Source organism: Falco rusticolus, chromosome 7, assembly GCF_015220075.1.
Source record: "Falco rusticolus isolate bFalRus1 chromosome 7, bFalRus1.pri, whole genome shotgun sequence".
Taxonomy (NCBI): domain Eukaryota; kingdom Metazoa; phylum Chordata; class Aves; order Falconiformes; family Falconidae; genus Falco; species Falco rusticolus.
In genome coordinates, this window is record NC_051193.1 from 756,283 (window position 1) to 1,029,642 (window position 273,360).

Genomic DNA, 273,360 nt, shown 5'->3' on the forward strand with positions numbered 1-273,360 from the left:
TATAAATTACTTAAAAAAATGTCCATTAAAAATAATAATAATGAACAGCACGCAGCCCCTCTCCGTTCCAGTAGTAAGTACATTCATGCCACTCTGGGAAACGCCGGCTTTGCCCCCACATCCAGCCCCTCACCAGGGGGAGGGCTGGGGGCTGCCCGGGGACCCTGGGACCCCTCGTCCCCCACCCAAGTCCCGGGGGCCCCCACACTGACTGCCAGCCCAGCTCCTGCCAGGGTCTCGCACACATGTACATATATATGTCTATATTTCTTTTATATATTTTTTCTTTATATATATACACACACAAATACATTATATATATAAAGAAATATATTTTCTCTATATATATTCTATATATACACTATACATTTATATATATAAAGAAACAGAGATAAAATAAACATTCTTTATATATAGTATATATTTCATATATTTCTCTATATAGAAATACACTGTCTATATACAGAAATATATAAATATATATAAACATATATATTTCTTTATACATACAGAAGAAATACACAAACATATAAAGTAATATATATTCCTTATGTATAGTATATATTTCCTTCATATAATTTCTTTACCTAGAAATATATAAAAATATATATGTAAAGAAATATATATTCTTTATATACAGTATATTTCTTTTATATATTTTTATATATCCAAAATATATAAAAATATATACACAAAGAAATATATATATTCTTTATACATAGTGTATATATATCATATTTCTTTATATATAAAGATGTATTATATATAAGAAATATGAAATATATAAAGAAATATTTATTCTTTATATATATTCTTTTATATATACTTTATAGAGAGAATATATATATTTATATATATTTTCTTTATATATAGAATATATATTCTTTTAAATATATTTTCTTTATATATATAAAATATATATATATAAGGGAAATATATCTCTCTCTCAAATGAAATATACACACACATATATATGTGTTTGGAGGCGCTGCGGAAGCCCTGTCCCTGTGGCTCCCGCGCCGCCGGGGCCAGCAGGCTGTGGCCGGAGGCTCCCCGCTCCCCCTGCCCCCTCCCCCCCAGCCCCCCTGCCCACAGCCTGGCCACTTTGCAGGGATTTCCTGCGGGTTTGGCTGAAGGGCTCCCAAGGGGCTCCCAGGGGGCTGGCTCTGGTGGGACACCGGGCGCTCCTGCTGTTTCCAGCTCTGGGGGTTGGGGTGGGCCCCCAGGAGCTTTCACTTTCACAGCCACCACTCACCTTCCCAGCACATCCCGGGTCGGTCCCCAAATCCCTGGGTTTACATCTGGAGATGGTAAAATCCCATTTTCCCTATGGATGGGGGATGACTGTCTTGGTCTTTTGCTTTGCTCCTGGGATGCAGCGACCAGCCAGACACTGCTCCCATGCCCTCACTCTCCCTGCGGCATATATTGCTTTTCCCCATTGGAAAAAAAACCAAAACCAAACAGAAAAAAACAAAAGTAAAAAAAACCCCAAACCAAAAAGCAACAATAAATAAACCATCCCTCAAAAGAAACGGCCCTTTGGGCAGAGGGAGAGGGGACAAAAGGGTGGCTCAGTTAAACCCGGGGATGTGGGAATGCCTGACAAAATACAAAATTATCAGGAAAACTCCATTTTCCTGCATTTTCCCTCTTTGCAGTGGTGTTTTGGGAAAGGATGAGCCTCAACCTGTGACGCCCAGCCTATATGACAGGATGTATCCAGCCTTCATTAATCTAATTAGCGCCCTGGGGCTCCTAATTTCACCTTTCCAGAGATTCTCCTGTACCTAGAGCTTCTCTGGGTACCATCGAGGGTGACTATGATGATGATGATACAGGAGAGATTAAGAGCTGAGTCATTAGCTAGTGTTGCTAATTAATCTTATCATGGGCACGGCTTTGAAATCATGGGGATTTCTTGTTCAAAATAAAACTCAATATATAGAGCAAGGTGGTAGCGGCAGTGATGGACAGTGACACTGATGGTGACACTGGCAGGACGGCTCAGCCCATCGCTTCCCTCCTCCCCAGCCAAAAAATAATAATAATTAAAAAAAAAAAAAGTAGTTCTGTCTGGGGAAAAATATTAAAAAAAAAAAATATATATTTACAAGAAACTCCAGTAACCGGCATATAAACAAATATAGCTTCAAGTAGTCCTTGATTATTATTATTATTATTTTTTAATACTGATGGTCTCCAAAAAAAAAAAAAAAAAAGAAGAAAGGTGGTTAGGTCACATTAAAAAATAAAATAAAAAAAAATAGAGTGATTTTTGGCAGATTTTAACGCTTTTCCATGCGCTTGGCGTTGGTGTGGATGAGGTGGTTAAAGCACGGAGGGCTTGGCTGGCTGGAGTGGAGCCGGCATTGGCTTGGGATGCTCCCACAGGATTTTTAGGATTGGTTTTCTCCTACTGACAGCAACGGCGATTCAGTACAAGGATTTGGCAGCACGATGCTCCGAGACATGGGATGCTCTGAAGGGAAAGGTGCAGGGGCCAGCCAGTGCCCCTCCATCCCTGGTCCAACCCCCCCCCCCACCCCCCGAAGGTCTCAGTCCCCCCCAAACCATTAAGGCCACCGTTAAAACCGTCCCCCACCAGCCTTTTTAATTAAGAATTCCTCCCCCTGGCATTAAGGAGGAAGCCATGGGGAGCGCTGCCGGTGCTGCCGATGGGCAGGATGCGCTCGGGCGTGCACCGCATCCCTGGGACAGAGCATCTCAGACCATGAACTCGTTGCTCCCCAGGAGGACGAGGGGCTGGGTGGTGGCACAGTCAGCCTCGGGGTTCCTCTTGTGTCCCCCCCCCATCCCCCCATCTGGGGGCTCTTTGGTTTTTTGGGGGGAAGTTTTCACACTCTTCAGTTTCTGTTTGCCTTTCTCTGGGTTGAAAGTCCCGCGGGTGGTGAACTGAGGCCGGTCCTCGGGATAACAGAGAGGCCCCACGAAGCCCTCGGGGCTTGCCCGGGTTTCAGGGGGCTCGCCAAGCCCCCCTGCTCTGTAGAAAGGTGATTTGGAGTACATCTGGAAGCGCTTTCGGGGCAGGTGGGGCAAGCAGGAGGTGGATGACTGGGAGGAGGAGGAGATGGAGGCATCGGCTGAGTCTGCTGGGTCCGGCCGCGTCCTGGGGTGCCTTCGCAGCCGGCTCGGCCCCTCTGGCTTGATGGGGCGCAGGGAGGTAAGTGCTATGCTTCTCTCTGCGTGGAGGGAAGGATCACCGCAGGATTAACACCCTGAAAACACCCAGCATCTCGGTGCAGCTTCCCGGGGACACAAGCCATGAAGCCAGGACAATATTCCCAGCATCTCATCAGAGGTAGCACCACCTGGGATGACACACTTGATGGAGGAGTGCTCACCTCACCAAACCCTGGGTGCTACCACCCACCTCCCCAGGTCCATAGGCCTTAACCCTGAACCCTGCTCTTTACACCCATTTACATTCTCTGCAGGCAAGAAAAACCAAACAGATGCCCCCTGAAGCTATAGAGAAACCTAACCTAGTGGAAGGTGTCCCTGCCCATGGCAGGGGGGTTGGGCGAGATGATCTTTGAAGGTCCCTTCAACCCAAACCATTCTGTGATAAACCCCAGAACGCCTGGATATACCTGAGCGATCAGAGATGGCTCCTTCGGATTCAAAGTTCAGATTTTCAGAGCTGTCGGCAGTGCCGATGGAGGCTTCAGATTCGAGGGTTTCATCGTCGGAGGCGCGGGGCTCCAGTGTCAGCATCTCGAACGTCAGCTCCTCCCTGCCAAAACAAACCCAGTGCCATTGACCCAACGGGACCAAGAAGGTGGGGAGGAGAAAGGGATGCACGTACACCAAGAGACCATGGAGGGATTGAGTCCTCCAGGTCTCCCTGGAGCAGCATGTCAACCACATGATGTCAAGCAACATCCATAGGTAACCTATAGCTAGGGGACATGGCTGGGACCCTTGGCCACACTCACTTTTCTTTCTGCAGGCTCTCAATCTGCTCAGTCAGCACCTTCTCCTCCTGCTGCATGGCCATTTGCTGCTGCTCTGTCACCTCCATCTCCATGGCTTCCTCGCTGCTCATGGTCTCCTCGGGGACATCTGTTACCACAGGCAAGCGCACAGCAACAGGAGATGTCGGGCTGGGGTAGGCACCACGTCGCACACGTCCTTTGCCCTGAAGAGAAACAACAGTTTCACTACCAATAGCCAAGGTAGTTTTGCAAACATCTCAGGTGCCAACCACACTGCACTCCTGATGAGTGAAGACGACGGCCCTGGCCATCAGTCCTCAGTGCACTGCCGGCGGTCACACTCAGGACCCTCTGAAATCTCACCCCAGGCTGGGAGAAGTACCAGAAGGACTCAACACATTGGAGGGAATGAGGATGGAGGTGGTGAGGGTGGAAGTGGTGAGGATGGAGGTGGTGAGGATGACACTGATGGACCAAGCGCAACTTGGACTTCCAAGCAAGCCCAGCTGGCAGCAGGATGGGTTTCCGCAAAGCCCACAGCCTGTGCGATAAGAAGCTTGACCTGCCAGGTGGCCGTGTTGGCTTTGGGTGGGAGCATCACCAGGACTTTGACTTCAGGGCACCTGGCTCTCACTTTACAGTTTGATTGTGTCTCACATCCTTCCCTTGCCCACCCTTGGTATTTACTGAGCATCAAAGGGTCTCCTCTCCACTGACTCCTTCAGCAAACTGTAACTCACACCTAATCATGCTCTGATCTCATGTATATGAGATCCAGAAATCAAGACCACCTCCAGTTGGCCGTTATAAGACAACAAATGTGAATTTTTGTGTGCACAGTTAAATGGGGAGAATTAATGCAGCTCTGAAGAACTATCTAGTTTTTTAAATATTAAAAGCGGCAATGAAAAAGGACTCAACGGGGGTAGTATGTACAGAGGAATACTACACATGCAGCCATTTTAATCTTTTGAGGACCAGCTCTACAGATCTGCTCCACGGAGTAGAATAAAAAAGATGGATTTGGGGGGATGAGGGACATCACAGACATTAAAAAAGCTTTTACCTTAACCACTGTCATACCCAGACACATCTCATCTTCCAAAGATCCTGAACTGATCAGGACTTAGGTGTCGACCAGTCCCAGTAGTGTCCATCACTTGCTGCCTCCTCCTGACAACCATCACCCAGGATGAACCTGCATCTCCTTGTGGCTGAATTGCTCATTGCAGCGCAGCTTTTCTCCCTGTAGGACTATTTAAACCCTGCAGCTGCGGCATCCCTGGGTCTTCCTGATAATCCAAGTGCCCACAGCAGGTTTGCAGGGTAGAGGAAGCTCCCTTTTTTCTTTAAAAGTCAGGTTTGCTCCACTTTACCCCTTTCATCTTCTAATGTCACTTCTCACAGACCTTTCCTTGGCAGCAAAGCCGCTCCTGTGCTCCAGTGTTCTGACACCACCTTCTTCTGTGGGCTCCTGAGCTGAAGCACAGCTACTTGAGTCCTATTAGCCAAAATGCCTGAGATCCCAAAGATCTCACCGGTCCATGGACTTAAGGTGCTTGCAAAACACTGGCGTGCTTGCAAAACAGCATCAGGAGAGCAGAGCTTGAATTTTGCTCTTTGTCCCCTGACCCTTGCAGATGTTGAAGGATGGGGAGAAGCGCTGTGGGCTGAAGCTGGTGGGAAGGGAAAGAGCCCCACAAGCATCCCCAAAAGCCTGCAAGGCACCTTTCTCACCCATCACGGTCTCACTGGGAACCCAGACCCAAGCTGATGGACTTGGGGAATACAAGGGCTGCTGAACCCCTCCCAATTCAAACCTGGGTGTCCTGACCTGGTGTTCAAGGTGGGGGTGGTGCTCCTCCTCCAAGAAGGTGGAGGAGACCTTCAGATGCCTCATGGTCTCCAAGGCATCCAAGTTGAGGGTTTTATCCACCATCTCAAGATACAGCAGCACTGTGAAGGCAACTTGATGCTGGACCGCACCCTGAGCTAGCAGAAATTAGGGTGGGAAAGGATAAGTCAAGCAAAGCAGAAAAAGAGGGAATCACAGGATGGAAAAAGAAAATAAAATAGAAAAAAATCAGTAGGAAGGGGAAAAGGGGTAGGAAGTGTTTTTTTGAGGAGCTGCGTGCAGGGATGGTGGAGCCCTGGCCATCCCAAACTCCTGCCACCTCGGGGACCTGCAGGAAAAAAGGTGGCCCTCAGGAGCAGCACCTGCTTGGGGACCAGACAGGCAACGTCACGGACAATGGCCGGTGGGACGGGGCTGGAATGAGCGGCGGTGACACACAATGGAGGGACACGGCGCCTGGTGCAGGGCGCGCTGCAGTTAATACATACCGGGATTGAACTGCGGGTTATGCTCATAAATCTAACTGCAATTAGTACGGGTTTCTGGATTAGAGAGGAGATGAAAAGGAAAGCAGAAGGTTAGAGTGCACATGCCGTCACCCCTCCAAAAAACCCGATTTTGTTAATTTTTATGTTTTGGTTTTTTCTTTTTTCTTTTTAGCTGGGATGAGCAGCGCAGCTCTGCAGCACCAGCCCCACAACCTTGGCCAGCCCCTGCTTGGATTTCATCCCCAAAAAAGCAGGAGCAACGTGTGCCTGAGGGCCACAGTGGGCAGATCAAAGTGAAGGGGCTGTTCAGCTGCTTAGCCCAAGCCTGGGACGACCACGCTGCACTGAGTCTGTCCCTCTCCTGCAGCCCAACAAGCCAAGCACAGCTTGCAGCCCGCCGGCCCCCTGGGAAGCATGGAAGCTCAATGAGATGGATTTGAGACTCCCAAAAAGGTGGTGAGGGAGCAGAGAGCGCCTTTGGGGAGCTCATTTTGGGTTCAGGTAACGCGACTGAGCGCAAAAAGGGATGGTCCAGGTCTTCCATGGGGCGATGTCAAGCCAGTCAGTGAAAGGCTTGATTCAACCCAGGACCAAACAAGCTCAAATGAAGGTGGAAATGTTGATCAGAAGCATCTGAGCTGGAGCAGCCATATTTCCACAGATCATTCCCACCTCCTTGTGCTTTGCTATGACTCCGTGCAAAGGCTAGAAGCCATCATGGGGCTGAGGGTCCCTGTCCTGAGGGAGATGGTGTGGGAGGTTGCAAGGGGTTTGGAAGGCTGGGAAAAGCAGGAGAAGATAAGGTAGGGTGGCTTCAGGGGCATGGAGAGGACAGGAGGGGACAGAGGTAGCTTTGGCATCTCACCATTGATCTGCGGATCAAAGAGAGGCGGCTCTTGGCTTTGTTCTCTGCAAACTCCAGGCTGTTGATGTCCTTGAGACGAGCCTTGTATTTGTTCATCTGCTCAATGACGATTAATTCTACACAACTAAGAGGGGACAAAACCCAAAAGAAGATAAAATGGGAGGACGAAATTATTTGATCTGAGCTATCTCTGTCTTGCCCACAGATCTGCCCTGATAGAAAGGTATGGAGGGAGAAAGCTCCAGCTGGAAACAGAAGGGTAGTGGAACTTCCCTTAAAAAGAGATAACGGCTGAGCCTGACTGTTTAATGCTGTTAGGAGTGTGTTTGGGGAATAAAATAATCCTTTCCATGTAACAGAATTAGAGGATATGCTATAGCTAAAGTCTAAGGGAGAGGCTACAAAGAAATCACAAAAAATTACAAACAAGTATGAGTGCTCCCACCAGCTGCATCTCCAAGCATGTTCTGGTCTTCAACAATTCTAATACTTACTGGAGGTAAAACCACCTCTTTCAGAAGCTCAGCCCTTCACTGGATGGTTTCCGTTATTATCGCCTCCATTATCTATTTTTAAATCTATTTAATACAAGCCAGACTGCATTTGGGCAAGTGCTTCACTTTTTCTCTGTAAAACCTTTGCAATTATGTCAAATACCTTAAAGAAATCCAAGTATGCCATATTAATATGGCTGCACACCAAATAAGCTCACCTCCTCAAATGAAAAAGACAAAATTAAGTAAGCATAAACATCTGCTTGCCGTGAATGGGATTAAATACAAAACCACATAAGCACAAGCTCCACCTTTTCCTGCTGAGATGTGCTGGGCCAGAGCGCAAGTTCATCTGTTCTCATGGATCCTTCATAGCTTAAAAAATCCCATTCAACAATCTCTTGGGCATTGAGAGAATATGAAATATACTCATGAAGATGCATTTAATACATGTTTATAATTTCCACGCTAAAGCTCTCTATTCTTCAGCTATTTGACCATACAAAGGGCTATCAAGATGTGAGTGGTGACATGGTAATGGTTACGGAGCTGGATCATCCAGCACCACATTCTTACGTGGTTGTTTTACTGATATCCTGAACACTCTGCAGCGGGTCTGTCGTATCGGGGCAGCGGAGGATACAAGGAGCAAAGACGATGGCCAAGGCATTAGCTGACATACGATTGGTCTCTTCTTGGAGGGCAATCCTGAAAAATAGTAGGGATTAAGAGAGAAGTAAGAGGTGAAGGCACCTCCACTGCACCTCTTCCACATGGCTATGGATGAATAGAAAAGTCGACGTTTCTACGGTGCAATCTTGCTCTGCTAGCAAGCACACAGCTCTGCCCCTACCTTTGCTCTGCTCGATGGAGAAAGCCAAATCTGAAGACATCTCAGGTGTTCCCAAGGCAGGCAAACAACTGGTGTGTTCCACCCAAAAAACCTGTCCCCTGCCGTGGCAAGAAGCACCATGGACTCACACACATCACAAGTGACCAGAGTGCTGTGGACGTTGCTTGGCAATACAAGCATCATTTAGAGAAACAGCTCTGGGACCACCTTCTGGGAGGCATGATGGACCTGAAAGCTCTTCCCTTTACCTTGCCCACCTGCTTTTGGCCTCAGCTATTTCAGTGTGAAGGATGCCTGAGCATCCTCCCCTTGCCCATTCCCTGAAGCTGCCCTGGCCCAGCGTACCTCACCAGGTGGAAGATGAGACGCTCCAGGGTGCTGAGATGGGTGCGGGAGAGCTGGTCAATGACCGAATACACTCCCCGCACTGTCTCCTTCCTCTCTTGGAGGCCTGTGGAGAAAGCACCAGCATTTAGGGGTGGCTTCTACTACTTCTTCCTATTTAAAACTACACCTTCTTAACACTCACTTACTTTTACTACTTAAAAGACAGGTCTTCTGGCTAATGGTTTGGGCTAAAATTTGCTGAACCACAATATAAACGTGTGCCACCAAAGGTGAGATCAAACTGCCAGTGGCTTTGTGTAAAAAACACCTTATAGCCAAAAATCAGTCTTTGAAACCAGGTAAATATAATTTGGCGAAATCAGGTGGTTTGGGCCTAAGGAGTAAATAAAAAGTCTGGCACAAAAAGTGGCCACTGCTTCTCTCTGCCAAGGGAACGGCGCAGCAAAGGAGGCTCCTTACCCATTGCCCGCAGAAACTCCTCATAAAGCTCGAAGGTCATGAGAGGGTTGGGCAGATCTCGGAGCCACTGCTTGAACACGCTGGCGATGACGTGGATGTTGTAGTCGTCTAAATTTACATTATCGATATCTGAGTTCAGCAGCAGATTGAGGAAAAAAAAAACCACAACGAGGCAGCGATCAATATGAAGCCTTTAGCGAACCTTTAAAGGTCCCTTCTAACCCAAAGCTACTCCTCTACAACAGAAAATGATCACGTGCCACCCCAAAGCCACACTGCCGTTAATGGCAAGAAATACAGCACCTTATTTCAGCTCCATGTGCTAAAATTAGAGAGGAATGCATTTTCCAGGGCAAGTAAGGTGAGACCAGGATTTCTTTTCTTGCTGGCATCAACTGCTATGGTGTAAGACAGCATTTTCCTTCAACTAGAATGACTTTTTCATGTATTGTACCCAAAAAAGCATGAGTTGGTGACCTGAGTTTTGGTTTAAGATGTGAAAGCATCACTCGCACAGCCTGCAGTTACGGAAGGTAGGACCACTCCCTTGTTTTGTCCTGATGAAGCATCCCACCATCCTTACATCCAACCTTTGCTGTTGCAGAGATTTTTCTCCCCATGTGGGGTTTTTTCCATCCTTTTACCTGTATCGAGTCCTTGCCGCAGCTCCTTGATCTTGTTGGTGGACCCTGATTTTCTGTAAATGCCTTCTGTGTACAGCCCATGCATTTCGATGTAGTTGATGAGCTTCTCCACCAGTACTGGCACTGCACGCTCCTCACTGGTCAACCGGGAGAGCTCCACGCCGAACTGCCGGGATGACAGCTCGGGGTCATACTGAAGATGAAAAGAAAAAATGGTTTAAAATCCTTTTAGGAAGCAATGCCAGTGCAACACTTTGATCCAGCTGCTATTCAGACTTCTTCAGCTGATCCAGGTGACCTGCAAGTCAGTCTAACGAAGCAGGACAGGACTGCCAGCAATGCACGTCTTGCAATTCTAGATCAGTTTCTGGACATGCACTTGAAGCCATACAAGTTTGGATTTTCTTTAACTACCCCACCGTGGTTATATTATAAGCCCGTCAGAGCCAATGCAGCTGGTCACAGTCACCCCGCAAGGAGGATGCATGAAGCAGAACAGGTAAATCTGTCTCTGGGGTACTTAGATCAACTCACATCATTGGCAATTAAAAAATGCCTGTGAATGAACATGATGCCAAAATCAGAGCATGAAAAAACCCAAGTACATCTGTCAGGAGAGACCCTTGCTAGCTACAAATGTTCACTGAAGATTTGATATCCGGCAAATTCTAATGCAGACAAAGTCCTCCTGCACAGCAGATTCTGGATGGGAAAAGTCAAAAGACCCAATGAAATTTTGACACAAATGCCCTGGCCCCAGCAAAAGGAACGTGAGATGGCACACGCTGCAGCCCATCATCAGCAAGACAGTGGTGACCACAACCCAGGTCACAGCTCCCCTTATAACCACTCCTGCATCTTTGTTGCCATCCTTCCACTGATCTTGTCAACCTTATGACATGATGTGGGGAAAATGCCCATGCTGTTTCATGCTCTATGGACCCCCCTCCCCCCTCCCCAGGAGCATCTGAACTCAGCTAACAGTTGAAATTCATCAACTGCTGTTCAACCAGCCTGCTTGGCTGCTAAAAACCATCAGCAAATGGGATACCACAAAACCCATGTGCTACTTCACTCAAATCAAGTAGCTCTGAGATGAGGACCAAGCATGGGTGAAAGCAATTCTATGGCCATCGAGAGAGATGAGCTTGGTGTTTGCTCGCGTTCCCACAAATGTGGAGAAATAGATCCAGTCTGGGACAAGGCTAACAGTTAAAAAATCAACAGCTGCCAGAAAATACAGACCTCTTTCTCAAAGCGTAATAGATGGTTTGTAGCTCCCCTTTGCTGAAAACAACTCTAAAAATGTTAACCCACCAAGCACAGACAAACCAGAGCCCTCCTAGAGAAGGACCTCCAACTATCCAAGTGGAAAACTGCCACAGAGACACAGTGAAGTTGCTTCTTTGGGTACAGAACAAAAAAAATTCCTTGTGCAGAGAAACCCCAAGAAACAAGAAGGCTCCAAGCATCTCTGAAAAAAAAAAAAATAGTCAGAGATCTCATTGAACTTCCCAGATTTTAGAGCAGAAACTCTTATAAGGCATTCCCAGCTCCTGCAGAAATACTTCCAGAAAGGGAAAGTGTAGCAAAAATACCGTATATATTCAAATCACAAATATATTCAAATATATATATATATATTCAAAGTATATATTCAAATTATTTCTTGGGAAAAATGTAATCATGCAGCTTTATGGAGGCTGCATATCATGGAGGCTGTTTTCCCCTGAGAAGCCTCCTAGGGAGCTGATAAAGCTTTGCAGACATTATTATCCTGGCTGTATTGTCTGTCTTTTGGGCACAAAATAAACTATTTAAAAGAAAAATCACCAAATCTTGATGATTAATTGTTAGCTGTGGTGACCTGCTGCATTCATTCACTGTCTTCTGTACCCTTACACCCAGCAAATAATATTTAATTCCCCTCTAAGGAGCACAAGTGAGTGCTTGAGCATCCTCCACCCACGCTTCCTCACTCAGCTGTAGTGCCACTGCTGTTTGGGGACTGCGCTATAAGCTGAACAGGGACCAGTGGGGTGAAGAATAGCCCGTATTTCCAAGAATAACCCCACATTTCCAAGTCCCTCAAAGCTATCAAATGAGGCAACTTTCTATTATGCAGTGTGGGATACTGCAAGGTGGGATACAACGTGGGAACATCACTGCAGCATCTGCTGCATGACTGGGCAGATGTATAATGATACATCGCTGGAGAAACCTCAAGTATCTCTGGTCCAAGCTCCTGCTCGAAGGAGGGCTATTGCCAGCATTATAGCAAGCTGCGTGCCTGCGAACATTTTTTATACAAGCTTGGGATCACCATCTGAAAGGTATTTAATGAAAGAAAAGAAGACATTTACCTTTTTGGAGCACTTGGTTGTGGTTTTAAGACAGCACTTCTTGTGACAGGCATATTTACATACTGTAACGAAGAAAAATAGTATTTAGTAATCCAAAAAGTCATATTGCTAGAGAAATATGAATGTATACAAATTAAGTAGCTCCTCTTAGGACTAGGAGGTCAAAAGCACTTTGAATTTGCAGTTTCCACGGGCCAAGACTATATTAGATCCTCTCAAACAAAAAACCAAACCAAAAAAAAAGCCTTTAGTTAGAAAGGTCTCATATTTAACTCCTTGAAACATTAAAAAAACCCTGATACATCGAAGCAGAAAATAATCCATGACTCACTCTGAGCTATCAGACATGGATACCCTCAAAGTGGTTGGAAATAGCACCTAATCTGTATTCTTCCTGCACTGGACATCAGCCTGAAATACCCCAGGGCTGATACTTCCAACCTAATCAAAGAAATGCTGGAAAAACCAAAGTGATGTGTCAATTTTTCCCATTGGTCCTCCTCTATTTTCCTGATCTCCCCTCAAATTCACATGCCTAGAGGTCGAATGGGCTAAGCCAAATTAATTCATCATGGTCACAAGACATCCCACAGGCATCCTATGGGCAGAAGCCACAGGGCCGGTTTGCCATACCCAGCTCTACCGTCCTTCTTACCATGACGCTTAAATATGGTTTGACCACATGGGATGACTGTATGACCTTATGGGATAAGAGATGTAATAAAAAGCTCCCATGCATAAAACTAACTGTACCATGAGGACTGGAAGGCCTGCTGGGATGGACTTACGAGTTGGCTTCAGAAACCCTTCAGATCTGTCCCAACAACTCTTCTAATGTGAAAACCTCCAAATTATTTGAGAGCAAAACCCTTTCAAAATCCAAAACTTCATCACTGTGATACAAGCACATGAAAAAAGACCAAAGAGAGCATGCTTACATTTACAAACAGAAGCCCTGTCCATTATCCAGATCAAGGAGGAACAATATTCACAATAGGTGGGGATGCTGTACTGGGTCGCCTTAAAAATGTGACCGTTGTGCTCTTCCACCTGCGATGATAAAGGTTGGGTGGTAAGAAAAAGGAGATGAGTGCTTAGTCTGCTGCAAAACAGGAAGATGAACACTGTCAGACTCCAACTTCTAACTGTTACTTGCTTTTATTTGCTATTTTTGTTTCCTTTTCAGCCCAATAACCTCATACACAACCCAAACAGACAACGAGCCTGTATGGGAACCAAACCATCATGCAGGCAGGTTAGAAACTGTTTGACTGAGGTTGACTGGTCAACTTCTCCATGTTAAGAAGATCTGTGCATCCATGGCCCCTTTTTGCTCTGCACCTGCATCCTTCATAGTATTATCATATCCTTTAGGAAAAAAGGAGATGCAATCTCCTACATCTCTGATATTTGAGATGTAAAACACACACTGTTAAGTTTATGCGGAAACCCAGAAGAACACTTCGTTTCACTCTGAGTTCCTCTATAATAAGGCTTGACATTACATTTACAGTCTTGACTGATGTAGGATGTGTTTTCAGAGAACAACCTACAATGACCCTTGACCAAGCAAACCCAATCCACCTCATCCATCTTTCTAGCATGTCCTTTCACGGCTGCGTATTCATCAATGTCCAGATCTCCACACAGGATGCACCATGAGCAGGTCTCTTTATCACGTGTCATTGTGGCCACAAGGACATTAGTTTTCTAATGCACAGGCACAGAGTGCTCAACTCACCACATCTGCTTCCTTTTTTCTTCTCTTTTTTCGTTCTGTTTTTGGCACCTGGTATTAGAAAGAGATTTAAGTGTATTTACAGGCAATTTCCCCAGGTAAAGCGTACAGAGGGCTCGTATCTAATGTTGCCCACTGCTTTCCAGCCCAGTCCTCCAGTACACCTGCAGCCCCAGGAGAGTCACTCTAGAAGACTCACCTACAGATCACCCCATTTTCAGAAATTCCCTGGACAACTGTCCACATCTTCACCTCAGAGCTGAGACTAGCTGCTGCTCTAGCTCCAAGTCCAGCATCAGTGACCAAAAGCTCTCCTATCTCATGCAAGACATCCAAGAAAAATGTGGCACATCACTGCAGCTGGAGCCGATGCTCAGCCTGCTTCAAAGAAAACCATCCTGGAGACGAGCCTGGGGAAGACTCGGAGCAGAAGAGCCTAAAGATGGGACATTTGTACAACAAACGCCATCTCCCAAGCCCAGCCTGAGACCCTGTGGTTGTCCTTGCAGATAATACGGAGCAGAAAGCGAGGAGATCATGTCTGTGAAAGGGACACTGCAACTGAAAAACCACACCTGGACCCCAAGGACAGCCACTGCCCATGTCCCCTTCTCCTGCAACCCAACTGATAGCGAAGTATGCAGTCAAGAGACAAGGAAAGCTTGTATCTCTTCTGCTTCCCTCAAAGCTTGCATCTATTCCATTTTCCCTCAAAAACCCCAGACCCCCACAACACTAAAAAAGCAGCACCAGGAGCTACCTTTCCAACCACCCGCATGCGCTTGCGGCTTTGCCCTGGGGACAACGTTTACACGTTGGCATTGGCCAAGGCCCAGCTCAGCCCAGGTGTGAACTGGGCTTTGCAAGCCCAGTAAAATGCACTCAATGAATCATGCCTGTGTGCCACCTGACGTCCACCTCAGCTTAAAGCAGAGAAGACCACAGAGGTTCCCATGTGCCTACAGAGAGCACGACTCCACAGAAAGACAGTTCCCAGATCTTCAAAGGGCTTAAGAAAAGTGCCAACTACCTTCACTGCCGTGTAGTCCAGGGGTTTGTACTCTATCATATATTCATCCAGGAAGACTTTGAAGGTGTTGACCCAGACTTTAACTGGAGACTCACTCCAGTCCCTCTGCTCAAGTCTCATGGTCTTCTCCAGAATCTGCTCGAATAAGGCGTAAAGGTCCTTATAGCGGATGCTTTTCCCATCATCCATCTTTTAAGGAAACAGAAGCAAAAAGAAAAGTGATTTTTATACACCCCAGACTGCCTATTCTGCTCCAGACAACTATTTCAGCCTGACCGGCTTCCAACTGCTTGGGGAAAGTCCAAGTATGGTTAAAAGAAGGAAAAAAGGATCATCTAGTAGAGACTTGTTTCATGACCTTTGGCAGGTTGGCTTCTCAGTGCGCAGAGCAGGAGGATGTTAAGCATCAGCTCAAGTTTCTGAGGGAACTTTTTGTACATTCTGGGCAATAAAATAACTTTTTTTGATCATCGTGATCACAAGCCATAGTAATCATTGCTCAGATTCCCAAGCAGCAGAAAAGCAGAGCTTCAGGTGGCTCAGATGTCTCCACCATTGCAAATGTAACACAAAGGCACTTGGTCTGGCAAATAGGGGTTTGCTGATGTACTGTCACCTCCCACTTGGCTGGGAGCAAGCTGTAACAGGAGATCAGAAATCTCCACTCAACGTATATTGAGAGCTAGCTGATGAGGAAGAGTTATTCCAAATTTACAGCTCATGGGACTGAATACAAAGGAAGAGCATCCATCCTTTGGATGAGCAGACCAGGAATGGAAGGCTTGGCAACATCTCCACCACCAGGAGGACCCAGAGCATCTCATTTCTCCTGGAGGTGGAAGTTCTCAGCCATCATCTGATCACTTACCGCCAACGCCGAGGAGTAAAAGCTGAAGATATTTTGCCGGAATTCCTTCAGCGCTTTCTTGAACACAACATCCACCAGTGTGTCTTTCTTGCTGTCCTCATTATCCAGTTCGTTCATCTGGAAAACCAAAGGAGTTTATGCACCCATGCCACTTTTGCTGTGGCAGAGCACCATGTGAGATGAAGCAGCCCTAACGAGCAGCTGCTCCACCATGGGCAGATGATGTTAATAATGATTACAAGATGGTTTCTCCTGTGTGTAAACTAGAAACACGAGCATTTCCCTGCAGCCTTCAACTCCTGCTCTCCCAGGTCACCCACTTCTGATGCCACCAGGGGCAGCTCAAAGCAATGGAAGCTCTGAAGCTGCTGTGCTCATGCAGAATGACCACACAGTGCATGCACAGCGTGCCCACCTTTTCTCCTAAGCCTGCCCTGGTGCATGCTGTGCCCCCTTAGATGAATTATTAGTACTGCTACTGCTGCCCTCAGGACAATTTTGGCTTTGCTGCTTCTGTCTGCTCTTTGGGCTCTCTGATAATTTAGTGGAGCAGTGAGGACAGGAGTTACCTTTTTCAGGAGGAACTCATCCATGCTCTTCAAATCGCTAGCGCTTGTTATGATCTGCAGTGAGTCGTTCTGCCATTGCACAGGCTCCAGAGCCACATTGCTGATCTTGACACTGCGCTTGCGTTTCACTTTGGGAGAGGGCTCCTTGTTCTCCTTAAATTCCCGGCGGTAGATACCGGACAGCTCAGGACTCCGTGGGGGGGTGAGGTGGTGAGGACCCAATTCTGCGGGTGATAATTAAAAAGGGGGAAAGAGATTGAAGAGCAGATGAAAAATAGTTCTGCCACTAAAACAGGGAGATGGGCATCAGAATAAATCTGCAGAGGAGAAAAGCACTGTGTGGTACTCATGGGAAGATTAAATGTCATTTCTCCTTCGGTTATTTCCTCTGTCAAGAGGGGAAACATCTGCCCATGTCCAAATGGCTGCCGGGAGGATTAGCAACACTGAATTCCTCCAGGCCTGTTTTGGATCCCACTCTCTAACCTGCTTACTACTATTTTGTGTTGAGGCTGCCCATGAATTCAAGAGATGTGAACCAGCGTGGACATTTGGTATGTCCAGGTTCCCAAACTGTTTTCCCACAGCAGCCTCAATTAGACCCCACCATTATACACGATACTCCCACTTACAGAGACCTATATACAGATACCTATATATATATATATCACCCTATAGATAAGCTGACCTTCCTCAGTTCTGTATCTTTACCCAAGCCCTTATGTATTGGGCTACGCTTGGTTGGAGCATAAAGCCAGATTTGCACTTGCTTTTCCCTCTGCCATGAGGGTGAACACAATTTCTCTGTTCCTTATACCAGCACTGTCACCCCACCACTTACCTTCACCAAGTTGCAAGCCAGGAATCACCTCCCTGCTGGGGGCTTCCTGCTCTGCGTACAGCTCCAGCAGCTCAGACTGGGTAGCAAGCTTCTCCCGTGGGGTCTTCTTCTCCCCCTGCTTTCCCTTTACCCAGAACCTCATCTTGGCTCGCTGAGGCCTGAAAATAAGTTGGGGAAAGAGGAACTGTCTTAACTAGGAAAAAGTCCTTCTACCCAAAACTACCCTGAATCTCCTGGACCTTCAGTGGTGTTTGAGGAGGAGTTAAAGCCACACAACTTCTACTGGGGAAACCAGGTTACTTGTCCTCAGGAAAGGTGAGAAACTCAAGTTTTCACACATGCAATTGGGCGGTGTGGGATGGGACATCTAGCCCATGTCGTCAAAACTTTATCGGGATGTGAGCAGGACACCTCTTCTAACTGGGCATGTGCAGTCATGTAGGAAAGCCGGGACAAGTAACCTGTGGGCTGGATTTGCCCGGTGTAGCTCCAAAGGAGCTGGGGTGGTTCAGCAAGGTGATGGAGTGTAAGGACACAGGAGGGACTTCTTTCTCATCTTCAGCCATGTTTCCTACCTCCCATCTGGAGCCAGGCTCTTCTGCGCAGCTGCCAGCTTCCCGATCTCCCCCTGAGACATGGTTTTGTGCAGTTTCGTTTGGCCATCTCCAGAGGCAAATCGCTGCACCGTCTGTAATGATTCCAAGCATGAAGTGTTTAAAAATGAGACAGCTCTTGGGATGCCAGCTGATTATTTTTTTTCCTAGCAAACAATTACATATTTAATCTGTGACTTTTTTATTTCTATCTGCCTACAGGTGAAAACCTACAGTTCTGACGCGTAGCTACAACTTGAGAAATATTTTAGAAGTCCTAGAAAAGAAAGGCATTTTCCTTGCTCCAGCTCTACGATCTACAATCGTGGTCCAAGCTCCTTTCTCCTTGAGCAACCAACGATGAAAATCAGTGTGCACTAAGTCACAGGTCCTCATAGAACCATTTAGGTTGGAGAAGACCTCTGAGATCATCAAGCCCAACAGTTAACCCAGCGCTGCCAAGCCCATTGCTAAACCATGTCCCTGAGCACCACTGCTGCATGGTTCTTAAACACTTCCATGGATGGTGATGCTACCCCCCCTCCCTGGGCGGGCTGTTCCAGTGCTTGACAATCCTTTCAGTGAAGAAGTTTTTCCCAAGATCCAATCTAAATCCTGGTGCAACTTGAGGCCATTTCTTCTCATCCTGTTGCTTCTTACTTGGGAGCAGAGGCTGACACCCACCTCCCCTACACCCTCCTTTCAGGCAGTTGTAAAGAACAGTAACGTCCCCCCTGAGCCATCCTCCTCTCCAGGCTGACCCCCCCCAGCTCCCCCATCAGACTGGTGCCCCAGCCCCGCTGCCCATCCCTGGACACGCTCCAGCCCCTCCATGTCTCTCCTGCAGTGAGGGGCCCAAAGCCGAACCCAGGATTCCAGATGGGGCCCCACCAGCGCCCAGTATGGGGGGATGATCCCTGCCTGGCCCTGCTGGCCACGCTGGTTTGGACACAAGCCAGGGTGCTGCTGGCCGCCTTGGCCACCTGGGCACACTGGGGGCTCGTGCCCCGCCGCCCCCCCGGGCCCTTCCCCCCTGGCAGCTCCCCAGCCCGGTGCCCTGGCCCGCAGCTGCCTGGGGCTGGTGTGACCTGCGGGCAGGGCCTGGCACGGAGCCCCGGGGGCCCTCAGACAGCGGCCTCGGCCCTGGGGCCTGGCCTGCCCAGCCCCCCCCTGCAGAGCCCCCTGCCCCTGGGCAGATCAACCCCCCAGCTGGGTGTTGTCTGTGACCTGACCAAAGGGGCACCCAACCCCTTGCCCAGATCCTCGATACAGACAGCCCTGGGGAGCAGCACATGTGCCTGGCGCCAGCGGGATGTAGCTCCATCCCACAGCGCCCAGGGCCCAGCCGGCCCCCGGCCTGGTGACGGGCCTGCTCAGGGCAGCAGGAGCCACGTTAGCCACGAGCGAGCGAGCCACGTGCTCCAGGCGTCAAAAGGGACCTGCAGCCACAGGGATTGGTCCCAGCAGAGCTTCCTCCTCCCACTCGTGTTGAGGACTTTACAGAAAAGACGACCAAAGTCTTTGCGCCAAGGTCATGTCAAAATGAAACCTTCAGAAATAAGATTTTGCAGCTCTAATGCAAAGGATCTCCACTTCTGCCACCACTTAAAATGCCCTGGGATCATTTTAAGGGTGAAGTGAATTTGGAATAATTCAGCCTATTGGGATTCCATGAAATAGCCCAGAAACAGCCTTGTTGTATTTAAAAAAACCAGCAATTTTTTGTATTTTTTTTCCAGTTGCAGTCGTGGTTTTGAGGTTGGACTCCTGCAGGAGATTTTCAGCATGAGGAAAGCCGGGAACCAGGTTGTAGGAAAGGATTTGGGAGATGACGGTCAAATCTCTCCTGTGGCTTTCCCATCACCTCCGTGTCTCTGCTGAACGTGCTGTCGTTTTAAGCATATTTTTTCTTCTATTAAAAATATTTCAAATAAAATATAAAAAATATGGGCTGCAGAGGAGTCATATTTATGACATTTACTTGTCTTCAGCGTTTTATTTTTCAAGCCTGGACTAAGCTCTCCATCAGCCATGAGAGGGCAGCACATAAGGCAAAATTGCCACTGGGAAAGAAAGAAACTGCCTAAAACCATCAAAGGGCTTCTTGATCCTGTCACTCTTACATTGAGGTGATGATCACACATAAATTGTGGATGGACATTGGGAAAAAAAACACCTCAAAACCCATAAAAATGATTTCCATGCAGCCCAAACTTACTACTTTTAAAATTACTTATTAAAATAGTCACCCTACCCTCATGATAGTTTTGTTCTTGAGTAATTTCAACCTTTAAATTACTTTCAGTGCTTTGTTCTGTTTTTTTTGTTTTGTTTTGTTTTTTAGAAGTATTTTGTGGGGTAATTTACTCCTTTTTCTGTTTCAAAGCCATTTAAAGCAGACTGGTATTTGCTGACCATGCCAGGCAGGCTAAGGGGATCCCCGGAGCATGCAGAGGTTGCTCTATAGGACACCACATATACTTTTTTTGAAAAAAAATATATATCTACTCTTCAAGCAGATCTAGCATACAGATTTTGGAGTAGAGCAAAGCAAGTGAAACACAGGGCTCATGCAGAAGACTGCGTCAAAATCTTCTGTAATGACCTTTTTACAAAAAATTGGAAGAAGGATTTTTTACCACTACTATTGCCACCTCTTTGCTCTGCCCCAATTCTTGATCTACTGTTGTTCAGCGTTTCCTCTGCTACCACAGCAACCCCTCCAGCTTTTTGAAGTAAGGATTAAAAGGCATTTTTGGCATAAGATCCTTCTGTTTAAGGGACTCCCCTCAAAAGCTCTTAAGAGAAAGGTCCTTGTCTGGGTGGGAGACCTTCTCAGATGTCAAAATAAGCCTCTGCACCAGAAAATCCCCGGGCAGGGAACACCACAAAGCATCACATGTGGGCAAATGCCAATAGCTGCGGGTCTGGACTTGTCCCCTGGTTGAAGAAGGGACTAAATATTTTTCCTCTGAAAGAGCAACCTGTATCTTACCCCTGCCCCCACAAGCCCCACATGTAACCATGGCCAAGCGACTTGTCCCAGCAGGCAGCAGTGCTACGTGCTGCGTTGAAGAGCTTCCCAAAGCGCAGTGCCCCCTCTGAAGGGCTTAGGACGAGATCTTCTTTCAGTGTTGGCCTTCAGGCATGCTTGGGATCTGCTGGCGACAGATACTTGGACTGATGCTTGTCAATTTGCAGCTTTAGTATGGAGGCTGGAGCAAAATTACTGCTTTATTATCCAGGTCCCTCTCTCTAAGAGCCTCTGCTGAAGGAGGATGTATTCAGAAGGTATTTCTGGTGTGGTTTCCCTAAGCAAGGCTTTCCATTTATCTGCCACAGAAAAGCTCTTCAAGCTTAGGTGCAAAACAGGAGCGGTATTAACATGTGCTGACCACAGCTGAGTGCTACTCCTCCCACTCGTACTTGTCTTACCACAAGTTAGGTTAATCCTCGGCTATTCACTAGCCAAAACACCGAGGGCTTGGCCTTGTCAGGAAGCCCTTTAGCCTTAAAGGCACCTTGGAGTAAACCACAACTGGGGCTGGCACCTTACACACTGCTGAGCCTTGGGCTTCAGCTCTGGCTGAAGATGCCTTTGGTCTTTGCTGCTCTGGGATACTGCAGACTTAGGTCAGAAGCATTGGTTTCTGGAGGAGCTCTGCTTACCAGCTGGTGATACACGATCATTGACTTGATGGTCAAGAACCCAAAGGGCAAAACAGGCAGGTTCCTGCCAGCGCAGCTGGTAAGCCATCACATGCTCGACTTCACAAGGTTGCACATGGTCTCTCTTTTGTCTATCCAGCAGCCCTTGGCTGCTGAGCAGCACATTAAAAGAGGCTTTTTTGCAAAGTCGTAGCTGAGGGCAGGAGCTGTATGAATAAGCTATTCACTAGCATGGAAACCAGCCCGCACATGGTGGCTGCCTGACCCATCTTCATATGAGCATCACAAGACACAACGAATGCGTCTACATAGACATCAACCTACATCGGTTTGTACCCAAACCAATATGCACTGACATTGCTCTACCACAGGATGCTCCACCATCTAAAACACCTCACCAGGCTCTGCTAATAAATACGAATAAACATTCCCTAAATTTTGCTACTTGTGATTATCCTGGCCCAGAAAAGGCACAAGCCAAAGGGCTGGTCCCAAACCTGCAATACAGAATACAGATGGAAACACTGTACACATCAAGACATACAGATGGAGGGTATCACTGAGCACACGACTTCATGGGGAGCGTTTTCTAGAAAGCAGAATTCAACCACACAAGGGACGACAGCACTGACCACCAGTTAGAGCTAGTGATAGAGAGCAGAGGAGAAGAGGGACAAAGGAGAGATGACACAGCTGGCGCCTACTACTACTGGCATGCAGTGAGAGCTGTTAAACCAGGTGAGCAGAGTCCCAAGGAGCATTTCCAAAGAGTGGAATTTACCAGAGCTCTCCCAAGGATGGAGCTTGCCAAGCACCAGCCCAGCACCTTCCGCATCCCAGCAGGAAAGTTTTCTATGGCTAAAAACTTCCTAATGCCTTGCAAGAGGGTGGCCTCCAGGAACACAGCATGGCACTCCAGGTACAGCACAGCTCCTCGCCCACAGCTTTCGCCAGGCTATATAAAATACTACATTTTACACAAAATTCTCCCTTTCCTGATCTACAAGCAGGGAGATGCATGAAGATGCAGCCAAGCAATCTCAGTTCATACAGCCATGTCTTTCAATGAGCTTTTGAGTATTTCTGGCTCAAAACTCCTGGAAATTTATCAAGAACAACCTTAAAAATTCATGGAATTTGTAGATCTCTGCCTTCTTCCAGTGAGGAAATTATCCTAGGAAAAATTTATCCTTTATAATAAAAGCTTCTAACAGAAGTCATGAAAAGGCCTCCTTGGCCATCTGCCTTTCTTGGAAAAGCAGATTTTAGGATTGCACAAGATGTTAGCTGGACCCACAGCAACACTGTAGCGCAAAATAAATCACTGACTGTGGTTTTCATGCTTTTCTTTGGTTTTCTACTCAGCTTCACATCCAGCACCATAGCTGAAGCAGAGGAGCAAGGCAGCTCTACTCAGCGCTCCACCTGACCTCTTACGGCAGAAGACAATGACAATTCTTGGTGTTTATCCACACTTTATGGGAACATCTCCACCACCCCAGGGAAAAAAAAAAAAAAAAAAAAAGCGTGGGTTGGAAGCTGGCCTCTTCCACTCCTGAAATGTCTCTGTTTGTGATTTTCTGAAAGCAGCCTATTCAGGCAGGAGATTAAGCCTGAGATGCAAATGCTCTGCAGGCTCACGTAGCACGGTGCAGCAGCCCGTGGGACCTGCCAAGGGACACCAGTTAATGTGCTTGAAAAAGCCACTAAGGTTGTTTTTTTGTTGTTGTTTTCTTTTTTTTGTTTTAAACCCACTATTTCACTCTCACTATACTTTTCATTGCCCAATTTACATGTTTTTGCTTTCTCTAAGACACTGCCTGCCAGCATTGCTCCGATAACTGAGGACTGAATAATCATCGGATGCTGTGGCTAAGGATACAAAATCAGAAGTAACAGGAGGTGCAAGATTTATATAATCTTTGTTGTCTGTTGCTTTTCTATGGGTGTGTATAGATCATTTTTAGAGCCAAAATATCCTAGGTGGACTTTGCTATGGCGGTTAAAAAACAAAAAAAAAGGTAGCTGTGCAATACAAGTTGCAATGCTCCCAGTAAGGTATTCAAACTGTAGCTGATATCAAATCAAGACAGAAAATTTCCCCACAGTCAAGAAATAGAAATGATTTTCCCATTTTGCATCCATTTCTGCTGTTTGCCAAGTTTACCCATCTACAGCATCCTTGGAAGTGGGAGAAGAAGCAGTGGAGGGATCAGTGCAGCTAAGGTTAGCAAAGAAAGGCTCCCGCAGCTCCGCTCGCTCCCCTATTTCCCCCACCACGCTGGAAAAAATTACCATTTCGGAGTCACTGTAACAGGCCTGCCCCAGCCGGGCTGCAGGCACCACCTCGGGATGAGGAGGTTGGTCAGAGGAGAGAAGGAACTCAAAATGGCCATCGTAATCATCTTCCTCCGTATCCCCCTCCCCATCAGCAAAAGTACCTCTAGTCAAGAAATCGGAGCGCGTCCGCGCCATGCGGGCTTTCTTTTTATGGGTCGGTCTGGGAACCTGCTTGACCAAATGATAAAACAAACAAACAAAAGGTTTTTAAAATAAAAAGGGATTCTACCGACACTTGGTGTCACAGAGTAGCTCAAGTACAGCCTTAAGAAATCTCTGGGTGGCACTGCACCCCATGGAGGGCACACAATATTATATCTAGTGCAAAAAGAAAAAGGACCAGGAAAAACAAAAATCAAGACAGCACAGTGAAAATGGACAGCTATGGATGTTACTCAAACGTACATTAAACCGAACCAAGACAAGACTGTGTTGGACAGTGTTTGCCATCAGGACCAAAAGATCCTTCTTCTCCAGAGCTGCTATGAATTAATGTTACAGGGGCTTTCTATTTTTAAGAGAAGGTGTGAAGGTTGCTGTCCCGTGACATCCCCCTTCTCTATGTCTAGTAGCCCTTGTGCTTTACAGTTCCCTTCTTTGAAGCTTTTTGGGGAAAACTGGCAAAATAAGGTGGTTTTTTTCCCCTCCTGTTCAATTAAAAGAGAAAATAAGCAACCCACAACTTACCTCTCCTCTGCCAGACCCCGGCATCTTAAATGGCTTCTTAGCTAGCTCACCCTTGGAAAGGCTTTGATGATTTGCTTCTCTGCTGAAACACAACAGAACACAGATGTTTCGTCTTCTCCTAAAAGCCTTCCCACCATGCCAGCCCAGTTTGCAGGAGCGTACAAGTGCAGAGCCTGAGCAATCAACAAAATTGCAAGTTTGAGGTCATGGGGTTTTGGAATTGCTTTGAATTCTTCAGGATCTGAGTTAATACCAAAGGATAAGAAGATACAAAGTTCTGCCTGCCAACTCTACCCATCAAGGTGGTTACAGATGGTACCTTTTCACTTCTGGGTTCCTGAATGTGATTGTTCTGTTGCAGAATAAGTAGTACAATACAGAAAATCTTAATATATTTTTTTCCTGTTGCTTGTTCCGTGCATGAACCAGGAAAAGAAATGGAAAGAAATTTTTTGGGGGGAAGACTATTCTCAAATACCTACTTCCAGACCAATCCTCCAGGACCTCTTCCAGATTTTCATATGAATTGGTTCAGTAGGAAAGCATCCTCACTTTCCACCTAACACAGCATTAAAAAATGTACCCACTTAAGTTGCTTTTTGCTCAGCTCACTCTTTCTGCCATCGCTTCTGATTAAAACCCTCACTGTACCCATGTGCAAGGGATGCCGCTGGCTCTGCTGGGGGTGGGGGGTGGGGGGGCAAAGGGCTATTCCTTTATTGACTGCCCCTCTTTCCTATCACTTGTGTCAGGACTTAAAGTTCCTGCGTAAATTAAATCGGAATCTCCTCCCATCACAACACCACACAAACCACGAGACTACTGCACTTGGGGGTACCTGGGATTATCAACAGCAAACACTCACCGGTAGCTTTTGCCTTGGAAAGGGCGCAGCAGGATTTGGACAGGGGTTATGTCCTTTTTGAGCTAAATGGCAAAAACATCTCCATAATTAGCCCAGGCAGCTTAAGCAACACGGTAGGGTGGGATCAAATGTTGTCACAAGATCTTGCTGTGGTCTCTAGACCCTGTGCTGGAGCAGCTCATCATTTAAGCAATGTGACGGAGCTGAATGACTGCTAAGCCCATTACACATGTAATTATACATGCAAGTGATATGCTGTCAAAAGTGTGTTTGCATTCCAAACTCTCTTAGTTGCTTTTTTTTAACTTGCAATGGTAAGATTGTCTGAATGGCTTTGCTGGCTGTGTTAACTATACAGTAAACAAGAAAAATCCTAAAATTTTCGGCCTTACCTAGTCATTTCTACTCTGACCATTCCAAAATCCTAAGAATTTTTCTTCATCTTTACCTCGAGAAATAACTCCTATCACTGCTCATCTAGGGTAAACAAAAGCAGTGTCCACCCTGTCCACCCTCTTTCTATTAACTCACTTCACCTGTTAATGTCCATGATTATTTCCCCTGGCTTACATAATGTCTATCATAGACCGAGAAACTGTATTTCCAGTTCTTTTTCCTTTTCCTCTGATCTCTGCCCACTGGTTGCTAGAAGATCACGAAACCCATCTTCATTTAGCTAGGGGTTTCGTACAGTCTCCAGAAACAACATTCCGGACCATTTGTATAAAATGCTCTAGTTCTAGCAGAACAAAAAGCCTATGGAGAAAGCCCGCGGAGAAAGCCCACCATCTTTTTCTACTCACTGGAGGCCAAAGGGATTGTCTTTTTGGTGGTGTGAAGAACACAGTGCTTGCACCTCATTCTCCTCAGTGGCCTGGTTGGCCATTCGGGGTTGCCGGAGGCGCTCTGTCCCTTGAGAATTGGCTGCCGGGAAGTCCCTGGGTCCAAGCTGGTCTGGAATGGCACCGGGGTTCCAGTGTTGATCCTGATTGCCCCTCTCTTCGCTCAGGACATGCTGACAGGTCTGTCTTTGGGGACACTGTGGGCTGGAGAGCTTCCCCTGGTCCCAACGGTGAGACCTTTAATATCCACTGATGAGGCTGGAGTCCCACCTGTGGTGGGGCCATGCTCCCCTCTGCTCTGGGGGTGCAGGATGAGGACTGACTGAGGCCGGCTGTCTGGTTTTTTGGTTGGTTTGAGGGAGGGGTCCTTCATTCTGCTCTGCTCAGCCTTCTGCAAAGCCTCCACCCTGCCTTGCTGCTCGAAGGCTTTGCGCTGTCTCTCCAGAATTTCCTTCTGTTGACGGATCTGCTCCATCATCTCCCTCTCATTTTGCAGCTGAAGCTGCTTTTGTCGTTCCTCCTTTTCCACATTGAGCTTTTCCAGTCTCTTGATGACGGAGTCTGGAGAATGGGCCTGTGTCGCAGTCACTGTCCCACGTTCCTCTCTCTTGGTAGAGGGCTTTTCTTCCTCCCTTCCCAAGGCTCTGCCCTGGTCTGGCTCAGAGTCCTTGACCTCAGAGAACGTAACTGTCCTCTCCTCTCTTTCCACTGCTTTGTTCCTCAGGTTATTCTCCATCAGCTTCACCTTCACGTTGTCTTGTGGTGGAACATAGAAAGTAGGTAGGTTGCTGGAAATGGAGGTTTCTCTTGGATGCACCTTGTATATGATGTTCTGGGGGTCACAGACCATGTGCTCTTTGACAGTGAGGTTATCAGGGAGCTCCAAGTCTGAAGGCATCCTTCTGCAACCAGGTAAATTGCTGTTCACATCTGCTGCACAGAATGGCTTCTCATGCAGGTGAGCCTGGGGACTGCTGGGCAAAGAGTCAGTGGAAAACAACTGCACATCTTGCTCATCTAAAACTAAGTGAACAAGTTTATTACTTGGGGTATCTTCACAGCTTAACATCTCAAAGCTTCCTTGAGAACTTTCGCTCTCTGGGGTTCCCTGAGGGGAATGAAGTGCCTCAGATACAAGCTCAGTGGACCACCGCTGCTCTTCTGAAGGTGACAGCCCACCAGTGGACCGGACCTTGAGCAGCTCCAAGCTAAATTTTGCCTGTTCCAGTTCACGCATCCTTCGGCTTTCTCTTTTTGCACGAACTACTTTTTTCTGGTTAAGATCCTCCAGCGACTTGGGTCTCTCTCTCACAATGACCTCCTCTTCGGTGTCCATCCCACTCTGGCTACTGGCTCTCTCGTGTCTGTTGTACAATAAATTCGCAGAAGTATCCAGTGGGTCCATGTGATTTACTCGATTATTCTCCATCAGTGATTTATGTTCCTCTATAGCTCTCACTCGCTCTTCAAATGAGCCGTCCTCCCACTTAGACGGGTCGGAGCCCTGAATTTCCAAAGCATCATCTGCTTCCAGTACATCCTCTTCTCTAACTGACAGGCTGTTCTCCAGCTGCATCTCTTTTAATTGTTGCTCTTTCAAAGCTCTAAACCTGCAAGAAAGCAGAAAACCAGCATATTGTAGCCCTGTGCCCACTCATTTCCCTTCAATTCACTGCACTGGTGGCACCTCATCACCATCACCACCACCTCGCCACCGTCAGCATCTCAAGCAGCCCACTTTGCACATCTGGTGCAAGACAATGGGAGTGCATGTTTCGGTTTCAGCCTTCTCCTCTTATCTCTCCTATTCATGGACTGCCCCCACGCACCTGAAACGTCCTCTCGTGCTGATGGCAGCAGCTCCAGCCTCCATCCCTGGTCTAGCTCATCTGTAAGCTGACAGAGCCAGAAAATCTTAACCCATGGTACCCCCTTGTCTTCTCCATCTTCAGCATCCTGCCCGGGCTGCCTCTGGTACAGCTAGTAGGGGCTCGTGCCCTGTGCCAAAGAACTCTCTGCAGCTCCCAAATCTTCCACCTTATGTCAAGGTGCTCCACACCTTGCAGGCAGCACCTCTGGGGAATGAACCAAGACCTGCCCCACGGCCAGCAAGCCAACACATGGCTGGAAACCCTCTCCCCTTTGCAGCAGCTCTCTCCAGTACCTTCTGTCCCTGCGAGACAGCGCAGCAACCAGATCGGTGAGGCAATCTGAGTTAAAAATAGGTACTTAAACTGCTGCTGCTGCCAAGGGGAAAAAAACCCTCAGAAGTATTTATGGCCTCAGCTTTCCACTGCCTACGTGCTCCAACCTGAAATAGGTGCTGCTTATTCTAAGAGTAGGACATACAGCTAAAACTCCTTTGTTAGAAAGCACAGACAAACAAAGATCAGAGCAGGTCAGGATAGGGTCAGGGATCCTACAAAGGGACACCATCCTCTGTAAGTCACCGTAGTCTGAGCAGTGCCCAAGTTTGCATTAATCACCTCCCTCCCCAACAAACATCATCAGAAAACATTTTCTTTTTTAACCAAGGCCAAGGCGTTACCTTTGTCGTGCTAAATATCCTCTGCACACCGCTTGCAAGCAGACAACTTTGCTTCTGCTGGCTGTGTATGACTGCTTTGCACGGTGTCCTCGCCAGGCTGCCTGGATGCTGGTGGCTGCGTCATGCCGCCGCTTGACGTACTCCCGCCAGCAGCTCTGGATGAGGTGGGCTGCAAACTGCATCTGCAGGAACCTCCGCCTCTCCACAAAGCCACGCCAGTGGGTCTGGAGAACAAGGGCGGCTTTGCTGAGGACTAGAGGGTCCGGGGATGGTTCATCTTGCTTTCGGCTCTGGTAACTACGCCAAAATCTCTGCAAAGACAGCAGGTAGCTTCTTCTAACGGGTGTTGCATGGGGATGGGAGAGCACCTGCCTCCATGCAACCTCTCCAGCTGTCTCCCCAACTTATTGTGGCACCAGGATTCAAATCCTGATTGTAAGCTCCTTCTTCGGAGAGGGGACCAGATTTTACCCATCAGCTGTATCTGTAGGATTCGTGGATTATAATTTGCACCATCACCTACCTGTATGATCACTGCAGCTTGCCTTAAGCTCAGGAACTGCCTCCTGCAGAGCATGCTGCGGAACCAGCGCTGCAGCAGTGTGATACGCCGCAGTACCTCCTGATGGAGCAGGTCCTGCAGAAGCTGCCGCTCCCGCTCCTTCATGAAAACCTGGTAAAAACCCCCCCCCAAAATCACTAGCACGGAAAGCTTCCAAGACCCACATGACAAATGATTTAATTCTTACGGTTTCTGTGTCCTGGATGCCCAGAAGAAAGTTCAGCAGCTGATTTTACTAAAGCCAGGTGGCTAACAGTTTTCTGCAGTTTAATCTACACCCTGCAACTGTCCAAGCTCTGAATTACAGAGCCTCTGCTTTCCCTTCAGGGGAGGCAAAATAATAGTTACTGTATCAATCTGGGTCTACACACAGACATAGTTTTTTGAAGGCTGCCTCATTACAACTCGATCTGGGGCTGGTTTAACAATGATGTTCCTTACTATTTTGTGTTAGCAATATTCAAAACTTTGTTTAAGCCATTAACTTCTGGCAAACTGAAAAAAAATCATTTCATTAATTAAAACCATATATAAAGATGTTAATTTATCATTACAGAAATGCAAGTGAATGTTATATCTGTATCTTAAAGCCTGACGTGAGGATAAATATTTACCATTGTCCTTCCAACTTGGTAATTATCTGGATCAAGTTTTATTTTCCGGAAGAAATCATGGATATTGTGCTTAGATGGGCTGATTCCTTGTGGCAGAAGGACATGGAAATGGTTCACAAAATCCTGAGAAAGAAAAAATACAGCAACATCAAGATTTGCTTAGATGGGTCCTACTGTGTTCCTTTCTTCCCTGAAGAATGGATTTGCTCCACATGAAATGGGATCTATGGAGTGAGCAGAAGGACAGATAGCATTTTATGGACTGAAGAACACCAAGTTTTGTCCACCATTTGTGGTCTGATGGGAAACACATCAAAGCAGGGAACAAGCAACATTCAAACATCTTTCAGTGTGGGAGGAGAGGTTCTGCAGAACCGATGGGGTCATCTTGAGCGAAAAATGCTTTAAATCCTCAGAAAGGGATACTAAGGAAGGGGGTTACCAAAGGTTACCAAGGGGGTTACCATCTTCAAAGCATCTCTGAGGTGCTCCATCGGTTACTGCTGTGAGGACTCAAGAGAGCGGAGGAGGGATGAGAGGAGAGATCTGCCAAGTAAGGTTGGGATCCATGCTCACAAAAAAAAAAAAAAAAAAAAAGGAGCAGTTTTCCTTTTCTGAACAGCTGTTGCGCAGGACACGACATCTGGCCAAAAGCAGCTGCCAGCAGGGAACAAACTGGCACCAACATAGCATAAAAGGACTGACATTTGTGTGAAACCTGGCAAACACACAGAAAAGAAGAAAACAGGAAAAGCTGGATAACTCCTGAGCCGTTTAGAGGATGCCAGTCACCCTCCTGATGGGACGCAGTCAGCACCAACACAGTGGGGTGAATGCCATTACCATGTGATTCCAAAACACAGGCAAACAATACCTTTTTTTTGCAAAAAAGAAGCCCATGTTAAAAAAAAATACTGCTTTTGTCCAAAACCCATGACATGATCTGCAGAGGGGTTTGCAGCCTTCACCTAGACCAGCCTGCTAGAAATGAGCAGCGGCGCAGCAGAGGACCGCGTCATGCCAGACTTCAGCTCATTACATCCACTGCCTTATGTGAGTTACAAATTCTTTACCTTGTTAAAAAAATAGAGCTATCAACATTCAGATAACTCTGATAATAATGCTAAAGGTGGTGAAAGAATGAAAATGTTTTACTCAACCTGGAAGGAGTATTTGCAGCTGTATCCGGACTGGCGAATGCGAACAGTCTCCAGCATCCCTGTGTACCGCAGCTGTCTGAGCACCAGGCTGTCGTTGAACCGCAGGGGCAGCTGAAAGGGAAAAAACAGGTCAACAATGAGCAAATATTTCCTTTAACTGAAGCTCTTAACTGCATGGATGGGTGAACGGATTCAGCAGATGTAACACATCTGCACGACACGCACGTTGGCAATGATGTTAGGGGAGGGAGGGAACACGGGTCCCCAGGAACTGTACTAATCCCACCAGGGTTGAATCCTGTTTGCTTCCAAGCAGCCATCAGATGGACTTTCAAACAGCTAACTAGATATAAAAAGATATAAAGAAGTTTTTCTGGAGCTCCCAAACTGAGTAAGACCTCCCAAGGCCACAGCTAATAGGTAAGACTGCGAACAACTAAATAATCTCCTAGGCATAAAGCTTCATCTTTAAATGTCTGGGTAAAACTCTGAAGGATTAACCCACAAGAAAGCATCACAACTGATGTGTATTCTAAACTCCTTAGCCCATGAGACAAATGCTTAAAATCAAATTCAAGAAATACAATGCATCACTGAGTAAGTTTGAATAATGTAGCTTATTCTAAAAGCATCTGCTTTTACCTGTAGAAACTTTTACTTTAAAGAAACTTTAGGGCTTAGTAACAGCACAAGTGAATTCACGGCTCTGTAAATCTCTATTACAGATGGCAGGAGCTTCAAAGGAGTCAAATTCATTTATTAAAACCAATATATTTTTCACACAAATTCAACTCATACATTTTTCATCTACATGTTTCTTCAATTACAAGAAGAGCCAGTGCAGTTTATCAGGAGCAACCCCCAAGGGATAATATCTACGCTTCCCATTGCTCATATACAAATATCTTCTAAATCCAACTTGATTTGAGGCTTTCTTTTCTTTCTACCCCCCTGTAAAAATTTACAAAATATTTCAAAGATTATTTTTATCTGGACCACTTCCACAGGACGGCATTTACCTTTTCGGCATTGGATCGAATGCACTTTACAAAATAAGGTTCTGCTTGGCCAAGGGTCTCCATCAGCTTGTTGAGTGATGCCTGCAACAGAGAAGACATCTTCAGTTGGGAAACGGAGAATAGACTACAACGAATAATGAAAATCCAAGGGCTTAAATCAGAAAAAATAAAATTTGGAATAAATGATGAGTAAACCAGGCATACGGGAAATCTTTCCCCAAAATGAGTATTTCCGCTCAAGCAACTTGGCTGGCTTTGTCTTTGCATCCACCAAATTAGCTTGAGAGAAATATAATGCTGGGTTGTATTTCAAGATCCCTGGTTCGACCTTTTCACACCAGCCACTGAAGCCCAAAGTCACACCCTGCTCTGCAACAAGCCTCTTCTAGACCTGAGTGGGAGCCCCAAGACAAGGAGTCACACCTTGCACCAAATAACCACTGATGGTTTTTAAATATAAATAAAATTTTCCCTTATCAAAAGTGAGTCCACGCAGCATTTATTGCTGCTTTAAAAATGAATTTTCTTAATGACAGCGTTGCAAGGGGAAGATCTGGAATTCACCATGATCTGCAATCTGGAATTCGCAATAATTTTTGAAGCCTGTGAACCCTAACACTTCATAGGTTGTTTTTAGAGGAGAGTAACTTTAATGCAGGCATATTCCTGGCCGTATTCCTCTGCTGAAATGCACAATTGTGATCACTGAGAACTGAGGGTTTTCCAGGTTCCCATTTTATATTTCCCCTTATTTCTGCATCATCATTAGGAGTCTAGCCCATAAAAATGAATTTATATTGGCATCATTGCTAAACCCAACTGATGTCCAGCAGGACATCAATCTGAGTTATTCCTCCACCTCGCAAATCTTTGACTCCTCTGTGACGAAGCACAAACTCTTTGAATAAAAACATACTGAAAATGAGAGCATGCTGAGTCAGTCTGCGGCTGGCCAGGCTCCTTGACTGCATTTTTTTCACTGTGCCCTATAAATACTTTTAGTATCTCCAATTGCTGAGCACATTACTGACATAGTATTAGTAACGTACTCCAGAGCTGATTACTCCTGCTTTTAATAGTGTTTAAAACTCAGCTGTGTAAAAGATACTCTGTTGCCTATTTACTATAAGCAGAGTTATAAATTTTTGAATATATATGTTAATAAAATGGCGTGATATTAGAAAGAAGCATTTTGCCTACAGATCTGCTTGCAGGAAGCCTTTTCTACTCCTGATCATTTAAAAGACATTTTGATGGGAAGCCTTTCATGTTTAGAAAAATTTATGTACATCCAGGATCTGGGAAGAATAAGGGATGGATCCCATGCATGTGTGGTGCAGCTGCGTTGTGTGTCTATTAACTGCATGCAAATGTGCCTGTCGTTCCCATCCCAGGGAGCAGTGGGAACACCGCAATGCAGAAGGCCTCCACTGGCACGCTCCTGGTTTTATTAAAAGTAGACTGAAATCACTTTTATTAAAAAAAAAAAAGAAAAAAAAAGCCTATGAGGAGATATTAATCAGCAATGATGCTGCACCATCCCACTGTGACCCACACTGGGCCAGTGGGAGGGAAGCGGGGTACACATGGGATGCAACCCCTTTGCCAAAGTCCTGCCGCAAGCCCGGCAAGCAAAGCACTCCTGGCACTGGCAATTGTGGAAATTGGACCATACTGTGATCACCAGCCCCGTAGGAGGGGGTATTTCCATTTCATCAGCAGCCAGCGACATCCTGCACACGGCAGATGGTTCAGGCACCCTCTGCCATCTGGCGCAAGCTCTGGTCATCAGGAATCTGTAAAGGACACGCAAGGTCCCTGGATTAACCCTGTACCCTGCTCCTTTGTTTCTCTGCCTGCAAAACTTTCCACCCACGTGCTCTTTCACCACCTGTATTTGGTCTTTCAGGGTGTGACGAATTGTCTCAGCATCACCCCGTGCTAGACAGGGCAGCATCCTGCATGCAGGATAAAAGCATAGGCTATAAATTGCCGTGCTGCAGTTTAGGTACCAGCAGTCTAGTTTTCAACTGTGAAAGCCATCACTGCTCCTACAGCATCCTCTAATACAGCTATTTCACCTATAGATTACCGTAAGTATAGGTATAGTTAAAATCAATAGGAGATGGCAAGCCCGGTGTTCAGGCATTAGCCACAAGGCAGCATTTATCAGCAAAAAAACCCAACCAACCCACCAAAACCCCAGGATAGGAAACATTTGTATTTTCTGCCTGTGACCCAGTTCCATGCACAGCAATTTTATTAGCCTGCCCGTGATAAAAAAAGTGATCTCACTGGTTTGCACCAGGCTGCTCTCTCGAGAAAATGCTTCTCTCTTACAAGTGTTAAATGAAATCAGGGCTGGAATGCTCAGCATCTGTCTAAGAGGAGACACAGGCAGTCACACCAAAGCTGCCTTCAACTTAAATATGTTTTTATTCTTTTAAAGAAAAAAAGGTTGTGTAGTAGGCACAGCTCCTATGTTGTCAAGTCATTGCTGGGGAACATCAGAAAGTCTAAGAAGGGTATTTGAACGATCTGCTTTGCTGCACAGGGGCAGGGGGGAAATCTTCACAGCACTGAGTGTTCTTTTATTTGTATGCACTGCAAAAATATATAAAAAAAATCTCAATCACACCCCCTGAAGCTTTTCACGGTTTTGTCTGAAGGACAAACAGGTTTCAGGAAGGCATTTCACTCCAAGACATCCCTGCTTCATCCTCTTGTGGTACTGTGTGAATTAAACTCTGCAGAAGTGTATTTTAACCAGCGTACCATTAGACTATACTAAGCTTTACATATATATATGTACACACACACTCACACACAGATGTGTATTCTGCACATTATAGTTAAGTAGGCTTCTATATGTGTGTGTGTCTGTATGCATTTAATTACTTAATCTTACCCAGTTCTACACAGAGACTTTCTAAAAATGACCCACATCTCAAAACCAGAAAAACCAACCCAAAATTTCAAGTCAAAACCAAGCCAGACTTGCTTAGAAACCAATGTTTAACTGAAAAGCTGCTTTCTAATATTACCACCTGCCTGTGCATGTGTCTTCTAGCAGTTTCCAGGCCCTGATGCACATATTGGAGGATTATTTTCACTGCAGCTATTCCTAGGGCTGGCTGGCTGGTGCACAGCACCCACAACACAACAAATGCTGTTATCGATCCCTCCTTTGAATTATTCTGCCTGCCCGGAGAGAATGCAGCAATATTTTGACCTTTCCACCCCTATTAAAATTCACATTCTGGCTGGCTTAAAAACAGATTCAATTTCAGACACTGAATACAAGTAAAAAGACTGGGAAAATGTCATTTTGGGTTTCTGTGGTTGCTGGATGTGGCAAAGAAAGTGCCACGATGCAATAGTTTGGAAAGTGAGGTACCAGAGGACAGGGATGCACACTTGCTTGACCGCATCATCCCCCACCACTGCTCTTGTTTCTCTCCATTTACACTAGATACCTGCAAGATGTTTCCCAGCCTAACAAAACCACATCCTCAACCGAATTCATGTTCTAAAAGGTGGTGAGGATGGGACAGGACTGGGCCTACAAGCATCCTCCTAGGCACCCTGGGGACCCAGAACAGGTATTTGCTTTTAATTCACCTCTCTGTATCAAAGGTGAAGGATTACCTGGAACTGGGCACTGATGCTGGGCGGTTTTTTCTTCTTATGGAGATGAAGGAGAGATTTGGTAATGCGGTCGTGCAGCGTCAGGTTGGTTAGGTGCTTGAGGGACTTCACATCCAGCATGTGCTGTGGAAAAAGAGAGACTCCATTTGTTCTTGATAAATACAAGAATAACTGGATCTTATCACCATGCTGTCTGCTCTGTCCCTCTTTATATCCTCTGCAGGGCTTCCTCAGGTGACCACCCTACTTAATCTTACTGGGAAACAATGAGGGATGGCTTGAAATGTAGCTCTGCTCTATTTAGCCAGAGCCAGATTCCCCACATCATGTTCCTCCCAAGCTCCTCTGAGGACTTGACCACAGGAAATTTAGGCTCTCCCACCCACTAAAGGCTGCAGACAAACAATTCACTGTTAATGAGCAGTACATTGATTAACTCTATCTGTGCCAATCTGGGTGCAATGTGCATGCATAAACCCAAAGGCTGCTCCTCCTGATCCTCCATTCTGACCATTGACAGACACAGCACCAGCAAGGACCACAACAAGTATTATTCTAGCTACAACAGATCTCTTGGCATCTTGTAAAATACAGTAAATGCAGCCAAGATGGAAGGAAACTGAATCAGACAAGCCTGTTGTCTATCAGGTACCAGCCCTCCTGCATAACCTACGTGCTCATTTTAGTTTAGAGATTTGATTATCAAATTTTGCCAGCACCTATGTACTCCTTCCCAGGAGGAATTAAAAAGGAGACATAGCAGGCCCAAGAAAGGAGGATGCAAGTGCTCATACAATACTCTTCCAGCACAAATCAGGGCTGAAATCCTTTCATTTTTTGTAAATTAAACAGCTTTGAACACAGCTGAGCTGACAAAGGTCTTGATGTAGACACAAATGATCTTCCTCATACCCATCAGCATCTCACCACTGTACCTACAGCCTTAACCCCTGGACCAGCAGGTAAAAATGCTGCTTCACACTCACCTTTGGGAGATTGGGTTTGGCTTTGAAGTTCTTATTTCGCCTGGGGAGATAATAAATGGCTCAGGTTAATCTACACGTGCAATGGCAGGATGGAGGAGTTTATGAAACAAGCCCTTCCAAGTCCCCTTTAGCAGCTGCTTCCTATAACCTGCACTGAAACTGGGCAGCTTCTGCATGCTACAAACTAATTTTACAAATGTAGTGGCACAGGTTTGAGAGGAAGGTATCCAATTAAAGGGAATCCTTACACTGGAAATGATGGGGATGCCGGTAATTTGGGTAAAGTAAGGGAGCGGCATCGCAAAATGACTGACCACCCTCCTGCTTTCTCATACCCCGTGTGAACTCCAGCCACCCTGGCGATGTTCTCTGAAACTTCTGATGAGGCTGCAGTGTGAATCATCAACATTGTCTCCCCACCTAATTTGTAATGGAAACTTTGATATTATGTTAAAAAATGTGACTGCATTACATCACTGTCATATCTTGAGACTGGTTTGACCAGCAGATTCATTCTTTCTCTCTCTTCCCTGCGTCTGTCATTACAAATGAATGATAAGAGTTAAGTAAATCAGGTGCATAAAACACCAGGTTCGCTTTGACCCAACTGTGAAATGTCTCCAAGTCTACTGGAAACCCTGATATTTTTATATTCTGGCTATCTACATTCCTTTAACTGCCCATGCTGCTCATTAAGCTCCAGGAATAAAGCCAAAATCCCCTCCTTTTGTACTGACATGAGGATGCCATGGGCCCTCTCCAGCAGCTTGCTGTTGGTCGCGTTGACGAATATCCCATCTTTGTCTAGGAAGGTGCCTGGGCTGGCAAGCCTGCTGTGCCGCATCCCCATCCGGCCATTCCAGCCAACTGCATAGGCATCACTGCAACACCAAACACCACGCAGTGTTAGGAAGATATAAACCCCCCTGGTTCTACGACCAAAAAAAAAAAATAATAAATAATAAATCCATCAGTGCATCAGTGGAAAATGAGAGTCGCCGCTTTATTCTTATCAGCATTCATTTGCTCCCATGGGATGAACTCATGACGCCAGACACCGGATGAAACATTCGGCTACCTAAGCACCCTTCAAAAATCAAATATTCATAGAAGAATCGAACTATCAGCAGGAGAACAGCTTCCAGCTCGCCCAGACAGAAGGCTTGGGTCTACAGATACCTCAGTGATCTGAAGAATACAAGATGACCCCTCCTATCAGCCTTGCCATCATTAACAGAGTCACTACTTCAGATGATGCTGGTGCTGACTTTGTCTTCTCAATTCATGCACTCGTTTCATCAGGAAAAGAAAAAGCAAGTATCATTTGTGACAGATTAATCATTTGCCGCAAATGAAGGATGCCAGCCCCAGCTGCACCACCGGGTTGGCCCAGAAACACTCACCGGGCCCTGATCACAAATCACTTGGCAAATTTTGTCCGCTCTGCCATGGAGCAGAGCTGCTTTGGTGTCCCAAAATGCTCGCCTGGCTGCAGAAGGACTGAAGGGAATGGTGAGAGGAACCAAAATCCTCTCTTGGAGGAAAGGAAATGGGTACTCAACAAAACTCCACATCAGGGCAAGTAATTTCCAGAGTTGAGGAGCCTTCCTGTGGTGTCTGGGATTATGCAAAGCCTCTCCTGGGCTGCACCCAACTGCAATACTTCGGGTTTGGTGGTGGGGTTTGGTTTTTTTTTTTAATTTTGTTTGTGGGTTGTTTGGGGTTTTTTTCCCCCCTAATATTTTAAACTCTTTGTCAGCCTTGTATAAACCATCATATGAAATAAAGATGATCTAAGGAAGGATGTGGGGTCTGCAACCTGCCCCCCAAGCTACCTCAGACAGGAGGAATAGGAATAGGAGGAGACTCAACGCAGCACCAGTCTTCTGATGCTGAAGGACATGGTGGTTTAAAAAGGCCCCCGGCACCGGTCACTTCTAAGGTCTAGCAACAAGGCAGCCCTTAGCCTTAAAGTCTGGATTTGAAGGAAAGGCAAATACCAAATGCCACATGGAAATTAAAAAATAAAGCCTGTAAATCTGTTCTTTCCTGGAGCCAGCCTTGGAGCAACATGATGCTGGAGTATAAGTTACCTTGCTGCCTTGCTGCAGCACTTTCCAAATTCCTTCCTAGCCCCATGAAATTAGTATTTTCACATGTACCACTATTAAAAGAAAGGATGAAATCACAGCAAAGTAAACCCCTAGCTGAGTGCTCCAGGACCTACTTTTTTTAAGCAGCCTGTGCAATTAAAGGAAGGCCAGCGAGAAGTGTTAGTATCCAGGTGATCTCCCCCGTCCACCTTCTGTCTCTTTACAGCTAAGGTCCCATCCATCACAAACCTCCTATTTGCAGGAGGAAAACAAAAATCACCAGTTGATGGGTACCACTGAACATCAATGGCCACTTTTGGAATCTACAACCCATCATCAATCGTGGCTGACCTCAATGCACTCCCAGGCTTGAGACCGGCTGTGGATATATGGACTCACAACAAGACACCAAGGAATAGAAAAACTCAGAAATTCCCAGGTGGCCTTGGGGAAGAAAAAATAGAGGGGAAAAAAAGACATAAACCAAGAGCTCTGTTTATTATGGACACTTTAGGATGGTGCACATAGCAATCGACGTAGCCCTTCTTGTACTTGGGGGGTCAATCATCTCACCAAGCCCAACCAACTGTTTCAAGACAGTCTGATCAACACCTGCTTTCCTGCATGCCCCTTAGACATCACTGCACACAAAACAGTTTCACGAACATAAACCATCAGGAAAACCGACAGCCCGAGTGGTTTGGGTTAGCAATGGCATGGCTTTCATTACTCGACGGGCAGGGAAGCCGCTTCCAAGGCACGCTGGCTTCCCAGCGCCCCGCTGAAGCCTGGTCCGCCCCTGCCAGCATGTGCAAACCACCCGTCGCTCTCTCCTGAGATCAGAGGAGAGCGCCTGGCTTGCTAAAGCCTCCACAGTGACTTCCTGCATGATGTCATAACTCAGATCTGCTTTTAGAAGCAAGCCCCAGGCTATCCTGTGGGTTGGATGTACAACGCAGACTTATCAGCAACCGCATGATCATGAGATGGCTTTGAAAGCAAATTCCTGTTTAATTTAGCTCCATAAATCACCTGCCTGTCTATCTGTTGGAAAGCTGTTAAAGTAAATCTCTCTTCTACATGTGTTACCTTCACCCCTGTATTTACCCCTTCTTGCTCAACAAGCGCAATTTAACTGAAATACCGACATTTATCAAGTGTGACATGATTCTTCAGGCCAAATTCATCCACAATGAAAGGGATCAAAATCCTCTGCCTACTCTGAAAGTGCAGGCTGGGTTGTAGAGATGTTACGAGAGGTCCGGTTTATGCTCTCAGAAAGAAGAGGCATGGATGACATCTGGGGACCCATCACTGATGATGTCCAAGAGAATCGAAGATCATGGACCATGCTACTGAGGACACACCAGGAGGAACATGGGAATTAGAACAGCTTCAAAAGTATATTTTCTGCAAATACATCAGCAAATGGAATAAAATGTCTGTCCTGACCCTGTTAGGATACAACTGCTGAGGATGATGAAGGAAGACACAGTAGCTGCTGCCCTTGATCCCAGCTGTTTAAGGCAACTTGTCTGCTGTGCTGGTTTGGGTTAAGCCAAATAAAAAGAGCCGACCACAGACTGAACCACACAGTAAAGAACTACATCCTCCTCAGTGCCTGGGACAGAAGGAGTTTCCCTGCCTTTACAATGGCCCCTCACTGAGATAACTGAAATGTTCTGGCCTATGAAAATGCCGGCAGCCCGAGCTCCTGCACTGACGTGCCTCCAAAACTGGACCTGGACAGTCAGGAAAAGCCCCATCCCATTTCACAGATGTTCTTCATACAGCAACATCAAATTTGAAGGCTTGCTAGAGAAACTGCAGAACTTCTCTTATCTACACATGAAGATCTCCACATGGACAAAGTTTCACATTACATCATATTTAGGGAAACCTGTGCAACCAGACATGCTAGAAACAGTGAACGTCACCTTTGGAGACATCAACCTTCTCTCCTTCAAATGTTACAATGTACCTACTACCGTCGTAACCCAACAGATTAAAGCTGTAGCAGCTACAGCATTAGGGGAAAGAAAAGGAGGGGTGGGAAAGACTGATGTGTGAGGACAACCAGGGTTTGCATCACCTTCCCATGACAAGGTGAGATTGCTTGCACAAGCTGGATTTCTGCCCAAACTCGAGAACTGGCACAAATTTATTAATTTGATCCAACAATTTTATGGAATTTTATACAATTCTCCTTCAGCAGGGTGGCACCACCACTCTCAAAGGGAGGACATGCAGGGCATGAGGGATATTCTAGTCTTGATAGCACTCAAGAGGGCATGTGGTAAACAAAGCTAGACAATAAAAGCCACTTTTGTTCCCCTAGAAAAAAAAGGAACAACATTTATCTGATTTCTGTCTTGGCCATTTGGCATTAAAAAATCAGTAAAAAATTAGGTTTTATAATATATTTAGAGGATATTTTGTTTTGGGTGGAAGGGAAGCACACCGAGATGCAAGGACCATTACAGGGCATTTGATGGACATGTTTCAGGAGACAGTCTCAGACTCCTCTTGACTTGTTGCAGACTTCTTGTGAAACTCAGAGCAGCTATGAAGTTACACCTGAGTGTCTGCAGCTCCAAGCAATCATTTTAAAGAACTGAGGATGCTTGATCATATCTTTCCCCAGCACACACACACATCTGTTCAGAGGGAAGCAGAGAGGCACCATACCCCTTTAGAGGTGGTATTTGGATAATTGGACTTTCTGGGGTCTGCAGAGGGATAACATGAGTAGCTGGAGAAAAGGAGGAGGATCAGTGCCCAGATATCCCTTTTAAAATGAAGATATTTTTCTTCATAAGCAATTTAATTCTGAAATGGATTTGGAATACTTTTTGCAGAAGAGGCACAGATGCATCTCAAAGCGTAGACCTGACTCTCAAACAAAAAGATCTTATTAAGTAGTTGTTTCAATGGCCAGAACCTTCAAGGAATGATTAAAAACTAAACCCGTACATAGAAACTGTAAAAGCATTTGTGAAGTTAGCATGTTTCTTTCCCATAAAAACAAGCAAGCATTTAACAGGGTATCATCTCAAGCCTCACAACCTCCCAGATCCTCCACACCACTTGCACGCAGTTCTGTACCAAAACATATCATTGGGGTTTTTGCACCAATAAAATCCTTGGTAAATATTTATCTCCTTGACAGTGGCACATTCATTAATTTTTTTTGCAAGCTTCTTACCACCTCATACGCCACACCAATGACAAGTGCTGCCTTTTGATGCAGGGAAGTTGCCTTCCCTGCCTGCTGTTCAGTCAGGAAAGATATTTAGATATGATCACATAGCAGAGAAGGAATGAAGAGAAGACAAAATCAATAAGCAAGCTGGGAGAAACATTAATACAATCATTGATAACAACAGGCAGTGCTCTCCCACCCCAGATTTCCTTGCCGTGCCAACATAAAAGCAAGAGGCTTACCGCTGGGTCCTCTCGTTGATGGTATTGACTCCCTGGAGATCTGAGAGCGGTGTCCGTGGGCTCTTCCGAGTAATACCTAAAGCAGCACATAAAAAAAGATGTTTCTGCCTGGCTCTTTGCCAAAAAGCCGTTAGCACAGCCATAGCTTAGCACTGACTACAGCAAGGAGGAGCATGTACGTGTCATGGCATATGCTGCGCATACAAGGGTGCCAAGGATGCCGACATACCCATTGTCTACTAAGTTCTACCTCTCTGCTTCAGTCATCATCCTTATGAGTAATGCTGTTTGCTCAAGCCTACTAATTCCCCACCCACACATGCATGTTGTGCTAGGGACACGCTGTCCCCCAGCTAGTAAGCAAATGGGGTGAAGGAAGAGGTTGCTGTGTTGGGGGGCCCAGCCACCTGTGACCTGCATGTCCAAAATGTCCCTAAGCTCTCCACTGTGCACAGGACACCCCAGTTGCTTGCATGGGCCAAACACCTGAACGTAAGTAGGATCCCTGGAAAAATGGTAGTTTATTCCTTGTACACTTCTTCCCTTCCTGCAGACATATGGACAGGGACATGTGTGGCAAGTAGTATATATTGCACAGGGAGGCTTTATTGCCTATTGAACCTATATCCTCTGATAGGGATAGTTTTAGAAAAATTCATATTTAATAAATAGCCAAGAAAGTTATCATGCATGGCTACAGAAGCAGACATTTCTAGCTTCCACAAAGTAGAAATGTTTTGCAACCAAGCATTTAGGAAGACAGAAGACAACAACACACTTTTCAAGTCACTAAACTACAGATATTTAAAGACCCGATAAAGTAAAATTTGACATGAAAACCACTAAGCAATTTTTTAACTGTCCTGAAATCACTTCTGTGAGACAGAAAACATCGCAGCGCTCACCTGAACATGGGCAAAAAGTATATTCCTTTACCAAAGAAAGAAGTCTAAACTATAGTTTGTAACAGAATAGGAAGAAGCAATAGCATACCCCTCCTCCCCACATTTATCATCTTCCTATTTAACATAGCCCAGATGCTGAGCTAAATGGTGTCCTAAGGACCCTTTTATTCTGAAGATGAACGCAAAGCAAATAGAGAGGTCTGCACCTGTCCTGCTGGTGTGCCAGTTCCTCAGAGCCTGACAGTTCTAAGGAGATGAATTCCTACCAAACCTCAGCAGGCAATATCCCCTTAATGGGACAGCAACTGTCCTTTACCTGTTGAGGTATTTTAATAGTTTGTCTTGAAGCCGGAACACTGGGCAGGCAATGCCTGAAAAGGCTGATGTTCCACTTGGTTAAATTATTGTATCTAAAGGTGTCCAAATATCCTAGAGGTCCAAGCAAAAGAAAATTCAGGAATGTGCTGCCACAGGTCATCTTTGATCTTGCCTGTGCTCCAAGGCAGGACCGAATCACCCCTGCATGAGAAGGTTTTGCAATCTCCAGCTCTGGATGTTTTTAGAAAGGAAACCAAATAATCTATCCAAGTGCCTAGCTATGCCTAGAGTTCAACCTCCTTTTTAATCCCTCTTTTTGCCATTTAACCCATTTTTTGCTACATTTCTTAGCCTAGGCGCATTCTTTTACCTCTTTCAAGGCTGGGACTTATGTGCCAAAAATTGCTTGCTTAGAGCACAGAAAACCCAGTTGTAAAGGGGGAGGCAGAAATGGGAATAATCAGAAAGCTGATTAGTATTTTTTGTAGCTATTTTTACACTAAGAAAGCACCTAACATATAGCTGCATCTATTTTATATATAGTATATATGCCTGGATACTTTCTGCATTAAGGCACAGAAGGCTTCTCTAACATAAAGCATTCCATGAGAAATGGTCTTTCACTGGTGTTTCTAAGATGTTTTTTTTGTCCATGCTCTTCTTTCTGGAGCAAACTGTCTTCCTTCACTTCCCCGCATGCCCCAGCAAAGAAATCCCTGAAAGAAAAAGGCCAAACCACCATTCTAACCTAACAAGTCAGGCTGAAGTTGGGAAGACAAGTTTGTGTCAAAATATTACTGCACCTGCACCCTGCATTGCTTGGGAGCAGGGAATTTCTATTGCAAGCTTCCAGATAACAGCTGCATTAACACCGCATCATGATTCTGCAAGCTTAGCACCTTAAGTGACTTTCTGGTCAATGACAGTTACAGTCACAAGCAGGGTTAGATGGCTGCTTGAGCTGTACCAAACCCAGCCGACCTGCCAGCAGCACCACTTCCCTACACTGTGCCATCACCTGGCTCTTAAAAGAAGAAACGCATACATGCCACAGCTGAATGGAAGTTGTCATATTGATGTAGCCCCTTTTCTGGAAAACGGAGTAGGGGTTTTTAGAAATGAAAGGCAAAAAGGTTTTAGATTTGAGCTGATGAGTCACATGTGGCTTTGAGAATTCTGTACAGTGAATACAGGCTATTGAATTGTACATATTATACAAATAATACATTGCATGCAAGGAACAGTGGTGTGAGTGAAAACCACTCACTCCCTTTGCCCTGCTCAGATGCAAGCTGATCTTTTTTACACTTCAGGGATAAAATTATTCTGATTTTTCAAGCACATTCTCTTTTCTTCAGCTCTAGCATTTCAGAAAGACAGACTGATATGCCTAATAGGTCTTTGCCCTCATTGAGAAGAGCTTTGGATAATCCCAGTCTACTCCTTACCCATGAACTTCAACCCACAGAGCTTTGGTCCTGAACTCAGAGATGTCTAAACCCAGTGCCCTGCTCTGGTGGAAGACCATCAATTAACTGATAGACTGAAAGACACCACTGAAGCAGCTCAGATGGTAAGGGAAGGGCGATCAGCTGGCTACACAAGATGAATACCAAGTGACCTAAATGGAATCTCAATATATTCAGCAAATCAATTAGTTTTCTCTCTGTGTGCACAGCTAGAAGTAATTGCACAACTCATCTTGAGTTGATCTCAAGGAGATGACCAACTTGGTCCCTCTCTCAGGGATGACATCGATGTAACCTCACCTGACTCCTGGGAAAAGCTGAGTCCCCAGGGCCAACCTCAGCCCCAGCATCCTCGCCTGCGGGGCCTCCAAGCCTACTGAATTCAGGACTGAAAAATTATACATGCTCCAACCCCAGCTCAGCCTGCCAAAGCCATGGAGCCTGGGGAAGCAGCTCACAGGAGCACATCCCGTGGGAAGATGTGAATCATTTCCGAATGGAGAACATGAATTACTCGTTTGTCTGGTCAGATGCTCTTGGCCAGTTCACAAACTACAGCAATGTTACTCTCAGATCCATGTATTGGTTTTACCTTAAGAGAGACCAATCTGCGTCGACTAGTCTAGAAGAAGTGAGGTTTTAAAATGCTGAGCTCAACACTGAGCTCAATGTCACTGTTTCATATTAAAGCACGAAGTGTCTCGAGTTGTATGAATTTCCCTCTTCACACCTAAGCAACTGCAAACTACCCCCCTTCAAACTTCCTATATTGCCAAGCTAACTTACAAATTACAATTAAATTGATGAATTGATTGCAATTAAAATTACTCATAATCACCTTCTTTTTCAATAGTTTCTTAGTAGTATCAGCAAGGTCACTTAGCACACCACCACTCAATAAAAGCTAGTGCTGTGTTTGCATTACTGCTTTGTATTTCCTTGTAGCAATAGTGGCAATGGTGGGAACTTACATAAAAAAAGTAATGCAGTCTAAATTAAGCATTAAAGTCTAAATTAACAGTTAAAACACCTCTGCTTCCCCCCAGTGCTACATGCTGCAGGAAGCACGGACACCTGATATAAGGTTTCTAGCAGGAAAAGTGTATTTGTGGGGGCTTAACATGCAACTACTTTACTTACCGTGCTCAGGTCTGCGGAAAAAAACTGGGTGTTTTGCATTTACACCTAAGTTGCAAAATGTTTAAGTTAGCTACTTGGGCTGAGGATCTGCCCTTGCAGACTGCATATAGCAGTGCTCTATTTCTGTAAGTTTTAATGTGCAACACGAAGGAAGAGAATAATGGCAGAAAAATTATATATCTAAAGATATGAGCACCAAATATGCATTCTTTTAATATATGTATATAAAACAAAGTAGTGCAGGCAAGAGCGTCCATGTTGTCATGCAGGATGAGTTTATTATGTGACAGAGGAGTGAGGAGGAAGAAACGGAGACCAAGTGCATCCTGACTCATTCTGTAAAATAACTTTGCCAAATGTTTTAGTTTTAAGTAAAAGCCCTCAGAGACAGTATTTTCACAAACTAGAGTTATTTTTCAAGTCCAATGAAATCAGAATAAAGTTAAATTCCAGCTGTATCAGCCATGTGCCTTATATCAGCAATATTCCTACCAGACCTGCAATGCTTTGAACTTATTATCACACATGTGATAACAACAATAAAACACACAAAAAATACCCCAGCATCAGCATCCTGACTTAACGTCAGTTAGTAAACAGGGAAACCACCAACAAAATGACGTGATATCTCAAGAGACACGGGCTTGCATTTAATTTTACTTTCCGAACTCTGCCTAATAATTTCCCAATATGCTCAACATTGCTATAAGGCAGACGATTCAATCCTGCAAGGCTTCTTGGGCATTTATTCTTTTACCCTTTCTACACTGAATGCACCTGGTTTCCATTTCTTGGTGTGTGAGTGTCATATCAGAGGGAAGGGTGGGTGGTGGAGCCTTACTGTACTTCTCCTCCTTGCACCTCTGCAGGATCTCTAAGCTCCTCTGATGAACTGGGTGATGGAGAAAGCTAAAACTATCCACACTTTTCAAAACCGCACATGGCACTGCATCATCATGCCCTTGGGAAGCAAAATAAAAACAACAAAAAAAAAAAAGGAGAGAAAAGAAAGATTACAAAAGCAGAAATCAGGAGAGGGTAAAGAACAAGCCCGAAGGACACAAGAGCTCAAAGGTCACGCATTTCTCACACTTGACACAATTTAACTTTGGTGTCCTCTGGACATGGTGCCATGGCACAGGAGCGATGGGCTGGACCACATCCCAGCCCTACTTATAAACCTTATTAGCCACAGCATCATCACTTTAGAATCACTTGGAGATTATCTGGGCAAAAAAAAGATGATTAGATAAATCTTTATTTTTATTAATTGTTTTAAAAAATCCTTTCTGTGCCTCTGCCAGGTGTTATACCCAATTCACTGTGCAGATGCTCCCGGACATGGCCACCTCAAATTCTTATCTTGCATCCCAGTGCCACATCTTGCTCAGATTTTGGCAATTAGAAGGAAAAACAGAAATTATCTGTATTAAACAAGGGTTCCATATTCCTCAAGGGAAGAGGATACAGAGTCTGGAGTTAGGCAGGATGGCTGTGAGGTCGAAAGTTGGAAGAAACCATCACTGCCTGGGCAAGAGGACTGTTGACAGCCCAGCTCTGATCACAGGCTGGAGGGGAGGTCCCACAGAAAAGGTCGCTGTGCCATGGGCGGCACCTCTCCGTCATTGTTTACATGGCCAAGTCAAGGGATACGTCATGCTCCCGTTGAGGGGCAATGAGGTCACCGAGGAGCCACCTTGTGTCAGGAAGCATTTCATACCAATGCATTAAATCATCAGAAAGAACCAACCTGAACTTGCCAGAGGAACTGTCAAGGGGCATGTTCCTCCCATTAACATCACTTCATGCTGCTCAGTGAGACCTCAAAGACCAATTTTTTGGTTGCTGTGCTGTCACTTTTCCTTGGCAAACACAAAGGGGTTTTTTTAATTCTTTTGGGGAGGAGGCGTGGTGGGGGAGGTAGTGGTGGTTTTCTGGTGCCCAGCATCAAGAATAAATCTGCAGAAGTCAATGGGAGCATTTTCGAGAAGGGGTTACCGTGTAGGTCAGCTGCAATGGGCACTAACCCAAGGAGCAATCCTTGCTGGCTGAATGCAAATGCGGAGCCCGTCCAGGGAGGGCACAGCCCCAGGACCACGAACCCTTCACCAGAGCGAGGATTTAGGTTTGTGTCCAGCAAAACCAAGATGAGAAAGCTGGGAGTCTCCGCAGCCTGGTTTATATGAACAGCGCCAGCTCTTCCATCAAGTTTTCACTAACAAATAATTAGGGGCTTTTGTATAATGAATTAATATCAATGATATAGCAAAAAAATGTCAACCAGCCAGATTTCTTTCCTAAAAAGCTTGATAATGTTCCTTTAATCAAAGTTCACTAACAAATGTAGTTCAAACATGTAGTTGTTTTGGACCATCTCAATCCTCCCTGATAAACTTAATAATAATAATAATAAAAAAATCTAATTATTGAAGAAGTCCACCCTTCAGCTAATTGCAGCCCGCCAGATCCTGGCATGTTTAATCCGAGGAGGGCTGGCAGCACTGTAAGAAGTATCTCTCAGGCAGAAGAAAAAGGTACACAACAAACTTCATGGTGATGCCCGCTTTGCTGCTCTTCACCTCCAGGTTACCAAGAACGATTGCACAGTCACCAACAGCTGCACTACGAGGATATTAGCAGCATGAAAAAAAGAAAGAGTCCCCAAAGCTAGCAGGAAAAAGTGCTGATTATCCTTACATAAGCAGCCGTAGTACTGGTTGGCACAGAGAAGATAACCAAAAGGATGATGCAAAAAGAAAGCAGAGCAAAATTTTGCAGAGCTGCTTACACATAAGCCGGAGATTTTTCATTAAAATCCCCACTGGGTATTGCAAGCATGACTCGGACATGCCTTCAGACAGGTAAAGACAAAAGAGTGCAAAGGGCATTAAATAAAAAACAAAAAAATCTTCAGATATTTTCCTACTCAGCATTACACCTGCCTGATGGATGGTAGCAGCAGCAGACAGGACCTCAGAAACCCAGGACGGGGCAGCATGCCTTTTCTAAACTTAGGCATAAATATTAAGCGTGCACACTTGGATGACTGTACAGGTGTGAAGTTATTCTCAGCTAATCTACCGTAATTTCATGAAAAGCTCCACAGTCCATGGGCAGTAAGGCACTCAAATCAGGCTAATTAAAGCCAGCAAGGTTTGGTAAAAGAACAAAATAAACCTAAAGCATATGCTGTCTTTGGTTGCCTGCTTTTGGCTATCAAGATGGGGTAATTTTAGCAATTCTTTAATAATTCACAAATGCCTTCTGCCATAGATGCAAAGCAGCAGATTGGGGCTTTTCTGCATTATTTTGGGGAGCAGGAGGGACCACCAGCATCCGGCAGTGGATGTGCCGTGTTGCACCAGCACGCCCCACCGGCCGGACACCAGCCAAGACTTCTGCTCAGGCCTGCCTCTGCTACAGCCATCCGCTTTGTGATGCCCTGGCAGGATCGGGGCGGTTTGGAGGACAACTGAACAGGAGATGGGCATGAGGTGTCACCAGCAAAAGCGTGGTGAAAACATTGCTACGGATCTCACCTCGCTAAGTGCTACCTGGGCAGAAGTCACGCTAGGAGGGGACAGGTGAGGGCAGAGGCAGCTGGACATGAGCAGCCCCAGCTCCACCATCACTTGTAGGGCTAGAGCAAGCTTTCCCTACAAGGATATGGCGTACTTCAATACAGGAATTAGATTTAGGTAATCTCTTCCCACTAGTTCTGCCTATGTAATGGTGACTTGCTCGTGACTTTTCCCCAGTTCAGGCTGAAGATGCACGTAGAAAGAAATTCAGGCTATAAATTATCTGAGGATTGCTGGGAAGCTTAAGACCAATCTTACCCAGCTTTCTGGATTTTTTTTTTCCCCTCTTTTTTTTTTTTTTCCTTTTCCTTTCTCAAAACCCAGGGGTTACAAAGCACAAAACCATTTGAAAGCAGGCTAAAGGATACCAGATAGATAAAAGAGCAGCATCACAGGATAGAAAAGGTTTAGAAATCATAGAAATGTATAGAATCTATAGAAATACAATCAGTCATTACCTGATATTCATTAGTTTTGCTGCAGAAAGAAAAGGCAATGCAAGAACTGAGTCTTGGAACTGTCTGAAAACCTTCTGGACTATTTTATACCTATATGTTTATATATATAGATATAAATAGATAGAACCAAATTATTGCCACAAAATCAAGAATGAAAAGCAGAAAGCTAGCTAGTGGGAAGGTGAGCATGGCAGGCACGACTGATTGCCAGAGATACAGAAAGTGAAGCAGGGCTTGAAATTTGTTCTTACTCCCAAAGGTTGTGAACAGATTTTTATCATTATCAGACAGACCCTGGTTCATGAGAAATATCTTTTCTCTTACGCTGCCCCTGAGTGTTCGAGAGGAAAAGCCTCATAAGCTGAAAGCTGATTTTTGCCTTCTGCTCTTCTTGGGATGCTATTATTTGCCCTGAACAAGAAAATTATTCTTTCCGCTTGTACAGTTTCCGTATCTACATTCCTTGTCCCAGGCTCCCTAGCTGTTCTTGATGCACAGCTCTCAGACTAAAAAAACATCATGGTGCAGCCCCATGCTTAATTTTAACTCAGCTGACATTTTCCCTGCTGAGACTCTAATTTCATCATGAATTTCAAGCCCTCTTGTGCCCAAAAATTAATAGTAATAGCTTGTACCCATCTTTTGGAAATTGCTTTATGCAGAGAAATGGTCTAAAAGCACAGCCAGGCATTGCCTGCCACAGCATGATGATGCACCATTACTTTCCTTTAATTTAATGCCCCCACGTTCGGCATGAGGTGGTTCTGGATGACTGCAAAGCAATGAATTTTGCTAGACAAGAGACACGGTCCCTTGCAGCTTAAAGGGTGAACAGCATGAAAAATTATAGAGAAGAATTATTGCCTTTTTTTGTTTCCGGACGTAACTAACAGTTCAAGAAATCCTAGCAAAAATAATTTGCCTTATTTGCTGAATAATTTTTATGTCTCTGAATCACTCAGGTTTTCCTACATATGCATCCTACAAAGAGGAAAAGTTAAAGCAGCAATAAAGTGAAAATATTTTCTTATAAGGTATGTTTGGATTTTAACACATTAAGATGTGACTTTTACATAGCAAAAATCTAAACACTGGTTTAATGATTTTTTTTTTTTTTTTAAATAGATTAAGAGCTCCTAAGAATTTAGGCTACTTAAAGTACTGTAGTAATATATTAGACCTAAACTGCTGGTGAAAATCAGGTGCTAGGATTAGGAGATCAGCACACGTACCAGTTTTCTTCTCCACGTATCTTTTTCCTGCCTCCTTAAAAGCAACCATCGCCCTGAAAAAGGCCCGCAGGACTGCCCAGCGGAAGACGGCCACGGGGTCAATCCCAATCATGCCGCAGATAAAGGCATTTTTGCTGCTTCGCAGGAGAGCTACAATGTCCGGACGCATATGATCAGTGTTTTTCTCACGGAAATCCTGAAGAAGAAGAAAAAGGAAGGACAGAAAGGAAAATAAACAATATCTACAAGATACGCTGGGTAAGATCTGCCATGCTGTCCCTGGGACAGCACAACTACTGAATCCTGCTGCTATCTTTTTTTTCTGCCCCCATATTGGATGTCTCTTTTTGTCCAGAAAACAATTGTTTTATCCCAAAGCACCGCTCTGCAAAGCATCTCAAAGCTGATGCTTAAGTTTGTCACATGCATTCATTGCATCAGAAACACAATTACAGATTTGCAGTTGTAAATCCTAGGGCTGATTCTCATACAGGCTCACCTGCCCACCAGAACTGCTTCTGCTGATAGTTGGCATGAATAGAAACAGGGTCAAATTTGAAATCATTTGTATGGGACTTCAAAAAGTACCTGCAGCAGTGAGATGCTGAGACCTATGTTCATGTGACTTGTATCATAAAACAGCTAAGGATGAAAAAACCATAGAGTTTTCTACACAAACCAAGCCCCGGAAGGCTACCAAACACCCAGTTTCAACCTGTTCCTTGGACACAGCGTTAACTCAGTGCAGTCCCTAAACTCTTCCCCAAAATGCCAACACACAGAGCTTGCAAAGTGGAAGAGATCAGGAAGACACAATCCCCATCACCTTCTCATTTCAGCCAAGCTTTTCACCAAACACTTCCCTCCTGACCCCCATGTCTCTTCTCTAGCCAAACCTTCTCCAAAACGCCCCTCTGGAGCCTCTGGGACTCTCCTTCCACCATCACAGCTAGATGATTTAAATGAAAACAACTGCTGGGGAACAGCTGGGTGACAGACCTTCACTCCGTACTTCACTTTGCCCGCATAGTGTTTGATGATGAAAGCTGGCTCCATGACTGCTGGAAATTCAATGTAGGAGTTCCCTTCATGTTGACGCTTAAACTTGTCCAGCAGTGTCTGGTTTGTGGCTTGAGGAAAACTGAGTGGAAAGAATTAAAAACAAAATAGCTGTAAACCCAGTGAAAAAGGTTTTACACATCTTCCTTGGCCACAAACAGGAAAACAGAGATATTCTGAGCTTCCACTTCTGTGCCTGAAGAACTAGGCAAGCACTATTTTGCATGCTGTCATGTGGTTATACACAAATACAAGGTATATCTGGTGTCTGAAGAACTCTTAACTGACTTAGTAATGGTCTGAAATCAGTTATAAAAGCAAAAATAGGTATATTTTTATTGTGGTATACTGCATTGTATGCTCACTGCATGGAAATTATTCAGGGCAGCTGTGTTTGAAACCCCAAGCTTCTGTCATTGGTTTTGAGGCTCAGACTGCTTGTATTTCTGTGGGGTATTCACACATTTATGAAACATTGAGCTGTTCTGCCTACAAACCTCACTTCAGTTTCAGGACTTACTTGACTGATCCTGGCACAGGAGAGAAGAAGCCTCTTGGTAAAAGCAAGCCAATTCTCCACCCTCAAACTTTATGTAAATCTCCAGCTTGGCAGGGGTATATTTCTCAACTTTACCTAATTTAAGCTGTTTTAGCCTGGTACAGTACCACTGGGCACCGGGGAAGCATCACTGCCGTGCATCTGGTCAACAAGACAAGAAACGGAGGAGAAACCTGCAAGCAAATGGTGGGAGGCGAGCGCGTGCCCTGGACTGGAGCCACATGGATCCAAGGTGATACCAGCAAAACCACCTGGCCTTTCCTGGCCCTTCACATGGAGAAAACTGGCACGCACCTCTGGCAAGAGATCCCTTACGCTCACAATTTTCCATCCAAAGGCAGATCCAGAAGCCACGTGCTCATCTGATAGCTTCTACTGGGACAAGCTGGATGGATATAACTGAGGATGGAAATCTGAGCTGCAACCCTGATGCCCACAAAATCCTGTGGAAGCACAGCCCCTATGTACATGCCCTCAGTTCACTCTGGCCTAATTTTTAAAAGTAAATTGATAAATCCACCTTAAATATCTGTAACAGCACCCACACAACCTGCTTTAACTCCTGTGCTTGGATCTCCCTTCACTCTGCTCAACTTCAAGCATCTTCACATCATTACACCGCAAGAGACAGGGAGAGATATGAGGAGAGAAGTAGCAGAAACCTTTGCCTTTCCCTTTAACAGAAGAAATTCTTGAAACAGAATTTTAGTTATTATTTGTTAAGGCTTTTTGCTCAGCTCACTGGGTCTCCACTGTTTGCATTACCACCTTGGAAACAAAACCAGAGACACAGATAAATCAGCCCAGGGAGCTATTAGCATCTTTCTGGGAAAAACCACAAGAGGTAAGACCTAAACACATTTTATGTGAAAAAACAAATATCACCAGCAAAACCAGTTTCCTACTCACTTGCTTTCCTCATCCAGCAGATGGAGCAGGCCCGTCGGCTTCTTACTGATCAGGTTGATGCAGCTGGAGTTGTCTATGTAGTCTATGTTGTGCCAACTAATTCCTTCTGCTCTATATTCCTCCTAAAAAATACCCCCAGATATTGTAACAATATTGTATGCAAGCAAAAAAAAAAAACCAAACAACCAACTAAAATTCAAAGGGTTTCGCAGAAGCCGATGCACCATTTACCAAAATGAACATTTCTTCTGCTAATATGCCACCAATATTTTCTTTGATGCAAAAGAAAATGATAAAGAACCACTTGGACAACAGGGAACCATGCAGCATTTTACAATTCCAGATGTACCAGACTTTTGTTCAGACACAGGTTAGGTATATGGCAGACCATGCCTATTGCAGATGCTGCGCATCATTGCATCTGGCTTTGCTTTTCCTGGCTTGCTGTTAATGCGCTATATGATGTATTTGCATCAATTAATACTTAGTATTTAGTTGCTATAAGAAAAAAATAATTTAATTACAAAGGAGCAGCAATAGAACAGCCTTTCCTGCTTCGCTGGGGTCCACTCTCCTGTAGTTCACACTATTACTGGCTGGTGCTGTAAGGGCTAACCAAGAGAGCTCCAGCTAGTAGAAATCCCCGCTCCAAGATGAGCAGAGCCATGGCCCTTTACAGTAAAAGTGAGGATCTGTCCCCACATCCAATGCTGAGGGGAAAAAAACCTCTTTATTTTCCACCAAAATAACTCCAACCCTTGCTCTTTTATAAAGGTTCTCTCCTCCAAGATACATTTTCAACTGGATTACTTCGAGAAGTCTTCTGCACAGATTATTTTTGGGCATCTGGAAGCAAGCAGAGTCTAAAAATCGTAATTTTTATCATACACTTTCAAGACTTATGACTCACTCCAGTGATATTGGAAGTGCACCTTACTCCCTGTGTTGGAAAAAGTCCTACCAATCCAAGCTGCATTTTTACTTCTCTATCGTAAGACATTTCGATGGCAGAATTGATGAAAAAAAGGGGAAAATTATCAAAATTGCACTAATATGGTGCACCTTTATAACCATCCGATTCATTTTTGTTGCTGCTTCTGCTTTTATTTTTAATACCAGCAAAAAACTTCAAAATGAAATATGTTCTTCCAACTCTCCTCATCCAAAATTAACATGAACTCAACATATATTATTTTTAGAATTAGAGCTTGAAGTGCTTTGACACAACTCACAAGGAAATTTTTGCTAAAAAACATAGAAGGTCCTGAATTCACTATTTGAAACATCATATACCTTTACATCAATGATACACGCTCTATGCACACGTGTGCAGGTATAGAAGGAGTTTCTAACAGCCCTAAAGCCTTTCAGGTTCAAAACGTAACACATACCACTGGAAAAAACAATAATCTTGAAAATAAGGAACAACTCCATATTATGAATTTCATGTTTTCTTTTCGTTTTGTTTTTTTTTTTTTCTTCTTTTTTTCTTAGGTTCCTGCAGAGCAACCAGGACACAGTAGGCATGCAGAATAACATTCACCAGTCACTACTAAACTATAGGCATTTAAAAATCATATATTTGACTAAGACTCATTGCATTTTCAGTACAAGTCAGGAAAAATCCTTCTATATGGCAGTCCAGTCAACTGTAAAAGACTGCATATTTCTTGAGCGAGCGTGAGCTTCTCCTGAGTGATTTAAAAGAGAGACAGTGATGGGTGCAGCAGTAATTGCAGTCAGCATCATTTATCAACCGCCTGCTTCTGACAGCCACTTAATCACATGCAGGTCCATTAGCCCCAGCTTTGCCTGCTCAGGGCTGGTCCTGAGCACCTGGCGAGCAATAAACCTTGCTGTGATGATAACAGAAGACCTTTATTTTGGTGGTGATGGGTGCCTGCTACACATTACTTGCCTTACATATTTATTATTATGACACTTTTTTGAACTACTTGTCTGGGGGCTTTACATAATTTTTCTCCCCCAAAACCCCCAATTATCTCAAGTTTTATGTTTGCATACATCTAACCTGGACCACACCATCACTCTGTTCTAGAAGCCCTCTCGACATCCCCAGCTCCACGTATGACATTTGGCAGCTGCAAAATGAACATTGCTGTGAAAGTCTTCTGCCCAGACTAAAAACTTCTACTACTCCTAAGATTGGTGCAAAATAACGAATTAGCAATGTTAGCTCTCGGTTTTTCAAATATACTCCAGTAAATGACCATAGAAGACCAGGGTTCTTTCAATGTCTCTACTTTTTTTAGGCTTTTTCAGCTCTGCCACAGATAGTGTGTGACCTGAGGGCCAGTCATCACATACCTCCTGGCCTTGGTTTCTTCAGCTGCAGGGTTTTGGCTAATTTTCTCTTCTCTGCTCTTCTTTTTCCCCTGGGCTAGGTCAGAAACACTCACTCCCAGGCTGTGGGGTTGCTCCCCACATCTGTCCGTCCATTCCTCCCTCCCCTCCATCCCCAATGCAACCTCTTGCTGTGTTGGCCAAATACGAAGAGGGATTAAAGTCCTCAACTAATAACCTTTTCCACAATAACTCAGATATACGCTCCCACTTCAAGACAGGTGGGTACGCAGCAGCAGGAACTATTCCAGAGCAATTGCTCCAAAGCTTAAATGGAAAAAAAAATTCCCCTTATTGCTTCTTTCCTAGCATTTTTCCAGTTATTGGTTGGATTGCCTTCAGAATCACAACCCAGGAGAAGTAACTGCGGCTTTGTGACTGACCAATCGAATTCCTTGGGTGTTGCTGGTCTGCAGGACACTGTGCAAATTGACCACATAAAAGCAGAAGCTTTAGGGTAAAATCCTTGCTGTCCATATGTATACGTTAGACGTATTCAATTAAGTTTCAGCTATTAATCTTCTATATGATTTGTGTATGATTTCTGTATTCCCCTTCTAATGACCGTCTTTCTGCAGAATTCAGGAGACACCCTGAAAGGCTGCCTCCACAATATTCTTCACTCCTGAGTACGACAATGAAGTCTCTGCCATCCTTTGATGGATGCAGGGTCCTCGCAGAGCACTTGAGTATTAAGGAATTACATCCAAACAACATGAGGTTTTCATTTAACAAGATGAAGACAATATGAAACATAGCCCATTCAAACAAAACCCCCTCAAACTGGAGTTTAATTAAAAACCAGCTTAGACTTCTACCTTGACTTAAAACTAATCTATGTTTATGGGCAAATTCAAATGTCCTATTCCTAGAAGACCATCTTTACACAGAGAACCAAACCACTGACATTACCACTATATGCAAGAGTTTCTAGTGCAGTAAAGTCCAGAGTCTGATTTTTGGCATCCTTACTCCCAATAAAAATGTACAGATATACTCCTCCCATCCCTGGATAGCTGAAACCTGGCCTGCTGGAAGGTGGAGCAATGCAAGTTCACTGGAGAAGAGAGCAATGAGCTCTCAAAGTTGGCAAAAGAAATCAAGCAAAAACAAAAAAAAAAAGATATTCAGGGTTGTTTGTTTTTTTTTTTTCAGAGTCCAGCAGCTCCATATTTTCATTTAATTACTGGGTGAGATGCTACTGATTGCTCTTGAGGTGACCTGTATGTTCACCACGAGGAGATTGATACTTCCCAGTTGTGCACTTAGAAACAATTCTGCTGCCCTGACCACAATGATGTTAGCAGTACGTCAACGTCGGCACCACATGTCACCGAAGGGACTTGTCCTGGCGGTGCGAGCACACTCACTTCTCGGATGCTGTCACCCAGCTCAGAGCGGGGCTGAGCTGCCATAGCTGCACCGGCACGCTCGCTGCAGCAGCAAGCTCAGCAAAACCCTGTAACGTGGATTTGGCCTCTGACTCAGCTGAAGCGCAAGAGAGAAGAGGGTTAGTGACTTCATTTTGCTTCTCTTTAAGGGGAAAAAACCCATTATTACTGCATCCGATATTTAGAAAGATGTGGCTTAAGCAGGGAGATGGCTCATAAGAAAAGGCAGCATTAGTTCGAGTTATTCTTGTTTAAAAGGGATGCTTTTTAGAGCTTAAAATGCTCAGGCTGATCTGAATAAAACACAATTCGTGATGTTCAAACATTAAAAAAAAAAGACATAAAATGTGGATCCAGACCTTGAAATGCATATATTCAGAACATGAACATAAATGTTTACTGAATATCTTTACCGGATACAGCATTATCTGAGGCATAAGAGCATGTCAAATTTGGGGCATCAAAAAACCAGCATACGGCAGAATATCCAGCATTTTTTACATATGAAGATTAAAGGAACTCTAGTAAAGACATAGCTAAGCGCTATTAAAGAGAAACCCTGCCTGCCTACAACCGACCCCAGAGCTCAAACACCGCTTCTGCCACTCAGAATAATGAATTTAAGATTAAAATATGCATGCTGAGCATCAGGAAATCCTTCCCAACTGGGTTGCAAGGCTTGATGGAAACCCTACTGCTACAAAGAGAAATCAGCCATAGTTTTATAGTTGAACACGTAGAGAAACAAGTCCCATTATCTTTACAGGAGTGTTGGATCAGTTCTGTTATCAGGACTTTATTTTGGTGCTAAGTGAAACAAACACGCTCTAAGCTGCAGCAGAATTAAAGTTTTATATATATCTTTATATACCCATGAGCCTAACAGCATCTTGGAGGTGCTGGAAAACATCTCTGCATGTCCACACACGCTCTATTATGAATTACTCCATATCCAGCCATAGTCAACAGTAAGTAAAAACAAAAGCTAAAAAGCGTAATTAGAGGAGAAAGCATTAAATATTATTTTTAAGCTCACACTTATCTACAGTACCATGCTCATTGGGAGCTATTGCTCCCCAAAATCAAACGGTAAAGTTAAGAGGTGATTGAAGGGGAGTGATCAGGATCTTGAAAAATTTAAGAGACAAGGGGCATAGAAACCCAGAGAAGAAATGAAACTGGAGAGACATGATAAAAATACAAAATAAAAAACATAGGAAGTTTCCCATCTGTCTTAAAGCACAAAACCAAGGGATTAGTAAATTCCAATCACAAGGCAGTGAAAAATCAGGCCCGAATACAAAGGCGGGGGCTTTTCCATGATACATGAAATTTGTTACCCTATCACAGGATATCAAAGGTAAAAATTCTGCTGTGATTTCAAGAGGTCTGGAGGGTGCTGGGCATCCATCCACACAGCCTGTCGCAAGCTAAGAGCCACAAAAATATCTCAGCATTTCAGTGCGCAGGAGGCAGACATCTTATACCATTGGGATATTGCTATTAGTCACAGTGAAAATTGAGAAGCAGCCCCCCAAAATAACATTTTAAACCCAAAACCAGGGATGATGCTCTCACCTCTTTCTTGGGGATGGGAGAAGGCTGACAGCAAAAAGAGGGATAAAATGTAGCATGCAGTGCTATTTCAACTTGTATCAAGTCCAACTAGGAAATTAAAGCATATTAGAAGGCAATGTAAAACATAATGAATAATTATTTGCAAGGAACTTCGTGCAAGGGAAACATGGCATTCTCTGTTTCCCAGAAGCATAGCAACCCTGCTTCAGAAATGCTCGGGTAAATCACAACAGCAGAGGAAAACCCCACCAGCTCATTCACCTCCGCCGGGACAGAGCTAGATAAGCCCCAGGAGGTTATCTGCCTGAGCCTTTCATTGCCTAGGCATAGGAAAACCTTATTTATACAATGAAAATTCCCAAAATAAAGTAGGAAATCAACTGAAAAATCCTTTTTTCCAGCATATCTCCACATGGGAATGCTTCCCTTCATGTTCTTCTCACAAAAATTCACATAATCCAGAGCCATATGCTTCAATGGGATGTCGAAATGTATATATTTTGCCTAAAAATTCATGACAAAACATAAGGGTGTGAAATTCCTCTCTTCTTAACTCTTAACACCGTCTGCTTCAGCTTCAGGCAGTGTTTGGAAAGTGAGAAACTAGGAATTAAATCCCTTTTCACGTCTCTCCATTCTTAGCCAACTTCCCCAGCTTAAATTTAATCTCAAAATTTTATTAAATATTACAAGTCAACTTGACGCCCCCAACAATATAAACCTTTGCAAATGCAAGCTTAGAGCCACTAAACCCAAGCATACACGTTTTTCCTTTCTTGATTGGTAGTAACAAGGTACCATCAGCCTTGCAGATGCTGATGGACAGTAAGATAGGATGTCTCCAAAAGCTTAGGTCAAAAATGAGAAATGAAGCCGTATTTTGCAAACTACATTGAAAACCCTCCAGGAAAGAATACAATTCTTAATGTTTTAAAAATTACATTACAGTAGGTCATTGTTATATGAAAAACTAATGGAGCTAAACCTTGTAAAAGCTCCTTTCTGCATATGTCTATATACATATGTACCCTACACCATCCATCTTGGGGAGCTTGGGAAGGCTTTTTCAAAGCTGGAAACAGCAGCTAGGTGTGGGGAAACCCCTCCACCCAGGAGATCCACCCAGGATCCGTTCATTCAGGAATTCATCTATCCCATGGAGGATTGTTTGTTCAGTAAGTGCAGGTGGGTACCAAGAGCCAGTCCCAGCAGAATCACCCTGGCATAATTTGATAATTAAAATGAGCTTGATATGATAAATCCTTGAGATGTGAAAACCTTATTACTAGAGAGTTCCCAAATGAATGAGACCAACGTCTGCTTTGGTGCCAGCACTTACACGCTGCAGACAGCACAGATACCTCGAGTTCCTGACATCCCTCCAGAAGAGGATGCCAAGGCTGACAATGCTGACACTTTCGTTTATGAACAAGGATTTTTGTGTTTGTTCTCAATTTAAGTAGAAAAGGAATTTACACACACAGCCATATATATATATTTTTAAAATAATGCATCCACAGACAGTATATATAAAAATGCATCCCCACATGCTTTATAAATACACAATCTATAAACAGGTTTATAAGCCGCTCCATTTTAATGATAATATATGGCAACATAGGGGTTCTGATAAACAGCCTTCCACTGCACTGCTGCTGCCACCTGTTTTAAGTTACAAACCACTTATGGAGCATTGGCAGATGGCTTTGAAGCAAAGGTGCTCCCCGAGATGGTCTTCTCCTTCAAGGTGACACTCTCAGTGGCTCCTCAGCAAATGGCAAGTGAATTTGGTTTTTCTTTGGGGCTGATCCTTCGGCTACTGACAATCTCCAGTTTGCTGCATGTACGCAGCCTAAGATTTTGACTTATTGTAATTCAGACTGTCCATCATTAAATAAAGTGTTTTAAAATAGTAGGTGCAGCCCAGGGTTTCACACACGTGGCTGTGTTACACCAGCTTTGCAGCACCCATCTCCAAGCTCAAATCAGCTTCCTGCGTTTCAGTGGCAACAGTAGGTTTCAGTCATAAATTGTATTTTTCTCTCAAAATGGGGAAAGTAGGTTTTGCATGATCTGGCTAGCAAAATACATGTTGCCACGGTCCCATTTACTCTCTTTCCAGGAGCATCCTTCTTCCCAACCTGCTCTTACAACAGCCAGGAGAAGTGTGAGCCTAACGATTCTGTGTGATCTGCTGGCACATTAATTTCTTTAATTTCTTGCTATCAAAGAGGAAAAGAAATATCAATGCAGTTCTTGCAAGATACATCAGGCTTAGGAAGCATGAAGAGGATGTCCACAGTGGTCATGGTCAACACCAGACTGGTCCTCGAGGCTAAATGTCTTCTTCCTCTTCCAGTCCCACTCCAAACTTGTGCCAATAAATACACTTGATCCCGATTCCCTTCTCATTCATTCACACTTACAGTGGGCTCACAGTACTCCCTAATATGTATATGTATATATATACACACACACATAGTTGTCTTGTGCTACCCCTATGAACATCTTGTTACTGTGCCAAACCAACTGTCCAAGCAGGAATTTCACATGTAACAAGTAGAAGAGCCACGGTCACAATGGACCATCCAGTTCTGCCTCAATATGGTATTTTTTTGGATGGGTTGAAGTATTTTAGAGGCTTTTAGAGGTTTCTCACTCATCTTCTTGCTTAAGAAGGGAGCTCACACAGCACAATGCTGTCCTAGGAAAATCCATCAACATGCACTGAGGTCTTATTTTTAAAAAAAGCTGTTGCTCACAAGTATTGCTAGTGCTTTCTTTCTGATATAACCGAAGATTTCACTACATCCTTGCCTAATTTGGCTCATAGGTATTGGGAATGTGCCAGAATTTCCCCATGACCATAATTCTGGACTAACACCCAGGACCCGGCCCTAGGAGACTAGTACAGAAGCACCCTAGATCACACGTAATGCTCTCCAAAGCAAGGTGTGGGAAGAAAATACTTTTTGTATCACTAATAAATAAAAATTTGTGTTTATTTCATCTTTATCTCATCCTTTTTTGATTTCTGGGGTTTTTTTTCAGGGGGAGCTTCATAACATACATGAGTACATATCTATCTATTGAAAATAAATAAATATACATGTATTGGATTGCATCTCAGGGCCAGGTCCCAGAGGACAGTCAGGTTCGGTGTACCCATGTCAATCCCAACCCCGCTGGTGCAGGGCTCTGGCTGGGTTAGGGGGACAGGACTGTCCCCTGGCACAGCCCATACCCATATATATTTATCCAATGTATTTGAATAGGAACCACAATCAGCAGAAAACATTATCTAACTGGAAAAGTCAAGGAACCAGCTTAGAAAAGAGGAAAAAAGGGGCTCAAGAGATGATGGCAACTTGGGAGAGATATAACGCCACCTGGAGCAAGGCACCTGCAACTTGGAGAGCTCTAGCAAGGAGGGTGGGGATGAGGGATGGAAGAGGAGCTCCGAATAAGGGGAACAGAGGCGGTTTGGGGCAGATGCAGCAGCGCTGCAAGCACAGCCTGGGGATGTGCTCAGATGTTGTGTGATGCCTGGTAACATTCCCCTTAGCTTGTCTGGCTCACAAAAACATCAGCAAAAGCCAAGACATAGGGACAGCGCTGAGATAATCTTTTTATCGATATAACCTTTGCTTTTCCTTACTACAAGACAATTTGTAAAGCAGTCCACGTTCCTAAGTCACTAGGCAAAATATGAACTTGAATCTTTAAAACTACACATTGCCCAACTTGCAGATAGGAGCTCTGTGCATTTATCTCAAGAAATTTATGCTGCCAACCACAATCATGATACTTTCACAAAAACACAGATACACCACTTCTCTGCACTGGTCTGAAACTGAAGGTCACAGAATCATATTAAAAAAAAACAAGAGCAATGAGACCCTGTCTCTTTTCGATATGTAATTCTAATGTACAAAAAATGCAGAAAACTGTTGAGTCTTTCACACCAGTACGTCACACCAAGAAAGCTTGCTAGAGTATTTGTTAATGATATTTTAAGCATGTTTTCTAATTTGCCTACCTAGTATGCCATTACACATATTTGAGAGCACTACTCATGGGGGATCCATATAGTACATACTCTATAGGTGGGAAGTTGGAACTAGATTATCTTTAAGGTCCCTTTCAACTCAAAGTATTCTATGACATTATATAATGTATATATAAAATACTCTACTATGTATTATATATTATGAACTTTCATTATCTGGAGAAGCCCCAAAACAAGGGGGTGGCAAATGGAGCCTCCCTGGATCCCGCCCTGGCCATGCACCACCCTGGGGGGGAAGGACCCCAGGCAATGCTTTGGGGGACCAGTGATAACCACAGTTGTGTTTTATTTCAGTCCTGTAGTTTGAAATCTTCCTGTCCTAAAGATAACACTTAAACAACTCTAAGTACCCTTTTAAAATATATTTTTTTAAAAAATATGAGTTACATACTCTAAGCATCCTTTTTTTTCCCCCCAAATGTGAGTTACATGCAGTGGCGTGTTGCCAAACAATAAATCAATAACTTATGCAGCTTGGTATTCCTCCATGTGACATATGGCACACAGCTGACAGCAGCATTTTTCGGAGGGCATCCGCTCTCCTACCTCCAACGAAAACAGAAATTTGAACTGAGCCTCCTAGCCCTCAACAGTTGACTTCTGATGGTTGGCTTTTGTCTTCAGATGCAACAAAGAGGCATTCATGCTTAACTGTAGCGATGAGGTACAAAAACCCCTTACTGGAAGGAAGGGAAAAAGTATGCCAAGCAGTAAGAGAAAGATCCTTTTTCATGATTTATTTTTAATTTAACTAATTTTAATTATTTTCTTAAATTAAATGAAACAATTTATTTCTCCTTATTTAATTTTTGTATTTTATTTACCCTAAATGACATGGAAGGCTGCTGGAAACAAAGCAGCGTAGCCTGAGAAACCTTGCATATACAAGATGCTTTAAAGTATCACAGACATTGCAGTCATTTCACAGACTAAATAAACTACCTATCACTGCATCCCGTGACAAATCGATTAATTAATTCACTCCGATTGCGATGAGCAAATGGTTATAATGTTCATGATTTAGACCAGACTCTCAGATGTCTACACCTATTACACAGGACCAATAAAACCTATAGACTTGCCTAAATATTTACGGAGCTTTAGATGGCTGAGCAAACATTTCATAGGACGCATTAACTTTATGAAATTAAGTTTTTCTATCTGAGCAGGCTGAGATTTGGTGGTTGGGGCATCAAGCTCAACAGGGACCCACCCCACCAGAAAATACACTTCGCTTAACACCTGAGCTCATGCCAGCTAATCATGCTTCAAAAAAAAAAAATTTCTTTTTCAGACTCAACCTCAGTTATTCATCAATTTTTTAAAACAATTAAACGATGTCCTCAAAATTGAGGTTTGGTGGGTAAACAAAAGGTAGAAAAGAACTTAAACAGCAATATCTGTGGGACAGAAAGCTACAGGATGACTTCTCAACCTTTGAAGGCATCAGCTGAAACAGGGCAAGGTGGCTGGCATGGGGGTAACTGTACAGCTGAGCACTGGGTGAGCCTTGAGCAGGGACGGAGGACGATCAGTGAGGTCAAAGATGACAAAGTTTGGAGAATGGGCCGGGGGGGCTCTGCCAGGCCAGAGAAAAACCACCCATGCTATGTGATGGGTCAGGCTGTATTTAAGTTATGATTCCTGCAACAGCAATCTTTCTAGATTAATAAATAATTGTTATTGGTTTGAATCCAAGAGTTTGCCTACACAGACAGGCTGGGATTTTTGAGCCTGAGGCTTTACTGCTTCATCAGGTTTGTCTTTCTTGTACTCTTCCATCATCTGCCAAAGCATATTCCCATGTATCGTGAATCATCACTAAATCTTCCTTTGCGATCTAGAACAGTCCGTTTAAAAAAAAAAATGGTAAAGAAACATCAGTAACTCACTTAATCCAAGGCAGAACTCTAACATTTACCACTTACTGCCTTGTCCTCCTATTTTACTATAAATAGCAGGCAGAGATGCCTTATCCTTATTCTCAGGGGCGGCTCAGAGCAAGGAGTTTGCTGTTGCAAAGACCTTTGAAGACTCTCGGTACACAGCACAACAGCAGCTGCATTTATAGGAAGCATCAGGCTGAAGCCAGACCGCCTGAGGATGCCTCAGCTGGTTGTTTGCAAACCACTGGAAATAGTGTTGTCTTCAGGCAGAAGGTTTTGTTTGTTTTTTTTAAAAAAAGATTCTCAAGGCACACTGTATTAGATTTCATCAAGGAAAAAAAAAGTTAAAATAATCCCTCGCTTCTGTTAGATGACTTTGCGAGAGGTATTTTGGTATCCATAACATCAGCAGTATGCCACAGCAACAATTACATCATGGCTAAATACCGCTCTTGCACAGAAATTCTATTACGACTTAAAGAAAATCCTTAGCGAATACTTACATTTGTCATTTCTTTTAGCAGAAATGTCCAAATACCTCAGCAATCTGTCTGCAGCCTCCTGCAAGCTCTGGAGATAAAAGCAGCATATCTCTGGGTACAAGGCAAGACCCCTCTCCACTTCAGGCGCCCGTCATCAATAACCCCACTTGTCTTTCAGCCATCCAAGACATCAAATAAACCCTTGTAAAGCCACAAATATCTCAGATAAATTCGCAATTCAAAGTAATATAACTATTTCGTCATCTTTTTTTTTTTTTGCCAACACAATATTAACTCCCTACAGTCTTCACCTGTAATTCAGCAACTATCATTAAAAAGAGGTTAATCTTTGGGCCAGCTGGGAAGGAAGGGTATTCTGAAGACCCAAGATCTGAATATGTATCATCTGTTTTCTTTCCATCAAATCCAATCCTCCACATGCAGCACATAACTCCGAGAAGAGGAAAATGAAATGGTTAAACCATACAAATAATTCACTGAAGGATTAGTGCTCATGCAGCTGTACATTTATTTATATTTATAGCAAGCAAACTATGTAGAGATGACCATATTTTCCACCAGCAGAGCTTGCAGTGCTCCAGCCCTAGACAGATGACGTGCTCTGACATTAAGAACTGGAACGAGCCCTTTGCAATCAGGTGCCTCTGCAACAGCTCCTCTCATCCATACAGCAAATACTGACTTTAATGACTTCGTGTGCTTGACAGATTTATAGGAGAAAGCTAATTAGGTCATTGGTTATAAGCCAGCCCAAGAAGAACTACAGATTGCTGCAATCAGGAGCTCTGCATATACCCCAGGCTTAGGGAGGAGCACTGACCTGCTAAGAAATCCCAGCCCAAGCACCAGAATTCCCTTATGGATGACAGCAGCTCGGCTCCCTCCTATGAAACTGGTGGAGGCTGCCAAAACCCTCATGTCCCAAAATCCCACCTCATTGAGGTACCATCTCTCTCCAGCTTTCAGGAAGGGTCCTCCTCTCCCAAGCCTCTTCTAGAAAGCTTATCAGTTACATTTATAGAAAAAAAATAGCTGTATTTGCTTTGCAATAGTCTTTTAGTTTGCATTTTTATGGTAGAAAATGGTAAAACAGATCTATTCCTAGAAATACAGACAGGTTGTCCTACTAACTTCTTAAAGCATCTATTGAGTAGGGTACAACCACATACAAAGACCTAAAAAACAGGTCTGAGCAGCTCTGCTCCACTTTCTTGAAGGAAAAAAAAAAAAAAAAAAAAAAGAGCATTAACAGAGAAGCATCAAACTCTGGAGCAAACTTCCCCAAATGATCCATTCAAGGCTATACTGCTTATTTCTGACCCTTCTCATACTCAAGAAAGCTTCTTTTTTCTTACTTTTCAGATCTCTTGTAACACTGTAGAGGCCCAAAATGAAACTATCAGGGTTTCTGGGAAGGGCAGATTTAATTCTCTGATCTCAGCTGGACTCAGACTGCAGGACACTGTTTATCAAATACTAGCTCTACCGAAACTAATGATAAGGAGGATTTCCCTTGACCTCACCCAAAGGAGAATTTCACCCAAAGGGAAGGCATGCAGACTGGCATTAAAAACAAAAAAGGTAATTTTGAAGGTCTATAACATATTTCCTGCATTAGACAGCCCAATTATATGTTGTGCATCCATGAAACAACATGTACTTTAGCAGTTTTCTTGTCTTGCTTGTTGTTAGATAACAAATGGTGTTTGGAGAAGCCTCCTCCCATCCTAATTAATAGACTATGCCATCTTATCATATATGTTACCTGCTAAACTATGGCCTGTATTTTTGTTATATCTCTCTCAGCACATTAATTTGAGGCTTGAAAGCAACACCCAGTCTTAACAAACCTAAAGCAAAGCCTAAAGTTCAACCCCTCCTAATCTGCCATGGCTCACGGAGGTCATAAGGACCTCAAGCCTGACCTTACAGAACACGTATGACAGGGACATTTCCCCTCCCTTCCCATGAATTAACACTGGAAAGCAAAAAACTGCCAGAAGATTGGGATGGCATTTTCAACAGATGCTGAAAAATAACTTTTATGTGATATTAAATGACAGAGCAGCAAGTCCAAGCAAAGGCAAGAAAGAAATTGCTCATGGATGAGCCCTCTGAGCATATGAGGAGACAAAAGAGCAACGGTAAAGGTCTTCATGGCATTTCAGGATACTCACATCCCAAAACGTTTGTTGAAACCCAGCAAATCTCTGGCTGGACTTTATTTTACAGTTAGCAGGAAGTCATATGTTAAATTAGAAGTTAAATTTGAATAATTCAGTGTACACTCCTTAACATAAAAGAATTAAAGGGACAATTTCAGAACCTCATGAGTGCCACAAACTCATGTCAACACTCACTGGCGTCAGAATAAATTATTTCCAGACCTACCTGTTCAAGTTTAAAGATGTGTTGGTTAAAGTAGTGCTGCAAGCGCTCGTTGGCAAAGTTAATGCAGAACTGTTCGAAACTATTATTTTCATAGTCTTCAAACCCAAAAATATCAAGTACTCCAATGGATAAAGTCTGCAAGAAAAGTAAGAATGAGGATTAGAATAAAATCCCATAAATGAATTATTTGTACACAGTACATAACCAAAAGCATACAAACAGAATTAAACATACTTAATAGCAGGACTTTTAATTGTTACTAGAATTGTTGATACTATGCCATCTAAAAGACTTCATCTACATCAGAGAGACAACATGTAACTTTAGGTATCTGGGTAGATTGCTGTTTTCTAAAAGAAAAGTCCTTTTAGAGTTAGTGGTTTGGTGTTTTTAATTTATAGACAAATTGCCATCTTTGAAGAAACCTGAACCCAGTTCCAAGTTATTCTATTGGATTTAAGACAGTATTTATCTTTTGAGATAATGGGGATAGAGCTTGGAAAAAAAGGCTTACACCACGAAGACAGTCCAGAGAAACATGCTTACAAGGGGAATACAGGATGTCTAAGCTAACATGCTCGGGCTGCAAGCCTTCTGAAGAAACACGTACATGGCAGGGGCTTGCACGGAAATAATTCATTGCAATGAAGGAAAGTAAGTCTGGTCAGAGGTACAATACTATCAAACATAAAACATCCACCTTGCATATCAGATGGATCAGACGACTGTTTCCTACTGAGAAGCGTAACCCAGACGGACTGATTTTTGAAAATGTTGAGTCGCTCTCGCCTTACTGAAGGGGATTGTAAAGGAACGCAAAAATAGTAATGCTGCTGCAAAAACGGGCTCAAATCCATCCCGAGTAAGTTTCCTTCATAATCAAAAACTTAAAGCCACAGAGCTGTTGAGCATATAAAACAAAAGCTCCTTTTCTAACCTAAAGACCCAAGAGCGTGCTTTCCCTGCCTTCTGCACCCTTTAAAGACTTGGCTACTGCTTGCGTTGAATGGAGGTCTCTGAGCAGGGAAGGGAACCAAGCCTCATTTCCCATGGACCGCTGTCCTAGGGCTCCACGCTCTGGCACAGCCATCCCAGACCCTGCCACCAGGACACAAGAAATGCTCTGCAGGACCAGCCCAACACCTCCAGCCGTGGCAGCAGGACATCCCACCCTGGCATGACAGATACACTCCTCCCATTTAAACCCCCTGAACTTTGGTGCAGGCAGGTGCCCAGCAAGTAAGCCCAACCAAAGTTTATCCTGCTGTGTGAGGCTATCTGTTACAGCTCAGCACCAAACCCAAAAAAACCTGTTTGGCTGGAAACTGGGCTGATAAGCAGCTGAAACTGCAGTAACATAGCAGAAAATGTGACTGCAAATCACCTGCTTTACACTATGAGCATCTGCAGCCCTCCAGGCCCACTGAGCTCTCCCTCCACAGCCGCTGGCTGCACGGCAGGGATGTCCCCTGGAGCCTTTCAAGGTTACCCCTCGAGGCTGAGACATCCCTTAGCTGACCACCAGGCATCAGTGGGTTGGTAAGTGACATTCTTTGCATGCATGTAACATTTAAGGTACACACAGTAAGCTTCAGCAATAATCTCCACATCCCACACTAATTTTAAGTGTAGTAAACTGTGAAGTATTGACCGCCAATCCATCTGTACTTACTAATATTTTACATACCTAAATTTACTGATTAGAACTCATTAAACTAACTACTAGCTCAGACCTGGGCGATCTCTGACTCTTCTCCTGCGACACCTAGGTATGTCACCATGGCCCTTCTGCGGTCCAAACCCCTCTTCTACCACCACCCACAGTCCTGGGATGAGGGAGATAGAAAGGCACCTCTGTGCTCCCTTTAGTTCACGGGCAAGAGACGTGTGAAGAGGTACCCATCCCATCTTCTTGGTAACCCACTGACACTACGATCCCTCAAGTCTCTCAGGCCAACTTCTAGAAGCTCATGATAGAGAAGTGTTTTCTTTTACTAAATCCATACCCCACAACATAAATTGCACGATTTTGTGAATTACAGTTCTAAATCACCTTTTTCCCACCACTTTAACAATTTTGCAAACCTCAACCATATCCCAGCCCAGCCTTTTCTCCAAATTGAAGAGCCAAAGCCTGTTTAGTCTTTCCTTTTTCCCCTCTACCTACAATAACATCTTGAGATGCTCATCAAGACATGAGCGCACCAAGGTTTTCTCTGTTGGCAAAATGAGGCCAACGCTGCTGTGAATTCACAGCTTGCTTTGCAACCCCTGCCCCTCCCCCCTCACTGAACCAACCCTGCTTCCCCCATGCCAGCCAGGCAAGGCACAGCAGCAGACCCCCAGTCACATGTACTCTGGCCCACAAGCAAGTGCAACCCATCACCTCCTGGCTCAGATTATCCCTCCTTCCCTTCATGGGAGTAGAAACGTGGAGCTTTCTACTTTGTGTAGGTACTGGTTTTCATAAAACTTGAGCGCTCTGCCTTTTGGATGGATTTGGTAAATCCAGCAGAAGAGGGGCATGGGGATGTGACAGCAGATAAACCTCACTGACACAGGGAGCCAGGGTGAAAAGAGCCTTAAGTAGGTATAATTTTTGCTGCAATTTCCAAGCTTGTACATGACTGTTCTGTTAAACAAGTAATTAATAATTAGTTACGAATAGAACTCAGACTGTGTTCACCTAGCGAGCCTGTTGTCATCAGAAAAGGAGTGAAGAGCCTGAAGGACACGTGCATGGAGAGCTCCACTGGCAGTTTGTTAGCGAACCGCTCACTGGGGTCTAACCAAAGCCATCTCACTTACACACGGGCTCTGTTCATACGTTACAATTAATTAAATAAAAATATTAAGAGAGGTAAAAGCATGAGCACTAGTCAATGAACCAAACCTTAAGCAGGGAGGAGAAACACCCCCTCCTCACCACCTCAGAACAACCTGGCTTTAATGTTGGCACACTGGTTTTAATTTTATTGATCTTATCTGCACTCTGGATTTCATAAGACTAGCCTAACTCCACTGCCAGAGATACCACTCAGACTATCTATGCTGCACTTGGTCTGTTTTCAACAGATCATATAACGTGGGAAGAAAATATTCCTTCTGTGCTCGACTCCCGAGCAGGGACGCACCTACAGCTGGGGCAGACGCAGCTGCCGTGGGCAGAGCAGCCACCCGGCTCCCGAGCTGAACCTCCCCACGATACAGGCTTTGGCTGCCGGAACAAGTGAAAACACAATAAACAAAGCAGCATACAAGCACACTGGTAAGACCCTAACCCACTTTCCCAAGAGGTCTTTGGCTACTTTACCCTTCGTCCAGGCTTTTCTCCCTATCCCAGGGCCAGACAGAGTCTACCTCCTCACGCCTACCCATGCCATGACAAAGATGACTACTGAAGGTCCTTGGTCAGCTTCCCAGAAGTTCACATCACTTGGCAAAATGCCCATGAGAAACAGCCACTCAACCAGAAGATGGAAATTGGGAAGCCACCAGACCAAGGACTGAGCTTGGCAGAGGGATTTGCCCTCACTCCTTGCGTCTCCAGGGTCAAGCATCCTTTTCCTGATAGTTATTTCAGTTATAAAAGAATCCTGTTAAAAATATTATATTTTGAAGTTGTCTTTTAATAATTTTTTGCTGACAACTGAAATTAAACCAGCTCAGACAGGTAAAATGCATAGAACTAAGAAAAAATATATCTGTATTTAGCAAAGTCACTGCAGGTATCAAACCACGCGTACAAGAGGAGGAGAATTAATCCTGGCATTGTCACAGAGGGAAAACCAAGTGTTTTCCTCGCATCCTCAACACCTCCAGAACACACACTGGAGATGTGGGGTTCATATGGAGATATGGGTTTCACGCCAGACAAGGCAGGGCAGAGCTCTGCGGTGAAGCAGGCTGTCTGCCCTCTGCTGCAGGAGCCAGCATCACAGAGCCTGTGAAAGAAAGAGGCCAACACATGTAAGTTGGTAAGGATTTTAAAAACAAGAAATCGGGAATTTATGGCTATTTTCCTACCTTCTGCTGCCCCCCTCAGAATCTCATGGTACCTATGTAAAAGGGTTATATCACTTTTTCGATTATAAAAGCAGCCCAAATCTACCAGTACAGAGTCATTTCTTATATCAATGTGAAACAAAATTATTTTCATTGAGGTATGCATAAATGAAATTATTTTGTTAAACCGCCTGACAAAAGCCTGTAATCTGGCTGTTTTTAAGATGAAGTTTGCAGTCCAATATTTAAAGAAAATAATCAAAAGAATTTTACATTAACAAATCTTCTAATTCTCCAGTTTCACATTCACAGTTTGAATGAGTGCCATAAGGAAATCACGCTAAGGTATAATATGATTTAGACCTCAACTAGCCAAGCCTAGTTTACATGTCAATGCTGTTCCTTTACCAAAACTAACATTTAAGATTAACAAGTACACAGCACAGACAAGCCTGTGGCAGACCACCGTATTACTAAGTATATCAAATCTATAGCAAAATTCCTGTAATTATAAGTGTATGTATACAAGGATTTTCAGAATTTCGGCAAACTCTGGCTCAGTAAGGACTTTCTGGTTGAGATGATAAAAAGTGACCTCATGCTTTTCTAAAAATGTCACAGCTGTGACATTTAAACACCAAGCAGGAGCCTTAAGAGCTTTTGGCAAGTGACAGTCTCAAAGCACCTGAATAGACGCTCTCTAATTCCCGAACCACTAATAAATAGAATCGTTGGAGCTGATTTATGTCACCCCAACACACACTGTGATGGCAAACCACCACAGAAGTATATTTTGGCAATCTCAAATAGGTTTGGTTCAAAATCTGGGGAAAAATATTTTTTTATCTGTGTTTAAAAAAATATCTTTTTTTAAACAATATTCCAAAGTCAATACTGTAAAAAAAAAACCAAAATCAAACCAACCCAAAACCCTGTCACCACTAAATCTAAAAGGCCTTCTCCAATCTGCGTTGTCAGAAGAGGCAGTGATTTGCTACAAATTTGGAAACTGGGACCTAAAGCTAATTAACAGATGCACATTAAACCCATTTTGTGTTCAGCAATTCTTCCTCTGTTTCAGGTCAGATAGCCAAAAATTAACTAGTTGATTAATTTTAAATTTATTTTCTTCATAGCCATGAACTCTTCATGAATTCAACCCCGAGTTTTCTTCAAGGCCGTGCGTTAGCATTCACCACCATCGCCACATACACAGCACCTCACCTGAAAACAGCAGCAGGGGTGTTTAGGAAGAAATTAAGACACTTCACAAGAACCAATGGGAAAAATTAAAAAAAAAAACACCGTGGAAGAAATGCTTTTTGGTCTACCATGATCTACACTACATCATCATTTTACGCAACGAGATGGACTTTAACAATTCTTAACCTAATTTACAGAAGGGGAACTAAATAAGAGACTCTCTGAGGTTTAATAATCTAGCTCTCAAGAGGAGGAACAGTCTTCGACCTTGTTAATAAAGGTCAAATTTCAGACAGTTTGTAGAGGATTATGAGAACATCAAAAAAGCTGAGAGCAAGAGAGAAGACCAAGGAAAATGGAGTCAGAGTGAAACTGATACACAGCAGCACTGCTACAAGCATAAAACAAGTCATATCAAATAACTTATTCACAACTCAGTACAGAAACAATATGCTACAAATCCTATCAGCAAACAAGATAAGCCAAATCCCGCTGTGTTTTCCCGAAATAATTCACTGTACATTTAACTAAATTTGGGTATCAAAGGTCTGATTTACGTCTTCCAAATACTTGCTTGAAAAACAGTGGAAGAATGACGGCTGGGTGTTTATTTTTTTTTATCCAGCTTCATCTTTTGATCTTCTTCTTACTGCTGACATCAAATTGGGATATGAAAATTGTCTTCATTCCCATTGTCCCAGATTCTCCTGGGGTTTGGACATTGTTAGGATCTAGGTCTTCTTTCTTCCCACCTATCACTAAACCACCTCGTCCACCTGCAATAAAATAGCCCTAACTAGTTATAAACAGCCTCCCCGCCACATCCCACCTGCATGGCGGTTACCTCCGGCACCAGTCTGGCTGCATGTGAGTTTTGGCCAGCACCAGTTGCCCAGGTGGCTGGGGTAAAGCTGCTGTGCCCCAGCAGAAGCACGCTGCTGGAGGCTGGGCTGGCTGCACATGTTGCCACAGCCCACGGTGGAGAGCAAACCTGGGATTGCGCGGATGCTGTATGTGCATCCGTTAGTATTTATTGTCTTCTGCAACCTCCAGCCTTCACGTCAAAACCCTGCGCTACCGCAACCAGACGAAGGGTAGCTCTGGTCAAGCCAGTGTCTGTGAAGGTCGCACAGGTGTCCATGAATGTTTTTATAGGACAGCTGAGCATGACCACTGAAATAAAAATTTACACTCATGAAGAGATATACTTTAATATTAATTTTTCTCATCAACTTCAGGTGCAGTTCTCCCATATATACTCAGAATTCCGATGGTTTTGAGTCTTATTTTACCTCTGCAAAACACAACTGTCATATAAGAAAGCCTTCTGCCAAAAATCCACCATCTAACAACCTGAACCTTTACAACCTACAGGATTATTTCAGAATATTTCTTAAATGTCAGAGGAATATTGGTGGCAAGCGTGGGCTGGGATTAAGTGAGGACAGTTGCTGCAGGGTGAGTCATACTGCTCACCCACTGCAAACTCAGAAGTCAGCAACGTTTTGTGGTGAGGTGCAAGATAGTATTTTTCTTTCATAAATTAGAGACTCTGTGCATTTAGAAGATTTTTTTTAAGGAAGCTGGTAGATGCCAGCAAGTAGACATCATCCAAGTGCTGAGATCCTGCCTTGCAGCAAGGACGTATTCCCAGGGTCCAGAGATGCCCCTGCTCCAGTCTACCTTCCAGCTACTCGTTGGTGTTGCGTAACCTCAAGACCACATATGGGAGATTAAGAAGAACCTATATCCTCATCTGGGGGTTCTTCAAGCACAAGCTGAAAAGGATTTCAAGAGGATTATGAAGTGGTTGGAAAAACCAAATTAATCAGCATCAACTTGGTTCCTTTAGGGCAGAGAAGAGTGGTAACTGCTGGCTGGTGCCTCAGCGCCTGGGATGTCCTTGGCCACTCAATGGCAGTGACATCATTCCTCAAGAGCAAAGGAGCAGGTATTCCCAGCCCTGCCCAGTCCAGGTAGGCGCTTCTCCTCCCTCTGTGCTGGAAGGACCCAAGTCAGGGGCTAAAAAAACAGGGGTGAGGAGGTGACTCTGGAACAACTTGACAGAAAATTAGCTAGTCAATGTTTAAAGAAGCCGCTCGCGGCAGCTCTGTGCAACACACGTACACTCTCTTCTTTAACCTCCCTACCCATAGAACGGGCACGATTCGTGCATTTTCATGATTTCGGAGTGACTTGTGAAAAATCAATCAACGTTCATAGAGAACTCTGAAGAGAAAATTAATTACACTTCTGTCTCTAGAAATATATATTTCTCAGTATTTTGTGCACTACCTTCCTGTTTCAGCAAACCTGGCCAACATACAGCCCAGCACCGCTTCGCTGGACCCCTCTGCCAGCGGGAGCCTGACGTTCCTGCAGCACCGGATGCTGAGTGCATCCCTCGCGCAGGGCAGCACCGCTCAGGTGCCTGCTGCCTGACCTGCACCTTATGGCTACACTGTGTGATCCTGGGCAAAAAGAATGGGTTAGAAAACTGTGAATTGTGAATTTGTGAGACTATATAAGGAGATGGGCAGGGTGAAAGTGGTTACGCTGCACAGCATTCTTGGCTGGAGAAAGCAGAGGGTTAATATGCAGCGGCAATGCTGGCAAACAGCACAAATTTGGGCTGTTCTGGCTCTTACCTGCTGAGATTTGGGGTTGGCAACAAAAGTTTAATGGCCCGTAAACACCTACTGTTGTTCCCTGCTATTACAGACATGTTGACTAAGCCAACAATAGCGTCCTAGTCTGATTTTGTATTTAAATCTCATGGAACAGATGTTTTTTAACTGTCAGTGGATCATTAAAAATGAATCTGTATTTGAGATGCATTTCCTTGTCAAAACAAATCCACCTTTTCTGCTTTGCCAAATACATGAACAGAATTTGATTTTTTTTTCTTGACAGCCCAGACAAAACTTTTGATTACTTGCAAAAAAAACATCAGGAAAGAACACAACATTTTGGGTAAAATATTAAACAGAGGGGAAGGAAGCACGTGCAGTCATAAGACACACTGGATGTTATTCGCTTTAACAACCTTTCTTGTCAGAAAAGCATATTACCAACTTTTATATGCATGTATTTATTGCCAGTCTATAATTAGGCTCCGCAAGCATTTCTATGCAGTTACATAAAGGACCAACTACACTGCAAGACTCTGCAACTTTGGTCCTACAAACATAATTCAAACTTCATGTTAGCACTTTGCAAAACTATCCTCCTTTTGGCAGCTGCACCTTCAGCTCAGATGTACAACCCCCCTGAACCTGCCCTCCCGCCACCCCCCATTGCTGGCCCAGGGTAGCTGGCAAGATGCAGGTGCACATGTGCATGGTTGCATCCCATACAGCCATGCTTCTGGGGGTCAGCCTCCTCCCAACACATGCTCCCAATGAGCACGGATGAATGCAGGAAAGATTTGGGAAAGGATGTCCTGGGTCGCGGCATCCAGCCCCTGCTACTGCAGGAAGCGTCACGTCATCCTTTCCATCAATTCCTCGGGAAAGCGGGTCAGCACCGCACTGGCTTTGCTCTTCCCACCGGGACCTTTTTCCCCCCTAATCTCACTTTTCTGCTCGTTGTAGATGTGCTACCTCAGTACCTACGGACACCACAGCTTGTTTATTTTCATGGAGCAACTTCATCAAAACACCTCCAGTTAGCACGGCTTCCCTTTTTTCCCCCCCTCATTTTTATACGGTCCTATATTTCACACACAAGGAGGAAAATTATTTGGCATGGCTTCTGGAGGGGGTGGGGGAACAGGCTTTTGTGGCTACAACAAAACCTCTTCCCCAGCTGCTGTGGGGATATATTATTCAAGGTACTGCACCCTTCCCGGCTCAGCAAATGCCGCTTAAAGTAACGATGTACTCAGTCTAAAGTATTAACCGAGGAAAAATTAACTTCATGTTAAGTGATGTGCTTGGGTAATGTTTTATCCTGTAGTTACCCTATTTTAAAAACACAAGAGTACAGCCAAAAGAGCTGGCAAGATGTTACCTTGGTGCTTTCTTCCACGTCCTTTGAGTTGAGAAGTGCGTGGTTAATTCTGAACACTATCCAGTCGAACAGGGCGCTGTACAGCGATTTAGCCATGGAGTTTCGCACTGTCACAGCCTGAAAGGGAAATGAAAAAAGCTGATTGGAAGTGATGCCTGCCACTAAGATAGGGTTTGCTTCTCAAGCTCCCACATCCGATTTTCGTATTTCTCCCTTGCCAAAGCTTTTGTCCGCTATTTTAATTTATGCTGCATACGCCAATGGCCCTGATGCCATTGGGTGTTGGTTGCAATCCCAGGGCCATGCGACGTGCCCCCTGACTTTGGCTTGGTTTCTTTTGGTGCATTCAAGCAGATGATGCACGAGATCACACCATAAATCCCATCAGTGAAAAGAAAATAAAAACTATACAAATATTAAAAATAAATATGTATTTTTAAATTTTTTAATATAACATCACCAAGATCATTGAAGAGTTTATTCAGGGAGAAAGAAAGGTGGGTGGACATTGCACAGCAACGACAACAAGTGACATGAAAGCACACGCTGGGCAGGCAGTGCCTGGTACCAGCCGAAGGGTTACAAAAGGGCAGGCTAAACCCCCTACAGTAAATCTGTGAGCGTTACTGAAAACTTTGTTTCCCAGGTACTGCCAACATGAGCTACAAATCAGGGCAGGCCGACTGACTGCTCCTCCAACAGCTCTCCTGGCAAGCGGAATAAAACCTCTGGAAGAAAGGCCATTCCTACCACAGTGCTCACGGCCACAATGCAAAGAGATTTTGCTGGATCAACAGTGATGACAACCAAGATCCAGGGAGGGTGCCCGGGCTGCACCTTCCCAAACACGTGTGCTTCGGGACAGGCACCTACATACGTAACCCTAAAGCCATAATTCATATTTAAGGGCTATCTTTGTTCTTGCTGCCTGTGATTCTTCCTTGGTTTAAACTATTACCTTGAGTTTTATTGGAGTGCTTTGGTACATACTAGTCACTTAAAAATCTTATGACACCAGCTGTAACTGTTAAACTTCAGTTCATTTTAGCCACTGTAGAAGAATAAACAAGGGAACAGAAGGTTCACACATTGAGACCTTGAACTACAACGAATCAGTGGCTTGTCACACTTTGTCTTGTAGTCCTTCCCAAGAACCCTCCCTTCAAGGGACATCACCTGAGTGGCCTTATTTCACTGACCCAAAGCAAAAGAATAATGCTCACGTAGCATCATTTCTCTTCAATTAGCTTGTTCCCACCTCTTTTCCCTTTAATTCTTTATGAGAGCATTTTTTTAGTGCGAACACAAGCTGTTCTGCCAACATTTTGCTCTTAATGTGCAATTAATCCAGTACACCGTGTCGCTTTCTCGCCCTCTCAACTTGGAACAGGAGAAGGCAGTAATGTGGTCCGCAACTGCAGATGCTCGTGAGCTCACATTGTACATAAGCCTCTGTACGCTGCTAACCGTTGCTCGGGGGGAATAAAAAAGTTAGATAAGCCACGTTGCAAGGACAATTACAAAACATCACAACAGTTAAGAAGGAATTGCTTGCTTGCCCCAAAAAAGCATTGCTACAAACCAAAACCAAGCATACCATGAAAACAGATGAGCAACAGGACCAAAAGGATTTGTAGCGCAGAACCAAAATAGCACTTTTAAAGACTAAGGGTGAGCTCTTGAAATGTCTGAGCTATCCAACAAGTGTTGGAAAGCAGCTGGCATTTAGCAATCCAAACAGGTCTAGTCTCCAGTAACTTGGTTTTTGTTCCCTTTACTGAAGAAAAGGTTTTGGGGAGGGTTTTTTTGCTGTTTTTATTACAAGCAGCATGGGAGGGTTGAAGGTTTTTTTTCTGTCGTTTTTATTTTTCACATTTTCTCAAAATGTGGGGGAATATTTCAGTGACTAATAAAAAAATTAAAGACCATTCTCTCACTCCATGCTCCATCTCATCTTATTTGATTGGATAAAGCTGGAAAACAATCAGTGCCACTGTCACACCAGAAAAATTCAGTCTCTGGGGAAAAACCAAGGCCAAGACCCAGGAATGTTTCTCGCTGCCATCATGCTTTGTCCTAGCGTAAAGCAGCCCAATTAACTGCTCCAACACAAAGGCATGCAATTAGAAAGGAAAACCATTTCTGTTTAAAGACCACAAACAGCAGCATCGTTTCCTCTATACCGTCACACATGGGTTTATATTGCAATACTTTTCTTTCCCCCTTTTATTAGAGGCTACAGGGGATGTGCAGGTCTTTGCTGAATTATCCTCCTTTTTTCTAAAATAGATGAGGACATCATTAAGCCTGCACCATGCCAGCATTGCCCAGTTTCCTCCAGGGATGTTCAGGGTGGGCTGTAAGCCATGGCTCTTCCACCTCAGCTACATGGCAAGGGCAACCCACAGAGAGCTGCTTTCCTTGCTACACTTGGGACTCAAAACCACAATCAACAGCCCAGGTCTCAGATTCTTCAATATTTATTTTTAGAAGTGATGGCTGTATTGTAAGACCTGATAGGAAACTCTCAGTAAAGCAACATACAGAGAACATAGGCAGGGCAGAGCAGAGCACACACATACGTAGATTTCATTTGCAAATTTGTTGGCTCCTTATGAGCCAATTTCTTCTCTCTGTTTTACCAACAAATCTGGAGAATTCCTCAACAGATGTGCCATCAGAGCAGACTTGTGGTGGTGTGAAAAACAGCGCTGCACCCTGCACGCTCCCCAAACAATGAAATGCAGCGGTGCCGAAACTGGGATGCTTGCTTTGCCAGATACTCGCAGTCTCCTTGCAGGATTTCCACCACACACAGAGCTAAAAATCTGACTTTGGACACCCAAGTTGCTCCAGTGCTGCTGGGTGCTATGGAGTCCCACCAAAAGGGGCTCTCCAAGCTCAGCTCCCCACCCCTGATGGACCTGCTCATGAGGAGCAATGTCCACCAGCACTGGGAATGAAGTCCCCAGCATCCAACATCCACGGCACCCGAAGGCTGCAGTACCCAACCGGCAGCAGCTTTCTAAAATGAGGCATTTTTAATTGGCTTGAAGATTTGAAGACAGCACTTTGCCTTCTTGCAACATTCATTTAAAACGTATCAGCAAAAACATTAACCTATTTCATATGACTCAAGTTTTGTGGTTTTTTTTTCCATTTAAATAAATTTTTCTTTAGAATAGATCCTGGATGATGTTACATTATAAATAAAGCCCCTCACTATCCTAAACAAATCTCAACCTACCTAACATGAAGATCATCAGTGAATATTATTTCTTTTCAAATTAAGGAGCTGCTGCAATTTCAAGAGTACGATTTCACATTTCCCTCCAAATTGTTGGAATAGCCCGCTTTGAAAACAAGTTTTCCACTTATATTTTTTATTTAAGCCATTCACCTTGCATTGCCATATGCCACCATGCAGACAGCTCAAAACACCACTAGTCCATAAAACCCTTGAAATAAAAATAAATAAACCCCACCCTGTACAGCTGTTTGTCCTTTTCCATATGTTTTGCTTTTTCTTTTTCTGTTCAACAGGGTAAAGCTGCAGAGGCATGGCAGGGTAAAGGATGCTCAGCCTGCCCCGCCATTCCTGCTGCTCACATCACGACCTGGTGTGCGACACTCCAGGCACTCTGGCTTGTGACTCAAGGAAGGATTGCACCATGCACTTACATCCACTCCTATGCAGCATGGCATTTCAAATAAGTGCTTGAACATTTGCTCCTATAGTTATTCGGGTATATATTTATTCCTGTCTTTATTATCCTACATATATTAAATGTGAATATTGTCTGAAATTTATAGGAAATATTACATATGGATTGTCTTCAGGTAGTCACCTACAGCTTCTTGTCTCTTCTGTAAGTGTCATTACATGACATTTAGGCAGATCTAGAACACTGTGGCACTCATCAAACCATTTTTATTTCACTCACAAAGCAAAATAAAAATAGCTCCTGCAACACCAAAGCAAATCTCTCTGGCATCAAAGCGAGCGCAACATCTTGCACACATATGAAAATATTGCTGACTTGAAAACAAGATCTATCTTAAATGCACTTTTTAACTTGGCAATTCAGGAAATAATCTGAAGGCAAGGTTTTAATCAATAGGTTTCCTGCTTAGCAGGCTTGCAAAGATATGTATTTTATTTATTATATGCTAGAAATGCTACTTGTTGGGGTTGGCCAACTTCTGGATTAAAATATCTGGGTTTCTTTGTAAGACTGTATTGTCAAATTAATTGGCCTGAAAGTTTTCATAAAAGGCATCAGATTCAGGCTACCTTAAAAATAGATATACTTTGGAAACATCTGCCATAAGTATCAAGGGGAAGACAGACTTAAGAATTAAAATCTCTCTTTGAAGTGTTTTGGAGCAAGGACTTAAAGAGTTTCGGCAGCAACAGCCTGTGTTTTAGAGGCGGCAAAAGATATAATCTAAGAAAACCAAATTTGCTCAAATTAAAAGCCTCTGTAAAACACATTTGTATGTGCTCAGTAGATTCTTAATTCATAAGATTACAAACTCTCTAAACATATAGGAACGCATCTTCTGCCTGCTGCTGTCCCTACATCACCACCGCTCCCCACCCCAGGGTCAGGATTTCTTACTCCTGCTATTCTGCACTCAACTGAGATGTGAAACTCTGAGTAAAGGTCTTTTTCTGCTGGCATTATTCAAAATATTTGATGGTACCCTGATAATTCAGGAAAAGCAAAAGGATTACACCTCCCCCCCCCAAAATTTATAAATGGGAAAACAAGTGTGTCAAGTAAAAAAAAAACAAAACAAAAAACGAAAAAACCCACCCCACCCCCCCAAAAAACCACCATCAAACAAAACCAAGAGGCATTAACAATCTAAATAGTATGTCTGCTTAAAAAAAAATAATTAAAAAAATTTCTTCCCTTTCCCTAAAATAGTTCTGCTGGTTGCAATCGAATTAAAAAAAAAAAAATCAGTATTTTTTAGTTATTATCTATGAAACTTGAATTTTATAGGCTTCTTTGCTATAACAATACCATCTTTGCATTAGACAGTCCCATACCATCTTCTCTCACAGAACCAATGACTCATGAAGAGCAAAAACTCATGAAGAGAAAAAAGCTGTATGTGATGATGTAAATAGTGGTATTTTAATACACTTTTTTTTGCACTGTTTCTGTTGGCTGCTGTTAAAGCCTGGGGGGGGGGAGAAGGATGACCAGAGCCAGTATAGCTCTTAAGAAAAAAAATATTTTTAATAAATGCCAGAATGATGGTTTCTTCCACTGTGCTGCATATTCAGAAGCCACAGCATACACACAGATAACCAAGATTAAAGCACCCTTTTCACTTCCCAAAACCCTGGTTCACCCAGCAATTTTTTACTCACCCTGACACAATTTGGTTTTTTTTAAAAAAAATTAAATCTAAGGGAGCAATTTCATCCTACAAGCTGCCAGTTGAACTTTGCAGCTTTAAATACCAAAAAAAGCTGGGACTGCCACATCTGTAGTGCTGCACAAGCAGCTGGGCCCCTTTGCTGTACAGTTGTGTGCTGGATGCACCAACTCTCAAAAATTCATTAGAAAAAACACTGTGCGCTTCCAATTTCTTTTCGAACTTTCTTTCCCCTGCATGTCCCCCTGGACCTTCTTGGAGATGCAGGGCTGCCAGAAACAGTAGAACTCGGGCCCATGTTTGTGCAAAGTCTGCGCTGGCACTGCAATGTCACAGATCTTCTGGACTCCGGACTTGGTCCTGGAGCCAAAACCAGGAGGTACCTCCCGCACTTTGACCCCAACAGCGTACTAAGGCACTGGCTGGTGTAGGGGCAACACCAGCACTTAAGATATGTATACGTACAGCACATAATCCAATGGGGACCCTTCTATCCCAAAAACACATCCTGAAGCGAGCGCAGGCTGCCAGCAAGGTGGTCCGTCACAACCAAACTGAGCTCAGTCCACTTTCTATTTACATGGCTGGCTGGGTTTGGTGCTCAAGGAAGGCTTAATTTACGGTACCCTTATCAAACACAGCTCTTGATTTCACCTTCTTGACACAGCCCAGTACAGAAGATGCGCCAAGCTCTGCCCTGCTTTTGGACTCATCTCCGCGTAAAACCAACAGATGACTCAGCCAGGCGCACAGGGAAGAGATGCCCACATACCACTGGACAGATCTTCATCCTTCTCCAACTCCTTTTCCCCCCAGCACCACTGCAGGCTCTGAGGGCCACCCTGGTGCCCTGCCCTCCTGGCAGATGCCCAGGTAACCTTTTAGAGCCATTTTCACATCATCTCCCCAGCGTGCAACCCATGATCCTTACTGGATTCAGCATCTATATTGCTGACTCGCTAACAGATGCGCAAGGGCAAGCAATAGCTCAACTCCAATAACAAAACCCCAAGTATTGTAAGTCTGTCAGACTATGGGGAATAAATAAAGCCTGGAGTATGGATAGACATAGGAATGGAGATGGGTGGAAACAAATGTCGAAAGGCTTTGAAAGGCAAGGAGCACCAGTTTACTGCACCAGTAACTGCAACAATATCCCGGTGATTGCACGTCCTGGGGAGCAGAAGACAAACAGACCCTGCTGCAGGAAAAACCATCGAGATGCTGTGGGAAGCTATGTGGTTTTAATCAAACGCTTCCATCGCCAAGATGAGCATTTACTGGAGTATGGACCCCACTAACTCCAGCAAGATCCAGAGTGATACTGAAATACAAAAGCCAGATCCTCTCCCCACAGTTACTCCATCCAAACCAAACAAACAGTTGACTGTATCTGGAACAGCAACCAGGCTCCAACATTCAACTTTAAACATTTTTGACCCAAACAAAAACATAGCATGAAGGGCTCTTGTAACTAGCATAAACACTTTCACTAACATTTTGTTTTAAAAAAGCCTGCAGAAAATAAATAACCATTTATGTGCAGTGCATCACTCTACACGTACACTCAGAAAACGAAAAAGAAGCAGAAGCAAAGCCAAGTTTATCCCTTTCGTTATTGCTTAGAAAGTGCGCTATATTGATGTGCTGATCACTTCTGCGTAAGAAATGATTCCCAAGTGGTGTCTGAGAGACAGCTACAGATCTCTAAAGACTTTAAACATCTTAGCTCATTGAGAGGTCTGCCCATCTTCCCTCACTGCTAATGCAAAGGATGAGATAAACTGATCCTGGACAAACAGAACAGAAAGGCTGGGTGATGGGTATCTGGGTACAGGCAGCTCTTATGACCAGTTCATAAAAAAAGCAATTACATCTTAACAGCCACTGAGTTTGCTCAGGAGGGATGCTGAGCATCACTCCATCACTACTACCTCCCAAGCGCAGGAGACACTGCACACTCCTCTCTAGAAAAGTGAGGCAGAAAAACCCAAAGAGCATTTTGCACAGAAAAAAATGCCCTTTAATGCATGCATATTGGGCAGCAGCAATCTATTTTGGGTCACTATTGTAAAAAAAATGCAGCTTATGAAGGGTCTGGGCACCCAGAGCTAGGTTTTTGGATCCCAGTTCTTAAGTACAGACTGAGTTAATGAGAAGCAGACTTACAAAATAGAACTGGAGAGTAAGCATAAGCATCAAACTGAATTAAAGCTCTAATGAGATTAACCCTCCATAAAGTTTATTAACTGTGACAGTGTGCAACCCTTATCCTGTTTCTTCAGGATTATTCAAATCTATGAAACATCCATAAAGAGATGCTGAACGACTCAGTTGGTCAACATGTTATTACACCTTCAACTACTTTCTGTCAGCATTATGCCATTAAATCCCAGTTTTTCACCAGACAATACCACAGACATGGGAGCGAGGTCAGTGTACCCACTCCCAGATTTTCTAAAAGCTGTAAGTACTTGAAAACTGGCTGTTTAAATGCCATTTCTCAAGCACACCTCTGGAAAATTTGTTGGATCTAGAATAGATTTGTTAGAAGACACCAATGACTTGTTGCTTTGCTGTTAGCTAGAAGACTTGTTGCCTTGTTAGCCACAGTGCTTTCCTCCTCCAGTTTTTCAGCACTTCCCCTAGAGCCTGTGTGTGCGTGTACCTGGTGATGGACATAAGTGTTATTTGCTCACACTGGATACACCCATTGCCAGCACCTGTGCTCCCTACAAATGCAAAACTCACCCATCCCCAAAAGTCTGGCTTTGCAAGCAACTCTCCTTGTGAACTTCCCCATAAGAACCTGCAATAGCCCCCAGAAATTTATTTGTTAAAATACAAATGATCTTGATACAGCTGTAGAAACTACCTATGGATTCTTTCTCTCCTCGTGACCCACCAGCTCTTCCATAACACGTGCCTGAACACATGTGTGCGTGGGGGTTTCCTGCCCTCTAGGAAGAAAACAAGCAATGCTCTCCTTTCAGATCCCTGTCGACAAATACTTAGAAAAAACCACCAATTCGAGTAATTCCAGGATGACAAGAAAAATTTCTTTCAGACTGTGAAGTCTGCAAGACTTGGTGTAAAACACAAAGGCAGGAATAAAGTTATTTCAGTAAAGCCAGGCATCACAAAATAACGTTTTCTGATTGTGTATAATAGAAACAGAGATTCCTCTTCTCTTCAGGAAATAAGATACGAACACAGGAAGAAAGGAAATATCCCCTTCTCCCTCAGGGCCTTTGATAGACTTCCTATAATTTCTATACAAGGATGAAAGGTGCTTCCAATGAAATATTTGGGGTGGGGGTGCATGGAAAGGCAACACTAAGATTCTTCCTCTTCAGGAAATCCCTCCAAAAATCAAATCTGTATATATTTTTTTAGTGGTTCTATGGGGGCTTTGTTTATTTTTCTTTTAATATGTGGAATAAATTTCAGTGCATTACCCGATGAATCAATTGGCATTTCTGCTCAGGGATTTGGCACTAAATCCCAGGAACCTGTTGATATCCTACAAAAAAAAAAATAATTCTGTGAGCCATTATCATACACAGGATTTGATCTTTGTTATCATTTGATGTCTGTTTCAAAATCCTTATCAGCCATTCCCATTTCCCCCCCATTTATTCTCTTAAGGTAAAATCTGGCTTCATAATTACATCTGTACTTACTGTAACACAAATGTCTTATTCTGGGATGACTCAGAGGAAAAACACCACATTTTAATATCTACTGAATTTTTGCCTATGGTATTTAGCTAACATCATCTGATGATGCCTCCCTCCCTCTTTCAATCAATTCTGTGGGTTTGAGCAATATATATAATTTTCAAACGGGGGGGAAAAAAAACATCAGGAAAAAAGTGTATTTGTTTTCTTATTTGACTCACAGTATCTATTCAACAAAATTACGCTGTGTGCATAAGTTACACAATAAATCAGTTTCTATTCTAAAAAAATCCACATTTTTCTCTCAAAAAAATGAAAAGAAAAATATTAGCAATGCTTAGCCAGTGTGAAGAGCTGCCACTACCAGGAATAGGATTTATCCGAGATTAGAACAAGCAAAACCAAGAGCTATTCAAGCTCTCCAAACGCACTTGATTTGTATCTCATGAAGGGGTCTAACGAGCAGCAACAGCCGCCAATCTCCCACCCTCAGTAAACCTTGGACACGCAGTCAATTGAAAACAGCACACATGGGCATCCTGGTGACAATCTCTGCAGCAGTCATGAAACACATGACTAAATAAAACAGACTCAAAATATACTTTTATTTGAATAGGGCTTAAGGCTGCCAGCTACTAATAAGAGTGCTAGCATTGGGCAAGTAGCTACTGCTAAAATACTATTAAAATCCAATTTTCATATCTCCAACACTGTTACTGCTCCATGAGGGCTGAAAAAACACCCTATGTCAGGTGGCTTCAGCTTGGGTTTGTCGTTGTACAGTCAGGAGACAGCTGCCAAGGGTGGCTCATTGGGTCTATCCCTCCTGCCTGAGAGGGAGCAGCATCTGAAGGGAGAGACACATAGCTGTGAAGCACAGCTAAATGAGGGAAGGAGCAGAAAACGAGGAGGATGGTGATGAAGTATAGTAGCACTGCACACAAAACCTGCTGGCACACAGCATCCCCTCTACAGTTCACCACCAAAGTTGGGAAAACGTTTTTGGATTTGAAAAAAATAGATTAAAACCTATAAATTGCTGGAATTAGGCACGGCCTAAATCCCTCTTTTTGTCCAAATGCAGGTTTTAGTGTCTCATTCTTATCTCACATCAGCTTCAGCCTGTTCGGCGGGTCCCAAGTCACATGTGTGTGTGGACACAGAATTATGGTTTCCTGCTGGCTTTCTATTTATGACAGAATACATCGTGCGTCTGGTTTACATTCACAGCCATGTCCTGCGGCGGGAGATAGATTAAGCAGCTTTTGTGGTTCACCCTCTGGGTCACGGGACATAGGCTGAGACAGGCAGGCTTAGCTTTTTTTTTTTTTTTTTTTTTTTAAACAGAGGCTTAACACCCAGAGGAAAGTACTCTTGCAGGATATCAGACTCTAGCTTAATCCCTATCTTGGCATCAAGGAGTATTATATCATACTCGGGCTGGATAAGTATGATGTAATTTTCCATACTCGTATTTTATCTTAGCATCATATTAAAATCCTGTCATTCTCATGTTTGCTTTTCCTAAGAGAACTCTAATCATTAACGCACCATGCTGACTCCAGCCTGCAAAAGGTTCTTTTTAATGATTTTTATGTTTGATTAAAGAGGAGGAAAATTTATTTAAAAGCATCATTGGAAGAAGAGTGAAAAATGCGAGTACAATTACAAAAAAAAAGTTAATTTAAAAAATGCAGTAAACTTTCCCGAAAACACTCATTTTTATGTTTTACCTCTACAAATGTACCTGCAAACTATATACTTAAAACAAAACTAAAACCCCTAAGCCTTGCACTACCCACAGCTGCTGGCTCCTGTCTTCCCGGCTGGCTGCCATGTCCTGGCAGAAACATTCCACCATCACCCCGGAGCCGAGGCAGCATGCTGTACTGCCAATGGATTTTATCCAAGAGATGCAAGTGTCAATGAAGTTTTCCAGAACTTATGGGTGGATTTTTCAATGAGAAAAAATAGACTGGAATGTCACTACAATACAATACCAAATTGTTGTCCAATACAACACTGAAACATGAAGGCATTGCAGAATTTTTTCACTCAATCAGTTATAAAGTTCTCAGATTGAGAGACATTTTTTCTTTTTGGTACTAGTTTCCAGCTTTACATATCAAATACTGGTTTTTAATTTTTCTTGTGCTCTCCCTTCTCTAGGACCAGTCTCCCAGTACCTTCACAACCACCTTCCTTAGACAAAAGGTCCATCTCCAACCTGCCAGACTGTATGACTCAGAGGTATTTTCAGGGGCTCTCCCAAACTATGCCAACCCCCTTCCCAAAAAATCCCAGCCACAACAGGAGAAGTCAAATCAATGGCTTTGTCCAGTGAGACAGTCTTCCTGCATCAGGGTATCATCAGGTTGACAAGAAAGCCCTTCAGAGCTACTAGCTTACCTGCTACTCTAGCAAATAAGAAACCATTAATCACTAGTTACTTTTTAAATAAAAATATAGTATTTTTTTAAATAAAAACATTTTTAATATTGCAGTCTTTGTCATGAGTTAATGCATTCATTCTTACACTGCTTCCTCTCTTGCCTACGTTCCCACTGAGACTGCTCAGGCTGTTCCTGTGCTGACACGACTCCCCGGAAATAACAGGTGGTGTCTGCATGCTCCGGCAACCTGCTCCCTCCTGACTTGTGTCCTCCTGTTGTTAGATGCATGTAAATGGGGAAAATGAAGTGGAAAATGTGAAACAAAAAAGTCTTCCGTGGGTGTTGAGGACCCACCTATTGTACCTCAGCTAGTGATAGGCAGGACTTGGAAGAGGACAGATGGGGACCAATCATCCCCATCACAGACTGAAGCCTGCCATTTATTTTTAAAGACACTTTGCAAGTCCCTGTCTATAATATTGTCATATTGTAGCTGAATATGTGATATGCTGCGGTCATACTTTTCATAAAGAGCACCAGGTTACAGCCAAACCCAAACTAAACCAACAAAATCTTGTTAGCTGTTTTCTGTCTCAGCTGTGGAGTCATGCGGTTACAAGCATCATCTTCCTGAAAAGACTGAAGTCAAAGCCTTCTGGTCTAGACAGCATGGTTAGAAAGTGTCATCTGTAACACATCAAGAAAGAAAAATACCCACCCTCTCTTCCTGAAATAAAACTCTTCCAGAAAACGAGCCTGTGGCTCTCGGTTCTCCCTGTGAAGGGAAGGGTGAGAGAAGGGACACATCAATCACGCGCCCTGAAAGGTGCTCACATCACATGGTCACGAGGCCACCATAAACAGCTGCAGACCATCAGTCACCAGGCAGCCAAATTTGCTGATGGCAAAGGTTTCAAACACTTTTTTTTTCCCCAAACAAAAATGTGTTTTCCTTCACTATGTTCATCCAGAGAGTCTGTCCTATCAAAAGCATGGACCGAGATCCCACTCAATCCACGTTTTCACATTGAAACTGGTACGGAAATAAATGAATAGGTCACTCAGTGGCACAAGAAGTAGATGTGTGACCTGACCTGAGGAGGAACCTGTAGGCTACGCTTAGGGAAATTTGATCACCACTTTACAGGCACAACGTACCAGCACTCTACCGTGAAGTCCAACACATCACCACAAATAGCACTCGACCTTTTACAAGCCAAATCCTGCCTTTCCATGGGCCCTTCCCAAGCAGAAGACACTATTGTAGAAAAACTTGTTCTGCCAGTGTATCATCATCTTCACTACAGGCTGGGGTTTTGGCAAGCTTCCTCAAAGAGAAATTATTTCTCGTCACAACTTGGCTGTTATAGCCGTAGAAGCAAAGTCTGTGCAACAGAACCTGTCCAGCCATGGAGCTTCTATGCCTCCTCCTCCTCCAGGTACTGAAGAACAGCCTTAAGCTGAGAAGAAATCAAACTAAATTTATTCAGATTGGCATTATATAGAAAAAGCCCATATTCCAAGCAACTGTACCAAAACTACATCCCATGTGGGAAGAGCAGACTTGCTAACCCAGGAATGGCTTTTTCCATTCCTATGAAACTTGTCACATGCATTTATCCTAAACTTAAGCAACAAAAGGGACTCTGTGAAATTAAAGCATCTTTTCAGTAATGAGACGCAATTAAAGGAAATCTTTAAAGAGTCAAGAATGGATTTGATGATAGGAAGGGCAGCTGGGGTGGGGACGTCCGTTATGGGCAGAGTAGTCCATGGCAAATCAGCATTTGCCTTCTTAAAGTCACGATTTTGGACTTTGCTCAGAAATCTTGAAATTCAAACATCTTCCTTTTCTCCCAGACTTTAGTGCCAAATAAATAGCATGAATGCAGCTAAGACACAAGAAGTTTCATGGTGGCACAGAGCAGCAGAATGACCATAACAGCTCTGGCACACGAGTGACGGGTTCCCCAGGTGTTCAGGTGTACGTTGGCAGCCAAGAAGGTCTGCAGGTCTGGGAGATCCTCAGAGACATGAGCTCTGTTCAGCCAGATCTCAGCATCATCTCCCATGCACTACTTTGTGGGAAAGTTAGGGCATATAATCATATAATAACATGAAAACATAATGAAAACAGGTTAAAAAAAGACCGAACGTCAATGGACTCTAGTCTTTCTAATAAAGGAAGGATGCTGTATCCCATGAAGAAACACATGCAGGACACCAGTCTGATAAAACCACTAGTCTCATCTAATCTGTATTCTGTCACCAAGCACAGCTGGTCCTTGCATTTTGAAGGGAAAAATGAGAAACTTAATCCCATGAAACAGTTTCTTTTGAAGTTCTACACTGACAGGTTGCCCTCATGTCCTGAAGCAGAGACGCTTGCTCGGCTCTTAAAAGCTTTGTGGGGTTTCAGTTTTATTCTATTAATATTTATCTGTTAACTCTGAATACACTCATCAACGTACCAGGTCTTCAAAGGAGCCCTGCTAAGCTCCTGATGCTAATAACCTGTGGTGACGAGTCTCCTAAGCTAATGGGGTTTGGCATATGTAGGTGCTTCCAGCAGTTTTGCTACTTTCTATGCCATTAAGTGTCCCTGTCCTCATACTTCAGGACTGAAAATTTTCATTCCACTTTCTTCATGCTATTCATTATTTTCTCTCCTACTTTTTCTCCTCTTAAGATTTTCAGTCTGTTAAATCCTCATGATTAGTTACAACTATGATCTTTTCCTTTGGGTTTTTGGTTTGTGTTTTTTTTTGTTTGTTTTTGTTTTTTAAACATCTTAGGTAATGTTATGCCATTTGGCCCCGAAACTCCATTCCTTTTCTTTTTATAATGGTCTGAAAAAGGCATTAGACAGTACCACTACTAGCACATAAGCTAATGAAACATCGCTCAACTCTTTGCTGTAATGAAGTACTTTTTTCCCCTCATTAAGGTCTGCTCCACAAGGCTTCTCCATCTTGTGTCTCTGCCAATTAACTGTTACCATGCCAAAAATTAAATGTTCTCTCCAAGCCTAAGCCACTTACGCAGCACAGTTTATTGTCCAAAATAACCACCCTGTGATAGTTATTCATGAACATGCCAAGTGGCTTCTATTCACCAGCAAGAAATTCATCCCAGGTGAAGGAGGTCAAGGTGAAGTGACACTTCATGACATGGAAAAAAAAAAAGTCTCATGGCATCATGCCACCGGAACGGAGACATGTGCCTACCCCACCGCTCCTGGGCAAGAAGGGTTTCCGCCTCTCCCCCGTTCTCCACACAGCACAATACTGGTGTTTACTAGACTTCTACTGAGCTTATCAAAAGGACACAAACCCAACTCTCCTTCCACTCCAAGGACTTTCTCTAGGTTGGTTAATTGAGCCAGAACAGACCCAGGGATGATGAACATCTGAGACAAAGGACAAAGCGAGGCTGCCCAGCCCTCAGCAAAGGCAGACAGAAGACCTGGACTGTCTTCTCCTGCTTTACTGTCATACTAAAACCACAGTTCAATGCTCATTACCCTCTGCTTTTTTCTGCCATAGCAGGTTTTCAGGAGACTGAATATTTTGGTTAGCAAATCTAACCTGAATTGCATAAATGCTTTTCTAACTAATCATTAGCTGATTTCACATGGACCTATAGCTGCACATATTTATGCAGAACAAAAAGCGCTTCACAGATTCAATTGCAATTTGAGTGCTCTGCACACCATCACGGAACAGTTCAACGGTGTCCAGCCATGGCCACATAACCACCTGCCTGTAACACTCATTTGCTAAATAGCATATAGCCATTTAAGCAAAGGTATGATGGCACATTACATCCTATAAAACCTTTCAAATTAAAATTTTCAAAATATCTTGGCATTACATAGAATGTTAGCAGACCCCAAGGAACTAGGGATACTTAGGGCAGTGCGGAGGGACTTAAAAAAATGTTTGCATTCCAAGTCTTGCTGTCACAAGATAGAAGAGTGCTATAGGGGCAGGAAATAACATGCCTCTTTTTTTGTGCTCCACAACATCTGCTTGCAGGCCCCCCCCCCCCCCCCCCCCCCCCGGGAATACAACCCAGTCCCCTTCAGTTCTCTGGTTTTTAAGACAACCATTTTCCAGTTGCAATTATGAACACACATTAAATTAAACACAAGTCATATTTATGGTGACATCACATCAGACAACTAGCTCCTAACAGCTTTCAAAATTAAAGGGAGGGAAGAATCAGGTCACTTGTTGCCCAAGAAGTTTTCTCACATATTTTATTTCCATTCTGTTGGCCAATTTCACATCAGGTTTCTTCCGGAAGTGTGAATGAATTAACTAACCCACCCTTAGGGATAAAATGTCCTTGGTCACAAATGGCTGAAAGCTACAAAAATCTGCTAAACTGACATCTTTTTGCAAAGTCATTCACTTAAGAAATACCATCAGAACTAAATTAATTGGAAACATCACGGAAAAAACTATTTTCTGGAGCAGTGTAAAAGAGGACTCACTAACAGATGTATTTACTTTGATAATGAGTTTTTCCTCATTCGATGAAGAACATGGGAGAGTACAGAGACTGGTGAAAAACAGAGAAGCAGGTGGCAGACACCAGCCTGACACACAGAACAAACAGGATGGAAACATGGTGGGGACGGCTGAGGGGCTCAGACACAGGGCTCACCTCTGGCGTGATGCAAAGGGGGAGTGGGTACCACCAGCCAAGATGCTGAATGGATACGAGAGAGGTACGTGCTTCAACTAATGGCCTTGGAGACTTGCAGTAAGCGGAAATGGGGAAAAACTGAATTCTTTGAATTATTTAGATAGAAGCAGGAAGACAGACACAGCCCAGAAGGGCAGTGCCTTGCACAGGTTAAGATGATGCTCAGATTATACAAGAAGGATCAAGATAAAAATTTTTAACAACTCCCAAGTTCTCCACAAAGATTTTACTAAAGTGCTCTGCTCCTGCATTGGCTGTGTGTTTCCTATCAAACATCAGCTAAGCCATTTAATATTTATCATGTTTGGTTGTTGGTTTTTTTTCTTTTACATATCTGAAGTGTGGCTTATGAAACTTCCCTACCTCAGTAGGAGAAGTGCAAAAATCCACATAATAATATATGAAGAAAATGCTAGAGTCTGGAGTTGAGGGGCACTTGGGGAAGGACAACAGCAACCCCTGGCCTGTGTTATTATTCTGTTGCCATTAAAATCCTTTTTCCCTCATTTCATCTGTGTGCCTGCTGTATTTTACCTTATTAGGAAGAAGAATACTGTGGCTGCAGAGAGATCCCAGCGTTCAAGACAGACCTGAATCAAATACTCTGACCATCCCAGACACCACTGATGGCTCTCTTGCTCCCGTAGTCAAATGTCTTTTCGAAGGGTCCTTACCACCGCATTTGATTTGCTAAATGAAGTGGACTTGGCCAGCTCACTGTTACTAAATGCTGTCCTCACCCTCCACAGATACACCATGATTTCTCTGGAAATGCATTAACTGCTGCTAGCTCCATTAATGCACCATCTCATTCTTGATAAAGACATAGGCAGCTGGTTTGGACAACAAACCCAGACCTCCGAACACAACTGCAGCCTTTCATGTCCATGCAGCCTTTTTTCCCCAAGTTTATCTACAGTGTAAAGCTTCTAAACCTTAGCACTAGACCAAATTACGCAGTCATTCCAAACACCACATTAAAATACCATCCAGCTACTATAAAAGGAAAAGTGAATGGTTTCAGGAGGCAGCTCTGCGGCAGACAAGCCAGTGTGGCTCTGAAGATAAGAGGCAGCTGCCAGAGGTAAATATAAGCATTATTTATGGATGTGGTGTCCTCACTCATTTAAATTTCGACAAGTGCTGGAGATGCAGACTGAGAGCCAACGGGCAGCTCTCCCTGCAGGGCTGCAGATACGTGGTGTCTACTATCAAGCCCACGTTTGCCATCAGTGCCACAGCAAGGAGAGGCTGCAATTACAGAGCAGTGTTGAATTTTACCTTCAAAGCCAGGTCTCTCCTTGACTGCCTCTTTTTCATTTCAGAAATACCAGTAGCTCCAGCAATGCAGGAATGTACTTGAATGTTAACGCCATGGTCAGATACAACCTCTTAACAATACAACACAATTTACTGAACAATCAAAAAATCTGACGGCACATTACACTTTGCAGAGTCTTCCTGAAGAACCACATGCTCATTCCATAACCCTTGTAATGCCCTGAGGACAGGCACTGACTACACGCCAAGAAACAACCGATCACACCTTGAAATGGGAGCTCAGTTCACAAGTTTATCTGCTGCTGGCTGTGGCCCTGCTCAAGCAGACGCTGCCGTTGCATGTCTTGTACCCCCCTGGGCCAAATAAAGTAAACCAAAATCTCTATGTGCTGGGAAGAACTTAGAATTTTATCAGCTGAAGAGAACTTGTTCGGTTGAAGATGACTGTACTGGCAACTCCTGGTACAGAGGAGGCAGTGCTTTTGCTTTGTGGGACTTCAAGACAACATTTTAACGCATTAACCTGATTTAGGTCCTCCAAGGTCATCCAGCAGAACAGCTGTATGCAGGCAAGACTGAAGAAGCCTTACTTACTGAAAGAAACAGAGTTGGCAAAGCCAAAATTTAAGCCCAACTAAAAAACGGCATGCAACTCGCTGTGGCATAGCCCAACATGCCTCATGGGGGCAAAGCCATCAAGAAAAGTCGTAAGTAGCACAATATGGATTAACAGAGAGGAGATGGTTGTTAATTGCTGTTGTCACCTTCGACACTGTAGGCTTCAGGCTAATGGAAGTCCGTTCACCAGTTGTCTCCACAAGGACATTTTACAGTACCTTTTACACAAGCATCAAAATGTGCCAGAATGAAATATTTAGTTTTACATAAATTACTGCAAAGATGAACAGAACAAACCCAGGAAGAGAGCCTGATTGTTGCCAAGTGCTCAAACCACTGCTGGAAAAAAAAAAAAGTCCCAAAGCACAGGACAGTGTTTCTAATCATCACACAATAACAACGCAGTGAGCAAGCATGCAGACAGAGAGGAATGCAGCATCACTGCAAATCCAACAAAGGCGTCCCCTCCATGTGCTTGTGGGACTACAGCTCGGGAAAATGGAAGAGAAAAGGCTTGACTTGGTATAATAAAGTCCAATCTCAGCTCTAATGTGTCCCAGCCTCTGAAGGAAAAGATTACTCCAGGCCACCTACATCTCCTCTGCCCATTCAAGACTATTAAGGCGAGGGTGACAATTGTCACACAGGGACCCTGAGGTTATAGATCTCACAGGAGCCAGGCTGTGGTCACAGAATGATCACATTAGCATTAGCCATTCCATGGAAAGTATTCCTATGTTGAGTTGTCATCCACATGTATTTCAACACTGTCTGATGAAAGGGATCAGCAAATGACAGCCCCTGTGCAGAGCAGAGAAAGTGAAACAATGCCTGAACCCCCAGGGGCATGTCCAGCCACCCACGCTGAATACAGTATGTGTCTTTAGTATGGAGCAGATGCACATAGGAACCTCCATCAAAGCTCAGGAACCCACCCCAAATGTAAGATCTCTCAAGGCTTTTTACTTAATAATGTTTATTTCAAATTAAAGCACCATACTTCTAACTCTTTGCTAGTAACTAAAAATTTAGGAAGAGATAGAAGACAACCAAGGAACCCAGGTCTGTGAGTGCTCACCTACAGAGCCAATGGCTCCATCAGGATCAGTCTCCTCAACAACAAACTCTCCCGCTGTCCTGGGCAGTCTCATCAGTGATGCTGGAGGTAGAATAGCCCAAGGCTATTTAATCCCATTTCACCTAGAGAGCCCAATAACGTACTATTTCCACTCACAGGCAAGACAGTAGATTTCAGAACCAAATAAAACTTCTTAGAATTCCTTCTTTTGCTGAGTTGTTGCTCTTCTTTTATAACTGCTACACTGTACAGGCTGCCTGTATAAAATCATTCAAAGCCTTGGAATGCACTTGGGTAGATCCAAACTGCTCTTCTTGATGGCATAAAAAAGCAAGCGCATGCCAAAATGACATTTTTACAATCCTTTTTTGAGAGCCACTGCAGTAGTCTTTTCCAGACAAACTGCTCTGAAACCTTCAGTGTATCAACAAGCCATGCAAAAAACATCACACATTCAGCATCCAAAAAATAAAGTACCTGCTACATACATCATCACTTTATCAGAAAAGGCAGCTGCCTCTGAGTTATAGGAACTGTGGTGGGACAGTCATGTCTGAAAATCCTCAAAACCTCAATCACTCCACCCATTTGAGCCAACTATAATGCTCTTTTGTAAAACACACAAGAAGAATAACCGGCACTGTTGGGAACCAATGAGCTAACAATCCAATTAGTCATGAGTGGGATTATCAGATATTCTCTGTAAAGTCCCAAAATGTCAAATGAACCTTACTCTTCCTCCCCGATTCAGACAGATCTGATCTAAGTCACCTCTCTTACTGCCCCAGCCAGACAAAGACCAGGAGAAGACCTCTTATTATGGTGAGGTTCCAGTCAGAGCATCTCCAATTCTGCGCTAGTACATCGAGCATGAGCAAGCAGCAGCAAACCTCCCAGCAGAGAGAAGCCATTGCCAGGTAAAATTTGGTGGTCAGGATGCTAATGTTGTAAGGCCAGCGAATGAAACACATGGGTGGTGCCTATCTTTTCTTAATACAGTTCATAGCTGCTTACAAAATGGTTCTGTCATGGAGATTGCATCAACCTTTCCCACCAGAGCCTTGTGCTCCTTTGTCTTACCCCACAGTCACCACAATCACTAGACCTTCGCCTTTCATGTCTTGTACTAGTTATTGGTGACAAACCTTTCTAAGTGAGTACCTGAGATTTGTGAGCATAGACATCACCAAAACCATTCTGGAAAGCACTTGAGAAATTCATGCTCAGGCAGTTTAGGCAGCAAGAGGGATTCTGATCTCAACAGAAATCAAGGAGCATCTAGGTAAGACTGTTGTGAGCTGCTTCAATACAAAACCTGGTGGCCCAGGTTAAAACATTAGAAGAAACAGTTTAATGCAGCCTGCCATGCCTTGCAGCAAGGTGGCTGAAGGCCCAGCGCTGCACATTGTTCCATCTTCACAGCTGTTGGGAAGTAACCTCCAGCAGAAGGCCGGTTACAGTTACATTTTAAACTTTTCTACCAATTTCTCAAGCCTGTGCCTAAGATGCAGGAAAAAAGTACAAACACCACATCCATTATACACCCATCACAAAGACACAGCAAGAGCATTTGTGTGCCCTTTGTTACAGGAGATTCAAGCCTTGCACAAAGGCAACATTTCACTTTTAAAGATTAAAGTTCAGTTAACAGTTACTGAGCTTAAACACAAAATTGCAAAAGGGGAGAATTATTCTTTTTTTCCTGGAAAAAAGGAACTGAATTATCTACAGCTGACCCTCACGACAACACATCCTGTGCTCACTTATTTGTGACACAACAGACTGCTCTCGGAGACGTTGCTCAAGATGGTGCAGATTCTCATACAACCACATGACAAGGGGAACCCGGGGACCGAGTGTGGTGCAATGTGGTGCCTAACATTCGTAAACTGGCAGAGGGATACGAGAACACTAGATGCAGAAACAGCCAAAACAAGTACCACAGCAGAGCAGAGCTTACAGACTTTGGAGAATATTAGAAGAAAAAAAAGAGGTGTTTCTGTTTACCAGCCACAGAATGTAACTCAAGATTCCAGGAAACTACATATTTAGAAAAAAACATGTTTGCTGACATTGTAACCCTGAGACAGACCATAATAGAGAAGTTAAAACATTTCATGCAGTGCCAGCCCCGTGGTTAGCAGTGGTGCAGACTACACTCAGGTCTGAGGGAGGCTGATGGGGCTGTAACTGCTCCAAAGCTTCCTGCAAGGACCCAGGTTGTGAGATGTCTGAAGAAAAGCTAATGGGAATCTCCTAAGAAGCTACTCCCACACAAGATCCATGACTAACAGACACGTAGAACCCCACCAAAAATTTTGTTGGTCTTAAGCCACTGCTCTGCTGTGGGATGAATCAATACTACAGTTAAGGAACATATGAAGACTACTACTTGTACCATATATACTCAGCAATGCACAGTTCTGCTTTGGAGAACATTCACACAACCAGTTCAAATTTAAACAACATTAAAACAGTTAAAGACTAGCACAGAATAAAGCCCAAAACCTGCTCTCCAGGAATGGTGCAGAAGGTAAAGTCAATCATTTCCTACATTCATACTCATTACCTTCTCATATGTTATTTTTAGGTAAATAAATAAAAACTGGTAAGAAACTCTAGTGGAGCTGAATGTACATCTCAAAGCATTGAAAACCACCCCCAGCGTTGCCTTTTTAATAATAGGCATCATGTACAGACCTCGGCTAGTTTGTATGGCAAGATCAACTTCTCTCCTACTGTCACTGTCTTTCTGGTAACCAGGGCCTCAAACAGCATCTCTTCTTTCACCTAGAACAAAAATCTTGATGTTAATGATTATTCCAAGAATAAATTTTTAAAATATATTTTTATATTTGTATTGTGTAAACACTGTCACAAATTTAAAATAGATAAATTTGATTTAAAAAATTAAAACATTTTTGCCAGCCCTTGCAGAGTTAATGTTCAATGCATAAGAACAAGCTAGCCATTGGGAGGAGACAACTCAGCACGTAAATTCAGCATCAGAAATCAGACACCACGGTATTCAAGGGAATCTGATTTTCCCCATTCAGTCATCACATTTCGAGCAATTTCCCATTGGTTTCCTTTGTTCCTGGTGCAGCTTCTCCCTCCCACACTTTTCGTTGGCAAAAGAAGTCAACTTTCTAGTGTTGTCGAGATGACATCATTAAAAATTACTCAACAAATTAGCAAAACAGTGTAATCCCTTTAAGAGACATCTGAGAGCAGGGTTTTTTCAGGGTGGGGAGGAATTAGGAGGAGGAAGAAACCTTTGGAAAAGCATCTGATATTTACTCTGCTATTCACACCTGATACCCAGTCCCTAAAGACACCAGCTCCCAGGGGGCAGGAAGGCCACAATCTCTGATCAGCCACAACAGAAAGCAGTTAGCAGGGGGAAAAAAAAAAAAAAAAAAATCATTTGTGTAAACACAGGTGCTTCAGCAAGTAGGTTACCAGTGCCAACAAATTAAGCAGTACATGCCACAAACTGATGGGAGAAAGCCTCTTTTCCAACCAGTTTCAGGTCCCTCTTATTTTGATGTTCCCTGGAGAAATTCAGAAGCATGCCCTCTCTAGCAGAATAGACAACAATACACTTGGACATAAGTTAGAGGGAAACAGTTTCCGGTTTGATGCAGATGATTGGAAACTTAGTGGTTTATGTACTTTGACTCATTGGTTTAATCCAGTAATTAGTATGAAGAGCAATGCAAACACCACAGTGGAACTTATGAAATCTCACAAACCATCACAATAATGATGCTGTTCTGTACAAAAAACTACTTTGTACCAAAAATATCATCATGGGAGTCTCCCTGATAAGCTCCAGTGCATTTTATATAATTGACTTTTTACTGCAACCCTCACTAATAAGAACTTGTTGCCATGGTGTGGAAAGTACAAAACACATAGTCACTTGTGTATGACCTTCACCTGCTAGCAAGTTCTACGTCACTGGAAATCAAACATCAACACCTTGAGGTTCGTTTTAGTCCTCAGCAATACTCTAGAGCCCCCAGTTCCCATGATCTGCATTTACCTTTCAAGCTCGAGAGGAATTTTTCTGGTTCATGTGAAAATCCACTGCAAGTTTTCACATTTGGTTTCTGTTCCTCTACATTCAGCAAAACAGTTTTGTGGTTTTTTTTTTTTTATTTCAGTTCTGCAGGCAAAATGTGGACACTTTTCCAGCAGCTTGCAACTGCAGGACCATCAACTTCCCTCCCTCAGCTGCACAGCTTGCAAGTTTTACACCATCCTTTTCCCACTTCAGGGATGCTGCAAATCCTCAGCCTGCAAGCTGGCTTTTTTTAATTATCAAAGGCAACAAGGCAGAGGGGTATCAGATGGTTACTAATCAAAACAGCCCAATGTAATGTTCCTAAACAATATAAATACTTCCAAGTCTCAGAATTGTCAGCAAACATGGGCATTTTAAACAACTACCCGTGCTGTCCTTCACCATCCCCATCTAACTTTCACCCTGGTTTCCTTCTCCCTCTGCACTCTTGATGGACAAGACCTGCAGATGTACATCCTTCATCTCCAGACCTGCTGTGAGCTGACCTGGAGGGCTCACATCAAATCAGCTTCTCATACAAAAACACACTTGGCAAGGATGGGAAGGTAATCCCTGCATCTCCCTGGGTCTCTGCCTGCAATTTACCACCCAGCAGAGCTTGATCTTGATTGCTTCATCACCTCTGAGAGCCAACACCACAGGTACAGCCAAATTATCCTAATCTTCATTTAAGGACACAGCTTGAAGATGGCTGACTCCTGATGCCAATGAGGAGCCATAGGAGCTTTCTAAAGATAAACTTGGCGCATGTCAATGTCTAAGGACACCTGGTGCATGGAGACTCTTGCAACTTCCCCACTCTGAGTGCATTATGCTTACTGGAGGAAGAAGCATAGGATGTACAAATAGACACAAAAAGAATCCTAACAGATTAGCAAAGAGGAGAACATGACTTTTTTTTTTCGTGCCCTGGGAGTTACACTTCTATCTTACATTTCATGGGTTTTTGCTTTTTGGTGCTAAAGGGCAAGTCCTGCTTTCCCTTATAAAAAAAGCTACACGGCCTGTAGGAGTTCATATCTTGATTACAGGGACAAAATACAGATTTAAGACTTCACTGCCACATTCAAGTTGAACCAACCCTGAGAGGGCTGTATGACTAGAGCTCTAAAACCCAGTGAAGAATGACCAGCAACACTGCCATGGCCATAAAAGTCAGCGGTGTGTGGTGGGGAGCAGCCAGCCAGCAGGCTCCCACAAGGGCTGGGCTCCAGCCAAGGCAGGCGGAGACTGCTTCTCCAGTAATGCTGGGGTATTATGTTATAGCAGCTGAAGAAAAACGAACCATTTCCAAATTGAGAGCAAGAAAACATCACTTTTTGTCTCTCCTCACATATTTGAGAAAAGAATTACAGTGCTGAGTGCTCATTCAAAAGCTGCCTGGTGTAGACTAACAGAAAATAAATTCAGATTTCTATCAGTTCTTCTCAAAAATGATCTGAACCTTTTCTTCAGACTTTCTTTCAAACAACCAGAAAGTTATCTGACTTGAGTTCTGGCTCAGACCTTTGCATTCGATGAAGATGTTCCTGCTCATTGCAGGGGGCTGGGCTAGATAAACTTCAGAGGTCCCTTCCAACCCGTTCTACCATTCTATGATCCCCAAAACTTTATCTGGAAAATGGATCCAGAAGGGAAGGCTGGATTCAAGCACTGCCTGCCTTGTAATTTCCACCTTCCGTTTGCTCCCCAATTACTTTCCAAGATGTTTACCACAAGAAGTGCAATGTCTGCAGGATCCCTCTGGTAAGCTAAAGACAATTTTTAGTAGAAAAAGAACTTGAACGCATAAGTCTCCCACAGAGATAGACATTAGCTCCAAAAGCTAACATCATCGATGCAAAAAGAGATCTGGAAAAACTAATTTAGGACACTTGTTAACTTAGATTTACCTTCACTTGCATTGAGGCTGGCTACCTAAGCCTAAAAACCGAACATAAAAGTGCTCCACTGAGCAAAGACAGAATTTGCCTTCTTTAACAATCCATCCATGGGAATAATTTACAGTATTACTAAATACACACGATTAAAACGTTCCTGCTTTTCTAATGGGAAAAAAAAAAAAAAGTCTCTCAAGGTCAACTGACCCTAGATCACTTCTAATAGACTGATTTTGTTAATAAATCCACAAATGAGCCTTTCCACTTTTTCCCAGAAACACAAGTATTTTCCCCAGTTTTACACAACCCTCTACAATTCCTGCAGAGGACCCGTGACATTTGCAGCACATGCACAGGACTCCACATCTGCTCAATCCATCAGGCAGCCTCGCCATCACACTATGGCACGGCATTTCAGCAAAGTTTAAACAAAGGCCATGAAAGACCTGCCAAAAGCCTCACATAATCCACACACTATGTCTATTCTTGGAAAAAAAAAAATGGAATCAGGGTCTTACTGTAAATGAAACTATGATCTGCAGAATCTGGCCAAAATCCTATATTGCAGCTTACTTATTCAACAAAAGCCGGTCTAAATGTTTTAATAAACCGAAAACATATTGGATGGGGTTGTTGATATCTAAGAAAAATCAAATCCATCACAGATCCTCATCTCCCACATGCCTTCAAAAAATTTGCATATTAGCTTCATTTATAGGGATGCAAATATCACTATACAGAGGAAGAATAGTTGTTCAGTGTTGTTGCACGAGCTGCTGCAGCAGGGAAATTCCCCCAGATGTCCTTAAAGGCTCAGAGGCTCCAAGGTAAACCAGCTTGCTCAGGATAATTTGGGCCAGACTTTCCCTGAGAGGGGGAAAACACCTCAGCTTTCCATAAGTTTTTCATTTCAGCCAGGCTGTTGTCTTCTGTCCTCCCCATGAAGGCTACCGCCCATCGGTGCCGTGAAGGAGGACCTTCGCATCCCCTCTTCTTCGCTGGTCTCAGAGATGGCCAATTCAGCTCCTGCTTCTCAGAGCCTTCCCACCAAGTCCAGATGGATTTTTTTCTTCTATTTTCCATGTGAAATCTTTGAGTGAATAAATCCAGCAAGTCATTTAAGGAAAACAAAACGCAAAGTAAGAATCAGATCAGAGAAGAGCTGGTTTTTTCCATCAATTTGCTATGCTCAAGACTGTCAAACACTTAGTGGCTGTATAAAAAGAAGTTCAACTATTTGTCAACTGATATTACTTTTATTCTGAGATGATTTTTCATTCTTAGCAAGTAATGTCTGGATCTAGAGAGGGGATTAATAACTTTTTCAAGCCAATTCATATTTTTAGCAACAATGGTGTGAAAAGCGAAACTGTATCCTGTTAAGAGTTGTAAGTAGCTAACGAATAAAGTGCATTAGATGCTCTTTGAAACGGTGTTTCATCTGTGAACCCTTCAGTCCTCCCTTTTGATCAGATATGAATAAGCATTACAAGATCTATTCAGGTCTGCAAAGAAAAAGAAACCAAGTGTTTCAGACAAAGAGATCAAGCCTCTTCTCTACGTATGTTTGGGGTTGGGATTTTTTGACATATTGTTGACACTGTCTGCAAGTGAGCATGGTGTCCATGCTCTGTGCTGTACCAGACCATGGCACTAAGGCACCAATGGATCTATACGGCTGAACCGATGCATCATTTCACATGTACACGTGCAAAAAATAACCCGATACCTTACAGCACGCAGATGTTGCAGAAGGGTTTGTTTGCAGAAGAAAGCCAGGGCAAAGACCCAAAGCCTGGAACTTTTCCAGATCTCCAAGTCACTCTCTTATTCAAAGCTTTTTTAAAACACAATTACTTCTTAAATGACTTGGCAGTCTTGTTACGGCCATTTTAACAGGGTAACATCAACAATATTCTCCTCCAAACTCTTATTTTCCTTCTGTTTATTTCTGCAGTCCCCAAGGCCAAGATGCAAAGAGTATCCAGCTGCTTACACCCATATTTTACAGAAGCTTTTCCCTCCCTGAATTCAAAGCATTAAAGAAATGCTATGAAAATCGGTGAGAGCCAATGCCCAAGTTCTTTAGGTAGTGAGAGAGCGCAACTGTCATTTAAGAGAAGGAATGGGAAGAGCATCGTGTGTACAAAGTTACCTTCTGATGCTATCAAAAAATTAGCAAAAATTAACCTTCCATGCTGTCCAGCAAGTACAAAGGAATAAAGATAATAGCTGTTTTAACCAACTACAAGTATAACATCTCAGTATTCTTTGGAGTTACTAGTGGTTTTGAGCATCTCAAGACAAGTGAGATGGCAAGGAGAGTTCTGGCCACCTATATCCACATCAAGAGGTGTTGAGCTCCACTTCTGAACACGCAAGGCAAGTGCAGGACAAGTTCGCTCACTGAAGTGAAGACTCTTCTCATGAAGAAGTAATGCCACAGCTTCCTAACTCGCTTGGGCTAACAGAGCAGCTCTCCTAAGAATTTACTTAGTTCTTTTGCACAGATTCACAGAAATACACAGGATACAGACCTGGGCCATCCAGGCTGAGACCTGGAAAGCCTTCCCAAACGATACTGGCACAGCAGTGACTCACAAAGTGCTTTTGGTAAAGGGTCTTAAACAGAGCATCCAAAGGTTTACAAAAGAACTAAATAAACGTATGGATAATAGATCCATGAATATGTACTAAAGGGATGAGATGCAGTCTCCAGCATCTCTAATACAACGTTTGTGGATGCTGGCAGGGTAACAGCAGAACAGCAAAACACAGTGAGTGAGCTCAGCACCTTCTTCAGCCACCACCTGGACCAGAAGAGTGGGCTGATGGTCTTAGAACTGCTCTAGTTTCTTACACAAGTATTGCAACAGATTTCAAGAACATCAGGGAATTCTGGTGAGGGAGTTGGCAATTGAAGAAACTACTGCATTCAATGGAATGTCTGCTTTCCACCTAGAACTGGTCTGCGTTCTTTCAAATTTTAACCACAGAAACAGTATTTTCTGTCAAACCTGAAGTAGGGGGAAAAACCCCACATGAAAAACCTCTTTAAAAAAATCTTCATTACTTTTCACTGGCAAACATGAACAGCCCTTTGAATGTTAACACGAGAACTTTCCAGTGAAACAGAAAATAAATTCTATAAATATATATAAAATTCTATAAATAAATATAAAATAGAGGTGGCTCACTTGGTGTGAACGTTACAGGACAGAAAGCGAAGGCTTACCTCCAGCAAGTCCGACACAATAGGTAGTATTTCAGGGTTACAAATATCGATGGAGTCATCCCGATAAGTCTTCTTTTTGTAACGGATGTTACCCAGGTGTAGTATCGCCGATAAGAGAGAGAAAATTCTAAAGAAAATAGACAGAATTCCTTTTCACTTGGTTGTTTTTTCTTAAAGCTAATGAAAAAGCAAACCACATCCCCAAATATCCAAGTGCTGTCTTCGCGCTTGACTCATTCCCGTTTTCAATCCGAAGCAGTTTTGTGTCTCAAATCTTCAAATATTTCTTCAAAAATGATGTTCAAATGAAGCATATAGTTTGCCTCATGTAAAAAAATATTTTCACTTAATCGAGTACTAAACTTGCATTGGTACAGCTTTCTTGAAAATCATTTAACACATCAAACCCATGGTCATGAAGTGGCACCCTATATTATAATAAAAAAAGAAATCCTCGAGTAACCTAGATACTCAGATTAAATATCTGTCATGCAATTGCCCAAATTAAGGGGGAGACTAGACTCAGACATGCAGGTGATCCTTCTTAGTCCCCTGGCGCATGCGTTTGTCACCTTCTCAGATCTAGTCCCAGGTAGGCAGCCTGTATAACAAAGCATAAATGTTTTTTATAATATATAAGCATACTGAGACAGAGAAAAGATGTTACCCTTCAAGCAAATTTATCCAGCTGATTTTTCTTTTTTCTATTCTTTTTTGGTATTTGGTCTCTCCTCCAAAAAAATAGCTCTTTGAGACTATCAAGTCACAGCTGACTTCAGCTATAAACTCTGTTTGTCCCTATTTCCACATTTTCTGGGGAGATGAAAATAAGTAATATCAAATTAGATTCTTCACCATGCCACCAGCTTGTCTGGACAACACACCTCCACCTCTCCAAGCCAGTCCTTTCTTTTCTCTAAAACAGGGATACTGATTCCTTATCGTGAACTACAGGGATGCAATTATACAAATTTCTCTTCTGTAACTATTTCCACAAAGGTGAAAACCCATGTTTTGCTATAAACAAACACTTATAAAAGTATAGTAATACTTAAAATGTCCTTCCTTTTTATAATCAGCTGGAGGTGGTTACTTCTTTGTGTTACAGTTGTACAACATAGAGCAAAACAAATTTGCTCATATAGCAAAGAATCCAATGTATTTTTTGACAAGCACAATTCACTATGAGAAATACATGAACTTGTGTGCCAAGAACAGTTATTGCACAGTATATTAAAAGCATGAATTGATGAAATCCACCTCTGTTCAGTCCTGACACTTACTGGTTGCTTTACTCTGTCAATTGAAACTCCCCTATTGTACCCTAAAGTGTCTTCAGAAAACCCTTGTTGCTGAAACCTGATTCCTGAAAGGTAAGGAAGCACGGTGACATATAAACATATTTACACTAGAAGTACGTATACTTGGTTTTATCCACATGTGTGGAACAGATAGAGAAAAAGCAGTCTTAATTTCATAACTGGTTCATTGCAAGCTAGGAATAAGGGATGAGCTTATGTAAAATAGACATTGCTGGGTGAAAATTTCTTGTGGGAGCAGAAGGCAGGACGTCTGACAGTTAAGGGTTTCTAAATGCTGGCTCAGAAACATGTTAAAAAGCAAGAAAACCGGTGTTTAAAAGAACAGGAGATAATCCACTGAGGTGGGGGGGGCGAGAAAAAAAAGCTGTATGTTAGCATCTTAAACATCATTTACCCAAGTTGATGAACAGGGTTTCAAGTGCCATTAGTACAAAGCAGTAATTCTCTGTTCCCACATAAACATCCAGGATTTCAGACAGAAAGGAACCACATTCATTAAATTATTGTTTGAACATTCTGACTTGAAAAAGCACAAGATTTCTCATTGTGTCCTGCTGCTGATGTGTTTTTCAGCGATACTTATGCCATCAAAACAACACTCACTTTGAGGTCATTTTTTTTAATACATATTTTTCTAGGCCTGTTACTAACCTTAGTAACATATTTGTCAAATTCATTCAAACCTACTTAAGACTTTCAAGCCAACAATTAACAGGGAGGAATTGCTTTGTGGTTTTGGTTGAAGATAGCCCTCATATGAAGCAGTAATTCTTTGCAGTCAGTGGCAGGCAGTATTGCAACCCAACTAAGAAGTCCCATTTTCCAGCCAGCACCTTCCAGTGAATTTGTGAACAAAGGCCAGTTGGAAACAAATCTACAGAACTGGCAAGCACATGCAAAAAATTTAGTATGTTGACTAATAATGAGGATTTCTGATTAAAACAGGATCTGGATTCATGACATGCGGAGTAAGGCAGGACTATTAATGAATGGCTGAAAAATACTCCAAGGTGCCAATTTCCTGCCAACGCTCCATTTGCATAAAGAGAATCGTTAGCTACAGTAATGAAGGACATTTTTTGTGTATATCTTTAGATTTTGTTTACTCCTTCATTGTATGAACGGTCAAGTGTTATTGTTCATAGAACGGTTTGGGTTAGCAGGGACCGTAATGGTCACCCAGTCCCACCCGTGCCAGGGGCAGGGACACCCCCCCCAGCCCAGGCTGCCCCCAGCCCCGTCCAGCCTGGCCTTGGGCACTGCCAGGGATGGGGCACCCACAGCCTCTCCGGGCAGCCTGTGCTAGTGCCTCGCTAATTATTTCTTCTGACCAGCCCGATACGTTATGTGGAGCACAACAGTTACATTAGCTGAAGCCCGGTAAACAACCTCACTGATTATGGAGGTTATATCAACTAATACCATCCTCAAGCTACTGATATGGAAAACAAACTCACTGTCTGCGAGTCTTGGGAAGAAACCCCACCATCTCCATTGCTAGTTGTAACCGCTCAAAGTCATGCTTCAAGTCCTCTCCTTCCACAGAAAAGCAGTCCTGCGGGGTTCAAGCAGAAAGATTAAGCATTGAAAGAAATTAAGATCAGAACAGGTTCAGATGGCAGAGTCAACAAATCATAAATATCATTTAGTGATCTCCACACCTTTTATCAGCAACCAGCACATTTCCAATCTAGCACCAGGAAACGAGATATCCAGGAGGCCGTACTGACTTCACAGGGAATAACTGTGGCTAATTACCCCCAACACCCAGCCCAGGGACAGGGGGATTCACAGCACCACAGCAGATACAGCAAGAAACACATATTCAATACAATAAAAGACCAAGATTAGCTCCAGCGGCAAGGCAGAATTTTTCTTCTTAAATACCAGAAAGACTGTAGTCAAGTAAAACTTTGATTATTTTTTTTTTGTTATCTGTCTGTAAATCATATTTATCACATATGAGGATGTGCACTCAAACTTTTGCCCAAATAACTCTGAAAGTCTGCACTATGCAGGGTTACATGAATACTACAGTGAACATCATTAAACAAGTACCAAGTAGTCACAGGATGACTGTTAACTTGAAAAGACACTCATACTCACAGTACATAAAATAAATCATAAATAAAGACTAGAGAGAATGAAGCTATTTTATAGTATCAGCTTTGCATCTTATAGCACCTATCTGCATTTAAAGCCTCACAACTGTATCAGTGATTCATCCCACTCTGGAGCATCATTACAGTGATGGCTACTGATTATAGGGGGAAATTCTTACTTAAGATAACTATTCCAACACAGAAGACTACTCCCACAGAAGTGCCTTATCCCCTCAACTAGAAGCTAGATAAGTTTAACAGGACAAGAAATTAATTTTTTTTTTATCAAGGGTTCTCAGGGACAACAACTTAATACTTAAAGACAAAGTGACTTTAGAGATGTTGAACAGTAAGACCCATTTTAAACTATGCATCAATGAACACAGGGTTTTAAATTTAAGGAGAAAATAACACCCCTGTGCGTTCTGAGCAAATACTCATTAGAAAAGTGACACTTCCACCTTTTATTAATAGATGATTGAAAATTACCCTTTTTAAGATGTGTATAAGGTATTTGGCTGTATATATTATCCAAAGGAGTGCAACCAAGGCATCTGCACTGTATCAGTCAGATCAGCAGGCATCAGCAATGCAATTATTTACATTACAAAATGTCAGGAGAGGTTGTCCCTCCTGAACTCAAACCTTGGCGAACTGGCTTCCTGGCCACTACACATATGGCTGAGGAGAACCTGGAGAAGTTTCCACGCCGACTACAGTGAGACCTGGGGTCTGCAGAACAATAATATAGCCACAAGTTCTGCAAATACGTCTTTTTAAATTTTTTTTTCAAGTATATCAAGTGCTGCTTTTACTGGTGCTCCACATTCCAAGAGACAATTTCATTTCATAGCATCATTCATCCAAAATTAAGTCACGAGTCAATGGCAAAATACCATAGACAACTCAGAAGTAGCACAATCTATGCCAAAGGCAATTTAATTAACGATTTGCATAACAATTGCCAACTCATTAATCTGCATGGAAAGGCCTTTCACAAATTATCTACTTAAAAGTGGATGCTCTCTGTAGTGTTTCAGCTCTGTACTGTTTCCTAATGGATGATAAATGGATAGTAATTATAAAAAAAAAAAAAAAAAGGAGTTTCCTTGATATTAGAGCAGACAAGCATTACAAAGTCCATGCCTACAGACCAAAGTCATCATTAATATCCTGCCAGGGGAATTAGTTTCCCAGCAGAAGTGGGTCCCCTGCTTACTATCATCACATCAAAGCAATCCACAGGTTTCCACAGGAAGTTTGAAGAGGATAAAATAAACAGAGTTTCTTTATAAACCAAACATCTGCAGCAGGTTGAGTCCATGGTTATGGGGAGAGGTCCAGGGTATGCTTAAGAGTGACTCATCAACTGAAGCAAAGATTTGATTTGCCACGAATATCACAGAAAATGATGCTGAGCAAAATAAAGTAACAGATAAACAGCCAAATTGTAATGGCATTTAACTTTGCTGTGCAAAATAAGGACATGTGGCAACTCCTGAGCTGGCAGGGCTTTATTGGCCCCTTCAGAAGAAGGTATCAGATTTGAGGTTTGTTTTAATTTTGATTCCTCCAGTAAATTGCCCTAACCCATTCCAAGCAATTAAGGTCTTTGCAGCTTAGTAAAATGCATTAAGGTATATAGAAAAGCATCTGTTCTTCACTCTCTGCTCTTGTAGGGCCTCTAAGGATGCTGATGCATTAAGGTTGCCAATGCAATATTCAAGTTTTAAACCCTGGGGGGCCTAAGATTCCCTCTCCCTCCTTCCCTCCTAAGGATTTTGCAGTGAAACCTTGCTGTTAAGATGCTTACTAGACCAAGGAAAACCCAGCTCCTTCACATGTTACCTCTTACTCTGCCAGACACATCAGCTAGAGTTTGGCAATCATGAAGCACACGGCAAGATTAGCAGGAACAACATGCAGCTGATCTGAAACATGCTTCCCCGTGCAAGACAAAACCAACAGAGACCATCACAGGACACTGAGACACCCACAGCATGCTGCCAGCTGAAGCCACTGCCTCCGACTCGGTCACGCACGAGGAGCCAGGGAAGGGGGAGAAGCTTTGCCATTCCCTTTTTTGGGTCGACCCATTTGGAAAGGTTCATCATGTCAGCAGAACTGTTTTAGGAGAAGGAATTATTTTCACATTCTGAATATCAAGGTTTGATTTTCTCATATATGGTTGGGCAGGGGGATGGTTTTGGGTTTGTCTTCTCCTCCCCGGAAGCCGGAGAGCAGATACACTGCTACAACCATCATGAACTGATGCATCTCCTAGGGTTTCAAGAGACGGATTTTCTATTTTATTGGAAAGGAATTTAAATTTTTACCTTGTTGCCCTAACACAATTTCCATAAATCATCATGTATCATACCACGAAGGAACAAAAAGACCCTTAGTCTGCTACAAGTAGATGACCATATCCAACTGCTGAAGCAGCTTTCCAGATGGAAGGAACCAAAAAAGGGCAAGGGAAAAAAACATCAGTATTGTCATGAGCTAATAATACACAAGCAACACCACTGCAGGGCAGAGGAAAGAAGAGGGTAATTAATAGGCTAAATTTAATTTGACTTTGTTTTCTGCTCAGGTCTTGATGCACCTAACAAATTCAAGTGAGCAGCAGCCCTGCACCAGCAACACGTAAGACGCAGATACTCATACTGACCAGCTCAGAGTCATAGCAATAATCATCCCAGCTCTGTCTGAGGGGTTTCTTTGTCATCTGAAAGCAAGGCAGACTGGGTTAAGTAGTGTTCAGACCAAAAATAACTCCCACTACCTGCTCTTTAACCAGGGCAGCAACATCAACTTTCCAAATAAAATAATTGTTATTCTGCACAGTCATTCCTTACTTCTATGTTTGTAAGGTAAGATTTATAACGCATCACGGTGCTCTGACTCCTGCTTACAGTGTTTTCAAGACAGTGAGGACCTCTCATGTAATAAGCTTAATGGATTTTAAGATCCTTTCTTTTTCTCCGTGGTTGGAGAAACCTTTCGTTTACCTAGAGCTGAAGAGCTATTGATGAAAAAAATCACACTGAAGAGCAGATTTTTTGTTTCTACTCTCCACCTCTGCTCTAGACACATAAGTACAATTCTCTGACCGATTAGAACACCACTTGAAAGCTTTTTATCTTTTTACAATCAGAGATGAAGTTGAGGGAATTCAAAGCACATGTCAGTGACCAGTCCCAAGAGGGAGAGACACATGCCACCAGAGCTCCCGATGAACTTAAAATATGATCTAATCCTGCAAATCACTAATTTCAAAATGGAGAAATGCGAATAGCCAACACAGAAAACATTTAGCAGTTGCAGGGTATGCGATGGTAGGTATACCTGCCTTTGGTATGGGATACGGAGAAGTCATCCAAACTCAGGGGGTAGTTAAAGTAAACTTACTTTTTTAGAACTTTTTTTTTTTAACCTGCTCCCTGCATTTAGAGATCAACAAAATAATAGCACATTTTAGTGAAACACCTGAATAGATTATTTCTCATCTGCAATGCAAAATGCAGGTTTGTTTTGCATAACAGTGTGAACTGAGGAACCTGGGAGAAAGAAAATAATGCCTGACTCAAGGACTGAGTCAGTTCTTGACTTAAGGGGCCTGGTTCAATATTTTACAGCTTTTCAGTTTTACTATTTAATTTTTAATTAAACACTTTAATTTCTGAGCTTGTTCTCTTCCCTTTTTAAGAGGCAGGCATTTCTCTAGGATACATTTAAGAAGCTGCTGTAAACACTCAGGGTCATTTTATAGTTTTCCCCTTTCATGTTTCCAAAGTTTCTTTTCCCATTCCCCCCCATCTGTTTTTCCTTTTTTCTCCTTAATTTCCTTTTTTGCCTTTGCTTATAAAGCACGAGAAAGCTGTTACTGCACTGCTGAAAAGCCTCAATAAGAACCGAAGCCCTGACCACATCTAAAGGAGCCATTTTCCCATAGATGTCAGTGTTAAATGGTCTCTTTAACACTAACCCTAATTATTAACAGTTTAAAAAATATTATAATAAAACCCCTAAAAGTTGTCCACACACTGTGCTCAGACAAGTCCAGAGTCTGCTTCTCTGATCCACTGGACATACATCAGCATCCTTCTCCAGCCTACTTGTCCACCACATCCTAGCTTAGACTAAAATAAATGTTTCAACTTCAATTGCCACATTGCTACTGGCTCTACACACTACGTGCCATTGGATGTATAATTTTACTTTAAATATTAACACCCTTAAACTGCTATTAAAAAAAAAGGACTATAATTAAAAGCAATGTTTTCAACTAACATAAAACTACCGATTGCCCAACAAAACCTGTGAATCTGACAAAACATTAATTGAAATGATCTTGACACTTTCCCACAGCAAAACAGTGGTGCAGATGGTTGTCAAGATCACACCATGTTCTCCATCTAACACCTGAGATGCAGAAAACCTTCAGCTCTTAATATGTTCCTCAGTCATGCAAATGTCCTGATCCTGCTAAGAATGGGTGGGAGTTGTTAATATTACAATAGATTTGGCTTTGATAGCCCACTCTAAAAATCTTTAAACAGCTCCGGGTAATTGAGACTTATTCTGGAGTTAAATTACATTTCTAGAAAGATTAGAGGCTATTTGGGTTGCACTGTGCATACAAGTTTCTCTCCAGCTTATGCGTTAAATCACTCTTTGTTGCTAATCGTGTTTCAGCTCCAAGAAAATTGCAATTAGTTACAATCAACATATAACCTAACTACTTCTTCCACATATTATGGGTTTTTTTCTTTTTGAGAAAAAAACAGTAAAGTCTCTATTCACAAACATCAGCGAACAACTGCATCTTAAATGCCTGAAGTAAATCAGATTTTCCCAAGTATGAGGTTATTTGGCCATCGTTAATGCCTCACTCATTTTTAATTCACATGTCAGTGGTTGCTGTGTTGCTATTTATATTAAATTTATTATCTTGTTAAAATTAAAGGATCATGCTAAAAGCCAGCCATGAAGCTACAGAATTAGGACTACCTCATGCAAGACATTATAGCCTGAAGAGCTACTAGTATCACACATTTTCCCCTTTTCTCCTACTCAGCAGACAGATGTTAATGAGCAAATGACATTCACACAAATAACAGATATATTACGTACTGTTTCTCCCTTCAACAATCAAAACAGTATATTTAACATATCCCAGGACAAAAAATGGAAAACACTGATTTACTCCCCCCTCATACTATCAGGTATTAAGATTGCCAATGCAGAATGATTTCCAATGAAAGAAGGCTGCCTATAGAGCATCAAGACAACCCTTTTTTACTACTCCACACATTTTCTTTATCAGCATTAAATATCAGCAGTTGAAAAGGCAAGACCATGTATTGTATTTCTCTATAGTATTCCTACCTGGTTGAGGTAATGATATTCCTCAGGCTGCTTCAGATGAAATGCTGATCTCTCTTCCTCGCTTGCTCCTGCCAGGAGGTAATAAAATACATGGTAGTTCCTGGTGACAAAAAAAAATAAATGATCTTAGACTTCAAAATAAACAGCAGCATTAAGCAGAGAAGCACACGTACACATCACAACCTGACTTTCCAGCTTCCAAAAACTCAGACATGAGCACTGTTTAGAAATGGCCCATACCCACTTTGCAGGGATGTAGAAGATTAAATTAAGTAATGGGGAATGAGTTCCCCCTTTTCCATTCAAGGACATCCAGTGCTCCAGAACATACTTAAAAGAATTCCTAGCTGACACCAACACGTTTTCTCTCATAAACATGTGCAATGCCTACATATTTATTAGAATCAAAACAACGTATTTACTTGCAATGCAGAAATTATTAATACCATATTACTGTTAAAAGTAATGATGTTGCAGTTCTGTAAGACAGAAAGGGAAAACCTTCAATTTTTACAGCTACACAAATATTAAAAATACTTGAATACTACTAGGACTAAAACAACCTTAAGTGAAACTCCTCTTTTGCTTCAAGACAACTCTAAGACTAATGCTAAGAGCGTAGCAGTACTTCTAAAGTTAAAACTGCTTTTATGCTGGATGTTTTCCAAGAGAACAGAGTTTAATCATTTTGCAACACCCAAGAGTATATTTGTCAAGGCTTATATGCTATTTAGCTTCGGAATCAGCCCATGAGCATTCAAGAAAATGTCTCGCACATGTGTCTCAAAGGAAACAGACAGAAGTGCCAAGAGCTGAAAGACAACTAGAAGCAGCAAATTTATTTAAAATCAGAGTAATAATTCCTGAGAGAGGAATATGTAACAAACCGTATGCTGCAATTAGGGATGAACAATTTGCTTAAATTTGTTGTCTATATAAATTTAGCTTTTTCTAGGGACCCTTCTGATGGCTTCAGTGTGTTAAGACCTGTAAGACAAAAGTAAAATACTATCTCCCCCCCCACCCAATTAGATATTAAATAGCTCACAAGTTGCGTAAGAAAGCAAATGGTACATAATGATCCATATGACATGAATCATAAAGACAATGGAAAATATAAGTCAAGGACCATCAATAAAATACTGGAGTTTATTTATCCTGGGTCACACATTCCTCCCTAAACAGCAGAACATAAAATGCAACGTTTATCTTTGAAGCAGAGAGTTAGGAGCATGAAAATCCTGATCCGCCCACGCCAGCTCATACAGGGTTGTAAGCTATCTGTGCCATGCTATCGGCACATATAGAGGTCAAAACAAACCTTGCAAGCAAAATACAGGCACGTACCGTTCGTTGTGCTCCTGATAGACTAGTCTTGATTTCTCCAGGAGGTACTTTTCAACATAAGCTCTGGAAGGTAAAAATAAAAGCGTTATTCATTGACCCAACATTCAACTTAAATGAATACGGCTTTACCAGGAGTTTTCAGTCTTAGTACACCCCAAAGAAAGTTTCAGCCTTGTTTCACTTAGTTATATAAATTTCTTCCTAGGCAGAACAAACCCAATATTATGTTTGGCTTTTGAGGTTTTTTTGGTTTGATACAAAGCCAACACTAACTTGGATATGAAAAACATGATCTCAGATGCGTTAGCCTATGGGCAGGGAGCACAGAGGGAAATTTTGACAGCAACGAAGAAACTCAGATACCTATTTAATCCAAAGCCAGCAAAATAAAATTGCTTGCAGACCAAGATTTGTGCACGCAAGAACTGCATTTGGGTGCAAAAGTTTGCAAGATTAGATTTAGCTGCGGTCCCCAAATCACCGTTCCCTCTTGCAGAAGAGCCACTGCTCAACAAAACCTCAGGTTGTTAACTTGTGGCTATGGTCAAAAAATAAACAATTGCAAAAGCTACTTATTGGAGTTTACACATTATCCTAAGAGCCTCCATAATAAACATGCTTAATTTATATATTAAAATACTTTTTTCAAGCTTGCAGAGCTAAAACAAGCTTTAACAGGATTTTTTCTTCTAAACAATACCAACGAGTAATGACAGGGATTTAGAAACTGGAGTTATAATTGGCAGTTTTGATGACAGAGCTGTGCTCTTCCAGCTACAGGCGCCCAGTGACGTGGCACCGACATTAGCAGCCACGTGTGAATCGGGAAACTCAATGAACCTTGGGCATGGAGAGACAAGGAGGTGCCTCTACACTCGCTTCTCCACCACAGTCTCCAGACAGACCTATTCATTACTTGCATCTCAGTAATGCCCCCCTCCTTTCACTAAAAAACATAGAAAAATAAATCATTTGGACATGCTGCAGAGGTTTTGTGACAATGCTTATAGCAGCTCTTAGGAGAGCTACTGGAAATGGCACATCCAACCCCCACTGGGGTGATCTTGCTGGACAGGAGGAGTAAAGCCAGCCAGCCAGCCAGCCAAGCAGTACTATTCCTCTGTGTGATGTGCACCAAAAAGGTTTATTCTTGTTTATTCCCTGCAAGGAAGCTGACTAGAGTTTATGGATACTCCTTGCCAACAGGATTTTTTGTATCCCCTTTCTTATCTGAAACCAATTTTTCCTTTCCAAGCTACGCCATAAATTCTCTGCAGGTTCAGTGAACAGAAGAGAAAAAAGGTACCAGAGCGTCCCAGATCAGAGCTCCAGCCCTGGGAGCAAGGGTACATGCTGCTGTAAGACAACCTGGATCACATCCACCGCCCCTGGCATTTCAACCCTTCCCCTGTGATGTCTGCTCTTATCACAGACACCCACACACACCCATTAAAAAAAAAAATAAAAAAATCACTCACGTAGTAATTCAGGTTGAAAAGGTTCCAGAGGTCATCTGGTCCAAACCAATATTTAAATCAGGGCAATTTTTTTTTTTTTTTGGTAGATATAGCTAAAATGATATTTTGGTAAAACACACCCTGCTTAGTGCAAAGGTGATAATAAATACATGTCCCAAGAAGAACATACATCCCTTCTTGCAACAAGACAGTGAAAAACCCCACCAATTCAGGTATAAAAAAAGTAGATGTCTCCCAATGTTTTCTTTTTATTTACTGTTGTCAATTATGACAAATCTACCTTTAAGAGTAAAGAAAAGAGTTCTAGGAGTATGATTTTGTGCAAAATACTCATTTATTCATGCTACAGAGCCTGTACTTAGCATCCTAGGTAACATCATCTGAAATCTGAGACTGAATTTCATATACAAATACCAACATGCAAAACACCCAGGCAGAGACTGTTTGAAAGCACCAGCTCATGGTGCTTGAGATACAGCCTCATGCCACCACGCAGATTTACCACCACCCCAGTGCACTGTTGTTTTTAATTAAAATGTCTCCGATCTAGCTCTTCTGCAATTTTATGGAGCATGTCAGATGTTGAGGCTTTTGATCATCATATAGGACTGAGCAGGTTGCAAAGACCTTCCTCCAGAACTCGCTTATCACTCAACAGGACATAATAAATTCATACAGCCTTATGGGAACACACTTAACCGTAGCCATTGCTCATGCTCCATCAATTTTAAAGACATCTTCAAAGACTTCATTTCATGGGGCGGGGTTAGCTGCTACTAAATCTCTTCGCTGTTGCACCTCTTAAGTTTAAATCTGCTTCAAGTTTTGGGTCATTATATTCACAGGGTTTGTAAGCAAATATCCAACTGCTATTTTCAGCCTCCAACCACAGTAAAATTCCGATTTAGGGCTGCAAATTACAGTTATATTAACAAAGCAAATAATATGCAAAATACAGGATAACTGACTCGGGCTGTGCTTCAAATCTATGCAAAGTTTTTAAAAAAATAAAAATACTTGTGATCTTCTCTGTAAGACTATGGAAAAAAAACCTGTGGTCTCGTATGCCAGGAACAGCTCACAGGGTTTTTTAGGTGTCTTTATTTTCATAGAGGCAACACGGCAAAGCTCATCGCAAAGTACAGTCACATCGCACCATGCAACCAAAGACCAAGGAAGTTATTTTTTTTAAAGACAAAATATCTCTTATTTTATGGACTTGAGTATACAATGTTACTTGCATCTATCTGCCAAGTATAAATAGAGGCCACTTCCATCAAGCTGACATAGCATGCCAAGATAATATATTAAGGCATTTGTTGGATTCTTGTTACCCTGTATTTCAGTAGGCATTAAAAAAAAATAAAAAATGAGGCTTATCCTTTTAAGAAAGCTGTTCACCAGAAACAAAGAAAAAGAACATCAGATTTGACGCAGGATGAAAAAACAGCGGGAAGGTACACAGAGTACCCAAGCTCATTTGAAAAATTAATGGAAGCTATTTGTGTGATACTGTTCTGGTGGAAAATAGGAAAGGAAAAAAAAAAAATTAAAAGCAGTTCTCTAAAATAACAACGAAGTCCCAGCAAGACATCTCTTAGCTAGCTGCAGAAATTATATAACCCCTGGAATACCACTTCTACTCTTCCTTTTTCCAACTGAGTTAATTAACCTGCACAAAAAGCAGAGTTAACAAAGCCCTGCTCATCCAGAGCTAGCCAGAGAGAAACCCAGGCTTCGATAAGCCCACCCAGCAGGTTTCATCCATAGGCTTCCAACCACGCAGCACTTCTGCCGCAGGCCACCCTGGGGGAAGGAAGGTTTGAGTTGCAGTCCCACGAGCTTTGGGTAGCAGAAGAGATGTTGAAATAAACTGTGCAGAACCACGGTGGAGACAACATCTCCTTGCAATGGCCCGGGAGAAAAAAAGAGGCCCTAACTGGTCAAGGGGTGGGTTAAAGAGAGACTCCATGCTAGGGGGGCAGCAGCATATGGGGAATGAGACAATGATGAAAAGTTCGGCTGCATCCCCTCTAACACCATTCAGGCAGCTGGAGATCAAACCCCCCCTTGGCTTTCTCTTCCCAAGACCGAGCACAGCCAGGTCACCCAGCCTCTATGTCCTGCTGTGTGCTCCAGCCCTCCCACCCATCCTCGCCAAAACATTCCCCTTTTCTGCCTTAACTGCCATCTTAAGAGGAAAAGTTCCATTTCAGTTTAATTACAAAGTTGACATCATTATTAAGGAGAGCTCAGCTGGCTTAAAGCCAGCTCAGGTGTAGTCTCACTTCAATGTGCAGCTCAGACATGCCAACATTTTCATACAAATGGATTTAAATATGCTAAAAAATAAATATTTTCTTCCCCTCCTCCTCCATTTTGGGAAACATACAGGCCAAAAAGAATTAACCTTCTTTTCCATGTACCCTCTACAACAGCCTATTTAGTCAGTTGTGCATGTAAGAGTATGTACAGCATCTCCAACCTGACCCCCACTTACCCTCGCACAGTGCCAGTCTCCTGGTAATTCACTTGAATAAATTTCCCAAAGCGACTCGAGTTGTTGTTATGTGCTGTTTTTGCATTTCCAAAAGCCTGTGAAAAAAGAGCGATACCATCATTAAGTCTGAAAAGCCACTGCCTCACCTTATTTATATGCATGTCACTAAAATTAACTTTGGGAATTTTGCTGTCATTGTATAATTACTAAAAAGCATATGGTGAAAGTTAGTTGAATTGTCTACAAAATAATACAATGAGCTTCTGGAGACCATATCCATTTCCAGTTTGGTATTCAGGAAGGGCAGATAAACACTGCTTAAAAATAAAGCATTAGCCATACAAGAGAGATTTAATATTTGAAGTTATAGTCTATATTAAGTCTGTGCTTTATTCATTTAAATAAACATAAAAGTACGCTGCTTGAACAAGACTAAATTTTAATGAGCTAGAGAAAGCTGCTTTTTAATTATATATGGAATTAGGGGGGAAAATGCTTTGAAGGCTACCCAGATGTTAGACAATGTCAAATATAGCACCCGCATAACAGCGCATTTTCAGCATTTCAGACACTGTCGTTTTCAATATGCTGCTGTTGTTCTTCCAAAATCAAAATGCTTTTAAGTCGTTATTATGCAAAGCTTTTATTAAAACCCTGCCTTACCAAGGCATGTAATAGAAAGTCATTTACTGCCATTTAAAAGAAATCTCTGGACAGAAGAGCTATTGGAAACCTGTAAGAACTACAGCTCAGCTTCCCTGAAAATGGATATTTTCAATTGTGCCTAAATCACTTCTATAATAATCTGGCCCACAGTGACTGAATCCATCAAGTTGCCAGGTCCAATTAAGGTTTCATTTATTAAACCAGTTTCATAATCATTCACCTTTTCTTCTAAGCCAAACTTATTTAAGGTTATTATACACAAGATAATTTCTAAGTGTTTTTTGTGTATAGACATCTGTATTGAGGCTTAATATCAGAGCTCAGCTCCAAGCTCCCAACAGATTTATTCCCTACTCAGCTATTTATTAGAAAGGATTAAAAGGGCTTTACATCTATAATCTGAAGGTTTTCAAATGACCTTTCAGATTTAACTTTGCAACTAAAAGCAAAAAATAAAGGTCAAATTAAACAAAAACTTGGTGGAAAGGCATTCGACATCTTCAGTACCTGTGTGATGCATACTGTCACACCTACTTTTACCTTCCCAGGCAGATTATTTAGCAATCTAGTTAAGATTTAATGATTTAAGAACCAAAGAAGGTTTGCTAACAGAGTAGCGATGTGATCTTTCTCCCCCTATTTGAATACAAGAATTTGTTTAAACTCAAGCTGTTGCATATGAATTCACCTTAGTTGACTCAAACAAGTTCTGGGATATCTGAAACCTGCTGAGCAAGCAGATTATCCTTGAGAGATGACTTCAGACACACAACTAAGGAACATTCCCCTGCAGAGGTTTCACATCATTTCAGGTTGCTCACATTGTGTTTTCTGCTTATTCCACACCCCCCACCCCCCCACCCCCCCCTGCATCCAGCATCCCTCCCCTCTACCCCACCCTCCAGCAGGCATGGAAGATGCCCACATCTTCAGGTGACCACTGAAGACCCCAAAGCCCCTGGCAATGAAAATCCAGGCATCCTCTCCCCGAAAACAAGCATTTTGGCATTGAAAGACAGGCTATTTAGCATTCCCAAAGGACGTACCTGTCCTTCTTCAGCTATTTCAGCAAGCAGAGACACATCAAGAAGTTTATACGCAGAGTATGTTGATATTCAATAAAAGCTAGTGCATCACCATATATTTAGATAGTTGGTTTAAATTAATTACATTACAAGCTCTTCCCTGCATAAGGACCACCCATAATCTAAGACTTCATCTTAAGGCAATAAAGATAGATTTTCTATATACACAATTAACATTGCTCACTTGAGAACAAATGCGCCAGCAGCAGCAATATGAACATGAACAGACCGAACAGAAGCCCTATTTTAATCATCTTTCCATATAATTTAATAAAGAATTTAAGCAAAAAACAGAAGTATTTTCTGGTTCAGTTCCCTGTGCTTTTATCTTAAGTAATAACTCACAGAGAGAAATAAGGTCTGTTTATTAAGATTTCTTTGGGAAAACCCTTGTCCAGGAATATTTTTTTTTATTCTGTAACAAAGAACATTTAAATTCAGGAGAAAACATTTCAAATATAGGAGTGGGGAACGGTGAGAGTCCTCTTTTTGTTTTAACAAGCTTTTTTCTAGATTAACACGCCAGACCATATTATATTTTATAACCCAAACACCTACAGAAATCATAACCCATAATTATCCCTCTTTCATGCATTTTTCTTTATTGCTGATGTAAATGAGAAAGCTCCTTGGATCATGTCCGGTTAAAACTTCAGGCTGACTCGATGGCAAAGGCACACTGGTGAAGGGCCAAGAAGTAGCTAAAGAAATGCCTGGTGTTTAACTTGAGACAACTTAATACATTTTTGTCCGGTTTACTTACCATGTTTCTTTAGCAGAACTATTGGGCTATAAAAAAAAGTGCTGTTAATTCAATTTATGCATGCCTAATCTATATATACTTGAACAGAACACCATGTCCTTCTGCAGCCAGGGCATAATATAATAGTTCAGCCTCAGAAAACACAGAGTTACAGCTACTTCCCTAAAACAAATTATCTTCTGTTCGTATTATTTCCCTTTACTGACTCATTGATTCAAAGCTGCTGAGCAGCTCAACGGACAAAACTCCGTAACAGCATTCCTAAAATTCTCGGGGAGACCAAAGCTTTTACTGGCCAGGGCTCAACATTTTGAAGGAAACAAAATTCAATACGTTCCTCTGTAGGGGCTGAGCATCCCTCTGGACCTGGTGCTGGTGATTCAACCATTTAGAGAAGGCAGAGAAATGAGCAGCTCCATTCCTCCTGCCTCCTACAACCCTCCTGCACAAAGAGACGCTTATTGTGGACAGCAGGGAAAAAAAAAAAAAATGAAAAATAACAGTTTCAAGGCTAAATACTTCACGTTTCTCCTCGCCTGATCCTGAAGGCTCCTGGTCTCTTCATTGTGGACTGAATATTAATGCAGTCTGGATTAGCCACAGATTACAGCAGCAATATTTTAACGTCTTTCCTGAAACAATGTTATTTTCCAAGCCCCTGCATCTAGGAAAACACACAGTGATTTGTTCTCATTTGGCAATAGAATGCTGTTATATAGGTAATCCTAACTGAATGTCGTTCCCCTATAGAATAACAGTGGTATTCTTCCCTAAAGTAATAGCTGTGTTTGCCTATAGAATAACAGTTTCTGCAGTGAAAGTACCAGTGGAAATACGTGCCTTTGCTTACATATTTAAGGTCCCCAGCCCTGCCCTTCTCAAATGAGCCTCTAGCACTCACCTTTAGAGGGCAAAATAAATATATCATTTGGTCTTTGCTATATAGAAAGAGAAATGTATTAATAGACAAGAGTTTTTAAATGCTTTCCCATCTACTTGAAATGTAAGTTTAATTTTTTTAGAAAGCTATACCATGAATATATCAGAAGAAAAGCAAACTGCTCAAATCTCAATATGGGCTATGACATTGTGGACACTTATATTAATGTTATATTCCATTGTGGGGCACTGAAGAGACTGGGAGCAAGATTTAGTCATGCTCATTTATGCTAGGGACAAGAAATAGGTCAATATCAGACAAGAGACTGCTGGAAGGCTTGTATTCCCTTGTTTACTGTGAATTTTGGAGTTCATGAATCAAATATACTCATAAAGCATGAATGACTTGTAACTGTATAAGCAAGGTGGAAACTGAAAGCATTAGCCAGCAATATAGCAGCCAGGGAAATAAAACACTCGTCTGAACTTATACAACTGAAGAGAGTATTTGTGAATTCAAATCTTTGCATATATAGGTGCTGGTAAAAGACAAGAGGCCTGCAGAGTCCATACCATGCCCAAAAAGTCCAAGCCCTAATGCACAGGGACTGCACTGAAGATGACAGCACAGAAAAAGTCCATTTATCAACAAACGACATAAACACAAGGCCAGGACCAGAGTCAGATGGATGCAACACAAATGTTGTAACAGCGAGGATGCAATGCATGTGTGTCAGATGTGCATTCACATGCTTTACCTACAGCTTCTGTTAGAAAAGCCCAGAGTATGCTTCCACAAAGAGGTGGTGTTAAACATAATCTGTAATTTATTTTTAGATTTGAAGGCTACTTTTCCCAATATTCTATACATTATGATCAATTTTTTTATTTTTTTTCACAAATACCATTATTCCAAAAGTAAGAAAAAGACAGAGGGGAAAAAATAGCACATTGAAATTTTGTAATATTATTGTCTCTTTTTATTTGACCAGGGCATTCACTGGCTTTTTAAGTAATTCTTTTTAGTTACAAATTCCTTTCTGCATCTTGAAATGTAAAGAGCTAGATGAGAACCATCTTTTTTGCTTGTTTTCATTCAACTTGCAACCAAGCTCCCAGTACTGTTCTTGTGCTGTTATATTGCTTTTAAATAGAAATATATTGAATTATGGCCAGAACATAAAATGCGTCTAGACTACTTAAGTTAAAGCCTTGCTAAATCCCTTCTCATTATTGAGTTGCCCTGGGAAGTATTTTTTTTTAAATCCGCAGCTCACCGCCTGATAAAACCTATCAACCTGCATGCGGCTGCTAAAACTATACCACTTTCACATGCATCTCCCAATTTTTGTTTCCATACGGAGCCCTAAAAGCCACCTCTATGCAGCAGGGACCATGACACCTGAATAAGCACCTAAATAGTATTACCAAAGCCAAAAAGTATGACCTGCAATTTGAATTGTTGCAGGATAAAATAGCATTTATGTGACTCCTTCAAGATACTGTTCTGCACAGCCAAGCAATAATACTGAATATTTTGTTTCTAGCAGTTAAATGCAAGTTCAAGTGCTGACACCTTGTTCTATAATTCTCTTGTTTGTGGCTAGATGTTCTGTGCTGCCTAACAAAACCGTCAACGCTTTTATGGTAAAAAGCGCCAACCACAAAGTATTTATAGTGTTCATGCAGCAATGCTCGAGCAGAGCTCTCACTGAGAATGACCTGCAACCCTTACCTGCCAAACACCAACCTTTAAAATCTTTTAAATATTTCTCCTTCCTTACTCTTTTCTTCAACAGGCCACTGGAGCACACTGCAGAGCCAAACCCCAATTTTCCATTTCAAACCACAAAAATGACAAAGCAGTTTAAACGTAAGGTCTATAATATGACACTTCTTGGGTTTGTGGTTTGTTGGGGTTTTTTGTATTACAAGTTGATGTTTTTCTCCAGCATTTTAGAGAGAATTTCTCCAGGCTGTTGACATGAGATGACTTTGAATGGCAAGTAGGAGTTTTAAAAGACTACATACACACATATGTATCTAAAATCTGCAAGTCTCTCACACATATCAGGATTTCTAGACCAATTCACTTTTCTAAGGTATTCCCCCTCAGCGTAACCCCCCCCCATTTAGTTGATAACCCCCATGCATCTCCTCATTGGCAATAGCTACAACACACAGAAGGTTGCATGAAATAAAACAACTCTATTTTTAAAAGCAAGGTATTTACAAAGTTCCAGCTGCTGCTGTACTACAAGAAAAATTAAAAATATAAATGAAAATAATAATTTAAAAATAATACTAGATCTGTGCTTTCCTTCCTTGCAATACAAGTCTGTTGCAGGTACAAGAAATCAGAAGCCCTCTAACCCCTGTAGGCCCTCCAGCAGCTGGAGGGTCAAAGGTGCTGGTGATCTGATTCACTGTGGGAACACAGCTCCCCACCAAGCCAAGAAACAGCAACTGCTCTGGGACAAGACGTTGAGCCACTTGATGTGCTTTGAGCACGGATGGACCAGATGTCCTCTGGAGGTCCCTGCAATCCTCAACTGTTCTATTTATTTATTTAAATTAGGTTTCAAGTATCTAGCTATCTTCCCCACCATTCTGGTGCAAAGAGAACAGGGACATGAAAGTCACATCTCAAACACATTGCCAAGAACAAAATCCAATCCTATGCTAGGCTTGGATAGCAAACCGCAGCAGAACATCTCTTCTATGATGTTTGCTTTCTGTAGTGTCTCCAATTCACATGGGTTTTTGCTTACAAGCTTCTCAAAACCATGTAGGTTTCTGTTTCTTCCTACAAAATTAGTAACATAGCTTTTTAAGCTGGCACAGCAACCAAAAGACATAACCCTGACCTTTCCTTGCTTTTCATGCCCCACCACAGAACCTTTCAAGTACACAACCTGCAAATACTTGAGATGGGGCAAGTCCAAGACACCTGGGAAGTGCCGATGAGATCCTTCCTCTCCCTCCTGTCCATATGGACCTTATGGAGGACAGGTCCATACAGACAGGCTTGCAAAGACTGCTCAAAGGTCCAAAACCACATTTAAGGGGTCTCCCCACTCCAAACAAACATATAATTTGTTGCATTTATGAAGGTTAAACCCCTCTTCACTCCACTGTCAATGATGGCACACCCTTCACTACGCAGAATTAAACTCAGCCATTCTTTCAATATAGGCACATCAAATACCTTGTTTCAAAATTACAATTACTGTATGGCAGCCAAGTGAGTTCTACCATGTTAACAGACATACCTTTTGTGATTTAACTCATGTATAAAATAGTACTCTCATGATACAGGCTATGAAACATCTTTTTTAATTAATTTGTTGTTTTTGTTACAGATAGTTTATGCCAACTCAAAATGTCTTACCATTGTAAAACATCTACACTAAATCTACCTGGCCACACCAAAACTGAGACTGCTCAAGGGCAGCAGTTCCCCCCTCCACTGAACAATGTCACCATCCTGGGAGAGAGCTATTAACCAACGAATCTTTTGCAGCCATTAGGCTTAAAGTACAGGGTCAGCTAAAACCATCTGCCTTTGTGCATTCAGAGTTCACACTCCTTATACAAATACAGGACAGCGCTGATGTGGATAAGATTTTGGGGTTAATTTAATTGACTAAAAGAAGTGCCAGTGTATGTAATGAAAATATCAAGAACGCCATTAAATACACTTATGAAGTAAAATGCCCTAGACAAAGTACTATAAAAGTCATTACAACATGCACTTGTTTGGGAGATTTAAAGCTCTGCTGACGCAGGTGCTCTATCAGCTATGTAAGAAATAGGATTTAGCATCTGCATTCCTGGCAAGCGCTTTCAACGTTGGCAGAGAATATTACTCATTTTCCGATACTCAAGCACGGGATCAGGCCATTGCAGCTTCTTCCTTTTAAGCCATGCTCTGGAAAAAAGGAATTACCACGTAACCACGACGCCACAAAATAAAACCTCCAAACCAAACCAAAGCCTCCTACCTAAGTCCTCTTCCTGAATGGGGACAGTTTTCCTACGCAAGTGCTGTAATGGGAAAAAAAACATGGCTAAGCTGGCAGACAGTCATCGGCAAACGCCAGTACAGATGGATCTGGAGGCAGAGGCTGCCAAATCCATAAGGTCTGGCTCACATCCCTGATCCTCTGCTCATATGTTTATTTTTTTATGCGTAGGGTGGATGGCCCTGGGAAGAGCAGCCAAACGCACATGTTTTCCAGCAAACTTGCATACATCAGCCAACAAACGCCTTGGTAGAAAAAAAGATCTTCAGCCCAAGTTCAGCTTCAGGTTCACAGAAATATCCCAAAATGAAGTTGGGAAGCTCAGTGTTATTACTGTGGTCTCTCCAGCCCAGGGTATGCTTACAACTCCCAAAAGTTATATTCTGCAGCCAAAGAATAAACTTTACTACAGCAGATGCAGATACAAATGTGTGACAGGTCCCAGGACCAAGAAAAATCTCCTTAATTGGCACTTCAATTTATTTTTTCATACTGATAGAGAAATAAGATAATCAGAGCAATAAAAGGACCAGCTGAAAACAAGTCATGGCTTAAGGAGAAGATTTTTACACTCCCTCAGTAGGCAACACAAGTACTGTAAACAAGCACTACAGCAGAAAGAAAAAGCACTAATAGAATATTGACAGATAAAACCCCCTTGATCTATATTTAAAGTAATTACCAAATAGGTGATATTATATATTACGACATTTTTCCTCAACTTGCATCATCTGTTTTTGCAGAGCTAAACTAAGTACAGCAACACATCACAAAGAGCTGATGCTGGAATTAAAAATTCTCTGTAGTTGCTAGAAATAACCCCACAGCGTATCAGGACCACAGCCGACTTCCTTTATTTAAAGTCTTATGGCAACCAACACGTCGCTCGAGCTGAGCAGATGCAGCGCGCACAGCCCCAGGACTGGCCTTTTTCTCATGGCTGAGGCTTCTGCGCCTCCAAAGCTGCTGACCACTCACGTCTCACCTGCTGTGAAGCGAGAAGGTGACTTCTCCATTTCAACAACCAAATGTTCACGTGTTTCAGAGCTCTGCAGAAGACTGAGGTAAACTGCTGCCTCCAAAGCATCTCCCACAGCTTTTCAGCAGACTGAGCGCTACAGGCAGCTGTAAGAAGGCAGTTCTCACCCGCAGCTTCACACACTTTCGAAAGGAACACTGTTTGGGTCTTTCTGGCCAGGAGCATGTTGTCTTGAAAACACTGATGTTTCAAACGATACAACACAGCATCCTAAACCAAGCACTGTTTTTTAAGACATAATTTCATTATGCAAAAACATCCATGCAGGAGACTACCTTCCCTTAGGCCAACATTGTAGGACAACACGTTTTGTCGTATGCGATCTCTTATCTCTGGCGCTTTCTGACAGCCCTAGTAGCACTCTGAAGTGTTGCTGAAGCTGTGACTCACTTGTTTTAAGAGCTGGTGATGATGACAGGCTGGTATCGCCAATGGCTCACTCAAGCCCAGGCTGCAGCTCTTGCTGCAACACTGCTTGCTTTGGGTGGTGGAACTGTGGACCTTCAGCCAAAGGGCAGGTCTGAAAACAAGCCATCAAAGTTTGGGGAGGTCTTCTTGAAGAGAAGTATCTCCAATGCAATGCCAACCTCAGCTGGAGCCCAGAGCCTCTGCCTAGAAATGAAACATCACCCACCCGCAAGAGTCTCATCCCTTGGAGAGGCATTTCCACCACCTTCCATCCCCTCCTCACCGACTATCAGCCTCTAATTTAGGAAGAGACCCCTGGTTTGGTACAACCCTTGGACACCCTCCAGCCCCTGGAGGAAGCCTCTCAAAGTCCCTTCAAACCCCTTTTTTTTTTCCTTGTTTTGAATATAATAATTCTACATGGGGCCATAAATGTTCAGAAACCAAGTTTCAACTTCCCACTGCATACTTGGATAGCCCAAAAAATGCTTAAAAAAATTGAAGCATTTACTGCTCTCAGCCCGATAGAAGTTTTCCTGCAGTTTGTCACTAAAATCAATGTCACCAACCAAAACGCAGGAGAAAGTGTCCCTGCTCTAACGCCTCCCATCTGGAACCACTTAGCAAAGGCACAGAGCCCTCATGTATATTTTACACACTTTTTTTTCCTGTTTTTCCCAAGAGAAATATGTGTAATGAAGAAAAACAAAAACACGTTAGCAGCAACAAAAACATACCACTGTAACACAAGACCCAGCTTGGCTTCTGCCTGTGTTATCCTTCCTCTTAGACCTCAGCTACTTTCTGCGAGTTAACAGACAAAAAATAATGCACACCCTCCCCTCAAAAAAAAAAAAGTCAGAGCTCTGCCATTAAATCAACACAATAAACCTCACATTTGTTTTCTGCCATGTAAAATACTGCATGAGTAAGGACAAGGTTCAACGTGAATACACACGTCTCCAGCCTTTCCCTGCTTTTCTGCGGGATTATATAAATAATCTGCAATTCTTCTTGATGCAATTACAAAATTTCAAGTGCTATTAAGCTACAGCATCAGATTTCCATGCATCGTACGCAGTTAAGATTACTTGCTTACACCACAGCAGCTCTGTCAGGCTGATGTTTTCCAGTGCTTACATTTCAGCAGCCATAGCCAGCTTCAGATGCCTGATAGATCCATAAAAATATCTTTTCCCCTTCCTAATACAGTTCAAATGGTGAAATGTGAGCTTAAAAATGCTTACTACTAAGTATTGGGGATCGACTACAACACCTGCAAGAGTCAGAATGATGTGAAAAAAAAATCTCATTGGACCAATGCATAGAAAAAAATAATTATCTTATTAGTGACCACAATATTAGGTAAGTGCCAGGGAAAACAACAGCTGGCACTGATTAGTTTTAAGGAGCAAAAGAGCAGTCTCAAAATATTAATGTATTCATATCACATATTTGTCTTCAGAGAGGATGCAACTGCTTAAATGTGTATTTTCAGCCGTTAGGCAAAGCAAAATAGGACAATTCAGTAGGTACCGCTTGCCACCTTTCCAAAGAGATTAAATGTCGGTATTTTTGAGGTCACAACTGAGAGGTTTTCTATAAACTGAAAAAGGTTACTAAGCTGGGGGTAAATCTGACACCATAGCATCCTACAGAGAAAGGAACAGCTGCAATGTAAGCACGGAACAGCCAGCGCCCCATGGCACGAGGCAGGCACTGCAACAGCACTGGAATTCAGTTTGTCATGCAAGAGGTCTCCAAGCAGTGAATGAGCTTTCACTTCAAAGCCCACCCTGCTGAAATCATCTATTTCACTTTGCATGACATTCTTCAATACTGCCAAGGTTGGTATTTCTGAGACTAGTGCTCTGGGTTTTAAAATAAAATCCAACAAAAAAGAAAGCCCTGAACAAATAAAATTAAGGGAAACGTGGTGAGATTTTGCACTCCAAACTTTCCACTTAGCAGAAAATGTTGTGCAAAAGTAACACAGGTATTTTTCCGTCGTCCACCTTTCCCTAGCCTGGCTTTGCAAGACGCCAACCGAAGTCAAACCACGTCCACCCTTGGCACGCCAGCCAGCATGTATGCTGGCTGGCATGCCGAGCCCTCGCTGCTCCTTCTCCCCGTGGGAAGATGAGCAGCAACTCTTCATCATCCACCTTCGCCAAGCAAGAGAGATCATGCAGTAGGGACTCAAAAGGACCTTCATTCCATTCAGTTTATTCACGTATGTATTAAGAAATGTAGCTTGAGGCCGTATCTTCCAGCAGGACTTCCAACAACCCTTCAAGTATTCATTTTTACGGTGGCTGCATACATCCAGTATCACTGCAAGACTTGAAGTACCCAGACACCAAGGAACAAAACGCCTGCACAAACCACACACTTCGTGTTGGAGATTTAACCCAAAACAAAGCAAACCAGAGAAAGGAACCCAGGCACAATTTTTAAAGCAGCATCCAAGAGTCATTGAACCTCCTTCTGGGATCTCCCTCCATCAGTTGCAATCCATCTTCCAAATTTCACAGCGCATGAAGCCGGGGTCCTCCCAGAGGTGAGCTCACTTTACTGCGCTAATGAGCTGATTGTCAGAGCTCCAGGCAGCAGGGAACCAGGAGGAGGATGCCGTGTTGCTGAAGATGCCCAAGAACTGCAGCACAAATTAAGTCTCCACAGGCATTTAAATTGCATTTAACTTTGCAATCTCTTTAGTCTTTGTACGTAACATTTTGGGGAACTCCAACTTTTTTGCTTTTTAGAAGAATACAGCAAACACTGCAATAACATCTATGTGCAGTACAGCATTTAAATACAAGTTATTCAGAAAAAAAAAAGGTGTGTGTTGGATGGACAGACTGACCTGCTCAGAATAAATAAGCAATGTTCTTTCCATTTGCTGCACTGGGAGCTGCGCACAAGTATTTCATGCTATGACATTCTGCACAGCTGAGAGCAGGAGAAATGCAGAAGATACACTTGTAAAATTCAGAAGAGCATTGCTCACCGGAGCAAACAGTAACAGCAGACTTTTTCAATTACCTTCATGCAAATAAGGAATGCTTTGTTAGAGTACACACTCATTAAATTCTCTCTCTTCGGTTTTCCTGAAGTGGTGGTTTCTAGTAGACAGGTACTGTGTGTCTAATTTCTTTAAACGCCTTTTCTGTTTAATTGCCACTATGCCGCCTGATAAACCCTCTCCGACTGCTCCCCGCTCTGAAGATACTCAGCTGACAGCTCCCTCTCCATAGCTGTGTAACTAAACAAACGGTGTACAACTCCCCTTGTAGGAAACCTGCAAGCTCTACAACAATAAATTTTAGATCAGCATTTCTTCTTTCAAGCTTTGAAGAATCACTACCGTGTGTTTAAGCCTTTTGGTAATCCCTCTGTAACTAAGTATGTAGTAAATAAGCAAAATTCACAACCTCATACTGGTACCACAGTACCTGTAATGGGATACAGACAGAGGCAAGAAATTCTGTAGACAGACGTAATATTGTCTTTAACCAGACTAACTGGAATAGCTGGAAAACCCAACAAGCTTTTGAGTACACATCTTCAGCCAGGCTGAGACAAAATGCAAAGCTCAAGTACAAATTCAGAGTATTTTTTCTGAATTTAGGCAGAGATTCATCAGTTGAACCCAGTAGGAGAAAAGTATCTTTAAGCAGAGGAGCACAGGGATGTGAAAAAAGGGGAAAAACAAGCACTCCCTGTACTGAGCAGCAGCACATTTATAACCTACGTAAAACCACATTTTAATTTATTATTTGGAAATGGGTGGTGACCTAACATGCAGCAACACATCAGAATATAGAGTGGTCATTACTAATTATGCCTGGTTTGTAAAAACAAACTAAGAGAACCAGCATTTGCAAGGAAAGGAGCTGATGGCACTCCTGCACTTGCTCCCGGAGCCGGGATGGATCGCCAGAGCATCCCTCCCTGCAGAGCTGAGGGCAGAAAAGTGATGCCCAAAGGCACAACCCCAGCTCTCCAGCTACCGCCCATACCACCCCCACAGGATATAGAGCTTCCAGAGGGTAAACATGACTTCATTAGGTCTGATCGAAGATATGATTTTTGTGTTCTCAATAAAGAACAAGACAAGAACACACCAAAACACGTAGTTTTGATGTCTTGGATCTCCCTTCAGTTAAAGCAGAACTACAAAGATGATGGCTTGTGTGATATTAACCAAATTCGGTAGAGCGCATACATGTGGACACATCAGTGGGGGGAAAAAAGGCTTGAGGGGACCTTAGATCCCGTTCTCACTGTCTTTGTCACGTATTATGCACCTCCAAAACCTTTATTCTGTACATGGAGCTATAAAGTCACCACCAACAGACAGCAAGCTGTTTGTTCTCATTACACACCAAATCTGAAGCTGCTGAGAACACCAAGGAGGTGACCACACAATCAAAAGTACAGTCAAAATGTCACAGCACACATCGCTTGGAGCGATTTGGAAAGATTTTATGGAGGCAGACCTGAAACATATCTCCCTTAAATAATAAAGAATACAACACCCCGAAAATGGGGCTAAGGCAAAGGGCTCCAGCACTCTGGCTGTGTTTGAGATGTGAATTTATTATTTAAGCTGTTTATCATTCTGTTTCATTTTGCATAAAAAGATGCATGCAGGACATAGCAGCAATTGCTGGACTACAGCTATTTATCATGAATAGGAAAAACAGGGATGCTGCTTCTGCTCGCTTAGTCAAAGCAGCTTTGTAAAAGCCCAAACAAAAGTATCATTAGTGGTAGCTAAGGAGGGTTTCATTTACATCTTTAAAGAGAGGGTATTACATGCATTTATTATCTTTAATCAGCAAGTAAAACACTACATTAAAAAAATAAACTCATGTGAAAACAGCATTTCTTCTCTAAATAGCTCTGCCTGCAGTTCAGGATGAGGTTGAAGTGTGGAAAAGGAAGCTAAAGTAATGACAAAAAGGAAAAACACAGAAAGAAACCTTTCTTTCTTTCTTTCACTGAGCCTCATCCTCTTGTTTATAACTCCCGAAGAGAACAGCCAGCACAATTGTCCTGCCTCATGCTGACCGGATTTCAGCAGGAAGGCTTTGGTCACCAGGCCTCCAGCATCCAATACACGAGGCTATTACCCTAGTCATCTCTCCTTTTTTCTGCCGTTTCTTCCCCGACTCTCCCCTTGGATGACATCCAGGCAGACGGGAGCTACTGAAAATTCATCAGCTGCCTAGTCTAAAGTCACTATAATAATTGAAACCAAGGTGGAAATTGAAACAATGGAGAGAAAAAAGTAATCCCATGCTATCAGGGGCTGTACAAAAAAAGGGGAAAAGGATGGAATTGCTGCTAAAAAGCTCCAAAACCAAAGTCTGAAGATAAGCAATGCTGAGCATCAACATCACCTTAAGAAGTTCCATCTATACTTCGTTGCTTCCTGGGATGTGTGGCATTAATACACAGGGACCCTCTTCCCAACTGGATCAAGATCCTCAGCCAACTTAAAAACACATGGCATAAGTGGGTTTGGGATTATTACTGTATGTGCAATTCTTCCAGTGCCACTTTAGAAAATAACTGCATCAAGTATAACTCATGTAACAGGTAGAAAGAGATAAGAAAATCTCCACACTGAATTATCAACACATTTAAGTACCAACTCGCTGAATTATTCACCTTCCACATCCTCTTAACCACGTCCCTGGCACCAACCCACAGCAAGAAGCACAAAATTAAACTGAGCTGATTTGATGGCAAGGAATAGGATGGGGCTGAAAAACTGAACACCTCTGTAAATCCTCCTGAAAACACTTTCAGTAATTGCAAGGAACCTACCCCAATCACACATACTTGTCTAAAGAAATGTTGCTTCTAAGCAAAATGGAGCATGGATCTGGCAATCTGGGGTGAAGTCAAATGAAATGTGGTTTGAATCAAGTCAAATAAATGGAAATACAGCATTTTCTCTCAAAGTATAAAACTTAATAGTAAGCTCAAACCCATTTTACTTTCTACTTAATATTAAGTTCCAACCTATTTTACTTTTTGAATTTAGAATTGAAAGCTAGAAACTTAAACTCTTTGGGAAAACTAGCGTTTAAGATCTTTCAAGGTGATAACCATAGAGCAATTTAAAAATTGCAACCATTAAAGTAAAAATGCAAACTTAGGGCTCCTACAGACCAATATTTGCTTGCACAGATCCTTGCACAGGCAAGACAACCTAGTTATTCAAAAAGCTTCTTTTCCCAGCTACATTTCTCTTGCTAAACAGATGCAATTAATATGGAAAAGCAGAAATATTTTGCTTGCTCACAATTATATCTTAACAAATATTTCATAGCAAGAAAAAAAACCAGTAAGGGCAGGAACAGACGATCTAATGATCCACAAGAGTTGTGCAGCCTAAATAGGAAAAAAAAATTACTAAATATTCCTTGAGTACCCGACTGCTCGGGTCAATACTGCTCGCAGCAAGACGCACACTCCATTTGCACACTGCCGAGCACTCACTAAGAGCTTATGGACTTCTTTAAAAGCCCAATGATCAATAAAGTACAATTTAAAAACTTAGTCAAGGGGGGCTGCTAATGTGATGCACATTAAGCAGACACCAACCCACGCTACCTCTAAACTTCAAAATTACCCTAAATGACAACCTTAATCAGACTTAGAGGGGCAGATATAATATTTCTTTCATATTTATATATCTCATGTATATATTTCTTTTATATTTATGTATCTCATATTTGTTATATATTTCTTTTCTGTTAATGTATCTCATATATATATTGGTTTTATATCAGTATATCTAGTATTCGCCGATTTTGGAAATGCATCTTTGTTGCAGGCTAACATGACACAGATATTGCTGTGTGCTTAATCCTGAATCAAATGCAGCCCGTCGTCCCGCTGAAACAGGAGTGTTCCTAGCAGCAACATCGGCGCCAGGCTTCTGCTGAGCCACCAGCTGGGGGATGCACCAAAAGTCAGAGTAACCTCAACCCACGTTATTTATCATTTCAGACCCTTGTAAGGAAAAATGCAAAACTCTGACCTTGTTAAGCTGTAATTGTGTTGTCCATTAGATGATGCATTTACTTGAGTATCCAAGTCAGCATCAACTCTGTAAATAACCCAAGCTGATTAATTAAATTAATAACCCCACTTGAAAACCCAGCTAACATCAATATATTAGGGTTTTTTAAAGTATTATGTTTTCTCCCAGTTTTATTGAAATTATTTGGCTTTCCTGTAGCAGATGAAAACCAGATGTTACAGAGAGGGAAGGGCTGCATGAGCCAGAAAGAAAAACCAAGACAGCAACAGGCAGGTCGCACCCACTCATTACCCGTATATTTCCCTTCTGCCATGAAGCTATTTATATTGCATCTCTATTATAATTGTGATGTAATTCTAGAAAACACAGTTTTCTTCTTTGCAGCCCAAAGCAGAAAGCAGCACGCGAGTCTAAAGGCTTCAGCAAAGTTTCTTTGTGCTGCGTAAGCACTTTGGAAAGCTTCACTCCCATCTTGCAGCGTTAATGCCAACATTATGGTTTCTAATCCCTCCTGAAGCAGCCCAAGCCCAGGATTAATCCAGGTTTACTGGCTCTCAGATGCCCACTTGTTAGACTGAGAACATTAAAAAAGAAAAGGAGTTTACGTACAAGTACACAAGGCAATTTAGGAAGTACCACTGCACATATCACTGGCAAAAATCAAACATGCATCCTCGTTTACATCATTTGCAGCACAAGTGGAGGAGCAGGACTGGTGTTATTATTTTGAGCAGCTACATGATGCAAAAATGGGAAGTAAGAGTAAATCACAGGTGATTTAAGAACTGACTGGCCATAGGCACAGGAACTAAAATGGCAGATGACCTACCTTGTTGAATTTTTAGGCGTACTTTACAAGCAAGGAAAGGTCTGCTCTCTCCATGATACTATTTTCCCCATTTAATGCTACTTTAAAACTTTTGGCAATAGAGTATTCTGATTTAAAGCAAACATATGGTGGCAATTAAGAGAGGATGCAGGAGCAGATTATTCTTTGCCTCAATTTGCAGAAAAAGACAGACAAGGGAGGAAAATGATCCTTGTCATGCTGTATGTCACCATGATCCAGGTCTGTATACGGACAACCTGTACACTAACAGCACTGCTCTGACAACCATGCTCGGAATTATAGGTCGTTAACTCAGTATTGACCAGCTGCTGTTTTGGGGGATTCATTTTAATTCCTTCAAAATTTACTTAATACATAAAATTTTAAGTTAGCTATAGCATCCTTTTCAACTCCCAATTATATACTTATGTACCACAGCAGCATCTCCAGTTAGACAGGGCCACTTGTACCCAACAAGCAATAACTAACACATCTAGCCTTTTCATTAACATATGCAGTAATTAAAATATTGGACAAATTTCCATTGCTAACTACTTTTCAAAATATTTTAATTACCTACTACAGATGGTGCTTTTCAATAGCAAAAAGGGTTTACTTGTATTATTGTATGTATTCTTCTGAAGCTTGAGAATTAACTTAAAATAATGCTTTTTACAGGGAGGATGCTACACTTCGTGCCAAGCCATGACCCACAGAACAAAGTGCAGGTTTTTACTTGATTATTTCTTTTGGGCTTCTATATGACACTTGCAATGCAGATTTTTTTGGTGTAGATAATATATATTATCATATATATCATTGTGGACTTCTGCAATGCAGATTTCTGTGTATGTATGTTATTACATTACTATTATAGTAGATATTATATTATTTTGGACTTCCATGACACCAGCAATGCAGATTTCTCTGTGTATATATTATATTAATATTCTATTATATATTATAGTAGATGTCATATAGAAGTCCAAAATAATATATATAACATCTGTAACGCAGATTTGTGTGTGTATACACACACACACACATCTATCATGTCCCAATACTCGCAAAATACCACCACATGATTTGTTCCAACTGCTATCTGGAGAAATTAAAAATATTTACTCATCATAATTTTTCCTGGAAAGCGCACCCCGCTGCATAGCAGGTCAGCTCTGCCCTGCGCAGGCAGAGTGGTGCCTGCTGTTACAGCCGCTCCTCTGCTGGCTGCTGCCATCGTTGCGCCTGCAATTAGCAGACAGGCTTTTTGCAGGGTGATTGCATGCATTCATCCACTTCTGGTTAACAGCTCCAGGAAAAAACGCGATGGAGAGGGAATAGAGTGATCTGAAAACACGAAGGCTAAAACAAAAAAAGAGCAATGAAACGCCAAAAAAAGAAATTGCAGGTTGGGTTTGGCAGCATGCTGGGATTAGATCACCGTGAATCCCAGCTTAAATAAAGCCCTAACATGAATTTCCTGACTAAGGTAAAAAAGCCTGGCTCAAATTTATGAACTGCTGGCAAGGTTACCTCTATCCCAGAGGCCTCCAAATACCAAGAAAACTCTGGCCCAGAAATGCAGAGTTCAGCCTGATAATTCAAATACATTCCTCTGAGCATCGCCGGTTCTGCAGCCATAGCCTAGGTGATAAAGAAAGAAACTCCAATACTTCCAAATTCACATTTTTCAAAGCCTTAAACTGAACCATAGAAGACTATTTCTAATGTTTGCCAAGTTTGTTTTCAATGAAGAATTGGATACAAGCCTTGTAGAGAAGGCTGTTTTAAGGAGGCAACCCCAAATCTTCCCCTGCTCCATCAGATGCAGCCCACCTATATTTTGCCAAAAAAAGTATGCATTTTCTACTTTCAGGACAATCTTCTGGATCTCCTTAATTAAAGGATAATTCAGATTCACGGTGACACTTGTAAGATACAAGTAGAAAACCCCCAACTGAACCCCACACTTTCCCATAAGAGAGATTCCGTGCTAACCCTTACACCTACCAGCCTTACATGAATTCCAAGAAAGCAGTAATTCTTCAAAACAAGATCTAACATTACTAAATCTGCTTGGTCTCTTTTTGGTTTTTTCTTCTTTTTTGTTTCTTCTCCAAGCACGTCATATGCTTCGCTGAAGTCCAGAGAGATTAGATCTGATCTTATCTGGAAAGTGCTTGAGCATCAAATATTTGGGACACAGCTCACACCCTGACCCACCACACCAAACCTTTGCTCCAATAACTTGCCATTTCTCAAAAATATTTCCAATTTCCTCAATGATAAATCAGATCAAAGTTTTAACATTTAGCCCTCATCCTAGAAACAAGCATTTTTATCCACATGCTTTCATTCACATTTGGCATCCCTCACACGGCTCCTTGTCCAAGATTTTTTTCCCAAATAACCATAAGTAAATCTGCCTATTTTGGGACAATGAGTAAATCTTTGATCCCTACCACAAAGTTGCTGCATAGGAATCCCAGTTCTCTTGTTCTTATTCTCTCCCATCAAACACAAGGATATCACAGATCTGCAAACTTATGGCAAAAAAATTAAGATATTTTTTAAAATGCATTATGGCCAGAAATAGCTGAACTTCACTTTTTTTTTTTAAATCAGCCTTATCCCCAGCATTTTTAAGTACACATACCCTTTTTTTCTGAGACCTGTGCTTTCCTTCCTCAGAACCTCACTCACCTGAAATTGGTAATGAGGGCAGGGGGCAGTTTTAAACAGTTTCTTACTGTGAAAAGGCCTTTTTAAAAATTATTTCTTTTTTTCCCCTTAAAATTAATATTTTCTTAGCATGTGGCATTAGCATCTCTGTAAGTATTGTTCTTGGAAACCACCACATTACACCCTGCTACCAGTCTGCCCATCATAACAGCATGAACCAATCCACATTAACAACTTGGTAAATGCGAGAGTATTAAACATACCAAGCAATACTTAAAATCAGAAATAATCACAATTACTCGGATCTCTACTTCTCCTATAGTGGATTATATGGTTTCCTGGTACCTTTTATAATTGAAGTGACACAATTTCAAGTGTGTTTCATGACTATAGATAATTTTTTCATAACAGCCAACCATCCTGATTTGGCTTCTGCTGTGCTTAATATTGAATTATTTTGACTCTTAAACAACATTGTACCGCCTTTTCCTTTATTCTGACTTTACTTATGGGGGTTGGTAGGGCTAGGGCTCTTGAAAATGGAAATACACAATTTCAAAAATGCTCCATTTTTACAAGGAAGATGAAATCACTCATTCCATATCCAGACAGCTTTGCCATGGCTGACAAGCACCAGCGTAGGTGATGGCAGCTATGTAACACAGACACCATTCATTTTATCAATTGTGTTGTTAAGACCTACCAAAAAACTCCAGCCTTTACATAGCCATAAGACGCATTTTTATGAAAGCGCTCACGGGGCTAGCAGCATAGGGCAGAGCCATCCAGGGGGAGGCCAGCAACAGCGTGCTGCTGTTCTGCGGTGCCAGAGGAAACAAAGATATTTTATGATAGACATCACAAGCTTCGTGTAGTCAAGTTGACCCCCCAAAAACCCTTCTAGATGTATCAGAAAGCTGCCAATTTAGGAGATCCTTGAGCTACAGCTAACAAAGTGGTGGGACTGGCAGGGAAGCCTAACCCTGCCCTACCTAATTGCCCTTCCTGGGATGGGATGAAGGGCGAAGTGAAGCCTTCACCTGGCTGAGCACAGCCATCCCTGTGGGCAAACAAGGAGGAACTCTCTCTCCGAGGCTCTTCTCTACAAAACAGAGGAGGTGCTTATCGACATCACCAAGCTTCATGGGAGCAAGCAGCAATGCACGTGGGGCGCCAACCATCCCAGTGATGAAAAGCTTCATTAATTTTTTGCTTGCACTAATGCAAAATGGACTATTTAATAAATGCTGTATATATCTTAAAATAAATGATCTGAAAAATGTCTCTGCTGTTTTAAACTCAACAGTAACTGTTAAGATTCAGCTTGTCCTTTCATTGTCTCCATCGCAGCCTTTACCCATAAAAGTCCAAATCCCCAATCACTGTGACAAAATCAAAGGTTCAACCGTCTGGCACAACGTTTATCCCTCATCCATCTTAATTAAGTGAATAAAAGCAAGTTGCAATCGGCTGCTGCAGTTAAGAGAGATCCCTTCTGCAAACACAGGAAACAATGATTTTATTTGCCTACCCCAAATTGCTGCCACAAGCTGCAGTGAGACTTGTGCAATGCAGGTTTGGGGAAGGATTGTCCCATTGCCCTCTGCCACACACTCCACTGAGCTTTAACTTAACCTCTATATAGTATTTAACCTTAGAGGCTGAACAAATTGGAGCAGCTACCTGCCTACGCTTCACTATATTGCCTTACTTTTTAAAAAATTTATTTCTGTTGAACTTGGCAAAGCTATTCCGTCAAAGTAACACTTCACTAAGCTTCTTCACATCTGGCAGACACTGGGACCACAAAGAAAATGCAATCATCTCCAAGCTGCAGAAGAGATGATCAACACCGCTCACTCTAGCAGTTCTTGGCTTTAGACATTTTTGTTGGCACAACCCTAAATGATGACAACTATCCACACCGATGCTCATGCTTCTACTTGGCAGTCATCAATGAACACATCGACTTCTCTCTTCCCATAGGAAGCATATGGGGAAATAAGGTGTATACCTTGCAGTGCTGCAGTGCTGTAGTTGGCTCAGGAAGTCTTCAAAGTGAATCTCTTGGCCCCTCAAACTAAATTCACTTAAGGTTCTATACTCAAAATTTCTGCGATTCAAACAAAATCCTGGTTGTATTCCTGAGGTCTTCTGCTGCAGGACCAGGTGGGAGCTCATCCGCAGCAGGACCCTCAGGGCGCACATGCAGGCTCAGTTCCGGCTGCTCCCCTCCATGCAATGGCTCCCTGCAGTGCTGAACCACTTGCTCATATACATATACATAGGGTGTATATTCACACATATAACGTATACATGTATACACATCTTTAATTTCCATCCAGGATGGCTAAGCAAAGTACCTTTGCAAAATGCTTGCAGACCTGTCTGGGCTCATACAGGAAAGCAAAGTAAAGAGGCAGGAGCAAGCACCAGCCATGTGCACCAACACCAGAAGTAACCCTTTTCCTTTACGTTTACATACATCACTGGAGACATTAAAGGAAAAAAACCCACCATAACTAATCACATTTTCTCTGTCTCTCCACAGTATAAAATAAGTGACAATAACAATTTCTGTGCTATAAATAAGGGAATACCTCTCACATCTGAAGACACTGAGGACAGATTTGGAAAATATCTGCTGCCTTGGAAACAATTTGTTCAAATTCCTGAGCTCAGTAAGACACCATCAACCTTGTCACTGAGCAGACAAGCTGGGCATTGCTCCTTGGGCAGCAAAACAAAATGCTCTCAGCAGAGACATTTAATGGACAGCACTCACATTTTGTGCCTGGAAAAGCCCCAGGGACAGCAGAAACCTTTAAAAAGCCAAGATTTGTCAACTGCTACCACCAGAGCTGGGTGTAGTCACTGTCCCACAAAGGCTTCTTGTTCTCAGGCTCTTCTGTTCCCCACCAAAAGGTGACCATGGTGCAGCACAGCACCTATCTGGCATCCACCCAGCACCCAAGCCCAGCATGTAGAATCCAGTATGGATTCCCCAGCCACCACAAAAGTCAAAAGGGTCTCAGTAATGGTCCTAAAAGTAAAATCTGTATTTTGCCTGGAAGAAGGGAGGAGGAGAGGAAACAAAATCCCTGCTAGAACATTAATTCCTCATTCTGTGACTAGAAAAATACAGTGTCCTATTAACTACGCACATTAGGGATGAAAAGTCTGCGGCTCAGTTATGGATATTGAGGTCCTCATGGAAGCCTGGACAGTAGCAGTACAATCTTTGATCAAAAACATTAGAGTGCTATGTTATTATACTATTTGAATAAATATACATAGTGAAAAAGGAAAGAAACAGCTTTCAGAAGACATCCTTCCTTCATGCTTTATAAAACGTGCACCTTGATCTTCAAGTTTAAGAAAAAAGATACAAAACCCAATAGCAGCTACACTGGTGCAATGTCAGTGAAAGATAAAAGAAATGGTATTAAGAAAGTCAGTTGTTCTCTAATACTGTATAATGCTGAGCATCATCTGGGTTCGCTATGGTTGCATGCGAGCTCGAATACCTGGTCCCTCCCTGCTCAGGTCTGACACAGGATTATGTTTAGATATATAGACATAAAGATACCTGTCTAGATAATTACCCATAAAATCTAGATATCCAGATATCTAGGGATTCATAATCTCAGGATCCAAATATCTATAAAGTCTAAATCTCTAGATACAAAATATCTAGGTATCTATAAAACCCAGATCTAGGTATACATCAATAGAGGAAAAAGTGAAATCCTAAAAGGTCAGTGAAAGAAAACCAAAGAGAAAGATAAAAATGGAAGGGTGTGAATAAGAATGAATGGCAAAACAAAACAGCTCCCCCAAAAAGAGATGGCAAGGAGGGAAGGAAAAGAAGATGGGATGCTTGTATGTGTAGGTTCAATAGAATGCCCCCTGTAAGGCAAACGCTCCACCCACAAAGGCAGTGCTTTAGTTACCATTTCCCTCCTGGAAACAAAATAGCTGCTAATTCTTAAGGGTGTGGAAAAAGGCAGCTTTGCATAAACCTTCTTCAATAACTAACCCATTTTTCTGCAGTCTTCTCAGGTCAGAAATAACAATATTTATCATTCAAGCATAGTAAGCTGGACTTCAGGATAACAAAATATTTGCTGAAGATAGCAAATAACAAAACATAATATTAAACTCTGCTACCCATATGGCCAATCTGGGTATTTCAGAAAGACTCCAAAGTGAAAATATTGAATATTTCAGCATCAGAGAAACAGATGAACAAGTCACCATTTGACACAGAGCCTGAAACTGTAAAATATCCCAAGCTGAAGAATAACAGCATTTTGAAAGCGCTGGTGAAAAGCATTTGGTGCATGAGCCTTGCTGTGTGACTCCTTTGTGCCACTGCTGCCGGCGGAGGCCTGCACAAATTCTTCCCACATTAGGCATCATCTGTAAAATCTCTGTGCGCTGCTCCCTCTCTAACCCCTTCATGCACTGGGGAGGGAAGAATGCAAGGTGAAAAAATCCTGGCTGCTGCATTGGACACCTACCCCAAACACAGACCACACAGGAGATCAATAATAACTGCATATATTATAGGTTAAAAACGATCAGAAGTGAGTAATGAGCAGAGTCTTCCCTCTCCCTGTCATATAAATCCATTTTTCCGATATAAAACCCCCAGAACCACATGACACAAGATAATTACTTAAAAATCAGTATATTGGGAACTGAACATCATAAACCAAATCAGATTCTTTTTTTTCTAAAGTCCATTTTAATGAAAATTGGTTAACTTTCATTATACTGTTTCAAGCAGGAAAAAAATCTGAATATACTCAAATTTTATCTCCCAATAATACTGTTCCAAGTAGGAGCAGGGAAAAAAATCCTAAAAGGGAATATACTCAGAGTTTACCTCCCATTAATACTGCTCCAAGTAAAAATATGAATATACTCGACTTGAAAGTGTCTTTTCTCATAGGCGAATACTTGCACTATAATTTGCTGCATGAATAGAGCATCCCCTTACCCCAGCTATACACCACAGGAGTTAAGAGAGGGGGATCTGCCGGCAGAGCTGGATCCTACCTGAGATTACTACAGGTCTTGCACACATCCAGCCAAATTGCTTGGGAGCAGCAGTGGAGGATGCACGCACATTTAGCTTTAGCATTGCTGCATTGTCTGATGCCACTCGATTATACTGAAAGCCCAGGACATGCCTGATTCTTCTAGTTAATTGATTTCTTTTTTAACTCCACTCAATAGCTCTTTGTTTAACTCTGGAAACATTCAGCAGCATCTACTGAAATTTTGGCAGTGCAGTATCATTTTCACTCGCACCTAACAGCGGCCAGCTCTTCAGTTGCTGTTGCTGCAAAAGCTTAATTCAGTTGGAGGGAAGCTGTACATGACCACAAAGTCCCATAAAATAAAAAAATTCAGTATCTTTTCAGTTGCTGCTTACATTTTCCTCTAATAATCCAACAATCTACAAAAGAAAAATAACATCTTTTAGACTTCTAGACCTTAGGACTGAAGCTGTAACTTCCCCATACAAGCAAAGCACACATACAGTGTAACACTTCTCCAGAAATTAAAAAGCAATTGCGCTTGCTGTTCCTAAGGTTTCTATGCAAACCACCGCCTACTGGGAATGCAAACAGCATTGCTGCCACTACAAAAGGCTAGCTGCAATTTTTTCAAAAGCAATTCAAGCAATCAATTCCTTTTTTTCCCCCGGCACAGATGTTGCAGATGCATATGAGCTGTGAAGGACAGGAACAGCTACCCTCCACCACCAGCAGTGCTCCACACCCTGTCACAGAAATATTTCTATTTTTTTAAAAGCAATTGAGAAATGCCCATTGGGATATTCAAAGATGCATGTAAACAGCTGCTTAGAAAACATGTCTGATTTTTGTAGCTGCCATTGCAGCACTTCCTGTGACAAATGAGATGTTGAGAAAGTTACAGATGATAAAATGATTTGGTGCAGACTCCTTTAGAACTAGGCTCATCCGATACCTGTCTGGGGACCTTTGGGCACACCTGAGCCAGGGAGAAATTTACTACTACTGCATTTTTGCTGAGAATTGGAGAAAAAAAAAAGTAACATGGTATAATAAATTAACTTGCATTCAAACCTCCCCAGGAAAGCTGAGGCATGACTTACGTTTTCTTCTGCACCAAAGAGAGGAGGATGCTCACATGCCACATAGCCCACCAGTGCAGGGTGATGACCCCAGGGAGGGCTGGGGAGCAGCACACCAACATCCCACCTCTAAAGGTTTAAGTCTATGGAAACAAGCTTGGCTTCCAATATGAAGTTCATTTGGATGTTTCTAGCTAATCTAATTAAAGAGAAAACAGGGTCTTAAAACATTGTCTTAACTTCACATGAACAAGTTACCTACCCGTGGGGTAAAACAGCCCTGTGCCTAAACCACCGTTCTCCAGGTAGACCACTAAGTGAATCACAGAACCTTCTGGGTTAGAGGGGACCTTCAAAGATTGTCCAGTCCAACTGCCCTGCCACGGGCAGGGACACCTCCCACCAGCCCAGGTTGTTCATTCCATCCAGCCTGGCCTTGGGCACTGCCAACGACGGGGCACCCACAGCTGCTCTGGGCAGCCTCCCCCAGTGTCTCACTACCCTTGCCTGAAAGCCCTGTGATAATGATATTTTGGGGGGGGGGTTTAATCAAACCCTTAACTGTGACTTTTGGAGTTAAAAATTAAGCAGAAACACTTGACAGGGAAGCTCAGCAGCAGCAAGCCAACTGAGCCCTGGGCTGTGTCACCAGCGGCATGGCTGGTGGGCTAAGGGAGGGGGCTCTGCCCCTCTGCCCTGCTCTGGTGAGACCCCCCCAGCGGCGCTGCCTCTGGCTCTGGGACCCCCAGCATAAGAAGGACACGGAGCTGTTGGAGCGAGCCCAGAGGAGGCCACGGAGATGCTCAGAGGGCCGGAGCCCCTCTGCTATGGAAACAGGCTGAGAAAGATGGAGCTGTTCAGCCTGGAGAAGGGAAGGCTCCAGGAGACCTTCCAGCACCCAAAGGGGCCGACAGGAAAGCTGTAGGGGGGGGGGCGGGCTGTGTGCAAGGGCCTCAGTGACAGGACAAAGGGGAACAACTAAGCTGGAAGAGGGTACATTTCAATTGGGTATTAGGAAGAAATCCTTCCCTGTGAGGGCGGGAAGGTGGTGGCACAGGCTGCCCGGAGAGGCTGTGGGTGCCCCATCCCTGGCAGTGCCCAAGGCCAGGCTGGACGGGGCTGGGGGCAGCCTGGGCTGGGGGGGGGTGTCCCTGCCCCTGGCACGGGTGGGACTGGGTGATCTTTAAGGTCCCTGCCAACCCAAACCGCTCCATGGTTCTATGATATGTTGCCTATAGGAAGCCCCTCCTATTCTCTTCAAAAGAAAGTACAATTTTTGGAGTAAATCGTTTGCCTGACCAGCACACTTCTTCAATGCTTTCTTAAACAATATCAGGCTTGACATTTAAATGAAAAACAAACTACTTATGTGGCACCAAAGTTATACACTCTGGGTCCCCGACGGAGCATCAACCTGAGCATAATGAAGTTTTCATCTGAAGTATTGCATGAAGTGTATCAGAGACAGAATTGAATTGCAGCACATGCAACTGTTCCTCTAGTAACTACATAAAATAATTGAATTTGAGAAGCTCCGTCTTGAAACTAAATAGCCAGAGAGCAGAATTTTGTTAAGCTTAGCTCTAGGGATACCCTGCTGAAAAAGCAATCTTCTATAGAGAAGAACTGTGCATTTCAAGAAAATGGGGGGAAGAGAAAAAAAATATAAAGAAAATCACCTTTTAAAACCAATTGGGACCTTGTTGTTAGAAAAATAAGTATGATATTTAAGTAATATAATTTATCATAAATAATATACGAATATATAAATATTATATTATCATCTATCACAAAACAGAAAAGGCATATTGCAACTATTCCAATTGCTACAAAAACCCTTGCTATTAAATCCCATCGTAAGAAAAAGAAAATCCGTAAGACTTCCATCAAATATACCTTAAAAGGACACACTTGGTCTCAGTACACACACACAGCAGCTGCTGCTGCGTACAGCTACTGGATGATATTACCACGTTTAGATGGCAGTAACAGCTTGGCTGGACAGCTGTCCCCAAAAGGGCAATTTGGACAAGGCTCACAGGAGTCTTGTGCAACAAAGAAGTCACAAACAATAGCCTGATGCTATTCGGAATAGGTAAAGTAGGAACACAGTGAAGCTGCAGAAAAAAAAAATAATAGTAATTCTGCTCCACTTCCGCCCCTGCCGTGCGAGCACGATTGTGACAGCATTCCCAGGGACGGGTGGTTCAGTGCAAACGCTCATGCTACCAGAGATGCTTTGCAAGCAGGGAAAGAAAAAGAGATTAATGGGTACAAGTCAACTCTTACTCACTGTGCTCCATTCCCTAAATCAGAAGTTGCAGCATAAAGAGTTTATGCAGCTGCCTCCTAAAAGACAAGCCTGAGCTGAACATAATTTTATTTTAAATACACAGACAGAAAACAAAGGGACCAAAGAGGTGTCCGAAGGAGGGAAGAAGAATGACGACAAAGGAGGCAGGGTGTGTGTGTGTGGGGAAACACCCAAGTTTGGCATCTAAGCTTACAGAGATGTGAAAACTGCATTTCAGCCACAAATGCAAGGAATCAGAAGGTCCAGTCTGCAAACGGGTGGCAGGGTAACACGACACTTCACAACAGATCTTCTCTGAAGATCCGTTTTTTAGGAAGGGAAGAAAAAGCAGAAGTATGCACACTTTATCTTTAAGCCTGTGTGATTTGTGACTATTTGGGACTGGTGCTGGCAGAGCAGAAGAAATTCTGGATTACTCTCACTTTCTCCAAGAGACCTGGAGGCAGCTAGAGAAGCAAAACAGCAGCTGTCCAGCTGCCAGAGTGAAGGAATGTAAACTTCTGTTTCAAAAGAAAAAAAAACACCCAACAAAAACTCACCAACAAAAAAACCAGCTATGATTCAGATGAATTTTTTTTTCCCCTAAAAACAGCTGCAGATCTTGCAAAAGGAAAGCAAAGAGGCTTAGTGCATCCCTCTCTTGTACCTAATCCCAACACACACAACACACAACAGTTCCCTGGAAGAATTAAGTGGCCATCACCAAAGCAGCATTACCAGTAAACTGTCTGCACTGCTGCACTCCATCCGAGAGCCAAGCAAGCAGAATATTTACCTAATCCTGAAAAGAACCCAAAATTTAAGAAAAAACAATTCACAAAACTTCCTTCTACCTTCTCTTTCATGGAGATCTCCACCTCTGGAAATCTAAGCTGGACTGAGGTGCTCTCTGTGACAGTAATTAAGACAACTATAAAGTGGACCTTAGTCTAACAAGATGCATTAAAAAAGCATACCAAAAACCAAACAGGCATACAAATGTTTCAAATAAACAGCAGCATTGGAGGTGGAATGCAATAATTTTCATTAAATTAGTTGGTTTTTTAAATTAACATGGTCACCTAATTGGGTCATTGCAGTAACATCCATTAACTGTAGGCTACTGGAGCCTGGTCTAGTATTTTCTCATCAACTCCAGCAATAAACAGCTCCACAATCTCTTGCACAACAGCAGGAGAAACACTGGCGAGTGCAAGAATGGGAAGCCTGCTTTCCTGTGTGCTTTAAAATAATTATCACACAGTTTCATGCAGACTGTCAAAAAAGGAAAAAAAAAGCCTCTTCAATTTCTTTACCTTGTTTGTTATACAGCTTTGTAGCTTTTCAGGACAAAGCCCATCCAGAATTACTTTAATCATTTGCTAACTCCAGATTAAGTTAGGTCAACACACCCTACCTGACATGAAATCAGAAAAAAAAAACACTCGTTGGCTTTGCAAAATCAAGCTCTTGGCTTATCCTTGGCTGAAATACCCACAAGCAGTAGTCCTTCCTCTGATTCCCAGTCTTCTGCAGGTAGTTGAAACTGGCCAAAGTCCTCACACTCATTAATGGAATACGGACACAGTAGATATCTCTGTCTACAACTGCCAAAAAGACCTTTCAAAACAGAAAACAAACCCCCCAAAATCTGTGAATTTTACTAACCTTTAGTTGAAGCCACTTTTTATTTTAAGAAAAGAAAACGCAGCCATCAAGCACCTCCCTGTACTGTGGCTTCAAAGAACAATGGCACAGATGAAGCTGATGCTCACGTCACCCTCATGCAGACAGGCTTTCACAAACAAAACTGGCAATTCTAACGCAAACCATTTCAAAGAGTTAAGGGGCAAGCTCAAGGCAATTTAATTAATGCATGCTTGTACCCCTCTCTTCAATTTCATATCTGTAAAGTTAATGCTGCAGTTAATCTAATCTCCTTTCACACACAGGAAAAGTCTGCATAAAGTAACTAATCACACTGGCCAAAACAAGTACTCGTGATTAGAAAATAAAAGTTTTGACCATGAAAGTTACCTTTGATCTCTTCCCCAGCCCAATGAAGTTGAGTGCACAGAAACTCCGTAAATACAACACTATCAATATACTATGTGCAATTAATTCTCTTTCAATATACTATAAAGAAAGGCCACTGATAATTCAAGAAAGGGTTTTTAATTTCCATTTTCAAACTGAAAAATCACTGAGATATACCAGTATTAAGCAACACTTGAGTGAAAACAAAGCACTAACAAATTTATCAGAAAGCTATTTGCTGTACTTTTATTTTTCCCTTTTTTTGACGCAAGTAGAATTCTATAGGCAGAAACATAACCTTCTCTTATTGCTAGTACTGTTGTTAATTTTATCAGCAGCACACAGCAGATAAACCCAGATTAGTGTCATAATAAAACCCCAACTACTTAGTTGCTTTTTTTTTTCCCACCGTTAAAAGTTTCCACACTACTATTGTGTTCATCTTACCTCAAGCACTGGTCCAGCTCCTAGAATAATCTGTTCTACTCCGCTGGCAAATCCCTTCTGGCTGAGGGCGGTGAGGTGATGAATCAGAAAGTTAGTGCTCTGTGTCTTTCCCGAGCCGCTCTCTCCCGAAATCACAATGCACTGGTTCTTTTTCCGCTGAAGCATGGCATGGTAAGCCACATCTGCCACAGCGTAAACATGGGGCTCCAGCTTTCCCAGCTGATGGTTATCGTACATCTTTACATACTTGGGGTTATAAATAGGTAGAAACTTAAACGGATTAATAACGATGAGGATACTGCCTACATAGGTGTAGATTTTTTCTTGCTTGAAGCGGTTTCTGAGATTTTCCAGGAGCGTTTTCTCATTCAAGTCCGGCAGGCTGCACAAATCATCATAGTCCTTCTGCTGCGGCTGGGGAAGGAAGCCACGCTCCACCATCCGGCGACGCTCCTCCGTCACCCGCAACCAGGACTGAAGGCTCCCATAGTGAATGGACCCATCCAGATTCTTCTCCCGCAGGAGGAAGCGATAATCCTCGCCACTGATGCGGTTCTCCAGGGCCATACGAGGCCACAGCATCATGCGCTGGACCGGGCAGTCTGTTGGGTTGAGGATCCATTCCTCCCCACCAAACTCCTTCACTTCAGCAAGGACGTAGCATTTTGTTTTCTCAAGCTGAAGTTTATTGATGAGTGAATCAATCACCTCAGCAGCCGTGGAAGTTTTCCTGGCAGTGATGGGGCAGTAGATAGTCCCTTCTGCAATGCTCCCAGGGTATATGTGCAGCGTGTACTCGCTATCTTCAAAGCGTCGTCTTCCTCCAACATCATTTACACTCATATTGGATCCTTTTCCATCAGTACCTGTGCTGCATAGTCAGGACCATCCTATATTCTTGTCAGGTCATCATGTTAGCAATGCTACAAAAAAAGCAAACCAAAATAGGTTAGGTGATTTATCTTGCCAGGGATCCCTGAAAAATCTTGACGTGTGCCATGAGATGCAATGGAGCAACTCAACTGATGATACCAATCACCTTAACAGAAAGCAAGTGATGATTCCCAACCAACGGCTGAAAAGAGCAGGGCTTTCACACACCAAAGCTGTAATAAGGTATTTAACACACAAACGCTGCCCACACCTCAAGCTCCCCTCTACTTAAGTGTAACTACCCACAGCACATCAAGCTTTTGCTAATTTTTCCCTGACACTGAAGCATCAAAGATACTCTAAAAATCAGAGGGTAGTTCTGTATTTCATGGAGAATAAAATCAGTATTTTGTGAGCAACATACCAGACAGCCTACTAAATCAACATCAGCATCCTAATGTCAGAAGTTGCTACAGCTTTATTGCTTAATATTACCAAATAGCTTATTTAGCAGTTAGTGTCTCTATTTCCATGTTTGCATACCTCATGCCAACTTAGGGAAAGCATCACTCAGCTAACCATGGCTTTGGAAAACACCCCTTGACTTTCCCAACACTGACTTACCCATACATATAAATTACATATTTTTCAGGAGTTGTTAGAGAATTAAACCTTTCGAGATTTTGAACAGTTGCATACCATGCTTACTTAAAAAAAAAAACCCACACAAAAAACCCAAACAACAAAACTTTAAAATATCACCTTAAAGACATACTCCAACTAAAAAGAAAATGTCTTCTTTGTCACAGAATCATATAATGGTTTAGGTTGGAAAAGGCCTTTAAGATCAAGTCCAACAGTTAACCTAACACTGCTATATCCACCATTAAACCACATCCCTAAGTGCCACGTCTATTTATATTTTAAATACCTTCAGGGGTGGTGACTCACCCACCTCTCCCCAGGCAGCCTGTTCCAGTGCTTGACAACCCTTCTGGTGAAGATGTTCTTCCTAATAGCCAATCTAAACTACCCCTGGCTCAACACAAGGCCATTTCCTCTTGTCAATTCAAAGCCCTTCCTGAGCGACATTCAGAATGACTCTTGAAACACAATGATTTGCCTAGTCACAAGTCTAAAAGACAACTGAATTACTTAGTGGTCATAAGCTCCAAGTCCCCTCACAACACAAAGGCACACGCAACCCCTGCAGCAGCGCCCAACCAGGAGCACTCGCTGCTGACAGACCTGGTGCTCAGCTCCACCATCCCTGGGTGAGGACCTTGTATTGACTGAATTCACCTATTCCTACAACTGCTCTAAAATCCAGACTGTGAGAAGAATCATCAGCTTCTCACAGGTGTGTGGTATACAACACCTTCAAATTTCAGCTGCTAAAATGACCATCCCCTTCCCCTGTGGCCCTGGTCTAGATACATTACCCCACAGTCCCGTGCCAGTGAAGAGTAGCTGAAGTCCTTTCCCTTCCTGTCCAGGAGATTTTTCAACACGTTGGGATTCAAACAGCAGCACTTTTCTGCCCACCAAGCCAGCATTTTTCAGAGATGTCCACATCTGACATCAGATATGAACTATTACAGCCAACTCAATCTCACTTTTTATTTCTCTCCGACTGCTTAAAAACCACAGAAAACCAATGTCTGGTGCTGAATCATGAAATGCACAGCTAATTTCTCAAACTTACATCACCACAAGATGACAACGCTCCACCACTACCCTCCAAATGAAAGCAATTCCAGAGTTAATGGTCCTCTGTTCTCTGATTGGTTCTAACTCACTCAAGATTCCCCTTGAAGACGTTAGGAGGTGTTCCAATTACAAAGACAAAAGGTAACTACGAAGAAATGCAAAGGACCCTCAGAGCCAACATCTGGGCAATAAAATGGCAGGTGACATTTAACACCGATAAAAGTTTGTGATGCACATCCTAACATGACATATAACGTTGAGCCTCTCCTTGAGCACTGCCTTACAGGAGCAAGACCTCATGTCTGTGACAGTTCCCTGATGGCATCAACTAAACACTCAAGTACAGTCAAAAAACACGAGGTCAAAACCGACATCAGGTTTAAGGAGCTCCTGCACTGCACGTTTGATGTCTGAAGCGCATTCAGAAGCAGCATTTGCATTTCACATGGTCACCCTGTCCTTGCTCTCCTCCCCAAGTACCTAGATCCAAGACCTTCATTCCAAGCATAGCCTCCCTTATCTTCCACATTCACACAAGGCTGAGATTTGGAGATTTGTTCTATTTACTACAAAATGTGAGGTCTTAAAATGAAAAGCATTATTTTGTGTTGTTTCTCGCTCCAATATTTCATTAAGTGTATTAGCCCCAGCCATGTGCTATTCAAAGCAAATAAATTAATATATCACCGTGAAATACATCTGGCAGGGACCGACGGTGCATTTCTTGGTAGCAGGACATATATTATATACTGGGAATCACTCCAAATTCTTTCCTATAGCTTTAGTATAGGCACAGATGCAACAGGGATGATGTCAGTTAAGTGCTGGGTAGGGTTTTCTCTGTCTAGCTCTGACTCCAACACCAGCTTTTCCTTCAAGAAGCGGGGAACGGGAGGGGAACAACCACCACCACACTTAAACTAGATAATTCCTCATTGAGATTCTACTTCAAAGCTTATGAGAAGAGTGCTGCCTATTTTTATTCAAGTTATCAGAGTGTATAGAGGACTACTGACTCGCGTGAGAACTGCAAACAAGACTTCAGGTTGGTTACCTTGAGCAAACCGACCTTGCCTTCCACCTCCTCCCTCCTGTAAAATACACGCAAGCTCAATAAAACCTCTCTAAAGCATCAGGCCACTCTACCCCACCTACCCCAAAGCCTTCCTCGCTTCTCTACAGATGCTTATTCTGCTTGGACTTGGTACAGTAACAAACATCTGTGTCTCCTGCATCCAAACAACTTGAATTCAGAACTGTGAGCCAAGCATGCACCCCACAGATGCTAAAAGCCCCAGTAACTGTGAGAATGAAGAAAAGCCAAGTCCCCTCCAAAACCACTCAAACGCCAGAAGCTTCCACTAATGACTAAGAAATTTAGTGAGGTCAGAAAGCAAAGAGGTGTTAATTTGAGCCTTATAAATCACAGGAGGCATGCCACAGGATTTACTTTTAATAACACTAAACATGTCTCGGAGTATTATGTTAGGTCAAAGAAACGTTAATGAAGATAATTGCTTGTGGTCTCCCAACCATGGTGCACATGAGCTGGGCTCTGCTCAACATCAAACACACTTCTTGCAGACAGTCATTTTCCAAAGTATTTTTGAGAAAATATTGCAATGAAATATGTGTAATTACATAATTAGCATATGTCAGGGAGAAAGGCTCTCCTAATGACAACTGTTCAAGCAGGCTGTCATATTAGCTTTTATATGACTTAAAATTAACAATACTTTTGTGTTTGGACACAAAAAATTAAATAGGAAGATGAAAAGAACAATAGAGCAAGTATTTTCCAACCTGCAAAACTTGCTCTACATACTATTTTAAGGCATTTTGCGTTGCTACATGTTTACACTTCAGTGAGAACAGACAAATAATGATGCGACATCTAAGTTATTTATACAGGCTTATAGAAAAGAAAAGCTAGTATCTTGCTGGAAGGGCACGCATGTCTCCTTACTCAAGTGGCAGATTATAAAAGGACCTGACTTGATCACCAAGCTCTGGTTCAGCTGCTTCACTCACATACAGGCATTGGCAAGGATAAAGGCAACAGTAACGGGACACTGATCCTGCGGGAGATGGAAACCCAGAGCGTACATCAGACCTCAGAGGCAAGAGCTGCTAACTCCCGTGAACACTCTGGCCAAAATTTATGGACTATGCATGCCTATGAAAGGAAAAATTTACAACGTTTTAAGTCAACATACTTTCAGCCTAATATGTTCTATATCCTTTTCTATTTTCTACATTTGAATGAAGGTTCTTACTCAAACTGACCCTGCACACTGATTTTACTCGATTTTACTATCATAACAATCTTACTTGCAATGTAAAAAGCATGCTCTCCAAACAAACACAAGGCTACAAATCAAGCCTTGTCCTCTCCTACATAACAAAATCAATTAATATTTCCAAGCAGCTCAGAAGCCCTTACAAAAATCGCGATAATAATCTGATTACCAGCAGGTTGACAGAAAAAGCATACTAGAATTATGACAGTCAACTGGGCTTTGCGCATACACTAAACTTGTAAATAGTAGTTTACTTTCACATTTCATGCAATCTTGTAATAGTTGTCCACAGTTTAATATACATAAACACTGGTAGCAAACATCCTTTCTCAAATTAAATATATATGTGACCACATATAGCAAGTGCTCTTGCATTGACAGCTGCATTTTTTTAGCAAGTGTGTTGGTTATGCTACTTCTTACTTTTTCATTCACAAGGTCAACCTCAGTATTTTAATTTTCAGAACGAGTGTAAGCAACGCATGGGAAAAAATCCAAAATAAACTGTCTACTGGAAGCATCAGTACCCATTATAAATAATTGGAGATGTCTAACGCCTGAAATCACTGACAAAGTTTGCCAAATATTAGATGATTTGGAAAAAAAACAGATTAGTGTCAGCCTTGAGGCTGCTAAAGGGGCAATTCTGGAAGCAAAGTTCACTTGGTTTTATTGTAACATCCCATAACCCAGACAAGGGACAACAAAAATAGTGGAACTTTCTCCCTGTTGCCAATCCTCAGGCAATCCTAACAAGCTTGGTTGCTCAAGACAGTCTGGATTTATCCATCCACCAGTACCTCAAAACATATAATGTGTGGGGTAGAAATTCCTGGAATAGCTAAACTTTAAAAAAAAAACTGATAAAGAAATGGCCAATTTAAACACACTTCACTGCTTAGTCTGAATATATCAGCACAAGCGCTCTCCAAATTTCTCTCCTGCAGCAACAAATAGCATGGTGCGGCTGGTACCTGAAATGACACCACCACAAGATCAAAACTGATGCCAGACTGACAGATCTGTGACAGCCGAAGCTATAAAAACTACCACATCCTAGACAGGCAGAAAAGCCCATGTAGATGCTCAACATCTTGGTTATTAGTGCACAGTTGTACCTGTGAGTTCATTGGATCATTTATATAATGCTTAAGCCTTTCCTATTTGTCACCTTCCTCTTCCATGCTCACCATGTTTTTCTCTTCCCGCTGTTTGCTGATGGGAGAGAAACATCATTATTGTCGCTTAATCATCTACATCAGCCTGTCTCAAACCGCCTCATGGTGCCAGTGCAGGAGGTGGTGCTGCCTAAAATACAGATTTATGGACCCAGGTATTGGTACAGGGAAAGCAGGAGGGTGCAAAGGGTTTTGCAGTAAAACTGCATGCAAAATTTCTATACAATGAGTTTTGCTCAAAAGAATGAAACTTCTAACACAGAAAGTGTGATAGCTGTAAGTGTTATAGTGATCACAGAATGGTTTGTATTGGAAGAGACCTTTAAAGGTCATCTAGTCTAACCCTCCTGCAGTGTGCAGGGACACCTTCAACTAGATTTGTAATTGCAATTCAAATTTACTTCTTCAAAAGGGATGGTAAGCTTGGATGGGGGGAAAAAACCAACAAAAATCAGCACTCCAAGACTGTCATATACAGAAGAAAGGGGTCTTTTGAATAAATTTCAGAGTAGCTTATTTGGACTGAAACACCTAAGCAACATGCCAATGCAGTGAGATGACCTAAACTAGAACGGAAAATGAAAGCAGGAGCAGAGACACACTTGTAGACACTCAGCAACAACAGAAGTGCCTGCTGGACCTGGCACGATGGGGTGCCAATACACAACCCAAAGGTAACCCCAACAGACACCAAACCACCCATCTCCTGTGAAAGTGAGGGCAAGCATGCAATGGCAGCAGCATCCCAATTACACATTTTACTGCTTTGGTGGTTTCTTCCCTCTCTCCCTAAAATCTTCCATTTGGTCCCAATTCTGTAATCAAGAATTTATCTCCCTTGCTAAATCTGCTTCATCTTGCTCTGAGTTCAAAGCAAACATGAGTGAACCTAAAAACCTGGCGTCCCTTCACTTTCTGCAAACGCAGCTGATAATCTCGTCCAGAGCCTGGAATCACCCCATGCCTCGAGGTTTTGATATTCCCCTGCAGTCTAACCACCACTCAATAGTTTCTTTCATTCTAGCAGCTAGAAGACAGGTGAGGATGCTGCTACCTGTTCATCACGCTCTTGCTGATGCATCTCATGTGGAAATCTGTCAGCTTCTACCAGACCTTTAATCTGAGACAAAAAACATGGGAAATGAAAAACCCCATCTAAAAACATTACAGGAGAAACTGTTGCAAAATGAATTACTCCTAGAAGCCACTGCAAACAGCTCTGACAAGGAACTGAATCAGGACATGAATAATAACACGCTCACATATTCTTCCCCTCAAAATCCAAGCATATTCTGTGCAGGGAACAAATCCATGTCTGAGGAATTAATCAGGGCTACACAGTAAATGAAGAGCTTGTCTGTGGGATTCCTGTCTCACCAGCTGGAGATGCTACCGGAGGCATGAATGAGGGAAAAAAAAAAAAAAAATAATGAAAATAATAACAAAGACACTACAGGAAGGCTTGGTGAGGTCTTGTGACTGAGGCAACTGAATGCGAGAAGTGATTTCCATATTTGCCTCTGTCACAGCACTTCTGAATAATGCTGAAAGGCCTCAAAAATGGTGCAAATAAAATCTTGCCCTGGATTGTTCCTCTTTCTTGAGCTCCAGATTTGAGTCACTGCATCTTGATTTCTGGAAGCGCTACTGCTCTCCTGAAACATGTGCCCTACACATAAGCAGCAGCAACGGTGTTGAAGTATTAAAATAATCAGATTTTTTTCATGGTACTTGTTGAACAGCTGGCACTTGGAAGTTAATTCTGTGTCCCTGAGCTTCATTGATGAAACGACATTGGAGTAAGCAAGGATTCAAAAAATGCTGGGTACTTAGCAAAAATGCAACATCATTAAAAGCTTCATTCTGACAAGTGAGAACTGAGCACCCAGCTGCTCCCTTGGCTTTTTTTTGCCAGAAAAAAAAAAAAATGAAATTTTAAAAAATCGAAAGGAAATTGCTATATCCTCTCTCAGGCTGCATTTAACTTAAATTTGCTATTCTTGTATTCCCTAGGCGGCTAACAAGAACTGCAAACTGAATGGCAAGGACTAACAAAAAGCCAGAAACCAACGAAGTGCTTTGTGTATCCCAAGTGTTTGGAGACTTGCAGGGAGACGAGTCATCGTTATACAGGTTTTTTGCTTCTTTTAATGGCTAATTAAGTAATCACTGACCAGAGACATGACAACCCTGTTCCAAATACCAAGATAAATTTGTCATTTATAAAAAGTGGCAACGTTACATTTAATGTACCTTCAAGTTTTGCCAGATTAACTCCAGGCTCCAGCACCATCCTCTGACAGAGCATCCCTCACCAACACAGCAATTCTCTTCACACCAACAGCCAAAATATCCAATTTTCCAGCTTCACTGGTTGGATTTCCTCCTTACAGGTGTACACAGAGCAGCTCAGCACTTGGAAACCCAAATGGAAAAAAATCTGGAGTTGATATCCTGAAAGCATAGATCACTGTCAAATACCACATTAATACAAGCCCAGGGAAGAGTCAGCTAGCAGGGGGAAATCTGTATAAACCATAAATGGACATGAGATCTTCCTATTATCTCATGAAGCACATGCCTAGCTATTTCTATTTATGTTAGCAACCAAAATTTAATGTTTAAGGTCAGGAAAAAAACAAAAAACACCAAACCAGTGTCTAAAATAAAAATCTTTTTGAACCTGTTAAAATTTAAGGATATGAAGAGCAGAGAGACACTGCCAAGGACTACAGTTGTTCACACTGAGGAGGCATCTCAACAATCCCAAAATAGATGCAGAAAATACTTTTTTCAGAGCCTAGGAATTACTCCAGCGTTAGGGAAAAAAATGCTTATACCCTAGAAGAGCTTGAGAGCTTCAGAGAACAACACCCAGGGGAATAAAAGCATCCTTCCCCTCCTAATCTAGCCCTGCAGGCACTGGCAGTAGGAGAAACCTGAGTACTGCCATGCCCTAAAGGATGCACATTGAAGGATGCAGCACGGCACTCTAGTACCACTTACAGCTTCAACAAGCATCACACTTGAAATAATAGCTAAGCAAAAAGATACGTGCTTTTCCAGAAGCCATATGCATTACACAAATATATTGCACTATCACCTAAATGCCACTGTATCACTGTATTAGAAAATTTCCAAAGACAAGAGTAATAAATGGCAGCTTATAAAAAAACCATGTATATGCTATCGTCAAGAAATAATTTCTTACATTACAATATCACCTCAATGTAAGAGTATTTTGAATACTGATATATATCAATAGATATCAGTACATTGATCCTTTTCAAAGAACCTTGTTAGGTTAGAGAACCATGTCATTCAGCAGACCCTCAGCATGGAGGCCTCCTGCCTCAAGAAACTCAACCCACTTCCAGCACAAGCCAAGACAAACCAACGCTTCTTAGCCTTGCTTATCGTGGAACCCAAGCACACAGCAAAACAAACATTAAACCACTTCGCAAGTGACAATACCTGTGCTCTGTGCTGTACTTCCCTAAGGGAAAAAAAAAAATTAAGGGCAATTTACATAACTGAAGGTCATCAAATTATTTTTGAATACCAAGTCAAGTAATACCTTGATAATTTCTGATGCTTTTTCCTGTAGTCTTAAAAGGTTTAAAGTTATCTTGAAGAAGTTAATACAGCTTAGGTGTAAAGTCAAATTTAAGTGCAATAGTGCTAGGAGAAGGCATAATAATGTCATTACCAATGTTCTCTTTCCTCGTTTTATGGGGGACTATGGACAGCAACCAATAGCGAGAAAGGGATGATTTTAAAGCCTCCTCACCGAAAACGTTTTGGCAAACAATCTACTTAAATTTTTCCAGCATTCCCAATGCATTTTTATTACACTTCACAAAAATTATTACCTGCCTGCTCCTGGTGACCCACCAACACAAAAACCTGAGCTTTCTCTTCTGCCAAAAAGACGTTTCCAACTTTCCTACTGATAGGGATACATACTCCTCAAGATTAAAATGAATGATAAAAAGCAACTCTGGCTGGTCAGAAGCCATATACCATTTTTTAACATTTTAGGTAAAGCATACCTTTTAAGAAGAGTTTAAATACCCAATTCTCCAGTTTTTCAGCTCTGTCTCATACTCTTTAAGCAACACTACAATTCAGCTTTTCCCAAGCATCTGAATAGAAATGAAGTTATTTTTGGAAGTCCATACTCTTACAATACCATGCACACCTACCCCTGCAGCTGCTGGCATCTGCCAGCCATGGTTTCTTCTGCTATAACTCTTATTTCCAAAGCACAAATTATCAAAGCTTCCACCACATAAACCCATCCATGTTATTTTAAAATCCTCCTTAAATGAAGGCAACCCTCAACTAACTGCAAAATGCATGAGCGCTTTGTCCTCCAGTTTGCCACTTCTGCTTGCACCTCCTTCCCGTTTTCCATCCGCAGATGAAATCATTTCCTTGAAGAGAATCATCTTTTCTGCAGTAAAGATGCCCTCTGCAGCAGTAACTGCAGCCTTGTCAGAAAAAAAAAAAGCAGCTACTCATGACTAGATTTAGGATCATATTAAGAGACTGTGCCACATGTTATCCATCTCCTTGAAGCTGAGCATTTGAAACAGCTTAGTGCATCAATTAACCTATATATTTTAGAAATTTGTTCTGCATCACCAGACCATACAGATAGCTTCCACTCCTTTAAACCAAGCACTTAAAAATTGTGCAAAAATAGTGTTTCTTTTCAGTGCAGAACTACACAAAAGATTGTAGCACCAACCTGAAAGCATCCTTCTGCTACCCAGTCCATGCAGTACCAGGTACACGATCCCATTATCCACAGACTGCAAACCGATGCATAGCTAGTAGCAACATATATATATATATATCCCCTATATAGCCTAGCTAGTACAGAAAATAGATTTTAAAGCATTCAGGACTGTGCCATGAAAGATCAAAGGGAAAAGAATACTTTCCTGTATTCTTTTGTATGCTGTCTGCCTGATCTGCCTAGTTACCCAACAAAGAAAAAAAACACCAAACCCAACACCAGAATGAGTCATATTTTAAACAAGACTTCCAACAACTAGGGGGGGGGGGGGGGGCTTCAACCCACAGATTATGATAATTTACAAGCAAGGGCACAAATAGAATGTTGCATTCAAACTAACCACAAAACAATATATTCAATCTCAAAATTAAGCTGTCAAGTAAGTGTCACAACACAAGCATGTTTAAACTCAAAGAGGAGTGTTCTGAATGCATCAGGACATGAAACCAAAACCAAAAGCCATCTTACAATCTAAAAAGTACTGAAAAATCCCTTGAATTATAGATGACAGCTTCATTAAAAATAGTTATTGTCAGCTACCTGGAAACACAAGCTCCGTAGTTCTCTGAAAACATTAATATCTAAAAGAGAAGGAAAAAAAAAAGGCAGTGGAACTATCCAAGTGTTTAACAACACACAACACGAAAATATTTCAAGGATGATATTTTACTAATATTGATATTCTAAAACTGAAGAGATAGCTTACTTGAAATACCACCAGTATTACATATTCCACCACTCTTAGCACAGTTAGTGCTTTTGGCACCGATCTCCACACTGCAGCTTGTCTTTTTGTCCACTTAGCCCTAACAGGAACAAAGGCTCCTATACAAATCTGATTTTTTCCCAATTTTTTATCTTGTTTCTGAGTTCTGTAGATGCAGCTCTCAAGGATACTGTGAGAGCTGCAATCAATGGCTACTTTAATTGTTCATTATATACCTGAAGTCAGCTGTGAATTTCATGTGAAGGACTAAGAAAACTAAGTGCTATCCTGGCATTGCTCTCCACTTTTTTTAAGAGGGAAGGCAAGAACTGGTCGGACTACAGAGACAAAGTTATTTTGGTGAATTAGAGACCCTGTTAATAAACAGAGGCACAGTATGGCAACATGGAAAAAGTTTTTGCCTCCACTGCTCATCTAGGAGCAAAAAACAGGAGGAAGTCAAGCTGCATTGCTTTTCTTGATGGAGTAGATACACTGACTGAAGCCTGCAGAAATTCAGCAATGTTCGGTGACTGGTACCAGGGAATCGATGCATCCATTAGGGATGCCATAATACACCTTTTTAAAATGAAAGAAGCAGTAAATGACCAAGGAAGTACAGCAGATGCTGTGACACAGCACAGGGCCATAATAAACATGGATTTTAGGGTGCCTCTGATACCCTCTGGCTTTTATGGGGGTTCATAAACCTTTTGCTGATTACACATCACTGATAAGGATTAGGAAGAGCATCCCAATTTCCAAACCTGCCAAGCAGATAAATCCATACAGTCACCCAACACAAAGCAGGACAAGCAGAACCTACAAAGATTAAGATGACACCGGTGGACAAAGAAATACATGGACTTTACATTTCATTTGAATCTTCCCAGCTTTGGGCTAAAGCTAGAACACAGCAGCTTAGGTCACAGTTTCATTCTTACACTTAGGTAACAGCTTCCACCTTAACCAGCCAAGTTAGAGCTCAACACAAAATAGGGTAGCAGAGGAATGCAGCTGTTGAGCAAATGAAATTCAACAGCAAACCCTGGAAAATAATTATTTTTTTTAATCACCACATTACTCCAGTAAGGTAAGAATTAAGCCAATTGATGTAACAGTCTAAATCTCATTATGTTCTCTGAAAGAGAAAAAAAAATCATTTCATCCGGAGGTTGGAGATCTGGTTTCTTTGCACATCAAGCAGCAAAAATGTAAATATTCACAAGACTGCCAGTGGAATGATTTCAATGCTGCAGTGGGCACACACTAAATCCGAGCATATTCAGTTCAAACTAGCACAATGCATTTGCTTTTTCTCTTCCGTTCAGTGCCTTGTACTTCCACGTGTCCTCCCCTGTCTTTAGAAGGACTATTTTTCCACCCACAATAAGAGGCAGAGGGTGACCCTCCCACCTTTTTTTTTTTTTTCTATTGGCAGGCATGATTTTTCATTATGATAGTGCGCTTCTATGAAAAAAGAAATTCTGACCAGGTCCATCCTCAAAAAGGAAAGATTAAAACAAATGGTCCTTAAGCACACAGCTCAGGCAATCTGCACCAATAGAGGTCAAGTATCCTCAGATGGTTTAAGAAATTAGACAGCAGACTGCAACAGCAAAGTATTAAACATCTCAAAGATAATTCCACATACCAAGCAGAAACATCATAGGGAGAAAGAGAAGCTCTTTTAAGGCAAATCTGCAAAACTGCTTCTTTGACATCTGTTCGTGCATTTACAGGGCAGCTCACAAAGCAGCTCCGGTGACAGCATCTGCCCTAATTGCAGCCAGCGAAATAATCGCACTTATCCTGAAATGGGGTGCCAAGTGCAGTATGAGAAAAATCTCTATTCCACCTCATATATTCATCTTCTTTGAAACCTGCTATAAATCTAAAGCCTCCCCTAAGATATTCTGGGTTTAAACATTTCTAAGGTGATTCTTCTAATTATTCAAGGACTATTAGCTTCAGTTGCAGGGTTATTCCCAGAGAAAGTCATCAGCCCTCCTCAGCTTTTACTTTCAACCACGCACCGATCCATCTCTCCCAATTTCTCTTTTCCACATTCAAGGGGAAGCAGAGGCACCTCTTCCCCACAAAACATAAAGCAATCTCTGTATCTCAGTACAGAAACGCCATCAATTCCATCTCACACAGGAGATGAAACGGACATCCTTCCAAAAACTGCAGTACACATGGGTTTTAAGCTTCTTCCTTTGTACAGAATAGTAGCAGTACATTTCAGATACTTTGATAGTCTGAAGATGCCATCAGTAACAGAAAGACATTTCTGCATATAACAAAGCTGCACTGAAGAACTGAATATAAACATAATCGGTAATAATATAAAAAAAGCTTCAAGAAACTTATGACTTTTAGAGAGCAACCAAATAGCTTCCACAAGCTCAAAATGACTTCTAGACCTTGTTTTCCACCTCCAAATGTCTTAGGAGAAGGGCTTGTTACAGCAAGGTCCCTCATAATGTTCACCTGTTTCTGTAGGGGAGCTTTCATTTGATCCAATCACTATAAACAAATTAGTTCCACAAGCAGACCACAGTTCCCAAAATGTTGCCCCAACTCTTAATATTATATCAGGTATACTGAACATCAGTGTATAGTGATGAGAACACAAGCACACAGAGCAGGCTTTACTAAGAGCGTGAGTCCACCCAAAATCAAGCAAGGACCGCTGTGCATCTCTCCACCCCAGCAAACCTCACCAGCCTCATGCCCTGTAACAGACAGAGTAGGACCTGTATTTAACACAAACCACCACACCAGCCTGGCATCCCTGCCCTTGGCAGGGGACAGGACACAGCCAAGGTCAGCCCTGTGTTATCTGAAGAAACTGAAATGCAATGCCGATTGTAGTTGAACAGGCTCAGATAACACAGCTGGTTTCATTTCTACCTTTTATTTACATGAAGGACAATTGAGATGGGAACTGCAGGCAGTCCACAATATTCAGATCTAAATGGTTTCCACAAGCACATCATCACCTAGAAAATATATGGCTTCTTCTCTGATACCAGAAACTTATTTATGAGAATCACACATCAGTCATAAGAGAGAAACCATACTTTTTGCCACTTGAAAATATGATGTAAGACGACAAACCTCTCCCTAAAGAGACCAGACCTCAATACAAAACCACCTTCCCAGATCCTACCTAAAAAAGTTACATCATTTACTTCTCGCAAGTTACTAATTTTTTTATTTGTATTCAGCAACATTGCAAATATTTCAGCTGGAATAGTTTCAGTCTTCTGCATGCATCTTGCCTATCTTTTTCGGACTCAAAATATTTATTTCAAAATGCTTGTCTGCCAACTAAATCAACATGCCTAGAAGTTTCACAAGAATTGTTTTATTTAGAGCAGAAATTAAGTAAGGGAACCATAAAGCATTTTAGCCAAACACTTTTAGATTACTACGAATTATTCAGCTGGCACACGGCCAGCACAACTCTCCACATGAGAAAAAGAGGTCAGGGAAATCCAGTAGGCAAAGCAAGGTCATTGCAAGGTCATTATGAAGCCGGGGGGGGGGGGGGGGGGGGGGGGGGGGATGGGATGATGTGGGGATTCAGCAACAAAGTAAAATAATAACTACAAAATCAAAAGATCTAACCTATTGGTTTTTGCAATTACTTGCTCGCCTATTGGTTTTTGCAATTACTTGCTCTCCATTTCACTGGCAGAATTAGAAACAGGACAGCACACTGGCCACAACAGGCAGTTGCCTGGGGCCATAACAAGCCATCCCCTCTACCATCGCCCTGCAGCAATAACGTGTCCTGGAGCAGATGCTGCCTCTCAAATCTCATCACACAGCACTCGTCCCAAGATTAGCTGCAAGCACTAACACAGTTGGAAGAAGGTGCGGGTGTGTTACTCCTGCAAATTCAACAATACACTAAGAAAAAATTAAAAAGGCAGTTATGAGACACACTGATCTCCCACGGAAAGGTTTTTGAGACTCATCTCAGTTGATTAGATAAATGCCAAGTTATGGCTAATCAACACACATTGTTCAGAGGACCAAAATAGATCTCCTTATTTCTTTACTGTCACTGACATTTATACACTGTCTGCTTTTTGGTTTGTTTTTTTCTTTTTTTTGAAAGGTAAGATGATATGAAGAGTTCTTTCTGGTCATAACAGTCCCATCCTCATGTCACACACACTCATAAAATGCTGTCCCTGATATACCAAGTCTACCTATATCACATACACAGGGATCACAGACCACAGTTTGGATCAGAAACCTGCGATTTAGCTGACTTTTCAGGATAGAAAACTTGTTTCCTAGCTTATCCTGTATTTCCATCCTCAGCTCAAAAGTCACTTTCTGCAGAAAAATTATTTCAACCAGTTTAGGATTACTATCCTTATCTATACTTTCTGCCTGCAGGCAGAAAGAAATCCGAAGTTTCCTGGACATTTAAGGGCACTGCTGTTTTTCACGCTGTCTGTATCCAGGGTCTGACAGACACAGGGGAACCCATTTGTTGTATTCTTCATTGTCCTCGTTGACTTTACACTTGAGCCTCAGAGATTTTTGCCTTTGCTTGAGCCTTTCCAATCGTCACCATTTTGATTTAAACAACCATGCTTAACCCTAACCTTTAAAGAATGATCAGGTTTGAAAGGCAATTTTTAAAAGAATGAGGGCTTTTTGTTGCCTTTTTTTAAACATGTTTCTCAGAAAGAGAGAATTGAGGATTTATTTTAATTTTCAAATGAAGAGTGAAACACAAAACCAAGTTATTCACCCTCATACTCTATAACCTGCTGGTTTGGGATTTCCCCCCCACCCCCCATCAAAAGTCACCCCAGGCTCTCAGGTTTTCATGAGGAAGGTACCTTCTGCATCTCCATCTTCCAAACTGCTAAATCCACTAAAGGGATTCCCTATTTTATCATCTAACCCATCCACATCCCACCTTGGAAGTCTCCTTTAGCACCTTTATCCCTGTGTCACTTAGATCTCAGCTGTAGTCCTGAATCAGCTGGGTAAAGGTTTCAGCTTCAATAACCTAAAATACAGCAACAGATTTGATGGAAAAGTTGTTTCCAGTGATTATATACCAATCTCTTTTTAATTGCTCCATTTATTTTCTAATGCAAATTATTAGCAGCCGTATCTTCATAACATTACAAGACTCCTTTCTCTACCAAGACCGTAAGATCATCATGTAAATTAAAGGACATTGATTTCTACAAAAGCAGTAAAAATAAGTCCACTATGGGAAAAAAAGCATTTTCTCTGCACTATCTGGTCAAGTTAAAATTTCACTCAGCAAATACCAACTTCTCTAAACAATAAAAAAAAAAACTACCACCATACTGGCATTCTGGTTTGAATTCTAACAGGTTCCATTCATCATTAAAAAAATCAAATTTTAATAAAAAAACCCAAACCCTAAGGAAGTGTGCACAAGGAAGAGGGAATTTCCCAGCCTAAGTTACCAAATAATCCTACTGAACATTTTTCCCTCCAACCTTCAGTCACATCTTTAGCCTAAGGACAACCTCTTAACACAAACCACTTTAAACAAACTTCTGTATTTGTTTAAAGAAAGAAAGTTTCAATGTATTTAGTACCATTCAGATCCTGCTACATTTGTCAACTTCTGTACATTGGTCCAGTGATTTAAGTAAATTTGTGAAGCCTCAGCAGCAGTCCGCACTTGCAGCCAAGCTCATTCTTCAGGCACCTATCACGATTTGCCAGATAGGAAAAAACCCCATATCCTTCCAAAAGAGATTGGGCTGTCTCTGCATACATAATTCAGTTTTCTAATTTACATCTACAGTTAGCTATGACAATTTCAGCACGAAAGATCCTGCTTTGCCTTGATCCTTCAAATTCACTGCAATGCATACAGCTACTGCATGAACTCCTACCTTCCCCAATCACCAACGTTACAGAAACAATGGTTTAGAAGTTGCTTTTCAAGGAAATATCCCACTAGTGGGCAGAGGGGTTAAGTAAGTCTAAGAAACACTTCCAGAGTGACTGCATGATCTCCTTATCCTCACATCCAAGGTGTCATCCTTCCTGGCTCCTCTAAAAGACAACAGGAGACAGCACCTTCAGAAAACACAAGTCATCTCAGAGCTTCTGAGAACACGTATGCCTACCCCTGTTACCTGAAAGATAGTTCATATTTGCATCATATGGTAAAGTAAAATATATAAGCATAATTATCCCTCCAAAACGCCTTAGGGAACATATGGTATGGAAATGAAACCGTCTTAAATCTATTAACTTGGCTATGTGATGAGATCAACAGAAGGGAGCGTGAAAAAAATGTTTTAAAATATATTCAGTGTAGGATCACACAACTAAAGCACATTCATCATCCGGACAATGTAATGACACTAGGAAATGAGCTAAGTAAATCCAAGATTGAAGTTCCATTTTCTGAAGTGCATCTGTTTGGCTCATATCACCACGAACCTCATCATTTAGCCATGCTGGTTTTCATCTCAGATGCAAAAGATGCAAGAATACAAATCAAAAAGGCTTCTCTGACAAGCAGCCATGGAAAACACGTCTAATTTAGTTTTATGAATAAATTATCTGAATCCCAGCAGGTCCTTGCCACAGTCTCCATGCGAGTATGCAACGGATTACATCTTGTTTCAGGTTGACCCTTACTGGTTTGCCAGGTCTTGGGTTTTTGGTGTGAAAGATTGTCAGTCTTCACCAGGGAAAATTAAACCAGCTGGTTTTTTACTGAAGCAGATGAGAAGCACTGGATCAAGCCAACTAAATCAAGGGGGACAGCACATTCCTGCAGAGGAGGTAACACCCTCCACTACGCTCCTTCCCCGGGCTCATCTGGCCATTGCTTGCGATTGGAAATGAGGAAAACCAGAACTGAGGCGGGCTTACCACAGAGCCAGTCAACTGAAAGCACTTCCAGGGATGGCGAGTATTATTTACACTTCACATGCCAACAGCACAAGCAACTGGCCCAAAATGTGGCTGAATATGACCACAGTGGGACTTCTGACTTTGGATCAGTCAGGTAGAAAAGGGGTTGACGTCCTCCAAATGAGTCAAGTGGAGGCCCATCACACCAACCACCAGAAATCCTGCTAGGCTGAGGGGCCTACAAAGCAACCAATACAGAGATTTAGGGAAATTTCCAAAGGGAAGCATGCATCACCTTGTCTGTCTTCTCCATGCCTCAGGACTCTGGTGACCTTTAAAGTTCAGCTTAAGGTGGACAACACAGGCAGATTACTACACCAAGACCAACCAGAAGATATTGGGAAGTTTTAGTCCCATGATTCTGCCAGCAAATGTCTGCAGGAGCACAAGTGAGAGGAAAACCAAGCAAGACCTAAACACACAGAAGCTCTCAAAAATAATATACAGATATTTTATGATCTATTCAAATTGAATTTTGAATTACCTCCACCAAAATTACTTAAGTGGATGTCTACTCTGTATATCATGCAACTTGACTCCAGCATGCTGATCTGGTACTGATTTTGTCAAGCTACAGCCTGCTACATCACACTCCCATCTCTTTTGGTACCCCCTTATCTCCCTGAGGTTTTGCAGGTCCCTTCACTCTGCACTACAACCAGAGCAAACCAAAGCACCGTTACACACGAACACAAAGAACAATTAAATCAGATCAGTATCAAAGCCACCAAATGGCGGTATTAGGGCATTTGAAATATGGATTAGGAGAAATATAAAGCAGAGAAGGTTAGCTAATGAGTTTACACAGAAATATGACGAAGTGAGAGCAGTTTACTTCATCTCCCATAACATGACAAAGAACTTAAAGGTCAGGGGTTTTCCAGATTCATCTTGAGCACAGCCATGTTATAGGCTTGGTTGCTATGCTTTTGCTCTTAAAGGGGGTGTCCTGGTGTTATTTTATAAAAGATTCCCCCTTAACGTAAAGCTGCAACAAGAATTTTGCATAAGGACAGGAAGAGACCTCCTCTATCTGCAATGCCTGCCATCTCTACCGTAGTGCTGCCTCTCTCATCAGCTGCAGGACCACCTCTTCTTCCCCCACTTCACCCCAAAAAAATCCAAAAAATCCACCTCACAACTGCCATCACTCTGGAAAGTCATGGAGACACTTCAGAAATACCTCATTTAACATGATTTTTGTTTTCCCTTGTGCCTATGCTTTCCAAGCCTGAACAGAAGTAAATACACACCAGCCACCTTCCAACACCGATACCATCTCACCCAAGCTTGGAGGCTCAGTGTAGCTTGACTCACTTGTTATGCTCAACCGCTGAAAACGCTCGACCTCCAGGCCCCCTCTCTGCTCTGGAGCAGGATGGACAAGTGGCTTTACTTGCAATGGCAACAATCTGCTTCCGACTCCCCACAGTCATCCTCCTCCTCATCACCAGGTTGCCAGACTGCGTAGGCACAGAGGGAACAGGCTGCACATTTCAGCCATGGCGCTGGAAGCCCCAGGCTCACACGGGAGCTGCCCACGGACACCAGACTCCTTATGCATTTTCTGCATGCATGCTGTAGGCAGCACCAGAAATACCGTCCACACAGAAAAATGGGAAAATATTTTTTTCTGTGATGGGGAAGAAGCCATCTAGCTAAATCCAGCTTTGTTTGGAGGCAGGAGTGCCCACTGTCTGCCACAGGGGTAATTCAGGAATGCTGATAAGTCTGTTTTCTGTGCATAAACAACCTATGTTCAAGCACAACCGCTTTATCTCAAGTGAAGGATCAAGCTCTTGGTGGCAATGCCCTAATATTTGTCTACTTACTTATCAAGCAGGAGCCTTATTACAAAGGCTAATTCAAGCAGAGATTAGATTTCATGGATGAAGGAACAGACAATAGCATCAGATATTCTTCAAACACCAGTAAATAACATTAACGCAAGCACCACTGCTGCATGTTTTTCACCTAGACAATGCCTTAAGCAAACAAAAAATCCACCCTGGTACCCCAAAACTAATCTTCCCAAACACTTCATATTTCATTGCAAAGACATCACCTCGCTTCTCTCCGCCAACAGCAACTACAAATAGTCTGCAGGAAGCCACTAATTTCCTGAAAAGAGGGTTAACCGAGAATCATAGGAAACAGAAAATTAAAGCTGGGTATAACACTTGACTAGGCTAAGCATACTGTAGCAGGGGAAAAAAAAAATAAAAATAAATAGTTCACAGCACTGGGCATGACCAGAAATCTAAACCCATGCAAAATTAAATAAGACTATTTAAACCACTAACCCAGACCTAACAAAGAATTACCTTCTTCAGCATACTTGCCTAAAGAAAGCCACTTTCCACGCTCAGGTACAGCTTTCACATGTAACTACCTAAAGCCGACCATCTAAAATCTTAATTGGAAATACAGCCAACTTAGTTGTAAGATATATCGAGCACCTCACAAAACGCAACGCCTTTCAGTTAAGTGCTCTCACCTAAAGGACTAATTCAGAAACTGAATAGAAAAAATGAAGTCAGCAATACAGTGAAATTCCACTTGCTCAACAGTTGTGCGGACAGATCAGAGACACATGGAAAATCAACCTGTCACTCTGTGGGAAACAATACAAAATAAAAATATGAAGCTTTGATGACTTTGAGGGGGGAAAAAAAAGTAGGAACCTCTGTTTAAGATGTCCTAAATTGTCACAAAACACATGCAACAAGAGAGGGGGGAAATGCACAGACCAATGTATCAATTCCAGCTAAAAAAACTAAGAAAAAATGCTTAAATAAGTATTATAGCAGCCCTCCGAAACTCCAAGGATTGCACAATATAGATGGAGAATTAGGAGGTGATATGAAAACCATAACAGCTCTGTGCTGTGGACTTGGTCATGCTCATGAAATAACCAAGAAGTGAGTGAAGGAAAGAAACATATATGCAATGTGGCAGCAAAAGAGAAACCAGAGTGATTGGTATTTAAAATGCCACTGTAAATAAAAATTGAGGTGGGTAAACCTGACGGGGGGGGGGGGGGGGAGGTAAGGTCAAACTCCCCTCTCAGGCATTTATCTCAGCTAGTGGAGCAGCTTCCCTCTGACAAGGGGAAAGGCAATCTTACCCTGCCGCAACCTGCCAGGACATTGCAGCAAAAATCATTTTTTATACAGGCGTGTTGCTCTTCTCTTGCATCCTAATACATGTTTACTGAATTAGCTTTGCATTTTTTATCTGTACCTCTAAGGCTCTTCCTTGTGTATAACTTAAGATCACTATCAAGAGGTTGACTCCTCTGCCAGCTCAGGATGCTGATCTCCATTTCCAACCCATCAAGGAAAAAAACCAAAACACTACTTTAATGATTTTCCAACTCTCCCATCACACATTTGAATGAGGCAGCCTTTAAGTATTTATACATCCTTTCCATATACTCTCAAGCTTTTCTCTCCCTTACACAACACCTACAAAACAGAAACAACCCACAGCCAAAGGCTGTAGGTGTGCCAAGACCCTGCACTATATATTTTTTTTTGTCACCTTCCTTGGTGTAGAACCTATGGATCCATTTTGAATGATGGAGTTGCAAACAACTTCCACAAGAGATCTGGGGCTGTAACTACGGCACGCAGGCAATACAATAAAACAAGTCGAATAAGCCTAAAAATACTATATAATACTGTTAAACATTTATAGAAACCTATAAAACACTGACAATATGTTTCAGTTGAAAAAATTCCTAAAACCAAAAGTAGAGCTCACAAGAAGGTTCTTGCATCAAGTCAATGGTGACATCTGGTCGTGCAGATCGATGTCTTCTCCTAGGTCCAGCTGTGCCTTTCCCTGCTGGCGGCACCATCCTAAACTCCTCCTGCTGGAACTGCTCATACTCCTTGCTCTGAACAAATACGCTTAAGAGAAAAAAATTACTCTTCAGAAGTTTAAAGTTAACTTGATTTAACCAAAATGAGTGAGAAGCATTTATATGGTTGGCTTTACCAAGAGAACGAAGGTGAGAAGGACAAGAGTCTCTGCTGGCATCACAGCCCTAAGCAAAGCGCATCTCTTAGCCTAAGACTTTTCTAACTGACACACTAAAACCCTACATAGCAGCTCTACAAAAGAGACTAAAAAATGAAAAAATGTTCTGCTGATTGTATTGTTGATCTCAAAGGGCCTTTTCCAACCCTTCCCCAGATGAGCAAGACACTCTGGACAAGCACATGTCTTGCTCAAAGCAGCAAGCAGAAACCCTTCTCACCCTCAGGATGAATTATTCAAGTTTATCATTAATTTCCTTGAGATTTAGGCGCATCTCACCATCTTCTGCACAACAAGAGATCCCAGGACCAGAAAAACAACCTTCACTCGAGGAAGATCTTGGTTCAGCTCTGGTTTGAAAGCACAGGCTGCTCCTTTGATGCCCTGCCAGATGTGGCCTCCAGTAAGGAAGCCCGGGATAAGTCACTCCACCAGCAGAAGGAATTTGCCAATCTGGACTGAAAAGCACAGATAAAACTTGGGATTTTTCTCCCTGCCTTGGCATCTCCACTTCTGCACAGCAATTCTCGGTCATTGCATGCTGCCAGGCAGGCTGTCCAGCAAAGGAAAAGCAAAAATACACGGCAGAAACAGGGAGGGCCTGCCAACCAAGGCTTTTTTCCTAAAGACAGAAAAAAACTGAGACAAGAGGGTGTGTTAAGGGACTGAAAGGATCATTTGATAAGAGCACCATAAAAAGCTTTTTTTCTTTCTTTTTTTTTTTTACTGACTTGCATGAATTCCAGTTGGCATAGGGGTTTATTGCTTTCCACACCTACAGAGCTAGGAGCCAAGAGCTCATACCACTTCACCTCTTTAAATACTGTGTCCTCTAATCTGAGATAGTTCATACATAAATCCAGAAAAAAAAAAAAATTTAAACCCATAAAACAGCCTCAAGAAGTTTAGCCCCAGTTTGCTCTTCAACTAGGGATAAAACACATCCAAAACGAATCTATTTTATGGTTAGATAAGATGCAGGGGGCAAGGTAGTCTTTTTATGAAAATATAACTTCTTGAGTATTAAAGACTTAAAACTACCACACAATTTTTTTTCCCCACAGAAAATCCATTTTATTCAATGGTTGGAGGCAAGGCATTTCTTTGCTTCATTCACTACCACAATGTATTGCTACTCAACAACATATTAAAGAGGAAAAACAGTAGTAACGTCTCCTCTGCCTTTTCAGTTCGATTTGGCAGTTCTGGTAATAAAACTACTAATTCAACATGTTCTTTACTTAAACCAAACCAAAACTGCAGACCATCTGCTGTAGCTGCCGACCCTGCTCCACACTACAGCATTTGAAATCTCACTCCATGCCTTTTTTTTTTTTTAATCTATTCAGCCCAACCACTAATTTAAAGGAAACTGTGCTGGATGCTCTAATTGACCCCTCTCTCTTCCTTCCCCAGTTTGTCTCTATAATTAGCCCTTCCCAGCTCAGCCTAGCTAAGGGAATCAGAAACCTTTCTGAGCCACACCCTGCAGACCACAGCCACTGCCTCATACTGGTTTTGCCCAAAAAAAAAAAAAAAAAAAAAAAATCAACATATACTGCAGCATTAACTGCTTCAGATCAAAAATAAAATTAGAAAATATGACAAAGGCAGGAGCAAATGTGTATTCACCATTTTCAGGCCTGGTGTAGTGAACGATGGAGCTAACCCAAATGAAAATTTCACCTGCAACAGGAATCCTTTGGGCATACTTTGTAACATGAGCAAAATACTTGTTTACCTCAAAAATACAGTTGCACAGCTGTCCAAACTAAATTCACCTACCTAGGACTTGCACCGCTGCATATCTCAGCACACACATGAAACACAGAGAATAATTCAGTTCTGCATTAAGGCACCAGAAGGACCCACATCTTGTTTCTTGAGAAATGAGAAAGCATGAAGAGAATGAGGAAAGGAAATACATTAAAAAAACCAGTCTTATCAGCAAGTAAATGCCACCAAAGAAAAATTACTTCCCTACTTACCTCTACAATGGGCAACAATTCCTACCAGGTGACCTGAGTTGTGATTATTTTTAGGTCAGTGGGAAAAAAAGAAAAACCAACCAATCCCAAAACAGTAACAAAAAACCTCCTAAGCCCAAGAAAACACACAGAACAGTTTAGGTCTGGATTTGCAGAGCTGCTGAGCATTGAGAAGTGCAGAATGAAGCAGCAGTCCTCAGCGCTGCCAGCAAAAGCACACAGGGTGATCTCAAAACCTGCAGGTCTAACCTGGCCTGACCCATGTCCTCCATGTCACCATGGCATCTCCTCTCTTGGTCGTCACATAAGGATTGTACTAAGCCTCATGTAACGATCCAAAACTAAACCAGAGGAATTTTTTTTGTTAGTTTTGAGCTTTGTTTCCTCCCATTTCGTTTCTGTCATCTCTAAAGTTCCAAAAGCACCCAGCTCAAGAGTGTGTTCCTGAAGATTCAGCACCCCAAGGTCTACAAAGCATGATACCGATGTGCACCAAGTCCCTAACTCCCTATTTCTGCTCAACTTTCACACTTGACCTTGCAGCTTTACAATCATTTTGCACCCACAAAGCTTTTTTTGTTGCATGGAGTTGAGAAAGCAAAACAGTTGCATTTTGTTATGATTAATTAGTATTACCAGCAGAGACTGAAGTTCTCTTCAAATCCATTAGCAGCTGTCCACTAAATATTATCCTGGCATTTCAGAGCTACAGCTCCCCAAAGCACACAAATACGCATACTTCCAACAACGATGAGGAATTTCAACATTTATACATTTAGAAAATTAAATTGCAGCTGACGGGAGTCTCACTAATAGCAGCAGCATCTGAACCTGTAATGATCCTCCACCTAAGGAAAACTGTTCAAGTTTTTTGAATACTTGCCCCCTCTACCCCCTGAAGAGCATACCTGAAAGAAAAGTATGTAGATTAATGCTCCCAGAAAACCTAAACAGCAGAAAAGTTGATCCAGCAAAAATAAAAAAAAAAAACACCACACAACAAAAACCAGACCATACTCCACACAGAAGACTGTCCATACTCGAGTAAAAATAACTTACAAATAACACAGAAAAACTGCACCTAAAACACATTAAATACCTGTCTGCAGGTTTTAAGGTTTTTTTTTTTTATTTTGGGCTTGAAAGAAGAGCTAGGATTCCATTTTTACTAAAAATAAACACTACACAAGAGAAGATTGCAATCTCCCTGCCACACAGCTTGAATCACCAATATCAGGCACTGAACTACCTTTAGATTGAGGTTTCAAAATGAGTTTTGCATGTAATTGAAAATGGTTTGTATTTAGCACTGGAGATCTCACACTGGGGCCATTCGCTAGACTACAACAACTGCATAAAACTTCTCATTCAGCTTTTACTACTCAAGTTTCACATCTTCCCGCACAAAACAAAAATGAAAGCAGCATTCAAGTAGGACAGCTGCACGGAAGAGAAGCAAACGACAGGAGGAAAACCCCAATGTTGCTAAAAACCCATCCCGCAAATGCTCCGAGTGAGATTCATACCCTCCTTCAACAAGAAAAAAAATACAGGAAAATATTCAAGCAGAGGTTTTTCTTCTCTTTGTTTCAGTTTTCAGATCTTATTCCTTTCCAGCAAAGACTTTTAGGTGAGAGGATGAATTGTCAATACCACAGACGTAGACTTCAGTGCTCACTTTTTTCTCTATTTCATTATCCTCACCCCATATTTGCTGGAGGTGCGCTCCTTTTTTAATTTATTTTTCTTTTTGTCCTCCTATTTATTGTATTGCTCACCACAATAGCAACAGCTCTAGAGAGGTATTCATATCACATAAATGGAGGGAGAGGAATAGAAACAGAACACACAGTACAGCTGAACTCAGAAACAATATATTTGAAGGCAGGCCTGCAGCTCCCCTCCTGTAATGAAAAAGGGATTTGAGCCTGAAATCGCACATGAGTCCATGTCTCTTCAACTGAGCGGCAGCAAACCTGGCAGGGCAAGCAATGGGCAGCTGCTGCTAAGTCATCTTTCTTGACAATTTCTTAAGAGATACCATTTCAGCCTTACAAGAAGAAACATTACCACTAATATTTATTAATGCTAATGAATTCCTTAAATCAAATCACTGCAGATTGCAGTGAAATCAGACATGTGTTTGGGGACATCTACAACTGTGCTTTGAAACAGGTCCTGTCCTTGGCACAGTGAAGATGGGCTTGGCAATCTCACTAGAGTTGAACAAGGTTATGCAGTGAGCAGAAAAGGCATTTTTCTGTTTATAAAATCCTACCTGCAGACTTCTCAGTTGCTTTTGGTTAGCTCATTCTGTTCATAGTTGAGGAATACTCTTAAGATTCCTCGTTATCTGCAGCAGGCACCTCAAACCTGACCTCTGCTCTGCATTGTCCTCCTATCTCCTCGCTTACTTTCCAGGCACAGTGAAGTGCCTCCAGATAAGATTATCTGAGGCGATGGCCACAGCACACAAACCTGCTCTTCTGACATGAAATGCAGGCGCCTGCCTGCGCAGATCATTCATGCAGCGGTCTTGCCATGAAAGAGGAGGCATGCAGCATGTGCCCCGGTTGCTCACCGAGACACTTCGCCCTGCTCTGCAGACAAGGTGCCACTAATCCAGACTGAGCCACCGGTCCACTACATCTCTCTCCAGCAAGCCCTTCCCGCTGCAGGGCTCTATTTCTATTTTCTGATGAAAAGAAGCAGAAGCAGCAGTGGCTCTGCCTTTAAGCAGTGTCTGTCCAAGTCCCTTCTTCAAGCAGGAGTTGTTCAGCCACCCTTACCAGCACCACCAGCAACAAAACCCACGAAATTATCTCCCATTTACTGAGCAATTGGTGAATTAAGGAGCAGGGACCGGCTCTCCTGCGCTTTACATTTCTCAAAAAAACAAACCCAGAGGGGTTATTTACCAATATAACCTCCCTCTTCCAAAAAACGCTTATTCTAAAGTCTTTAAAAGTTGGCTGGCATTGTTTTAATCAAGTGCTACATTTCTAATGATCTACTGCATTTCATTATTTATTTATTTTTTGCCTAATGGGACCACATTCCTTAACAATTAAATCATTTACTAATTCCTCCCAGGGGAGGTTGTCCTATGCACTCAACAAGCATAAACCAACCTAACAGTTCTTACAGAAGTACTGTAAAAGTAAAAATCTTCATGTTTTTGAGAATTTTATTTCAGTCTACTTATTTATGTGAAGTATGAAAAGACAGCAGACTTACAGAAGTCTTCTAAAGTAAATATTTTCAGTTAACTTGTTTTAAGTTCATCCCTCAAAACCAACCACGTAGATGCAGAATACAATAAAAGAATTCTTGGCGGTCTATCAAAAACATTCATTGTCTGGGTTGGTTATAAAGCTCAGGTTTTTCAAAGTTACATCTATATGGATTAGATACTCCACTTCCATTAATGTTCAATCATGATGTATCATATCCATGTTCCAACACCTTTTTAAAGGTCATGCTTTACAAGTAATAGAAGACAGTCATAAGAATTTTGTTTAAAAAAAACAGCACAGAGGCTGTCAGATTATCAGTATTTGACGGATAAAAGCAAAGATCCTAAACAGGCATCTGAAGAAGGCATAACTCTATGATTCAAGGTCATTAGCAGGGTATACCAGAAGTTACTCAAGGTGGAGAGATCAGCAAATAAGGCTCACAAATTGTATTGAAATCCGTATTTTTGCTATTTTTACATTAATAAAGGTGATAATTGAAGCAGCAGCAGGAGAAAACCTGTATGATCAGTTAAATCCTAAATAAACAGTTAGCTATCAACAAGTATAGGTAGTGAATAGCAGCCCACTCCACACCAAATGCAGTACTACCATGCATTACAATCTGTGTATTTTAAAACATATTTTTCCTTTGCTACTGCACACAGTATCCAAGTGGGACAGACCACTGCTCTGTTCCCCCTCGGTCCTAACCGGTATTTGCAGTAAACTCCTACGAGCCGAAGGATGGAAACCGAGATGACTCCTCTAAGAGGAGCTGAGCACCTGAGTGTTCAGCATTGGGCCCCCCACTGCAGGAGGGACATGGAGGGGCTGGAGCGTGTCCAGCGATGGGACAGGGAGCTGGGGAAGGGGCTGGGCCACCAGTCTGATGGGGGGTGGCTGGGGGAGCTCGGGGTGCTCAGCCTGGAGAGGAGGGGGCTCGGGGGGACCTTCCCGCTCCCTGCAGCTGCCTGGCAGGGGCTGTAGGCAGGGGGGTCGGTCTCTGCTCCCAAGGAACAAGCAACAGGATGGGAGGGAGCGGCCCCAAGTTGCACCAGGGGAGGGTTAGATTGGATCTCAGGAAAAACTTCTTCCCCGACAGGGTTGTGAGCACTGGAACAGCCGCCCAGGGAAGCGGTTGGGTCACGTATCTCTGGAGGGATTTAAAAGACACGCAGCTGCGGTGCTCAGGGACATGGTTTAGTGTTGGGCTTGGCAGCGCTGGGTTAACGGCTGGGCTTGATGATCTCAGAGGTCTTCTCCAACCTAAATGGTTCTATGGCTTTATGCAGTCTGAACGACTGAAAACACCAGAGTTGAAAGGGCCTGACCCAGCCCTCCCCTCCAGGGGACATACCTCCAGCCAGCCTTTTCCTAGGCACTTTGACACCAACATGGATTTTATAAACCTCTGAGACCTGGAAGAGACACTTTAAATGTACACCAGAACCCAGTAGCTAGGTGAAGGAAAACCACAGCAGAGTTATACCCTCATCTTGCTTTAAGGAAGGCACACGGCTGCAAGAAAGCAATAACACTCAGTAGCTGTGAGACAAGAGCTTAGATGAGATGCAGCTGGCTGAGCCTCCCCACTCACTCATCTCACATCAACAGTGAGAGGGTGCAGCTATGGGGACCCTATCAATATTCCCAGGGCAGGATGGAGAGCTGCATCTCAAAGGGTCCAAGCGCACTCCATCTCACACTTGAGTGCTTTATGCAGAAAGAATACAAGTATCTATACCCAAACTCAGACATATTGTTTATCTGACCATACAACAGCAGGATAATTTGCTGCCTCACCAGCTCATGTAGCTCCTATCCTCTTTCTCTTCCATGACAGCACCGTGTGCTGAGACTACAAATTCTTCAAGACAAGGAAAACTGCTGGGCATCAAGGCTGGTTTGTACACAGGGACAACATGCTTGAGCTGAGGTGAGAAACAGAGCCAGCCTCACCGCTGTCCTACCCCCAAGTATCCTCAGCACACCACAGGCTTTCCACTCTTAAGACTCATCTCCCTTGACGGATAACTGGCTTGGCAGGAGACCCAGCTCTGTCTCTTCACAAGGCTCTTAGTGAAACCACAACGCAAGATTTTAATGGCAGCGAGGAATCAGGGGAGTAAGAATAATCCTTAAATCAACAGGGGTTTGCTTATTTCATTTTGCCTAGAAAAACGGCTTATGACCATTCCACCTCCAAGGAATTTTCACCAAAACGGTACAGAGCCAGATACCTGCCTACTTTGGGCTGATTATCAGTAAGTCAGCCCAGGCAAGGGCTATCCCCACTCCCCTCCCAAGATTAACTTCAGCCAGGACAGATCCTCTTTCAACTGAAGCCTGCTACTAGATCAGCTTAATGAAACCATGGAAATGCCATGTAAAGAGGCAGTTTGACATGCTGGCAAGTGGAAGGCTGTGCTCTATGAACAAGGACTGCTGTGGATCATGTATAATCTTGTTCTCCTTGGACACTTTCCACCCAACACAGCTCAAACTGCTCCTTTTCCCTTCTTTTCTTGCAACCTGCAAACCACAGGTGAAAGACAACAGATGTGAAACATCTAAAGCCATGAGGAACCAGGTCTGACTTTGCAGCCAATCCTGCTGGGAGCAGGATTTTGGACCAAGTGACCTCCTGAGGACCTTTCTGATGTAAGTGATCCTATGGTCCTCCATTGGAAAAAAGTGATGGAAAGGAAAAAAAACACAACAAAAACCCCTTAGAAGCAGCAATACACAACCAGGTAGCATAAAAAATTATGGGTGGTTTCTTAAAAAAAAAAAACGGTTTGTGGCAAAGGCATACAGCTCCCACTTTACCTCTATGACTTTTCCATAGGTAGCCATTGCAGGATTCCTCCCCACAGGAAAAAGAAAAAGCTACCATGATGACCAGCAAAGACATAACTCTTCATAATATTTTAAAAATAGATACACAAAAGGGTTCAATTCTAAAAAATCACTGTTTAATACACTTCCCTTCTGAATGTTTATATTTTCTGAGGTCATATAGTTTGTTGAGTTTGCTTTTAATGTGTAATTCCAAGACACAAAAGTTAAGACATTGACACTATACAGGAGTGAGACATACATCACACTGTGGCATTCAACCTGCCAAGCACAGTAGCAAGACTAATATTAAAAGTCACATAGAGAAAACAAAGACTATTCAATTTTCCTTTTTTCCTGTTGTTATCCATTATCTGGCAAGTTTCACATGTTTGGTCTATATATTCTGAACTCTGAACACCTATGCCTTCACACATATCCCCAAAGCCTATGGAAAAATTTGGCCTGCATAGAAGAAAAATAAATGACCATAAAAATAATCTCAATTGTGATCATCTATAGACATCCTGTCAGCAGCATTTCACCTTTACAAATCAGTAAGTAACCCACACCTAAGCTTTGTGACAATCTCAGCCATCTAACCTGAAAACATAGCAGAATATTTTTGCAGCAGGAACCCAAACAAATTAACAAGCTTCTTCCCAGAGGAGGGAACTACCCAGACACAACCAAAATTTCCAATGATACTGCTTTTGTCCAGAGGAATGCTAGAGAGTCTTGAATTTGCAAACTTAAGCCACGATCCTTTAAATATTTATGCTCATGTTTACTTTTTAGAGAAGAAAGAAATGCTGTTCACTCAAAAGGAAGTTAAGCAAATGCAGACACGCAGGACCCGAGCCTGAGAAAACAGGGTAAGTGCATCTTTTTAACCTCAACACAAAAAAGCACCCTGCCTTCCAAAGCTGGAACCGCACCTACCCATCCTGGGGAGCCAGACTGCACAACCTGGGCAAGAGCTTCATACACTACATAACGAATGGGCCTTCAACCTCAGGGAACATGACAGCAAAAGAATCCATCTGAAACCAACAGGATTCCTTCCCGCAGACAGCAGCTCTTCTCAGGCGCTCAGTCTGCCTTAGTGCTCCTCAAGTATCTCACGTGCAAGTGGGACTGGAATCCTATTTTATTTACAAACCAATTGGACCCAGGAATTTCTGAAATAGAGTTTGACCAGCTAAGATACTCCAAGTGGGTCAACGACCTTGTTTTCTTCCTAATAAATGTATTTCTAAAGGAATTATGTTCAAAAGCTCCACAGTTTAGAGCAAGAACTAGAATTTGGCAGAGAACTGCCATGCTATGCTCACCAAAAACCACCACCCCAAATGGCTTTAGAAACTCTTGGATCACATTTGCTCACAGTTTTGCTAGATTCAAGGTATTTAAGGCTTCAGGACTATGTGGCATGCCCCAATCCCAAGGCTGTGATGGCAAATCCTGGTCTTCCTCACCAGCTGCCCAGTGGTGCCAAGCTGAAAAACCAGAGGCGGGACCAGCACCATCCCTGTGCTCCCAGTACTCCCCCTGCAGACTTGCAGTTGATGCCGAGGAGCAATCAATCCATTCTTCCACCCACAACCAGACACCCACCTTCCAGCAATTAAGCGTACACAGGTGATTACAATTTCTAGTACAGCCCTACCTCAAAACGAGCTAAATTAAGGGTGCGCAGGTAACCTCAGGTTTCACATTTCCCAAGCTTCTGACCCCACATGCTTCACATTCTCAGAGGTTTTCTTGCAAACACGATGAACACTCACTAAAATCACCATGACCATCTAGATAAAAATAATTTAGGCATAAAACATTTAGACAGATTTTCCTAGCAAAGGATCCTGAAGGTTTACTAGTCTGAGTTTTAGATGGCATATATAAGCACCAACATGTGTAAGATACAGCAGATATGTCAGCCATTTGATACCTTTCAACCTTAAAATGCAGCTTCCCCACCCAAAAAAAAAAAAAAAAAGTAAAAATGGGGTAAAAATGTGAACTTTATAAACTGTAACTGCAGATGCACAGAAGAAAGAACTCTGAGACAGCCTGCAAAACTGAGCCTACAATACTTTTTTTTTTTTTTTTTTTTTACACAAATAAATAGAATCATGGAATTCAAACAAAGCTTTTTTCAGAGGTGCCACTGCTGGGCCACTTGCTTTTCAATATTCAAAAATGAAACATTGCTAAAGCCATCCTGATTTTTATATGATTGCAATAAATAAATAAATTTAAAGTTGCATCATCACTGATAGCCCAGGAAACAAAAGCTTATTAGTCCTGTGCCAGGGCTGCTGAATTACCTTCCTTACTGTCAGCAGCAAGGCCAACAGCCTCCAAAATAGTCTTGGGGATGAAAAATCATGGCTAGGAGTGAGAGCGAAGGCTGTGAGAGCCTTCACGAGGGAAAAAATGCAAAGAAAATCCTCTTAATTGAAAAAAATAATTAAAAGATGAGAAAAGTCACTGAAATGGATGAGTTTGCTCAAAAACGCAGGAGAAATAATTATCGCATGACACCAGGACGATGGGCCGAAAAGAATATGCTCTGCAGTAGTAACGCAGCCTCTGTGACCCCAGCCGGAGCTCGCTGGTGCCCACAGTTAAGCCGAGCTCAGTCAGGCCGTGCCCAAGCATTCCACCGCCCGTCACCATCACGTCCACGCACATCTCGTCTCCTGACGAGAAGACAACGGTCCCCTGTCATTTCCTAGCACTCCCCTGGGGGAGGAAAAAAAAGTCAGGAAAACGTCTGATCCAGACAGAAACCTGTTTCTCCAACTACTAATCTATTTATGAAGCAACTTATTAGAGCGCTTCGTTATTGATTTAGCCAAACACCGTGCTGTCTTCCCTCCCCGTAGCAGGCACTCTCCCTTCCTCTGCCGCTACGTGATTATTTTTTTATACGCCGATGGGCAGGGTAATGCGCTGCAGCAACGGACGTGAAAGCCATGATTTCTGCTGAGCTCACGCTCCTGACTTTGTTAATCTCAGCTTGATTTCAGGATATGAAAACGTAAATGGAGGAGGAGGAAGCCGATCTATAAGCAGAAGGGCGGCAAAGAGCCCGGCCCTGAACTTACAGCAGGTCCTACCGCCAGTCACGTCGGTGGAGATATTTTGGTGTTTGGGGGTGGGGTGGGGGTTAAAGCAAAGGCCGTTTCGCCTACATTTAGAAAAATTCCAGAAAGAAATACCGACTATTTTAACCTCCCGAGGTGCAGCGCTCTCGTGAGGGTCCGGCGCGCCGGGGAGCCGAGGCAGCCACCCCTCGGTGGCGGGAGGGAGCCGCGGGCTGGCGGCGTAACGGGCGGCCGCCTCGCGCCGCCGGCGGGGCCACCACCACCACCGCGCCCGCCGCGGCGCCCATCGCCGTGGCGTCGGGCCGCCCCCCTTGGGCAGCCGCGGGATGCCGCCGACCACGGACCGCAGGTGACACTGCGGGAGCTAAAGCCCCCCCGCCGCTACCCCGGCCGGTTCCTTCACGCCTCGCGCGTCCCACCCGCCCCACGACGGGCGCCAAGGGCGGCGCACCGACACCGGGGGCACACACCGCACCGGCGGCACACACCGGCCGCCCCTGCGCGCTCCCACGCGTGGGGAGGCCGCCGCGGGGCCCGCGGACCGGGCAGCCGCTGCACCCCGGGGTAGCCACGCGTGGGGGGCTTGCCGGGCCCAGCCACCCCTCCCCGCTGCGGGAACCCCGCGCCACCGGCGGGGCTCACCCTACCTCCGCCAAACGAAAGCTCCGCACCGGTACCGCGCGATGTTCCACCGCGCCAGCGGGGTTCGCCTCACGCCGAGCGGGGCGCGGCGGCCCCGGCCCCAAGCGGCGGCTCCGCCCGCGGGCTCCGCTCCCCCTCACAAACACCCCCACCCGCCCGGGGCCACCGCCCCTGCCGCCGTCCCACCGCCTCACCTGCCTGCCGGGGCGCGGCGCGCCGCCCGCCGCACTGAGGGGCCGCCGAGGGGCTCGCGCGGGCGCTGCGGGGCCGCGGCAGGAACGGCCGCTCCCGCCGCCGCCGCCCGGGCGCTGCCCGACTGCCCGCGCGCGCCTCCCGCGCGCACCCGCCGACGGCCGGGAGACGGGGGGAGGCCGGCGCGCGACACGCCCATCACCCCGCCTGCCGCCACGCCCCTCAGGCCGCGCCCCAAGCCTCCCTGCCCCCGCGCCTGCGCGCACCCTGCGGCCACTGGGTCATTACGACGCGGCGCTGCCTGCTTTACGGCAGCGCGCAGCAACCGGCCGGCGCCGGCTCGGCGGAGGGCGAGCGGGCTATGAGGCGGCAGGTGAGCGGTGGCGGCGGCGGCGGCGTGGGGAGGGCCAGGGCCGGGCGGCGTTGCCATGGCAGCAGCGCCGGCGGTGGCGTCCCGGCGGTGGCTGCCGTGCCCGGTGGGCGCGGAGGCCGCGGCCGTCGGGAGTCCGTGCCGGCTGCCACCGGGCCCGAAGACTTCAGCGCGCGTTTTGAAGGAAAATCGTTACAGTTGTTCAACGTGGAGCCGTGTTACCGGCACCGGGTGAGGAGCTGGGCCTTCCCGGCCGCCGCTGGGCCCGGGCGGGCTCGCAGGGAGCGGTGCTGCCGGCCGGGCCCAGCACCCCACCCTGGCCTTGGCCCTGGCCCTGCTCCCGGCCCAGGCCCCGCCGGCCCGCACCGACCCCCTCCGTGCCCGTTTATTGCCATGGAAGCGGCAGCCGGGCGAGCGAGCCCGCCCCGGGAGCTGCTGGCCAGCCCTGACCCCCAGCCGCACCGACGGCCGGCCGCCGGCGCACGCTGCACTTCGGGCAGGTCGCCCCCTGCCCGCACCGAGGGGTGACAGCCCGCAGCCGTGCTGCCCCACCTGCCACACCTGGGGCGTTCAGGTAGATGATATGCCCTCCCTGCGCTTCCCACTACGCTCTCAAGTACTTTCTGAAAGTAGGCAAGCGCGATCCATCGACACCTGGGTTAACATCATTCTGATGAACCAAGCCGAAGAGTTTCTCATCCTTACTCCTGGGAGTCTCGCTGGCATCTCTCATCCTCAGGCGTTTGGGTCACTGGGGTTTTGTTCCTGTTAAACTTAATGCTTTGGCCAGCCCCATCCTGGGGTGCAAAACACATTTGATTTAGTAGCATTTGGTGTAGTTCCTCCAGCTTTTAGTTTATTGGTCTAGTATATAGTGAGATGTTGTAAAACAAAGCAAGGTTCTGGAGTTTGGTTGCGTAGAGCACATGTATGGTTTGGGGAGTTTGTCGGGAACGGAAAGGCCTTGTCTTTCCGGGAACGGTATTGTCTGTGCGTACAGAAATTAAGAATGTTTTCTTCTGAGTCTGGTGTTCAGGGCCTACTGAATCCGCAAAGACTCTGTTCTCATATCATACAGAAATTATAACCTATAGGCTACAAAGAGATTGCTTACATTTAACAAAAGAGTAGACAGGTACACTTCTTTTGTGGCTTAGTTGTTCAATTTGGCTTGAGCTTCTTCTTCAGCTCTGTTAGGAGACAGGTAAGTACAGAGACTCAGGTGCCAATAGCCCAGCCCAGCTCATGCCAATAAACAAAAACTGATGTTCCTTGTCTGATCTTGCTACCATTAACAACAACCACTAATAAGAGCAGTGAGGCAATGTCTAAAAACTGTATTTCCACTAAAAGGAAATGGTCTGGTGATTAAATCATGGGGCCTTTTACTCTAATGGTTCCAAAGGCTTCAGCCAAGCTGCCGAAAACTTCTCTGTTCCTCCTACTCTTCCCTGATGAAGTCTGAATAATTTGTCTTTCAGGTGGCTTTTTGTATGTACCTTCATATTCTTTAAAATTGGTACAGGAATTTAGTGACGTGGCACCTTAAAATATTCACTCTGCATGTGATATTTAACTTAGTGAAATAGACTTTAGGAATCTGATTCATCCTTATTTATGCTCTCTTTGCTCCATCACTGCCTATTTACACTCAATTACTGGGGAGTTGCGTTCCCTGGCTCTCAAGTGCTGCCTTCAGAGTGCAAGGCAACAATTACATGCAGAAGGTAGTTGTCTTTAATGTTGTGAAAATAATAGGTTTGGGGGTTTTTGTCAAGTATTACAAAACACAGGCTTTGCCTTGCATCCTGGACACGAAGAAGTCCTGTCAGTTTATGGATCAAACTTGCATTAACGATGGCAGCTTATTTGTTAAATTGTTATGACTTAGAGATGAGACAAACTTGACTTCTTGCCATATTGATGCAAGATGGCACCATTTTCAAATCTATAAATGAAATGGGTGGTTTCAGCTTGGTTGGCTTGATGACATTTTTATTGAAATGCTCCTTTTTCTCTCCTGGGTGTTCTCATCTTAGTGCTCAAAACAGGGCAGATGAATATCCCTCTGAGAACCCAAGGATTAAAAAGAGTTTACACAAACTTCAGCTACTAACATGCAAATAAAGTGAATGAGCAAGGCTCTTGTTGGCAACTTACAACAAACGTTCCAGGCCTACGTCAGTATTTATTTCTATTTTTATGAAAACTTCTGAACAAAGTGTGCCTGAGCCTTCAGGAAGCAAATCCCAGCTGTGTCTGAGCAGAGTTGCTTCCAGTCTGCAACTGGATTTCAACACCCCTTAACGTCAAAGGTACCCTGATCCATATCCCAGCTTCTCTGCGGATTCATCTTTAGCTGTAACAGCAAGGTTCTCCCCAACAAAGCAACTTCGCTGATGGCTTTTCACAGCTGCACTACTCGGTCCTCACCACTTACCTTAAGTGGCTCTGAAAGGCATCTGAGCCTAGGAAGGGCTTTCCTTTAAGCTGTGCACTGCACACGGTGAGTCACCCTGCAGAACTCACAGGCAGTTTCACAAATACCAGATGGCAATAAAATTTAAAAGTAGTAGCTAGTGGCAATTAAGCATTTGCTATAACCATTTTCCCTTCCTGACCGTAGGAAGCTGCCAAATACCATCTTTTTTTCTTCCCTTCTTTCCTTGACTGAAAAAAAAACCAACAAAAAAACCCAAATGATGTTTCTGCAGAGTGGAAAATTAATACAAGACGCTTCTTTCTTTAGCCCATAATCCTGTTTGGACTTGAGTGGAAAAGTATTTGCTGTATTTCGTACATCTCCAGGAGAAGATGAAGCAGAAAAAACACACAATAAAGGAAAATTTGGGGCGTTGTATGGGCACACGCAGAAAAAAATTCAGCAGTGACCCTGCTAAACCAGCAAACTGGTCGCTTCTAGGCTTGCAGGATGTACAGCTCTTTAAACAAGACTATATTCAGGCATGTTATGGAGTTGCTTGGACTTAGTTTGGGGTTTTGGTTTTATTTTTGTACTGCAGGCTGTTGCAAAGGATTTGCTCCACAAACTTGGAAATAGTTTGAGTTCATTAACGTAGGAAGCGTGTCCAAATACCATTGTGTTTGGCCTAGTATAAATAACAATGACTGCTCCCCTTCCTTGTTGGTGACTCTTGCTGCTTGGCATCTCTTGGCTCTATCAGCGATACACAAATAGTTATTAGCTTTCTCAGGCCCCAGATACGCTACCTCTTGGCCCTTCCTTCCGACGTGTTACACAGGCAGCATGCTTCATCCATTTTGTTATTTACAAGTCACGTGTGATGTGACCTTGCCAAGATTTTTTAGAGATAAGTCTCTCTTCATTTCTGCATACCTGGCCAGGAAGGATTTTTTTTGTGATTCATGTTCCAATAAGAAGCACAAATCTACTTCTTTCTAACATGTGAACCACATAACATTTGATTTTATTTTTTTTTATTTCCCCCATCATAATAATTAGTATTTCATGTATAGTAAATATTTTGGGTTGGCTATCGAGCAGCGCCTCCTTGTGTGCTGTACATCTTTCTTCCGACACGCTTTGACCCCCTGGGGTGCCAAGACAGCAAGTGCACCAGCCTGGGAAAGGGAAGGGTACGGCTGGTGGACCGGGATTAGCGGATACTCTGATAACCGGATAAACGGAAGGACTCAGAAGTCCGGCCTGGAAGACCTGTTGAAGTCCCTTAAGTACGTCCTTGAACACATGGGTGGGGAGGACAAGGTGCTACAGTCAACTTGAATTCCCAGGCACCTTTTTAAGGATAAGCAGCCTCTATTTGTTGAAAACAGGCACAGATTAAGAGGGAAGAACATAGTCTGGACAAAAATAGAGTATTAGGCATTAGACAAAAGACTGGAAAGAGTGGGTCAGCATGACTGCTCACTTCTGTTCACAGGTGGACTTCACCAGTGGGAGCCTGCAGGGATCTTCACCCCTCAGCACACCCACGAGCACTTTCTCCTGTCATGCACAAAATTTTGGCAAGTTAAAACCTGAGCTTAAAAAAGATAGGTGTTTTGCAGACCATCCAGCTTTGGTGGTACTTGATTTACTGAAATCTCTACTGGCTGGGTAGAGACTTGCCCTAAAGATTCCCACAGTAAGGAACTGTTTTGTTTGTGATCTTGTTTTGCTTTGTTTTTACTCATCGCTGCCTTGCCTCCTGTGCTGGCAGGCCAGTAGGTTTTCCTGGAACAGGTCATGCATCTGGCACCTAGCTATGGCACTGCGAGGTGAAAGGGACCGTATGGCTGTAGACACCCCCAAAAGAATTCTCTTTAAAGAATACCAGCAACGCAAAGAATCACAGCAATTGTCACTGTGCAGGTGAAACACTGAAACGCCAAAAGACCAGCCGACATCTCCTAGATCCTCACGTATGGTTTCTGTGAGAACCACAGAACTGAAGGCATGCCTGAAGCTCCTGAGCAGGAACTGCTTTGAAATCACTTTGCTATGAGGCTAAGATCACAACGATTAAATATTTATCTAATTGGAGCCATGCACTGCTCCTAGAGCAGCAGAAGAGCCCAGCTCAACCCATCATGCGTTGCAGATGAGGAGCTGCATGTCGTCTGTCTGCTCATCTGGCAGATGGTTCAAATGCTGGTCCTGCACATATCCGTCTGGGAAACAGGCTTTTGCTCACTGTTCACTGAGAAGGCGCTCGAGATGTTTGTTGCACCGTATCTTGTCCCAGGTGTGATCCAATTCCTTAACTCATCTTTCCTTTCTATGTTTCAGCTTTTGAAGTTTCCTGGAGTGCTGTGGCCCCAACCTGAGCAGGATGGACCCCGTTGTTCTCAGTTACATGGACAGTCTGCTGAGGCAGTCGGACATTGCCTTGCTGGAGCCCCCAAACTGGCTTAACGATCACATCATCGGGTTTGCCTTCGAGTACTTTGCCAACCACCAGTTCCAAGAATTTAGCGATCAGGTTTGTTTTATCAGCCCTGAAGTGGCTCAGTTCATTAAATGTGCCCTTAGTCAGGAAGAAATAGCCATATTCCTTCAACCTCTGGACCTTCTCCACAAGAAGCTAGTGTTCTTGCCTGTCAACGATAACTCCAACCAGGTTGCTGGGGGCACCCACTGGAGCTTGCTGGCTTATTTCAGGGACAAAAAGTGCTTCGCCCATTACGATTCCCACAGCAAATGCAACTCTGTCCATGCCAAGCAAGTGGCAGGGAAGCTGGAGGCCTTCTTGGGCAAAAGAGAGGGCAAAGCAACCTTTGTGGAGGAGAAGGCACCTGCCCAGCAGAACAGCTATGACTGTGGGATGTACGTGATCTGCAACGCAGAGGCTCTGTGTCAGGGATACCTCAGGGGCCGGCCGGAGCCTTTGCTGCAGCTCCTTACCCCCTCCTACATCACACAGAAGAGATCGGAGTGGAAAGCTCTCATCAACAAACTGGCACAGAAGTGACTGAGATGCAGCTCCAGCCCCACCCCCCTCAAAAAAATTGCCTTCCCCGTCCTCAAGGCAGCACCCCCAGTGCCTGAGGGAGATGCCCATGCGCAGGATTGTCCCAAAGAAGAAGAATGTAACCCCTCCAGCATGGCTACACCCCCCAAACACCCTGTTCCCTCCTGAAAAAGCCTTAGTCCCTTCTGGAAATCACTGGCCTTTGAACTTCTAATGAGAAAAGTCACTTTGCTTTCAAAGACATTTTCCTCTCGATGGTGAATTTTTACGCTAATTGCTGAGGCAAAATGGGCTGCTGAAGAGCCTTCTCTGCCTTTGCCCAGCAGGCAACACACCTTTGTTAGGCGGCTTTAATTGGCTATAGGCATTGCTGTTCCAAGCCAGGTTTAGCAAAAGCCCTTTAAAACCAAGCCCCTAAATGCTTTATTATGGCTATTTCTAATTTGTGCCTCCCGCTAGTGGTATTTGAGCAGTCTAAGATTTAGCAGCAAGGATTTTTTACCCCTCAAAATCTTAACACTGAGATGTCGATGTCAAAAGATGAGACTCCAAAGGAAATGCTACAATTAATTAAAGAATGGAGCAAAACCAAAATCAGTTTTCTTCAGATAGGTACTCCTAGGCTGTACAGCAATAGCTTTTTCTTTTGTCCCCCACCTTTGCTTGTTCTTAATACAAATGAAAACCTGACTCTGAACTGCTGGAAAATTAATAGGAAGCTGAGAAACCCAATCCTAGGAAAGGAAACTTAATTGAGATGAAAAGCAACACTCACTCTTTGAAGTTTGGTTTTTTTCATTACAATTTTAGGTCATCTACATTCAGGGAGGGCTCACCAGTGCTCCCCAACCCTCGTTAGCATTCGCTGCAGCTGGAGCATAAGAGGCAGTTGCTGCTTCCTCTAGCACAAAACCAGTTCTGTTACCCGAGATAAAAAAAAAAAAAAAACCACACATCAGGGAGAACAAAAGGACAGAGTTTGAGGTACAAAAGCCAAAGATAACTGTGGTCTCCTTGAAGCCCAAAAAGTCCTTAATACACCTCTAATTGAACATGTTTCCTCCTGTGCTGGATGCTGGCTGGGATCTCAGAGCAGATCCTCTCGTTAAAAGACAAGCTTAGCAGTGGGGAAAATAAAAATTAAAATGAGATGTCGTTGCAGAATAAGGAGTAACCTCTAACCTCGTGAGGAGCAAAGAGCAGGTTGCTCAGGTGGTGACTAGCAGGGCAGCCACACCCCAGCGCGCCAGCTGGATCAGGGAGGGAAATCCAGGTTAAATATAACCCTTGGAAAAGAAAAGAAAAGGGGGAAGGATTATTTTGAACCTGGAGCTCTTCACCCGTGGTATTGCCAGCCCAGCCCTACCGGGGTGTGTGTGCACTGGCACAGCACCGTGGCGATGAACTGTAGGAAAGGCTTAAACTTCCCCTGTTGCCAAGAGAAGGAGCCACAGCCCAGGCTCTTCACAAACACCTGAGCGAACACGCAGGGGCCGCGGTGGGGCAAGGCAAGGGTCGAGGCCTTCCCCTCCTTGCTGTGCTGCCAGCGGGCTGGGGCCTCCCTGGAGGACCCTCTCCCTGCAGGACCCTTCCACTGCTCGGGTTGAGCTGAAAGCCCCAGAGATGGCTGAGCCGGGATCGGGCCGCTTGCTGCAGGGATTCACTTTGGACTCCGTGGGGCTTTGCTGGAGCAACATCACTGCCACTCCCGGGTCCAGAATAAAACTGAAACCAAACCGTGTGCTTGTCGGTGTCTGGTGGTGCATGTCAGTGCCTGGTGGTGCACCACTGCCCTGCTGGGCGGCCCACTGTGCCCCAAGTAACCAGCTGGGCAGTTAATCACACCTTGTCTGCAGCAACAACTCTTCCTCAGCCAAGGCAGAGAACAACACTGAGCGCGACAGCGTCGTCCCAGCTTTTCCGCAGGCGCTGCCACTCTGCCTTGTGGTACCGCAGCCACCATGGTTGTGACTCAAGGGCAGAGCCTCAGGGCTCGCAACAGCTGCTCGGCCACTGCATGCCCTGCCGCGGGTGGAACCACACAGAGATCAGCCTCAGAGAGCCCACCAGGCCAGGGACAGCCCTGCCCCTGCCCTGCGTGATGGCCAGGCAACCGTACAGGCTGATTTAATCTCCTAATGCCATTTTTAGGGGTTGGTGAGGTCTGGGGAGGAATGCAGACAGAGAGGAGGCAGGATCGCGGGTGTGACTGGGGGAGGATCTAGGTGACTTCAGAGCAGGGGCTGTGCTCATCTGGGGGGCACCCAGTGCTCCTTGTTCCTGACCCCAAGGGATGGGCCAGGGCTGCCAGAGCCAGCAGGGTGAGCACCCAGGGGTGTTTCCTGCACACGAGGCTTTTGGGTGGCGTTTCTTTACACAAAGAAAAGCAAATAAGTTCAAGCAGGGCGTCAGTGGGAGAGCTAACACACTGACCAGGCAGGCAAACATAGAGCCTTGCAACCGGCTCCTGGCAGCAGGGACCCCCAAACCATGGTAGGGGCTCACCCCGGGCTCCTCCAAACCCACTCCACATCAGCTGCCTGCACCTGCAGGTTGTCCCACCGCTGGCTTTAACCAAAGAGCCCCGAGAGCAGCCGAGGTGCCCATTGCCGTCACATGCCTGGCCCAGGCTGGGCATAGGGACAAGGGACCTCATGTACCTGCTTTGTATTGGGTGCTGTGGAGCACCCAAAAAAATACCAGGCTGGGCACCCGAGACCAAAAAACTCCCAATCCTAAAACCTCTAAATCTCCTTTTTGGAACCATAAGCACCACTTTGAGAGTAAACCTGTTAAGTAGCAACTTATTTTTAGAAAATCCAACCCTAAACACTCTAAACCCATTTTAGCAGCCACACTGGCAAAACAAGTCCCCAGTGGGGATGGGGCAGCAGCAGGACATCACCTTTCATCTGCCAGGTCACCCACAAAATCAAAGGCTCCGATGGCCCCATAATGCCAGGACTTCGAAGAAGCAGCGTCGATAGTTTGGCCAGAAACATGGCCGAACCACAGACCGCACCCCTAGCACCCCAGGGTGCTCAGTCTCATGAAAAAATGGGGTGACACCACCTCAGTCCCCACTCAGCCAGCACCGCCTTCCCTGTGGCTTTCAAGTTGAGCCATTTTCATGCATTTTGCTGCATAGGCCATGCTGGCGGCGGGATTTGGGTTGCAGATGCTCAGGAAGGAGGAGGAGGAGGAGGAGGAGGAGGGCGGCTCACCCTGTCCACCCCAGCAGGACGGGGCTGCAGCTCTGCACCCTCACCAGGCACCCGGTGGCCCGGCCCCCAGCCTCGGCGCCGCATCCTGCAGTCTCTGCTGCCACCTAGCGACGCTTCCCAGCCCCCGCGCCCGGAGCACCCCCGGCCCTGGGTGTCCCCTCAGAAGCCACCCCGGTCCCCCTGCCCCAGCCAGGGCTGCATGCCCAGCCTGGTATCCCCCCCGGCATGGCCTGGGAGACACGCAGGGTGACATTCCCTGCTGTAGATAAATGATGCTGAGCGCCCACCAGCATCCCAGCAGCACTGGAGCACACAGCATCCCTCCAGCCTGCCCTACTGGCTGTGACACCGGGGGCAGAACAGCCCCAGGCCCACCAGCCCTGGCCCTAAGGGAGGACAAGGATATGCCCCGCGTCCCCATGCCAGGTCATGTGCCCCTGGCCAGCAAAGGGGCACCAGGGCAGTGCACATTCTGGGGTACCCAGTCGCAGGGCTCACAGCCTGGCACCGCTGCAAGGATGGCAGCAACAGACAGCGATGTGCTAGAAAATCCTGGGTTTATTTTCATTTAAAAGCCCTTCCGAGCCTGGAGCGAGCAGGGAGCTCTTCCCCAGCACTCGGGGATTTGGCCCCATCAGCACTTGTCGTTCCCAAAAAATAGGAAAGAAAAATCAAAGGAAACCACACAGGTATCACCTGCCACCACAGCATGCTCCCAGGGCAAGCTGCAGGACAAATCCTGCAGCACTCAGCTCTGCATGGTGACAAGGTTCACACAAGCAAGGGCACAGACATGCTGGGAGCCAGGATGTTCACCGGTGCCAGGCGCGGGCTCCTTACGGGATGTCTTAATGAGGCAAGCAGGGCTAACGAAGCCTTGGTCCAGCACCATTGCCAGGTGCAGTCCCCAGCGAGGACGCCTGGCCTGGAGGACCCTAAAGTGCTTTGCAGGGGACACTCACACACACGCACACCCAGAGATGGCCCAGTGCTCCAGGAGGGAAGGGCTGCGGGCCGCTGTGGAGCCCGGCAGAGCTGCGGGGGCCCTGGACTGTGCCCCCACCCTTGGCTGCTGAGACAGAAGATGCTCCACAGGGCTGGTGGACCCTTTCTCCGTGTCACCGCAGACCCCCGGGGCTGGGGCCATTCCTCCAGTGACAGCCCTGGGGGTACTGACAATGGGACGAACAGGTAGGCTCAGCCCAGAGCTGCTGCCTGGGCCTCACTCAGAGCAGCAGCAGCAGCTCATCCCCATTTTTGGGGGGTCCCAGTAAGCCTAAGGTCATCTTTTAACAAGAAAAACCCAAGCCTGGAATAAAAACCAGCTCCCGTTTTAGCAGCAAGTCCTAAAGGGAGGTCCAACCACTCGGCAGCCCTGAGCCATCATCCGGTGCTACGGCACAGAAGCATCACGGGGAGAAAACAGGTTTCCAGTGGGACAGGGAGTTGGCACCGGTGGCCGTGAGCTGGCAGGGCAGTTTCACCGGGAGCGGGTGCCAGTAGGAAGAGAGAAGATACTTGGTCCCATTTTACCGGCCAAGGCAAAGCCAGGCCACGTGCAACAGCCACAGCCGGGAGGACGCAGCACTGGGATCTGTACACAGGGCGCCAGCATCTCAGCATCCGTCCTCAGCCAGCACTGCGGGCCATGGTCACCTGCAGGCAAAGAGCGGGGTGAGACGGGGCGAGCAGCTGCAGAGGCACTGTGTCCCAGCCTGGCGCCCAGGCCCTGTGGGCACAAGGAGGGAGATGCCCTGATGTCCCCAACCCAAGGGAACCCACTCCTGTCCATCCCTTGCTGACACCCACCATGGACACGTTAGCCCCAGGGCACAGCCCAGCTCCACTAAGATGCCCTGGTGCTTCCTGCAACTGGAGAACCAGCCCCAAACCCACAAGGAAACCTCTTCCCAAGGGCTGAAAGCCTCGGGACAGAAGAGCTTTCTCCAGTCACTCAAACCAGCAGCTGACAAGATCATCTATTGCATGGGGATGGCACTTCGGGGTCTGCCATCAGCCATCCCAACAGCAGCCACAGAATAAGGGACAAAGCATCCCTGGGACATGTCACAGAGCACAGCCGTTGCTCTTTGCACCACATCCCTCAGGTCCTCCACTCACAGTGTGACACACCTGCACCAAAGTGTCCCCAAGGGTCCCTCACCTCCTGTGCCCACGGGAGAGGTAGTCCCGGTTCAGAGAGCAGAGCTGCTGCTCCAGACGGAAGATACGAAATGCCAGGTATGAGGAGGACACGACCAGGAGGCAGATGCTGGGAGCAGAGGAACAAGCACAAGTGCTCAAAGCCTGTGGCTGAGATGGACGCTCCTAGCACAACCCCCACCCTCCCCACACCAGGGCTGCCCTTGGCACACTTACAGCACAATGAAGATCTTCAGGAGCTGGTAGTCAGAGGGTCTCAGCTCCGCCACGCAGCTCTGCTCCACCTCCAGCTCCTCCTCAGTGTTTATTGCACTTTCTGAAATGCAAGCCCAGGGTCAGCAGCACAGTGGCGCTGGACAGATGCTCCTGCTCTTCTGGCAACCGGGAGCCTTCAAGCATCAAATATTCCTCCCTCATGGGCCGACACTGCCCGCATGGCCTTACAGGCACTCGCTGAATGCTCAGACCCCACAGCCAGGAGACCCCACCCCATCCCAGGACCCCACCACTGACTCCCAGACTCTACCCTGCTCATCTGCAACGCAGAAGTCCCTGCCAGGAGAGCAAAAGATGGATGAACATGTATTTATGGGGGTTTACGCCCAGCACCGTGTGCAGGGCAGGGCACAAACCCGTGTCCCCAGGTCAGACACAGTCCTTACCCGAAACCAGGGGCTCCTCAGAGGTGAAGGAGCTCTCCTTGGCACTCAGGCTGCTGACAGAGGTCCGATGGATGCACTGGTAGTCAGTGTCCGGCAGTGACAGTGACAGTGAGGCGGGTGACACCTTCCTCCACTTGCCCTCGGGGACGATCACCTCCTGCGGGAACAGCCCTGGGTGAGCTGTGCCACCAAACAGCGGTTTCTCCCATGAAACCAGCAGTGCCATGGACACAGCGGGGCCAGATCCAGACTCAAACCTTACAGCATCTCCACCAAGCACCAGCACATCCGAAGTATCATCCTAAGGGGGAGCTGGTCCTCCACAATGGCCCCGCGGGCACACAGGTTCCTGCTGCCACAGGAAGGAGCTGCCCATGCACCCCACACCTGCCCCAAATACCGATCGCTGCTTCCTCTACCCCTTGAAACTCAGCACGGTCACCTGTCATCCTCCGAGAGCCCCTTGCCCACCCCATGGCTCAGCATCCCCATCCCAGCATGCCCTGGAAAGGCATCGAATCCAGTGGGGTTTCCCTGATGGAAAGTCCCTGGGGCTGGAGCTGCTGAAGGGCTCCATTCCCTGGCAGCACCCGGAGATGCTGCCAGCCCCAATCACTCCTGACTTGGCCCTTGAAAAGCACCTTCAACCCCTGGGATGCCACCCCACCTGTCACCTCCTGGTCCAGTGTACAGGACCACTGGCCCACACAGGCCACCCCAATTGCCACCTCCTGCACCCAGCCTGATGCACAGGGCCACCAGCCCAAGGAGGACACCCTGCTCAGTGTCCCTGTACAGCCCAGCACAGCCACAGCACCAGCAGCTTCGTGACACAGCAGAGAGAGGGGGATGGGCCACCCACATTTCACAAAGAGGACACATCCTGCCAGCCAGGGACACAGCTGCCGTGGGCAGAGCCGAGCCCTGCCGCACTCCGAAAGCAGCAGGATGCATCCCCTCATGCTCTCTTGGTCATGCTGCGGTTCAGAAGGCTTTTCCCTCTCCAGCCTTCCAGCTACGAGCCATCCCACAGGTTTCTGGACATTTCAACCACATTTCCAGCCTGTTACCAGTGTTGACAGCTGTGAACAGCATCAGCTGGCAGGAGTGGAGCGGCGGCATTTTACACATCGCTCTGAAGCTTTTTCCATTGATAAATGGACCCACCAAGACCAACTGGCCAAGTCATCGGCTTGTGCTCAGCCACACGTTGTTGAAGTCATCCTGACCCGTCCATTTCTGCCAAGTCCGGGTATGAACATCCTGGAGGACGAGCTACAAAGGCACAACCTTTGCCGGCAGCGAGGGGAGAGGACCAACCCTGCACCCTGCCAGTGGCTGCCAGCTGAACCTCAGCATGCTGCAAAGGCATTAGACCCACCAAGGGGCCAGGCAGATGCTCTCCTGCCCACAGCATGAGCTCAGGGGGGTCCTTCCCTCCCCAAGAGCTGCCCTGACCCTCACCAGTGACACGGCGTCAGGCTCCTCTGTCAGCTCCTTCAAACTCAAGCTCTTCTTACTCGAAACCTAGAGAGGAGAAAGAAATGGGTGCCAGGGTGCCACCCCTCTCTGCTTCAACCTGTGCCAGAAAATTGAATTTTGACTTTTCCAGCGAATCTGTGTAGAGCAGCTGCTTAAAACTTGCAAGCACAGGGATGCAGGGGATGAAGAAGAGCAGCCGGCAGGGGACAGGGCACCGCATTGCTGCTTCCCATCACTAAAAACCCTACAGGGCCATGGCTGAGCCAAGGACTCCTGCGCTGGCCTCGGCTCCCAGCGGACGGGATAAACCCTTGGGACAATATCTGGGCAGAGCCCAGCACATTTCAAAGAATAAATTCCCCAGTTCAGCAACAAGGCTGAGTCACCCAAATCACCGCCCCAGCAGAGCCAGCAGACACCCTTCTGGGCGGGAAAGGGCCCCAGCACGGCTTCCCACGTGCTTCAAAGACAGGGAGAAGAGTCCCCGTGATCCTCCTCTCAGCTCGAGGGCTGATGGATGTCTTCCCCCCTTAAGACTTTTTAACAATTTTTTTTTACTTTGTACCATTTTTCCTCCCCTTAAAACTTTAGATCTGGGGAAAAGGCAGCATATGTGTGCGGAGTGGCAGAACTAGTATTACTACCAGCTTATAAATAATTCATATACACGCCCTGGGAGAGAGCAGAAACTCCAGGCTCTCCCTCCGTCATCTCATCTGTGACCCAGAAAAGGTCAGCGGTGGCTCATGGGGACAGGATGTGCCCAGGGCATGGCTCCTGCCCCTCTTCCCATCCTTTGCTGTGGAGTGAGGATGCTGGGAAGAAGCAGGTGGGCACCAGGGAGGGATTTATGAGCAGCCTGAAGCCTCGGAGGTGGTGAAGACCTCTGCTACCCAAATGCAGCCCAAGGGGCGAGCACAGGGCCCTGTGGCCATCGAAATGCCATCGGATGTGGGGTGGAGGGTACCTGCAGGTGCGTGCAGACTCTCCTCAGGACATCATAGACACTGTCGCGGGAGATGAGGGATACGAAGATGTACTGCAAGAGAAAAGAGAGAAGCTGCCAGGAGAGATTCCCTCCCCTCCAGAGTCTGGTTCTCCACAGGCAGGGGACAGGCAGAGACATCCCGCCCTTGAACCTCCCCTCCTTCAGGAGCCACATCCCCACACAGGCATCTCCCTGCAGAGTTTCCCTGCTGTTATTTTTGCAGCCTGCTAAAACCTGGACCAGATTTTTTATGGGGCCAGTTTCGTTCAGCTGCTGTTCCTATGGGGCCTCCCGTGCTCAGCCCAAAGGGATGCAGCAGCAAACGGGGCCGGGAGCGACCGAAAACATTCCCATGGATCAGCACAAGGGGACACAGGGCAGCGCTCACCTTGCCGGATGCAGAGCCCAGATGATGTGCAAAGCAGCCTTGCAACCACATTGCCTTGAACCCAAATCCTGCCTTGAGCCACCCCCTGCTAAAATCCTGCAGGAATAACCCCCTTCCCAAAATCCCGCAGGAATAATCCCCTCCCTAGCAGCGGACAGGCAATGCACAATGCTGCCAGCAGCACCTGAGCCTGCGAGGACTTGGACACTCCGAGCAGAACTACATCAGCTCACTATGGCCACCAACACCCAACATGATTTTCAAGCTGGAAATTCAGCCCCTTAACCAAGTTTTCCACCAGCTCAGGTTGAACACTGGCCCAAACCCTTCCCCTGCTTGCATTCAAGGAGTCTCAAGGTTTTATTTGAGCCTGGCAGGGATTTGTCAGGCTCGGCCGAGTTTCACTTGAGCTTTGCTTCACACAGAAACAAAGTGAAATTCAGAAACAAAAAGCAAAGCAGTGGTGTTTGCCCTGGCTGGCTGCCAGCATGGAGAGCAGTGCTCACTTCCCAAGTGGCCCACGCTTTCACCCGGAGATGGGAATTGCTTTGTTCCCTGCTCTCAAGTCACAGCCAACTCAGACCAGGGCATCCCCGGGTTGCAGCGAGGCCAGGTACCGATGCTCAAAGTGCCGGCCTTACCTTTCTGCTGGCATTGGTGGTGATGGCCAAGCCATTGGGCAGCAGCCGAGCCGTCTTGTGCTTTTTTATCAGCTGCACGGAGACCACTGGGATCACAACCTGGAAGGCAAAAAGACACGGGGAGGGGCAGGGACAGGCATGGCACAAGCTTGGGGAGTTTCTTTCACAAGGTGTAGATTTAACACACATTGTAACTACGCTCCAAGCAGAGCAGTGACACAGGGATTTGGCATTTCACAGAGACAGCTTGTTTTTTATTAAAGGTCACGGCATCCCCTCCCTATGTTAATCTCAGCTCGGAGGTGGTTTTTACTTGATCAAAACAGTGAGGACATGGGGAAAGCATCATCCAGCAGGTCTCCCTAAGACCTGTTACAAGAACCCCCTGCAAGCCTGGGGAGGGTTAAAAATAAGGCAGGATGTAATTTATGGCAAGGTAAATTCACTGAAACCCCGCACTTCCTTCAGATATTTGTTTAAAGCAGCTGACAATAAATAATTCAGTTCTTCAGCCCAGTTTTAAAGGAAGTAATTCCTCTGCAAGATCCCTGTCATGCACCAGACTAACAGGGAAACACTGTAAATCAAGAAGAAAAGCCAACAGATTCAAATCTTTCCCCCAAAAAACCTTCGATCTTCCTTCAGACGCCACTGCGGCTTGTAGGTTTTGCATCAGGAAATTTTAAACTAAACCAGTATTTGGTTTCCCCAGGCAGATGTCACGGGTGATCAGAGTGGGGGGCACAGCTGCACTCCCCTTTACACTGGCAGTTTTTGACAGCGATTTTGGTGGTATTTGGGTGTGGGAGGGGATAAGCTGTGGCACAGCCTGAGCTATGAGCCCTATGGGACTAGGGTGAGCTGGCCTCCATGTTACCTTGATGTCCTTCCCAAAAAGATTTGCGTAGAAGCAGAGCCAGTTAGGGGAGATGTAAAGCCTTCCCTGGATGAGGATATCTCTCTGGAGTGCGCAGGAACAAACTGCAAGGCAGAGAGAGGGACATGGCAGACTGTGTGCCAAATCCTGCCACCCCTGTGCCCGCCCCTTGCCATGTCACCCACCTTTCAGCACGCTCTCCTCCGTCGGGATGTCCTTGAACAGCTTGTGGTACTGGGAGTTGTACTTGCTAGCAGCCTGAAAATGAAGCAGAGCAGAAGTTATCTGGTGACCTTGCTGATAAGGAGACCCAAAAAACACCCTCTAGCAAAACAATCTCCCTCGCCCCGCACCCGGGACCGGCGCAGCGGGGTCCCGCTGGGCTGGCGATGGCGGGCCCGCAGGGCTAGAGGAGGTTCAGATGACCCAGCACCCAGCAAACGCTGTGCCATCCTCCCAGATAAACATTTCCCCTAATATCCAAGGAGGCTACTGAGCCCCTGAGAGGAGCTGGTTTTCTCCTGGACTCATCCACGGGCAATTTATTTTGCCCAGCGGTTTCTCTCCTCCTCCTCAAGCTCTTCCCTTATTCGGGGCACAGTGACAACACTTGCTTTGCGCCCATCGCGCCGCGCCATCCAGCTATTTATATTCCCGGTGCCTCTTCAAAGCCTGCCAGCAGCCGCGGCAGGAGGCTCGGCAGGTTCACCCTTAAATAATTCTGTATATAAGTTAAAGGCTCCGAAGCAGTTCAACACTTTGCAGCAAATCCACTCAATTAGTCCTGTAAGGCAGCATGGGCAGACTTGTGCCCCCTGCCCTGGAGGAGGCAGCGCCCCAGACCTCAGGGTGCTCCCCAGGGACACGGCTGTCCCTGTGGCAGAGATGGCTGCCCCCTAAAATCCAAGGGACAAGATGCTTTGCCAGGATGCAGAGAGATCCAGCACAGCTCAAAGGGCCCCGGGGCAGCAAGGCTGGTTTGCAGGCAGCACCACAGGGAGAGCCCTCCTGCCCACACTGACAAGGTCATCTTTGCTCTGCACACGTTGTCACCAGATGAGCCGGGCCGTAAGAGGATCAAGGCTCAGCATCACCTGGGGTCAGCTTAGACAGTCCCTGGCAAGACACCGGGATGGTGGGGGCACCGGTGGGACCGTTTCAGGGGGACAAGGAAGGACATGGAGGGGACTGTGGCATCACCTCCAAGCCACCACCAAGAAACACCCCTTGGCCACAGCACAAACCTGTTGCCAACCCCACAACCCTCTCCGATGCCTCTAAATAATCAACAAAATGTTATTCTCCTCCATTTTCTTCATGGGGAAAGGCAAAATGCCTCCTCCCTCCACTTCTTCCTCTTCCAGAGCATCTCATTTGTAGATGGACAGAAAAGCTCTGCTTTGGGCAGAATCTGAATAACCAAAAAGGTTCCAACAGACAGGAACCAAGCTGCTTGCAGTCAAGATTTCCACTTTGTCCTTTGCTCTGGGTGGAAAATTTTGAAAGTGTTTGCAAGGCAGATCACAGGCCACACAAACTGTCATCGGCTCCCCTGAAAATGCAGGCAGGAGCCCCTGCCCTGCAACAGGAGCTGCTGCGGCTTCGCCTCCAGCTCCCGCAGCCCACACCCGAGACCCCAGGCAGGCTCCTCCGTGGTAAACAGCCGGGGTCAGGCTACAATGAACCAGCTCATTTGCTCACAAAGCCAAAGACTTACCACTTCCCGGTGGCACTTCTTGATGTCTTCATCCTTCAGCGCTTCGTTCAGGCGGAGGCTGGAAGGAAAAATAATAATCAGGTAAGTGAAGAGCCCCAGGTCTCTTGCCTGTTCCCTAAAGCACATATGCCGCAAAAAGAGACACCACAAGCTGCAGAGGACCAAAGAGAGACCCTGGGAAGCCATGTTTCAGATGTCTCAGTGATTTATTGTAGCATTGGGCATTGCTGAGGTTAAATAACAGCTACAAAAGGCTAATCTTTGTCTGGCATCAGGCTGATGGCGAGCTGGTGGAGACACCAGCACCAGGGTGCCCGTACCCAAAACACAGCCCAGCACCAGAGGAAGGAGCCCAGAGCTGCCCCCAGCAGCAGCCTGGGACAGGTCAGGAGCTGGCAATGGGCAGCTTTGGCCAGGTCAAAGCTTCCCCAAGGAAAGCACAAACGGGAATTTGGGAACATGCCTGGGCAGGAGGACGGACTCTGTTTTGGCCACGCACAGGGGCATTCATCACACAGGCAGATGGAAAAACCACAGAGACAGGGAAATCCGCCCAACAGCCTCAGCCATAGGAGTAACATTCCCTTCCCCAAACCCCTCCCCCCTCCCTGCTTTTATAGACCAAATATTTGAGGGGGAAAACAAAGAAGGGACCCACTGTGCCCACCCCTCGCTGGCAGGTTGTATTTGGGGGCTTAGAAGTAGCAGAGATGCTGTGTGAGGTCACAACAGGAGGAAAAAAAGACCAAATACTCAACCGAAGCCCCCAGGACACTGCCCCTCACCTGCCATCAAGGGAATCCAAACTCTTTTCCTTGTGGGATGCCTCCAGTTTCTCACGGCCATGCATGGGCTCAGGGCTCTTCAGGGGAGCTGCTCTTTCATGCATTGGCTTGGTGCTGCAAGGAGAAGCCTGTCAGCCCACACAGGGAAGGAAAGAGGGGAGAGATGCATTTTGGAGCCGTAAATCCATTCTCTTCAATCCCAGTCTGCACACAGACGTTAGTATCTCTGCTGCTCAAGGACAGCAAAAGTATTTTTGTGATTTCTCAAGTCACATGGAGAAAAAAACCCAGGCATTTCTTGCCAGGAGCTCCCTGGTGCTTGCAACCGAGTGGGTCAAGGAACAGCGACTCCCTCTGATAACACCCTCCAAAGCAGAGCCTCTCCTCCTCAAGAGATGGAGACTGGAATGGGAAAACCACAGGTCTGCAAACTCCCTGGAGTAATGGAGATTTCAGGCAGCGAGGACCAGGGTCTGCTCCTCCAGGTCAGCAAAACACCATCTTCCCAGGGCAGAGCTTGCCGAGGGCACCACCTCTCTCCTTTAATTGCTCCCCTCTCGTTAAAGCCTGTTGTTTACTATCATGAATTTTATCAGAGGTGCTTATCGACCGCAACAGGTAAAGTAAACACACTCCTAGCGCTGCGCAGGGAAGGTTATCACCCGGTGGGCTAGAAAGGTGACACTTCCGCCCTTGGCAAACCACAACCGGAGATAGCCATGCTGCAGCGCTTGGCACCGAGCGCCAAAGTGGAGCACGATCCCAGGGGACTGGGGCCAGAGCAGTGATCCATGGGCTCCGGCAGAATGGCAGAGCCAGCAAACAGCCACCAGACCTACAGAGAGGAAATTATTCAAGGGAAAAGAGCTCAGCTTACAACAGGCAGGGGGTGATGCCAGAGCAGGTGGGGCACAGGCAGGACAGCAGCAGGCAGGATGAGTGCAGAGCTGGAGTTCATCCCAGTGCCCACAGGGATGATGCCATGGTGGCGCAGCAAAGCCCAGGCAGAGAAGCCATACCAAACTGCTTCCTACATACAAAGGGGCTCTTTTGCCACCTGTATTTCCTTACATGCACCCTGCTACCACTCCAAGGGGCTCATATGAAGGAATACCCATCTAAAATATGCCCCACAGACTCCACGAGAGGCAGGACAGGGGCGCTTCACCCCAACAGCCATGCCCAGACAGCCTGAGAGTTGAAGCCACGTGAGCCCCCGTGTCCCCACAGCCTTGGCAGCCCAATCAAAACACTGTCCCGATGCAATGGAGCCAGGCTGAATCCCAGCTGGAGGCATGGGAGATGCTCCCTCAAGATGCAGCACATATGTGGGGCTGCAGAAAAACCAAACACAAGTTACTGGTGCCATGCAGTTAGGACCAGGCTGGGAATCAGCTCCTGGATCCCTGCATCATGGCACTCGCAAAGTAAACAAGCTTCCCACATGGCCCCAAAGCCCGAGCATTGTGGAAATGGGACAAACACACAGAGGGTGTGGGGTTTCTTTGGGAGAGGCTCAGGTCAAACGATGTGTCTGTAAGAGAAGGGACACTCTACTGACCAGAAGCACTGAAATAACATCAAAATAACATCTCTTGGAATCACACGGAAAAGCTTTTCCCCTGCCTGATTCTCAGACACCCCATGCCTTCAGGACGGGCAGCCCTGCATCATGAACATCCTCTGCCAGGTGATACCACGCTGCCCTGAAGCCGAGCCTCATATTGTGGAAGCACCGAAGCCTTCACCCCCCCCCGCCCCCGTGCTGGAAAAGGGGCTCTAACCCATTCTGCAGCCTCCCTCTCTGGAGCTCAGTCCGCTCTGGTTTCCCCCACATCATCCCTTAAATCCCCAAGCAATCGCACTGCTTAATCCAGGCGAGCGGATTTAGCCCTGACCGGGGCTGACACGAAAGGGCACCCCGTGCAGGGGACAGGGAGAGGCACCCTCTGCTCGAGGCAAGGGCATCAAGAAACACCCCCCCCCCTAAGGTCACTGAACCCAGAAATCCCCTGAAACAAAAAAGGCCAGAAGCTGGAAAGCACTTGAAAGTGCTGCATGGTCCTGTCCCAGTTTTCTCTCCCTCTTACTGTCACTGCCAAGGACAAGTCCCAGGTCAGAAGGCCCCTGGACACAGCACTGGTACCGAGTTGCTCCAGGGCATATCTGGGGGCTGTGAGGAGCATCCTTAGCCCCAGTAGAGACATTGCAGCAGCTCCCTCATCTCCGCTCTACAGATCTCACTCCATCCTGGCTCCCAGATGCAGCAGGGATAGAGATCCAGGGTTCGGGAACACAGGATAAGATAAGGTTGGACTCCAGGCACAGCTGACAGGGAGGTCTCCCTGCCAAGAGCTGCTTCCAGCTCTGGCATACAAAGGAAAACACTTCCTAGCAGCTCACACTGTCATGCTTCTCGAGAAATTTTTTTAGCAGGAAGCTGCTCCTGCAGGAAAATCACCGTCCCAAGTGTCCCAAGTTACGAGCAGGACAGGAACAGTTGGAGCACTAAGTCCCCAAAACAAGGCACAGCAGGCGGGCGCAGGAGTTCCCGGCAAAGAGAACACATTGCTGGCGAGGTGCCGACCCCCTGGGCGCTGTACGGGGGCTCACACCCCCACCCTGCCCGCACCGCCTCCCCGAGGCTCCCTGCTTGCTTCCTGCACTGCAGCTTTGCCAGGCGAAGCCCGGTGCTTCTCCCTGCCCCCGGATCAGCACCTCCCTTCCCTTACGCAGCACTGGGATCCAGCCTGGAAACGGTCTGGCATGAGCCCCTCCGGCGGCGTTTGATTTTCGCTGGATCCCCTCCCCGCCGCCGGCGCAAGAGGGAAGCGTGTGGCGGAGGCAGGAGAGGGCGAGCCGGGGATTTCGCCCCCAGAAAAACCCACGAGGATCAGGGCCAGAGGGAGGCACTTGCGGCCGGGCTGCCTCGGCCCAGGCGAGCCCGGGCGGGATCCGGCGAGCTGCCCTTGTTCCCGGCTTTCAAGGTCATTTCAGTCCCGTGTGCCGGCTACTGGAGCAGAGCCACCGCCGGGGATGCTGGAGGGAAGCGGCCGGTGCCGAGCGGCGCTGTCAGGAGAGAGGCAGGAGGTCAGGGGGGGCGGGGACGGCGCCGCGTGTCCCCGGGCCCCGCGCCTGGGGCGGTCCCCCTGTCCCCGACGGGCCACGGCCGGGGCGAGCGCCAGAGCCTCAGGGCCGGCAGGTCTCGGCGCCCCGCAGCCGGGATGCGGCTTCGAGCCGGCGCCGCTGCGGGAACCCCGTGCGCCGGAGCCAGCCCGGCACCGGGCCCCACCGGGGCAGCCGCGGGCCGACAGAGCGCGGCCGCCGCCCAGCACCGCCGAGGCGGCCGGAGTAGCCCCCAGGGCCAGCCCCCAGCCTCCACCCACGCCCGGAGCCGCCCCGCAGGCAGAACCGGCGGCCTCGGGCCGGGCAGCGCAGGGAGCCCCCGCCCGGCTCGTTCCCTCAGCGAGGCGCCGGGTACGGGGGGGCCCGGCGCTCCCGCGCTCCCCTCAGAGCGCTCCGGCCGGCAGGGTCTGACACCGGGCTCCCCGGCGGCACCAGGGGCGCGGCCCCGTCCGCCCCCTGGGCCCGGGCCCCCCCCTCCGGACCCCCCGGCCCCCGTGGCCCGGCTCCGGCTCCGGCCCCCCGGTGCCCCCCAGCCGCCCCTACCTGCGCGGCGGCCCCGCGCTGCCCGGCGCCGTCATGCCCCGCGCGCCCGACCTCCTCGAGACTCCCCGTCGCCCGCCCATTGGCCGCCTGCCTCCACGCCCCGCCCCCACCGCGAGCCCCTATTGGCCGCTGTTGCCCATCGCCGTCTTCAGCTCCCCGCCCAGCGCGCCCCGCCCGCTGGGAGGAGGGGCGGGGCCAGGGGAGAACCCGCCCCTTAAAGGGGCCGCGCACGCCCAAAGCTGCGCGCTGCCCTGGCGCCGGGCGGGCCACAACAGGGAGCGGGCCGGTGTCCGCCCCGAGCTGGAGCAACCGCAGCAGGGCGGGCGGCAGGTGCCCTCCCGGCAGGCTGAGGCAGGAGCAGGACCCCGACCGCCGCCCTTCCCCCCTCCCAGCCCGAGGCACAGGGCAGGCCGGTCGGTGCTTCAGCTTCTCTTTATTGATGAACAGTGGTGCTCTGCCGCCCCGGGGGTCGTCGGAGTGCGGGGGGGAGGCTCAGGGCGGGGAAGAAACACGACTAACAGGGAGGGCGCTGCGAGGGGAGCACGGGAAGCTCTTTGCACACAGGTGGAGCGTGCTGGGAGCCAACACCTTCTTCTGCCCCCAGCCCTGGGAACCACCCGCTGGATGCACCTTGGACTTGGTCTGCAGGGAGGGCTGTGGCTGGGACAGCGGGTGGCTGCATAGGAGGGGGGTGCGCAGCAGCTCGAGGAGTGTCACAGCAGAACCACTGCCCACAGGGCACCTGTCCCCTTCCGCAAGGGAAGGGTGCGCACAGGCTGAGGGCAGGCCCTCTGCTCAGAGGGCTCCCAGCAGCACACAGGACATATGTCAGGGCAGGACTTCACTACGGGAAGAGGTTTTTAAAAAAACTAAACACTTCAAGTATATTTTTTCTTTAGTGATTTAAGGTCTCTTCCCCCTGCTGCTACTGCACTGGGTGGTGTTTAGCAACCTACATCCACTCTAGGGACAAGAACAGCGCAAGCTACGGCTGGCCTAATGCAAGGGGAGAGGGGAGCGGAGGGAAAGGGGGAAGGAAGGTGGTTGCTGGTTGCAGCCAGTCGTTCAGGGAACAGGCACCACACGCATGGTGTTGGTGTAGCCAGAGCCAGGGCGCCAGCCCGTCAGCACGATGACCAGGTCACCGCTCTTGAAGAACCCACGCGCTTTGCCTAGGAGAGAAGAGAGGGAGGCATCAGAAGCTCAGGTCCCACCACCACCAGCTTGCCACATGGCAAGCCTGTCACCCCCTCCCCAAGCCACTCAGGTGCAGAGGGGGGCAGGCAGCCTGTCCCACAGCAGCCACAGCTCTGGGTCGGTATTAGGATCCTGTACTCCTGCTGCCCACCCATTGGGGACCCTTTGCCTCTGCTCAGGCCCCTCTGCAGTACGGAGAGTGAAATTCAACAGCACAGGAGTTGCAGAGGAGCTGGAGAAAGGAGTCTCCTTACTCCGGGCTTTGCTTCTCTCACAGGAGCAAGGAGCACGGAGCACCACAGTTCAAGCACTTGAGATGGCTGTTAATCTGGTTTTCTGCTGGAACCTATTTTAAGGCAGCTGTGACAAACACACTGTCCCATTTCCCAACCGGATGCACTTGTGCTTATGCAACTACCATTTCCCCATTTCCCAACTGGATGCTGTTACCACACAGGTAGCCAGTTACTCTCGCTTGGTCACCTGTCCCCACCAGTAACCCCAACAGCACCACCACAGCCCACCAGCCCATTCCCCACGTGAGGCTAGAGCAGCGTCACTCACCAACGTTCATGCCCAGGTTCACGCGCAAGTCCACATCCTCTGCCCAGGAGTCATGAGCTGGTTCTTTGCACAGGACTGGGAAGATGCCCCGGTAGAGGTGAGCCTGGCGTGCCGTCTGGTCATTGCGGGTCACGGCGATGATGGGAGCCCTCGGGCGGTACCGGGACACCAGGTGCGCTGACCTAGAAGGAAACCACACCAGGAGGTGAAGCACCACACTGCAGGCACAGCCACCTGAGGAAGCCTGTGTACAGCCAACGGGAGCACAAGCAGCAGCAAGGTTTGGCTGTCACCCTGGAGGGCTCCACAAAACCCCTGGAGGGACACAGAAGATGGCCACAGGAGATGCTACAAGAGCCAAGCTCACCAACGAACCAGATGCTCTGCTGAATTCTCAATTAGGCAACTGGACAGACCACCACCAAGAGCAGTCTGGCCCCTGGTGAAATTCACCTTGCCTCCAAGTTTAGAAAGTGCCATCTGGGTGTTTTGGTCGCAAAAACAAGCCTTTATTTGTCTCTGTTGCTATGTTAAGGTGGCGAGGTGCCATTTATTCTGGGCCTTGGCATCTCAGTGGGGGTCCCTGCAAGTTCCCTCTGTTTTGAGGAGCTCCCGGTCTATGGGATGGGAAGTGCCCATGCCAGCAGCACTCCCCAAAGCTTGCCAAGGAGGAAGCCATTTGCCTCCCAGCCACGTTCACCTGCTGAAGCCAGCAAACAGGCCGGCTCCTCCGTAGAGCTCCGCTCTTGCGCCCAACAGGAAGCAAACACAACAGAGGCCAAAATGGGAAGCCAGGCAGAGTCTCCTTAAAATAGCAAGCAGCACACCCTGGGTGGGGACTACAGCTTCCCTTTCCCCAGGCACTGCTTGCAGAGGGCATTGGCAAATAAATGGAGGTTAAACCTGCAAGGCACTGGCATTTACAGCTCCATCTTTCTGATGAGCATGCCGGTACCTCCACTAGTAGCTTTTGCAGCCCTGTTTCGTGGCGCCAAACTCTGCAATATTCAGATTCAAAGATTGCTGCTTAAGGTAGGCAGTAGCAGTCTGCTTGAAGCACCCAAACACACGTGCCACCTCTCAGACAATCCTTCCCACACTGTCCAAGAAATCTCCTCGTAGCTCTAGGAGATCCAGGTACTCAAAGGCTGTAACAGAATCCACAGCTAAAAATATTCAAATATCAGAGTTCAAATCTCTTTTAAAAGGTCAAGTGTAAGACTGGAACCTTTTACAAAGAAATATTAGAAGCACGAGGGTATCCAGAAACTCAGTGCTTGCAGTCACTCCTCAGCTCTGCAGAAAGTGGCTGCTTCAAATCATTTTAAGCTGTAAATTTAGGTGAAGGATTCACCGGTGGTCCAGATCTTCAGGGAGACCATGCCCAGTGCATATAATCACATCTCTGATGCTGCGCTATGTTTTTGGTCTGAATCCAGTGTAAGAAATTCAGATTGTCTTCCAGAAAGAATTCTGAGACTTATGGTCAGACATGCTTTGAGTGGGCAGCCCAAGTTCCTCTAGATGAAAAATCGGATCAGCAAGGCTTCAGCTCCCTTTCCAAAACTGGAAGAGTGAGTCTCTACTCAGCAGTTGTCACTGTCACTGGACAGGAATCCCAAACTATATAGTTCCAGTGCATCTGCGTTGTTGTCTCTCAACTGCAGCCAAGGCACTGAGCTCACCTGAGTGCAGGCAGCACTTGGCTGCTGGGTGCCTGCCAGAGGCCTGCCTGTTCAGCAAGATTATGTGCAGGCAGGCATAACGAAGCCTGTAAGAGAAAATTCCCAGTACTTTCAGTTTCCCTGCCTAACAATTATAGGCTAAGCAGTCCCTCTTTGCCCCTTGGGCTTAGGCAAGCAGGACTGATGCCCAAAAGGTTCAGCAAGGGACCAATAATTTGGATGCTACTACAAAATCCGAGACCTTGATTTAAAAAAAAAACCAAAAACAAAAAAACCCAAAAAAAACCCCCACAGATTCTGCATCCACTGAACTTGTGTCTTACTGTTAAATGGAGGATTTCTTGCCAAGAAGTTTGAATCAAAGCTGCAACATTTATTTCCCCTTGACTCTTCCAGCCAGCGCTGCTGGCAGAGATGCCATTTGCAACAGCAAGGGGAGGCAGGGCTCGGTGCTGATGCCACACTGGCAGAGGCCGGCTGAGGAACTTGGAGGTTACGTATGTGCAGATGTTCAAGATGTCTGCCCATCTCCTGAGGAACCAGCACTGCAGGCAGGCGGCCGGGGCTCAGTTGCTGCCAAAACCAGGGCTTCACTGTGACAGCTCTAGTCTTTCAAAGCCATCTTTTTGAGTCTCCTTCCCCCACCCTGTCACAAAATGGGCTTGATCTGAGGGAACCTGTCACCTCCTACCTTCCAGACTTGGTGAGGACAATAATGGCCCCACTGCAGCACTTGAAGGACGCTTCCACAGCGCCAACAGCAGCAGCCTCCGTGGGATCACAGTTCAGGGAAGTCAGACGACGCAGTTCCTCAAACAACTGCCTGTGAAAGATGGCGGCTTCGGCCTCCCGGGCAATCTATAAGAGCAACATGCGTTCGGGAAGACAACACTCACGTCAGTCACTCAGGGCAGCACAGGGCAAGGTGAGGTGCTCTATCAGGAAGGCGTCACACAAATACCATCAGCTTTTGACATTAACAGTTACCAATTAGCAAGCCCAGATTTAGTTCAGCACGCTGTGGTGACGGCCACAAGGCTCAGCCACCTGAGCAGCACACCCTTACAGAGGAACCGTTCAGTTTTCAAGGTTTCTCTTCCAAATTGGTGGCACCTACTGAGTCACCTCATCCTGCCAAGCCCACACTCAGGTGACATTCATGCCAACTGCCAGGCACTCTCGCTCTGCTCCTGCCTACGTGGAGTCCCTCCCTGCCACACAGAAGTCAACTCAGACCACAGCAGTTATGCAAGGCTGGTACCGAAGCAGTGAGCTGCTTGCTTAATATTTGCAGTGTTAGAAGGGAGCATGCTTTTGCTCATGGAACGTACTGGCACCAAGCCCCCTCTCGGAGCCCTACCTGCCAGACTCGGTCAGAACTATCAGGGCTGGAGCTAAGCACTTAAAAGAGGCCTCCACTGCGCCTACTGCCATGGCATCGGCAGGGTCCCTGTTGTTAACATTGAGGCGGAAAATTTCTTCAAACAGCTGACGATGAAACATTGCGGCCTCAGCCTCACGAGCTATCTGCAGGCCCGAGTAAGAGGGAAGGAGGAGAAAACAGGAAAGAAAAAGAAGGAAAGATACACCAGAGTAACATGAGATCACTTTCATTTGCTTGATTGTCATAGTAATGCATGCAAGAGAATATTAAAGGTCAAGCTGTGAAACTTTTTGGCTCTCAGGTTGTCAGTTTGGTGAATGCAACCCAGTCTAACACGCCACAGCCGCGCTGGCTGGCCCACCACACTGTTTAACTGGTAGGCCCTGGTCACTGGGCAGGCCTTTCAAAGGTGGCATTCTTGCTGTCTTTTTGAATCCTTTCAGAACAGGCAAACACAGATTGCTTTTCAAGGACCAGAGCAAGCCAGCTCAGAGTGAGACTGCGCTGTGCAGCAGCTGTTTATTACTTCCTCAAGAGACTCTCATGGCATCTACCAACCTGCTGATGGTCCTGCCTACAGTTCCTCAAGAGGAAATCTCTGTAGCTCCATGACCCCACTTCATACTGTCCCACCACCACACAGCACAGCTGGAACTCTCTTTGTGGAGCCAATATGCAAGCAATGCACTTTCAACATCACCCCTGAAGTTGGGAGACCATCTCCTTCAGCTTCATTAGGTTTAGTTTAACTTGAGAGCCAATGAAGTTTCACCTCAAGGTGCTACACCAACTTCCCTTTCGGTATAGAGATCAATAGGAAGAGGACTTCCTTTTATAGGGTTGTCACAGCCTGTATGTTGGGGTGTCTGTACTGTGCCAGACAAGAGGTACAGGCACAACCAAAGGCCTTCTGTTCAGGCCAAGCACTTGCAACAGGTTCAGTAACCTATTCATCCCAGTATGCTGGGAGTCTCTCACATTTAAAAGACAGCTCTCATTAACAGAAGGTTGTACTAGCCCCTGACAACCCAATAAAGGTGCCTTGCAGAGACTGGAAAAGCATGCGAAGGTTGATCATCTTTTCAAGGACAACTTCATCCAGTTACTTCAGAAAAGTGAGCAGCTGCTACACAAAGCATGACAAGTTTACATTTAAGCAGAGGCTGAAGTGCCATAATAGGGAAAGCTCTGTAGTTAGACCCCTTCCAAATAAGAATTTTGCTTCTCTAGTGTTAATGAATTATTTTATGTGATGCTAGGAATTATCCCTCTTCCAGAGATATCAGTTTAAGCCAAAGTAGTTAAGTATCTTATGTCTAAAAATAACAGGACATATGTGACAGACAGGAACAGCAGTCCAGTGCCAACTCTAGTCCTGAGGCAGTCAGTTTTGTTGCTGCAGGCTTTACACTTGCCATTAGATAAAATGGAAGTATTTGCCTCAGAAACTTACTCCAAGAACAAGAGCCAGGCAGTTTATTCTTCAGCTCCTGCTACAAAGGTAGGCCACTCTGCATAACACCCAGAGTGAACCTGAGTTTAGAGGGAAACCTGCATTCCCCAGTTCTTACAGGGTATGCGTACACATGTCTGCTTTGACAGTGGCTGCAGAAAGGCACAGAAATTCTTAATTCCACAGCACAGCTGGCTTCAGTCATACAAAAATGGCTCAAGGGTTTCCAGTTGGTACACAGGTGGAGATACCACGGTGGAGGCAGGACAAAGGAAAACAGAGAAGCCATTTAAGCCTTGTCCCCATTAGACAGCAGGGCCAGCGTGGCATTTGAAAACAACTGCGGATCATGGACCGGAATTGGAAGGGAGCGGGCAGGAAACAGCCTGCCCCATGTTTGAAAGCTTGCTACTAAACTCAAAGCAGACGGCATTTTTGCCATAGAGATGCCATCCACTGAAGAGCAAGCTCGTTTCTACAAGGCTAGCTGGAAGGGGATCACAAAGCAAAATGACTACAGGCCAGGGACAGGCAGGTCAAGCCTTTTAGAGAGGTGCACGGATACTACAGAGCACAGACCCTGATTCAGTATCACAGCCCACATTTGCTGCCAGCACCTCAGTACAGAGGGAGCTTTCCCTGGAATACTCTGACAGCAGCACTGGATTAACAAATATATAAATCCAAACTGACACCAGTTTCAGGCCAGGCACTGCATACCGGAGCTGCTCTTTACCAGGGATAAGGTGATCTCTCCCTGCTATGACTGCTTGACCACTTCAGATCAAAATCTGCTCTGGCCATGCTGCAGATTTTCAGACCATGGTTATTCAGGGCACTATTGCTGGGCAGGGGTCCTCTCAACTAATGCCAAGTGAATTAGCTTAGAAGAAAGATCCTAACTGTATGGGAACATGCTCCCACCATCACAGAGTGAGCACCTTGCTGTCTGCACCACGTTACACGAAATAAAGTGAATCTGTATTTGATCTTCTGCACAGAGGGTTAAAGCCTTCAGCATTTCTCCACGGGCCTGGCAGAGCAGACACCACTGTCCTCGGGTCTGCAGGGAGAAGGAAGCATGCGCAACAGATCCTAAGCTCAGGATACAGGTACCATACAGCCTGCCTGATTCTAAAAATTAATGCCAGAATGGAAACCCAGGTGTAAGGTTTGCTGCAGCAAGTTTCTAACTCCTGGTAGAAAGTCAACCCTTGTGATTTAGGGAGTGAAAACTGAGGAAGAACCTTTTAGGTGCACCGTTAGCATTCAGCCTGTAAACCAGTAGTCACTGCCCAGTAACTTATCAAGGCATTTTGCATTTCCCACAGGCAAAAACCACCACTCCATATTGACAAGTTAGAGGTAAAAGATATTTACATAATGCACTGCAAACACACACTAGCTGAGTTGATTAATCTATATAACCTGAATTGCAAATAAAACTGGTGAGAGTTATCACTGCTGTGATTCACAGCACTGGTAACTGGGGAAAAGCAACACTTTTAAATACTTGACATCAGGCTTTTTATCAGCTGAAACACGAGGTGGGTGAACTCAAAGCAGAGCAGAGGTTTCTGGCAGTTTGGGCATGCAAAAATATGGTGCTGTCAGTACTCATGCAGCAAACACCCCCAACACCAAGCGCACCAGGTGCTGAATGCAACAGTGCTGTAAATCAGACTTGCAAGCCTCCCCCACCCCTCATGGAGAAGTCAGCCAATACCTTTCATTACCTAGAGATAAACAGCTTAAGCAGCTCCTTGACCTTGGAGAAGTTTAAGGCACTTAACATGCCACAACGAATAAGGCATTTGAAGAAACTCATACCAAGGTAACAGTAAAAACCCCTTTACCCTGCCCCTAAAAAAAAAAAAAAAAACCACACAAAACTAGCTGGAGAAATCTGAAGTTTTAGATTTCAGAGCACTACAGAGTAGTTCTCCGCTCTGCCTGACAATAGTTTGGAGCACACAAAGTGAGGTTTCAGACCCGTAGGACCATGCTAGGTCAAGAAAAACCCACAGCAGGTGTGTGAACAAAGAAAGCAGTCCAAAGTAATGACAGGTGCTGCCATCTAGCACCACACAGATGTGTATCTTCAGGTGCCTGGCTGAGACAGAAGATGCAGGACAACCTGTGGGAGAGGCTCCCCACCAGAGCAAAGACAGTACTCACAGCATGCTGCATGCGCACAGCCTCCAGCGGGTAGTCTCCCTTGGCGGTCTCTCCAGAGAGCATGATGCAGTCTGCTCCATCCAGGACGGCATTAGCAACATCGCTGCCCTCAGCACGGGTTGGGCGAGGCTTCTTGATCATGCTTTCCAGCATCTGGAAGAGAAAAATTCCAAAGAAATCAAGACACTGCAGAAGGAAGCAGCTGCTTTTTCACGAGTGCACCTCAATACACTTCACGGACAGGGCAGAAGATAGGATGAAGCCTAAGGACTCCGGGAGAAGACTTCTGTGGGTCCAGGGCAGAGAGCAGCCTGGTCCCTAACAAGCTTTGAACTCAAGTATCTACCAGCAAGAAAAACAACCCATTTAAATTTTGTACCTGTTCTAGATTTACTCCTTTTCCAGGGAGATTTAATCCACGCAACATTACAGACAATACTCCAATGTTTCAATTTAATTTTTCAGCACAGGGCTTGGTCCAAGGAACTCTCAGCTCTCTAGAGCCAAGGATTACAATAGACACCTTTACAGAAGCTCAAATCCAGCCACATGTTCCCAAATTAGCATCTAGGAGTTTGTTTTTTCTGCCTAGAAATAGGTATACAGCAAGGTCTGCACCAACTAAAGCCATCTTCATCCAACACAAGATTTCAAGTTCCTTATATTACGTACAGGCTAGTAAACTCAGAACAGCTACCACCACCACCTCCTAAGCGCCCACTCTGAAGAGAGAGGAAAACCTCTGAAGAGCTTTCCACGAGGTCAGCCCTTCCCACCCCCTTCTCCCAGAAGCTAGTGTAACTCCACACACCAAAGCCTGGCCAGCTCTCCTATCCCCCTCAGGTGCTCAACTTTTTTCCAGCTGCAGCTCACCACTGGGCAAACAGCACTTATTTCCTCATGAAACACCACCTGGAGCAGCATTTCTGTAGCAATACAGGAAGAGGAAGGAGCACATGCCACTGTAAATCCAGGACCTTGTCTAACTCTACTGTCTTGAGACAGATTTCACCTCCACAGGCTGCACACAGAGCAAGCACAGGCAGGAAAAAAAAATAAAAAAATCAGCCCTCCCAGCACCTGAGGACTGTCCACACATGATCCCTACTGGAACCAGTGAAGCTGAGCATCAGCCCTCCCTCACTCACTAACAGCTCCCAGAATAATGAAGCGATGGATCTTCTATGCAGTCCCTTCCGACTGCTGCAGCGTGGGCACACCATGTAAGGTACCTGGGAACCTTAGCAAGTCTTCTCTGTTGGACACAGATGTGCTGCTGCAAGATGCCAAGGCAAAGCATGTGCAGTTTTTCTCTGGAATTTTTAGTCAGCCCAAAAGGCTTGTACTGCATGAGTTTTTTTGAGGGGTAAAACCTTCAGCAGCCACACAAGAGGTCCTGTAACCTTACTGGGGAAGATCCCAAACACACATTAAAAAGAAGTGCCTCAAGATAAGCTATGCAGCTATGAGAAAAACCTCTTTGCTCTTGGCATCTCACCCTCCAGCAAACGCCAGCAAGCCGTGACAGCTACTGAGTCACACCCTGCCAGACTCCAGCAGTTTGAAGCTAACACTGTTTTGAGTACCTGAGTGGCACAGATGACTGGTTTGCCAGCCCTGTTGCAGCGTCCAATCATCATCTTCTGGGCAAGGAAGACTTTTTCAGCAGGGATCTCGATTCCCAGGTCACCACGGGCCACCATAATGCCATCACTGGCCTCCATGATCTCATCGAACCTGACAGCAAGAGAAGAGGTTTGTTACCCTACTTGTTCTGCAGAGCACCTTCCTGTTTGCTCTGTCCCCCCGCTCTGAGAGGGAGCATCATTCTGGAGCATGATATGCAGCTATGCTGTCAGTGCATGAGCTTTCCAGGTGCTATTTTGGTACCCTGTAATGCCAAGGTAAGAGGAAGAAAAACAAGACCAAGTCATAGCACATATAGAGTGCTATATAAAGCTTTCTAAAGCTATACAAAGACAGATCGAGGGGAGCATGAATTGCTCCCAGATATTTTAGTCTGATAGTTTGTAACAGACTTGGGAATTCCCACACATTAGCTGACCAATTTGCATCCAGAACAGCAAGTTTGAGCTCTCACACACTACAAAAAAATACTGCAGATTTTCCAAGGATGCAAGGAGATTGTGACACTGTCCCCATGAGCTCAGGGTGCGTGACAGTTACTCTGTTCATACTGTAGCCACGTCAAGTCCCACACACACAGCATTAACCAATGGCTCACACCGCCACCTTGTTACTTGGACTGGTAAGTTTGCTGCTGCTGGCAAGCCAGAGAGCAGGAGTTTTGACTAGTGTGAAAGGCCTTGTTCTTTCATTGACACAGGGGAGCAAGCCTAAAATGTCACCTGCAAAAAGCTCACCTGCGCACACCCTCATGGTTCTCAATCTTGCTGATGATCTTTATGTTCTTTCCCTTTTCCCCTAGCACCTTCCTGACAGCGTGGACATCAGCAGCTTTGCGGATGAAGGAAGCAAACACCATATCCACATTCTGCTCCACACCAAATTTTAGGTCCTGAATGTCCTTTTCAGAGACTGCAGGCAGGTCAACTGCAGCACCAGGCAGGTTCACTCCCTTCTTGCTGCCAAGCATGCCACCATTCTCAATCTCTGTCACGACATAGTCAGTGCCTGAAACAGAGGCATTCCCACGGTCAGTGCTTATTGGGAAGCTCCCCAACACCAGCTCCCACACCACCTCCCTGCCCGAGAACAGCAGTGCCAGCAGCAACTGCACATGATAAGCAGCACATCACCGGTCTCTTCAGAGGATTTATCTAACACACAAGCTTGCAATTTACCTATGGGAGCACAGCAGACTGATTTAAAACTGCTTCTGTGCTGTTCTTGGAAAAGATGCCATTTGTTGCTTGTGTGCAGGAGGCTGGGAAAGCCCCCTCCAAAAAAAAAAAGCTGCCAGGTTGTACTTCTGTACACAGGAGCCCTGAATACCAAACAGAGCACCCCAAAAGCCTCACCTCCATCTTACTACACATTCTGGGATTACAGGCAATATCTCACTGCTAGAACCATGTACTCTAACATACAATTGCAAGCTAAACCAGTTACTGGAAGGAAAGCACAAATATGCTCTGAGGAAAAAAGCAGGCATAGCTGGAACGGTGGTTACCAACCTTTCTCCTTAACCAGCAAGGAAATCAGACCGTCATCCACATAGATTTTGCTGCCTACTTCTACAACCTTTGTGAGATTCTTGTAGTCCACCCACAGCACATTCTCATCACAGTTCTCCATAAAGGCATTATCCAGGGTCACTTTGAGTGATGCACCCTTCTTCAGCTCCACTTCTGCTGTGCCACTCTGTGTCAAAACAGCCATGCATTTTAGCAAAATCAGTAAAAAGCAGCACACAACCACCTTCCAGCCTGCAGCAGTTTGTCAAAACCTCATTCCCCAGAAACATTTTTGTTTGGAAAAGGCCACAGGCATAAAACACTATCTAGTCTTGCACAGTGGGGGGAAAAAAAAAACCAACACAAAAAAAACTTACTCCCTTAATGAGTCCAGTTCGTATTTCAGGTCCCTTAGTATCCAGTGCAATAGCCACAGGTCTGTAGGTAATTGGATCAGAGGCAAAGCTCTCTGTAGCTTCTCGCACATTCTTGATTGTGCCCTCATGATACTGGCAAGGAAAGAGATGGAAACATTCAGGTCACTTTTACTCCACCACTTACGGAAAGTATCACTACGCACCCTAAACACTACCCAAGCTGACAGCTCTGCTCTCACATTATGCTCAATTTCAGTTCTAGCTTGAGAATTTTATTCAGACTAAGCTCCCAAAAAACCAAGAAAGAGGATACAAAGGCCTTCCCCACATGAAACAGCCTGGCAGTTATCTAGCTCTGCCTTCAGTGCCCCCAGTTCTAATCCTAGAAGGACAACTCAAGGAGAGCATCCAGGCACTCGGCTGAAATGATTTTCCATCAGGACATACACTTGCCATTCGAAGGTGGCCCACCAACCAACAGGCCTTTGGGAAGAACGTTTTCAAAAGCTTTGCTGAACACCTGCCTATTCAGCATGGCAAAACACTGGCAGCTGGGCAATTATGTGCATGGGAAGATTCCTGAATGCCAGAAGGACAGCACAGCTAAGCAACTGCCCCACCTGGCTGTTCTGCTCCCATCAGAGCATGGAAGGGAGGATGCCATTCTCTGCATTGCCAACTCCCCTACAGACTTCCAGCCTGACCCCTCTTATCAGTCCCACAGGCGAGCAGATGGACAAGCTTTTTTACAACTCTTTGGCTTACATTTCCCCTAAAGATAAAGAGGACGTTATCCACTTAAGTATTTATGTTTTATTTTGAGAGCCAAAGAAATCACAGCTAGAAGTTCCAAGACTCCAGCACCATGCACTCAACCTCCGAATTTTCACATGTGCAAAAGCAGTTTACTAGTGCTGCCAGTTTCCCACCCCAACTACCACAAACGCGCTTCAGATGACCAGCAGATCAGTTTAGTTTACTTGCTTAAACAACATTAAGAGATAACCTTGACTGCAAATTGTGTAACACTTGACAGTTTTGTAGATAAGAAATACCCCTTCCCCTCTGTGCCACAGGCCAACAGCCTTTGACCTGACTCACCTGGGAACAGTCAGCTCCTCCCACGCCACTCACCCCCTCCGCTGGAGCCCCACACACTGACTTCAGCGTGGTGGGGATAATAATCCAGTGCCAGGAAGCCAGGGCTGGAAAAAGCCGTGCTAAAGTTTGTCTGCATGCTCTCAGCCAGAGATATACCACAACCCCTAACTCTTTAGAGAAGGAAAAATTATATTTTTTTATTGATTGACAGTGCAAGTTGGGACTGAGAAGGCCCCAACTCTTCCAATAACCACAGCCTAGAAGGATACAGTATAGAAAATCTGCCCGAACAATGCTATTACATTTCTCTGGGCCCAGTCACCATGATTTCTCATTTTTAGTTTGACAGCAAGGTCTAACTGCCTTCTGTCTAGAGAGTCTGACTTCCTGAAGTTACCTATGCAGAACAGGAATGCAAGCAGAACTGGAAATAAAAGCAAAGTTTTTTCTATATTAAAGGGTGGCAGCCAGGTGTCAAAGCACATCTGTTATAAGTTTAAGCCCTGCTGAATGCTTTGGGGTGGATGTAAAAACAGAAGCACTCAACAGATAAACACTCTTTGGGGCTTCACTGGAAACTTAAGTGTTCTGGAAGAACCAGGAGGGAACTCAAGCCTGGCTATGGCTGACAGTCAAACTCAACAGGAGGTGACAGCAAGACCAGACTCCGCTGTAATTTAACTTCATCTGCATGAAATGTGCAATTAGACCTCACACAAAGCAGAAAGCCACAGTCCCTGTCCTTGACCTGAGCTAACAAATACACAAACCGCAGCAGCAGCTCCGCTGGGCAGTAACAGTGTGAACATTCCCAGTTTCAGTCTGGCCACGAACTCTCTGACGAACCACCCACCTGGCCCACAAGCCAACCAGCTGCAGGATTTGACTACCGAGAGGCAGGGTTACTCTACGCTACCCTCTCTTTAGGCAGATTTTGCTAACTGCAGCCCATGCACTGACACTACCCACGGCATTTAGTCAAGGTCTGATGGCCGTCTGCAGTTAAGCATCAGACCTTTCAATTTTGACAGTGCCCTGTGGCCTTTAAAGGCCACAAGGGTGAGAGGCCAAGCTGTTACACACCGCGAGGTCCATGGTTCAGTAAGTAAAGACACCTACAGCTGCTACTGGCTACCATCTGACATTTCGTAAGCTGGAGGGCCGCCAGGGTGAAAAAACTCTATGGCAAGGCTCAGAGTGGCATTCCAGGCAACCTGGAATGGGATCCTTGGCTCCTCCAGTACCACTGAGGACCTCTTCTATTTATATCAGTAAGGGCTCATCTGCCACAAACAGTGTTGATTTCTTTTGACCTTATTCTTATAAGCTCACCACACCACCTCCCAAGTACTGGTGTGCTAGCTTCATGACTGCCAGGAACACAACCAGGGCAGCCGGTTAGCCGAGCAAATCCAGGAATTAAATTCTTTGAACTAGGCACAGTAATTACTTCCAATCACTAACAGTATCCTTTTGAGACAAGGTTATTCATTGATCGCCTGCTTGCAAAACCCTCAGCAACAAATCAAGCAAGACCAGCCACTGATAGTTGTGTACTTGTGCAGTGGTGCTCAACAAAAGAGGGACAAATGTCCTCAGCTTCTGCTATTAACTGAGATGCAGCTGCCCTGTACAGCTAACAGGACAGGAAGAAGAACTGAAGGATTTCATGGCAAGCAGTTGGCACACAAGTGTCATATTCAGGTACCTAGCTCCCCGGTATAGAAGGGTGTGGAACCAACCCGAACTGCTTTCAATACAGCTCAGAAAGCACACTTAAATATTACCAGCAATTACAGAGGCTCGGTATGTACAACCAGCATGCTTTCCCCAAAAGCAGAGCTAAGTTTCACCTTCCCACACTAAGGCTGGTCTGGACAAAGCTGGATTTCCCTCTTTCCTGAGGGACAGGGTCAGCAGGCACAAACACACAGCCCCAGCTGGGCCCATCCCAGCTCAGAGCTCACCCTTACCTCGTGGGTGCCATGAGAGAAGTTGAGCCGGGCAACATTCATTCCAGATTTAATCATTTCCTTCAGCTTCTCCACCGAGCGGGAGGCTGGGCCTAGGAGAAAGAAATACTTTGAATATTAACTTTGTAAAAGTAATGAGATAACCCACACAAGCCAGGCTGCTTCATGTGGAAGAGAAATGGATGCAGACTTGCTAAGCGCTGAAGCAGTCCATCTCTACAGCAGCAAAGATTGTTTTAAAGTGCCTTGAGGAGCACAGAACCTAAACACTTCTGATTTCCCTGGCTACTGTATTTGCTCCTAGCAATAACACAGGTTAGGCAGACATAGGAAAATCATATTCTTTCAACACACAATTTCATCCCTGGCAAGGGATGAAAGATGAAGCCTTCTCGCAATTTTCTTAAGTTTCACCAACACAGGGGTATCACAGCTGCCGTTCTCGATCTAGGAATCACCTACCGATGGTGCAGACAATGCCGGTGTTTCTCGCAATGGTTGGCTCTGAGTCAATGTCCAAGCGGCACATGTGTTCCAGGAAGGTGTCCGCCATGGCAGCATGCAGCTGCTGGGTCTGAATGAAAGCAGTCCCTGCATCATGGTGCTTCGACATTGTTGCTGGAATCCTGTGTCTAGAAGAGAACAAAGCGGTGCCAGGTTTAGGAATCACCAGACTCGCTCATCAGGTGCGGACACCTACACACCCACGTGATGAATATGGAGGTAACAAGAAAGCTGCTACTGGGTCGAGCTATCTTTATGTTCCTATTTGAGACTCGTAGATACAGGCAAGACACACTTCTATTTCCATGTCATCCCCCACGTACACCACCCAAAGCTCACCTGCCTTCTATGCAGATGTTCCCTTCATAGCTTCTCTTCATTGTCAGTCTTCCCTTGGAGCTACACAACGCAACAAAATTCAAGCACTTGAGTGTGCAGGCAGAGATTCTGCCTCCTCCCTCCCAGCTCTTGAGTCATTTCTCCTACAGGCCTCGACTGTTTCCCATTGCAACTGGGGACCAGGGCAGCTTGGTGCTAGTGTGACTGCAGATATGCTCTTACACAGGCAATCTTCTGCTGAGAAGCACCTAATCATGGCAAAGTCTGCCTAAGCTTAAAACCCATCCTTCAAACCTGTACAAGCAAGTAGACTTGAGCTGATTTAAACACACCATCTTGGCAGAGAACATGTAAGAGACTGAAGGTTTCTTTAATATGCTCAAGGTCCCTCTTCAACTGAAAAGGCCATCCCCTGCATTCCCCCTCATCCAGGGCCACAGAAAACCACCACAAGATTTAAAACTGGGTTGTTTTTTTTGTTTTGTTGGTTTTTTTCTTTTCCAAATTTTGGATAAAAAAACCTGTCTGAATTCAAGCTGCTTGCCCCTACAGGACTCTAGCGTCTGCACAACAGCAGGCGCAGAGCTTGCAGCCCCAAGAAGAACCCCAACTGAAGCTTAACTGTCCACAGGAATGGGAGGACACTCATTTCCCAGCAGCGCTGGTGCCCCCAGGCATTTCTAACTGCACACCTCAGGCTGCAATACAATCATTTCCTCAAGTAGCAGTGGCAGCTAAAAGCTGTTTGTCCTCTTCAACCTGCCCAGGCTAGATTGCTGGTGTTCAAAAAGAGTGATGTAAAGTAGTGGCTACTGGCATGGGCAGATCACTAGTTTTGACTTCAAACTTCATCCCCTGGGCATGCAGACGATATTCAAAGCTGGCTGCTCTTTCAACATAAGCTGCCTTCACCTATAAGGTATGCTTTTAGCGCAGCACTTGTAGAGACATGGGCTGCTGCTCAGCCAAAAGCAGGGATAGAGCAGGGGGGTTTTGTTCTGCCTGCCCCAAGGAGACAAAAAGCCCAATCCAATAAATCACAAAATGGTGTTAGCTGCACACACCAGCCAGCTCAGTGTATTCAGCTTTGAAACAGAGGCACTAATAAACCCAAAAGCTTTGCCAAAGCTAGCAGGGCTGACCAGAACGAAGCCATGCCTCTAAGGAACAGGCAGGGAGATGCCCTGCCAGCCTGCCACGCAGAGGCTCTGTTCGAGCCGACGCTCCTCCCCTCTGCACTTCTGCTCTGCAGACCTTCCCCACGTACGTGCGGATCGTGCAGATCCTCCTGCAGGCGGCCCTGACTCACCATCGCCTCACTCCCATGCCGCATAAAGGAGTCAGGCCAGTGAAAACTATAATTTGCCCTGGCAAAGTCTCCTTTCTCTCAGCCCTGCCAGAAGCTGCTGACTCACCAGAGTCAGTACAAGAAAGTCTGCCCACATAAAAAGCCCGACAAAGTCCCATTATTATAGGAAAATATACTGGTCAGCCCTGAAACATTATGTTTTAGCCCTCTAACACTTGCTGCTGCATCCTCCAACACCTGCAAAGCAGCACTGGCTTCTCTAGATGCCAAAAAAATATAAGCCTTTGCTGGGAAATCGCCTCTACACAAAAGCAGGTGAGCAGGTCTGCGCAGCTTCTGGGAACGAGAGGAATATGAAACAACAGGATCCCAAGACAGAAACTACATCCACAGCATGACTTGGAAGTTTTTAAAAATAGGCACGTGAGCTCTCCCCATCTCATGGAAATCCCCCACCCACCTGAAGACTTTATAAATAAAGTAAAATTATGTTTCCAGTCAGAATCCCCTTCACAAGATTTTCTAGTAGTTCAGTGAGCTCAGAAAAATTAATCAAAGACACCATGACCTTGTCCAGGGGCGAAAGCAGAAACGCAGCAGCCAAGAAGTATCCCAAATACCCATCTGCCCGCAGCACCATGCCCACTACCAACAAGCTTTGCTTTTTAATTCTTCCTCCTGCCTCCCATTACATGTATTTACAAAGCATCAACTGAATCCCACTGGAAGAACCAGTCTTATAAATGTAACAGGAATGTCTGGCATTTCCCCCTAGTCCAGACTTGGTTTTTAAAAAAAAAAAAAAAAAAAATCAGAGGAGCAAGAACTTCAAGGAAACCCAAAGACAGAGCCCTCAGTCTGAGCTGGGCAAGGAAGGGAGGGGTACCCTAGAAAGCCTCAGTGTTTCCAGCACTGAATAATCTTAATTCCTTCCTCAAGGAATAATGACTAAACGCCCAAATTTATTACTTGGCCTGCCTGTGCTTCAGGCAGGGCATCCCAAAGATGCTTGGTATCTCCCTGGCTCTTGAATATTCTAGAAAGAGCCGTCTGAGGTCACAACTACCAGTTCTGCATTAGTGAGGTGACTAAACCCAGCCAGCTCATTCTGAGGTCGGCTGAGAGAAACTCTAAACTCCCTCCCCAAGGGCAGATCCAAATCCGAAGGTGCTGTGAGAGGCGGCAGCAGCAATCCCTACCCTGGGCCAAGCCTTTGCTGTTATCAGTGACAAAGGGAAGCAGCAACTGCAGCAGCAGGCCTCACAGAGACTGTCCCCAGGCAGGGCTGGCATTAACCACTGCCACCCTGAACAATGTTTTACTGCCTGTAAAAGTTGCAGGCAAGCTGCAGGGAGGCTCGTGGCAAGCGATGATTCAGGTTTTATCAGTCTGCCTCACTTCCACCACCTCTCTGAAGATGGGAGAATAAGGCTGCTCACGCCCAGTGTCCCTGGCCAGAGGCAGAAATGGTTTGAGTTAGAACTTACATTGGAGAAGTGCAGGGTTATGAAACCGGGCAGGCCTTCAGATTCCCAAAAAAAGCCTAAGCAAAACATCAGCTTTGTTCATTCCAGAAGCTAAAGGCACTCAACAAAAAAAAAAAAAAAAAAAAAATCAGCTCTGCAGCAAAGCAGGCTTTTAACACAGCCTGTCAGTTCCTCTCCCGAGAGGGAGGACAACCTGCTCTCCCCTGGGCAGCTGTTGCAAGAGGTGGCGTTGTGCCGTTATGTAAGTACAAGATGGCCACCCCAAAATGCCATCTCTTTTCTGCAATGCTGGACGGGACCCAGAAGCCACCACCTGCTCCCAGCTGGCCTATGCTGTCCCCGACAGCAAGCCACAGCTCCACAGGATTGACCCACAGCTCTGCAACAGAGATGCCTCTCCAGCTTTTTGGCAAATGAGTTATGTGGGACAGAAAGGTCAGGCCAGCCCGCACAGCACTGGGCCACATCAGCCCTTTCCCTGCATGCAGATGGATTAGCCTCGCCATAGCCAAGCCTGCCCTTCCTGGAGGGCACAGGCATACAGGAGACTTAAAAAAAATTGAGTCGAGGTGACAAGCATCACATAACTGGTGAGAAGAAAGACTTATCTCGAGGGTATTTGTAGTGCAGGCACACCTACCAACTTCACCTTGCAGCATGCTGGTGTGACAGAGGACAAGGAGCCTTTCAGCCTGGCCCCACACGAGCAGACTACCTAGTTGCCTTCAAGGCAATTGGAAAAGTCTTTTTTGCATTATAAAAGAAAGTTCAGGGAGTTTTTTTTACATTTAAATATAGCTAGGTGGAAGGACAGATCCCTCTCCTACACCCCCAGCTGCAGGATGCAGGTTTGGTGCGCGCCCAGCGCCGGGCGGCAGCAGCAAGGTACTGCAGGCCCATTCCCTACGTGCCACCCACCACCACGCGCTGCGGCAGCCTCGGCACCATCTTCCCCAGGGAGAACGGCCGGCCCGGAGATACAAGGCCCAGCACATGGTCCAGCCAGCCTAGGAAATGTTTTGTTTCTATCAAGTTAAACTATCAGCTTGGGGTCTAGAAAACTAATTAAAGACAGTGTTGGACCAGTCCAGCTAACCAATATAAATTAAGGTTTTGGCAAAATTTATGGCTTTGGGCAGATAAAGAGATAGGTAGTAAAGAAAGAAGCAGACTGCTCTGCTAGAGCAACAGGCTCCGAGGCAGCACCGCAGCCTCCACAAGCTTGTTGTTCAGTGAGAGTGAAGTTTCTCTGAAGGGTTTCAAAGGCAAGAATCCCCGAACACGTGGCTCACAGGAGAGCTTCCTGCCTCGGAAGAAAAGGCCTTCGTTAACCTGGTGATGGTTGGGAAATGAGCTGCCATCAGCATGACCCGTCAGGCCACCAAACTTTTAACTCCTTCAAATTAGCCTAAGTTCTGCTTTATGAATGGGATGTCAGGCATAAAATTATGTGCTTAGGAGTTAATTTTCTTTTTTAATTAAGCACTCCTGGGTTGCACAAGCCCTCGAGTTTCCCTGGAGGTATCAGGGTAACAAAAAAACTCTTTGTCATCCAACCTTTAGACCAAGGCAAGTCACAGTTAGCAGCAGCCCTTCGCAGGAACAGGACTTAACTGGAAAGCAAAGACATTAAAATTGCACAAACCTCTGCAGAGCACCGACTCCTGTTAACCTGGGCCTCACCAATAACCAGTGGCCTTATCAGACCAAAGCAGGTTTTTAGAGACTGCAGTTTACTTTTATTACTCTGAGGAGACAGTCGGGAGGTTGCCATTGTCCACCCACAAAAGCACCATTCATGCCCAGCTAGCCCTGCAAAGAGGGTTTAAACACGTTTCGGACGTTTTCACAGTTCAAGGGTCTGTCCAAATCAACTGGACGTGTTTAAGCAGGCATAATTACGGAAGAAGATAAATTCAGAAGGGGCCTTCTCCTCCGGGGGGGGGGGGGGAGGACAGAGGCTGCAGCATCACTGCTGGTGTTGGCGAGCCGTACGCTGATGGAAGCCAACGGCCCTCGGGTAGGGGGGTGGGGGGGCGGCGAAGCGCTCCGCTCTGTCCCCATCTGACTCAGCCTCCCAGTAGGCTCAGGCCCGGCCCGACCATCAGGAACACGGGCGGGACGGTACAGCCCAGGCCCCGCACCGCCCCCCGGCACCACGCCTCAGGGACCGACCCACCGCGGCCCCCGGCCCGGGGCTCCCCCCCGGCAGAGCGGCAGGGCCGGCACTCCCGAGCCCGAGGCTGGGCGGGACGCGGCCGCGCCACGTGCCCGGCGCCCCCCCCCCGCCCCGCGGCCCCTCAACGCCGACTGAGGAAGACCCCGGCCCGGCGGCGGGAAGGAGCCGATGGCGGCGGGTACCGATGCTCCCTCGCCGCCGCCCGCTGGCCCTCAGGCCGCCGTTACCTGCCGCCGCCCGACCTCGCCTCACACGCGTCCTCTCCGAGAGCCGCCGCCGCTCTGCGTGCCGCCCCGCCGCCCCGCCAAGGTGATCCCGGGGGTCGAAGCACCGCCCTCCGCCCCCCCGCCACAGATTCCTCCGCCGCCCGCCCCGCGACGGGGGCGGGAAGAGGCGGGGCGCAGGGACTCCTTTTTCTGGCGGACGCACAAGGCGCGGCAGGCGCTGCGATTTTTTGCACGCAGCCGGAGAGCGGCCGCCGCCGCCTTAAAGGGCCCGCGCCCCGCCCGCCGCGCATAAAGGCGTCGCGCCTCGTCCCGCTGCTCTTAAAGAGGCCGCGTCCCCTACAGCTCACCCCCACAGACTGGCGCCGGTTGGGGCGACGTTGGAGGGTCCTGAGCCTCTGAGCCCTGGAGGTGCGGGGGGGCCAAGGTGGACGCTCTGCAGTGGGGCCGTGGGGACACTGTGCCAGCTGTGTGGGGAGCCAGCATGGGCGCCCTGTGTCACGTCTGTGGGGACACTGGGGACCCCCAGCTGGAGGTGTTGGGGACCCTGTCCCAGGACCATGGGGACCTTTTGCTGGGGATGCTGGGGACCCATCATGGCTGCTCCATGCTGGGACTCTGGTGACACTGGGGATGCACTGGTGACACGGGGACCTGCCATGCAGGCCCTGTGCTGGGCTGTGGGGACACCCTGCCAGCCATGTGGGGGCCCAAGGCACCCACCCTGCACTGGGGACCCTGTGCCAGCCCTATGGGGACCCAAGATGGCCGCTGTGTGCTGGGGCCTTGGGGACCCTGTGCTGAACCATGGGGACACCCTGGCAGCCATGTGGGGACCCAAGGTGGCCACCCTGTGCTGGGGACGCTGGGGACCCTGTCCTAGGCTGTGGAGGCACTGCGCCAGCCATGTGGGGACACAAGATGGCCGCCCTGTGCTGGACCACGGAGACACTGTACCAGCCCTGTGGGGACCCAAGGTGGCCACCCTGTGCTGGGGCCATGGGGGACCCTGAGCGGGACCATGGGGACACCCTGGCAGCCATGTGGGGACCCAAGGTGGCCACCCTGTGCCCAGGACATGGGGACTCTGTGCTCAGCCATGGGGACGCCGTGGGGGGACCCACCGTGGCCACCCCGTGGGGGACCCTGTGCTGGGGCCATGGGGGACCCTGAGCCAGGGCCACAGGGACCAGGGGGCACTGTGCTGGGGACACTGGGGCCCACCGCCAGCCCCTTAGGTCTGTGTCACGGCCGCCGCGGGCCCGGGGTCCCCGGGGCCCTGCTGGGAGTACCGGGGGGTGCGGGGGTCCCCACGGGTGACGTCAGCGGCAGCGTTGCCGGGTGACGGCGGTGGCGCCCGGGCCCGCGGCGGGGCCTGACGTCAAGGCCCGATGGCCGCCCGCCCGCCCGGCAGCATGGAGGCGGTGGCAGGCCCGCCCGGGCGCCGCTGAGATGGTGAGGGGGGGCCGGCCGGGGGGCGCGGGGGGCGCGGGCACCCCCTCCGGGCCCGGCAGCGGCGGCAGGCCCCGGGGGTGGTGGGCGGGGAGGGCGGCGGGACGGGGCCTACTCGGGGCGGGAGGAGGGGGGAGCCGGGCCTCGGGTGGCCCTGAGTGGCCCTGTGGCCCCCGGCACGGGAGGGGGACGGGGTGGGCCGGGCAGGACCCCCACTCTGTCGCGATGGACCAGGCCCCCCCCAGCGGCTCTGTGCGCGGGCCACCCGCCCCTCGTCCACATCCTGCTGTGTGTCCCCTGCTGCCCCCCCCCGCTGTCCCCATCCTGCTGTGTGTCCCCTGATGCCCCCCCCCGCTGTCCCCATCCTGCTGTGTGTCCCCCACTGCCACCATCCTGCTCTCCCCATCCTGCTCCCCCAATCTGCTGCCTCCCATCCTGCTCCCTGCTACCTGCTCCCCCCATCCCACTGCCCCCCATCTGCTCCCATCCCATTGCTCCATCCCACTCCCCCAAAACTGCTCCCCCGTCCTGTTTGCTCCCCAAACTGCTCCCATCCCACTGCCCCATTCCACAGCCCCCCAAAATACTCCCCTCATCCTACACCCCATGCCGCCCAAACTGTTCCTCTCAAATCATTCCCCACAACCCACTCCCCCAAACTGCTACCCCCCAAATTCACTCCCCCTTAATCTGCCCCTCACAACCCACCCACCCCACCCCACTCCACCCCCCAACCCTCTCCCCCATCCCCTCTCCCCGCAACCCACCTCCCCCAACCCTCTCCCCTACAACCTGCTCCCCCCAACCCTCTCCCCCCATCTCCACTCCCCCCATCCCTGCTGCCCCCCAACCCTCTGGCCCCACTAATCTGCTGCTCCCCCGACCCTCTGCCCCTCAGGACCTCAAGGGCCAGTACTGGACGGACGATGACTCCGACGGGGACAATGAGTCCGAGGAGTTCCTCTACGGCGTCCAGGTGGGCACCACAGGTGACGGGTCCCACGGGTGCCATGGGGGGGCTCAGGGCCCCCCAACCTGAGCCTGAGTGTGCAGGGGCAGCTCTGTGTCTCATGATGCCACGGGGTGCTGTGCTGCAGGGGACCTGCGCTGCCGACCTGTACCGTCACCCGCAGCTGGACGCCGACATCGAGGCCGTGAAGGAGATCTACAGCGAGAATGCCGTGGCCGTCAGGTGGGTGCACCCAACTGTGCCATACACAGGCATCCAGCCACGGCATCACTGGGGCACCTGGCTGTGCCATGCTTCAGGCATCCCTGGGTGCCCAGCCATACTGTCCCCAGGACACCCAGCCACGGCATCCCCAGGGCACCCGGCTGTGCCATCCCCAGGACACCCAGCCACAGCATCCCCTGGACACCTGATCATGCCATCCCCTGGGCACCTGGTTGTGCCATACCCAGGCACCTGTCCACAATCCGGGCACTCTCCCACTGCCGTCCTGGTCTCAGGGGTGCATGCACTTGATACACGGGGAGCCACATGTGGCCATCACTGCCCCGCGGGCCTGCCTGCCCTGGCACGGTGGGCACCAGGCAGCGACTCCAGCACTGTGCCAGCCTCACCACAGCACCACGTGTCTTCACAGGGAGTACGGGACCATCGATGATGTGGACATTGACCTCCATGTGAACATCAGCTTCCTCGATGTGAGTCCCCGGGTTGCTCCAGCAGTGTTGGCACAGGGAGGGTGGGGAAATGTGCCTGGGGGTCCCCAAATTTCCCTCCCCTGTGGGGGTCCCCACAGCTGCGCTGAATCACAGCTCTCCCTCGGCAGGAGGAGGTGGCGACAGCATGGAAGGTGCTGCGGACGGAGCCCATCGTCCTCCGCCTGCGCTTCTCCCTCTCCCAGTACCTCGATGGCCCCGGTGAGTAGGGACAGGCAGGATATGATGTCCCCATGTGCCCTTGGGATGGGCACACCGGTGGGTGGCACCGACAGCTTGTCCTCTCTCTCTCTCTCTGCAGAACCGTCCATCGAGGTTTTCCAGCCATCCAACAAGGAGGGCTTTGGGCTGGGTCTGCAGCTGAAGAAGTAAGAGCCAAAATGCAGTGGGCATCCCCAGGGCAAGGGTGGTCGGCAGGGTGGTCCACAGTGTCACTATTTTGACCAAAAACCAGCAAGGTGCCACATGTCCCCATGCCACCACATTTTATCTGCCACGCAGCCCCATGATGGGCTCACCGCTGGCTTTGGGTGGGGAAGCAGAGGAGCTGGGTGGCACGGACCACCCAAGCACCAGGCTCAGTGGGCACCGAAGCACCCATGGGTGCCGGCAGCCTGCTCAGGCACCCATACCACCTCTTTGCCAGGATCCTGGGCATGTTCACATCTCAGCAATGGAAACATCTTAGCAACGATTTCCTGAAGACCCAGCAGGAGAAGCGGCACAGTTGGTTCAAGACAAGCGGCACCATCAAGAAGTTTCGCGCTGGCCTCAGCATCTTCTCCCCCATTCCCAAGTAAGGCCCTGACAGTGTCCCCAAGGGACCTCTGTCCCCTCACCCTTGGGTGGCTGGGGACCTGGCACCATGCCTCAGTTTCCCCACTCACCCCTCGAATGCTGCTGCTCCCTACCAAAGCCCGAGGAGGTGGAGGTTGCTCCCAAAAACCAGCCGAAGGCTGATTTCAGAACCAGGTGATGGAGAAGTAGGGGACAGTGACACGCTGGGGAGCTCAGGGGGATTCCGTGCCTGCAGGTCTCCCAGCTTCCCTGTCATCCAGGATTCAGTGCTGAAGGGCAAACTGGGCATCCCCGAGGCTCGTGTCAACCGCCTGATGAACCGTTCCGTCTCCTGTATGGTGAAGAACCCCAAGGTGGAAGTTTTCGGCTACCCACCCCCCAGCACCCAGGCAGGTGTCGCCCCCTTCAACATCCTGGTGGGTGCCTCCCCGCCTCGGGGTTTGCTTTCCTCTCCTTTCCCTTCCCAGATTCCGGGGGGCAGTTCCAGGGTCAGATCACTTGCCATGGGGTGGTGGGACATCCTTGGGTTGTGGGTGCAGGGTTTCTCCCCTGCACCTTGTCCCCAGCACCCTTGGGTGCTCATGGGCAAGCTGGCGCACCAGCCATGGGGTCCTGCGGGGTGTTACCTCCCCCTCAGTGCTGCGGCCCGGCTGCAGCTGTGGCCCCAGGAGGGTGCTGGTGCGTCGTGGGTCCTGCTGTGCCAGGGGTCGGGGTTGGGATTGCCGGTGCTGTGTGGAGGTGGGGGTGCATGGGGGGAAGGGGATAACGCAGCTGGCTCCGCTCCGGCTCCGTCGCAGGTCGGCGGCCACTGCAAGAATGTTCCTACGCTGGAGTACGGCTTCCTCGTCCAGGTGAGGGTCCTGCATCCCGCTCAGCCCTGTCCCACTGCCGGAGAACCTCCCTGCTGCCCTGTGTCCTGCTGAGCCCCATCCTGCTTCCTGGAGCATTCTTCCCACTGTCTCACATCCCATTTATCCCCATCCCACTGCCAGGAGCATCCTCTCTGCTGCCCCACACCCCACCTAGCCCCATCCCGCTGCCCGGAGCCACCACGGTGGCTGACTCCCACCGTCCTCCCCCTCAGATCATGAAGTACGCGGAGCAGCGGATCCCAACGCTCAATGAGTACTGCGTGGTGTGCGATGAGCAGCATGTTTTCCAGAACGGCTCCATGCTCAAGGTGCAGTGATGGGGACAAGGCAGGTGTGGGCTCTTGGCCCATGTCACTGTCCCTGACCCTCCCCACGGCTCCTGTCACCTCCACAGCCAGCGGTGTGCACCCGGGAGCTCTGCGTCTTCTCCTTCTACACCCTGGGCGTTATGTCCGGCGCGGCAGAGGAGGTGGCCACGGGTGCTGAGGTAGGGGTGCACACCACAGGTGACCACACCATCACCTCAGGGTTGTCCCTTCACCCCCACACTCTGTCCCCAAGGTGGTGGACCTGCTGGTGGCCATGTGCCGTGCCGCCCTGGAGTCCCCTCGCAAGAGCATCATCTTTGAGCCTTACCCTTCCGTGGTGGACCCCAACGACCCCAAAACACTTGCCTTCAACCCCAAGGTAAGCAGTGGGGGGACAATGCTCCCAGATGCTGGGGGGTGATGGGGCTGGGGGAGCCCCGAGGACCTCTCTGATGCCTCTCTGCTGCTCCGTGTGCAGAAGAAGAACTATGAGCGGCTGCAGAAGGCTTTGGACAGCGTGATGTCCATCCGGGAGATGACCCAGGTACACCAGCATGGCCCCACGTGAGACCCCTCCAGCATGAGATCCTTCACCAGGGGTGGCATTTTGTTGCTGGTTACCATCTGCCCGTGGTTGGGTGGGTGCTGGGGGAGGCACCCACACCCCTTCTTGCCTCTGCCAGGGGTCCTACCTGGAGATCAAGAAGCAGATGGACAAGCTAGACCCCCTGGCCCATCCCCTCCTGCAGTGGTAAGGCCAAGGGTGGTGTGACCTCATCCCACTGCCCCATATTCCTGCCTGCTGCCCCATGTCCCCCGGGACAGGATGGGGTAGGAGGCAACCAGGCATCCTCAGCCCTTTTCTCCCATGGGATTGCAACCATCTACCGGCCTTGGGGTGGGTTCTGGTGCAGCTCCCAGCTCAGCCCCACTCCCAGAGGAGCATGGGACCAGCCTGTCTGACCTTCCTTCTCCTCTCCCTCCTCTTTCCAAGGATAATCTCCAGCAACAGATCCCACATCGTCAAGCTGCCTCTCAGCAGGGTAAGGGGCCTGGCTGGGCTCCAGGTGGGGTGCAGGTGCAGCAGGCAGGGCAGAGGGTATGGAATGTGGGATATGGGGTGTGGGACGTGGGATGTAAGAGGCAAGATGCAGGGGGCAGTCTATAGGGTGTGAGACATAGGTTATAGGATGCAGGATGCAGGGTATGGCATGCAAGACATACGATATGGGAGGTGGGATATAAGATACAGATGCAGGGTACAGGCTATAGGATGCAGTCTGTAGGATATGAGATGTGCAATGTTGTCACAGCACTCTCCAAACTATCAAGCTGCAACAAGGTCTTTTACCATCTCCTACCAACACATTCTTCATACCAGTCCCTCTCCTGCCTTCTCCTCTCATCCAGGGCATGCTTGCACTCTCTCTCTCTCTCTCTCTCTCTCTCTCTCTCTCTCTCTCTCTCTCTCTCCCTCCCTCCCTCCCTCCCTCCCTCCCTCCCTCTTCTTGCTTCTTCCTCCTCTCTCTTCCTTGGCTGCCCAGCCTCCTCACAGAACCAGCCACAGCTGCACTTTATCTGCATCAGCCAAGGCACCGCCCCTGAAGCCAGCCCACAGCTGTATGTTATCAATGATAATTAACCCAGCTTCATTCCTCTACACAATGTAGGATACAGGGTGTGGGTTGTGGGCTGTAGGATGTGCGATGGAGGATTAGGGACATAAGGATGTGGGGTGGGTGATGTGAGGGTGTGGGCTCTAGGATGCAGCCTTTGGGATGGGGCCTGCAGCCTGTGAGATTGGGGGGCAGGTGTGGGGTGTAGGGCAGAGGGTATTTGACATGGGATGGGGGATGGGGGACAGGAGACAGGGAACGCCACAGGCCCTCCTGGCAAGCTCAGGATGGCCAAAGCAGGGCTGGGCACGGGGCCAGGCTGCCGTGCATGATCTCCGTCTGTCTGTCTGTCTGTCTGTCCTCGCTCCCTGCCGGTGCCGCCTTTGCTCTTCCCTTTCCCCTGGTAGCAGCTGAAGTTCATGCACACCTCCCACCAGTTCCTCCTGCTCAGCAGCCCCCCGGCCAAGGAAGCCCGGTTCCGCACTGCCAAGAAACTCTATGGCAGCACCTTTGCTTTCCAGTGAGTTGCTGGGAGGGCTGTGGGAGCTCCCCAGGCGGGCGTTGTGGGGCAGGCTGCTGTGGGGCAGGCTGACATGGGGCTGGCTTTTTCCAGTGGCTCTCACATTGAGAACTGGCACTCCATCCTCCGCAATGGGCTGGTCAACGCTTCCTACACCAAACTGCAGGTAACGCTGCCCTGGGCCTGGCCCCTGCCCCGGGCAGGCAGGCGGGCAGGGAGGGGGGCAGGCAGGGGGGCAGGCAGCTGGGGGTGCGCTGCCTGCCGAGGCTGGGCTGCCGCCACCACTGCCACCGTACCCAAGCTGTCGGAGTGACCCTGTGTCGCTCACCCTGGTGTTTTCCTGCAAGCTGCATGGAGCAGCCTATGGCAAGGGCATCTATCTGAGCCCCATCTCCAGTATTTCCTTTGGATACTCAGGTAAGAGGCTGCCTGCGCTGCCCAGTCCTGCCTGTGCTCCCATCCCAATCCCTGCATGGGCCCGGGGACGTTCGGCATCGTGCCAGCCAGAGGAGCCGTGCGGGAGTGGGCAGCATCCCGCATCCTTCCCACCTGCACCAGCCTCTTCCCAGCCCGGTTGGGGCTTTCCAGTGCGCCAGGGAATTAAACCCCCCTACATTTTCTAGGCTCCAAAAACCGCTGTGCCTACTTCTGGGGGGTTCCCAGGGTTCAGCCACAGGGCGAGAGCACACAGCGTGACCGTCCCCGTCTGTGGCATGTGTCCCTGCATCACCCCAGGGTGCTCTCTGCCCAGGAGTGACGGCCACCGCTTTGCTTCTCCACAGGGATGGGGAAAGGGCAGCACCGGATGCCTTCCAAGGACGAGCTGGTGCAGCGGTACAACCGGATGAACACCATCCCCCAGGTGACGGGCCGGGGGACACCTTGAGAGGGTGGGGCTGGGGACATGGCACCCATGGGTGCTGGGGATGGGGCGTGCCGACCCTGGCCAGGAAAAGTAATGACGGCTGCTCTCCCCGCAGACCCGCTCCATCCAGTCCCGCTTCCTCCAGAGCCGCAACCTGAACTGCATCGCACTTTGCGAAGGTGCGGGGACATGTGGCGGGGCGACAGTGGCGGGGGGGGGAGGACAGGCAGCACCTGCATCCCTGGCTCACCGGGTAGGGGGAAGGAGGAGGGAGGGAGGGTGCCCACCACAGGCTGCCCCCAGCAGGGACCTCTGTCCCTGTCCCCCGTCCGACAGCCTCTTCCCCTGGCAGTCATCACCTCCAAGGACCTGCAGAAACACGGCAACATCTGGGTCTGCCCCGTCTCGGACCATGTCTGCACCCGCTTCTTCTTTGTGTGAGTCCCAGGCTGCACCCACCTGGCCAGCACCCGTGGGACACCCATGGGACACCCCTGGGACACCCCCTCACCCCCCTTTCTCCCCTTCCAGGTACGAAGATGGCCAAGTGGGAGATGCCAACATCAATACTCAGGACCCCAAAATCCAGAAGGAGATCATGCGTGTGATTGGGACTCAGGTGTACACAAACTGAGGGCGGTGGGGACCTCCCTGGGACCCCCGGCGCCGAGTGAAGACCCCGGGCGAGGCTGGGAAGGACAAGTGGGTTTCGAGCCTCCTGGGCAGGGCAGAGACGGGGGCCAGCGCCGCAGCTCCACCCTGTACATAGGCGTCAAGCATCCGGTGAGCATCAGGCGGGTTTAGCCGTCCCTTGTCCCCTCCCTGTCCCGTCCCCCAGTGTCCCGGACCCTGTGGCAGTGTGGAGAAGGAGCTGTGGGGGCTGGTGTGGCCGGTGGCCGCCCCTCCTGGAGTTAGTAGCAATGGGGTTTTTATCTACCAGGAGAAACCGAAGCAAAAAAACAAAAATGAAAACAAAAACCAACCAAAACAAACCCAAAAAACACAGGAAAAAAAAAAAGAAAAAGAGTAAAGGAATCTGTGTCGGTGTAGTTAAACTGCCTGGGGCTGTGGGGAGGGAAACACCACTGTCACACCCGGCAAAGGGATGGTGGCATGGAGCAGGGAGCACGCTGCTAAGGGACAGTGCCTCAGGGATGGGACAGCACCGGGGAGGGGCCGGGGCTGGCCGAGACTCACCTGCAGGATGGGAAGGCGGCTTCCCAGGGATGCGCTTTATTTTGGCCCAAACCGATCCCAACGACTACACCGATGCAGGCGGTGGCAGCACGGCTCGTCCCGCTACAGCCAGACCCACACGAACCCGCCGGGATGCCCCAGGGCTCGGCCCAGGACCAGGAGGCGGCGGGGCTGGCGGAGGTGGCAGGGCTGGCGGAGGCGATGGGGTGCCACCGCGGTTCCCCATGCCCCAGCAGCTCTCGGGTCAATCGCAGCAGCACGAGGCCTCGGCACTGAAATACCAGCCGTTGAGAGGTGGCATCAACCCAAAGGCGCCTGGGGACACCGGCCAGCCCGGCAGGGACACAGGGATCCCCTGCCAGGCGTTCGAGGGGCCCAGGGATCCAAAACAATAACAATGAATCCCCCAAACCAGCCCTTCACTGCCCTGCGGGAGCCGGGGTGTCATTACCAACTAGGGTTTCAAAAGAAAGTTAAGAATTGACTTAAAAAAATACCCTCGTTTGGGAACAGTCACTGGCTCAGACCTGCCAGGCTCATCACACCAGTGGGTGCACTCAGCGTCACCTCTGCAGTGTCCCCTGCCCTCAGGGAGTTACAGAGGGACCCCAACATCTGTCCACTACTGCTCATCTCCAACTGGCTGCGTGATGTCCCCAAGGGCCACCCAAACCGGGGCAGGGGGGGCATCAGGCAGGTGGCTGTCCCCTCACCACCCGCCCTGCCGGCTACCCACTCTTCTTGCTTGAATTTGTGGGGTTTAGGGTTCTTCTGCCCCCCTTAAATAAAAAATCAACCAAGCCCCTTTCCCCCGATCACCGCAGCCGCTTGTCTGCGGGTGCAGCCACCGAGGGGATGTGCCAATGTCACCCAGAAGCTCCCCATTGCTCAGCCAGAAGGTGAAACCATGGGGCCAGGTCCTGCCCTGGTCCCCTCCGCAGCTGCCATGAATTCCTTCAGGAAACGGTAATTCCTGGGAAAAAGCAAATACGAGAGACCCACCCTCCTCCCCTGGTGTCACCTTGGCCCAGCCAGGGTCGAGCTGGTCAGAAAGGGGTTCCCAGCGTCATCTTCTCGGGGGAGTGGGGGTGACAGGACACGGCAGCAATTGCTCCAACGAACCAACCAAGGTGACGATTTTGACAAAATAAGTTTATTTTGCTTCGCTTTGTTTCTGCCGAAACCTCACATTTTTCTTTTTTTTCTTTTTTTTTTGGCTGAAAAAAAAAACAACCCCCAAAACCCCCAAAACCAACCGAAAATGCAAAGAACCGCATCGCTTCGCCCTCTGCCGGAGGCGACCGAGGGGCTCTTTTGACCAGCTTGACTCCCCCCCTGCCGGCTCCTGCCAGGGCCGCGGGGCTGGGGGAGCCACCACAGCCCCCCAGAAACCCCCCTCTGCATCCCCCATCCCTGGCCAGGAACTGGCCCCCAAAACCGAGCCCTTGAGCCCCACAAATCGGCCCCCCGAAACCGAGCCCTCTAGGAAACACTTGCAGCTCTTAACACCCGAGGTTTTTCTCAACCTTCTTAATTTCTGGTTTGTTTTTCTTCTTCTTTCCTGGTTTTGTTTTTTTGTGTGTTTTGTTTTTTTTTAAATTAATTTATTTATAGATATATTTAAAAAAAGCAATAGTCCTTTGGTCCCTAAACTCTAAGGAATGATATGACTCTGAAACAAGTAATCCTATGTCCCTGTGCCAGTGACAAGCAGGGGGAAGCGTGCGTCCCGCCCCCCTGCTCCATGGGATATATATATATATATACTTATTTATATATATCTTCTATAAGTCCAACATACTTTGATCCTTTTTTTTTCTCCCCCCCACGATGTGGGGAAAAAGAAAATCTTGCCATTTTTCTTTTCTCCAAACAAGCATCCTCCAGGTGAAGCGCCCGAGGCTGGTCCCATCCCACCGGCTTTGGTTTAAGAATCCATTTGGAGCCTCTTTTCCTCGTTTCTCCTGGGAAATCAGTAGCAGCAAATGAGTGCTTTAAAAAAAAAACAAAGGTGGATCATACCCCGGCTGCCCGGGGCCGTCGTCCTTTCTCCCAGCGAGGGATTCAGTGAGTCCCGGCGAGCGGCCAGCAGCAAATCTCAGCCCCGACGCCGCATTGCTCTCCTCCTTCCTTGTCTTCCTCACTCTCTTGTTCCCGTTAAGTAACAAACAAGACCGGTTTGGGAAAAAAATCAAAAAAGAAAAGAAAAGCTACGACCAGAATGGCTCTCTTCTTCGCCGTTTTCTCCATCACCTCCTCCTCTACTTCCTCCTCTTCCTCCTCCTCCGGGATGTGTTGCAAAGAAAGAGAGTTACAGGTTTGGATACTGCACTTGGGGAAGGGGAAAGTCGTCAGACACCGCGGGACGCCCGACCTGCAAAACAGCAAAGAGGCCATTAGTCTGTGTCCTGGGGGATGGCGGGAAGGAAGGACCGAGGGATGAGGGATGGAGAGGGGGTGCCAATTCTGAGTTTGAAACACACGCACAGACAGTCCCTGGTGCAGAGACGCCCCGGCACGCACACAAGGACTTTCGTGGAGCAAACACGGCACCCGCGATGCTCTAGGTGAGCCAAGCCCCACTGCCAGGTCCCCTGGAGCATCGCAATGGGGTGCTGCAGGGCCAGCCCCCCCGCAGCCCCTTACCTCTCCGTAGGGGCAGGGTGAGCAGGGGTCAGTAGGGTCTGTTGGCATCTTTTGGCCGCTTTAGCTGGACTTTTAGCCTCTTCATGCCGATCTGGAAGCCATTCATGGCCTGAATGGCCGCCTGAGCGCTTGTCGGATTGTCAAAACTGACAAAACCTGGGGGTAAGGGACGAGGCGTCAGAGGAGTTCGTCACACCACAAGTTACCGCTTTACTTCAACCGAGGCGCTGAAATCCCACAGGATGCTCCTGCGCGCAGCCTCCGGTGGAGCCCCAGTTCTGGGGTGCTGGGAGAGGGGCACTGTGGGGTAACAGCGCAGCCCCAGATTGCAGGGGACTGGGTGATGAGCTGATGGCATCTTTGGGGACGCCAAGGTCTGCAGGGACATGGAGGTGACAGGGTCTGTGGAGACCAGCGTAAGAGGGTCCACAGGGACACGAGAGTGGTCTGCAGAGGCACTAAGGTGATGGGATTTGCAGGATCACTGGGGTGACAGGGTCTATCGAAGTGATGGGGAATGCGGGGACACCAAGGTGAACAGGTCTGTGGGGACACCAGGATGGGATGCATGGGCTCACAGGACACCAGGGTGACAGGGTCTGCAGCAGCACTGAGGTGATGGGGCCTCCAAAGACACTGGAGTGACAGGGTCTACAGGGACACCAAGGTCTGCAGTCCTGTGGAGGTACCAGGGTGGGGACACCAGGGTGACAGGTCTGCACACCAGAACATACAGGTGGCAGTGGTGGCACTCAGCCACATCAGCAGAGCAGACATGGCAGTGGCAAGTGGTGTGCTGGGCTAAGGACACAGGGGACAGCGTAAGAGGGGACGGCAGGAGGACACATCCTTCTGCCCTGGCATGGTGCGGGACAAAAACTGGCCCTTTGGCTTTGGGACAGACAGCCGTGTTGCTCCAGCCACCACGTGGCTTCAGTCACCTGTCAGTGCTGCCTGAGCTGGACCCCTGAGCTGGGGCACTGGGGAGAGCCGGACCCTTGAAGTGGGGATGCTGGGGAGAGGCAGAGCCCCAGGCTGGAACGTCAGGGAGAGACGGATGCCTGAGCTGGAACATCAGGGAGACCTGGACCTCCAAGCCAGAGACCAGGGAGAGCCAGACCCCCAACATGGAGACTGGGGAGAGCTGGGATGTCGAGGACAGGAGGACCCCTGAGCCAGGATGTCGAGGAGAGCAGGACCCCTGAGCTGGGGACTGGCGAGAGCTGGACCTCTGAGCTGGGACATCAGGGGGAGCCGCACACCGGGACTTACCAAAGCATTTACTCTGGTTGGTGGCACGGTCCACAAAGACTTTGGCAGAGATGACATTGCCGAAAGGCAAGAACATCTGCGTGAGCTCCGCATCCCCGAACTCCTGGGGCAGGTGATAAATAAACAGGTTACAGCCTTCAGGACCTGGGTGACACACAAAGGACAGCCACACATCAGCCATGAGGTAGGGGGTCACCCCTGAGGGGGGAGCAAGGAGTCACCGGCCCCATCATGGCAGGGTGCCCCCACAACCCCTCACCTTCTCGCTGCTGCTGCGGGATGATGGCGCTTGCTGGGGAAAGGCTTGGCTGATGGGTGCGTAGGCAGTGGGATACGCTGCTGGGAGAGAGAAACACAGAGCTGAGACCCTGGTGCCTGCCCCAGCCCCACGAAGGGCTGGGGACAGGGATGTCCCTTGCTGCCACCCTTGATGGAGGTGCCTCTCCTCCCCCAGGGCTGCTGGCTCTGCCCTTCCCACCCCTGCCAGCATGGCCCCAGCCTCGCTGCACACCAGGGATATAGGAATGGCTCTCCCAGGAGCGACGTTGGTGGCAGCAGTAATACGGCCTCAAGGTTGAGGAAATCAAGCACTTTTGGCTGAAAAAACTCAACAATTTGGGGTCCGAAACTTGATTTTCTGTCAAATCTGAAAATTGCTGTTAGTGCTCATTATTAAATGACTGCCAGGCTTGATGTACATCCAACAGATGCTTGACTCCCTTCTCTCTGCAGCCCATCTCCTTGGCCATCAGATTCGGCCACATGACAAACATCCAAGGATTTTTGATGTCTTGGTGCCTCCATGGCCATCTCTACCAGCAGGCTGGTGTGTCGGCAGGATCCAGCATGGAGCAGGCTCTCCATCACTGCCCAAACCTTGCCCCCTCTCCTAGGTACCACCGCCAGCTCTCCCCCATGGAGTTATTTCAGCCCCGTGGGCATTAAAACTCACTTTCCTCCATCCAAAATTTGCACAGAGGGCCATTTGGGGAATGCATCTGTGTCACTGGGGACGAGGGGATGGCGCTCTGCATCAGCGTCACTCCCATCGCTGCCCCGCAGCTCCTGGCAGGGTACGGCACCCTGTGCTCACCACATTAATTTGTGCCCAAGCACATCGCTCCAATCCTGTGGTTCAACCCCAGGGTAACGTTCACCCCCCAAAAATAAGGGTGAGAAGCAAAGAGGGGAGAGAGAGGAGAAGAGCAAAGCAAAGTTTGAGACCTGCATAGTGCTGCATGCCTGCGTAGGCTTGCTGGAGGGGATCTGCCACGGTGGGGCTTTGAGCTGGGAAAAGAAAAGGAGAAGGAAGAGAGAATAAGCAAGAGAAACACAGGGACCAGCGGCTCCCACAAGAGAGGCTCTCAGTCGGGCACTGCCGCGGAGGGGCAGGGCTGCTCCCTGCCGTCTCACAGAAGGCAGGAGCATCACACTGCTCACAAAAGCGGCGCTGCCACGGGAGGAGGGATTTCGGTGGGGATCAGTGCACGGCTGGTTCATCCAGCGCATTCCCGAGGCAGGAAGCACCCCCGGCACCTGCCGCACGAGCCAAGCAAGTGTCCCCAGCCCTGGGGGAACGTGGCAGAGAGCACGGGCAGATGCAGGGAGGGTTACCTGGGTAGGGGTGGATGCCATTGGTGTAGATGGTCTCCGAGGTGGGCTGCCCGTTGGTCTGCGGTGGCAGTGGGCTGAAGCCATTCACCCCGATCGGCGTGGCGATGCTGGGCACGGGTGCCGTGCTGATGCCGGGGGGCGTGCTTGTACCTAGTGAAGGAGGCATCAGTGCTGGCAGCCCCCTCTGAGGATGCTGAGCAGGATGGAGGGCAAACAGAGGGGGGTCGTACCTGAAGAGGGGGTGAGGGGGGCAGCCACCAGCCCACTGACATTGAAGGCAGCCATCTGCTGCATCTGGGCAGCGGCAATGGCAGCCATGGGGTTCAGGCAGGTCCCCTGCGCAGCTGCCATCAGGGCCGCCTGCTGCTGCATGATCTTAACGAAAGAAAGGGAGGAATAGGGGAAAGCGAGCGAGAGGCAAAGAGAAGAGGGGAGCAGGGCAGGATAAATTAGCATTCCCCCCTCTGCATCCACGCATAGGGGCTCGGAAGGATAAATGCCACCCACCCACTGCTGGACCCAGGGACAGGAGGTCATCTAGGTGACACTAAAAAGGGTGATATACGGTACTGCTGCACCCTACAGCCATGCCACCCTCACCTGGGGAGGGGGTGAAGCCCTCTGTTGTGCTCCTAAATGGGGATACACCAACCCTGATGGGCATCCGTACCCACTGGCACCGGTACAATCCCACACAGGCTTTCACAGGCAAGAACAGAGCTCCTCACGCCCAGGGCTCCCCTGAACCCCCAGGTCCCGGCCAGCGCCAGCTCCTACCGCTTGCGTATAGGCCCCGTAGGCGCCAAACTGAATGGTCATGGGGTTGAAGATGCCCAGCTGTCCTGCCATCTGATGCATCCGCCGCAGGGTCCTCTCCTTATCTGTGTCCGCAAACTTCACCACCAGGCTGGACGAGGCACCCTGAGATGGGGGGAAGATGGGGCCAATGGTGGGACCCTGGCAATGCCGCTGAAATGTCTCCCCATTCCAGAGAGGGACCCGCTGGCTCGCAGCAGCCGCAGCATCCTTGGCCCCGGGGATGGTGCCCGGCTTGGCAGCAGCAACCAGCGATCAATACAAGGTTTAATTATAGCTGTTTTTTCTCCCCAGCGGCAGCTCCCTGACCTCTGTTCCTTTTTCCCTCCTCGTTCACAATTTTGACCTTCGGCATTACATTAAACAGCCCCTTTCTCCAGCACAGAGGGAATGAGCCCTGCACACCCACCTCCAGGGCTCAGCGCCCAGGCAAGGATGAACCTTGGGGTGATCTGGCCAACAAATTGCCAGTCTGTAGGATTTTGATCCAATTAGACAGAGGATCAAATTAGCTGGTCATTGGATTATGCAGGCAGCATGGGGTCGAACACAGCAGGGCAAGAGCCTGGCACTTACCGGCATGGTTTGGCTGCCGTGCAGGCTGTTGATGGCAGCCTGTGCCTCAGCGTGGCTGCCGTATTTCACAAAGGCACAACCTAAGGGCAGAAAGGGGACATGGGAGAGGTTGGATTCAACCACTGTGGGAGCCAGCGCTGCCCAGCTGGCGGCTCACACCCTATGTGGGACCCGGCGACCCACAGGGTGCTCACCTGGCTCCCCAAAGCCCACCTTTGCTGGCTCCGTCAGGCCCTCGGAGGATGGTGCATTCCTCAATCTGGCCAAAGGGCTCAAAGAGGCGCCGGACATCATCCTCACTCTGCTGCTTCCCCAGCATGCCCACAAAGAGCTTCCTGTCTTCTAAAAGCAAAACCAAGCCCGTCAGAGAGTGGGATGCACTCACCATCCCCTCCCCTCATCCCGTTTGCAGACAGTGCATGGAGGGGAAAGAGCCAGGTAACACCAAGCCTGGGAGGGAGCAATGCCGATCCAGCAGTAAAGATGCAGGGTTTATCACCTCCATCCTACAAAACACTCAGGGTGAGAAAACCTCTCCTGCAGGAAAATTGCTAAGGGGTGAAGCTGAGAAGAGCCGGCTCCTGCTTCAGGGAGCGGAGCTAGGGCTTCTTCCAAGGATGGAGGAGCCAGCTTCCCTGGCACTGATGTGGGATGCGACTGGGAAACAAAGAGACCCCGCAAAACAGCGGTGATTGCCTTTGCATGATTGACTTGCAGAATAACCCACAGCCTCTGACCATGCCCAGGGGACATAAATAACCCAAACACGAGAGAAGGGAGAGTAATAATGAGAATTTCATATTATTACCAGCATCTGTCTTGCACGGTCCGCGCGCATCCCACCGCGCGCTAATGGCATTTGACAAAGAAAATAAGGTGCCCTGTCAAGAGCGTTGCCGGGGAAATAAATAAATAATGGCAGGAGACGATTAATGCTCTGTCCGTTAAGGTACCAGGAAAATTAGTTAAGGGAATAGGGCTCATGTGTTGTCTAGTTAAACATAAACCATCTCCCAGTGAAGGCGGCTGCGGGAACGGGCTTGGCAGCCGAGCATCGCCTCCTGGGCAAGGGGGCCAGAGCCGGGCGCCTGAGCTCACTCATCGATTTTTAATCCTTCACCAATTACACTCAGTAAGTGGGTAATTTATTTGCCAGGTCCCTCTGGGACGTGCCGGGACCAGCTTGCAGCGTGTTTAATAATGTGTTTTGAACAGGGGGGATATCTACCCCAGCCATCCTGCCGAGGGCGGGCAGCCCCACGCAAGCATCCTGCACATCCGAGCCTGCCTACGCGCCCAGCACTTGCTTGTGGCACCAGGAACATCAGGGGATTTTGATCCGATTCCTGCAATTTTGCCCAAATTATCAACTCAGCCTGGAAATGCTGCAGCCCCGTGAGCTGCAAACACCTACGGAGAATTTGGGGGGGTGGCAGTTTCTGTTTGAGAGGGGCTGGGGCCAGGCATGGCCAACTCCTACACCTCAACTCTGTCAGGGTCCCCACAGGCAGCTCTGGGCAGGTAATTAGGTTGTTTGATAAACGAAGAGCCTGTCAGAGAGCAGCTGGCTGGCACCCTGCCTGGCATGATGTCAGGACATTCATGGTATGACATCAGGATGTTCTCAGCATGACATCAGGACATTCCCCCCAGATGGCTGAGCAGGGAGAGCAGAGATTGCGTTTGCTCTGTGCTCAGGTTTGGATGCCACTGGGAAAGGCAGCTCCTTTCACAAGTTTCTCTGCAAACAAACCTCCCTGTGGCAGATCCCCGATGCCACCATCTCCCCCATCACCCCCCGGATGGCCCTGCCCCCCCGACCATGCTGGGCAGCCGGGGAAGGAGGGACCTACCTCCTCGGCCCTCGCTGTCGGCCGGCTTCACCTGGATGGGGCGGTTCATCTGCAACACACAAGCGGAAGTGGATGGCCAGTGACGGTGCTGTGCCCCCCTGAACCCTTTCCATGGGGAAGAGCAGGACTGGGCCACAGGCTGGCACAGGCAGCCAGGGTGGGGAGCAGCGGAGGGACCCGCAAGAACATAGCTGAGGCTCGTGGCCACGCTGAACCAGGGATGCCACGGGTGGCAGATGACACTATGGCCCCAGGGATGGGTACCGACCCGGTGCTGCAGGTGCCCGCCGGGCTGCTGGTGCCAGCCTTGGCTGCCTGCCCGCTTTCCTCGACTGCAAAGGACTGCAGAGGCAGCAGCAGCACCCAGACAGCCCCAGCCCCTCTGGCAGCACCACCACTGCTCTTCTTTTCCTGATTCTCACCCAATTTAAGCCTCCTGTGCATTGCCACTGTGTGTACCTGCAAGTGTGACACGCATGTGCAGCAGGACATGCTGGGCTGGTGCACACGTCCCTGGCCCGCTGCCCTACAGAGCCATTTCTCCTCCTCTCTCCCCCTCCTTTTTCCCCTCTTTTAGCCGAAAAATGCTACAATTACGGCCGTTTCCACAGCAACAAGCGTGCTTCCCCCGCGATGCTGCGGAGCCTGAGCCATGTGCTCAATGGGGTTGTCACGGCAACGGCAGGATGTCACGCATGACAGGGCGGGTGTGCACACACACATACACGGCTGGAGCATGCACAAGGACAGCCAGACACACGCGTGCTGCTGTCACACCCATGTGGGTGTGTACCCCTACCCCGGGGGTCCCCCTGTGCACCCCTGGAGGGGGTCCCCAAATTTAAGGGCTGGGTGGGGGCAGCGCCAGGCCCTCCCCCCCCCCTCCCCCCAGGGTGAGGAAGAGGATGGCTAAGGAAGAAGAGGAGGAAGGTTTCCACAGCAACCACCTCATCTCCAGGGAAACGCAGGGAGAAATGTCAGCGCAGAGCTGGGGATGGTCCAGGGCGGGGACCAAGTCCCCAGGAGCTATGGGGTAGCACCAAGGGACACAGGGCCACCCAGTTGCCCTCATGTCACTGGTCCCCAAACATCCACCCCATCCCCTGCACCAGGGTAGGATCTGGCTCACCCCAAACCCAGGAGGCTGTGACAGCATGGAGACCCGTAGAACCAACATCCCCCTGTCCCCCAAGTCCCTGCCAAGGCCAGGAGGAGGGAACCTCATTTTTTTTTTGGGGGGGGGGGGGGAGCTGCTGCCCCCCCCTCCACCGACCCACCAGTCCCATTTCCTAGTGCAATGGCCTTTGATGGAATAAATTTCCCATGCCCACTGCTGTATGCTTAATGTAATAAACCCAGCAAGTATGATTTAGAATAACATTTACGGAGCCGCAGAGTGTCATTTTGATGTGTCTCCCGTCTCTGCTCGCCGGTTATTAAACTGTATTGATTCTCCGGGAGCGGCTGATGTTTATAAATGTCAGGCCTTGGGGACCAGCTAACCTACCCCAGGGCTGCCGCACCGCACCAGGGAGAAACCACCCTGGCCTGTGGACACCCCCAAAATGGGTTTTTGGCACCCCCAGCATTGCTCCGTGCCCTCCCTGGGGTGCTCAGTGCCCCCCTGCACTGGCTCCCCTGGCACAGGCAGATGGCATGGGCACCCAGACCTCCCCTGTGCCCACCTGTCCAGCTGTCCCCACAGCACCCCTGCACCATGCTCCTGTGCCCACACAATCACCCAGCCACCCACCACTGCCCAGCAGCCCTCCATCGATCCCCCAATACTCAAACAACTACCCACCCATCCGCCCACCTCTCAGGCCCTATCCATCCGTTCACCCATCCATGACACCCACACAATCACCCATATACCCATCTCCCCCCAGGACTCACCCACCAATTCACCCATCAACACTCAGCCCCATAGCACCCTTCCATATCCCCAACACCCATCCATCCACCATCCACCATCCCCCATCCTTCCACTCCCACAGCACCCATCTCTCCACCCCCACAGCACCCACACATCCACCCATCCATCCCCCAACTCCCACTCATCTTCCCTGCATCCTCGCACACCCCAAGAATACACTGGCACATCCAGAGTCACGTGAGACCCTGTCTGGGGTGTCCCAGCACCCACCAGCCACTGTCACCCATGGGTGCCCCACAGAGCCCCAGCTACGGCACCCCATGGCCAAACCACTGGTGTGCTACAGCCCAAGGGGGTCACTGCTGGTTGCTAAACCACCTCCTGACTGCTCGGGCACTGCCCCCCACCCAAATGCAGAGCCCCGCAACAGCCTGGGCATGGGGGAGAGCCAGCCCAGGGTCAATCACTGCCAGGGGACTGGCCCTAGGGAACAGGGATGCTTCTCTGGCCCTTGCTTCTTCCTCTGTGTCCCCTCCTCCTCCTGCCCAACAGCCAGAGGACCCAGCAGGCCACCATGCATCCAGTGAGCTGAGGTGGAGGCACCGGGTGATGCTGGAGCAGCAGGTGCCCATAGGAGCCTGGTGTCCACGTCACCCTGGGGGCACCCAGGCAGCCAGCACCCAGTGCAGGGAGACAGGTGCTTGGGTACAGGCAGCCACCCATTACAGGAACACCCTCCCATCATGAGAACACCCTGCCAGAGCCCTGGGGTTGAACTCACAGAGAGGGGACACAGCCGACCTGGTGACAGTTACACCCCCGTGCAACCCTGCACAGGTGCACTACCATCCTAGCACACCCCCACACACAACTGCACATCCCCCACAGCCACACTCCCACTCCTGCACACCTCTTGAGCACAATCTCAGCCCCACACATAGCATCCTCCGTGCACATCCACCCACCCACACCTGCACATTCGCCTCAGCATACCCCGCACAACTGTACACCTACACAGCCGCATGCTTGCACCCACACAGCCCCATGCGCAACCGTACATCTGTCCCAGCATGACTACACACCCACGTGCAGCCACACACATCCACCCCAACCCAGCCCTGTGTACATCTGCACACGACACCCCTACACCTGCACACCCTGAGCCCACAGCCCTCATGAGCACCCACCCACTCACAGCCACACACTCACACAATGCCCACAGCACCCTTTCCGCAGCTGTGGATCCCACACAACCACAGGCACGCACCCCAGGGTGCACAGCCAGTGCCAACATCCATGCCAGGCAGGGACACAATGCCCTTTGCCTCAGTTTCCCCATTGCGGCAATGGGACCCACAGTGGGACTGCCAGCAGCCCTGCAGACACACAGACACCCAATGTTGGATGCCACCCTTGGATGGCCACGGCTCCCCCCCAGCAGCACCCACACCCCATCTTCACCACTACCCACGCACCCCTGAGCCCTGCGCACACCTGGTCAGCTCCCGCACCGGGCACCCACAGTGTGGGAACCCATGCAACACCTGTACGCACACACGCACTCTCTGCTCCCTGCTCACACCCAGTGTGTGCACACACACGTGCACACATGCACACACACACCACTGCCACCCCTCAAGGCCCAGGTACACCCACACTCCATCACCATGAACACAATCGCTGGGTGCAAAGACACCTTTAGCTTACACACACACAGAGCCACCGACACACTTGCACATCCATCACCCTGGGTGCTACCACTCCCCATCAACACCCACTTGTGCACACCCCAGGTGCAAAACCGTACCCCCGCAAACACACACGCACACACCCCTGCACCATCTGTGGGTGCAACACCCCCCCAGACACATCCCCTTGCACACCTGCAACCACACACATCACCAACACACAAACCCAGGCTGGAAAAATACACCCTTCGGCCAATAAACACACACACAAACCCATCCCTGGGTGCAGATACACCTTCTTCACTAACACAGGCAGGCACACACTCTGTCCCTGCCCACAAATACACCCTGCTCACCAGCATCCCCAACAACAACAACATACACCGTTCCTGGGCGCAGATACACCCTCCTCACCAACACCCACACTCACACACAGCATCCCTGTGTGCAAGATACACCCTTTTACCCAACAACCCGCTGCCTACACCCTCCCTATCCCTGGATGTAGATACACCCTCCTCATCAACACGCACACAAACAAGCTCACAAACCCCATCCCTGCGTGCAAATACACCCTGATCACCTACAACCGCCCCGCCAACACACTGCACCCCATCCCCGGGCGCAGATCCCCCCTCCTCACCAACGCAGGCATTCACACCCCCCTCACCAACACCCCTCCGCTCCCCTCCCCGGGTGCAGACCCACCCTCCTCACTGACACCCACCCTCGCACACAGCACCCCTGGGTGCAGGGGCACCCCGCTGACCAACACCACCCATCCCCACCCGTGGAGCAGTTACACCCATGGCAGCAACCCAGGCATGCACACACCCCGCCTCGGCGTGCAAGCGCACTCAGCTCCCAGCGCCCCTGCCCGCCCCCCGGCCCCGGCAGCAGGTACAGCCCCCGCGCCGCCACCCCCATCCCCGCGGGCAAACACCCCGGGGCAGACCCCCCCCGCGGGTGCCGGCAGCCCGCACCCCGCAGCACCCCTACCCCGCGGGTGCGGATGCCCCAGCACACAGGGCGGGCCGGGCCGTGCCGGGCCGAGCCGAGCCGGCGGCAGACAAAGGCGGGGCCCTACCTCGATGCAGAGGATCTTGGACCCGGCGGGCACCCACAGCACGGGCGGCCGCGGCCCGGGCGCCGGCACCTGCGGCAGCTGCATGACCCGGCCCGGCCCGGCTCGGTTCGGCTCGGTTCGGCTCGGCTCGGCCCGGTTCGGCTCGGCTCGCGCAGCGGCGCGCGGGAGGCGGGGCAGGGGGAGGGGCGGCCGCAGCCCCGCCGAGCCGGGCCGAGCCGGGCCGGGCCGAGCCGAGGGGAGGGGCCGCGATGGGGACACGCCCCCTCCCCGCCTGGGCACGCCCCCACTCCGCGCCGGGGGCGGGGCCTCGGCAGGGCAGGGGGGCCCGGGGAGTGGGGGGTGCGCACAGCCGCGGGGGCGGCACAGGCGCCGAGGATCTGTACACAAGCAGAGAGGGGTGTGCACAGGCACACACGGCTGTGTATAGAAGCACACACCGGTGTGCACAAGCAGAGAAGGGTGTGCACAAGCACAGGGGTGTGTGCAAAAGCACACAGGGGCGTACACAGGCACACCAGTGTAAACAAGCAAAGAGGGGTGTGCACAGCTACGGGAGTGTACACAAGCGTAGGGGCGCATGTACAAGCACAGGAGTATGCACAGCTGCAGAGGGTGTGTGCACAAGCACACGGGGGTGTGCACAGCTGTAGGGAGGGGGTGTGCACAAGCAGAAGGGTGGTGTGCACATGGAGGTGTGAGCACAAGCACTGGCTGTGCACAGGCACAGGCGTGTGTGCACAAGCACAGGGGTGTACACACACAGAGACCTGCCCAGATGTGGCTGTGCACCCCAGCAGATGCACACCCAAGCACCGCTGCACGCGCACACACACAGACGGGTGCACACAGGCGTGTGCCCACGCAGAGGGATGTGCCTGCACGCCCACGTGCAAGCATGTGCTCACACAGGCCCCTCTGCTCGCCCTGACACAGGGTGCAGGGTGAGAAGTGAGCAGCTACAGCAGCCATACATCTCGCACATGCGTGTGTGTGTGGAGAAGGGGACAAAGGCAAGCCCATGCCCCGCAGCAAGGTATGATCCCCCACCTCCTTTAGGTTGCCAAAGTGGGCTGATAACTCTTAAACCTACTGATGCACAGCACTGCCAGTGAGAGTGTGGTTCAGGAAGCCATGTCCCTGTGAACCTCATCCCCCTCTGGCAGCTCCGCGCACCCAAGGCAGGGATTGATATTCATGGGCCCCGGCGCTTTCCCCAGCCAACCAGCGGCCCTATTGATTTTTATTTAGGCGAATAATTAAATATTTATTTTCACTTTGTTAAGCTCGGGAGGTCGGAGCCCACAGAAAGCGCAACAGCACACGGGCGGCAGGAAAATCAATGCCTTGGTTTGTGGCCACTGGAAGTGGCTCCTGCGCCCGTGCGCCAGGCAGGTGTCACCGTCCCCCGCCCCAGCTCACCCTGACATCCCCCCCCCCCCAGTGTCACTTACCCCAGGCAGCGTCTTCTGCTCATGCAGGGCGCTCTGTGCCTTCAGGGCTGAGTCACGGGCGCAGTAGGTGAGGAAGGCACAGCCTGCGGAGACGGGGAGATGGGATCAGTGTCCAGCCCGGCACAGCCACAAAGCCCTGGGCATGTGGAGAGCCAGCAGCACAGCTGATATGGCACTAGGGTGTCTCAGCACCCTGGCACCCTGACATCCAACATCCCGGCACCCTGGCACCTGACACCTTGGCATCCTGCACCCCAACACCCTGGCGCTCTGACATCTAGCGCCACGGCACCCTGGTACCCAGCACTCTGGCACTCTGACATCCAGCACCATCATACTGTGGCATCCAGCACCCTGGCACACCAACATCTAGCATAGTGGCACCCTGGCACCCCGGCATCCTGGTACCCTGGCACTCTGACATCCAGCACCCTGGCACCTAGGTGGGCGCTGCTCCCAGCAGGGCCAGAGCTCAGCCCTGAAACAGGGTGGGAGATGGAGCAGCAGAAGGACGGAAGGAGCAAGGCAAGAGCAGGCAGCGAGTCTTGCAGCACACAGGCAGCAGCACTCCAGCCCCAGGCTCTGGAAAAAGCTGCAGCCGAAGCCCTCCAGGAAGGTGGTCTCCAGGCTTCGAGGCCACGCATCCCTGCTTGCTGCCACACTTCTCCTGGCCCTAAGAATCCTCCTTGGGATGAGACTCATGTGGTGAAGATGCTCTGGCTCCTCCGACATCGCGGCGCTTCGGGAATCAGGAATACGCCTGGGGCGAGGTTTTCCCACGCTGACTCACGCTGCCGAGCCGCTCACTCGCCTGGAGCTGGCGGCGATGAGCGAGCCCAGGGAACAGGGTCCAGTCCTCTCCCCTCCATCTCTCCCATTCCCATGGGAGCATCCCGGGTCCCCATGCGGCTGCTGCACTGCTCCCTCCCCGAGGGCTCCCCCCCAGTTTGCTGGGGTCACATCCAAAAGCATCTGAAAGTGATATTAAAACAGCAGCAAAACAGTTTCCCTTCAACAAAGTAAATATTTAATGAATAAAATTGACATTGATGCATTTTTAATATTGGCACAATTAAATCCGCCAGCTGATTAAGTATTAATAACTCTTAATAAGTACAATCAGTGTGCCTGGGAGGAGAGGGAGCACAGCAGTGGGGTGGGGGGACACCGAGGGATGGGGACCCTCGCCCACCTCAGGGTGTTGGGGACATCTGCCCTCACACGGAGCAAGGAGAGATCTCCCCTGGTTAAATATTATCCCACTGCGGGTGGAAGGGGGAGGTCAGCGCAGCAGCTCACGTCAGTCCTGGTGCCATTTCCAGTGTTTACCATCTGTAATCACATTGACTTCCTCCTCTCCAGTCTTTTTTCCTCCCTTTTTTCCCCCTTTTCCCCTGCAGTCGACAATGTGGACAGTGCTCAGGTGTTCCAGGAAGTTCGGAGGGCTGGAGCAGGAGCAATCCTGCTCTGGAGGCTTGCCAGGAAGAAGGATGCTATTCAAATTAGAGGAGTGTCTGCAATTAAATCACACATCTGGGCCACAGCAGCTGGAGCCCACACTGGAGGAAGTGCCAAGGGGGCCTGGCAAGGTGTGAATCCCATTGTTTGGGGCTCACAAGCAGCTTCAGAGGTACCTGGAGACATTTTGAAGGCCATGGTGCCGAGATCAATGGCGTCTGGGCAGCTGCCCCATGGCCTAAGGGCACCAACGTGGCGGCATCTGCAAGTGCCAAGTTTCATCTTCCCAGAAAATCCTTGCGAAAGGGGCGCTGCCCGTGGCACAGGGGCTTGGTGACAATATGCGGAGTGTGAGATCCCATCCAGGTGACACTCTGGGTGCCCTGACCCTGCTCTGGTGCCACGGATCCCCAGCTCATGGTTGGGGGTTCTGCAAAGACCTTGGCAGTGCAGACGTGAGACCCTCAGTGTGCCACTGCTTGAGGTGCCAGGTGCTCTGCACCCCATGACAGGACACTAGCCGAGCCAGCAGCGACCCCAGTCCTGCTGTGTTGCAGAGACTTGGGGCGTAGCACAGGCAGGGGGGCAGGCAGGTGGGTGCCCCCATCTGCAGTGGGCGCCTGTATCCTGGGTGGGTGCCTCCATTGCAGGGGTGCCCAAAACGCACATGAGTGCCCCAATGCCAGACAGGTGCCTTCAACCCAGGCAGGTGCCCTAAACACCATTAAGGTTCTCCCAGCCCAGGGGTGCTCTGGCCGCAGGGGTGCCCCCAAGCCAGACGGCAGCTCCCAAGCCCAGGCTGGCACCCTAACCCCAGGTGGGTGCTCCCATATCAGGCAGGTGTCCACATCCCAGAGGTACCTCCATCTCAGGTGCCACTGCCTCAGGGGTACCCCAATCTTAGGGTAGCGGCACACCAGGGTGCTCCATACAGGGGTGTCCCCGCCTCAGGGGTGCCCCATACCAGGGTGCCTCCACTTCAGGGGTGCCCTCACCTCAGAGGTGTGCCATACTGGGATGCCTCCACCTCAGAGGTGCCCCATACCAGGGTGCCCCACCTCAGGGGTACCTCCACCTCAAGAGTGCCGCCAACTCGGGGTACCTTCACTTCAGGGGTATCCTCACCTTATGGGCACCTCCAGATCAAGGGTGCCTCCACCTCAGGAATATCTCAACTCAGGGGGGCCCCACCTCAGGGGTATCCCCATCTCAAAGGAGCCCCATCTCAGGGTGTCTTCACTTCAGAGGTATTTCCAGATCATGGGTGCCCCGTCTCAGGGTGTCCCACCTGCTGGGTGCCTTCACCTCAGGGGTGTCCCACCTCAAGTGGCACCTCATCTCAGGGATGCCCCATATTTGGGTGCCTCCCGTCAGGGTGTCCCACCTGAGGGGTTCCTCACCTCAGGGGTACCCCTATTTTGGAGCACTCTACCTCAGGGTGTCCCACCTGAGGGGTTCCTCACATCACAGGTGCCCCATACCCAAGTGCACCACCTCAGGGCATCCCACCTCAGGGGTCCCCCTGTTTTGGGACTCTCCACCTCAGGGCGTCCCACCCGAGGGGTTCCTCGCCTCAGGGGTGCCCCACACCCGGGTGCCCCACCTCAGGGCGTCCCCCCGCCCCAGGACGCCCTGCCTGGTCGTGCCCCGCGGGCAGGCATGGAGCCCCCTGTACCTTTGTGCATGCCGGTGAAGCGATCCTTGAGGACGGTGAGCTCGTAGATGCGGCCGAACTCCTCGAAGAGCGGCTTGAGGTCGCTCTCCTCCAGGTTACGCGGGATCTGCCCCACGAAGAGCTTGATGGCGTCGTGATCCTTCATGGCGATGGCGCCGGGCGGGCGGCTCAGCCCGTTCACCCGGCCGCTGTTCGCGGTGCTGAACGCCGCCCCCGCCTCCGCCGCCGCCGCCACGCCGCTGCCCGCCGCGGCCATGGCCCGCTCCGCCGCCGCCGCCGCCGCTGCGGGAGGCGCCCGCCGCCCCGCCCCGCCCCGCCCCGCCCCGCTCGGCGCCGCTCGGCCCCGCTCGGCTCGGCCCGGGCCTCTCCGCTCAGCGCCCCCCACCCGCGCGCGCGGCCGCCAGCGGGCTGGTGACGTCAGCCTGCCGGCCCCGGCGAGACGCAAGGTATTAGCATAATGAGCGAACGGCAGCCAATCAGGAGGGGAGGCTGGCAGCGGCGCGGGGTGCCCCGGCTCCGCCCACTGCTGCCCCCTGCCGGGCTGGTCCCGAGCCCCGGCGCCCCCCTCGCCAGCCGCCCCCCGGCTGGGCCGCCCGAGGGGCTGAGCCGCCCCCTGCCCGCAGCTCTGCGGCCCTCGGTAGGTTCCAGAGTTAACAGCCCGCTCCGCCCCACCAGCCGCCGCCTCACAGCGGGACTTACACGCGCAGGGAAGGCTCCAAAGGGACAGTTCTGCCACCTCCTTGCATTTTTCGCCTCGAGGGGCCCCCCCGCCGCCCCGGCTGCCGCCGTGGGGCTGCCCGAAGGGGAGGGAGGGGCAGCGCTTCCCCCCTGCACCCCGAAAAATCTGTAATTACAGCAAGCGCAGTCGTTAATTACTCTAGAGCAGCAGCTGAGCTGGGGGTGCCTGGCTTCCCCAGTATGCTGCCGCGTGTGAGCAGTGGTTTGCAAGCATGTGTGAGCATGTGTGCAGTGTGCACAAGTGTGCAAGTGTATGTATGTATGTTTCAAGCATATGTATGTGTGTGCAAGCTTGTGCAAGTTATGCTAACACGTGCATGTTTGTGCAAGGGTGAACAAGCGTGCACACAAGCATGCACGTTCAGGTGTGTGCAAACGTTTGCATGTGCGTGCAAGTGTGAGTGTGTGCAAGCATGTGCATGTGCTACAAGTGTATGCATATGGTTGCAAGACTGCGCACGTGCGCAAGTACATGCAAGAGTGTGCACAAGCACATGCAGCTTCATGCCTGTGTTGCAAGCCTGTGCAATGGCATGTAAGCATGTGTGTTCATGCATGCATTTACATGTGTGTGCAGGCATGTGCATGAGTGCATGTGTTTGCAAGCGTGCATATGCACATGTGTACAAGCATGTGCACAGGTGCACATGTTTGCAAGCACCCATGCGCATGCAAGCAAGTGCACACAGCTGCAGGTAAGTGCCTGCAAGCATGTGCAAACCTATGCAAGTGTGTCCCAATAAAACCCACTGGACAGGGACGGTGCCCAGGGTGGGCACCCACGGGTGGGTTTTGGAGGTGTGGAGCATAATCCTGCCGAAATCCGGGGGTTTGGTGGCTGTTCTTCGCCGCCGCTTGGGTTTATTTTTAAACCCGTTGGCCCCGAGTGATTCACACGCTGCCTGTTCTCTGCTCCCCGGCAAGTTCCACACGACCAAAATAGATGTTCTGGAAGGAACGGGCCACACAGCGAGGCCGCGGCAGGGGAAAGCGGGGTGCTCCCTCCCCGCCAACGGGGATCCCAGCCTCTGTGAGGGTGACAGCGTCACCAAGCTGCCCCCGAGGCGGTGGTTTTGGGGAGATGCTGGTGCAGAGCCCCTGGAAGCGGAGCCCTGGGGCGATATAACCCGGATTGTAAATAGCAGGCTTCGGTGGAAGGTGCCGGGCTAGGGTGTCCCCCCCTGCCACCCCGCTGGCATTGGAGTATCTCAGGCCCTGCAGGCTCCTGCACCCAGCTGTTGGCACAAGGGAGCCCAGCAAGCCAGGGGACAGGCAGGGTGAGGACAGGGAGCTGCCATGTGACAGGGAAGAGACCCTCCGCATGCACAGAGCAGTGCCCTGGGAGCTGAGCACCCTACCGGGAGCAGAGCACCCTCCTCAGCGCCAAGCTCCCCCTTGCCCCAGCCTCACCGGCAGCTGCTCCCTGCAGCAACAAAAGCACCCAGCAAAGGTACTAATTTATGCTGCACTAGTGAGAAGAAAAGGGAAAAAAACAGCTTTAAAAAATAGGAGGTGTTAATAACCCCCTTCCTCTGTGCCTGCCACCCCATCTGAGCCCTAAGCGCTGCATCTGATCAGCAAATGATGGTATCCCGGCTGTCCTTGCCCTGGCACAGCTGCGGGAATGGCACAGCAGTGGCAGCCACGCAGAGGTGGAGCAAGTGGCTGGGCGTAGAGCACTGGAGGCCAGCAGCCTGGCCCCCAAGGTAAAGCTTCTGCCCCACAAGTACCTGAGGCACGTGCGCTGTAGAGCACCGCTTCCCAAAGCCAGCCCTAACTGGTGTCACAGGGACACTGCGGGGTATCAGCAGGGGCTTGGGTCGGAGCATGACATGTCCTCACAGGGGTGAGAAGCTTCTGATCAGCATTTGCTGGTGCCAGGTCTAGCGGGGAGGAAGGAGCATTAATTACACCAGGCTTTCGGAGCTCTTTAGGATTTGACAGCCTCTGACACCGCAGCAGAAGGAAGCACCATTTAGGTCTTTTGGGTTACTCAGTTTAAGACACTGGCCAGGACTGACTGGCAGGCGGCCGGGCACCCCCGGCTCCCTCCACTCAGCCCTAACTCCAGGACCAGGACAGCATTCATAACCAAAGCAACAGAGAAAAGGGGCACACGTTTCCCACACAGACTTGGAGGAATCAGAGCAGCATCTTCCCCCAGGAAACAGGGCACAGGAAGGCAGCCCTTCCCCTCCCATCCTGAGTAGGGGGAAAAAATATCCCTCTTTCCCCCAAATCTGGCTAAAATTCCCTGCTCCAGGGTGGTTGGGCTCCAGAGTCTTGCTCCCCCGCCCTTTAAGATACCACTTCAGAGGAGCAGTGTTTGGGTATCCTTTCACAGTAAAGAAATGCAAGACTTGACAATTTCTGAGTATTTTAAATTCAAAGTTAATTTGGTATTTTTGAATTAAAGCTCAATAGTAAAAGGTTTCCAGTCATAACAGCAGGTCTCACATTTAAGACCAAGACACTGCACAACAGTCCCTTCAGCCAGGGTTTCTCCCTGACAGACGCCCCACTTTGAGCTGAACACCGTGGCAGCCCCATCAAAGAAGACAAACCATGACTGTCCCAGCCCGCGGGACAGCAGCACTGCCAGTCTCTTCTCCAAGGAAAATACCACCCAAACCAAACTCTTCTGGATGTAGAAGACCTGGAGCTGAGCTCCCCACCTCAAGGACACAGAGCAGGAGCAGGACAGGTTGGCTGGCCAAATTCTGAGCAGAGGCGGCGGCTGATTGAAGAGCTCAGCAGTGACTCCGTAATATCCATGCACCACTCAGCAGGTTTGCAAGGTCTCCTTGGAGAGGCTTCAGCGTGTCGTCTTTTCAGGAGAAGCCAGAGGAGATGGCGGCAGCAGACAGGGTTTGGGGCAGCAGAGATGGTGGCTTGCAAGCAGACCTCCAGTCTGGACACAGGCAGAGAGAGGAGAGAGACAAGGACAGGAAGCAACACCACAGCATTGACCACTGCTGCACAGGCCACAGAAGAAAAAAAAAAGGTGGGGTGTCACCTGTTCTGGCACAAGCAGTGTCTTGTCCCACCACCAGTGCGGACAGTGGGAGGTCAAGGTGAAAAAAACTGGGGGACCCCACACCTTCTCATCACCTACTCTCTGCAGGGATGGAGTCTGTGACAGTAGCAGAGACTAAACACAGTTCATCCAGCTAGGCAGGCACCCAGCAAGCTCTGGAGCCACCAGGATGATGCTCCTCACTGGCACCTCTGGAGCAAGCCCTACCCATCTCCTGCTAACAATAACCCTCGCACAGTCTCCCAAGTCTCAGCTGAGCATGAAAATGCACCTTTTTCCTCTTTGAGGTAATTTATTTATAGATTTAAAGAAATAAAAATAGAAAAAGAGGTGAAGAGTGCACACTAAAGAAAAAAAGGTTCATTGCAACAAAGCAAGAGCAGAAGCCAGAGGTGGGAAGGGGGCCCTCTGCCAAGCCAGAAGCTTTTGAGAGAGAGGGGGATCACTCCTCCTGTGTGCACAATGACAGAGGGCAGCAGGACTCTCCCTTCAAAACCCAGGAAATTCATTTTCACAGTATCCAACGTAGAGAGGTTGTGCCTGGACACCACGCCTGGGAAAAGAGCAGAGAGATGGCATTACGCAGGGGGCACAAGCAGAGCCCATGGCCCAGGTTGGAGTGGTTAGAGGAGTGCAGGGTGGCCATCGGTGCCCCACTTCACATGTGACAGAGGGAGCGGCTTTCATCCTGCGCTTATACTTGGTTGTTTGCTCATATGTGGGAGCACAGGGTAAGAGCAGGTTTCCTGGGGAAACTGGTGCTGCAGGAGAGGTGGCAATAACTGACGGGTCCCCCTTCCTCAGCACGAAGTCCTTTTTGACAGAGCCACCAGCCCACGCCGGCAGCAGGGGCTCTCTTCCAGCACTGCACAAAGCTCTGCCCACACAGAGGCAGGAGGAAAGCTTGGGACTTTAAAGAACAAGGGTCATTTTGCACCAGGGAAAGCCCACTTCAGCCTCACTGCCCTCCCAAAGACTGAACCCCAGAGAGGGTGGCATTTGGCACTGTCCCCACAAGCCAGCACCCAGCTGCAAGGAGGGACGGTTACCCGAGAAGCTTGCAGCGGAAGTCGGCCAGCCGCACGTAGGCATCCTGCAGGTCTCTGACAGTCGCGTTACTCCACAGTCTCTCAGCTACGGCCCCAGCTCTTGGCCTTGAGGAACAAGGGACAGAAGCAGTGGGGTCAGGGAGGAGTCAAAACCTTCTCACACAAAGCCCTGAGCTCCCACCTTGCTGATCAACATCCCTCAGCACACAGAAGCGCATGGCTTCCGTGTATCAAAAGATCCGCTCCTAGACACATGTGGATCAGGAGTGGACCAGGGTGACAGGACAGTGACCAGCATTAAGACACATACTGGTTGCAGCATCAAGTTGTACAGGAGCACGTTACAGTCTTACAAATGCTCATTCAAGCCTCAGTGAAGCTGTTACTAGCACGGAGACACTGCCAGGGGACAGGGACAAGCACCATGCGCAGACCAAACCCACAGCATTTGGCACACGCTGCTCAGTGGCAAAGGGGCCCGAGCCCTGCCCCAGGTGACTCCAGCTAACTTCCCCATGGCTTCTCTTACCAGAGCCTGGGGGCCAGGTTGGTGACATCCACGTATTCACCCCACATGCATGCCTCTCCGCCGATCACCCGATCCTTCTGCTCAGGGCTACCTGCCAGAGGACACAGCATTCAGGCGATGAGGTGTTGTAAGACAGCAGGGTGACTTATTGCCCTGCCCAGAGAGATGCCTGTAACAGCAGTGAGCAGCTCAGCTACAGAGGATATAACCTGCCCGTCTGGAAGGCCCCGCTTCAAACCCTGGGCTAGGGGAGAGCAGAGTTGTCTTCTGCTGGCAGCAAGAGAACAGGACATAGCACAAACACCGAGGACACAGTTACTCAAGCACCTTCACACCAGCAGTGAGAACAGATTAGTAGGACAGCCAGCCCTGGTGCTACCTCCAAGTGGCAAGTGAGCTGCCATACGAGAAGGAGACAAAAGGAACACACCTCCAAATTTCAAGGGCTCCACCTGGTAGGCTGCCATCCAGTCCTGCCCATAAGAGATGCGGTTGAGATACCATGGTGCAGAGAGCAGAGCCCGGTAGCCAGCCTTGGTGACATTTGCCATCTCCTCCATGTATGGTTTGGGGTTCTCCTTCCACACATGGATGATGGTGTCTGGCCTCACCTGAAGACCACATGTGAACACCATGCACAGGATCAGTGCAGCAACAAGAGTACCACCTCCCCCCTGCAAGCACCTGCCCTGACCCATCCACTGTTCCCAACAAAGGGAAACTGAGGCAGACTTTGGCTTGACTTTTGAGCCACTTCCCATCTGGTTTGCAGAAGCAACAGAGGAAGGGACAAGTCCATTTGCAGAGTATCCCAGGCAGGGCTAAAACCTGCCTCTTGCAGGTGTACATACAAGGACCTGGAGGGCAGAGACCATTGACCACAGTCAAACCACCAGGAGGGCAGCTCACTGGCAGCACCATTTCAAGATCAAACCCAGTCCCATATCAGCATACACCCTACCAGCCCCAGCACAGCACCCCCAGAGCACACCAGTGTGGCTGGCTGGGATGCTGGCACTGTTTACTCCAGCACAGGCAACTGCATTAGGGAAAGCAGGCAGCTCTCACCTTCACTCCGTTGTCAAACACCTCCTGCCACACAATATAGCCTTTGCCGAGGGAAGAGATGATGTCCAGAAGCCTGGAGTGGAAGTAGTACTGAGTTTTGGGTTATCCTGACTACACTCCCTCTCTTTGCTGGCTGCAGCCAAAACAGCAGTACCAATATTCCCAACACCCACAGCAGGATGTGAAGGTACTTCTGAAGGGGAAGGGAGAAAACACAGCCCTTTATGGGGCTTGCTTCTCCTCAGCCTCGGGCTTTTTTGTGGTCAATCTCCCAATACAACGCAGCTAGGCTACTCCCTTTGGGGTCAGGGGGACATGCCCAAATGGGCATGCTCCTAAAAAGGAGGTCTGGTGTCCCCAGGACAGCAAAAGACATTTGTGTTGGTCACATACTGCAGCTGCAGGTCCAGGGTACAACAGTCCTTACCTCTGGATGTAGAACGACTCTAATTTTTTGTAATCTTCACCAAAGCCCATCTTCCTCATGAAGGCACGAATTTTTGGATTTGATTTCCTGTGTACCACAGAGAAGAGAATAAGAGCACTGCAGCCCGACCTCTGGAATAAGGCCAAGACATGGCCAAGTCCTTCCTCACATTGGTCCAAGGCTAGCCCAGGCATTCCAAGAGCTGTGGCTGGACCGGCACAGCAGCTTCCCACAACCAGCATCACCACAAGCACAGAAACCCTGGGCACTGACACACAGAGCCTGGGGGAGCAGGACACCAAAGACTTGCAGATGATCATGACTAAAAAGCAATGGGCTGAGACTCCAGTACCAGATACTTCTCCCCAGTTCCTATCCAGACGGATCTCAGACTCACCAGCATGTGAAGTCCACCTCATCGCCACCAAGGTGAAGAAAGAAGTCTGGGAACACAGTGCTGACCTCTTTAAACAAACTGGTCACAAACTGGTAGGTGCTGTTAAGGATGGGGTTGATGGGCCCATAGGTCCCAGAAGGATCCTTGTCCAAATAGCAGGGAGTCAGGAGGCCTGGAGCACCTGGGTCGTAACAAACACAGGACAGCAACGAAGGGGCTGAGCATGGCCATATCACCCTGTATAACCCCCTGGACCCTTCTCAGCATGGCCCAGGGCCTGCCAGGGGACAGAAGACACATGGCACACAAGGCATAAACAGCAGCAGAAAAATTATCTCTGGCTTAGCAAGCCTGACCTGCTGGGGAGGGATCAGTGTTCTGCATTCATCCTGTGCTCCCCCCATGCACATCCACTGCTGCCCCAACATGCACTACCAGGTGAGATCATCAGAGCTTGAGCCTTTTAGGCAGGACACCCCTTTTACCCCCCTGAGGACAGTACACACAGACACCAAATCCCAGAAGAACACTACGGTTTCCACCCTTCCCCTTGGTATCTCTCATCATGGGCCTCACTGCTTTTTTTGGCAGATTCCTACAGGAAACCACACAGAGCTGCGGGGAAGGGTAATGCTGACACAGTCCCCAGCATGCTCTCCCAGCTCCATGCACCTGCTGCAGATGGGGAAGCAGGGGCAGTCACAGTTTTGGCTCTAGCCACACACACAGGGTACACTCCAGTGCAGGCCATGGCATCTGGAGGCAGGGGAAGGAGAGAGAAAGACAAGGCAATGTTTCCCTGGAACTTCTTGCACTTCCAGACATGGAAGAGGAAGTACTTGCAGTCCTTGGAGCAGAGAGCAGCGTAACTTGGGCACAGCTGTGCAGAGCGAGGAAGCTTGGTCAGCTCTGCCCCCAGTTAAACCCAAGATCCTTGCAATACCCATGATGTTGGTTTTGGCAAAGCAGATGTTCCCCCAAAACAAATCACCCAGCTTGGACCCAAGAAGAGATGGAAATGTTTTCCCTTTGGATTTTGTTCCAGAAGTTGGATGACTGGGTCCTGCTTCCTCCAGACGATGGTTTGCTCCTCTGCAAAGCCAGCCCATGGGGCACAGCTGCTCACACCTGGTTTTTGGAATCCAGGTTACAGATCCCCTTCCTCCCCCCAGTACAGCTACAACTCTCCCGGCAGCAGCAGCAGCAGGCAGGGTCTGCTCCTCACCTGGACCCCAGGAGAGGGTGTGCCCAGGAGTGTCAAACTCTGCAATGACTCTGATGCCACGCATCCGGGCGTACTCGATCACTGTCTGCACATCACTGGCTGTGTACACGTGGGTCATGGCATTGAAGGCTCCCTGGGGAAACACAAGAAATCTCAGTGCCTCGCTCAGGTGTTGAAGGAGGGATCTGCTTGCCCTGGGCTGGGTGCTACATGGTGATCAGGGTGGGTTACCTGCTTGCTGAGCTCTGGGAAGGTCATACTCTCATAGGGGAATGACGGGTCGTCCACAATGTGCCAGTGAAACACGTTGAACTTGTTGTATGCCATGACATCCTGGGAAGGAACAGGAACAAAGATGAACATGCCCGTCCCTTCTGAAAGGTCACCCAGCTTGCCACAGAAAGGAGAGAAGGTCTCTGTTCTCTAAAAGGACTAGGCAGAGTCCCTAAATGCTCCCCAGGATTCAAGAGACACCTCTCTTCAAACTTTCCAGCACCACAGCAAGCTGCAAAGGGACAACAGTACTTCTGCTCACAATAAAATCCTTCTTCTCCCTATAACTGAGCCAATGGTGGAGACCTGGAAGTCTAATTCTGCCTAGGATGAACACAGAAACACCAGCAACCTTTGTCTAATGTGGCTGGGAAAAAGTCAGTGGTTTTCCTTGCCTCAGAAACAAGCCAGCCTCGGGAAGTAATCTGGATTGCAGGAATCCAAGCTACCTCAGGGTTTTCTTCCTTATCCTATTTACAAAGGGAGCTGAGAAATCACCTAAACAAGGCAGATGCAACTTACACTGAGTGCAAACACAGCCATGTGCACTGGGAAGGACCTACAGCACAGAAGCATTTTTCCATGATGCACATCTGTAAATTAAGAATTGAGGTTATGCTGTCATCCCACCCCAGCCTGCTGCTTCATCTAGGGACAAGCATTCTGTTTTTATTCAAAAAGCCTAGATTTAACAAGCTCTTCCTCAATGAAATGTAGATGCAGTGGCCTATGCATCAGACAGCTCCTAGGATCTGTGGAAAGGAGCAACACAAAAAACCCAAAAAGCCCTCCAGGCTACTCAAGGAGCCCTCAGCTGTCTCAGAGGAAGGGACATCCAACTACACCACTTAGTCTCCCAGCACAGGCCCCCTACCAGAGTTTCCAGGATGGCTCTCAGGGGTAGGTAGTGACGAGAGGTGTCCAGCAACAGTCCCCGGTGACGGAAGCGGGGAAAGTCCACGATTTCTGTTTTGTTGATGTAGTACTGCATGTAGAGAACAGGAGGAGGAAGTAAGGAGGGCTTCGGACAACACAGCCATTAGCAGGAGACAAACGGCCTCACCTTTGTCTGCAGGGCTGGCGGAACAAGGAGGGGTACCCCCACTGCCCAGAGCACAAGCTAGCTAGAAACTGCTGCAATGCTTTACCTGCTCAGAAGGCAGGGATCTGGCTGGATTCGTGAATTTCTACTTGGCCCTTGGCAAGGCTGTGCTGCGCTGCAGGTACCCCCCTCATCCTGAGCATCCCTGGCAATCCTCAGCCTGTCCCCATGGAGACAGGAGCATTATGGAGAGCTGACTGCCCCCAGGAGATGAGGCCAGGACTCACCGTGCCATTCTCATCTCTCCCAACAAGCTGGCTGAACGTTTCCAGGCCTGCAAGAAAACCACACACAGTCACTTTCTCAGCACAGATTCCCTCAAAGGAACAGAGCTCAATTAACAAATAAGTCTATAGAAAGAGGCGCAGAGAGACATCCCTATAGGCTTGAGGCAGGGAGAGCAGGAATGCCCCACAGAAAGCCCACCTCACCTCTGAGAGCTCCCCAGACAGCATCCGCAGAAAGCAGCAAGGACCCTTCTGAGACAGACAGCTTATCTGAAACACAGCATCAGAGGGGCCAGCACTGGCATTAAGTTCCACACTCCATCACACTCTGCTATGGGCCATGATAGCCCCAGCTATGGGGTTGCAGCAGCACCAGGCTGAGGCTTTGATATAGGACTGCACCCTGGGATCCCAGAGAACCAACTTTTGGGTTTCTTTCTGTTTTAAACCTCTTCCACTGCTTTATCAGCATTCTCAGGTAAGTCACTCCCTTCCTACCCCAGCTTCTCAGTAATAGCAAGAATTTCTGCTTTCCTAAAATTGGGGGTATGTGATGCACAATGCTATTTCCAAGTGACAGGCACAGAAACAGCTGCACTCCCACTCCAGTCACTGCCCCCTGCTCCCAACCTCAATACTCACAGCTCTCCTTGGAGTCCAGGCTGGGAAACCCATTGCAGCCCGGTGTGGCAACAAAGACAAGAAGCTGAGTACACGGTATCCCCCAGGGCAGCTCCTTCTCTGCAAAGGACACAGACCACGGACATCAACGCCATCCTGGCTCTTTCCCCTGATTCCAGTCCACTGCCATCCTCCCAACCCAGCTGGCAATGGAGGTGCAGGGGTATGCGGACTCTTTAAAAACACGTGGCAGAAATGGGCACCCCCTCCCTCACCCCTGAGCTGGCACAGGGGTGTTCAGCAGGGGCTTCTTTAAACACAGGCAACCAGAAGCACATGAGCTGATCCCAACCTTCAGCACAGAGGTCTACCAGGGAAGGCTTCGCAGTGAAAGCTTAAAGGAGCATACAAAAGAGGAGAGACATCAGAGTATGGTCCAGCAGCAGCCCCCAAGGCTTCCTGGACACCAGCCCCTGCTCTAAGCAACAGACAGGACTACTCAAATATTCTCTGGGGTAGGGTGAAAAGCTTCATGTTTCCAAACTCTCCCAGCACCGGGGAAAAAGCATGAACCCAAGAGCTCTGCTACTCTACCCATACTTCTTAGAAAGAGCAAAGAAACCCTGTAAAAAAAGGTGGAGAATAAATCCAAGCATACTACAGAGCTAGGCTGAGTTGAGGCCACCAAAAGGTCTTCCCAGCACTGAAAGGCTCCTGACCAACTTTACCTTCTGCAGAGCAGGTCCCCAGCACAATGGCTGGAAAAATAAAGCCAGTCATGTGCAGACCCCAAGCAGGAGCTCTGGCCAGGCCTCCCTATATGAAGGAGCACTTCCAAGGATGCAGAGGCCTGAGCTCTCATTGGAGTCATTCAACTCCAAAGAGAGGTGTCGAGCCTTTGCTGAGATGCATGGGTTTATTCACATCAGTCTCTGGCCAGGAGGAGCATGGGTTAGTGGGGTGGGGCCCTGCTAATCACAGCCAAGGTCCATGCCTACACCCCCACCAGTATTCCCAAGAACAGCCAATGCTTAATCTGGGCACCAGAAGATAAAAAGTTTGACTTTAAGTGAGCCCGGTCAGAAGCCGGGCACCAAGCAGACCATGGCACTGCTAGTGTTTGAGTGAAGTGCAGAGAGCCCACACTCCAAAGCTCAAAGGAGCCAGAGCCCCCAGATTTCTCCATGAAGGAATGGCGAAACCTCTGTGGAGAGAAGAGAAACGGCTTGAAGATAGCCCTCTGTTTTGAGCTTTCCTCTCCGTTACAGACGAGCTGGTAGCCAAGGCAACCTCGCAGATGTGTGAGCTGGCACGCCAGCACAGCAAGACCTGCTCCCTCTGCTTGGCAAGACAGCAGCTCACCAGGGCAGCCACTCTCAAGCCTGAAGACACGGAAAATATTCTGTTGAGAAGCCTTGACAGAACTGGTCCCACTACCATGCACCGCATTTAAACCCACACAGGGAAACATTGCCAAACCCAAACATGTCCTCTTTGGCCAAGGAGCAGGCAGGCACCACCACTATCACACCTAGAAGGCAATGCAGATGGGCCCAGCAGGGATCAGTGACCCATCAACCACAAAGGCTGAAGCTCATGGTTCCAGAGAGCACTGTGAAGGCACGTGTCAAGTTAATTACGGTCATGGACCCGAAGGTAAGGATGTTAACACAATCATAGCAGCAGCTTAGCAGCAGTAGGACATCAGGGATGGAATATCATGGCTTGAGTTCCACACAGGGTCCCAGACTCGTTTCACAGCTGCCCAGCTTAAGGACAAGAGACAAGGGGAAAGCAGCAAGGGAAATCCCTATTAGAGATAAGGAAAAAAGTCCTTCACCTTAAGGGTGGTCAAACACTTCAGCAAGGGCTCAGTTCTCTATCCCTGGCAATATCACAATTTCAGCTGGACACAGCCCTGAGAAGCTTGACCCAACTGCAAAGTTGGCTCCAGCTCCAGGTTTGACCCCATTTTGATCAGGGGCTTGACCAAAGACCCCCATGTATCCCTCCCAACTTAAGTCTGCTTTCACACTTGAAGTCCAGGATGAATGCAGTTTGGACATAATCTTGTTTACTTGTTAAAGTGACAGAGCAGCTTTCTGAAACAGAAAATGGTTTCTGCTATTTATTTTCTCTATTAATAGAAACTATTTCCTTCCATCCAGGGTTTCCATTGCCTGTTCTTACTAATCACCCATGTGAAAATAAAAAAAGGCAGGCAAAGAGGGGAAAAAAAAAGCCTTAATCATGCAGTTTGAGCGTCATAAAGCAGGTGTATGGAAAGCAAGGAGTATGAGTTCAAACTTGTGATCATACAAAGTTGTTCCAAGTGATTTGATGGTCAAAATTTCCCATCTGAGAACATGAAAATGTGAATAATTATACCAGCTGTTTCAACTTCAGTTCCTAGCAGCAAGAGAAACAAGAGGAGTCTTCTCATCTCCCAAATCAAGATTTATTTATATTGCTACTTGTAAGAGTTGGAGAAATAAAACAAGCCAAACTGTTCTCAGTATTTCAAACTTGCCTTTCTCAAAGCACAATGTGCTCAAGATGAAACAGAGTGGCTTCCAACGCCACCACCCTTCCCTGCTTTGATCAGCGGCGACTGAGTTCACACTGACATTTAAAACACTCAGAAGCAGAGTTACTAGCTCTTTTTGATGAATGAAGCATTTCACATTCCCCAGATATAGTGCTTCAGGCTGCTGCAGACCCACGCAGGCACTGAGCATTCATGCGTGCTGGCTCCCCAGCCTGTGCCTGCCCCTGCGAACGCAGCCAGGGAATCTCCTGCATTTCATCCCAAACATGCAAAGGGTGCCATCATGAAGAAGTCTGAGCACAAGAAACATTTACAACCTGGCCCAAATCATGCCCAGGCTCTCAAGGCTTTTGCCTTTCCTCTTCTTACCCAACAATTTCAGGATGAATCCAAGAGCTACCGCCTCTCTGCCAGAAAAGCCATGCTCCCCTGGATGCTTAGCAGCTCAGCTTTGGCAGAGACGCCATGGCACAAATGTGTACTCGGAAGAAACATGTATGAAGCAACAAGAGTCTCAAGGTAAAGCTTCACACTGGACACCAAGACCTGCTAGAAAAGGGAAGAGCCAAGACTTGTGGAAAACGGTGAAGCCGGAGCGATTGCAACGCCGGCCGCAGCTCTCCCTGCAGTGGCAAGACAAGTAGTAAAAGGAAGCACTGGGGAGCTGAAATGCGGTCTGGAAGAGATAAAAAATGAGACAGAAAGCGCAAACTCTTGACAGCAAGAGCCCAGCTCCTTGAAACAAAGGCAAGACAAGTAGTGCGCTCACTGTGCGAGCCAGGGCTGGATTTTACTTTCCCCCGCGTGTGCCAGGGCACGGCCCCAGGGCCACCGCGCCGCCCCGGCTGGCGGCCCCGCCGCGCCCCAGGCCGCAGCGCCCCCCGCGAAGGCTGCTGGCCCCGCAGGCCGCGCTCGGCCCCACAACAAACGAGGCCGGCTCTGGGGCTGGGCTTTCACAGTGAGGCCGCGGCCCAGCGGCTCCACCGCCCCGGCAGCGCCCCCGCGCGGGGAGACCGCGGAGCCCCCCGCCCCGCCAGCCCCCGCCCCGCCTCACCGGTCGGGCGGGCGGCGGCGAAGAGCAGCGCCCAGTACCGCTGGAAGGCCGCCTCCAGCACGGCGCAGCCCGGCCCCACGGCGGAGCCGGCGGCGTAGGCGAAGCGGAAGCGGCGGGGAGGCAGCAGGCAGCGGCCGCCACCCGCCGGGGTCCGCTCGGCCTGGGGTTGCGGCCACACGGCGGCCACCGGCTCCAGCAGCAGCAGGAGCAGCGGCAGCGCCCGCCCCGCCGCCATGTCGCGCCCCGCAGCTGGAGGGAGGGGGCGGCGCCGCCCGCCGCGGGAGGGACGCCCGCGAAATGGCAGCTCGGCCCCGCGGGGCCGGGCCGGGCCAGGGCCGGGCTAGGGCCGGGCTGCCGGGACCGCCTCCCCCGGGGCTGTCCGCCTCCCCCGGGGCTGTCCGCCTCCCCCGGGGCTGTCCGCCTCCCCCGGGGCTGCCCGCCGGCCGCTCCGGTCGAGCCACAAACGCCCTTGCACCCCCCCATGCGGCGGCGTCCCCCAGCCCCCCGCCCGCACCCCCAAGCCGCTGGGTGTGCCTTTACTTAGGCAAGTGCCTCTTCGTTTTTACATAAATCCACTAAACCCTCGGATTGCCCGTGGGGGGGTCATATCTTCCTCAGCCATCAAAATTTAAGAGTCCCTCCGCCACGCCACCAGCCCCCCGAGGATGCCCTGGGGAGTCCCAGCAGCCTGGCGTGGCCTTTGAGGAGCAGATTAACAGTTTAAAACGCCGTTTTACCTGCGCCCCTCTCCAGCCATGTGACTGAATGTCCACACGCTTTGGGTCCACCTTGGGTTTCGGCATCTTTTGTCAATAGCATGCATTTTTATGAATAATGCTGTATGTAGATCAGCTGTTGCACAGGTTTCCAGGGATATTATATGGGTGGCAGGTCCAATATTGGTTGGGTTGTACAAAAAAGACCTTTATCCCTCGGTGGAGCCTCACAGTGTTGCAGAGATGCTTTCCACGTAGGGTTTGGCTTTTACAAGGAAACCCTCAACTTCAGATAAACTCTTTATTTTGCCTCTTTCTTCCCAGCTCTGCATTCCTCAGCAATCTCAAAGTCAAATAAGGACCCTTAAGCCCAGGTTTTAAGCATCTAATTGCCAGCACAATGCTACCAGCTCCTGCACAAGAACTAACGCCAGTAAATTATTAAAAAAAGTTGTCCCAGCCCTCCTGAGCAAGCAGTGAAGCTGCCAGAAACCTCCAAGCTATCAGGAGCTCTGGGAGACAAGCCACAGGCACAGGGAATGAGCAGGAAATTAAACAAATGCTCTGGGAGAAAGCATGATGAGGGAGATGCCCCATCACACTAGCACAAGATGAAAAACCACTTTGCGTGAGCAGGACACAAACGTGAATAGGTCTGGTGTGGAATTTAAGGGATTGTCCCTCATGTGAGCAGCACAGAGAGAACCAGGGTCAACAGGATAAAAGCATTTGCAGAAAAGCCCTCAAGGAACTTGCTGTCAAAGGTTACAAAAGCACCAGTGCAAAGCTGGGGAACTGATGGTGAAAAGACAAGACCTAGGAGGACACGAGGGCATTTCAGTGGGACTGGAGAGGGGTGGAGGGAGGTGCTCACCAGGGCTGAAGGAATCTGTGAGGTACCAGTGAAGATTTTGCGATGTCATGGAGGTGGAGAAATTGTGGGGATGCTAGGCAGAAGGAGAGTATCACAGTTAGGCTTGGGTCTAAATGGGATTGTAGGAATTTCATGAGATTGGTGAAAATTCATGGGGGAACTCAAGTGGGGAAAGGCAGGGAAAGGATTAAGAGTTACCTATAGATAAGGGAGCTGGGCTCCATCAGGAACAGGGTCAAAGAGAGCCAGATGGTGTTGCTATGAGCTTAACACCTACCCAGCACTGCATTCTTCTTCCATAACCCTGTAGGACAGCAAAAGCCACCGATCTGCCTAAGGGAAAATGAGCCAGAAACCAAGGATGGGCCCAACATGGGTCAGGCAACAGCCTTACTGCCTGGGTACAGCCCTACAGCCAAGTGAGCAGAGCCTGGTGACAGCAGTAATACAGCCCATCAACAGCCCAGGTACCACCCAGCAAAAGCAAAGCATCAAGATAACTCCAAGATCAGTCTGGGGAAGTCTAGGAACAGACACCCCTATAGGAGAGCCCAGGAAAAAAAAAAAAAAAAGTTGCCTAAACCTCAGCTTAAATGAAGCTCCTGGAGCAATGGGTGGAATTCCTAAGTGAGGCTGATTGGGGCAATTATAGCCTGTTAGTGCCCTCAGGCTCCTGACAATCCTCACCCATCTGTTGTTTTTCCTATGCAAAAGTAGCAGGACCCCAAATCAGTACAATGACACCTACTAGGCTGCTTCCTCATGATTCTTCCAATTCCAGTACCATTGCTCCAGGATGTTGGTCTGTCTCTGTCCACATCACACAGCATGAAGAGATACAGAGGAGAACACCTATATTCCAGCCTGCATCAGACCTCTGGGAAAATGGCCTCTGTTGTTCTTTGTGTTCAAGTTTTCTTTCATTTGTTTCAAGGCTGCTGCCAGTCTACACAAAGCCTCTGCAATCTTGAGTGGGGTTTGTTGCCTTTCTCTGTACAAACCTCTGAAGCACTGGCTGTTGCCACCACTTTTCTGACAGCACTGATTGATTCCAGTATCTTTGGACTTTTCCTCAAGTAGTTTTTCTATATTAAAATTGTAGGGGAAGGAGAAAAAAAAAAAGTTTGTTGCTGTGTTGCATCAGGCGATGTCAGCTGTGCTTCTCAGTGTGTGAGACCAAAATGTGAAAGTGCCCTGGCCTGAAGCAAATCCTTATTTCAGTCTGGGGAGGGTGGTGTGTTTGCTGTGCTTATGTAAAGCATTGTGATCATAGCTTTCAGTCGAAATATTCAAGCCTTTCTATGGATTCTGTTGTTGCTATTTTAGGGGACCTGATGTCTCCGGCGGATGACTCAGAGAAGTTCATCTGTAGCTGGCCAGCATTAATCTAGACTAACAGTCTGATTCAGGAATGCATCTTTATGTAAGAAAATTGCTTAAGCATGTGTTTAACTCCGGAGCTTGGCTAAAAGAAACTGGTTTACATGCTGTCCTGCAGCAGGCATGGAGCAGCAATAGCCAGAAGTTGCTTTTTCAGTAGGTCTTCAATAGACCAGCTTGCAATCTCAGAGCACATCTCCAGGGTAATATATCCACCTGGGAGGGTTGGCCTCTTTAGGCTAGCTTAGTAAGGAACAAGCAGGAGTAAATACGGAGTCACAAGGTTCAGAGCTTACCTGTCCTCCCCCGCTGCACTGCTGCTTGCCCTAATGTGTCA

General features: G+C 46.8%; 8 protein-coding genes across 24 annotated transcripts; 3 read left to right on the forward strand and 5 right to left on the reverse strand.

Moving 5' to 3' along the window:
* Positions 1-934: 934 nt before the first annotated feature.
* Positions 935-184,962, reverse strand: MYO9A (myosin IXA). Its single transcript, XM_037395109.1, is given in 46 exon segments — positions 935-3,203; positions 3,615-3,757; positions 3,960-4,162; positions 6,303-6,356; positions 7,168-7,291; positions 8,238-8,369; positions 8,860-8,965; positions 9,322-9,450; positions 9,966-10,158; positions 12,329-12,390; positions 13,267-13,378; positions 14,070-14,117; positions 15,097-15,285; positions 15,965-16,081; positions 16,534-16,757; positions 17,375-17,532; positions 17,950-18,062; positions 23,932-24,144; positions 24,664-24,745; positions 26,332-26,475; positions 26,477-26,539; positions 26,541-27,980; positions 28,919-29,229; positions 29,442-29,591; positions 30,095-30,217; positions 31,255-31,365; positions 32,274-32,354; positions 35,922-36,044; positions 36,908-36,947; positions 37,645-37,788; positions 42,445-42,520; positions 47,118-47,237; positions 51,548-51,743; positions 52,547-52,688; positions 54,075-54,196; positions 68,257-68,391; positions 77,476-77,592; positions 99,333-99,422; positions 105,838-105,964; positions 108,617-108,714; positions 111,936-111,992; positions 114,656-114,755; positions 116,003-116,065; positions 119,981-120,075; positions 150,327-151,249; positions 184,904-184,962. Coding segments are annotated over 45 exon segments (7,989 nt in total). The 5' UTR covers positions 151,170-151,249; positions 184,904-184,962; the 3' UTR covers positions 935-2,727.
* Positions 183,896-185,799, forward strand: LOC119150813 (putative uncharacterized protein C1orf229). Its single transcript, XM_037393780.1, has 2 exons — positions 183,896-183,904; positions 185,128-185,799. The coding sequence occupies exons 1-2, from the start codon at positions 183,896-183,898 to the stop codon at positions 185,797-185,799; spliced, it is 681 nt and encodes a 226-aa protein (XP_037249677.1).
* On the forward strand, positions 185,180-192,462 carry SENP8 (SUMO peptidase family member, NEDD8 specific). The gene is made up of 2 exons (XM_037395311.1): positions 185,180-185,274; positions 190,043-192,462. The coding sequence occupies exon 2, from the start codon at positions 190,086-190,088 to the stop codon at positions 190,722-190,724; it is 639 nt and encodes a 212-aa protein (XP_037251208.1). The 5' UTR covers positions 185,180-185,274; positions 190,043-190,085; the 3' UTR covers positions 190,725-192,462.
* Positions 192,463-194,488: 2,026 nt separating this feature from the next.
* Positions 194,489-207,398, reverse strand: GRAMD2A (GRAM domain containing 2A). Of its 7 annotated transcripts, none has more exons than XM_037395305.1 (13): positions 207,321-207,398; positions 206,384-206,720; positions 203,652-203,765; positions 202,867-202,924; positions 201,335-201,407; positions 201,150-201,253; positions 200,273-200,371; positions 199,223-199,294; positions 198,238-198,300; positions 196,774-196,930; positions 196,328-196,427; positions 196,113-196,220; positions 194,489-195,604 (listed from the first exon to the last, which is right to left on the reverse strand). In XM_037395305.1, exons 3-13 carry the CDS (start codon positions 203,753-203,755, stop codon positions 195,601-195,603), a joined length of 942 nt encoding a protein of 313 aa, XP_037251202.1. In that variant the 5' UTR covers positions 203,756-203,765; positions 206,384-206,720; positions 207,321-207,398; the 3' UTR covers positions 194,489-195,600. The 7 variants fall into 7 exon arrangements, with proteins under 7 accessions (XP_037251202.1, XP_037251200.1, XP_037251203.1 ...); XM_037395303.1 differs by having other exon boundaries at positions 203,652-203,779; XM_037395306.1 differs by having other exon boundaries at positions 203,652-204,053.
* A 336-nt stretch (positions 207,399-207,734) lies between these two features.
* PKM (pyruvate kinase M1/2) lies at positions 207,735-228,569 on the reverse strand. Of its 3 annotated transcripts, none has more exons than XM_037394786.1 (11): positions 228,436-228,569; positions 222,853-223,022; positions 222,391-222,482; positions 219,317-219,448; positions 218,940-219,126; positions 218,166-218,436; positions 217,368-217,518; positions 215,782-215,934; positions 211,458-211,624; positions 209,082-209,263; positions 207,735-208,492 (listed from the first exon to the last, which is right to left on the reverse strand). In XM_037394786.1, exons 2-11 carry the CDS (start codon positions 223,001-223,003, stop codon positions 208,386-208,388), a joined length of 1,593 nt encoding a protein of 530 aa, XP_037250683.1. In that variant the 5' UTR covers positions 223,004-223,022; positions 228,436-228,569; the 3' UTR covers positions 207,735-208,385. The 3 variants fall into 3 exon arrangements, with proteins under 3 accessions (XP_037250683.1, XP_037250682.1, XP_037250681.1); XM_037394785.1 differs by lacking the exons at positions 211,458-211,624; positions 228,436-228,569 and adding exons at positions 212,127-212,293; positions 223,234-223,367; XM_037394784.1 differs by lacking the exon at positions 228,436-228,569 and adding an exon at positions 223,234-223,363.
* Positions 228,570-229,757: 1,188 nt separating this feature from the next.
* PARP6 (poly(ADP-ribose) polymerase family member 6) lies at positions 229,758-239,783 on the forward strand. 8 transcript variants are annotated; one of them, XM_037394714.1, is made up of 22 exons: positions 229,758-229,887; positions 230,783-230,860; positions 230,982-231,076; positions 231,492-231,552; positions 231,681-231,771; positions 231,872-231,938; positions 232,217-232,366; positions 232,604-232,784; positions 233,166-233,219; positions 233,453-233,548; positions 233,635-233,727; positions 233,802-233,927; positions 234,027-234,092; positions 234,232-234,299; positions 234,543-234,591; positions 235,572-235,684; positions 235,778-235,850; positions 236,032-236,101; positions 236,467-236,546; positions 236,665-236,728; positions 236,886-236,986; positions 237,081-239,783. In XM_037394714.1, exons 1-22 carry the CDS (start codon positions 229,885-229,887, stop codon positions 237,351-237,353), a joined length of 2,052 nt encoding a protein of 683 aa, XP_037250611.1. In that variant the 5' UTR covers positions 229,758-229,884; the 3' UTR covers positions 237,354-239,783. The 8 variants fall into 8 exon arrangements, 6 of the variants coding, with proteins under 6 accessions (XP_037250611.1, XP_037250612.1, XP_037250613.1 ...); XM_037394715.1 differs by having other exon boundaries at positions 235,575-235,684; XM_037394716.1 differs by having other exon boundaries at positions 236,902-236,986; positions 237,081-237,303.
* A 195-nt stretch (positions 239,784-239,978) lies between these two features.
* On the reverse strand, positions 239,979-256,051 carry CELF6 (CUGBP Elav-like family member 6). Its single transcript, XM_037394723.1, is given in 14 exon segments — positions 239,979-240,120; positions 240,393-240,548; positions 241,665-241,808; positions 241,924-241,953; positions 241,956-242,003; positions 242,889-242,951; positions 243,279-243,428; positions 243,509-243,653; positions 244,056-244,199; positions 244,671-244,750; positions 244,884-245,012; positions 246,524-246,572; positions 252,626-252,708; positions 255,759-256,051. Coding segments are annotated over 13 exon segments (1,449 nt in total). The 5' UTR covers positions 256,015-256,051; the 3' UTR covers positions 239,979-240,120; positions 240,393-240,420.
* A 2,816-nt stretch (positions 256,052-258,867) lies between these two features.
* HEXA (hexosaminidase subunit alpha) lies at positions 258,868-270,309 on the reverse strand. 2 transcript variants are annotated; one of them, XM_037394721.1, is made up of 14 exons: positions 270,054-270,309; positions 266,473-266,571; positions 266,035-266,100; positions 265,831-265,877; positions 265,376-265,486; positions 264,460-264,561; positions 264,229-264,361; positions 263,004-263,184; positions 262,607-262,693; positions 262,180-262,252; positions 261,542-261,722; positions 261,112-261,202; positions 260,583-260,687; positions 258,868-260,086 (listed from the first exon to the last, which is right to left on the reverse strand). In XM_037394721.1, exons 1-14 carry the CDS (start codon positions 270,286-270,288, stop codon positions 260,023-260,025), a joined length of 1,575 nt encoding a protein of 524 aa, XP_037250618.1. In that variant the 5' UTR covers positions 270,289-270,309; the 3' UTR covers positions 258,868-260,022. The 2 variants fall into 2 exon arrangements, with proteins under 2 accessions (XP_037250618.1, XP_037250619.1); XM_037394722.1 differs by lacking the exons at positions 265,831-265,877; positions 266,035-266,100; positions 266,473-266,571; positions 270,054-270,309 and adding an exon at positions 265,650-265,779.
* Between the last annotated feature and the right edge of the window lie 3,051 nt (positions 270,310-273,360).

Coding starts and splice junctions, on each gene's coding strand:
- HEXA (XM_037394721.1), bottom strand. CDS start 270,288: ATGGCGGCGGGGCGGGCGCTGCCGCTGCTCCTGCTGCTGCTGGAGCCG. Junction 263,185..264,228: donor CACCCTCTCCTGGGGTCCAG/GTGAGGAGCAGA, acceptor GTTACGACCCAG/GTGCTCCAGGCCTCCTGACT. Junction 261,203..261,541: donor GGAGCCCTTGAAATTTGGAG/GTGTGTTCCTTT, acceptor GTCCTCTGGCAG/GTAGCCCTGAGCAGAAGGAT.
- PKM (XM_037394785.1), bottom strand. CDS start 223,274: ATGAAGAGAAGCTATGAAGGGAACATCTGCATAGAAGGCAG. Junction 219,449..222,390: donor TCTCTCATGGCACCCACGAG/GTAAGGGTGAGC, acceptor TTTCCTTGCCAG/TATCATGAGGGCACAATCAA. Junction 217,519..218,165: donor AACCATGAGGGTGTGCGCAG/GTGAGCTTTTTG, acceptor TCTTGCTGTCAG/GTTCGATGAGATCATGGAGG.
- GRAMD2A (XM_037395303.1), bottom strand. CDS start 206,419: ATGCCAGACCGTTTCCAGGCTGGATCCCAGTGCTGC. Junction 201,254..201,334: donor GGAGGAGAGCGTGCTGAAAG/GTGGGTGACATG, acceptor TCTGCCTTGCAG/TTTGTTCCTGCGCACTCCAG. Junction 198,301..199,222: donor GAGTCTGCACGCACCTGCAG/GTACCCTCCACC, acceptor TCTCCTCTCTAG/GTTTCGAGTAAGAAGAGCTT.
- SENP8 (XM_037395311.1), top strand. CDS start 190,086: ATGGACCCCGTTGTTCTCAGTTACATGGACAGTCTGCTGAGGCAGTCG.
- PARP6 (XM_037394714.1), top strand. Junction 230,861..230,981: donor AGTTCCTCTACGGCGTCCAG/GTGGGCACCACA, acceptor GCTGTGCTGCAG/GGGACCTGCGCTGCCGACCT. Junction 231,553..231,680: donor TGAACATCAGCTTCCTCGAT/GTGAGTCCCCGG, acceptor CTCCCTCGGCAG/GAGGAGGTGGCGACAGCATG.